The sequence below is a fragment of the Acartia tonsa genome, chromosome 13, assembly GCF_053477335.1.
Source record: "Acartia tonsa isolate MP-2025a chromosome 13, ASM5347733v1, whole genome shotgun sequence".
NCBI lineage: Eukaryota > Metazoa > Arthropoda > Copepoda > Calanoida > Acartiidae > Acartia > Acartia tonsa.
In genome coordinates this window covers 17,792,547-18,080,904 of record NC_137272.1, presented here as the reverse complement: position 1 = coordinate 18,080,904, position 288,358 = coordinate 17,792,547, and the positions used below count along the sequence as shown (strand labels likewise).

The window sequence follows — 288,358 nt, the reverse complement described above, 5'->3', positions numbered from 1 at the left end:
GCGTGCGGAAGGGGAGTGTAAGGGAGTGTCAACAACCCGCCTTGAAATTAGTAAGGTCTGCTTTCTGCTTTTTCAACCCTGTGCACGACACTGTATATATAAAAGAATTCGGCAACAATCTTACTTTTTAAGTGTCCCCATCTCTATATAGTGACAAACCAACCATTTGATTGTACGACCTTTTGATTGTATATTCAGTTGGGAAGCCCTTAATATTTCAATATTTTATTATTAAAACAATAATTCCACCATAATACTTTACCTAATACAATAAAAGCCTCTCAATCTTATTATATAAAGTAGTTTTTTTTCTGAATCAAAAGATGTTAATAACTACTAAACTGATTTGGTTACGTGAGCTTCATACAGGTCCCGTGATAGTTTTAGGCGTGATAGATTTAAGTCTTGTAATGGTTTTAAGCTAATTCTTAGCCCCTTTGAATACAGAGGACCTGCGCAGCCGATAGCAGTTAACTTAAAGTAAGTACGACTTTTATAAATTTGTTGAAATTTGTCAGTTTACCTCTTATGGATGTTATCATCCTTATTTTCTATTTTATTGTTGTATGACTGATAATCGAACCAGTGAGGGAGGGGACATTGGACTGTTTATTGCACTAGTCCCCAAAGTTTTCTTAATAGTTGGCTTAATAACTTTAGGGAATTATTGAATTGTGATTGATTGGTTCTATAAGTGTTCAAACGTTTCAACCACTAAATATAACCTACGGAAGGGCTAATCACCATTAATCGCCAATTGTCTAATCCCTATAGATCACTTTATTCGAACCCAATGCCCATTTTTCTGAGAAAATATTATCATTTTATATTTGCATAATTGTTTTAATTCAATTAATGATTTTCACTTTTTTATAGAAATAAGCATTTAGTGAGAAATGTGTGTACTTAGTATTTTGACAAAGTTTCAAGGGACACTCAATATATGTTATTTAATTTTATCTGAGAATGACAATAAGTATGAAGAACAGCAAAATTATAAAATGGAACATTAGAGTAAAACACTAAAGGGAGAAAGGGTTAAATAACTGTATCTCTCCATCGCATCAACCTTGTGCAACCTTTCTATTGGGTCATTGTAAATCAACCAATGGTGTCGCTTATATTAACACAGTCAAGTAGCAGAAAATAACTTAGAAGCAGACGAAAAAGGTCATTGAAAAAGGAAAGGAGGTAGTTGACTGTGTATACATCTATACTATAGATCTGTTAATGGTACACATATTAAGATTTAAACTTAACGAACATAATGATCATACATAGTGTAAACCATGAACAAAGAAAACAGAACACTTTCTGCTAAATGCTTTAACTATTACGTATAGAATATACAAATAATTGCTCATGTCAAATAAAATTGCAATAAGCAAAAAATGCAGAGTATCCTCTGAAAATCCCCCACAACTAGAAAACCCAAACCACACCTTTTCTTCAACTCTTTTTTTTAAATGTTCATACTATTCCGCCAATTATGAAAATTTATTATTCGGCAATTTATTTTGTTTTACACCTTAGTTGTCAATATATATTATATTTTTGCTTTTATTCAAAATTTTAAAACCACTGATCCGATTGAGTTCTCCATTTAGGAAAGTTTCACATAGACCGAGGAATGGTTTTAGTTAACTTAATTTGTATATTGAGGTCTTGTGCTGGATTTTGGCTGTTTTGCTCATCCCTCCCACTTTGTTTACAGAGCCCTTAGATGCTAGGGACGCAGATATTATTCTAGAATTTCATAAACAATCAAAACCATACCTTTGCAGTTTTAGCCATATTGTCTAACATCATGACAAACTAACAAATTTATGTAATTTTTTAATTTTTTAAAGAAAACTACTTATGTAAATAAAAAAAAACTATATTAGTTGTTTTGTTTGAGCATAGTTTTATTTTTTTTTATTTCTTTATCTTTGAGGATGCAAAAAAACGACCAGCTTAAGATAAATTGCTAAAAGCTTTAAAGAGAGGATTTTTGTTTCTTTTGAGAAAAGTTGATTCTATTTTAGAAAATAAAGAAATAAAAATAAATTCAAGTAATCTATAATACAAAGTAGAATGATGTCTGTCCCTAAAGATCTCGGTAACCACTGAACCGATCGGATTCTACTCTTCAGGGTATATACTTATTAGTCCTGTGGTGTTTCTAAGCTATTTTATTGGGGATTGGGACACCACTAACCCCCCAAAAAATGAAAACATCCCCCCCCAAAAAAAAAACGCTTTCTGGGGAAACTACTTCACATAAAATGGCAGCACCAGAAATACTTTTTTTTTAAATTAACTCTTGGGGCAAAGCCCCTAGAGGCTAAGGGCGAAGCCGCTGGTCCTATTATATAAAGAAGTAAGGGTTTTTGTCATTAGCTTAATATATCGATAACTACTGAACCGATTAAGTTCTCTATTTTAGGGAAGCTCTATATGGTCTTGAGATTGAATTACGCAATTTTATTTTCAGATTTAAGTTTTGGCATGGCTTTAGGCTATTTTTCTGCCTATATTTCCTCTTCGAATACGGAGCACATAGATGCTAGGGGAGCAACCAAATCAAATAGTTAAAGAATTTGTTTTTTCTATTACATGCCGCTATCTATTAATTTATTCATCCATTCATCTATCATTCTATTCATTCATCTATCCATTAACAAAATCTATAATATACATATTATTAAAATAATATTTTTTCTATTTACAGACTTTTTAAAGACAAAAACAAAACTTAACTTATAATGGAACATAAAAAGTCTTACCAAAAAAATCCTTTTATTTTAACCAAGATGTATTTGTCATGGTGTTTCTTTTGTGAAGAAAATAAGAAACATTTGAATTAAAGAAAATTATTTTAGAAGATCAATTTTAATCATGAATTTATAGTAATAATATTTATACCTGTAACTATATTATTATATTGAAAAATTCCGTATACATCCAGGGATCTAAAGGGATAAGACAATGGCCGATAAATTTATATACATCCCCAATGATGATATACAAAATCACCGTTTCTGTAGCGTAAGATTAGTGGTTGAAACACCTTAATTAACCTACCAATCAAAATACACTAAAGTCCCAAAAGTTGTAAAGCCAACATATCATGAAACGTTATTATTAAACTTTGGGACTAGATAATAAACAGCCCATTGTCCCCTCTCTCTCACTGGTAGAGATCTGTATGAAACTATATTAGAATACAACATATGGGTTATTTTGTGAGAACAACCATAAGATGTATATGTCATAGCCTAATATGGAAGCAACTATAGCGCACGCTTCGATCCACCCTTTCTTACTTACAAGAAATAGCAATAAAGCTACAAGATTGGAGAGAAAATCACACTTTGGAGCCTTTATTACAATAAAGGTATTGAATTTAACAATCTAGAAGCTTTAGAGATATCTGTAGTCTTATTAATTACTTTATAGGGGCGAGATTCTTCTTTGATTTTAAAATCTAGAGAACCCAAGGGCATCATCCACGTGTGATAGGATCCAATACTCTAACTCCCATTGTAAGATATTTGATTGCAGGACCTTTGTCTGGAAGTCCTAATTGTGCATGGTGCACAGGCCAACTATTAATCTTAGTGTTAACCATCTAATCTAATATGTCTATTTCCCTGTCAACATAGAAAAAAACAATATATTTATTGAGCAGGTATTTCAAGTATTGGAACTATTTTTGACCATTTTTAAGTCGCGTGTGTGCTGGATTCCAATATCTAATTGTTTAATTTTGGTAGCACAACTACTTTATAATTGGGAAATGTATGTACGTACTACCAATTGTAAATCTTCTAAAGATCTTAAGAGTAAAGAGTTCATTTTTCATTTCAAGTGGCTCTAACCATGCGGGGCTCTTCTATACCTTACTAAACCAAATCTAAAACTATCTTTTTCTACCAAAAAGTCCATATTATTCTAATCTAAGCACCGAATCAAAATAGAAACTTACTGGAAGTATACCTAGATATTTGATTTAAGAATCGGACTTATTGAGCCCTTATTTAAATATCAAACAGGATAAAAGCAAAGATTTCAGCTTCAATTCAGTCAAAGTATCTATCTATCTTTTGCGTGTTTGTTTCTCTGCCTTTTTACCTTCTAATGACTACGTCCCGAGAGTCGTCTATAAAACGCTTGAAGTTGTGGAAGTAAACTCCCTCCAAAAAGTTATAACCTTTCCCTGGTTTAATGAGTGGCTTTGCTGTAAAGGTGAACCATATTGGTACACCAGTTAATGAGATTTTTTGCTACATATAGACTGACAGATATCCGGTTATAAGCTTTGAATCTATCTATTAGAGTAGATGAAAGAAGGAAACCCGCGGCAGTGGCTCAAGCTTGACATCGCGTCAAAACTGAAGACAATAAAAATGGTTCCTACTGCTGCTATGTCAGGTGCGCGACAAAAATAAGAGTATCGCATCCCATTACAAGCGGATGATACTCTGGATTCTATAGATAAACACATAAAAATCGAATGAAAATCCCGCATTTACGAGGTAAGGTAAGATAAAAGCAGGAAGTAAAGTGCTACGGAGTATAAATCAATCAATTGATGCTTTCTCCCCCATGAAACAGCACTCCACTTTCTTTAGATAACAGCAATTGTGGAAGTGTTTTTTTTATCTTCCAATAACCTTTCAACCCAGTACCCCTGAGTAAGATGAAAGAGTAAATTAAGTTTCAATATTGAATCTAACTTGAGGAAAATTAGGCCACAAAATCTAAGTTCCAGGACAAACGTCTGAGTGGACAAATGCAGTGTCTAAAATATTATGTTATTTAAGTATTTCTATACGAGTTAGGTTAGGTTGAGAAATGAATATACAAGTAAGTCACTCTTAGAGGTTAGACATTTAAAAAACTTACAAGATGGTTCAAGATATGTTAAGTGTAAACTCCGGCGTTTGTCCTATGACCGTGATAACAAAATACGATCTAATTGAACTTTTAAATATCATGCATAACCCTATCCCATGAAGAGGGGAGGGCCCGGGGGGGCTAGAAGTCCTCTGAAAATCTCTATTCAGTGCAGGGGTACCATAATTTATAGGTCAATAAAAAATAACAAAGTCACCTGTATCTTTCACACACTTAAAATCAAGATGTCTATTGCTGCAATGAACGTCTTATTAAGATGAAAAAAAGATGCCCGTTCGTTTGTGTGCTCCATTACATCTTGTAACCACTGAACCGGTTGAATTCACCCTTCTAAAGAAGCAACATTCAGGTCCACTGCAGAATTTTTGTATATTGGAGTAAATCCATGCATTCTAAAGAGAACTGGGCCTTGTAAAAAGAACCCCAAATCTTTAGAATGCCTTTCATATGTTCCTAAGGGAGAGCAAGACTCATAACAGACAAAAAAAACTATTAACTTATGCTCAGGACTTCCAGACAAATGATTTGCAATAAAAAGGTTGATTTCTATGTACAATATGTATAGACTATTGACCAGATAACCAGAAAGAGTTGGGACAGTGGGCTGTTTATTACACTAGACCCCAAAGTTTTAAAATAACGTTTCTTATTCATTAGCCTAACAGCTTTGGGGACTTTGATTTTGATTAAGTTTAGTGTCCAGAGGTGGATTCTCAAAAAAAATTGCCCCACTAATCGGTTAGTGGGACAAAATTGTTTTAAAATTCCACCTCAGATGTTTCAACTACTAATTGTTGTCTGGATAAGTGGTAGTTTGTGTATACCATTGGGGATGTATGTACATCACTGTAGCGGTCATTGCCTTATCCCTTTAGATTCCTGCCTATAAATGTTTCGTAAGTTTATTGGCAAGGATTTTTAAAACATAATTTAAGGTGAATTATTAAAATAATTTGATATTCAAGAGATGGTAGAAGGTCATTTTTTCAAGGTTGAAAACATTAAATATTATAAAAAGAGAGTTAATGTATTTTTGCACAATATGCTAAATAATAAAGGTTATCATACAAAAACGACAAAAATAAAAAAATAAAACTTTGAAATTTTTTTCTGTACAAGAATTGGACAATCCGACTTTTATCTTAAATAGCACACAATTAAAAAATGTTTCCAAAAAAACATTATTGACGGAGAATAGTTATTTATCGCATTGTATTATAAACAGCTTTCAGCGGATATAAAATGTACCAATATACCATTTTTTGCCCCGAGATGCCATATGCATGGGCTAAAAGAACTGGTTTTGATATTATTATTGTACATTTTTATATTGGTTGAAAACTAGATATAATACGATGCTATACATAATTTTTCAGTATGGTTGAGAAGAAAAATTCTAGATGTAAAAAACTTCAGGCTTGCAATCAAATAACAGTTCAATTGTTCAAGTCATTTAAGAGATCTTGAGGAGCAAATTATTAAACACACATCCTTATTTCAATATTTAATAATTGGTTGTATCTTATGGATACTTAAATGATATAGGACTTTGAATATATTTCTTTTAAAATGTTCTTCAAATATCCAAAGTTACGAAGCCTTAACGTTTCCTTCGGTAGTTGGTTGTCTGTTTGTGTATCATTGATCATTAAGATCTCTAAAAGTGTATCGATTAATAGGTTTTACTTGGATTACTAGGTTTTATACCATTTTCAAAATATTTCTACAAAAGGAAAGATAATCATCATTATAAAGTATCAGGATGTCTATTTGTCTGTACCAAAGGATCTCGCTAACCGCTGAAATTTGAAATAAAAAATGGGTTATTTTTAACTCCCCCCTCCTCAAGTACCCCTAGAGGCCTCTAGAGTCATAGCCGCTAGTTTAGACAATAGGATCTGTTCCTTTTTTAGTCTGTGACGAAGTTCGAATTTGGATAAAATGTTAAAAATTGTTCTTACTTTTACTGTGTTAGATAGATGCTATGTTTAATTTGTTGGCACAACCAGGCATTGTTCAGACTTTCAGACAAAGATCTAACAGACAGACAGAAAAAAAGTGAATTATATAGTAGCTCTGAAACTATAAACATAAGGATTCCAATATTTTTGGGCGAGAGATAGTTAACGTTTCTTCTTACAAAAATGCTAAATTTGTCATTGTTATATGAGCTAAAATTAGAATAATATTATAATTGTTTTTAATTACATACTACTTTTACTACCAAAGCTTTTATAGTTTGTAAATATCTTTTAAAAATCAAAATCATAAGTTTCTTAAATAAACCATAAAAAAAAATTTAAATCATTTATTTGTTTTATGCGATAAAAATCATCAAACATATTTTCAGACAGAAAAAATTAGAGGTTTAGCTTTGCTGCGTTACTTATAGACATAATTGTCATTGTGTAAAGAAAATTTGCGGATTTTAAGACGAACCATTCTAGGTGTATTTTGGTTTGAAGAGTTGTCCCCGTAGGAGGGCTCCGCCCCCTCCAGGGTTGGCTGTGAATGTGGGGAGGGGGGCAGTTGATCCCCCGCTGTGCAATGGTTAACACCACAACAGTTAGTCAGGGAGGAGAAGAAAGGTTTTAAGAATTAAATTTAAGAAAAAAATATATGACATTCAACAATTAAATTTACTGTTGGGTTTGCCTCTGTCTATAAATTTTTTTTTATTTTTTTTGGGAGAATGGGGTATGCAAAGAAATTTTTTAAAACTATTGCTACAGGCGTTTACAAGATCTTGCCTGACATACATAAAAACGGACAAACATCTTTTAGTCTATGCTTAAAGATTGCAATACTCATTTATTGGTCAGATATTTTTGTAAAACTTTGATATTCTATCAACGAATATTTCTCATTTTTTTTTTATAAAGCAAGAAAGAATTTTGTTTGTTCGTTAAGGTCTCGTAAACAATTAAACCGAATTGTTTCTTCTTTTTAGGTAAGCTTCAAAAGCTTCGCGAAATTGGCAAAATTCGTAAAAATTCATAAAAAATAAATTTAAAAATGGGGGGGGGGGGGCGGTTTTTGGGCGGTTAGGGGTGTCCCACGCCCCAAGAAAATATCCTAAAACCTCCACAAGACCAGTAGGTATATTCCCTGAAGAGTAGAATCCGATCGGTTCAGTGGTTACTGAGATTTTAAGGGACGGACGGACAGACAGACAGACAGACAGACAGACGGACAGACACCATTCTACTTTGTATTATAGATAGGACCAGTCTAGTAAAATAGAAGTTCCGATATAATTGACAGAATTACCAATACATTGACATAAATCAAAGAAACTCTATGTTAACAGAACACTTTTAAGTTCTACAGGGTATTTTAATTCACGAATTTCAACATCCATTAAAGCGAAGCTCTAAAATAGAAGGACAAACGAACAATAACACTTGTAGAGTGTCAGAACTGAATAAGAATAATGTTGAAGTGTAAATAAAATTGTAAATAAATTTGTTGCAAAACTGTCTAAATAGACATTTCTATATTTATAGTACCTTGTGAGTTAAGTTTGCCAAAAGTTTAATGAGATAATTATATCACTTTCTAAAAAGTTGTTAAAAAGGTGAAAATTCAACATGTCTTAAATAAACGTACGGACTTTCTGTTAGAGTTGCTACGCTTTCTAAACTGCCATAATTATCATCAAGCAAAGTTTGAAATCTATGGGACAATTCTAACATATCTAAGTTAACGAATAGAGCTATACGTATTACGAAAAGGGCTAACCATAACGGACAGACCACCCTAAATATAGAAAAAGCTTCGCAAAAAAAAAAAAACACATATTTTGGTCAACAAAAGGAAAAAAACTACTCCGAACCTAAAAATCCCCTGAGAAAAAACTATGGTGTTAAAAAATGTGTAATCAGCGAAATCATTTATTGAAGCTTAATAGTGGGTAGGTTAAGTTGACCTCTGATTTCTTGTGCAATAACATTCAACCAAGGAGGAGGGGACTTTGGGCTGTTTAATACACTAGTCCCCAAAATTTCATAATTATTTTTTCTTATTTGTTGGCTTAAAAACTTTGTTGACTTTTATTGAATTTTTGTTTATTAAATTGAGTGTCCAAACGTTTCAACCACTAATTGTAATCTATAGAAGGGGTAATTCGCTCGTCTTCAGTGAGGTCATAGGTCCGAATCTCGGCTCACACCGTGTCATTTTGAACGTTGAAATTGTAAATACTGCCGCTATGTCAGATGCGCGGGATTAACAGTATCAAAGGGAATGCCTTGGCCCAAGAATATGCTCAACTCATTACCATCCACTATTGGACTTCCGAACATTGTTGATGTCTTAATCACCACGTTATTAACCATATCTTGAGGTAATAATCAAATATTACTTATTCTGTTTTAGAATATTACTTATTCCGTTAAAAAACTTATCAATTTTTCGACATTATTCTCCTATGAATTTTTTTCAAAAGTTGAAAATTTTTATAAGGGGCAAATTAATCGTAAGATGTTATCGAATAAACTTTTTTTTACTAGAGCATTAAAACTTATATCATTTTCTGGGAACTGTAATGTATCAGCTAAACAAGCATACAGTAGTCCACTCATATCTAACACTGTTTTACCCTTTCATTTTTTATTTATAAATTTCTAACCATTAGATGCTTTTTTAAGCAGCATGTTTTTATAAAACAACAAAAAAGTAAAATTGAGGTTTGAGTAGTTTTTAGTACTATGTATAATTGAAATATACTACTAAAAATGGCATAAAACTTGCTAATCCAAATGCGAATCTTCCATAAATATTTTTATCATACTTTTTCGCAAAAAAGTAATCATTATTTAGACAAACTTTATTGGGTTTTCGGGAACACTGTTTCAAGCAGATGAACATGGCATTTTTTCCCATGGTCAGGGAGGCAGGGGACACTTCATCAAATTTTGTTTATTAAATGCATCAATATAAGTACATACTTGTTTACATATGTCTATCGATAACATGTCAGCCAAGACAACTTTTCTTCCAATTAACATAATTAAAACCAATATAATGTCATTTGAATAAGGTTATGTCAATAATTGGTCAGTCTTAACTGTTTTTATTAAATACCTCATGGTCGACATAAAACTTTTAAATTGAGAGATTAAAGCTGCTTTAACCAATCTACAACCAAATCTTTCCCCAATTTCACACATGAATATTTGAGGAAAAGATAAACCTATTGTCCATTATCCCCTCCCTGTATCCCTGCAAATACCAACTCTACTATAACCCTTTTATATCAAAAGTTTGGGAACATCAAAGCTAAATCAAAACAGCAAGAAGCAGCTTATAGTGCCTAATAAAAATTAGGTCATACAATACAAATGACCAATGATAGGCCAGTATACATTGTAATTGACTAATTGCTTATGTATTATAAAACTTTTAGGTTACATTTCAAGATCTTTTACTAAAAATTCTGATGCTAATTTTTGCAGTACAATACCCCTGACTTAAAAAATGCCAACCCCATATCCTCATATATCATATAAAGAATATAAACTTAGATTTGCCCAATCTACACACCCCTCTCCACCCCTTTCTTCCCTCAGTAATCCTTTTTCCTCACACACACCCAAATACACCCACACACACACACGTAAAAGCTTTGGATAGACACAGATTCTAAAAAATGTTATTTGCCAAAAAAATATGTCTAATTACTTCATTTAAAAAGTCAATTGGTTAAAGTATATGCTTTAAAACTTTAGGTACTTTTAGTAAATCTTAATTGGTTGGTTCAAACTGACAGTGTCCACACTTTTTAACCAAAACTTTTTATTTAAGAAAGGGGTAATTTTGTTTATCATGTGTTTGAGAACGTACATAAATTTAATGCCTTAAGGTACCTTATGAAATTGTAGACTTCTAGGTTCGAAAGGTAAAACGCACAATGATTTTTTAAAATTGGTTTCAGAATACATATACCCTCCCCCTGTAATAGTGAGCTAAAAAGTAGTGAAACCAAAATACTACAATAGAAAAGAATACTTTGAACACACATGAGCACTATGGGTCACAATTTTAATAATTGTGCATAAGTAAGTAATAATCCTTATCATGAAGTAAAAGGATGTTTGTCTGTCTGTGTGCTACTTAACCAAATGCAATATTAGAAAACTATTTTCTAGTTCATGAAATTTAAATGTTTCTTTAGTAGAAAAGCTACGCTAAAAATAAGGTCCAACGATCTTCCATTCATATTCATTATAAAGTTTTGGCCAATAATTTCAAATTTTACCCCATTTTGATTAAAATATTGAAAGGACACTAAAAGACAGAGAAGCTTTGGGGGTGGGGTTGGGGGCAAGGGCTCAGGGATAAGACATTGGACGATAAACAAATCTTTTCCCCAAATATTAAATGTGTTATTCAACCTGGGGTACCAAAATATTATTATGTTCAAACTAATCAAAGCATTTAATGCATCTGGAAAAAGGTTTGATAGGCTGTTTTTTATGGCCATTTATTTTTTGAGGGTTATTTAGTATTTACCTTCCCAGGACCAAAAAGAAACTTTATTGTAAAGGAGAACCATATCGGTTCAGCGGTTAGCGAGATACTTAGCTACACAAATAAACATCCTGTTAGTTTTTTTTGTAAGTATTGCGATTTACAGCCTAAATTACAAAATATTCTTGTATAACTAAATTGATTTAAATCAGTCATAGAATATCTAAACTCCTAAAAAACTTCCCTTAAGGACAGTAAAACGACAATAATAAAAAAAGGGTTGAAAATGAAAGCTCTATGTGTATTGTGTATGTCCCCAAAAAATCGAATGCTAATTAATTGTTTAACTTATTTTAAGGATATGCAAAATAATAGAAAATTGTCCGTTTTAAAGATATGTCATCTAAAAATGTTTTTTTCTGTAGTATTCTATTTTAATTCACGTTCTTGTGGGCTTTAATATTAAAAATTATTTTTATCATACAAAAGTAACAGGATATTAGAATATGTTAGTGTCTGTCTGTCTATGTATAAATACGGGACTAGCCGCTAAACCTATATGATTATGTAGTGTCTCACATTTTGGGAGAAAAATGACTCTGACCCCCATTTAAAAAAAAAACTAAAATTGAAAGGGGAATTGACCACTCCCCCCTCCCACCTCTCTAATGGCATCAAGGGGCTTAGCCACTATTTTGTTTAAGAAATTATAAATTGTTACCATTTAATTTTTTTGCTATTTATTCCATTTCATTTTAATATTGTCAATTTGATTTGTTAAGCTCTGTTTTATGGGTGCTTTCATAATTTCATCCTTGTTATTTACTATAACTTTAATATATACAGAATTTTATGCTTATCTAATCTAATAAACAAGAAATAGCCTGTCTTATCTATAAATTTTAATGATCTTTCAATAGTTGATTAATATAGACAAATGTTTTTATCTGATTAATTGTTAGGGCGACATCATAAGAATGTTTAATAAAGAGTTCTCATATATTTCAACCAAAAAATTTAATGTTTTGAAATAGAATCATTTTAGATCCTACACATAAGAAAGGGTTTCCCTCAAAAAGCATAGTCAAACAGAACTCCTACTTACTTAACTGGAAAAAATCAAATAAGGGAATATGTAGTTTTCATATGTTTTTTTTTATTTTAGGTCAGGTTAGGTTAGGCTATATTGGGTTCAAAGTAGCCCTGCAGGGTTAGGAAACCACATCTTAGGTTCCATAGTTGGGAGGGGGGGGGGGTGTGATTGATTTAATCTTTATTTACCTCTCCCTCCCTGGTTATTAAAGGTTATATAATTAATTTTCATCGAATTTTGGAATCCTAATCAAACAAGAATGGTTTATTCCATAGGATATAAACTAATCTGAAATTGTACACGAATTATGTTAAGCATTTTAATGATTTATATCAACTATATGTATTTGTGATCATAGTTGACTTATGATCGACATGTTGATTTTGCAAAAAGTTTATGTCGACATTTGTTAAAAGTTTATTCTTGTACTATATAGAAAGTCAGCAGTGACCACTTTTATTCATAACATATAATTAATTTACATATGACTGGTGTAATTTGAATAAGACGTGTCGATATGACAACCTTGCATCAAGACAATAAAAAGACACACCGAATATGTAATTGTAGAGTATCTGTGCTTTTGATAAAGTCAACCCCTGCTCCTCCCCCCCCCCCCCCACCTCGACACAAAACTAAATTACCATAATTCATGACAGAACTTTATTTACATGTCATTTTAGTTCTATATTTCAAAGCCTGCCAAAAAATGGTCGTTTTGGGCATTTTTTTAGGTAGTTTTGAAATATATATATAGCTCTTGTGAGTAGCGCAGCATTTATTAAAATAAGTCTCATTCCGTCTGTCCGTCCCACACATATAGACAGACATCCAATTTTTTTTTTAGAAAATAACCTTTTCTATAATTAAAGTTTAAACCATTGAGCAATATTGTCCTTTGAATCAATTTCCAAGCATCATATAAAATAAATAAATACATCACATTCAAATTGTTGTCAAAAAAATTAATTTAAAACGGACATTTTAGTATTGGTTATAGAAATACTAAACTTTATAATTATTCCTAAAAGTAAAAGGAATTACCATGCCAAGTTTGAAAGCTATAGGTCAAGATTAAATTAAGGTGTCTTAATTCACGATAAAAAATATATTTTTTTAAATTGCTTGTACATTTGTTTCATTTTCTGAAATGTAGAGCTTAGCTTTTATTGATGTTGTCATCCTTGTTAGTGTTAATACCAAAGTAAGTAAACCACTACCGATATGTTGTTGTTTTTACTATCAGTATTCTCATCTAAAGGAAAATTAACCTTTGTAGATTCTTATCTACAATTTTACTAATTATCAAAAAGAAATAAACAGCTAACATTTACATTATATTTGTGTCCATTAAGATCTCGAAAACTAGTTGACAGTTCTTTAATTTTTTAATATTGATAAAGGTCCAGGGCAGGTTTTGGTTATTTGTTGAGATGAAGGGGAGTTGAAATTAGGCAAGCACCCCTTCCCCTTCGACTAAAGGCTAGTGGTGAAGCCACTTGTCCTTATTACAGAGAAGTTGTGTTCAGATTTGACTTGCTGTTACTTAAAAACCAAGTAACAGCTTCAATTTTCAGAGTATAGCTTTAAATATCAGGTTTCAGGCAATATTTAAAGAGAAACTGCAATAAGTTTCTGATAAATCCGCAATTAGGTGACAATCCCCCACCCTAATTGTAGGGGAAGCTTCACTTCTAATTAATGTTTGTAATCATTAGACCTTATTATTCCCTTTTTTCTCCATGATCGCTTCTTTATAAACCTTTTTTTCAAATTGACTCTTTCCCACAAAGCTTAAAAAATGCTTTATATCACTCTTTACCCCTCCCCCCCTTTGCCCCAATCAACTGTCAATAAAATTAAGCCCCCTTTTGGCACATATGACCCCCTAATGTGGGGATATGACTTGGAGGGGAGGGGGGTGGGAGGAATATCCCCCTAAGCACATTTCACAAGCCTATCAAAGATGATGGATACGTGAATCACCCCAAAAACACTTCATAACCCCCCTAACCCCTCCACCCTTTACTCCCCCTTTCTGAAACATATCCATATCTCACTATACCCTTAACCCCACCCCCAAACTTTCAGGGGTGGGTAGGTAGGGAGGGGGTTGACTATGACATAGTGGGGAGTCCCCCCAGGGTAAGGGCTTAGATATTAGAGCTAAGATTCTAGACTAATAGAAAATTATATGACATAGACAGACAATTAGTAGAGCAGCAACAACATTTTAACAGTATAATAATTCATTCTAATTTTTAAAAAAATATGATACACAGAAATATACATAATTCAAATTACTCATTTTTTTTCTTTTTTATCTGTATAACATTTTACTATATTCTTTTGACATTTTACAACGCCCCTAACTCTAATGTAAATTGTTGGAAGGAGTATGGAGGGATGGAGGGTTGATGGGTGTCTTGCACCCCTGGTGGGAGCTCCGCGCCAGTTCTCAGTGGGGCGGCCATCACTCCCAAACTCTCCTTCCTCCCCCCCCCATCAGAAAAAAATGGAATGACTCCCAAAATTCTTGGTTTTTGACCAAGGGTAATATATTCAAAAGTTAGGAAAATTGTCCGCTATTCAAAATGACATTTAATTTCTTTGAAGAAAGAATATATTTGACACCAATAATGTCAAAAAAAGCATTAGACTGAAGATATTGGTATATTTTACTAAATGCGATGTTGACATAATCCATTGGAATTGCATTCATACGAAGTACTTGTAATTTTTAAAATAAGTGATTTTTAACCTTATGGTATTATGTGAATTTTCTTTAAATTCTATCTCCCCATTTTATATTGTTTCAATAAAGCGTTTTTCCTACGTTTAAACAATATTTCACAAGTATGTAAACATTTTTACAAGGACAATTATATATGTATATTAAGGGATAAGATTGGTATACATCCCCAATAATGATAAACAAAATTACCCAAAGTTGTAGATTATAATTATTGGTTGAAAAGTTTGGACATTGGAACCAACCTATCGCAATTCAATAAAAGTACCCAAAATGTTTGAGCCAAAGAATATGGTAATGTGGTTATAAAACTTTGAGTACGAGTGTAATGATTTATACGGAGGGATCTTAAGGAATAATGTGCGATAAATTGTAAACACACTATTATGACAAACAACGATCGCGATGGCATGTTTAAAAACTTTGGGCACCACTATGATTTACCATCCAGTGTTCCCTTACCTCCCTGATTACACGACAATTAATACTTTAAATTTAAATGCAAAATAAATTTGCGAAAAGTGAACTCAACGAGTTTTAGAAAAACGTCGTTCGTAAAAACTAAACATAATTATACTAATATAAAAGTAAAAGGATGTCTAAAAGCGAAGCTATTCTATAATTAGAGTCAGTCTGTCCGTCTGAGACGGATTGCTTTTAGAATTTTAGAACTGTCCTATTGGGTTCGAACTTAGCATGGTGATTCCTGCAGTAGTTAGGTACGATTTAGAAATTAGAAAGAGTAGCAACTTTATAATCATTACCAGAATGTCCGTACGTCCATTTTAAACATGTTGATATTTCATTTAACAACAAATTTTTATGTGATCTAATTATCCGATTGATCTGATTTTTGGTAAATTGATTCTTGGGACAACAAAGTACAATATTATAAGCGAAGCAACTCTATAATCAAGTCCTAAAAATGTAAGCATGTCCATAAACAATATATTATCCTGTATCAAGCAGTTTTTCAACAAATTTACTTACAATTTTGCTTTGACTCTGACACAATACAAGTGTTAATGTCCGTTTGTCCTACCGTTGCAGTGCTTCGCTTTTATGGATGTTGTCATTCTTATTACATTAAAGCTCCTGGTCCCTTTTTAGTTTCTATTTTTAAAACTAATATGTAAAGTTGATTTTCGGATCTCTCCCCTTTTCCTGATTGTTCTAGGGGCCTCTAGTGGCGTAGCCACTAGTATACCGACAAACTAAAAATAGAACGTACAAAAATTCACATATAAAGAACAGGGAAAGATATTTCATAATATAAAACGATTCTTTAACACAATTATAGTGTGGCTATTATCATATAACTACAGAATGTCCGTCAGTCGGTCGGTTCTTGAGGAAAAGTGATCAATACGGTCTCCTAAAAATACACAAACTTCGGATTTCAAATTTACATTTACTGAAAACGTCACAAAATTTTTTAATATCTATCTATGTATCTGGACATATATAACAAGCTTTAGTTTAGTTTAATAGACGCACAGAACTTTTTTCGTCCCTTTCTTCGCATTCAGCCAATTTTATTAGATGTCCTTTAAACACTGCAAATAAGAAGTTTATTTTTGAAAGCAAAACTTGTCTAGAAGAAAGAGGTCTGTCAGTTTTTCAGTATCTGTTAATTCTTTTACTCTTTAGTGCAGTTATTTCTTCAATATAATACGTTATATTATTCTAATTTATCAAAATATTTTTTTTATGACGGTTTGTCTTAGACAAAATTTATGTTAAATATATATAGAATAACCATATTTAAAATGAACATAAAGACTTTAAATGATTACAGAGTTGCTACGCTTACCACAACGTATCTAACTGTTTTCAAAATTCATCATACCATCAGAGCTTCTAGTTACGGACGGGCAACCGCTAATTATAGAAAAGCTGTTATTTTTTAGCTTTTAAATTGATAGTGCAATCGTGTGAACATTTAATTTTATTGAATTGAAATGTACAATGCAAACGGGCAAAAAAATATACAAAGGGTGTAGATACATTATTCCACATTACTCTAAGGTAGCTGTATTCACCATTACTATCCTTAATTTGGTTTTAGTATGGTTTTATGCAAGTTTAAGGATGGTTGGTTACATAGACGTCTAAGGGAGGGGGGGTAAAGGGGTGATTACCCCTACCAAACGAATTTGGGGGTGCCATAAACACCCCCAAAATATTTTTCATTTTACCCCTCCCATTTAAAATTTACCCCCAACCATTTAGGAGGGGGTATTTACCCTCCCTAAACAATTTTAGGGGGGGAAATACCCCCCCCCCCCAAAAAAAAAATAAAAAATCCCTAACAAAAAAAATTTTTGGCGCACTTCGCGCGCATATTTACTACTATATATTAATACATTATCAAATTACCCCCCCCAAAAATTTTACCCCGGGGGTAAATTTTGGGGGGGTTAAACAAGATTTACCCCTGCCAACAGATTTCACGGGAAGTAATTCCCCCCCCCCCCCCAAGCAAATTTTACGATGTGTTGCCCCCCAATGACAGCTGAAAAACACATATAGGTTTCGTGATTCTTTTCCGAATTATTTTCGTTACTGGTATAATCTGAAGAAAATGTAACAATACCCCCCTTAAAAAAATTCTAACTACATACATAGCAAGCGCAAAACTGCTTGATTAGGAACAGATTTCAACTATTGTGTTTATATAATATAATACAATTTTTTATGAAGGACAAATGCATCATTGCATCTATGTCAGGTGTGTGACATGACTTTTCAGAATAATTAGTATCCTTGGTTTAAGTATCTTCTAACAAAAGTCGTGGTATCAAAGGATATATTGTCTCTGAACTTTACAAACAAACGTCTATGTTATATAGCAGCTGAGTAATGAACACTGATTATGACGTAACAAAAAAAATTAGCCAATGAGAGGCCACTATAAATTTTACCATTGGTCAATAACGGCCTCTCATTGGCTAATTTTTTTTTGTTACGTCATAATCAGTCAGACATTATTACTGTGTTCCTGAGTAATTAATATTTTAGCTAACCTATCTACCTGACTTAATATCAAGGAACGGACATACAGATGGATATACCCTAATTATGAAATAGCTGCGCTATACTTTGCTGGTTTTTACAAACACTTTTGATAGAGTAAACGGAAGGAGGAGTTTTGAAATCCAATGGGCGGCGAAGTTTGAGCAAAAATTGATATGTGCGCTTTTTAGCTGTTTATACACTCTGACCAAATTTTTAAAAATGCATTTAAAGCATTTTTGTATTATTAAGACAAATCAAATATTTTTTTTCATTTTCTATACTCATTCTCTATTGCGTTGGACTACAGACAGGCGGACATACCCAAATTATTGAGTATTTATTAAAAAGGATAATTATAATGATTTTAAATTTTTAAAAATTCTAACTATAATTATATTATTAATATTAAGAAGTAATTTGGTTTTTAACCGTTGTCGTATTTATTCTGAAATAAACCGCGCCATACTAAAGGCGTTAAAAATTATATATACTAATGCTATGTAGGGCCCATAACATCAATCATAAGAGTAGGTGGAATGCTTTACCCATAAATATGCACAGTTATGACTTTCAGACTAAAGTTTTGCAATCAAAGGATGACCTTTTAGAGAGAGGGACAATAGGCTGTTTATAACACTAGTCCCCAAAGTTTTATAGGAACGTTATCTTATTGTTGGCGTAACAACTTTGGGGACTTTTATTGAATTTTGTTTGGTTGGTTCATTATTCTGAGTGTCCAAACGTTTCAACCACTAATTTTAATCTACAGATGGGTAATTTTGTGCATCATATGATTTGTAAAATAACTGTTATGTAAAAACACTGTGCAAAATGAAAGGGTTGAAATTCTTTTTTCCCCACCCTTAGATTATTTTTTTAACAACCCAAATTTTTTAACAGAAATATTTGTGCAAATTTTAAAAGCAATGTTTAAAAATTAAGTTTTACTTCTAACTTTTCTGACAGTCGAACAAATAATATTAGATGATTATAGCTACTGTATGAAAGAAATATATTTTGACGTTCTAAGGATACTTGTCGACTAGCTACCTGATATTTACATCTTTAGTATGTGCAACATTTAGCATTACTAATGGAAACTTATAAATACTCTGGGTTTGAATTCTTAAAATTTAACTCCTTGGATAAGATGATAAGTGATCATTTTTTGTAAAATTTAAAAATGTAGCTTTTTTGAGTTAGGTCAGATAGGATTTTTTACAAATACATACATATATAACATACATTTTATTTTTATATGGAGGGCAGGGACATAGATTCAAAGTGTTACAGAAAAAATGTAAAAATTTAATGAGCACAATATTATCAATCTAACGTATAGTACTATTATTAATTTTTAGAATTTCGTTATTTAAGTGATATGTCAGCCACACCCACTTTTAAAAATGTAATATACAGTCGAAATACTAGTGTCTAAGCTTGAGAAAAAAGGGCATATTATTAAAGTTAATATGTCAGTAATGGTTTGCTTTCATTGTTTGACTGGGAAGCAGCTTATAGTGCTTAGTACCATAGGTCAATTACAATGTATACCGGCCTATCGTTGGTCATTTGTATGACGTATTTTTTATTAGACACTATAAGCTGCTTCTTTGACTGGTAAAAACGCCTTTGTTAGGCAAAATGTCGACGCCTTTCAATGTAAAAATATCAGCAATGACTAGGTAAATATCTTACAGTGAATAACAATTTGCTTAAATATATGACAACCCCCACCCAACAAAAATGAAAGGAAAATTATCAAATAGGAAGGAGGGAGGGGAGGACGGAAAAAAGATCTTAATCATTTTAAAAGGACTAAAAAGGGGTGAAGTAAAGCTCATAAGCAAAATGTTTTTTCAAAACAGCTGATTTAGCCAAAAAATACCTAGTTTTGCTTGTTCATAATAAGCCACATAACATGACGTTACTTATTTAAATGATCCAAAGTTTAGTTTAAAGGCCAATATATCATTAACAAACACCGTCTATAAAATTTTCCATTGAATTTTATAAATTTCAAAGAAAAGCAATCATTATTAAAGATAAAGTTAGGTTAAGATTGGTTAAGGAGAGTCCCACAGGGTTAGGAGGTTTTTATAAGTTGTCCATCTCAAACTTTTTTACAGGTTTTTGGAGGACACTTTTCTGAGGGAAAATCTGGCAGATGGATTTTAATGCTTGGAGTTTCCCATGGGCTAAAAAGGTCCAAAAAGGGTGACAATATTCTTTTTTCACATTTTTTAGTTCACAAAGCTTTTTAGAAGAGCAGCCACTCTAAGACTTACTTTTGTTTTATTAAAGACAAAATTAAAAATAATTGTTTGCCAATCTTTATTGAGGTCAGCTAGATTTGACCCACCGTAAAACTTGATTTTGATTTTGGAAACACAAAGTAAAGAAAATTACACGGGAGACATTTTCTATTTTGCCTTATTTTTAGATTTTACCATGGAGTCATGAGACATTGGACTGTAAATTATCATAGCACCTAACTAAAGTTTTTTATTGCGATTTCTCAAAAACTGGCTTTAAACTTTGGGTACTATTAATTGGTTTATTTATTTATGATAGCAGTGTCAAAACTATTTAACCAATAATTTTAATCTACAGAAGACTGATTTTTTCAAGATCCATTGGGGTTTACCTTGCCTTGAACGATGTTTCCCTGAAAACATTTTAACTGAATTAAAACCATAAATAAGCTTTTTCAAGAAGAGAAAAATATTCTTTATTATGATTTTAGGTTAGGTTAAGCTAAGTAGAGTAAGGATAAACAGAGCCCTGCAGGGGTACTGAAGCAGCATTATTAGAATCCCATTGGGTTGTATAGAGCTTCCGAAATATCTCATTCAATTGAAAATAATTGACAAACACTTTATTAAAACATGTGTGCTATGATACCTAAAATATTGTCATTCTTGTTTTATTTCCTAAAGCTTTTTATCCTGTTATGTTTACACTGTTTTTATAAGGAATACTTCTGTTTTAACCATGGAGGGAGGGTTTAATCAATCCACAACCCAATCTTCCCCCCAATATTGTATTCCTTTTATTTTTCTAAATAGCTAATTCCAGGGAATAATTAAAGAAATATATATCGATTAATATTAATTAAGAGCTACCTGAGGCAAATTTTTTAACCTTCGGCTTCCCTATATTACATCTTGACTACAATAGAATATTTTAGGTTTTTAGTTCATATTTTAGGTTAGACCAGGTTAAAGAAAATTGTATAAGAAACCCACAGGAATAGTTCTCAGGCCCCATAGTGTTATAGCCCTCTGCAGGTTTTACAATTAATTTTCTTTTTTTTTAATTTAAGAGGGGATGGTGAAGTTTAAGAAATAAGCTTGAGTGAAAGCAACTTACTCCATTCATCCTATAATATAAAGAAGTAAGGTTTATTGTCTGAAGCTAAAGACCTCGGAAAGTGTTGGTCTGAATTAGCTGTACTTTGTAGGAAAGCATAATAAATATCTTTGGGTGGTTTTAGGCTAGTTACTGACCTCCCTCACCCTCCCCCATGAGCTTGTTGCGAAGTTAATAGTATATTTTATTCATACTGTTTCTAACAAGTCACAACTTAACAGTTTATTGCAGCCGAACGTAACTCAAGAGTTACAGAGTGAGTGAGGCAAGAATTCATAGAACAAACTTCGCATGTTAAGAAAAAATAAATTTTTTATTTTAAGTTCAAGAAATAGCCGCAAATTTTCATACCTTTTTATCTTATTTTCATCCGGAATTTAAAAGTTATAAAACAATTATGAAATATCCTTTTCACAATTCCGACCCTTTGTTTTTGCTAAAGGAGTATAAAGTTAAAAGTATTTAAATAAAAAACAAGAACATGATTGTCCAAAATTGCATATAACAAATATTTTAGTGGTAATTCAAGTGTTCAAATTCTACAAAAGGGAAGATCATTGTCTGTATGTTTGTCTAACTTTATGTAGCGAAGGATCTTGCTAACTGTTTAACTGATATTGTTCTCCTTAACAGTGAAGCTTCGAATAGGCGGGGAAGGTTTATAATTTTTAGGGAGAGTATCTCCACCCTCCCGCCATGAATACTTTTTTTATAAGCCATGTAAAATGAATAAATCATTTAAATTGTATCAACGTAATTATATTTCACAAGTTGTCATCAATATGAACCATATTAAAAGTTATCATAGTTGACATAAAATCGAATTTTTATTATAAAATTTAATTATTATCAAATTGTATTTTTTTACTATAGAACCTCATCTTTTTAACAACGCTATAATGTTCACAGTTATGAACCCTATAAAAAGTGATCATAGTTGACATAAAATCAAATTTTTATTATAAAATTTAAGTATTATTAAATTGTAACTTTTTACTATAGAACCTAATCTTAACGCCAATGTTCACAGTAAAAGTTAGTTATAAAGAAGCTTGACTCCTAATAAAACAATGTAATCAATTTATTCTTTTATCCCCTTTAAAAAGACTGATGGTAAAAAGATTATAAGATTTTATAACACAGGATTTCAGACTTCCAGCCATCCTTAGTTGCTCAACATAAAGGAATCATTAAATTCTCTTATAATATACTTTTTTTAAAGATTTTTTCGGTAATGAGAATATCATTTTAGACAAAATTTGAGACAAGTTTTTTGGAGCAACTTTAAGTGCCTAATAAAAATGACGTCATACAATACAAAGGACCAATGCTAGACCAGTATAGATTTTACCATTGGTCAATTACAATGTATACTGGCCTATCATTTTTTAGTAGCGAAGCTACTCTATAACTTGAAATGTCCGTCTGTCCGTATGTCCGTATGTCCGTATGTCCGTCTGTCCGTCTTAGTTTGGGGGAAACGTGATTTTCTCGGCTCCTATACAAGATAAAAGGCTGAAATTTTTTGACAACATTCCCATTATTAAGGAGCACAATTACTTATAAAACATCAATGGCGGTAGGACCGCTTTTTAGCAGGTTTTAGGCTATTTTTGTATTTTTCACATTTTTCTCCATATCTTTGGTGTTTATGGTCCGATTTCCAAAATTTTTTCAGTTATAGTATAAAAATTAAATTTCCTGTCGTTTCTAGAAAACAACTATGACGGTAGACTGCCTTTAAGCAGGTTTTAGGCTATTTTTGTATTTTTCACATTTTTCTCCATACCTTTGGTGTTTATGGCCCGATTTCCGAAGTTTTTCAGTTATAGATATCAAATTTAAATTTCCTGTCGTTTCAAGAAAACATCAATGGCGGTCAGACTGCCTTTTTGCAGGTTTTTGGCTATTTTTATATTTTTCACATTTTCCTCATATCTTTGGTGTTTATGGTCCGTTTTTTAAAATTTTTGTAGTTAAAAATATCAAAATAAAATTGCCCTTTTTTTAGCATCCAGTATGTAATTTACTTTTACCGTCAGTCTGTTAGTCATAGTACTGAAATATAAATATTAAGAAATTAAAAACAAATGTTGAAAAGGTTTCGTGATTTTTTCCTAATATACATGCATTTGGCAACTAATATCTAAATTCTTATTTGATTGTTTGTGCTTCGCTACTTATGGATGTTGTCATCCTTGTTATTTGTATTGTTTGACGACATTTTTAATTATGTACTATAAGCTGCTTCGTTTTTTTTTCTCTTTAAAACAATAAGATTTAAGGTAACCAATCGTAATAGACTCTGGGCTAATGACTTTGTTGATAAAATCCCAGCAACAAAATCCAAATATACCTATTTGTTTATCCCATATTGTTGTCAAAGAAAGGTGGAAGAAAGAGAAAGATAATTTTCCACTGACAACTTTCATTAGACAAACACTCGGTGTGCATTCATTTCCGCTAAACAATCACATTAACAAAGCGCATATTATTACAACAGCACAAAATTTCCCTTCCCCTATTTCACTTTTATCTTCAAACACCCCCTCATATTTATTTACGTTAACAATAAATTGAAGGCAAGCCCCAATGACGAAAAACAAAAATAACCATTTTGTAGATGGGTTAAAAAGTAGGGACACTGCTAGTTTCAACAATCACATAAAAATTTAGCAAGTACTCAAAGAATATAGGCTATGAGAAAACGTGGTCAAACTTTGGGTACCAGTATGATTATAGTTCAATGTTCCCTCTTTTCTAATGCAGATTTTAAAAGGCGGAATTGAATTCACACTTACATACTTAGACTCAATGAAATAGGAATAGAACAATGCAAGATAAATAAATCTTCACCCAAGTATGACAAACAAATTGTTCCTTCGGTGGAATTAGGGGGGGGGGGGTTAAGAATAATGTTTTGCTCTATTGACTCCTTCATCATTTCACTACAAAAACTTAAAGCCATAAATGGCAAAACGAGTATTTAAAATTTTTCGTATTTATGGCTTTTATATTAAGGTAATTCCTACTACCTAGCCATAAGTATGAGAATGAAAGAAAGAGACTAAACAGTTCGACTTTGTTTATATTTAAAAGAATACGTTGTTCTTCAATAATTTTGAAAATTGCAATAAACAAGTGTTATAAAGAAATAAAGAAAATACAGAAGTCCATGGCGTTATATCAATAAGTTAGTACCTACAGTATGTTCACATTTATTTATGAAACTTACTAGAAATTTCATGTAGACGGACAATACCTAATAACAGATCATCTAAAACTTCAAAAACTGTAGAAATATCTTATCCTTCTTTCTTTATTAAATCCTCTTTGAAGTTCATAAGCAAAAAGATGGAAATTGGAGACTTTTAATCATAGGATAAAGGGGGTTGGAGGCACCCCTTCAAATATAAAAACTGTTGCCAAAGTCACAAATCAAATTGATACAAACATTAAACTTCTAAAAGCAAAACTTTTCTATAAATATGGTCGGTCAGTACTTACGTAACGGTTAGCTCTTTTCGTTAATTTAAACAGGTTATAATTGTCCCATTAATTTCAAACTTTGCATAATGATTCCTATAACAATTTAATACGATCTAGGAAGCCTGGCAACTTTATAATCGTTACCAAAAAGTCCGTTCGTCCATTTAGACATGGTGATTTTTCTTACCTTTTTGACAACAATTTTTTGTACGTTACAATTATCCTATTCATCTGATTTTTGAAATACTGATTCCTATGTCAACAAGGTACAATGTTATTAGTTAAACATCTCTATAATCCTACAAATGTAAGCTTCCCCTTTTTAGTTAGACTCGATTAAGTGTAAAGATCTTTTATGGATAAGGCTATAGGAGTAAATTATCCTTTTTCTAGACATAAATTACTGGTGGAAAAGATTAAACACTTCTAGCTTGTACCAATCAATTTAAATTTAACTAGAGTCCCCCCAACAAATAAGATAACATGTTTATGAAATTAATATTATCTAAAGTTCAATTTTCAAAGCAATATTTTAAAATTTAAATTAAAAAAAAAATAATGTTAAAGTCATTGGTTATTGAAGTCAAATTTATCTAGATATTTTTCCAGATTATATTTACAAGCTCTCTAATATAAAGTCTAATTGAGAATAGTTTCTGCGGATATAGAATGTACAATTATAAGATTAAAACCAGATTTTTTAGAACCGAGGTGCTGAAGGCAAGGGCTAAAAAAAACTGGTTTTAATCTTATGATTGTACATTTTTATATTCGTAGAAAGAGGGATATAATACGATGCTAGACATAGTTTTTTCGTTTGGATGAGAACCGGTTCCTATCCACCGGATTCGAATGAATACGAGAAAACAATTGTTTTGTTTTAATGCGCTACTTTTGAAGTAAGCCCTAATTTTTGTACTATAATACCATGTTTTATCAAATTTGATAATGTACATTTGGAAACAGGCATATAGGAAACGTTTAGTGGCTGCTAATTTTTAAACTGGTTGCTGCGTCTCTTGAGGAATTTAGGGCTGTATGGGTGTTTTCTAAAACTATCCCAAGCTAAAAGAAGCTTCCCTATAATTGAAAACTTAATCGGTTCAGCGGCTAGCTAGATCTTAAACTAAATGTTGGATATAACCATTTTACCTTTTTGGTAAATAACAATAAAGAATCCTGTTGGCAGGTATCGTAAATAAATCCCTAAATATGATATTTTAAATTTTTTCAATTCTTTCAAACAATAAAGACACAATTTATGCAGTTTTCTTATAATCTAAATTATACTTTTGACTGATTTGCAGATCCTATTTTTTCTATGGCCCATTTTTTCTTAAGAATTTGGTAAAAATTCTTTGGCTATTGTAGGGAGGAGGAGTTTAATGACGAAAAATTGATGTACAAGCTTTCCTTTCCATAAATTTATCATTTTTATCAAGATTTAGTTCTATTATATTAATCGGGGGAAGATTAAATTATTATTCATTGCCTTATCCCTGAATTCCTGGGTTATTGCATGAGTTTTCTGCCTATAGCTGGTTTTTTTTCTACATGGTGTAGTAATATTAAGCAAATTCTTTATCAAATATTCGGACAATTCAATCAAAGTTGCTTAATGAAAAAAAAAATTTTAAATCATATCCTATTATATATGAAATAGTAATCTTTTTTCTTGTCTGTAGCGAAGGATCTCTCTAACCGCTGAACCGAAATAGCTTCTTATAGTTCAAGGTAAGGTTTATAGATATTTTGGGGAAGGGTATGTCCACCACCTCAAGAGAAATCGCCTCTTGAAAAAATTAACCCAACCCAACCCCCCCCCCAAAAAAAAAATAAAACAATTTTAGCTATTATTGAAAGTGAAGAGTAGACTTCCCCTATTCTCTTAAGTGTCCCTAGAGGCCTCTAGGGGGCATAACCGCTAGTTGTTATAAAAAGTAACAGGGTGTCAATTTCTCTGTGTAGCTTAAAATCTTGCTATTCTTACGCTATAGACTAAACACAGTTCTTCTTTGCAGTAAAGCTTTTGGGTTTGTACCCCAACCCTCCCAAGAGAAATTAACCTTGGAAAAAGTTACCTTTCCTCTTAAAAAAAAAAACTCTTTTGATAGCTAAATGTGGAAGTGGGGTGTTTAAGAAATTTTTAAAAACCATCTTGTCCGAAAATTGTTAACTTTAAGTTACAATATTATATTAAATAAATATGATATATATTATGAGAGGGTTACATCTAAATATTATATGTTTAATCACGTCTGCCAAAAAAGCTTCTAGTTAGCAGCACAGCAACTCTTTAATAATAGTATTAAAGGTGAAAGACCCCCCCCCCCCCCCCATTACGGATTTTGCTTTTACTGTATGAACAAGATAGAGGACTATAATTAACTGACTTTTTGAAAATCTTGTGATAATCAGTATACCAGCAAATCTGGCAGGGTCATCCAGAAAAAGGCAAAAAAGTCAAAATATTTTAATTTTTTTTATAAATTGCAGAAAAAAAATAATAGGAGAATTAAAGGGGATAAGAAAAAAAGGGCTAAAGACTAAAGAGGACAAAAAAACATTTATAACTATGGCTTAGATTAATATGGACATACATACAATATATAAGTCTTTATTATTGAGATTTATCGCTTATAACATTACACTGAAAGCTAAAGTTACAAGCAGACATACATTGAGAGTACCATTGCTACAAAAAAGAAACAAGTTTTTTTGCGGCTTACACTGAACCAGACATATGTCTATTTGAAATCAATCCAATATATCTTTGACGATGGAAATTTGAAACTCACGGGTCAATATTTCTCAAATATTCCCCCTATTTTCGAACTGTCCAAAGTCGTTTATAATAATTAGGGAAAGGGTTGAATTTGGACATGAAACATAAATATTAAAATCTTTTCTAAATTTTTACGATCCTGAAAGTTAATATTTACTGATATTTTCCAATAAATTTTTTCGTTCCGTCAAAATTTGGAAAAATAGCCAATATAGCTGTCTAGAAAGAACACGAAACCTCTACACCTAATATTTTCTCAGTGTTTTTTTTTACTTTTTATACAATTTTTTTTTAAAAATTAAATATTGATGAGTTTTTTATTTTTATAGAATGAATTATAAAAAAAATAATATTGGTTGATTGGTTTTTGCGATATCAGAACTCAGAACCATATCAGTTTTACTTTTAAACAATTCAATAAATATGAAAACTTTAAAAATTAAATATTGATGAGTTTTTTTTATTTTTTTAGAATGAATTATAAAAAAATAATATTGGTTGATTGGTTTTTGCGATATCAGAACCATATCAGTTTTACTTGTAAACAATTCAATAAATATGAAAACTTAGATATAAAATTTGTATAATAGATAAGACTTTTAAATAATTTATTCTCCCCTTTCTTTATTCCAAAAATCTCGATTTTTCTTTCATTGTCATATCCTAGTATTTATTATGTGTATTTGTATTGTCGTGTGAGTATGTGAGAGGGTTGTAAAGGATAGATAAATTACCACCCCCCCCCCCCCTCTCCCTCACATAGCTGTTAAGACTTAAGATTTTTTGTTTCAGGCTTTCAGCGTATCTACTCTATAATAATCCACCTTCCAAAGTTCCAACACCCTACATTCTCCAACCCTCCACCCTGCTTACTGTCTTCTACATTTCAACTCAACCATATATCAAACTTGCTAATATCATAAAGTGAAAGAAAAGTTAAAAAATAAACCACCAATAACCATTAAATAATGTATTAATCATTCTAACTCAAGTAATATGTACTAATTTATTATTTAACCTAACATACTAACAAAACAATAATCATAACTTTTTTTACTTTAATGAAATAAATAATCTAAATAAATAAATAAACTATGTTGACTTAAATAAAATGAAAATAAATATTTTTATTTTATTTGGATTGGAGTTAGTTTTGTAAATTGTAACGTTTTGTCCTTGTTCTCTAAGGTCTCATATTTCCTGTATCATGAGTTGACCCTTAGCTTTATGCGGTCATAAATGTTCCCCCCCCCCCCAAAAAAAAACGCTGAATCGATAATAATTTATTATACTAGTGTAGTCTCACCCCTCCCCTATTTAAGAAATGTTGTCTACCCCTACCTCGCCCCCCCTAGTTTGAAGGTTGACCGTTACGATACAAATATTGACCCCTCCCCTCCCCCCCCCCCAAGAAATAACAATTCAAAACATATGGAAAATAGGAATTAGCGAAGCTTTTCTATAATTTGTGTTGGTTATAGACGTCAGTTAGTATTACTATTTTATATAATTTATAGACAGAATACTTACTTATAATTATACTTATGCATTTATGTTAATGTTCCCCCCCCCCCCCCCCCCAAGAAATAACAAAACAAAACATATGGAAAATTCAAAATACTAGGAATTAGCGAAGCTTTTCTATAATTTGTGTTGGTTATAGACGTCAGTATGTTAGTATTTATATAATTTATAGACAGAATACTTACTTATAATTTTGATTATACTTATGCATTTATGTTAATGTTTTGCTTTAATGGATATTGTCATCCTTGTTAAAAATATTTCACACATCCCATTCCCAACACTTCATATTTGAAGATATCTAGAATATTATTAATCTTAATAATTTCTTGGAAACCAACAACAAAGAAAAATAGTAAAAATGGTGGTAAAAATCTAAATTGGTAGGGGGTAATGATTTCCTTGAAATTTCAATTGCTTACGGACCTTTGAAGTGACAACATATACTACAGTACTACAAATTCATATCATCTACATTCTACATTCTCTAGTATTTATTTTGTTGCATTGTTTTACTTTTGCTATCGTTATGGCGGAACAAGGACAGAGAGTCAGAGTTGACCGCAGGCGCAACGTGATGATGGATGACTTGGTTCCTTACTTCCCCCGTACTCTTACCTGCACAGATCCAGAACCGGCTTTATACCCCGACCTGATGCCTGGCTGGTTCGCCCATTATCAGGTCCTACACAGATATTTTAAAGATATCTGTAACCTGCTTTTCAGGTCGGGGTTTCAGTCGGTTCGTAATATGGAGGCGCTCAGGCTATTTAGTGAAGGAATTGGTATATACCAATTCCTTCACCAAGCCCTTCCATCTTCTCAGCGGACACGCGAAGAAAATGAACTTGTTCTGCAGCAACTTGAAGCCAAATGCAACGGTTACCGTGACAACGTTATCCAGTCGTTAGATGTCTATGACCGTGCCATTAATTTGGATGGCACAGTAGATCTATCATCAGATGAAGACGAATATCCCGATATCTCCGGCGATGTCAATCCATCTTCCGATGATGACGATATTGACGCCATCCTGGAAGTTCTGGAACACGAAGGTGGCGCGAGCGCGAACTCTACCCGTGATGACTCTGTGATCATTATCGATTGATAATTTGATTGATGTTGCGTTGAGTTGAGATCGTATTCCTGTGAATATTTAGATTCCACATAAATAACTTGACAAATATATGCTATAATAATAAAACTATGAAAAATAATTTTCTTATTTTTATTTAATTTAATTTGTAATTGCTATGCTGCTCTATAATTTGAATTTCTTAATGTCTGTTACTAAGACTTGCGAATGCGATGAGACTTGGTTAATAATTGTATGAATCTATCCTATAATATAAAGAAGTAAGCTCTGTTTGTCTGTAGCTAAGGATCTCGCTAACCACTGAACCTATATGGTTCTCCTTTACAGTACAGCTTCGTATAGGTCCTTAGATGGTTTTAGGCTAGAGAGACGTTTGATATAGACAGTTATTTGATATAGTTAAAGTTTAGTTAGGTCGTTAATTAATATATGTTTACTTACGAAATACTTATGTTTCTGCCGTGATTATTTGTGTACTTATTTTAACTTTGAAGACATAAATTTAAAATTATCAATAGCTATAGTATTTCTTGCATCGTTAAACGGCACGTCAGGGCTAAAAAAACTGGTTTTAATCTTATGAAATTAAATTAAAGACTTGGTTAATAATTGTATGAATCTATCCTATAATATAAACTTATAAAGAAGTAAGCTCTGTTTGTCTGTAGCTAAGGATCTCGCTAACCACTGAACCTATATGGTTCTCCTTTACAGTACAGCTTCGTATAGGTCCTTAGATGGTTTTAGGCTATTTTTCTGCCCTTTCATATCCCTTCGAATATAGAGCCTCTAAATGCTAGGGGCGCAGCCGTTTGTATCCAAGGAAGAGAGACGTTTGATATAGTTATTTGATATAGTTAAAGTTTAGTTAGGTCGTTAACATATGTTTACGAAAAATACTTATGTTTCTGCCGTGATTATTTGTGTACTTACTACTTAGGTAGGTTAGGTAAGCGTTCCACGTATTTAAAATTATCAATAGCTATTTCTTGCATCGTTAACGAATAAAAGCTAACTATCTCGGACGAAAAATCAACATGTTTAAAATGGACGTACGGACATTCTGGTAATGATTATAGAGTTGCTACGCTTTCTAAATCGGACGGACCGACCATAAGAATGAATAAAAAAGTGTATTATTTCGAGTTTCTTATCACATTTATTTTTACAATATCACGAATATGAATATGAAATGAATGAAATACAAAATGAAAATGAAACAATGAAATTGAAAAAAAAATTAAATGAAAATGAAAAAATTAAAACTAAAGAAAAGGGGTAGTTTCACGAAATGCATTTGAACTTAATTTAGTGAACCGCATATTTTATCCTGGTTAAATGGGTAAACTACATTTATATGGCATATATTTGAAATGAATTCAATTTTCTACCACGTAGTTTTTAAAATATCAAGACCTGAAAATTGTCTTTTTTGTGATATATGCAATTTAAAAAGACGATTTTCAAGTCTTGACATTTTAAAAACTATGTGGTAGAAAATTGAAATTTTTTCAAATATATGCCATATAAATGTAGTTTAACCATTTAACCAGGATAAAATATGCGGTTCACTAAATTAAGTTTAAATGCATTTCGTGAAACTACCCCTTTAAAAAATCTGCAAATTTACGAAAATTAACAATAATCAATAATAATATATATTACAAAATTAACAATAATCAATTTGAATTCTATTATGAAATAATATTACAAAATTATAAATATTAATTTAAATAGAATTCAAATTGATTATTGTTAATATTGACTGTGGCGTGCGCACCTATTGTCAAATTGAAAATAGGTACGACACAATCACGACGAGGTTCTTGCTGTGGGGGGGGGTGGGGGGGGGGGGTTTGGAATGGGGTCTGGCTGTTGGGGGGGGGGGCTGTTGAGGGGGGTCCGGCTGTTGAGGGGGGGGCTGTTGTTGAGGGGGGGGCGGGGGCTGTGGTGCTTGATGGGGAGCCGGAGCAACACCAACATTGTTGTTGTTGCCCATCTGGACAACCTGTTGAGCATGACCTTAATAAATTAAATCAAAATTAAAATTAAAATCTCTCAGGAGGGTGGTCGATAGATCGATGTACATCCCCAGTGATTTTCCCTTCTGTAGATTACAATTAGTTCCATAAAAGCCAAAAAAAATACATTTTAATTAAAGAGCCAAAAAAAATACATTTTAAATAAAGATCCAGCTTAGATTTTTTGACGCATTTTTTTGGAGCTTCTCTTTTATGCATGTTTTCATCCTTGTTTTATAATAATCATGTAAGCAATTCTGTATGATATTTACTATTAATTTAAATGGTTAATTTTTCAAAATCATAAAATATCTCAACGCAATCAGATTAAATTAATTCCAAAAGGTGAATTTATTATTTCAAAGTAAGGTTACTGGACAAACGCAGGAGTCCCAATTATATATAATACCTTGTCCTCTTGGAACATTACGGCGTCCATGGCCTCGACGATGCCCATCAGGCTGGGGTGCAACAGGAACAGCAGCCACACCTTAATGAATTAAATCTTATTTATTATTTCAAAGTAAGGGGACTGGACAAACGCAGGAGTCCCAAACGTCGGAGTGGACAAACGCAGGAGTGTTAAATTAAAATATTAATTTTAAGTATTTCTGTACAGGTTAGGTTAGGTTAATATGTACAAGATATATAAGACTTGGAATAGGTAATAATAAAAATATGATTATATATAATACCTTGTCCTCTTGGTTGAACAACCGGATCATCTCGTCCATGGCCATCATCAACAGCAACAGGAGGAACAGCCACACCTTAATAAATTAAATCTTATTTATTATTTCAAAGTCCCAAACGTCGGAGTGGACAAACGCAGGAGTCCCAAACGTCGGAGTGGACAAACGCAGGAGTCCCAAACGTCGGAGTGGACAAACGCAGGAGTGTTAAAGTATTACAACAGCCACACCTTAATGAATTAAATCTTATACACTAAATAAATTTATTAACTTAGTCCTATAGTTTATACAAACGGACAGTTTAACTTTAAAGTTTAAACTTTACAGTAATATAATTAAACTAAAGAGTAGCTATACTTAAAACAACGATGACAACATCCATAAAAGCGAAGCACTGAAACGGTAGGACAAACGGACATTAACACTTGTATAGTGTCTGAAGTGAATAATTTAAATATAAAGTATAAGAGTCGAAGCAAAATTGTAAGTAAATTTGTTGGAAAACTGCTTCATACAGGATAATGTTTATGGTTATACTTACATTTCTAGGACTTAATTATAGAGTTGCTTGCTTCGCTTATAATATTATTCTTTGTTGTCCAAGGAATCAATATACCAAAAACCAGATCAAACGGATAATTAGATCACATAAAATTTTGTTGTTATAAAAGTAGAAAAATCAACATGTTTAAAAGGGATTTCCGGACATTCTGGTAATGATTATAGAGTTGCTTCGCTTTCTAAATCGTACGTAACTACATCATGCAAAGTTTGAAATCGATAGGACAATTCTAACATGCCTAAATTAACGAATAAAAGCTAACTATCACGGACGAAAAATCAACATGTTTAAAATGGACGTACGGACATTCTGGTAATGATTATAGAGTTGCTACGCTTTCTAAATCGGACGGACCGACCATAATTATAGAAAAGCTTCGCTTTTAAAAAGGTAAATTAAAAGGTAAAAAGGAGAACCCGATCGGTTCATCGGTTAGCGAGATCCTTTAGTATAAGGATTATTTATTCATTATATTACACTTGGAATAACTAAAAATAAATAGAATTCAATATATATTATACCTGGGTCAAGTCGTTGACGTCGTTCTTGTATTCGCAGGCTCCTTCGTTTCGTGCTGGGTCTAGATTTCATATTTATACTGAAATAAATTATTAAGGTAATAAATAATAATAATTAGTATTTTTCATAATGCAAATGCAGATATAATTCAATTTCAACACGTTCACAATATAAGTATAAAAACACTGCAAAATCAAATATTAAAAAATAATTAACTTTATAAGTTTATGCGTATATAAAAAATAAAAAATAAATAATAATTACGCATTTAAAAGAAAGAGAAAGGCGTTGAAAAGGTAGAGAAAGCCATTAAAATAAAGGGGTTGTATGCAAAAATGTAATTTCATCATTACCTTCAGATAAGCCGCTGAAATTTATTTTGCCTTTTCTCGGCAGTTTTTGGCGGTTGCGCCGCCGTTTCTTCAACTCTTTTTTTAGTTGAGTTCCTCTGTTGACATCTGCCTCTCCCCTTAGTATCCAAGTAACTTGAAGTTGGCTGGCCCATCTCTCGTTCGTCGCCAACCTACAATTTAATTTTAAATTACAAATTTGTAAAATGTAAAATGTAAATTATCTTTATAAACCAACCTAATGCCGTAAAATCAATCTTCGATATTTATTATTTAGAAAATGTTAAGATTTTTAATTTGTTAATACTAATAGTCTAATAGCATGAAAAAATTTTATCTTTACATACCCTTTAAAATAAGTGGCATCCACATTTAGAGCCTAGAGGTCAATATCAAACATATATGGGTGGGGGAAGGGTTTTACATGTAAGTAACACCTTTATAGTCCCCCCCCCCAAAAAAAAAGGGAAGGGCAATGGGCTGTTTATTTTACACTAGTCTCCCCCCCCTCCCCTATTTAAGAAGGGTTGCTATATGAAAAGAAAGGGTTGAAGATTTTGAATATATATATGACACCTTTATTATAACCCCCCCCCCCAAAAAAAAATACAAAGAATAATCCCTTTATTTATTTAAATTTTCCTTTATAAAAATTTTCCACTAATGCTGGGTGACGGGAGAGAGTTTTTTTAACTTTTAAGAAAGGTTTATATATATGACACCTTTATAAATTATAACCTTATATTATAATGGCCGATAAATTGATGTACACTCCCAATGATGATGCACAAAATTACCCCTTTTGTAAATAACAATTAATAGTTGAAACGTTTTTACACTCAACTTAATGAAGCAACCAAGTCCCAAAATTCCCCAAGTCCCCAAAATTGTTGAGCAAACCAAAAAGAAAACGTTGGTATAAAACTTTGTTTTTAAAAGATATGAAATGATACAGATATTCATCATATCATTATCATCAATCTATTCTATAATTGGCCAAAAAGCCTTCATAAAGTGACAAACAGCAAACTGACAATAATGCTGAAAATCCTTGTTATGTAACTTCCAATATGTAACTTTGAAGCAATTTTGTTTGTCTACATTACCGAATACTTTTTGAATTCTATTCATCTCAAATGTAACTTTTCTTAAAAATAGGTTTCTAAAACTTGAAATATAATTTTTAACTTTTCTTACCAATGAATGATGAAACTTAAGTATAAATTGAAAAACAATTTGAAATATTCAGCCTCTAACGGCTAATTTATTTACTAAAATTTCATCGTATTAAATCCAAATTAAATCTTGTTGTTTCCCCCCCCCCCCCTCCTCCTAACCATTACGTTATGATGGGTGGAGAAAAAAAGATTACATATAATTATATTCAAATAAGAAGTGTTGAAAAAGGGGGGTGGGGCAGGTTTCAAATAATCTTTAATCTTTTAATCTTTAATCTTTTACGGAGGGTAAATTAAGTGTTAAATTACCCCTTCTGCAGATTAAGCATCAAATCCTCCCCCCTCCTCAAGGGGAAATTAGGAGAATTCTTAGTCTTACATGTCATATAAATATTTTCCAACACATCTCATGATTTCCCTCGTAGTAATTGGATACGGATTACCCCCCCCCCCACACTTTCTTTTATGTGTGTTTATTTTATCCCTTACTATTCCAAAAAATAAAATTATGGGTGGAGTTACTGTTAAGTTGTTAACCCTTTTCTTCCCCCAATCATCCAATGTAAGCGGTAACCTGGCCATTTTCACCACCTTAGGCTTAAAGTCATAAAGTCATAATTAATATTAATCTTTTTATTTTAGTTTTAGTTCAGTTACAACATCGTTAGAGAATGGCTGAGCCTGACTCTAATAAAGTTATAGGTGACCGTCAGATTGACGATGATGACAACATGCCCGATGTTTCGGATGTTATTAATATTGACAGTGAGCTTGTCCAAGCTATGCCTGACTCTTCAGTTACGCGTAGTTTCCGTGAACGTAAGATCGACGATGCAAGCATGTCCGATGTTTTGGATGAGGTTGAAGATATGTTGGAGGAAAAGGAGGGTTTGGGGACCCCCACAAAAAAAATAACCCCCATTGATACCATTAGGTAATAATAATATTTTCATTTTATATTTAATAATGTTATAAAAAAACTGAAACTGAAACTACCCCTTATAAAATTAGTGGGTTTCGTCGTATTTTTACTTTTTATTTACTATTAAGCTCAAATGCATACCCCTAATAAAATTATAATAAATGGGATTATGAAAAGTAGTGGGTTCCTTTGTATTTTTACAGTAACTTTTTATCTTAGGGTAGGTAAATGTTATTTATTTATTTAATTTTCAGTTGCACTCCAGTGTCGGAAATGTTGGAGGAAAAGGAGGGTTTGGGGACCCCCACAAAAAAAATAACCCCCATTGATACCATTAGGTAATAATAATATTTTCATTTTATATTTAATAATGTTATAAAAAAACTAAAAGGGGTAGTTTCACGAAGTGCATCTACCCATGCTAAAAAAATTATAGAAATGGGATTATGAAAAGAAAACGAAGTAGTGGGTTTCTTCGTATTTTTACAGTAACTTTTTATTTATTAAGCTCAAATGCATTTCGTGAAACTACCCCTTATAAAATTAGTGGGTTTCGTCGTATTTTTACTTTTTATTTACTATTAAGCTCAAATGCATACCCCTAATAAAATTATAATAAAGGGGATTATGAAAAGTAGTGGGTTCCTTTGTATTTTTACAGTAACTTTTTATCTTAGGGTAGGTAAATGTTAAAAAAATATCCTTACTTACTTTTGGTCAGGTTAGGTTGGGTCGCATTGAGTAATCCATCCTCCGGGGCGAATTCCTTCCATGTTCAGCAACTCTCGGTGCTCTACACACCAAGAGAGGCCATTTTTTTTTAGAATATAATCCCAAATTTGGTAAATTTGGTGGGTTCTAAAAAGAACCAGAGAAAATTGTAACAAAACACAAACACTGAAATGCTTTATTTATTTATTTATTTAATTTTCAGTTGCACTCCAGTGGCGTCAAAAATAGCTGATCCACAACGGAAGCGCATATTAACAAAGTTGTGTTCACCTCCAAGGGTGAAGAAAAGAGTCTTCTCCCCAATCGAGGTAAAAAAAACAAGTAGCCAAATAATTTTTTTTATTTTGTCCAGAGGGTAAGGGAAAAATAATATTAATTAATAATTAAAATAATAGGCTAATTTTTTAAGGTCAAAACCTGCAAGCCCAGAACCTGAAAAAACAACTTCACCCCCCAAACCTTCTCCCCAATCGAGGTAAAAAAAACAAGTAGCCAAATAATTTTTATATTTTGTCCAGAGGGTAAGGGAAAAATAATATTAATTAATAATTAAAATAATAGGCTATTTTTTTAAGGTCAAAACCTGCAAGCCCAGAACCTGAAAAAACAACTTCACCCCCCAAACCTTCTCCCCAATCGAGGTAAAAAAAACAAGTAGCCAAATATTTTTTTTATTTTGTCCAGAGGGTAAGGGAAAAATAATATTAATTAATTGATTAATTATTTTAAGGTCAAAACCAGCAAGCCCAGAACCAGCTTCACAAACAACACCAGATACATCACCAATGCGCCCACTCAACGTAACGCTGCCGCCGTCTCCATCACCTACAAGTACAACAGCCACACCTAAAGCCGCAGCCACACCTACAACACCAGCTGGAGACACACCTTCTTCAGCACAGTCATCCCCAGCTGGAGAAAAGCCAAAAGGGAGAGGTGGCCGTAAAGCAGGATCCAAGAATAAACCCAAGATAAACAGTGACAGTTCGGAACATATGTTCATCAAAGGTAAGCTTAAATTAGTATAATTAATATCAATAACATAGGTAGTAACATTAAAAATTTAATTGACAGGATGTCTGTTTGTCTGTACTTAAATAAAATACATTATATTATATTTATAATTAATAACCATACAATCTCAACCGTAAATACATAAATTTCTAGAATACTAGTTTGTTTTACTTTACCTATATATTAAATTAACTGTTCTATTGATTACCTAGACTGCGTGGATACAGTACAAGGTGACACACACTCGCTCTATGACCGCCTTGATGGGAAGAGGATAACATATAGTAATGGTGATAAGGTACAAACATAAATACTAAAAATACTAATAAAATGTAGAGGGGGGGGGGGGGCAAAAGTGACACTTTTTGAAACCAAAACTAAAAGTCAACAAAGGAACACAACTAAAAAAAAGAGTTACAGGTGTGAGATTATTAAATAAAATGTTTAATAAAATTAAAATTACTTCAGGTTTATGTCTACTTGGTTAAAGTGCTTGAAGATCATGCTTACATGATCCCCAACTACCCTGGAAAGGGTAGTCATAGGACCCCGTGGGGGCGGGGGTGCAAATACTGTCACTTCAATACCTGGGATGACACATACCACGTGAAAGAATGCCCCACAGATCCAAAAGCAAGGAGAGATTTTATACTGCAAGAAACTAACCTTCTTAGGTAATAATATTAAGTTGACATAAAATAACATGATGTATTAACGCAACGTGCCGGAGCCGTATAATTTTGATGCGGCTCCGGCTCCGCGGAGCCGTATTTGGAAATACGGCTCCCGGCTCCGGCTCCGGCTCCAGCTCCGGCTCCGGCTCCTACCTTAAAATTAATATATCAATTTTTTTTCATTATTGAATTTGATAAAATAAGATAAATAATATAAAATATTTTGCTTTTATTTGATTAAAGCTATATAAAAGTAGAAGGATGTGTGTCTATTTGTTAAGTAACAATAGTTTTTCAGTTTATTATATGGAAATAGACCGTTGCCAAATTATAATATTACTTTAAAAAATCATTTTTACCTAGTCCGGAGCCGGAGCCGTTTTTAACAAAAAATACGGCTCCGGATCCGGCTCCGGCTCCACAAAAAATGTTGCTGCTCCCGGCTCCCGGCTCCGGCTCCAGAACACTGGTATTAAGTATTCATAAACATTGATTAAAAATATATACTGACGGACAAGGTGAATTATAGAGTAGCTTTGCTAAAAAAAATAATATTAATTGCTTACCTGTTTAGGAGGTTTCGCCATCACTGGATCAATGACCACAGAGATGTTTACCGAGAGTATAGGAAGGGAGTGAACCTGGCCAGCTTTCAGAGGAAGTTTCAACAGGCCCAGGCAGATGCTGAAGTTATCCATGAAGTCAAAATATACACCACTGCCTTAGAAGCGCTGCGCCACATCACAGGAAAACTGGTTAATAATGAAAGTTTCCTTCGCTTTAAGGTAAATGTATGTTTAATATTTTTGATCATATTTGCTGTTATCTAATGTCTCATACCTATATTTTTTTAAACAAAATGAATTGAAAATGATTGCTAAAATCGAAATATATCTTCATGTCAGTTAGAATAGTGTATTTTTTAAAAATAGGTTGAAAAACATACTAACTTTAAAAAATTCGCTTTAAGGATAAGGATGGCAATGCCTTTGACCATCTCATCGCCAAGCAGGTCGGTTTACTTGAGAAAGGCAACAAGCAGGCTGTTCCCACCAGCAAACAGCTTCATAACTGGCTGCAGGGGCAGCACAAGTATTACATGGAATCCTTCAAGAAGATTTTAGAAAATAAAGGTATTAATAACTATTAACTATTAAGTATTATAATTTATAAACTAAAACATTACTAAATAATTTCAAAATCTGAAAGAAATAACAAATACTTAATTTAAATTATCTTTACTTCCGCGGGTGTGTACATTGCCGAAATCGAAGGAAAGGTGCACACCTGCGGAAAAAATGTTAATATTTAATTATTTTAAATAACAAATAATTATAATCAATATTATCTTTGTTTCCGCAGGTTTGCACCTTTCCTTCGACTTCGGCAATGTTCACCACACCGACTTCATTGCAGGTAACCTAAATAAAATAAATAAATAAACTATTATTATTTATTAATGCAATTACAACTGCAGCAGCTACATAACCTGAATTAAATAAAGTAAAGTAAACTATTATGAATAATATAAAAGAATTACTAATTTTTCAGTAACTGCAAACTATACCGATGCAGAAGGTCCCAAAGAGTTGTTGCTCGCCTGTGAACAGGTATAAGTTTAAAATTAATTCTTAGAAATTTAGAATGACCACAAATACCTAAATGATAATTTGATTAATTACTTATGTTTAGATGCCTAAACCCGATGCTTCCGGCCGCAGCATCTACGAATATTTCGAACAACTGTTGAAAAGGTTTGGGCTTGAGCATTATCAACTTCTCAGCTCCACATCCGACTCGGCTGCCAACTGTGTAAAGGTAATGAAAAATTATAAATTATAATTATAAAATCATAACTATTTAATAGTTTTTTCTCGCATCGTATTTTAAATGGCTTTCCGCGGATGTAAAATGTACAATTGTAAGATAAAACCAGTTTTTTTAGATGAATATTTGAATGAATACGAGAATTAATATTCTAAAACAATACCATTAGAAAGTAAATCATTAATTTATTTTTCATTCTTACAAAATAGAGAACCCATGGATGATAGACAAAGAAGATGAAGTGAAAAGACTAAGAGAAAGGATTACTGTATGTGTAAATAGAAGAAATGAATTGATGGAGAGGTCAAGACAGACAGCAGATGATGAAAGACTACAGATTGAAACTGATCTGAATAATGCCAAGACAGATCTGAAAGAGGCCAGAAGCACGTTACAGAGACAGACAAGACAGTGGGAGAAAGATTGGTGGGAAAACATAATCAAGGAGTGCCAAGAAGCTGGAGAAAGAGGTGACTCTGGAACCTTATATAAAACTCTAAAAAAACTTGGAACAAGAGGCTTTAAAACCGCTCCTGAAACCACCACAATTACCAAAGAAGAATTTAAGGATCATTTCCAAAGAATATCCAAAGATAGATTTGAAAATGACCCAGAGATAATTTTCGAGGCCGTCGACAAAATGGAGGACCTACGTGACAACGAGGAGGCCAGAAGGTGGGCAATTCAGCTGGACGAAACACCTTCAAGAGAGGAGATTTTAACACAAATGAAAAAGATGAAAAATTCAGCACCAGGCAAGGACGGAGTCAGACTGATTTACATACTTCAAGGTGGACCAATCATCCTGGAGAAAATTGTGGACTTGATACAGTTTATGTTCGAGAATGAGCCATAGAATGGGAAGTAGAGTTGAAGGAAGGACAAGTCATACCTCTGTTTAAAAAAGGAGACCGCAACAACACCAACAACTTCAGAGGGGTTGTATTACTGGCCATGGGGTCCAGAATTCTAGGCAGAATCGCTGCAGATAGATTAAGAATCTGGTCAGAACAACTTAATCTTCTGGACGATGATCAATCAGGGTTTCGAAAAGAAAGATCTACGGCGGACGTAACCCAGATTATGTACAGGATCCTAGAGGACACAGAGGATCTATTAAAGAGGCTGGAGGCCAAGGGAGAAACTCTACCTGAAGACTCGAGACCCTCAGCAAGATTACTAGACTTAAGAAAAGCTTACCCAAGAGTTAATAAACCAGCTCTTTGGAGAATACTAGAGAAATGTGGAATGGGGCCAAAATTTTTAAGAGTGCTGAAAGATCTTCATGAAACTACGTTCTACCGTATAAAAAGCAGAGAAGGAGAGAGTGAAGAATGGACAACAGAAAGAGGACTAAGAGAAGGGGGACCTTCCTCCCCCCAACTTTTCAACATATATCACCAGGTGGTTATGAGGCAGGGTGAAAAAGCTAGGAAAAGAAAAGCTGAGGAAACCAACCTGGATTATGGATTAAACTATAACTGGGTTCCTGGAAGCTGTTTCCCTAGCCAAGCCAGATGGGAGAAAGGAAATTCAGAGGCCAAAAGGATAAAAATCTCCCAAGGGCTTTTTGCGGATGATACAACAGTCATTGGAAAAAAGAAAGAGTTGGAACAAGGAGTCAGAGAGATTAAAAAAGTGATGGACAAGTTTGAAGAGCGGAACAACGAAGATAAAGAAGAGTTCCTAGATTTTGGTAAGGTTGAGAGCAGAAAAACTCGCGTCCTAGGTTGTTTAATGGGCTGGAAAGAAGACACAAACAACAGGATCAAAAAAGCTGGAAGTGCATGGGTCAAGGTAAAACATCGTTTAAAGGGAACTAAAATATCCAAAAGTCTACAAGCAAGAATTATAGAGGCGTGCATAGAATCAACTATGCTGTTTGATTGCCACACCCGAACCTGGCAAGTCGGGGAAATTCTAAAAATGCAAAGGACAATGGACAAAAAATACCGCTATATTTGGAGTAACAAAACAAAACCACCACTTTTTCAAATGCAGGAGGAGGGAAAGAATATGCAAGATATTCGTAATGAACTCAAAATCAAGACATTAAGATATAAAATTGAAAAACGTGTACTCCAAAGGATAGGCCATGTTATGAGGATGGATGATTCCAGGATGACCAAAGCTGTAATTCTCGGCTGGCTGGAGGACTTGGAGGCTGTAGAGAAAGTTCCGGGCAAGAAAAGAAAAACAGTGCTGTACTGGAAAAGAATCATCAAGGAGGCGGGCATGGATTGGACTAAAATCGGTCAAATAACGAAGGACAGAAAGATCTGGAGGAAGGCTGTGAAAACCAGGATGAAATACCTGGAAAAATGGGAGAGGAGAAAAGGAAAGAAGATTCCAGAAATGAGCGGACACAGGAACCAGGATCCAGGTACAGTCCTGTCACTAGTATGCTCATATGAAGGATGTGGCAGAATATGCCTCACAAAAACAGGAGTGACGAACCATGAACGTAGAATACATGAAATATCTAGTCAGAAAAAAATGTTCAAATGTGATAAATGTGATAAAAATTTCCTAGGAAAATCAAACCTAACCACTCACAAGAAGGTCTGTACAGGATTAGTGGCTAGAAATGTTAATAATAAGAAATGTGATAAATGTCTAAAAGAAGTGTCTGCATCAAATTTTGCAAGACACAGAAAAAAGTGTGCACCTGAAGAAAATAGAGGTCAAAATACGACGACGGCCAAGCCAAAAGTTCCATGCGACAGGTGTGGAGCCCAAATATCATCAAATAACCTGGCCAGACACAAACGACTAAACTGCTTGTAAGAAGATGGGGAGTATCTTTCGAGATAGAATACCCGAGACAAGACAAGATAGTGATAAGGAAGACACACCTGAGGCTGATAGTGAAGATGAAATCCCGTTGGATATGGTTATAGATGAGGTTGACAAAGGAGTTGCACAAGCAGAAGATTTAGATGAGGTTGAGGATGGTGTTGTAGAAGCCGAAGGTGAGGGTCAGGATGGAGGTGAAGAAACCCTGGCAGGAACAAGACAAGGCGATGGCGGCATATCAAGTGCGATTTTCTACAGGTCCATCGCCATCAAAGATCCACAACAAAGAGAGGGTAAGTAAAGTTAAATTAAATTCATTCCCAAAAAATTCAATGAATTACATTTAATGATTTACAGGGGTAGTTTCACAAAATGCATTTAACTAAATTATATTAATTTATTAAATTATTTCTTTTCAGCAATCACAAATTTCGGGAAACTAATGGAAGAGAACATCCAGAAAATAATGATATGTGATGAGCAAAAATGTGGACTAATAGTGGGAGGCGTTTGCCTCAACCACCAAGTCGAGTTGGCGTTGAAGGCAGCTGCCAAAGTTGTAAGTAAATTAATTAAATGATTAATAGAACCAACTAAATAACTTATACAGTAACTTAAAAAGTTAAATAATAAATTATACAAAAACGTGAAAATTAACAAATATTATATTTTTTAGAAAGGGAAGAGGTACAACAGAACCATAATTAACCTGGCAAAGCTGGTCAGTAAAATTATGAATAACAAGAAGCTGCGTCGCATTTTGGCAGAGAGTGGACAACGTATGCTTACCAGATACGTGGAGACGAGATGGAGCTCCAGAATGAACATGATCAAGCGGTTCTTAGAGATGTTTGACAACAAACAACTACTTCAGAAGGTGAAAAAATCCGTGCAGGATCAGAAAGGTAAACCCAAAAAAGTTAATTATAATTTAAACAACAATTTAAAACTAACAAAATTACCAACTTAAATTTCTCTCTGTCCCTTAATTAAACAAAAGAGAAAGGTAACAAATAGAAGTTTATTAAAATTTAAACTAATTAAATTATTTCTTCTCTCGTTCCCTTAATTAAAAATTAGAACTGTATATATCAATAGAATTAATTTTTAATTTTTATTTTAGTCAACAAGAAGTTTGACAATCTGTGGCCAACACCTGACCAGGTTCTTGCCCTCAGAGAAGTCCTGCAAGTGTTGGAGTGTGTGGATACCATGCTGACAATTCCCGCCCAAGCCCATGAGGCCACAATCGTCCAGATGTTCACCATGCTGGATACGGTGTTCTTTACCCTACAGACAAGTATGCCTGGCAACTTATTCGCTGGACGTGTATTCAAGTTCCTTCACCAGAGAGTTAACAAGATTGTCCGTAATAATGCAGGCTGGCAAGTCTGCCTCTACCTACACCCCCTGTCACGCAGTCATTTGGAAATGATTGCGAGTGGCACACAAAGCTTTACGGTGACACAGGATGAAGCAAAAACAATCTTACAACAAGCACCCAAAAATTGTAGGTTGTTGGGTGAACGGCTACACCGAATCTCACTGAGAGCCAACCTAAGTCCTGAAGAAAAGGCAGATGAAGAGGCCGACCTGCGTAGTGCTAATGCGGATGCCGACAATGAGGATTCCGAAGCTGACGAGTACGATTCTCCAGCAACTGCACCTCCCACAGGTAAAGATATACAATATTAATTAAAATAGATAATAATAATATCATTAGTTAAATAATTCAATTATCATTTTTATTAATTATATTTATGTATTACAGGCATGATGACACCCCTCCAAAAGATGTTTTGGAACAAACAACAAGAGTTCAAACAAATTCAGGCTCAAGCAGCAGCCAAGAAGAAAAAGAAAGAACAACGTGACAAACAGAAGGATCCCCTGGACGTCATGAAGAAACACCTGAAAGCTGGGCTGAAGGATTGGAATAATATAGACGAATCCAAGTTGCATGCCTTGACATACGGTTACCAACGTGAAGTCGCTAAGATAAAGGAGGAAATTGCGAAAGTCAAAAAATCTAAGTCCAAGGATTTCGATGTTGAAGAACGCCAGAAACTGTACAAACAAGGAGCAATGACCGCAAGCCACAGGATGCTTACTACCAGGTATGAACATGTTGCAGAGCAGATATGTTATCCCCCTGGACTTGTCAGTTTGATGACCAACTTCAACAACTTACCTGTTTCTAATGCGAGGTGTGAGAGAATTTTCTCACACCTCAAATTAGTTTACTCATCGAGGCGCTATAACCTAGAGAAAGACACCATCCACGCCATCATGTTCTTGAAGATGAACAAGCTAGTCCCCAAGAAGTCCCAAGCATTTTGGGATAGACAGGTAAAAGTTACCAAGAAGACAGCAACCAAGGAACTGGAAAAGTGAATGAAATAATTTTTGTAAATATGTTTATCATATTAATTATGTTGGAAAGAAATAAAGTAGAAGTAAAAGTAAAAAAAATAATTTAATGAAATAATTTTGTGTTTTTTAAATATCTGTATCATTACCATTATAAAATAAATGTTGTAATAAAACCCAAAAAACTGTTTATTGATATATTTATTTTTTTTGCAGTATTGTTATTTAATTTAACAAGGATGAATAATCAATAAGTAGCGAAGCCAAAAACATTACTCAAATCATACTTGTCTTGTGTCTTTATGCGTGGATGGTCTCTTGCTCGAGGTTCTAGAGTAAATAAGTTGGACATCAAATGAAAGTAAATACTAAATATCCAAAAATAAATTTGAATTTCAATTAAAGGGTGATGGAAAAAAATAAAAATGCGTACTTGCCGCTTCGCTTATATTATTGTACATTCAAACATCAGTAAACCAAAAATCAGACCAATCGGATAATTAGGTCACATAAAAATTTGTTGTTAAAATGTAAAAAAAATACGGACATTAATGTCAGAACTGAATTATCAGAATGCGAATATATAAGAGTCAAAGCAAAATTGTAAGTAAATTTGTTTAAAAACAGCTTGATAATCAGGTTTAATATGAGCGTACATTTAAAAACGAGTTTCAACGCAAAAAAACGCGGAGCCGAATCTAGAAATACGGCTGCGGATGTGTGTATATTTGGTAACATATGGTTTTTAAGTTTAATTTAAGGAAATAGACCGTTAAATCATATTATTACTGTAAAAACTCACTTTTAACTAATGTGGAGCCGAGCCGTTCTGAACGACGTAAAAAAATGCACGGAAATTCTTTTCGAACACAGGGATTCAATATTTTTAGGTAAGACTAAGACTTATCGATAAAACACACCCGATACTTTGTAATTTTGGAACGATATAAAAAAATAAAAAAAAAACATAATTAAAAACAAAGTATGGAGCTTGCCGAATTATTCACAGTATAAAATCTGTGCGTTTAAAATTGAAATTACCAAAAGGCAAAATAAGAATAATTAAGTTATAACGAACAGACTTTTCACTTTATATTTACAAATTATTACAAAATCCTTACCTTAATATACTCTACTAAATGATTAAGTGTTACCGCCTTCCGAAATAGAAAACATAGCCTATTATTTTGACGTGCATGTACTCTTATGACATTCACGCAAAACAATAGACTACAATAATCCTTTTCGGACGACAGTACAGAATTAGATCTTGTGTTGACACTTGACTTTGTTTCTTTCTTCTTTTTTTTATAACTATATTTTCAATTGCAAATAATATTTATCACTTTATTTTATTGTATTAATATAATTCCATTTGAAGTTTTCACATTGTATATTAAATTTTTTATTATTTTTCACTTTTCTTTGTATCTAACTAACGCGTAGTATGACGTGTCAATACACTCTGAAATTCAAATAAGGACTGAAGAACTATGTGTGTGTGCACCTCATGGAGACACGAGGTAGAAATGTACATGGGTAATTAGAAACTTCAATATAATTTATTTCGTTATATTTACATTTTTTAAAATAAGATTTTTTAATATGTTTTGACCACGGTAAATAATAAAAATTTGTTGGAGGAATTTTTGTGTATATATTTATCCCTGATATAAATTGAACAGCATACACCGGAAACGGATGATATCAAATAACAGGGAATCTATAAATATATTGTTACAAATACAATTACAAACTATTATAAGTTAACTTTAATATATTTCATTATCGTTATATACTTTTTTTACGTAATGCAAAATTATACTTTTTTAATATTAGGAAGAATTTTTATTTTACCCTGTAAAAAAAGCAATGAAAAAAGTAAGACGTCTAAAATGTCGTATTCTTAACAGGTAGACTTTTTGGAGTAAGGAAATTATGTCATCACATTAATTTCATAGAAAGAACCTAAAAGTCTAATATATCTAGTAAATTTTATTTCGGAATTGTTTAACGAACATACTTCATTTAAGATTGCGTGATTTATTTCGAAATAGAAATATAAAACGTAAAAATTTAATATTTTTCAAAATCTTCTATTTATTTACGAAGTACTTCGTAAATAAATATTAAGAAATTTGAATATTTAGAAAAATAGAAATAGGGAGGTATTTTTGAACGAACGGAGAGGGGAATAAATATCATATTTTTGAAATAGAATTCTTGCCGACGTTAATTAATATTCCCCAATTTCAATATTTTCATGACTCTAAATTCCCTTCTAAATTTTCTCGAAATACGATACGTTTAGGGTTTGGAATACTTAATATTTTAAATATCTAGTAGACACATCATTGCACTGAACACCTGTAAATATCCACCTTTGTGAAATATTTGATTGAAACATAACACGCAACCCAGGTATAAACGGGAAGGTGAATCATGAAGCAGCTCAGAGTGCCTAATTAAAATTAATGCAAATGACCAATGATAGTATACATTTAACCATTAATCAATTACAAAGTATACTGGCCTATCATTGGTCATTTTTTATTAGGCACTATGAGCTTCTTCGTGAATCGTTAAGAATTTTTGTCTGTCTGTAAGTTTAATTTACACAAATTGTATAAGATAGGTCTCTAATGTTTTTTGTATACAGGGTGCGGCACATAAATCCGGACGTTTTTTAAACGGCCATAGCGTCAAAACTACTTAACCAATCATGACGTTTGACCCCACTATAAAAAGCTTAGGTAATCACCGTTTAGCACAAAAAAATCTTTGGACGAAGATGGACGTGTGAACTGAGCTGGCCGCGCATATGTACAACAAAGCAGATTCTAAATGCGCCGGTGGTTTAATCTGGATTTTCGACTAGGGCCCACTAAATCTGACCTCAGCCCATCTGTAGGTGAAGTAGAGTTATGCAACTTGCTGGGGATACTGTCAGATACATAAGTAAGACACTAGAAAAGACTAGAGCGATCTATCTGAAATGGCTTGGCCGTAGTACTCCAGCAAAGTGAAACGGGGCAGATTTTGAGATGTAAAAAACGTCAAAAACCGTGAAAATTCGTTAAAATTTCTCGGTTCTTGACTTCAGGGACCCATATTGAACTTTAAAACTCATTTTAGACTATGGGTTGCGCTCACAACCCTAGCTGAAACTTCATGCCATTTCTAAAAAGGTAAAGAACGTCGTTCTAGCTCAACTGTGGTCCAAATAAGAGCCTCTGTGTCTAAGGGTAGCTTGAAAGTTGGGCTAATTTGGATCCTGCGGTTACTCACGTTCCTAAGGAAATGTGGTCTCCCAGCAGCCCGATCTTAACTCAATGGACTTTTTGGCCTGGGGCTAATTTTAAGCATGTACCAATAGACGTGCCCATACCTCAAAGACCTCCCTCATTGCCACTATCAAGGAGAACTAAGCCAGCTTGGACAGGTTCATTTTGACCTGGACCTGCCGGCAGTTGAGGAGGCGGGTAAAGGCCGTGATTGAGGTTGGCGGCCATTTTTTAAAATAATCTAATAGTCTTATACCCATTCTGCCTCTCAGTTTTTAAAATTCAATAAAATATTTAAATTGACGATTTTATGTTCATTTGTTTAAAAATTAGAATTTGTCCGGATTTATGTGCCGCACCCTTTATATTTCTATAAACATGAGACATATTTAAACAGTAAAAATATTGGCATCAAACTACTTCTCTCCTGCTTTTTAGCAGCCTTTTATAATCATGGTGCTTATAGTTAAGATATATTGAACTATAACTGCTTGAATGACCTAAATGCCATATAAGCTACTAGTGGCTTCGCCCCTAGCCTCTAGGGGCTTTGCCCCAAGAGGTTTAATCAAACAAATTTTTCGTATTCTAGATTTCAAAGAAAACTTTTGAAAAGAAATTTTTTTTTGGAGGGGGGATTTTTTTTTTTGGCGGGGGGGGGGTGTCGATCCCACTATTTTAATTTTAGTTTTAAAAAGAATTTTTTTTTTTTTTTGGGGGGGGGGGGGGTATTTTTCATTTTTGGGGGGGTTGGGGGTGTCCCACCCCCCAAGAAAATAGTTCTAAACCTTTCCGGGACAGCTATGAGAAGCTACCCTGTAAAGGAGAACCCGATCGGTTCAGCGGTTAGCGAGATCCTTTGCTACAAATAGACAGACAAACAGACAGACAGACATACAAACAAACAAACAAACAAACAAACATACATTGTTCTACTTTGTATTATAGATAATATTTATCAAATGAACAGATACTTTGGCGGTCGAATGTTCTGGTTAAGTTAGAATGCGATAATCATCATACGAGTTACACATTTGCAAACCCTCTTTATTTCTGAGCAAAAATGTGCAAAAGGGTAGAAAAATTGTAAGGTGAAGATTTTAAAAAATTGATTCTTGAAAAATATAAGATAAAGGCTTTTGCGTTGGCACTTTTATTTTTTATTTATTGATGTTACAAACGTCTAATGAAATTGAAATTTAGTAATCATCAAGAAGCACAGCTTTAACAAGAGTTATTTTCATATTCTTTTGTACGTTTAACAAAAAACAATAAAGAAACATTGTTCCCTATAGGAAACAAATCAACTTTTCATTTTACTAAAACATAATGATAACCAAGAACAAATTTCTTAGGTTTTAATGTCAACATAGTAATGTAATCTTAATATTAATAAAATTTAAATAGCTTTATGTTGATAAAATGTCAGCCGAGATAACTTTTATTATGTACCGTAACCGTTTGGTCGACATAAATTGTGTCATTAATGTTATGAAATATTGAGATCTCGATAATAAGTCAACACGTATATTTAATAAATCACCAATTGAAAAAGTTATACAAAAAATTCCTGAAACAAATATCTTTTTACATTCACGTTTTTCAATTTTGAAAATTCTTTAATAAACAACAAGGAAATTATAACTAATAGTAGCGAAACTGTTTGATTGACAGACAGATAGAAGGACATACGCAAAGACTAACAGAGTATCTTTACTGTTAAAAATTGAAATGGACGTATGAACTGAACGTACGGATATATAATAGAGTAGCTGCGCCAACAAAACTATGTAATTAAATTAGTTTAGGTATGGAATGTGTTATTAAAGAATTCTGAAGAAAACAAAACAGACTGGTGGATTCTGTGTTTAGCAAAAATAGGTGTACCATAAAGTCCTCAATATTTCACATTAGCAAAATAGCTATAAGTGAGAGTGTTTGATATCGATAGGCGTTCTAAGATGAGTGGCTCATTGTGCTGTAGTAATAATTTGCGGTTCTGATAACTAAGTAAAAAATTATATGCACGGAATTGAAGACTACCCACAAAAATATTATCTATCAAAATTGAAACAATCCTAACAGCTACATACAACCATACGTCTCTTAAATATGCGTGTTAACTCTATTTCGGTGGGGGGTGGGGGGGGGGGATGGTATAATACCGTTAAACTTAAAGTATAAAACAAAGTAAAATTGGCCTATGATCTAATAAAAATATATTATTTATTTTACCAATTGTAAATTTTATTTTAACCAAAATTTGACCACAAACCGGGTCAAGTAAGGGTTAGAAATGCCATGTAGGGATAGTGTATCAGTAATATCAATCAATATCAATCAATCAATAACGATAAAAAAGTATCTTGATGTCTGTTTGTACACCTAAAGTAAAAATAAAGAATAGATAGACTATAATCAAATTTCTCTAACACAAACATTTTTTTTCTAATTTGAATAAATCTAAAAGTCACCTCCCCCCCCCCCCCACATGTATAGAGTTAAGGAAAGCAAAAGGAGTTAACTGAGTTAAAGATATTAACTCTTTAAACATGTTTATGAAATATGTCTGAGGAAAGTATGCCCCCCTGGTGGGCAAGGGCTAGGTAGGGAGGCGAAGAGGGGCAACCAAAATTTTTTTTTAAGTTCACCTCTTATATGATATAATATTAGAGTTTTAGATAAGAAAATTTATCATCATTTTAATTTAAAGCCTATTCTATCCAACTATTTAATCAGAACAGGACTGTTTAAAAAAGAATTGTCAAATTTTTGAAACATCTCTTTTAAAATTTTTTTGCAAAAAGATATAAATAATGGAAGTTTTTTAAAATATTGTATTAAACCTAATAAATCCCTCTATATAGTTGTAACTCTATTGTATTTGTGGTGTATGATATGTTTGTCAGAATTATGGTATGATATGTTACTTTCTAAAGTTGTAACTCTATTGTCTCTGTGGTTTATTATATGTCTTTCAGAATTATGGTATGAGATGGTTACTTTCTATAGTTGTAACTCTATTGTATCTGTGGTGTATGATATGTTTTTCAGAATTATGATATGAGATGTTACTTTCTATAGTTGTAACTCTATTGTATCTGTGGTGTATAATATGTTTTCATAATTATGGTATGGGATGTTACTTTCTATAGTTGTAACTCTATTGTATCTGTGGTGTATGATATGTTTTTCAGAATTATGGTATGAGATGGTTACTTTCTATAGTTGTAACTCTATTGTATCTGTGGTGTATGATATGTTTTTCAGAATTATGGTATGAGATGGTTACTTTCTATAGTTGTAACTCTATTGTATCTGTGGTGTATGATATGTTTTTCAGAATTATGGTATGAGATGGTTAATTTCTATAGTTATAACTCTATTGTATCTGTGGTGTATGATATGTTTTTCAGAATTATGGTATGAGATGGTTACTTTCTATAGTTGTAACTCTATTGTATCTGTGGTGTATGATATGTTTTTCAGAATTATGGTATGAGATGGTTAATTTCTATAGTTATAACTCTAATGTATCTGTGGTGTATGATATGTTTTTCAGAATTATGGTATGAGATGGTTACTTTCTATAGTTGTAACTCTATTGTATCTGTGGTGTATGATATGTTTTCAGAATTATAGTATGAGATGTTACTTTTGATAGTTGCCATTCACATCCGCAAATTTATCAAATTTACAAGATCGATTCACAGTCATAGGTGCATAAATGTAAATAAAATTATATGATTTGACATAAAATAATGGCACTCTTACAACTTTTCTGGCGGAAAGAGTGAGCTAGGGAAGATAATACTAATAGAAAAACTCGCATAAAAAAATTACACAAAAGGAGTCGAATAAATAGAGGTGTTTGATAGGACAATAAAGCAAGGGATAAATGTCAGTCTGTGCTGTTGTAATAATTCGCAATTCCAGTGATTTACTAGTGTGATACATGTGCTGAAGTAAATGCACACCATTTCGTATGTTTGAGAAGGTGGGGGATCACAGTAGTTTAACATTGGATGTTAGAATAATTTATTCCTTGCTGAGCAAGGCTTGCTCGCATCTGTAATTTTTATTCTTGGGTTTGGGGTTATCAGTTAGACTCTCATATTCTATAATATAAAGGAGTAAAGTTTTTGTCTGAAGTCTAAGATCTTAGAAACTAGTAGTACGAATTATTTATACTTTTCAGGGAAGCTTTGTAAATTTCTTTTGGTGGTTTAGACAATTTTCCTAATCCCCTTCCCGGCCTCCCCTTTATTCTAGGGGTTAGGTAACTAGTCCACATTTAAAGTCTCAATATTTAGTAAAATAATAAAAAAAGTATTTTCTATTTATGTTAACATAAATTTTGAAATCGATGTAAAACATTTTTAAAAAATACAAATTTGAAAGAATGTAATAGGTAGTTGTATTTTTTTATGTTTCTTAATCTTTAAAACGTATAAGAAATTTATCTTTATATTTTCTTTTTTCAAAAATAAGAGATCAAAAAATTCTAAAAATCTTTTAAAATTCCGATTTTATCCAATAGTACCAAGAAAGTAGAAAGGGTTGAAACTATGGGGAGTAGTTGAGTTATGATTCCTTATCAGGTGAAAAAAAATATTTTAATCTTGTCTTTGAAGCAATTTACAGATTTGTCCGAATAATTTATTATCAAATCATTTTGACACTTTAAGGTTAACTTAATTTTTTTTTTAAATTTATATCGTATGTTAATATAAACCGCTGCGAATCATACATTGCATTGGCTTTAAAAATTTGAGACTTGTCATTAAATCTCATGGAGGAAGAGGACATTGGACTGTAAATTACAATTGTATTCAAAGATTATAAAGGCATTATCTTATACTTATTCATTGGCTCAAAAACTTTGAATAATTATTGAATTTTGATTGCTTGTCCAATCCATCCTTTTAGATAAGATAAGATAAGATTTATTTTCCTCAAAGGTACAACATGATTTTATTAGATATATGGCATTCATTAAAGTTACTATGTTTTGATTGGTTTGTTTCTTCTGGTTTGTTAAATTTGGTACAAATTTGAGAATAGAACAATTTACATAATAACTATTATTAGGTACCTAGCATGGAATTGGCCGAACTTCGTCTCCACCTAGTTGCCAAGCCAAATTCATATATGATAAAAATTATTATTTTACAAGAAAAATTCCATGCAACATTGTACCAGATAGTTGGCATAACCCTTTAAGGGTTGTGGAGCCACTGGTGTACTTTGACGCTTGCCAAGCCAATACAATGTTATATGTGCAAATAAAAATCTTAACAATAATAATAATGATAAATACAGTATCTTGCTGTGTATTTCAGACATCCTCCTACTATCAGTTGCAACTCCTCCAAGCATAAATTCGGAACAATTAAGGAACCAAAACCTTCGTGAGAAGTCGCTATTCCCATTGTGATCCTTAAGCAACCCTGTCCTGACTGGTTCCTTTGTGACAAATTGTTTTCATTATAGAGTGGAATTATGTCCGTGTCTAAGGACACTTCCACACTAATAATTACAGGGTAACGATAAATATCTCGACAACGCAGGTCCAAACTCATAATCCATAAAATCATAGCGGTGAAAATGAAAAAAAAAAAGATATACCTAGATAAAACGTCTCTAGATAAAACGTACCTATGTAACGTACCTAGGTGAACAAGGAGTAAAGTAATGGTTTCGATTCCTACGGAATCTGAGTTTTGTTTCTTGGGAAGGGATACAAATCCTCTTGTGTACAAAATAGAATAAAAATATAGGTCATATGCGATTCCTACGGAATCTGATTTTGGTATTTTGAGATATAGGGAGTGTGTCCCTAAGTATGTAGAGTTCGATTCCTCCGGAATCTGATTTTTGTGTTTTGAGAACTGGTCACAGCATAGCTGTGAAGGGGGTACAGACATTAGGAGGGGGGGATGGAGGGGGTGGGAAGGTGGGGGGGGAGGGGGTTAGTGCCCTAAAAACGTTATATTAATCTCTCTTTTTGTATAAAAGAAAAGGGTGAAAGTAAAAGTGAAAGTAGGCCAGGGTAAAAATTTAGATAGAATTTGAAGAATAAAACTGTGGCGCGTTGTCGCGCGCTTAGTTTTTTGGTTGTAGCTTTGCTTTTAGTGAAGTTTTAATCTTACTGTTGTTTAGGCAAGAGGAAAAAAAAGATGTTCGGAGAGGAGGAATATCAACAAATGTGGCAGCCGCTACGTGATCGCTTAACAGTGACACATCAACAACTTCTCAATATAGTCAATGGTGACAATGTCAGTGAGGAAGTACGTCGAGAGGTAGCCCGGCTACTCTACCAGCAGGGCTACCTCGAGACCGAGTTGGTACTTACCCAAACAAAAACATGGAGTATCATGAAAATAAATTGGGCGCAATTGCTCAGCAGATTACTGCTCAGGAAGGAGCATGCCTCCAGCTTTAGCTCCAGAAAGTGGCCAGTACTGATCCAAGGACCCATACTGGTCAAGTTCTTTATGACTTCATATACAAGATATCCACAAAATGCATAAGTGAGAGAATGAAATTTTAAGGACTTCATTACAAAAAATGACTTTGCTAATTTTGAGTTAACTATGGCTTAAAGTGAACAGTTTTGTAAGGAATATCAATATTAATAATTCAATGTACTAATTTAAAACCATAAACTCATCTATCTTTTACTCTATGAATAAATCCTAGATATCTTGCTATAAACTTTAGTTAATGTTTATTATAGAGAAAATGTGTAAAGTAGTTGGATGTCTGTTAATATTAATATGTTGCTATGGGTCAAATTTATCAATATGATATTGGCGTCGAAAAATATGGGGAGAAAATGGCAAAACAAAAATGACAAAACAAAAATACAGATATAAAAATAAGTGGGTGAAGTAGAGACATTGTTAAATTAGGGAGAAACAGTTAAAGGATTGAAAAGGTAAGAGGGGAGGGGGGGGGGGAAATAACGAGAAGAAAAGGGGACGGGGTAAGTGGTTTATTCACGACCGTGGCTACTTGTCCGACTGCCCGGCGCATTATGCTTGGTATAGGTAGAGGGGGGGGGGGGAAAGAGGGGGAAAAGGTGGTTTCCTAGTATAGCTTGGTAAAAGGGCGGGAGGGAGACAATTGTTTGTCAAGCATAGGGGAAAATAAGCGGGAAACGGAAGTGGGGAAAGTGATTACTTATTATTATTAAGATTAATTAAAGATTACATAATATATGGTATTAAAACACAAAGGGGGTATAAATAAGGGGGAAATTGGGTCAAGATTTAATTGTTTTCAAGATGTCAAATCAAGAAGAAGAAGAAGGAGGACAAGGCCAGGGAGCTATACCAGGGCAAGCGCCGGAAATTCCGGCAGGAGCTGGAGGCGAGGAAGATGCACCCCTCCAGGCTCAGGTACAGGAGCTCGTTGCTATGCTAGATACCAGCGAAGAAGCAGATGATCCTGTACCCGATGTCCAGCAGCTGTTGAACCTCGCGGCAGCGCCTGATCTACTCCCATTTCCGGGGGTAGATCGGCGCTGCTTCGATCTTTGGTTCACGGTGAAGCGCAGGTTAATGGGCATCGTGTACGAGGGAGACTAGTTACTCTGGAGGAGGTCCCGCTACGGCGTCATCGACGAAGAGATCCTCCAGTGTATGTACGGAAACTACGGGTTGGTTGTGAGGTTAATTCAAGCATTGCCCACATACGCCCGGTCCTTCCACGCCAACATGGACGCCATCGCCACAATGGACCGCCTGGTCACAGCCCAGCAGGACATCCTGGAGGAACTGCTCAACCAAGAGCCCATCTATGGCGCCTACGGCGACTCCAGCGAGGAGTACGACTCATAAATGCGCAGAAGCTATGTCCTCATGTACAAGAGCTTAGAACCAGTCTGCGATAAAAGTCATTTTTAAATAAATTTTCGATATCAAAATTTGAATAAATAATAAATTTTCGGCTAAAAATTTAATTAAATTTGTTGTTTTATTTGTTAGATAGAGGTTGTGTGATTCGTTAGCTGCTGGATAAAATTAAAAGATAAAAGAAATAAAATATGGTTAAAAATATGGTTAAAAATAGACAAAAACGGATAAAAATGGATAAGAAAACAAGCTAGGCCAAGCTACTCTATACTTGGGTATGTGTGTCGGTTCCTACGGAACCTATTCGTTGTAATTTGAGGTTAGAAGAGAAGAATACAGTTTTATTAAAATATTATCATTAGTAAGTTAATGCTTACAGAAAGTCAAGGGCTAAAAATAGAAATAAGAAATAAGAATAAAAACTTTTCCTGATTGGTTTAAGTGTAAAATGAAAACAATGTTGAATATACTTTAGTATTAATTAGTATTTGAATAAGGAAAAAAAAACTTTGCATTTTAATTAAAACTCGATTTTGTTTAGGAAATAAGTAAAACATTTTTTCTTAAAAATATTTTTATTATCAATTGACTTAATTTCAAGTGGAAGGCTGTTAAAAATAGTTGGAAAAGAGTTAAGAGGGGCGTGCAGGAGGAAATTTCTATTAGTGCCCGGTTCGTAAGCAAAGTTATTCCTGTTCCTTGTGCCATATGTATGTCTGTCTTGAACAAAATTCCAAGTATTTTCGAAGATTTTGGGAAAAATGCCTAATTTATAGGCATGCATGAACTTACAGACATTAAATTCAATTAACAGATTGAATGGGAGTATGCCATTAGATTTAAAAAATTCAGCTGTGTGAGCTCTGCTTGGTAAATTTTCAATTATTCTAATGGCTTGCTTTTGGAGTTTAATAATTGGTGCTAACAAATACATAGGGCAAGCAGTGAACAGGAGACAACAATATTCGATATTCGACTTAATGTAAGAAGTATAGAGTAGCCTTAGGTGTTTTTTATCCAATAGGTGTCGCATTACTTTCATACTATAAATTATCTTAGAAACTTTACTATAGACTTTTTCAAGGTGATAAGAAAACTTCATTTTTTCGTCGATTTGAATTCCAAGGTGCTTAATACTACCCTCGTTGGTACCGCTAACAAGATCCAGCTTAGTAATTTTTGATTCATTAGTTTCATTATGATTATTCATATCTACATAAACTTCAAAGTTGGTCTTGGCTGCGAGCTCAACGGGGGTGAGTGTTTCTCGAGGGGAGGAGAAGACCATGCATTTGGTCTTGCGGGGGTGTATGAGAAGCTTATTGGAGTTGTACCATTGGGTCAGTCTGGGGACAAGCTCTTTTGCGAGGTTTATTAATTGGATTATATTCTGCTTTTCAAGAAAGCCTACTGCGTCATCAGCAAAGAGATTGATTAAGATCTCTTCGCTGCATGAAACAAGGTCATTTATGAAAATTAAAAAAAGAATAGGTCCCAGGACTGACCCCTGGAGTACGCCAATGATAATGAATTCGACAGTAGAGGAGAAGAGACCCTTAAAAAATACACGCTGCTTCCTATTTGCATAATAACTACGGAACCACTCGAGTGCAACCCCTCTTATCCCTGAGTTCTCAAGTTTACTAAAAAGGATATCCCTGTTTATCATGTCGAAGCACTTCCTTATGTCCAAAAATATGGCCATACAGGAAGCGCTTCGACTGAGTGCTTGGGTAATCAACCAATACTATAACTTACAGAAAAGGGTAATATTGTTTATTATCATTGAGGATGAATATCAATTTATCATCCATTAGCTTATCCTTTAGGATCCCTGTTTAATCTTCATTGGAGTAAAAACAAGCAGTGTGCAAATTTTTCTACCAGTAATTCTAATATACAGAAGGGTTTAATATTTTCGTAATTTCGACGTCAAAAGAATGCTGCCAGCGATCGGTCAGTTGATCATTCAGGCAATTTTTTGAGGTTTTTTTTTGTTTAAAACAATTTTAGACTATTGGATAAACATTGAAACAACCACCTTTTTTTTATTTTCCAAGAAATTCTATTCTGCGGAGACTAACCATATTATATTTTAGAATTATGTTAGGTCAGGCTAGGTTAAGTAACAGGATCAGTTTGGAATAAGACCCCGCGTGGGATAAAGATATCCTCAAAAACAACCCCCCCCCCCCCTCATAAAAAAAATAATTCATTGGTCAATCCACCCCATTGAGTATGCCACACAAAAAGACTTTCTTTTTATTTGCTAAAAAGCAAAAACTGCCTGAAAAAAAGTAGCCAAGTTATATAGCAAGGGTATGGTATGGTAGAACCGGAATGTTTAGTTCCATAAAATGCACATAAATTAGCAGTAATATACATATCATCCTCTATGCCTAAGGTGTTCTTTCATTTCCGCTCAGAGTCACATCTGCATAGTGTTTCATATTGGCAAAAATCAATCATGGCAGATTTTTCAAAAATACAATGATCAAAGTAAATATATATGGTAATGGTGAATTTATAAAGCAATAGTAGAATGCAGTCAAGAAGATTTGATTATGTTATACATATGCGGAAGGGAATGCACATTTATGCTTATATACTCCTCATTAAGGGACCCACGGATTTTAACATGATGGAGTACTTAAACGAGACATAATAAACCAGCATAAAGGTTTATCTCAATAAAAAATGGACAATAAAACACTTTCGAAGAAAACACTTTCTTATATTGCTTATTTTAGGTTAGGTTAGGCTTAGAAATGTTTAATATAAGCAGGATGGGTGCCTGCAGGGACTTTGCCTAGTTTTGAAACCTAAATGAACACAGAACTGAGACCTTTGTGTTCGAATTCTGGTTAAACAAAACATTTAAAATGATGAGAAAGCACTAAATAGAGCACAATGCCTCTGAAATAGCCCTTGAAGTTGCCTTTTTTGGGTTATTTATCAACTTCACGGCTAAAGTTCCTTGGGATTTAAAAATCTGGAGGAATTTTTATTAATTTACTGTTATCTGGTTTCTGTATTAAACCTTGTTAAATTCGGTGGATGCTCTACTCCCCATACATAGCAGTTATATTTATGTAGTAGTAGTTACTGCTTTAGAATATAACTAGCGGCTACGTCCCCTAGAAGCCTCTAGGGGCACTTAAGGTTGGAGGGGGTAAAAGTCGACATCATCCCATTTCAAATTTGAGTTTCAAAAGAGTAAAGAAATAATTTTTTGGGGGGAGGGGGGGTTAAGACAACCTCCCCAAAAATAGTTTAAAACCTTCCCAGGACATATAAGAAGCTTCACTGTAAAGGAGAACAATATTGGTTCAGCGGTTGGCGAGATCCTTCGATACAGACAAAAAATCTTACTACTTTATATAATAGGATTAACAAGCAATCAAAGGTTGCGTGATTTTTAATGTTAAAAATTTCAAAGATTTTTTTGTGAATTTTAAGTTTTGATTTTATCTTTTTAGATTATACCCTATTGTCATAGAAATCCCTTGAAATACGATAAGATAGGAGGAGTTACACATATTTTTAAGTTAATAAATTTTCATACTTAATTTTAGGAACAATAAAACCAGCTTGTTACAAAAAGAAAATTAATTTTAAAAAAATCACGAAACCTTGACGTGTTTTTCAGCTGTCATTGGGGGGCAACACATAGTAAAATTGACGACATTTTCATCTTCCCCCCAAATATTATTTTAGATTTATTTCGCTTGTTGGTTGTACCTTATACCTGCAATGAAACCATATTATTGGGTAGAAATTGTACACATTTCAGTACGAATGAGTATTTCATTTTTTTCATCCATATAGTAATCAAGCTAAACAAATGAATTTCTCAATACAAACAAAAATCTTCGTCTGCTCAGAGCTTCATTTTTTAGATGAACGCATTATTGTGTTTGGATTGTCCGTCTAAGGTAAAAGATCTATTTTTAAATATATTTACCTGATACTTGGTACAGTATAATGAAATCACAATCCAAGTAGATTAATAAAACTTTGAACTGTACATCATAAATGTATTAATAAAATAAATGAAGTATTTTATCATTTGCTTTATAGTATTTACAGCTTTAATTTGTTCATATGCAAGCACAGTCAAATAGATTTTATTTTACAAATGTATTGATTTTCCGTATCCACGATTTCCGTATTAAAAGTTATAGGCAAAAATTTTCCATTCTGAAAAGACCTTGCTATTAAAATAAAAGTCTCATTAAGTAATGCAGTCTATTCGTTTACTTTGTCGAGAAGTTTTGCTTTGATTTTTATAGGACCTTTTTTGAAAGACAAATGAACGTTGTATGGTTGCTATACACAATGGCATAGACTCGAATTAAAGTATTACCACACTTTACCAATAAACTGTAAACAAATATGATAAATATACAAGCAAAACAACAAGTTAATGTTGAGATTCAAATCCTTCTCGTCCCTTCTTAAGCATAAAATGAATTTGAAAATTTTGAATTTAGATTTTAATTTCCTTATATGGATGTTGTTTTTATATGTCGTCTTTATGACAGGTAAATATTTCATGAATATATTTCTTAAATTATATATATATATATATAAAAAATATTGTATGATGATATCAAATTAAATCAAAAGTATTTTAATTTGTTTTATTTTTTTGGTGCTAAAATCATCCCTGACTTGAATGAGAGAAAAAGTTTGTTTTGATTAAAATTGCAGAAAGAACATATCATTAAAATACACAATAGTCTCTTTGTGAGTTTAAATTTAAACCATTAGTTTTTGTTAATGAATTAATGAAAAAAATTTTGTTTAAAATTTGACTTAATGGCATCTCGTATAATATACTTTACATTCCATCTTAAAAATAAATCTGTAAAACATATATGCTTAGATATCTGTAAACCACCAATTGATGACCATTGAAATTTGATCAGCTGATATGTTTTAATACTAGATGGTTTTTAAGTAGCGCAGCTACTCTAAACCTAGAGAATAAATCTAATTTTGCTTAGAATTTACTTTTAGGTGTTTTAAACATTGTAAATTAAAGATTTTATTTTGATAATTAATATTTTACAACAATATCTTCTATAAACTGTGAGGAAGTTTGATAAAATTACGTTTATTTTGCAAGCTTGATTGAAAATACTTCATTATTTTTATAATTCTGACAAAATAGATTTTCTGTTTAAATAAATAACATAGCCAAGGTTTAAGTAGTTATTGAAATATTTTATTACTATTCTTGCAAATAAAATATTCGTTAACTATGTTTAAATTGCATTTTTAAAATAGACAAGAAAAATATCCTACTTAAATGCTAATTTTATGAAGTTATCTTAAACCTTTTCCAAAAGTTTGTTTTATAAAACTATTTTATTTTCCATTTATTTTATTGATTATATAGGTTAAAAATATCAAAAGTATTTTTTAAAGGCTATAGATTAATTTTGACTAATTCCGATTTTTTATTTTTTCAATTTTTTTCAAATCTAAAAGAATATGCATGTCTTTTCAAAGAATAGATTATATAAAAAACAAAATTAAACATATTCAAAAAGCAAAAAATATTCTTTTTTACCATTAAATCGCAAATTTTTTAAATCATTAAATTTTTAGCTTATTTTGCATGGAAACACATTTTTTCAGTTATTTTTTCTCAACATTGGATCTTAAATGATTATTACTAAAAACTGTTATGAAAATGTTATTAACCAAAACTTCAAATAAAGGAAATAATTGCCGTTTGCGAAAATGTGTGCAAAAAGTTGCCAATATCTTGTTATAAGGGACTTAACCCATTAGTGCTGAGCGCCACTTTTATGGGCCGATCGAGCTGAAAATCTCAGGGAAGCTTTATAATGGTAAAAACGAAATTCCAATTTTTTTGTTTTGCTCTAGTGGCGTGCACAGGAAAGTTGCAAAAAAACCCGGTTCGGCCTGGCCATAAATACCAACCAGGCATTATGACCCGTTTTGGGCGGTTTCCCCGGGCATTAAAACCCGGTTTTGTAGTAAAAACCCGGTTTTTTTGACCAAAAATCGAAAATTGTAATTTTTGAACGCCCAAAGTGAGATGAACACTTTTTAGAACTTTGATACGATCCGTAATTGAAAACTACACAACCTCATGTAATCTATAGAGCTACAAGTAATAAACGAAGCGATTTATTTCAAATTTAGTGTTTCAGCTATAGGTACCACCCTTTTCGGTTAAAAAAACCCGGTTTAAAAGACACACACTACAAAAAAAGAACATATAAAATTTGGGTGTTACATATCAGAAAACGAGCATAAAACTATTGGGTGACACATATAGAGATTACTAGGGTTATTAGGGTGGCTCAAACCCTTACTAATGACGTAAACTGTTATTTTTATTGGTTGAAAAGTTAAAACTGGGTAATAAAAACCGGTAATTAAAACTGTCGGGTATTTATGGCCAAGCTGAACCGGGTCATAATAGGGCGTAAAAAAACGGTAAAAAAATCATATAAAAAATGATAATTTTAATAAAACGAATTCACAAATAGATGTACTTGTCAATAAACATTAGATTTCACGAAAAAAATCAGCGACTTTTCTATAAAAACAAAAAAGTTAGAAGGGGTATTTTGAATTTTCATGATTTTCAAATTTTGTTGAGCTATACCAGCAAATGGAAGTAAGCTAAACTGTCTGCTCCAGGGGAAAATGAAAGCCAGGGTAGTAGAGGGGGGATTCATACTGAGAATGATGCAATTATGAAGCCGGAAACCGGTTTTTTTTCCATTTTTCGGAACCGGGTTTTAATGCCCGGTTCGGCACTAATGGGTTAATGGATTTTAATTCTTACTACTTACAACTTAGTGGACTATAAACTATTAGAAAAGTATCATTTTAAAGTGAAATTTTGAGGGTCAACTTTTTTTTTTTTAAATTCGCAGTGTATAAGACTTATAGACAATTTGTGTGTATATTGTAGGTACGTTTAAATCTGTATTATTTCCATTAAATAATACAAATACAAATCTTATAATTTGATTGTATCTTTTCCTATTTAAAAGGACACACAGACAGAATAAACTTAATTAAAGAGTAGCTGCCCTTGATTTTGTCCATTTAATAAGTACAATACCCGTCCTAAGGGACGTTAAGGTATAAGGCAAAGGATGAAATTGTTTTTAACTTGTCTAATTATAAGGAGGAAAATGAACTCTTGAACGTAGATTTTAATTACTGGTTGAAAACTTTGGACACTGCTATGATAGCCATGATACTTATTATTTTGTTCTTTAGCCACTCGTACTGTAAGCCAAAAGAAATCGAAATTTGACGACTGTAAAAATAAGTTTCTAATAAGTCATTCTTCCTGTCACAGTTTGAATTTGCGTGTTATATGCGGCATGCACGCGGCCGGCGACCCCCCTATATTGTCCATATAATAAGTACAATACCCTGATTGCATTGTAGTGACTGATAAAATTGAAGATTCTTAGAATTGATTAAAAGGAAATGCTTTTTTGTGTCCATATACAATTGTCAAGTAAAATAAATCTTCAAAAACTCGGGTTAATAGTTGTAGCTGGACAAAGTGCCTCAAAAAATCAGCCTTGTGACGTCATAAAAATGAGGATTATCCATCTGCGCTATTTTAGGGGTTTTCTTTCCCACTTCTCCTCTCATCTCCCTCATTTTTATAACGTCATATGGCTGATTTTTGAGACAATTTGTCCAGCTATTATGGTTACATAAGAAAGGCATCAGAATTGACGTTCAAGCAGTAAAAAAAAACACTTAAAATTATAAAAATAAATATTATTTAAAATAGAGATTAAAGTTATGAAGTTTCACAATTGAGATTAATTTTGTTTGGTTTGTTTAATTGTGTACATTATTTAGTTGTATTACAGTCACACTTTAAAAGCATGCCCTATACATGCTTGATACGACGTGCCTTGCCTTTTGATTTCTAACGTTTTATACCATAGTTTGTCATGGACAAAGGATGCTTCATTTAAAGAAAAACTATTTAACCACAACTTTGCTAGTCAAAACTTTTGCAAATCATGCCAAAATTTATAATGTTTTACATTATATTATCGTACAAAAAACAATATTCAAGAAACTGTGATATTTGCAGATAGAGAGGGGACAATGGGCTGTTTATTACACTAGTCGCAAAAGTTTTATAATAATGTTTTTTTATTCGCTGGCTTAACAACTTTAATGAAATTTAATTGGTTGGTATATTAAGTTGAGTGTCCGAACGTTTCAACCACTAATTGCAATCTACAGAAGGGGTAATTTTGTGCATTGACATTGGGGAGGTACATCAATTTATCGGTCATTCTCTTATCACTTTAGATCGCATTGGATATTTCACTGGAAAGATTTAGTGTCAGGTTAGGGTTAAATAGTTTTCCTGAAGATTCCAACAATCCCTTATCCCTGCATAGTTTACTTATTGTTTTATACATTTTAAAAAATAAAGACATCAATTTGACATTTTTTTGTAATTAGGGTTTGTTTGTCAGTAAATCACAACATAAGTCAAGACTGTTGCAATTTAGAAACAAATATGTATAAATTTTTAGAGAGCTTTATTTCTAACTAGCGGTTTCGCCCCAAGCCTCTGAGGTAATTTAAAAAAAAGCAACAAACTTACCACTTTTTTTATTAATAATCAGTATATTGGATTATATAATAAATATTAATGTTTTTTTTCTATAATATGTACATATATTAATGTGTACACAAATAGGATTTAAGTTTTTATACAAAATTGAACAAAAAATGAAAATTCCTACCATAAAATCAGATATTTTTTATCTATCATTGACCTTATACTATATTTTATGGGTTATGCATTGTTTTTGTAAATATACAGGGTCATTCAAGAGAAATGATTTTTTTAAAAACTTAATTATGCATAGAAAATAAAACAATTATGTAAAATCCTTTATATATTTGGAAAACCTATTATGAGACATTTATGTTTCAAATATTTGAAAATGATTACTTCAACAAATTATGTCCTAAAAACCGGTTTTTCCAAAGGCCATTTTTTCGAAGATTTATTGATTTAAAGGGTTTAAAAAAATGTGCACCTTTTTGAAATTCAAATTGCTTGGCTTGTGTTAATAGTAGAAAAATGTTGCGCATATCGTTGGAATCGTCATAAGCTCTAATTTTTGAAAATATAAGAACCGTTTTTGTGCTTTTTATAGTTTAGGAGCTACGTTGAAAAATTTGAGAAAAAGGTTGAAAAGTTATAAGAAATTGGAACATTTTACCTCGTAGCTCCTATACCATGCGTAGCACTGGAAAGGTTTTCATGTAGTAAAAAAATAGAGCTTATGACGATTCTAACGATATGCATAACATTTTTCTACTATTAACACAAGCCGCGCAATTTGAATTTAAAAAAGGTGCACATTTTTTTACAACCTTTAAATCAATAAATCTTCGAAAAAAAGGCCTTGGGAAAAACCGGTTTTTAGGACATAATTTGTTGAAATAATCATTTTCAACTATTTGAAACATAAATGTCTCATAATAGGTTTTCCAAATATATAAAGGATTTTACATAATTGTTTTATTTTCTATGCATAATTAAAATTTAAAAAAAAATCATTTCTCTTAAATGACCCTGTATAAGTATACTATTACGTAAATTTTAGGCAATATGGTTGTTTTTGCTTATACAAAATAAAATGAAAGTATTTTTTGTTTTCTTAGATACCTAAACAAGTATGAAAATGCCCAGAAAAGAAAAAAAATCCACCTAAAACAAATATAGCAATATATTACTAATGTAATTACAATTAACTAATTACAATTCGGAATGCCGACGGTTAAAAACCGTTCTCTAGAAAAGAATATTGCGGCTGCTATTTAATGTAGACGGATAAAATTTTTTTGTGAAGGTTCCCTGTATTTGGTCCGTGGGTCTGTGACCAATACATAATTCATGCAGAAAGGTTTCGGTATTTTCTATTTTTTTTATGGCACTTAATATCTGTTCAATATAACACTCTGTCTATTTGTAATTTTTTGTGCCTCGGCGCTCATGGATGTTGTCATCCTTGTTTTCAAATCAACAAGTTCAAAATTTGATAAAATGAGTTGAGCATAACAGTTAATTTATCAAATAATTTTGAACAAATAGCAGGAGATCAAATTTTATAGATTAATGGACAAAGTGAGTTTTAGAGTAGATTCTTAATGTACAGAATAATATTCTCTAACAGTTCGGTAGAAAGTAGGTTTTACAATAAATAAAAATATAAAAAAATCACTTTCGATTTTTATAATTGAAACTTCTTTATAATTTTCAAATTTGGATCTTATAATTTTTTTTAAATTACATAATATGTATAAAAAGTATTTCAAGTACAAGAGGACAATAACTTATATAGAAAAGGAGTTTAAAAAAACCGCCAAAAAAAGGAAGCAGCTTATAGTGCCTAATATAAACGACGTCATACAATTAGGGTTGGGCCGGATATCTGGTCGGGCCGGATATCTAATCGGGCCGGATATCTGGTCTGGCCGGTTATCCGGCATTATCCGGTTATCTGGCCGGATATCCGGTAAAATGCCGAATATCGAACGTTGGCCAGATATCCGGCCGGAACCAGATATTCGGCATTATAAATACAATACAATGGTAAGCAAGTATATGTACATTTTTCCATTGGTTTATCACAATGCATACTGGCCTATCATTGGTCATTTTTATTCTATGACGTCATGTTTTATTAGGCACTATAAGCTGCTTCTTACAAGAAGCCTAAACTAAAACAATATTTTCCAAATGTTGGACAGCAGCAGCAAGTCACAACATTTTATGATGGCGGTTACGTGCATAAGGGGGGGGGGGATTAAAGCCTCCCCTTTTTTATTTTAATTTTTAAAAGAATTTTAAAAATTTGGAGGGAATGGTTAATTTTTTCTAGTGGCTATTTCTCTTGGAATTGGTTGTGGTCCTCCCCCCAAAACAGTAAAATAAATCCTAGGAGCTACTTCTGTAAAATAGACGCACAAACAAACTCAAAAACATCCTGTTACTTTAATCAAGGATTATAAAAAAGAACAGTAAACTTTAATCTATAATTGATTATCATTCTTATCTACCTGTCTGTATAACTATTTTTCTATCTTTCTATTTGTCTGTCTATCTGTACCTGTAGTGTAATGTTGACCTCTTGGGGACTCTATGACACTTCGGGTATAAGTCCTCTCAACGCCACCTTGAACATAATCTGCATTTAAATTGCAGTGTAACGCGCTCAATCGCCCAAGGTATCAAGACAGGGAACACACAAAAGATAATCCACTTTTTGATTTCACGACCTTTGCCTAGAAGTCCTTACTCTGCGTGGTAATGAGTTCCGCCTGTTTTTGGCCAAGGCATTTCCCCAATATAGACATATAGTGTTATAGAACTGTTAATTGACTCAATTGTTCCTTTAACTAAAAAAATATTAGTAGCTTAATTTTGCTGTTCTAATTTATTGACAAATTTTGAACACCCCAAACAAAAAATATTAATCTTAATCTTGATTTCTTATTATTGTCTATCATGACCGAAAAATCAATTGTTTACCTCTATTTAGGAAAAGCTAAAAACTGGACAATTTTTTTTACGGTAGAGTCACATATTGCATTCAGTGATCAGCCACCCCACACCCTTTTTTAGTAGCGAAGCTACTCTATAATTCACTTTGTCCGTCCGTCAGTCCGTCAGTCAGTCCGTCAGTCAGTCCGTCAGTCCGTAACGCTATGGGGGAAATGGGATTTACTCAGCTCCTATAAAAGATAGAATGCTGAAATTTTTGACATCATTCCCAGCATTAAGGAGCACAATTGACTATAAAACATCATTGGCGTTCGGACCGATTTTTAGCAGGTTTTAGGCTATTTTTATATTTTTCACATTTTTCTCCATATCTTCAGTGTTTATGGTCCGATTTTCAAAATTTTTTCAGTTACAGATATCAAAATTAAATTTCCCGTCGTTTAAAGGAACAACCATGAAGGCCAGACTGCCTTTTTAGCAGGTTTAAGGCTATTTTTATATTTTTCACATTTTTCTCCATATCTTCAGTGTTTATGGTCCGATTTTCAAAATTTTTTCAGTTATAGATATCAAAATTAAATTTCCCGTCTTTTAAAGAAAACAATCATGACGGCCAGACTGCCTTTTTAGCAGGTTTTAGGCTGTTTTTTTTATATATTTAACATTTTTCTCCATATCTTCAGTGTTTATAGTCTGATTTTCAAAATTTTTCAGTTATAGATATCAAAATTAAATTTCCCGTCTTTTAAACAAAATAACCATGACGGCCAGACTGCCTTTTTGGCAGGTTTTAGGCTATTTTTATACATTTAACACTTTTTTCCATATCTTAAGTGTATATGTTCCGATTTTCCAATTTTTTTAGGTTAAAGATTTAAAAATTAAATTTTTTGTCGTTTTAATAAAACAACAATGACGGCCAGACTCCCTTTTATCAGGTTTTTGGCTATTTTTATATGTTTTACATATTTCCCCATATCTTTGTTTATTTTGATGCAATTTTCAAACTTTTATGGGATATCAGTATCAAAATAATTTTTCCTATTGTTATGAGCATCTTTAATATAATTTACTTTGACCATCGTCATCATGCAAAATAAAACCAGGTTTCATGTTTATTTTATCCAATAAATCTATTCTTGATTTTAGTAAAAACCTTTTAAATCTACCTGTACGCATTACCATCGACGATCTTTTGTGCTTCGCTACTTATGGATGTTGTCATCCTTGTTCACTCTCTAATTCAATAATTTCAATATCCTTTTAAACCAGGGAGGGAGGGGACGTTGGGCTGTTTAACACAGTAGTCCCTAAAGTTTTTCTTATTTTTTAGGTAATCAACTTAGAGGACTTTTCTTGAATTTTGATTGGCTGATTTATTAAGTTCAGGGATAAGGGATGGGAAACGTAGGAAAATATTATTTCAGGCCTATTTCAAGCCTAGGCCTATTTCTAGCCTAATAAACCAGTTTTGGGATAGCGCAGTGGTTCGTATAAAATGCTAATGAAAAAGCTGTGTGTGTGTGTAGTTAAAGTATAGAATCAAATTCAGGTAGCTAGTTTAAAGTAAAAAACATAACTTTTTATAAACCTATATATTACCCAGCATCTACTAAAGTGGTTTTGTTTCTTTAGAAATGTTGCATTGACATGTCGTTAATTTTCAATACGTCTTTTTTGTGACGTATTTAAAGAAAATGATTTATTAATATGGCCTTAATTGTTTTTTATTTGCCATTATTTTTCTTAAAAAAAGAAATTACAAATTAATGCCTGATTAAATATAAAATTTAAGGTTGTTTCAATACGTCATATTCTATTTTTTCCACATATTAATATATATGTTATAGAATACATATTAATGTGACAGTAAATAAAATAAATAATGTGGATTCAAAACGTCCTTTATTTGTAATAAGTCATCTTTATTAATTAAATAATTTAAATGACGTATTGATAAATAAGGACGCCTTAAAATGATCTTATCTAAATTTAATAAGGAAATGGATCAAATAGTTACTGATTTTGGCACTAGATGGCAGTTGAAATCACTAATTGTTTAGCTTTGTTTTCTCAATGTTTTGACCTTATTTTTAGTTTGACAATTATTATTTTGTAATGAAATGAAGGATATTAGTACTACAGACACCACTATGAATTTATATTTTAGTTCCTTTATGCATGTATATTATGAAAACTAATTTTTTTGGTGAGACCTTCTAGAAAGAATAAAACCATATATATAGGTCATGAAACTTTTCAGTAAGCAATGAAACAATAGAAACATATTATGTGTTTGATTTAAAATTGTTAGATTAATTTTAACCCTGAATTATTTCTACTACTTTGTTTGTAAGTAAATAATACATTACCAAATTTGGTAGCCATATTGTTTTTTTTGACGTTGTATTAAAATTTGACGTCTTAATACAGCCTTAAATGATTTAAATTGAATTAAATTTAATCATTTTATTTACCACAAATAATAAAAAATTATAATACAATTTTGAAAGTTTGGCGGCCATCTTGTTTTTCTCAACGTTTTGAAGGAAAAATTGACGTTTTAATGCGCCGTTATTTAAGATAAAATGTCATTAATTAAATTCAAAATATTGTTATTATTTATATTTTTTTTGGTGACGTTTTTTTAGAGATAACGACGTGTTTTTGGTACACAACACGTCCTTTAAAAAAATTTAAAAATATGAAACGTCATTTGTATAGTAATAAAAAAGTTACGTCATTAAGGACGTATAAATGCGACATGTTTCTTAAAATAATGCGATAAAAGTATATGCTGGGTAATGGCTTTTGTTAAAATGAAGTTTTTTCTCTCCCAAAATTTTTTATCTTTTACTTTGGTAATTTGAACTGTCAGAAAGCTATCGTTGGGTTTCCCTCAGACAGATTTTAGTTTGTATTATTTGCATTTTTATTAATGAGTAAAAATTTTATTTGAAAATTTCATTGCTAATTAAAATTAAAAATAAATAAATAAATATGCACTTGGGTAACATTCTATCAAGTTCTTTGGATACTATACTGGATATAATGTAATGATATATCTGTACTGTGTTGTATTGTACAAAAATTAGGGTGAAGGTGTTGTATCAACTCCGTACTAAATTTTTAAAATTCAAAATACAACATCTAATTTATAAACTACCAAATGAAAATTCGTAGCTACCTTCTTTCCAAAAAAATAATCCCGTTATTTTTGTTTTTTCTATGTGGCCCTTTTTTAATGTTTAACTCTAAGCAGATTTAATAATTAAACTAATGTGATCTAACACCATTTATATTTATTTTTTCGTAGCAGACGAAATCATTATTTTTTCTAGAATTGTCTGCTTGTAAAATTTCCGCCATCTGTGATTTGGGCTTGTTTTGTATCAACCAATCACCAATTGGCTCCGCCAATTGGTGATTGGTTGATACAAAACAAGCCCAAATCACAGAACACTATTGGTTTAGAGCGGTAGCCAATATGAGCCGTCCGCCAGTAAGGTCATTAAATTAGGCAAATGGTAAAAGTTGCATGATCCCTTTCAAAACCAGGCCGAGACCTAATTTATGGCCAGGTTTCCTATCCCTTATCCCTGATTAAGTTGAGGGTCTAAACGTTGTCCTAATTATATACTATAGATGGGGTAATTTTGTGTATCGTCAATGGTGATGTACATCAATTTATCGTCCATTGTCTTATCCCTTTAGATCCCTGCTTTTAAACTCTAGTTCAAACCTTTTGGGAGTATTCTAAACCTATCCTTAGCTAACATTAAAGAAGCATCGAAGATATGATGTATTACAAACAGCTTTCCGCGGATATAAAAATGTACAATTATCTTATGTTTACATTATATATTCGTAGAAAAATGGATATAATGCGATGCTATACATAATTTTTCTGTATAGCCGAGAACCGGTTCTAATCCACTGGATATTAATTCGTTTCGAATCGATACTGGAAAAGCTTGGATTTTGATAATTATTTAATTAAGAATAGAATAAATAAGTAAATGTATACTAAGCAGTATACAAGTCTATACATTGTAAGCAATATTAGCAAAGGAATAAGGAATATTAATAAGAAGAATAAATATTAAAAACAAGATGGAAAAATTCAGAAAAGCGAATCTTAACAAATTAGTTAGTTGGGCAAACCAATAATAACAATGACATAGTAACTGTGCCATTAGGAATAGAGAAAATTTTATCATGCTGTTAAATTTTGCTAGCTTATAAGCTTTCTATGGACGAAATCTTTCCAGAAATAGTAAAGTTCTGTCATAAATTGTGTGAAAAAATCATAGAAAAATAATATGTTTAAAATGTACGAACTTTCTGATTACAGAGTTACTACTCAATTATTCCCTATTGATGTAGGAATCTTCAAGTCGTATTTTTAAAAAAAGGACAAGTCTAAACTGTTTAAATACTACATATTCGTATAGCTGAATATCTAAGAAAATATTGTGTGCTTTCACTTCTGCACACCAGAATATTCGCAAAATGGTTCATATTCGCAACAAGACACAATAAAAAACAAGGATGACATCATTCATTAGAACCGAAGCACAAATATCATGGATGGACAAAATAAAAAACAAGGATGACATCATCCATTAGAACCGAAGCACAAATATCATGGACGGACAAACGGACAAAGTGAGTTATAAATCAGATGTTCAGTTGTCATAAATAATAAGAAAAAAAAGAGAATATGCAATCATTCATAGAAAACCTTTCTAAAAAGAAATATTTTTTTTTATTTTTTGAAGGATGAATGATATAACGAAGGACCAGGTAGATTCAATACTACTGTCATTGGCACATTGAATTTATTCACCAAAAAAATACAGCTGTCTATCTTTAAAATCATCCGAGAAAATCGCATTTCCTCAATTGCGTTACGGACAGACAGACTAAGTGAATTATAAAATAGCTTCATTTATAATAATTAGATGGTGTGCATTGTTCAATTTTAAGAGTAATACATGGGAAAGATGCAATTTGTGCTGCTGTAATAAATTGCAATGCTAATTATTTGCATATGAGCGATATTGAATACACACCGAGTAAGACTATAACAACCAATGTTTCCCAATTTGTTAGCTGCAGTTCTTACTTAATATTCTAGCCGTACAACTCTCTTTATTTCACCCTTGAGGTTGGGTGGGGGGGGGGGGGGAAGGGGGAGGGGTAGAGACAGATAGATAGATTTTCTATCCATACACTACTTATTTTATGTCTCCCTAAGGGTGGTGTAAAGAGATTCCCCCCTGGCTTTCAGATTCAGACACAGTTTTTTACTAATTTCTTTTAAAGATAAAGATATAAACAGAGAGAGAGGGGACAATTGGCTGTTTATTACACTAGTCCCCACCCAAAGTTTTATAATAACGTTTTATTATTCGTTTGCTTAACAACTTTGGGGACTTTCGATTGGTTGATTTAATAAGAAGTGTCCAAACGTTTCAACCAATAATTGTAATCTACATAAGAGGTAATTTTGTGTATCATCATTGGGAATGTAGATCAGCTATTGTCTTATCCCTTTAGATCCATGGTTACAGATATAAAGTAGATAGGATATCAATCTATCTGTCTGTGTTAATTGATGCCATTGTCTGCTATACTTACTTATATTCTACTCCTTTACACTGAAGCTTCCTAAAGGTCACGGGAGTTTTTTTTATCTTTTTTTTTCAGAGAAACGTACCTCAACCAAACTATGGAAAATTCAAGATGATGGGGTGTCACCTCGTTTAATCCCCCTCGCCCAAACTAAAATTTTAAAAAGCTTAAACGTCCTTGATCCACGCCTCCTTTCTTTCCTTCTAATAATAATAAGCCCTCAAAGACAGAATTGTAAACATAAGAATGGATGGGAAGATATAATTCATTGCTCTATCTCTGTTTCCCTGAAAAGCATAGGGATCTAAAGGGATAAGACTATGACCGATAAAATGAGGTAGATTCTCAATTATCATTCACAAAATAACCTCTTCTGTAGATTACAATTAGTGGTTGAAACCATTGGACAGTCAACTTAATGAACCAAACAATTAAAGTTCAATAAAAGTCTCCAAATTTTTAAGTCAGAAGAATAAGAAAACTTTGTATTGAAATTTTGAGGACTAGTTAATAAACAGCCCAATGTCACCTTCCTCTCTGGAAAAGCATGTACATACATGTGAAATAATAACATGACAACAATTTTAAAATGCAAGCTGGATTTTTCTTCAGAAATCACAAATCAAAAACTTTTTTTTGGAAAATTGACCTAAGCTCAAAAAAGTTAGGGATTTTAAGGGATGAGACAATTGGCGAGGAACTTCTATTACCTCCCCAATGCATATGATGATATACAATATAAATCATTCTGTAGTTTATTATTTTTGGTTGAAAAGTTTAATTTTTGAATAGAAATTTATTAGGATACTAAGACAATATTTTCAGCCTTTTTAGTCAAAATTGTATTAATTTTTTCAAACTTTTTTTAACAATTGACTTTATAAGTTTATATAATCATAAATTTGTTCATATTTTTGTACATAAAAAGTAAGTAGGTATGTTAAATATTTTTCTTTTCATTAGTGTTTGATTTTTTTAGTTAGCTGGATTAGGCCATTGGGCCTGCAGGGTTAGAGCCCCCACAGGGGCTAGAAATAGGAGAAAAGCTACTGTGAACTAATATGACGAAACCTGCAACTTCGTTTCCTTTACATGACCCGAAATTTTAAGCTTTAGCAGACAAAAATTAACAATAGTACTTTATATTATAGGATAGATATTACTAAATACAAAAAGAAAGCAATAAATGATCACAATGAACAAAGTTTGCTAAATTAAGTAATAATTAGAAGACAAAAATGCACGAAAATTGTGCACAAAGTGCAACATTTATATTGTTTTAGACTACTATATAACTAAGATCTGTTAGTATGTCCGATAAGACTCTTGTTTCTTTATGTCAATGAGGGAGGGGACATTTGGCTATAAATTACACTGGTGCCTAAAGTTTTATAGCACCGCTAACTTATTCGTTGGCTCCAATACTTTATAAAATTTGAGTTGGTTGGTTCAAAACTTGTATTATCGAATAATTTTATATTCAATTACAGAAGAGGTATATCTTTATCATCATTGGGGATGTTAGTATAGTTTGTCGTCTACTGTCTTATACTTTAAGATCCAAGTGTTTTTGTCGTCTAGTATATAGCTTTGATAAAATGTGGCTGATTGAATAAAGTCATTCAATTTTTAAAATAATTTTTAACATTATTTACGTCGACTATATGGACTTAATAAAAAGGGGATATGGCTGACATATTATTATCTAAAGAAATATTGGGAATAGTCCCTTTCGTGACAATGCCCCTTCGTCTTTTTTTAAAAATGGCTTTTGATAGGTTATTTTAGGTTATATTGGGTTAGGTGATAGTCCCATAGGGTTAAGGAATCGGCCCCGCAGGGCCTAGAAATAGGAGAAAAGCTACTGTGAAATAAACGAAGAATCGCCCCATTAGGAGCGTTGCCACGAAAGGGACTATACGGTATACCCAAAATCTTTTAAAAATCTTTTTAAATTGTGTTGGCCTGATATTGCTGCATTACGTATGTTTATACTCTTGATTCTTGATAGTTAATACTTGTATTATTAGCTGCAGAAAACTTGTTTAAATATTAAGAATAAGAAAAAGGAAAATTGTGTGAGTGAAGAAAAAAAGGAGAGGGCTAGAAAAAGAGAGCACTATAGTGTTTGCACAAAATGACTTAAATCAAAATCATTTGGCGATCTTGACAACAAATCAAATCTTTAATTTCTATTTTAGGCTAGGTTTAATAAAGGTTTTACCAGGCAGGGAATGGACCCCACAGTGTCTAGAAATAAGTTCACAATAATATTATGTTACCAAAAGTTAAAAGTTACGCCTCTAGAGGCCTCTAGGGGCAATACAGGAGAAAGGAGTTGAATTCAGTAACCAAATTTACTATTTTAGATTTAAAAAAAAAAGTAAAAAAGAATAAAATTTTTTTGGGGGAGGGATGGGAAATTTTTTCTATGGGCGATTTATCTTGGAAGGGTGGTGGTACCCTCTCCCTAATTAATTATAAACCTTGCATAGACCTATGAGAAGATACCTTTTAAAGGAAAACCATAGCGGTTCAGTGGTTAGCGAGATCCTAGCGGTCCAGCGATCAGCATGATCCTTTGGTACAGACAAACAAACATCCTGTTACTTTATCATAAGGGTAATAAATAACATATTTTGTAATGTTAGACTCTTATTGGCTTACAACATTGTGTGAACACACAAGCACGTACGAGCTGTACGTGACTGGAATTTAGATTAATGCAACTCTCCCCCTTTATCCGTACATCCATATACATCTTCACAATAGGAATCTAAGAATAGAGGCACACATTTTGTGTTAGGATTCTCATGCTTATGTAAAAGTAATAGGATGTATATCTGTAGCTAAGAATCTAGCTAAATCGCTGGACCAATATGGCTTTGCTTGAGAAGTAAGCTTTTTATAGGTCCATGAAAATATACACAGTTTCACATGAAATATAAAGATTTCAACGGAATTCTAATTGGTTAAAAAAACAAATAATGAACCTCTATATCCTCTTTTTCAATTATGTAGACCGACCTTTTACAAAGATTGTCCAATATACTACATTCACAATAGATATATTTTTGAGTTATCACAGACATTTTCACCAATCTACTAGACGCTTATAGTTTCAGATTTAATGTTTTACGGATTCAGTTATAGGACACTACACGATGAATCAACCCTACTCCCTCAAAAAATCATTGTGAAATTCTGCAATTGGTAACTGCTAAGTTTGAGAAATTTATAAATCGATTTCAAATGCTTTAAACCATTTCCAGACACATGTGAAGCTTTCCTAAATTACAGAGCTCAAACGGTTCAGTGGTTAGCTATATTTAAACGGACTAGTCATAAACCTCTTTAAGTGAGGACTAGTGGTTAAAAACCCTAGCATCTAGAGTCTAAATCAAAGGGAAAGGGGGTCCCTAAAACAGAAAACAAATTGGAAGTGGATTTTTTTTTTCTGAAAGTGTGTGTCCCACTTCCTTTACCCCTCCTCCTGAAATTGCTTAATACCACCAGAGAACCAGAAGTATATTTTCTGATAAGCACAACCTTGTCGGTTAAGCAGATACCGAGATCTTAGGCTTTACGAAGCAGACTTTGTGTTACGATAATTCTCTGGAATGAAGACCTAATCAGCGTGATCATAACAGACAGTTCTTAGTAAATATGTATAACTAGAGGTTACGCCCCTAGAGGCCTATATGGGGACTTTAATTTTAGTTAAAATCATTAAATTGAGAAAAAAAAATTTGGGGCGATTTCTCTTGAAAGGGTGGTGGTACCCTACCCAAAAATAGTTAAAAACCTTCCCGAGACCTATGAGAAGCTACCCTGTTAAGGAGAACCCGATCGGTTCAGAGATTAGCGAGATCCTTTGGTATAAACACACAGACAAACAAACAGACATCCTGTTACTTTAGTATAAGGATGATTACTAGATAAAGGATATTAACCACATTTGTGACCACCATATCTAACAAGAGCATTACACAAAATAACCCTTTCTTATTATTAAATATTAAAGATTATATAAATCCTTATATTCCCCAATCAACGACACTATTCAATTCACTAAGGTTTAGTTTAAAGATAAAAAGTAAAAAAAAAAATTTCAAGGGGGATGGGTAGTTCTGTTACACTTACAAGTTCACAAAAGCGTTAATTTTTTTTGAGGCATGAATGAAGTTCGATGAGTAGCGAAATTTTTTCCCTTAGAAATTTGACTTTTTATTTTGTCAGGGGATGGAGAGCCCAAAACCTTTCAAATGAATTGCTGGGGGTAAATTTGTACCTTTGTACAGCTTCCTTAAAAAAGAGAACTCAAATGAGTCAGGGAGTAAGGGAGGGGACATGCAATGGATCGAATATTCAATTTTTAGGAGTCTAGACTTTGGGGACTGGCTTAAAGGGAATGTGCAAGAATTTAGCAGTTTCTGACTGAGTTTGGGGACTTGCGCATGAAATGCCGCTACTCCTTATGTATGTTTTGAATATTGCAGACGGGGAGAAGGGATAAGGGAAGTGGGGGCAAGGGAAATAAACACTCGTTGTGTTAGTTTGGAATGTAGCAGACGGAGAGAAGGGAGAAGGGAGGTGGGGGTAAGGGGCAAGGGAAATAAACAGAATAAAAAGGGGCAGTCATATTCTTGATAGCAGCTGGCTGGATCCAATAACCTTTTAATATAAAAATCACACCAAAAAACCTCAATATATTTCATCAAAAACAAGTTGTGATTTCACTTTACATGACGCTATAGAAATCTATTATTCAATTAACAATCCCTTTATAATTTCCTACAAATTTATTGGATTAAACTGGATTTCATGCCTTTTCTTTGATAACTCTTATATTGAATTAATTGCCCATTGTCCCCTCCCTTACTCCCTGCAAATGAGTTATAGTTATTAAAATCTTACTATTTAACTTAATAGATTATGTCACTAATTTTAGGAGCGCAGCCACTTTATAACTTTTAGTTCAAATATCCAAATTCCTTCAACTTTTTAAATGACAATAAAAATCTATTTTTTTTAAATGTTGAACTAACTCATCAAGTTTTATTAAAAGTAACCAAAGTTTTTACGCCTGAGAATGAATTAACGCATCTATAAAATTTTGAGAAACAGTATAATTCCATAGAGAAAATAATAAAAGAGAGAAATCGAGGTATTTGAAGGACTAAAATAGGCAGTGGGCCTAGAGGCCTATATTGAGCAATTGCCGCGCTGAATTTTTAATGTTATTCCACCACTTTTCAAAATGGGAATATCTTAAAATTAAATGTATAATTTCAAGAAATTATAGTTGCTGTTTGAAGCATACATCTGATTTTTATAGGATGATATAGAAATATTTTGAATTATTATTCATTCTGATGAAACCTAATGAAAGAATATAAAATTATCATTATTAATTTTTTATGACTTTGCTACTGACTTTAATCACAACACTCATTATTAGCTTATAAGATTTATATTGCAGTCTATCTAACTTTTATTTCTTATTAAATAAACGTTTTTACAAGTTTGATATGAACATTTGATTGTAAATTATGATAATCAGTTTTTCAGTGCCATCTAGCTTTAGATATAGAACTAGAATATCAAAGCGTTCATAAATTTTTATTTTGCCTGTATTTTTCTTGTTTTGGATTTTTGTCACTAAAGGGCCAAATTCTGAGGGGTAAATAACATCACTTGAAAATGTTAAAAATATTGTAAAAACGAGTATTGTCTTAGAAAGAACATAGATAGCATTACAGATTGTTCACTTATTTAGATTATTCAGTTATGAATTTTTTTATTTAATATTTAGCCTTAGTTTTAATGTATGTCTTCGAAGTAGACAACTAGCGAACCTGGTGGCTGAGAGCTAAATTATTAATTTTTTATTAGTAAACATTTTAAAGTTTTATCATGTTAATTAGATTTAAATATTACATTTAGGCTAATTTGAAAAAAAAATTAATTTTTGATCATAAAAGGTGAACCCTCCTATTTTTAAACTAGGCGAAACATACTTTTCTGCTGCACTAAGACCGCCCACGGCTGTTTGTTTTTTAAGATTCTAAATCAAATTCATAAGGAAAAAGGATAAGAGGATGAATACTCACCCCAATTTCATTGTAAAATATTACTTCCCCCCTAGTAAAATAATTTGTCTGCTATTTATCTAAACCGTCCGCGGCTTTTTGCATCTTAATCATAACCTATTCTATATATGTAAAAAAAATATAAAAAAAATTTATCTTATTAATTATTATTATTTTTCTGTAATTTATTATGTTTTAAAAAAATTTAAAGAAAATAATTAAAATACAATTTGATTTAGAATCTTAAAAAACAAACAGCCGTGGGCGGTCTTAGTGCAGCAGAAAAGTATGTTTCGCCTAGTTTAAAAATAGGAGGGTTCACCTTTTATGATCAAAAATTAATTTTTTTTTCAAATTAGCCTAAATGTAATATTTAAATCTAATTAACATGATAAAACTTTAAAATGTTTACTAATAAAAAATTAATAATTTAGCTCTCAGCCACCAGGTTCGCTAGTTGTCTACTTCGAAGACATACATTAAAACTAAGGCTAAATATTAAATAAAAAATTTCATAACTGAATAATCTAAATAAGTGAACAATCTGTAATGCTATCTATGTTCTTTCTAAGACAATACTCGTTTTTACAATATTTTTAACATTTTCAAGTGATGTTATTTACCCCTCAGAATTTGGCCCTTTAGTGACAAAAATCCAAAACAAGAAAAATACAGGCAAAATAAAAATTTATGAACGCTTTGATATTCTAGTTCTATATCTAAAGCTAGATGGCACTGAAAAACTGATTATTATAATTTACAATCAAATGTTCATATCAAACTTGTAAAAACGTTTATTTATTAAGAAATAAAAGTTAGATAGACTGCAATATAAATCTTATAAGCTAATAATGAGTGTTGTGATTAAAGTCAGTAGCAAAGTCATAAAAAATTAATAATGATAATTTTATATTCTTTCATTAGGTTTCATCAGAATGAATAATAATTCAAAATATTTCTATATCATCCTATAAAAATCAGATGTATGCTTCAAACAGCAACTATAATTTCTTGAAATTACATTTAATTTTAAGATATTCCCATTTTGAAAAGTGGTGGAATAACATTAAAAATTCAGTGCGGCAATTGCTCAATATAGGCCTCTAGGCCCACTGCCTATTTTAGTCCTTCAAATACCTCGATTTCTCTCTTTTATTATTTTCTCTATGATCAAATTGTATTTTAATTATTTTCTTTAAATTTTTTTAAAACATAATAAATTACAGAAAAATAATAATAATTAATAAGATAAATTTTTTTTATATTTTTTTTACATATATAGAATAGGTTATGATTAAGATGCAAAATGCCGCGGACGGTTTAGATAAATAGCAGACAAATTATTTTACTAGGGGGGAAGTAATATTTTACAATGAAATTGGGGTGAGTATTCATCCTCTTATCCTTTTTCCTTATGTATAATTCACAGTCCATTGTCCCCTCCCTTCCTAAAATTTAGTCTTTTTTTTTCCTAATTTCCCTATAAAAAGACGACATTTATATACAAAATTGTCGCCCGGCATTTTTGATGAATCGCCCTCAGAGGCTGTTTTTCCTCTCTTGCACAATGGAATTTTTCTATTCTTGTGATGTTTTGTAAAATTGTGACTCAGATGGCAACGTGAAAATCTATAATTAGACGTACTTTTTTGTTTTTTATTTTAATTACTTTTTTTGTGTATTTAAAAATATTTATAAAAAAGAAAATGTTAAATTTTTCAGAATCTCGGTTTAACATGAATGCAGACGAAAAAAATCAAATGAAGGTTATTTTTAAAGATTTTTATTACATTTTTAATAAAATTTCCTTTTTCTTATTAATTTTTAATCAAAACTACTAAATGTTATTTATTTAATTTTATTTTATATTAATAAAAATTTAAAATCAGTGAAGTGTAACATGCATTTTCCAGTTTTAACTGCCTATCCGATTTCTTTTGTCGTAAGATGAAAGGGATATTTCCATTTTAAAGGGGTAATGAGTTTAGGAAATTAATATAAGGATATGATAGTAAAATAAATCACATTGTTACCTATATTTTTAAAAAACTGATACCTTCCTACTTTTAACTTCAAAGTACATACATGTTTGTATATATATATATATATTTAAAGGCCAGGTAATATCTGTATTGATGTTAGTGTGTTATCATGCATGTGCGTAGGGAATAGAAACAAACCTTATTAAGTAAATGAAACCTTGCCCGGCCATTTTATCAGACAATAAACAGTAAACATATTACAATGGTACCCAAAGTTTAATAACCACGTTATAATATTTGTTGACTCAATTAAATATTTAGGTTACTTTCATTGAATTTTTACTGGTTGTTTCTAAACTATCAGTGTCCAACCTTTTACCAAGTATCCTAATGTAAAGAAGGGGTAATTTTCTTTATCACAAAAGAGGATGTATATTTATTTATCGTTTATTGTTTTATTTCTTCTGATCTCTTTAATTACCTAGACCTTGCCTGATAATAGCAGTTGTCCCCTTAATCTAAATGGAATGTAAGGATAAAGACTAATTCATATCATCCCATCTAAAATTTGAATCAAAAACTTTCAAACACTGAAATCTTTCTATTTTAGGACTTGGACCAATGGATAGAACAGTTATATGAATGTAAACAATTGTCTGAGAATCAAGTGAAGACTCTCTGTGAAAAAGCCAAAGAAATTCTAAGCAAAGAATCAAACGTTCAAGAGGTAATTTGTAGCACAGCTACTCTATAGTTGAAATTCTCAGTTTCTTTTTGTTCACGTGTATTAGTTGTATTTACACAGCTAAGAGTAGTCCTATCTACTTAGGTCCAAACCCTAAGAAACTATGGTTATACAATCAACACAGCTAAAATTTTGCTGTATTTTAAAGTAGAAAGCACTTAAGTACAATAGTACAATAAGTGAAAACAAATTAGAGAATAACTCTATTTTTCAACGAGTAGCACAAGAATTATAGACATATTCTGATCAAAATAGGCGAAACAAAGTGTTTTAGAGACAGTAAAGTAAACATAAAATTACCTAAGCAACTTATGTTTGGAAAATGTTAAAATTCAATTATTTCATAAACATGAAGAATACAATTCACTGAAGGTTTGTCGCTTAAACAAACATTTCCTAGTTATAGAGTGGTAGTGGTACTCTAACCAAACTAATACCAATTTATTTTGTAGGTGAAATGTCCAGTGACTGTGTGTGGAGATGTTCATGGACAGTTTCATGATCTTATGGAACTTTTTAGAATAGGTAACAAACATTAATTAAAGAAGGGTTGGACATGATTGCCTATTTTCAATATTATATAGTAATTCTGGTATAAAATGACACTAAATTCATACCTACATAGCTTCTGATTTAAGTTGTTGCGTCGCCATATTGATTAAGAATAAAAAACTCAATTAATCGTTATTTGTTGGCCAATCAAAAAATGCTGAATTATTACCTAAATGAGAATAAGAGACTTTTTATTTTAATGATTAGGATATTTCTAAAAGTAGGTACTTTATACCTTAATATGAGATCTCTACAAAATTACCCATCCAAACACCTATAAAAAAATGATGTAGTATTTCATTTTGCATATCTACCTAGTCTTGCATTAATTTGAAAGATACATTTCTCTTATTAGAATTGGACTTGAAAAATTCATGTTTCTCTTGTAAATATTAATAGATAGGAGGTATATTACTGAAACAAAATGGACGAATAAACCCAAGTTATAAAGTAGCGGAGCTCATTAATTCATACAAATATATTTCAGGTGGTAAAAGTCCGAACACAAACTATTTGTTTATGGGAGATTATGTGGACAGAGGCTTCTACAGTGTTGAGACTGTCACTCTTCTAGTTACTTTAAAGGTAACGCATCAGGGAGGAAGGGGATATTGGACTGTAAATTTCACTGGTACCCAAAGTTTTTTAAAACCACGTTATTTATTTATTGTTGACTCACTAACTTTGGGTACTTTTTATTCAATTTTGATTGGTTTGCTTAAAACTAGGAAGTATTAAAAACTTTTCAAATAATAATTATAATCTACATAAGGTGTAGGTAATTTTGTTTATTATCAGCTGGGATGTTGTCCCTGAAATCATAAAAGGTTTGGGTGAGGTGGTAATAAAGAAAATACCTAGTTGTCCATCCATGTTACTACCAAAATATTTTATTTAAACATTAACTAAGATTTGCCTACCTAAGAGTATCCTTTTAGCTAATTTTTACAGTTAGATATCATTAAAACAGTTTGACTTCTTATGGACTTATTTGACTATTAGACTTAAAAAATATTCTTGATTTTCTTGTTGATCAATTTATTATTGATCAACTATGTTTTAGTCTCACTTGGATCTGATCTCTATGTCTGAGTAGATAGTGACATGTTTAAAATATTAAGAACCAAAATAATAATAAGTTTCTCAGCTGATTCAAAATAGTCTAATTTAGCGAAAAAAGCACTAAAAAAATCATCTGGCCACGCAGAGGTTTTGCACGACCCTTTTGAGGATAAAACTAATGATAATTCTTAAACTACCTATTCACTGATTCAGGTTCGATACCGTGAGAGAATAACAATCCTGAGAGGAAACCATGAATCTAGACAAATTACACAGGTCAGATACAATAGGACAGGGTAGCAGAGAGGGAGAGGGAACAATGGCCGGGCTGTTTATTATACTAGTCCCCAAAGTTTTAAAATAACGTTTTTTATTCGTAGGATTAACAAAATAGATTGGTTGATTACCATTTCTTAAGTTGAGTTTTCAAACGTTTCAACCACTAAATTTGTGAATCATCATTGGGGATGTTAATCAATTTATAAGGCCATTGTCTTATTTCTTTAGATCACTGATAGAGTAGACAAATATTTAATATTGACAATAATACTTCAATTGGACAAAACACATCTACTTTTTGTCAAAAATACAATAACAGCACTTTGCTAGTTGTAGTTTATTCTCTCTTGAAATTGATAAACCTAGGTAATGATTTCATTCTGCCTTGAAAATAATCAAAAGAAGTTTTTTTATTGTACTTAGCAAATAGGTAGTTTTCAAATGATGTGCCTTCAAGATAGAATTGTTGATGTTAAATTAATCCATTTATTTGATGTTTAGGTGTATGGCTTTTATGACGAGTGTTTAAGAAAGTATGGTAACGCGAATGTGTGGAGATACTTTACAGATCTCTTTGACTATCTTCCTTTGACTGCACTTGTTGACAGTAAGATATTTCCTAGGATATAAAGTAGTAAGGTTTTTTTTTGTCTGAAGTGTAAGATCTGGGAAATTGTTAGTCCCCATTAGTAGTACTTTTCACTGAAGATTTTAAAATATAAGGGAAGGGGGAGGGGTTATGCTATTTTCCTCTCCTCCCCTATTACAGTACAAAATACGATATTTGTCTGTCAGTGCGAAGCTTAAGATCTTGGTAACTGCCGAACCAAATTAGGCATTGAGTAAATCAATTGGTCTCTTGGTGGTTTTAACCTGTTTTTTCTGAAGGATAGAACATTCTCTCCCTATAACAGATTTCTTTAATACCTTAATTTGTTTACTCTAATTATACACAATTCTTAGTAAGCAAAAAAACAATACAAGTGTGAAGGTTTACCACAATCCCCTCTTGGGGTGATAAACCAAAGCTACTCTACTTTTCTGCTGTTCTGTTAGAATCATGCGGAAATAAGTTCAGCTAATTTGTTTCTGTTTCAGATCAGATATTCTGTTTGCACGGTGGTTTGAGTCCCAGCATCGACAGTCTTGACCATATCAGAACTCTGGACAGATTACAGGATAGTTTCAATTCATAATAAATATATAATAATAAAGACTACGTCCATAAGTAGCGCAGCTATATGAATCATTTGGATCTTAGTATTATACACTAGGTTTACAAGGTTGTTGTAATGTATAGGCTTCCCCGTGGAAGGTGATGATATTAAAATTAAAAAAAAAAAAAATTTATCGGTACCTAGGTACTAGGCAATTTAAATAAATTTATTTCATGAAAATTCAATGAATAATGATAAAAGGAACTTCCTACGAAGTATAATTAAACATGAATTAAAACTAAAATGAATAATAGGAAGTGCCTCATGAAGGACCTATGTGTGATCTTCTCTGGTCCGATCCTGATGATAGGGGTGGATGGGGCATTTCTCCCAGAGGAGCTGGTTACACCTTCGGCCAGGTATAGTTGGAGTTTGTATTGTGATGAAATATATCCAGGAAAGGGATAAGTCTATAAAGTACATTTAACGACTTCCGGTTCTTGGAACTAGTAATCTTTATAATAGTTTTGTAGAGTTAGTATGTGGTAATTATAGGTGATCCATAAAGATACCTAAACGAAGGAAAATAACATAAAGAGACGGTTTTAGAGTCATATCTAATATTTGATAATAAAAGTAGCCATTGAGAAATATGATTGTAAGCATAAGGTACAAGAATGCTGTGTCACATGTAATTTCTTATAGGTACCAATTAAAAGGACACAATTAGGCATTGATATATTAGTACAATGTACATTTAACCCTTCAGTTACAAGTTTGTTCTAGGAAATATCCAACACGTTTTTGGATTAACCTTTTGATTCCCAGCTTAATTTTAAATCATATAACATAGAAGCTAACTTTATCATTTAAATTACCTTACCTGAATTCAGATTTTTTTTGAACATTAAACCTTTGTTAGGTAACAAGCTTATTATTTGCAGGACATATCCGACACCTTCACTCATTCCAACGGGTTAACCCTTGTGTCCCGAGCTCATCAACTTGTAATGGAGGGATATAACTGGTCACATGACAAGTAAGTTGACTGGACATAATATAATCAGGATAATAACGTCTTATAGTAGCGACGCTTACATGAAATGTTTTATTGTTTTATACTGGTATCCAAAGTTTGAAAGCCACTTTATCCTATCGTTGACTCCAAAACGTTAGATATTTTATTGAACTTTGATTGGTTGGTTCAAAAAAAGTGGTTGCAAACTTTCAGTTAATAATTTTAATCTACAAAAGAGGTAATTTTGTTTATCGTCAGTGGAATTTACATCTATTATCGTCCATTGCCTTATCTCCTAAGATTGCTGCTTTATTTGAATTTTAGGATTTCGGCAGATTTCATTTTGAATTTTTTTTTTTAACATTTTATTTTTTTGCAGGAACGTGGTGACAATCTTCTCAGCTCCAAATTACTGCTACCGATGCGGAAATCAGGTACAACTATTTTTGATCTATCTAGAAAAAGATATCCTAGAAATCCTAACCCAAAATTGCCAAGTAGTTTATACAATGTTATTAAGAACACTTTATTCGCGGAATATTAAATAAAGCAAGGATGATAACATCCATAATTAATGAAGCATAAAGAAAATGCATGGATGGAAATACAGACGTGCTGACTGTTCAGTTTTCACAAATCAAGAATACATACCTAGATTTATTGGGAAAATAATGAAACATTTTATACCTATGTATTTTACCTACATGTTTAATAAATATTTATATTTTTTAGCAAGACTGACAGACCGACGGACCAAGTAAATCATATATGTACTAGATGCTCATTGGTATAGGCAATATTCACTAAAAAAATGAAGTCGTCTGTAATGAACTATGTTAAGCTTACCTTAAATAGAGAACCCATTCGGTTCAATGGTTATTGAATCTTAAACTTCAGACAAAGAACACTTACCACTTTCAATCATAGGATAACAGCCGAGAAAATAAATTCAGCAACATTCTTTGAAAGTTCCAAGTATATACCTAGTTATACCTACCTTAATGTGTAGATTTTTTCAATGACATATTTTTTTCTTCAAAATACCAAATTCTTACCTATAACTGTCTTTTTATTTGCAGGCAGCAATTATGGAGTTGGACGACGGGCTCAAATATTCTTTCCTTCAGTTTGATCCGGCGCCCCGCAGGGGTGAACCCCATGTTACCCGCAGGTAATGGGCTTGGGTTAAGGGGAGGGGAGGGTAAAAATTGGTTTGGTTAGGTGTGTTTTTGAAAAGGAAGTTGGACAATGGACTTTGGTGTAAATAAAAGGGTTTCTAATGGGATATTTAGTAAGAAATAAAATAGATGAAATATTTTATGGGACCTGAATAACGCTCCCCCTAAAAGGAACCTAAACGGATCATCGGTTAGCAAGATCTTTTAGGACAGGAAGACACAGACACATCCTACTTTTTATGTTATAATGATATTGAACAATTGCATCTTATTGCATTAAAATTAAATAACATTTATTATTTATTTCAGAACACCAGATTATTTCTTGTAGATGAATCCTTTGGAAAACTAGAACAACTCACGTCAAAACAAATCACATATTAACTGGCATATCACCAAGGTTAGGTATACCTATCACTTGAAAATAGATGATTATACCTAACTTTTGTGTGATTCAATTTATTGTTCTCTGCTTTTTATTAAGGAAAAAAGATATATTGCAATAAAAAAGTATTTTAATACCTAAGATACTTTGTTGCGATATTACCTTTTTATCCCTATTTTAATTCAACCTGGTTAGCTATCTAGACATTATTGCTGAAATATTATAAACTTTATTAAGAAAGGGGGGTGGTGATTGTTGTTGATGCCTCGTAATATTATATACATTAAGAACACTTCCAAAAATCCCTTAAATACCTTTTCCTGCATAAATATCACGAGATATTTACAACTATCACCTCCTTTTATCTCGTAATCAGGGAGGAAGGGGGACAATGGCCTTTTTTTTTGCATTAGTCCCCGAAGTTTTATAATAACGTTTTCTTAATCGTTGGATTAACAACCTGGGACTTTTATTGAATTTTTATTGGTTTGTTCATGAAATTGAGTGTCCAAACATTTTAACCATTAATTGTAATCAGAAGCGGTAATTTTGTTTATCATCATTAAAGATGTACATCAATTTATCGGCAATTATCTTATTCCTTTTGAGTCTTGCTCGTGATAGTTAATAACTTAAAATAACAGATTTCTATTTGATTAACATTGTTGATTTTTAATTGATTAAATTACCTAGATAAATACACGAATAGATTATTGTGTTTTGGCAAAGCTAACAAACTTCTAACCAGCATAGATCATAGTTTGGTAAAACATTCTTAATATTAGCTTACATATGGTTTTGCCAGAAGCCCACCCGAAAATTTTGACACCACCACAACATTAGGGTTTCTCTACGAATACACAGTAATCAATTCGTGAATCTAACTTAAACTGTTGCAAATTTTAGCTTATGCTTCTAGTATAATTATTATAATATCAGTATTGTGATAATTCCTTAATGTCAGGACTCCAGGAGACAGGTATTATGCACCTGAGGAAAAATTCTATAGCTCTCAAGTTTTTGTGGCGCACAAAACAAAATCATTTATTAACATCCTATGGTTGTATCATATCCTTATACACAAGAACGCAGTAAATATTTGGAGGTATGAGATTTTTTTAGGTACCATGTACTTATCCCTGGTTAAAAATCTAAAAAATATGAATAAAAAAGTATTAAATACTTTAATTACACTACATCTTTAAGACTAATGTACATGTTATGCAGATTTTTTTTAAATGTTTAAAATTAAAAGTTATAGTATCAAGTTTTATTTAGGCACCTAGCTAAAATAAACTATAATGATTAAGTTACCTATGATTAATATTTTTATGCTTAAAATATGATTTCATCAATGATTTTTTTTACATCAGTTATCCTTGGTAAATAAAGGATAAAAAATTGTTAGTAAAATTAGTTTTGTAAAAAATCTTCGAATGATTTTTTTTATGAATCTTAAAAAACTTAGATTAGGTAGATTTTAAAAAATCTTGTTTCTATGACAACAGAATCTTAGATCTAAAAGTCTGATCTATTGCTCAACTTGTTAAAGAATTCATGTTTCACTATGAGGGAGAGGACAATGACTTAAATTAATATATTTTCCATTTTTTTGCTTCCCAAAGATGAACTTTACGTGTAAGAAATGGTAGAAAGATTGCTTTTTCATTCATTGTCCCATCCCTGTTGTTTCATAACTCTTGACTTTTGTGTGATATTTAGATTTGCCCTTTTAATATATTCAACAGCTAGGGGGACATTCATGTTCCACCTTTTAAAATTAACAACAAAAGAGCACCTTCAAAAATTAATACATTACTCATGTGTACTTTAATGTTGTACGGGGATGAATTGTTAAAACCTCCATCTACCGGTGATAATTTTTAACAACAAAAAACGGCGGGAAAAACTGGGTTTTTTCCTCAGCGTACAAATTTTAAACAAAAGAAAAGAAAAATATGAGTACCGTAACTTTTTTTTTGGAGTTCCTTTGTGTTAGTTTTAATCAATGCTACTTTTGTATCCCCCCTTTCCAAGCTCTTTAAAAACTAATTAATATAGAAGTTATATTTTGTTTTAAGCCATGATTTAAGTTTTGATTTTATTTCCCGCTTTTTTTTTACATTAAGGGAGCAAATCACGTAATAGATTTTAGTTGTTATAAATTAAATAGGTTTTTAGATTTTGATGATTTGTAAACTTAGTGTTGTTCATTTTTACAACTTCACAATTCCTTATCGTGAATTGCTCTCTTTTTAATCTAACCTCAGTATTTTATTGTGTTCATTCTTTTTTTTATTTTGATTACATTTAAACTGATACAGTTACCTTAAGACCATTTAATGGATTATATATCAGTGTTTTCTAATATGAATTGTTACCAGATCTACTTTTAATTTATGTAAAAAATACTTTGTAATGTTCCTAATCTTTATTATAACATACACATAGTGTTCTCAATAACTGGTTTAAATAAGGATTATGTTCTACACAACTAAGGGAATGTAGCTTTCACAAAATTCCGTAAAGTTGTGAGTAAGATTCTGTCAAATGCGCTTATTAGGTCAATTTTTTTAAAATGCGCTTATTAGGTCAAATTGTTTTTAAATGCGCGTTTAATTGTACTACACGTTTGGTCAACATTAAGAACAGTTAATAAGCGCATTTGACTCGAAGCTTGCTCACAATTTTACGGATTATTACGAAAGCTACTAGGTATTTATTCTCTTTGTTTTAAGATTAAAACTAAATGATAACTATTCTAAGTCTGTAGATAAACTCTTTAAACATCCTTCTTGAAACTCACCTTTTTGTTGGTTGATTTTTATTTTATTTTTAAGCGACCATGCTCTTACGACGATAGCAAGAGAGCCTTGCACCTTGCAGTAGTGATTCAAGTTTTACTTAGGTTTATATCATCTTTCTGTTAAAAAAACACAGGATACAATTTGTTTTTTACTCTTAAAACTGCGATAGAAAATATTTACATAAACATTAAACATTGATAGCTGACATCTAGTGTTTGGAAAAATAACCTTAACACTAATGCTTAACACTACAGCGGCAATATATATCACTTGCTATCGTTCGTTCATAGTATCTTTTTTAACACTCCAAGTTAGTAAATAGTTAGCTTAAATGATAATTAATCTGTAGGTTTAATAAAAAACACTTAGTATTATTGAATTTTATAAAGAAAAATAATTAATATATCTTAATATCAGTATTAATAAATTCTGTTATACACCAATGAATAGATATTTTATTTGAGCGTAGCTACAATATAAGTAGTATGTCTGTTTGTCTATGTGTTTGTATCCAATTATCTCGCCAACTGCTGAACTTACATGGGTCTTTTCAAAAGTAACCTTCCTATAGGCTTCAAGGATGTTTGCAGGGTGGCTAGCTATAAGCTTAGCCTCAACCCCCCCCCCCCCCTCCATAAAAAAAAAACAGATTAACAACTCTCGTGTTGTTCAAAGTGCTAACTTAATAAAATATTTTGTCAAAATGGAACATTAGGAGAAGCTAGTTGAATATTTAAGGATTTAAAACCCACGCAACCTCTACAAAAGATATTAGTCCTATTGAAGTCCTCTAAAAGTACTTGTTGAATTAAAACAACCCTTTAGATACTTTATATATGGTGGTTTGTATGATTTATATATCCAGTAAGATCTCGAGAACGATTTTATGATTTAATTATCCTATTAATTTGATTTTGGGATAATGATTCCTAAGACAAGGTGACATAGGTATAAAAACCATCACTGTAATCATGTCCTAAAAATCTAAATTTAAATTAATTTCAACCTATGTTCTGACACTTTACTTGCACTTTTCGTATCTTCTAATTTTTTAACTTCGCTTATATTGATGTTGTCCTCCTTGTTCTTAGATATATCTTATCAGACATACTTTTAAAAATGCTTTCTTTTAGGTAAGGCTCTTGTATTTTGTCAAAAGCAATAAAATTGGGTCTAAAAATCTTTTGACCATTGAAGTTTTAAATAAAAATAAATGCTCTTACCCCTAGCCTAAATGTGCGAAGCTTTCGGAATGGTTGAAGGTTACCGCACCATATTTTTGTTTGTTTCAAGAAAAAAAACTTTATTGGAGGGGGGTATTTTACATGCTTTGTCTTACAAATGGTATGTGATACCCACGGCTAAATAGGCTTGAACCTGCACTCAGACGTCCAAGGGGGGGTAAGGGGGTGATTTAACCCCCTCCTCAAATAAAAAAATGTCTCTATGAAAGAAAGATTACTCCCCCCCCAAATAAAAAAGCTTGGACGCCCCTGCCTGCACTGGAAGACTAAATTTTGTTGATGATTATAGAATCATCATCTTTAGGGGCAAGGGTGACATTTTTTTATGCAAGGGGGGGGGGGAGAATTGCTCCAAATCCCCCCTTCGAGCGCACGTCCATGTGAGCTATGAAGAAAATTGACATTGTAAATTTGTTGGGAAAAGAAAATGTGGCAATAGCCTTAAATCATGGAAAAAGGAGGCAATAAAGTAACAAATTAAAGAAAAGTTATTTCTCGCATCGTATTAATATAAACAGAAATGTACAATTATAAGATTAAAACCATTTTTTTTAGCCCCGAGGTGCCGAACGATGCTAGACATAGTTTTTTCGTATGGATGAGAACCGGTTCTTATTCATCGGATTCGAATGAATACGAGAAAAACCATTTGTGTATGTATAGTAGATCTTTTCATGAAAATACCCTTTTTCGAATTTCAATCTTCTGCTAACCTAAAAAATTACTTTAGGGGCCTAGAAATATATGTACAAAATTTCAGCTCTCTATCTCTACTGGCGACCTAGCGCCAGGCATGTAAAATATCAACAGATAACGGTAGCACGGCGGTTTTAACAATATCTCAGTAATGTGCAGGTTTTTAGCTCTTCTGCATATTTCAATTTAAACACATAAGGCCAAAGATATTTTAACCAAAAAATCTTTTGTCAAGGTCTACTCTAGACCTAGCGCCAGTCAGTTTTCTAAAATCATGCATTTTATACCTGTGAAAAATGAAATCGCCAGCGCTAGGTGTAGAGTAGACTTTTACAAAAGATTTTTGGGATATCATATCTTAGGCCTTATGTGTTTAAGTTGAAATATGCAGAACACCTAAATTCACCTTCCAAGCCATTCTCTAAGCATTTTAATTTTTTTTTAGAAATAACGGGATTTCAAAACTGCCTTTTGAAAAGGCCTAAAAAATATCTTTTTTTGTCCCTTTTTTCACTGTATATAGTTACAACTTATTAAGATATTATTCTCAGTTAAAAAAAAATTGGCGCTTCCAGCACCAAAACCGGCAAAAACAGGCAGTTAAACTTCTGAACCCCTACTTAACCCCCTGACAGACCCCCCCCCTCTATCTCGGCTCCTGTTACAGATAGAGACGTAAAACTTTTTTCTGGTTGTTCATGTGTATTTTTAGACAATTACTTTTTCTAGTCATAGCGGTCAGACCGCTCCTTATCCGCTTTTTAGCGTCCAGCTGCTAAATATTAAAACAGCTGTAGAGCGGCCAATTTTACAGCTAAGAAAACCAAATTTTATGAGAAACTATTATTTTTTATAATAAAAAAATACCTTTTTTGACCATCGCCGAAAAACGACAAATAACGGAAACCGCCAATTTTGGCGGTAAAACGGCCAACTTTAAAGCTAAGAAAACCAAATTTTATGACAAACTATTATTTTTTAACGGCCAATTTTAAAGCTAAGAAACCCAAATTTTATGACAAACTATTATTTTTTATAATAAAAAAATACCTTTTTGACCATCGTCAAAAAACTACAAATAACGGAAACCGCCAATTTTGGCAGTAAAACGGCGGTTGGCGGCGCTAAATAATATTTTTTATCTGTTTATAGTTACAACTTATTAAGATATTATTCTCCGTTTTAAAAAATTGGCGCTTCCAGCACCCAAACCGGCAAAAACAGGCAGTTAAACTTCTGTATCCCTACTTAACCCCATAACAGACCACCCTCTATCTCGGCTCCTGTTACAGATAGAGACGTAAAACTTTTTTCTGTTGATTCATGTGAAATTAGAGAAAATTACTTTTTCTAGTCATAGCGGTCAGACTGCTCCTTATCCACTTTTTAGCAGCCAGCCGCTAAATATTAAAAAAGCTGTAGAGCGGCCAATTTTAAAGCTAGGAAAACCAAATTTTATGACGAGCAATTATTTTTCATAACAAAAAAAAATGCTTTTTCTGACCATTGCCAAAAAACAACAAATAACGGAAACCACCAATTTCGGCGGTAAAATGGCAGTTGGCAGCACCAATTAATATTTTATGATCACAATAAAAGACTACATACAAAAATTGGCTGATTAAGGTCTGGAAAGGGTTAAGAAATTGGCGGTTTCCGTTATTTGTCGTCTTTTGGCGTTGGTCAGAAAAAGCATTTTTTTTGTTATGAAAAATAATTGCTCGTCATAAAATTTGGTTTTCCTAGCTTTAAAATTGGCCGCTCTACAGCTTTTTTAATATTTAGCGGCTGGCTGCTAAAAAGCGGATAAGGAGCAGTCTGACCGCTATGACTAGAAAAAGTAATTTTCTCTAAAAATACAAATGAACCAACAGAAAAAAGTTTTACGTCTCTATCTGTAACAGGAGCCGAGATAGAGGGGGGTCTGTTGTGGGGTTATGTAGGGATACAGAAGTTTAACTGCCTGTTTTTGCTGGTTTGGGTGCTGGAAGCGCCAATTTTTTTTAACTGAGAATAATATCTTAATAAGTTGTAACTATAAACAGATAAAAATATTATTTAGCGCCGCCAACTGCCGTTTTACCGACAAAATTGGCGGTTTCCATTATTTGTCGTTTTTGGCAATGGTCAGAAAAGGTATTTTTTTATTATAAAAAAATAATAGTTTGTCATAAAATTTGGTTTTCTTAGCTTTAAAATTGGCCGCTCTACAGCTGTTTTAATATTTAGTGACTGGCCGCTAAAAAGCGGATAAGGAGCGGTCTGACCGCTATGACTAGAAAAAGCAATTCTCTAAAAATACACATAAATAAATAATAAACACAATAATAAACAAAAAAGTTTTACGTCTCTATCTGTAACAGGAGCCGAGATAGAGGGGGGGTCTGTCAGGGGGTTAAGTAGGGGTTTAGAAGTTTAACTGCCTGTTTTTGCCGGTTTTGGTGCTGAAAGCGCCAATTTTTTTTAACTGAGAATAATATCTTAATAAGTTGTAACTATATACAGTGAAAAAAGGGACAAAAAAAGATATTTTTTAGGCCTTTTCAAAAGGCAGTTTTGAAATCCCGTTATTTCAAAAAAAAAATTAAAATGCTTAGAGAATGGCTTGGAAGGTGAATTTAGGTGTTCTGCATATTTCAACTTAAACACATAAGGCCTAAGATATGATATCCCAAAAATCTTTTGTCAAAGTCTACTCTACACCTAGCGCTGGCGATTTCATTTTTCACAGGTATAAAATGCATGATTTTAGAAAACTGACTGGCGCTAGGTCTAGAGTAGACTTTGACAAAAGATTTTTTGGATAAAATATCTTTGGCCTTATGTGTTTAAATTGAAATATGCAGAAGAGCTAAAAACCTGCACATTACTGAGATATTGTTAAAACCGCCGTGCTACCGTTATCTGTTGATATTTTACATGCCTGGCGCTAGGTCGCCAGTAGAGATAGAGAGCTGAAATTTTGTACATATATTTCTAGGCCCCTAAAGTAACTTTTTAGGTTAGCAGAAGATTGAAATTCGAAAAAGGGTATTTTCATGAAGAGATCTAATGTATAGAAAAGTCTTGATTGAAAACTATCAAGTTTCTATGTCTTAAAAATGAATTGAGCCTTTGGCCGACACGTTATTCTGATACCTCTAATAGAAAGTTATGAGTCTTAGAATCATTCTGTCGATTTCAAACTTTACTATAATACTGTATATTTTTGTAAAGCCTAGCAACTCTGACACTCATTATTACCCAAATCTTTTAAAACTATTTTTTTCTTTGTTAAATTTTTGGCTATTTTGAAACTCAATCGATTGAACATTACCTGTTTATTATATTTTAAAAACTCTTCGACTACAGAGCCATTAGTTATAAAAAAAGTGTTTTTGATAAATTGTATACATATAGATGTTTATTCCAGACAACTATTTGCCCCAAATTCCATGGACCCAAGAAATTGCAGAACGTTGCAAGTGCAAGTTGCCAAATCTCATGACCTATGAGGTTGACTTTGAAAAACTGTAACCCCACAGGGTTACAGTTTTTTTTAACTTTTGCCTTCTCTATTCTTTAACTTTATGGCAATCGTAAATATATATTTTTTACTGTTTACTTTTCTATTTGTGCCTGTATTTATCTGATTATTGTTTTCTTGTGGGGCCCAAACAAAAAGGTTCAAATGCTCATTTTATTTTTCAGCGTTGCCAAAACAACAGAAAAAAAGAACAATGCAAAAACAATAATTATTTAGAGGGGGGGGGGGGGAGGAAGTTTCTTACTGGGAAAAAAAATTTTAAGGGATTTTTAAAAAACTAAATAAAATTATTAAGATTATATAAAGGTAAAAGTTGTAAAATAAATATTCGGATCATGGAAAGATAACGAAGTAGCGGGTTATTTTCACAGTGGCTTTTCTCCTTTTTCTAGCCCCTGCGGGGCAATCATTAAGATTTACTAAACCTAACCTAAATTAACCTATCAAAAGCTACTGTGAAAATACGACGAAACCCGCTACTTTTCATAATCCAAAAATTCCAATTTTTTGGCTTGTGTTATCAGTAAAATATCATTAGAAATATCCAAGAGGAATAGTCCAAAGACAAATTAGCACCAGAAGAAATATTATTAGAATTTAAGCAAGACTGCATAGAAGTTGATGAATTGACATCCCTGTAAAATTTCCAGGGCAGAAAGTAATGTTCACTTTTCAGTGGTATACTGAATTGGTGCTTTACCTTATAGTATCTAGCGCACACAAAACCCCTGTCCTTAAGTTTTAAAGAATTGAAAATAAATGAGAGGAGTAATTTTTGTTCTAAATACCTAACCCTTGAAGGGCTACTCTAAACCCAAGTTATATAACCTAAACTAACCTCAAAAAATCCAATACAAGGAAATGAAAAACTAGCCTCAACCGTGCCCCCTGTTTTAATTTATTTCCAAATAGCGGGGGTTCTTAGCTCGACTGGGCACATTGAGAGAAAATACCTTTGAATAAGTTATGTGGCTTATAAGGCTTGCCAGCTGCTGTAATTTTTTTTTAAAAACTGCAAACTCCACATTATTATTGACATAGTAATATAAGAGACTGGTAGAAGTCAACATAAAAAAATTGTGAGTGATCTTCCTGAAATTGCTTGAAATAAACTAAAATAATTGAGGGAAACGGCATTATTTTCCTATGCTTTAACCCTACGGGGCATATATTTGCGGTGCCCAAACCTTGTAAAGTTCTCAGTATCTGAAATGAAAATAAAGAATTAAAATACAACCGTCAAATAACTGCCTTTAAATATATCAAAAATTTGCGACCGTCGAGCCCTAAAAGTGTGGGCTTTCTAAACAAATAAAAATATTCGTTGAATCTCTCCATGAAGGATCTAAAAAAATCCACAGTGTTCTAACAATATGACGATTTTTCCAGCTTAGTTTATATAGAGATTGGTACGAAATTTAGTTTTTGATTTGATCAATTTGAACATAATTACAAGATAACAAATACATCAACTCAATCCTAATGGGGTGGCTTTCTGGGAAAAAGAGCCTCTATCTGGTCTGTTTGCAGCCAAATTAAAATAAACAAGGAAGAAATTTTTTGGCAGATAAATGCATTGATCCACAAACAAACGTTTCATGCTAAGTTTAAGTTAGGCTTTAAAAGCCCCACAGTGTCATAACTAGATAGGTGCATAATTGAACCGGTATTATATTATTTATGATGAAACTGAAAAATTCTGCTGTTTTTTAGGCAACAACTCAACCCAAAACATCTATGGTCAATATGAGATGATCTCTCTTTTATACTTTCAAAGCAAACTATGATTTTTTTAAACAAAAATCCTAGACGTATCAACAATATTAAGATTGATTAATACTGTAAAATAAATAGAAAGCTGTCCTAAAAAAAGAACGGGCAAACGGACATCCAGAAGATATAAAGAAAATTTATTAAAAATCCTGGATGTTTTATTATTAAAATATTTGCCTGTGAATGTCAAAAAGATCAAGAATTTCAGAATTGGCGCAAATTTGCGCTACATTTTACTTCTGTTTATATCTATCTATCTATCAATTTAACTATCTATTTATCTATCTATATATCAATCTATTTATCTATCTATTAATGTTATCGATCTATCTATCTATCTATCTATCTATCTATCTATCTATCTATCTATCTATCTATCTATCTATCTATCTATCTATCTATCTATCTATCTATCTATCTATCTATCTATCTATCTATCTATCTATCTATCTATCTATCTATCTATCTATCTATCTATCTATCTATCTATCTATCTATCTATCTATCTATCTATCTATCTATCTATCTATCTATCTATCTATCTATCTATCTATCTATCTATCTATCTATCTATCTATCTATCTATCTATCTATCTATCTATCTATCTATCTATCTATCGATCTATCTATCTATCTATCTATCTATCTATCTATCTATCTATCTATCTATCTATCTATCTATCTATCTATCTATCTATCTATCTATCTATCTATCTATCTATCTATCTATCTATCTATCTATCTATCTATCTATCTATCTATCTATCTATCTATCTATCTATCTATCTATCTATCTATCTATCTATCTATCTATCTATCTATCTATCTATCTATCTATCTATCTATCTATCTATCTATCTATCTATCTATCTATCTATCTATCTATCTATATATCTATCTATCTATCTATCTATCTATCTATCTATCTATCTATCTATCTATCTATCTATCTATCTATCTATCTATCTATCTATCTATCTATCTATCTATCTATCTATCTATCTATCTATCTATCTATCTATCTATCTATCTATCTATCTATCTATCTATCTATCTATCTATCTATCTATCTATCTATCTATCTATCTATCTATCTATCTATCTATCTATCTATCTATCTATCTATCTATCTATCTATCTATCTATCTATCTATCTATCTATCTATCTATCTATCTATCTATCTATCTATCTATCTATCTATCTATCTATCTATCTATCTATCTATCTATCTATCTATCTATCTAGTTCTTGGTATCCCTATTGTAGTACTATGTAACTAAACTATATAATTTCTATGGATTGCCAACCAGGGATCTTAAGGGATTAAACATTAGTCGTTAAAGTGATGTATACTCCCAATCATGATAAATAAAATTACCTTCTAATACAAAGTTTTTTTTTTAAATTTTAAAGTACAAGTTTGTACCCATAGGTTTTATGTTATGAGGGAATGACACTGTGGACACCAGTATTATTTACAGTCCAATGTCCCCTTCCTCCCAGAATTGCAAACAATGTGCCCATTTTGCCCCTTCTTACTCATAAAATTTGCAATGTGATAAGTAAAATTGATCTAAAGAAGGCCAATTTTCAAGAGATTTGACGGGATAAGACAATGGCCAATAAGTTTATGAACATCCCCAATGATGATGCTCTATATAACCATTTCTGTAGCGTAAAATTAGTGGTTGAAACGTTTGAACACTCAACCTAATAAACCAATAAATCAAAATTTACCAAAGCCACTCTTATATTTTTCCCTTTTCTTACTAATATATTATATATTTTGATATGGGATATGGAATATGTACACATATTAACAAGGATGACAATATTAATAAGTAGCAAAGCACATATGGATAAATGAATTTTAAGAAAGACCGAGAATATGCGATAAATCATGTAATAAATCAAGAAACCTTTATTTAAAAAATAAGTATATTTGTTTAGAAGCATCACCAACAGACAGATAGACCAACTAAATCATATACTAAATGCTTTTTGCTTCAGGGAATAATCATCCAAAATTTCAGTTGTCTGTTTTATATGGCAGCCGAGAAAATTACATTTCTCCAATAGTCTTACGTAAGAACTAACGGATGGTGTGACTGTCAATCAAAGTGAACTACAGAGTAACTTAGCTTCTGACAACTATTTTTCAGAGAAGCTTCTAACCCTAACAAAAGAAATTGCACATAACAAAATGCATGTTCACTTTTGAAGTAAAGCAGCCAAATAAAAAGCTAATATTATTATTGAATTTGATATCCACCTACATATTTAACTTTTACTTAATAATATACAATCTTTATGTATTATTTCTCTCTTTGTATAAGATATATACTTTTACTTCATCTCTTTATTTTAACCCAAGATATTCTATATTTAGACCCTGTCCGCCGATACAAACATCTTTCAATTTTCGGATCATGGAAAGAAAACGAAGTAGCGGGTTTCGTCTTATTTTCACAGAAGCTTCTCCCTATTTCTAGCCCTAGCGGGGACTGTGGGGCAATCATCAACATTTACCTAAATTAATCTATCAACAGCGACGAAATCCTCTACTTCGTTTTCTTTCTATGATCCAAATAGGGTTTCCTAAGTGTTACATATTTCTTTTTATCTATGTAAGGCTTAGGAAACATTGAATTCTTGTTTAACCTAGGACATTTTATAGGATTTGGCCCAATATCTAGGGATCTAAAGGGATAAGACAATTACCGATATGTACATCCCAACAAATGATACACAAAAAAAACACTTCTGTAGATTACAAATAGTGATTGAAAAAAATTGAGCACTCAACTTAATGAACCAACCAATCGAAGTTCAATATAGTCCCTAAAGTTGTTTAACCAACAAATAAGAAAGCGTTATTATAAAACTTTTGGGACTAGTGTAATAAACAGCCCATTGTCCCCTCCCTCCTTGTCCAATATCGAAATATTAATTATTAAGATTTAACAGCTTATTTTTATTTAATTTTTTTCTTTGTTAGAATATTTTCAAATGATTTTCTTCATTTAGTTCTTAGGGATATAAATGTCCTTGTTTTGTTACTAATTTTCCCTTGGTTTTTTCTAACCTTCTTTGTGCTGATCAAGACCTAACTAACAATTTAACAGTATTATTAACAAATCAAAAATTCAATTCCCATTCAAAATGATTTTAAGAAGGCAACAGGGATAAATATTTTCGTAGATTTTTATATGTAATACAAGACCGTTACAGCCTTAATCTTATTATTGTCTGTAGATTAAGATTTCGGTAACTATTGAACTGATTGAGTTCTCCGTTAGGGAAGCCTTACACTCGCCCCGGGATGGTTTTAGGCTATTCTATTTAAGATGGTCATCATTGGGAATGCACATCAATTTATCGGTTATTGTCTCATCCTTTAGATCACTGGGTAACCTACGTTTCATAGAACACAAAATGCATCATAAGACACAAAGAAACGAAAAGAATTTCCTTTCTGAAGATGAGCAACGCGAAAACTCAAAACAAAACATTATTCAAAATCCCAAAAACTTGAGTTGTACTTTTACATGTGTTAAAAGTGCAAAAAATAACAATGTTGCTTTTTATATCGTTTAAATTACCTTACCTCGTAATGGTGGAATTCACCTCCCCGACGAAGAGCGGATGCGCTACGTGTTGAGCCACGACCGTGGGGGTTTTATTTCGTTTATATTACCCAAATAAGTTTATTAATAGTTAAACAAGGAAAAAAAATATTCATAAAAGTGAAGCACAACGAAACTATTAGTCAAAAAAAACCAGTAACATTTATAGAATGTTAACACTTTAAGAAGCTGAATATTAAATTAGAATAGACAATTAATAATTCAACAGATCTATAGTATAGATGTATATTCAGACAACTACCTCCCTTTCTTTTTCAAAGACCTCATTCGTCTGTTTCTAAATTATTTACTGCTACTTGGCTCTGTTAATATTAGCGACACCATTGGTTGATTTTCAATGACCAAATAGAAAGGTTGCATAGGGCGGTTGCAATGGGGAGATACAGTTAATTAACCCTTTCTCCCTCTAGTGTTTTACTCTTATAATAATTCAATATATTTTGGTGAATTAATACCAATAATCTTATGTAAATATGCTGTAAATTTGATATTTTAGGTTAATTATGTAATTTGATAACTTGGAGTCAAAAAAAGCAAAAACCCAAGATGTTGAAATAGAGGTGCGAACTTTCTGCTAAATATTATAAAGTTGCTGTTTTTTTTCAACACCCTTTATGTATATTTAAACAATTGACATGGATTATAAATCATTAAATCAATTAAATTTTCTGAGATAGAAGATGATCTCAAGCGTAACTTATCAAAGATTTTATAGTTACATAAATAATGAATCTAAATAAAGTATTTTAGTATTTATTTCCGTAAGAAAAAGGTATATAATAATAGACATTATATAGATAATACATTTCATTTTTATATACATTTATAAATTTTCTTTTATATATCTGATGCTTTTCTTCTGTCCAAGGATGGTTTAATCTATTAATGGTTTAATCTATGTAACGTTATTTTCTTGGCTGCTATTAAAGATAGTCGACTTGATTATATTGTAAATATTCCATTGACTTCAACTTTATATTACTTTGTCCGTCTGTTTGTTCTTCTTTATATTTCAATCAACTATTTCAACTTTTTTTGCTTTGCTACTTATAGAAGATGTCATCCATGTTTTATTAATTTATGACTTCTTGCATTTATTTTACAAATGAAGGTGTATCAACTTTTTTTTTATGGCTAGCCGGTTCTTTTAGTAAGTAGTAGATGTAAAATTTTTCATAGAATTCAGATATGCAATCGGTTTTTTTGTAGACCTCTTATTTTTTAAGTAATTTAAGTTTTTTTAAAAAAATAATTACGTCGGTTTTAAGGTACTAAAACGCAACAAAATAAAAGAAGAAAATGGCCAGTAAGAACAAAAATAGTAAGATCTTTAATTTGACACCTTACTTTTAAAACTCTGTTGAGTAATTATTGAAAAAATCTATTTTTTTAACCTCGGTTTAATAGAAACTTTAGACCTAAATATTTTCTCAAACAGACATAAAAAACATGGGTTCATATATACCTTTAGAATCAGAAAAATATTACGAATCCATTGTAAGCAAAATTGAAAAAAAGTAAAAAAATATAAAAATGGCCAATTGTATTTTTTGTTCTGGCAACACTATCGTCTTCCCTTTTTTACCCCCTCTTTACCCCCTCTATACCCCCTTCCCATTTTTATACCCAATTCAAAAGTTAAGACGTTGCCTGTACAATATAATATGATATTTTCATATAATTCCTTTTATTGTAGTTTATATACTATATTGTAAACTTTTTTTTTCAATTTTGCTTACAATGGATTCGTAATATTTTTCTGATTCTAAAGGTATATATGAACCCATATTTTTTTACTTGTGAAATGATAAAATTGAGTTCAAAGTTTTTATTCTCGTGGGTTTAAAAAAATCGATTTTTTCAATAATTACCTGACAGAATTGAAAAAGTAAGGTGTCAAATTAAAGATCTTACTATTTTTGTTCATAATGGCCATTTTCTTTCTTTTTTTTGTTGCATTTTAGTACCTTAAAATCGACTTAATTTTTTTTTTTAAACTTAAATTACTTAAAAAATAAGAGGTCTACAAAAAAACCGATTGCATATCTGAATTCTATGAAAAATTTTACATCTACTACTTACTAAAAGGACCGGCTAGCTATAAAAAAAAAGTTGATACAACTTCTTTTAGAATATTGTCATTATGATTTAAAGTTCTGATATATTTAATTTTTAAAATCAAACTAGCGGCTGCTCCTCTAGATGTGGTAGGGTGAATTTGATTTACTTTTGTGTCTTCAATTTTCTTGTCTTTTTTTGGAAGTCCAACTGTTTGAGAGACCTTAGCGAACATATATACATACACACTGACAGACAGACAGACATTCCATTGCTATTTTGTTAATTAGATTACAATAGCATTGCTACTCCTAACTTTCGTTTGTATTGGGATCTAGTGATCTTCGTTAATACGGATGTTATCTTTGTTAAGAATATACCTTTTTTCTTACTGCACACAAAAATTAATCCATAGTCATCCTTGCTTTTTGTTTTAATTGAATGAATTAACAGGCAGAGATGGGACAATGAAAAATAAGATAATGACATTCCCTTTTTTATTTATTTTCCATTGTCCCCTCCTTTTTCGTAACTCAAGAAAAACAATTTTGCCTCTAACTTTTCTAAAAAAAAACAATCAAGAAATACATAACGAGGGGCTCTTAAAGTAGAGGACATTGTTTTGCTCCCTAATTTACAATAAACAAAGTTACCCCTTCTGTAAATTAAAATTTGGACACTGAGGAGTTTGTACCCACCAATCAATATTTGATAAGAGTTAACAACATTTGTAAGGCAGTGATTTAGAGATCACGTTTATAAAACTTTGGGTTTAAGTCCAATATCCTCTCATTTACTGGGTTTAATAAAGGGAAAATATTTTTTTCTGTTGCCATTTCCATGTCTCTGGATATTATTTTATCTTTAACCCAAATCTGTGTAATTGGTAGATTTAATCAAGGAGGTTTTTTTTTATCATTTCTGTACTAAAAAATAAACATTGAAAACTTTTATTTGACAGTGAAGCTTTTTGTATGTCCAAAGAAGGTTTATAACCATTTTAGTAGAGTGTATATCTCAAGAGAAACCGTCTCCGGAAAAATTACCCTTTCCCCTAAAAAAGTTGGTTATCGACTACTTCCCCCCCCCCCCCCCACCCACCATTCTGAAGTGCTCCTATTGGCCTTTAGTGGTATAAGTACTAAAAATTTTCCATTAACCTAACCCTGCCACCCTGAATGTGATACAATTTTGTTTTTACTTATTTTTCTCTAACCTTATAATTATCCCATATTGTATTAGGATATCTTTTATACAGAATTGGGAATCTATTACTCGGTAAGAAACAAGAAAGAGGGGACAATGGGCTGTTTATTACACTAGTTCCCAAAGTATTTTTTATTCGTTGGGTTAACAACTTTGGAGACTTTTAATGAATTTTGATTGGTTGGTTATTTAAGTTGAGTGTTCAAATGTTTCAATCATTAACTTTAATCTACGGAAAGGGTAATTTTTTGTATCATCATTGGGGATGCAGATCAATTTATCAGCCATTGTCTCATCCATTTAGATTCTTGTGAAGTTTACAAAACTCTTTCCTCAATTATTAAAAAAGATCTTCTATCTATCTACTTTAGGACAAATTTTGTATTGCAGCATCACTCGGGACACGCCTAGATAGTATCCTTTTTAACCTAACCTTAAAGAAATGAAAGCAAATGATTTTATTCGCAAATATTCTGTATGATAAGAGGTAAAGGGAGGTTAGATATGTTCTGCAAGTAAAATTGGAGATGGGGCTCAGAATTAACTAATGTTCTTTGTATGATATGATTATATGCCTGTAAGATTAAACCATTTTTCGCATACTAGTTGAATATTTTATTTATATTATTATTGACTATTTTCTAAATTTCTATCCTTTATTCTTTATTAAGCTAATAACACTAGTACTTAAAATCATAAGCGGAAGAAGGGTACTAATGCCAACTTAAAATTTGATTGAGACAGCCTGCTTTTCATTTTTCATCCTGTAAAGAATAATCACCCACCTTGCAAAACCATGCGCACGCCACTTTATAACCACGTTGGTTTAAAAAATATTTCGGTAATTTTCTTGCATTTTCATTGGTTGGTTCAAACCTGCAGTATTTAAAGGTTTCAACCAATAACTTAAAACTATAGAAGGGATATTTTTGATTATTATTAATGGATTTGTTTATCAATTTATCTTCCATTGTCTTATCCCTGCCTTTCCTTATCTTTTATTTGCTTTACCAAGTGTCCTGTTCATCCCGTACCCATCATTTACATCTTTCTCCTTCACTCTACTGTCTTCTCTCTCTCTCTCTCTCTCTCTCTCTATATATATATATATATCTCTCTCTCTCTCTCTCTCTCTCTCTCTCTCTCTCTCTCTCTCTCTCTCTCTCTCCCTCTCTCTCTCCGTGTCTACCAATTCTGTTGCAACTTTTATTTTGAAAGCCTCTGATACGAGCATTTTACATTCAGTTCTTCGGAAACTTTGAGTGCGCTAACACACTAGACTAACATTGTTAAGTGACTTACAATATATAGTAAATGATAAAGAAATTGTCTTTTAAATTTAATCTAAATTCTATGTTTTAAGGTTTAGTATTTAAAAATATTGATGAAGAATTATTATTTTACTTAAAGAAGTTGTATCAACTTTTTTTGCTTTTTATTTAAGATAGCTAGCCGGTCCTTTTAGTAAGTAGTAGATGTAAAATTTTTCATAGAATTCAGATATGCCTTCGGTTTTTTTGTAGACCTCTTATTTTTTAAGTAATTTAAGTTTTTTAAAAAAATAATTAAGTCGGTTTTAAGGTACTAAAACGCAACAAAATAAAAGAAGAAAATAGCCAGTATAAACAAAAATAGTAAGATCTTTAATTTGACACCTTACTTTTAAAATTCTGTTGAGTAATTGTTGAAAAAATCTATTTTTTTAACCTCGGTTTAATCAAAACATTAAACCTAAATATTTTCTCATACAGACATAAAAAATATGGGTTCATATATACCATTAGAATGAGAAAAATAATATGAATCCATTGTAAGCAAAATAGAAAAAGTTTTAAAAAATTGTAATAAAAAATAGAAAAAATAAAAAAGTTATTTTAAGAATTGTAACTACTAAACTAGCCAATCACAAATCGCAAAAATTGACGAATCGGGAAGCTTAATCTATAAAATTAACCTATAGAATTGCCAGAAAAAAAGGAGAACGTTCATACAATATATACAATAGATACTACAATAAATATAGTGATATTAAAGAACATGTAAAGAATGAAAAATTATGAACAAATATGCATCAGTCTGTTTATAAACTTCAAAACAATGCAGTTAAAAATACATTATTGTTTCTTGTGTTTAAAAAATATCTGCTACATTGCATTGTCTTTTGTTTAGGTTTTTTTCAGGTTTGGTTCAAGCTAACCCTTTAAAGCCGAAAATTATGATTCTTAAGATAAACTTATTTTTTTTATTATAGTTTTATAAAACTTTTTAAATTTTGCTTAGAATAGATTCGTAATATTTTTCTGATTCTAAAGGTATATATGAACCCATGTTTTTTATGTCTGTTTGAGAAAATATTTAGGTCTAAAGTTTTTATTAAACCGAGGTTAAAAAAATAGATTTTTTCAATAATTACTCAACAGAATTTTAAAAGTAAGGTGTCAAATTAAAGATCTTACTATTTTTGTTCTTACTGGCCATTTTCTTCTTTAATTTTGTTGCGTTTTAGTACCTTAAAACCGACTTAATTATTTTTTTAAAAAACTTAAATTACTTAAAAAATAAGAGGTCTACAAAAAAACCGATTGCATATCTGAATTCTATGAAAAATTTTACATCTACTACTTACTGAAAGGACCGGCTAGCTATCTTAAATAAAAAGCAAAAAAGTTGATACAACTTCTTTGTGAGACTCTTCCTCTAGACTCTATGAGCTCCATCTCAAGGTAGGAGATGGGGGAGTAGCCAAACCCCTAGAAAAAATTTAATAAGCGTAATATTACTAGTAAGTACGTATTTTCTGTAAAGCACAACTTATTAAAAGCGAAGCTTTTCTATAATTAGGGTCGGTCCGTCCGTCCGTCCGTACGTCCGTCCGTACGTCCGTCCGTACGTCCGTCCGTACGTCCGTCCGTCCGTCACGGATAGCTTTTTTCGTTAATTTAGACATGTTAGAAATGTCCTATCGATTTCAAATTTTGCATGGTGATTCCTTTAGTAGTTAGGTACGATTTAGAAAGCGTAGCAACTCTATAATCATTACCAAAATGTCCGTACGTCCATTTTAAACATGTTGATTTTTTTACTTTTTTAAATAGCTTTTTTCGTTAATTTAAGCATGTTAGAATTGTCCTATTGATTTCAAATTTTGCATGGTGATTCCTGTAATAGTTAGGTACGAGTTAGAAAGCGTAGCAACTCTATAATCATTACCAGAATGTCCGTACGTCCATTTAAAACATGTTGATTTTTTTACATTTTTAACAACAAATTTGTATGTGACCTAATTATCCGATTGGTCTGATTTTTGGTATACTGATTCCTGGGACAACAAAGTACAATATTATAAGCGAAGCAACTCTATAATCAAGTCCTAAAATGTAAGTATGTCCATAATCATTATCCTGTATCAAGCAGTTTTTCAACAAATTTATTTACAATTTTGCTTTGACTCTTATACATTCGCATTCTGATTATTCAGTTCTGACATTATACAAGTGTTAATGTCCGTTTGTCCTACCGTTTCAGAGCTTCGCTTTTATGGATGTTGTCATCCTTGTTAGTTTAAAAGTTAGGAATATCTTAATAGTCAAACAAATGTATGTTTTTAAAAGCGAAGCTTTTCTATAATTAGGGTCGGTCCGTCCGTCCGTCCGTACGTCCGTCCGTACGTCCGTCCGTCCGTCACGGATAGCTTTTTTCGTTAATTTAGACATGTTAGAATTGTCCTATCGATTTCAAATTTTGCATGGTGCTTCCTTTAGTAGTTAGGTACGATTTAAAAAGCGTAGCAACTCTATAATCATTACCAAAATGTCCGTACGTCCATTTTAAACATGTTGATTTTTTTACTTTTTTAAATAGCTTTTTTCGTTAATTTAGGCATGTTAGAATTGTCCTATCGATTTCAAATTTTGCATGGTGATTCCTGTAATAGTTAGGTACGAGTTAGAAAGCGTAGCAACTCTATAATCATTACCAGATTGTCCGTACGTCCATTTTAAACATGTTGTTTTTTTACATTTTTAACAACAAATTTGTATGTGACCTAATTATCCGATTGGTCTGATTTTTGGTATACTGATTCCTGGGACAACAAAGTACAATATTATAAGCGAAGCAACACTATAATCAAGTCCTAAAAAAGGAAGTATGTCCATAATCATTATCCTATATCAAGCAGTTTTTCAACAAATTTACTTACAATTTTGCTTTGACTCTTATACATTCGCATTCTGATTATTCAGTTCTGACATTATACAGTGTTAATGTCCGTTTGTCCTACCGTTTCAGAGCTTCGCTTTTATGGATGTTGTCATCCTTGTTTAAATCTGATTTGATTCGTCTATAATGGTAAGGAAAAGATCATAGGCGTCCAAGGGGGGGGGGGGTAATGGGGCGATTACCCCCCCCCAAACGAATTTGGGGGTGCCGTAGGCACCCCCAAATTTTTTTTCATTTTACCCCCCCCCCCCCATTTAAAATTTACCCCTACCCTGGGGGTTAAATACTCCCCCCAAAATAGAAAATCTCTAACAAAAAAAAATTTTGCGCGCATTTATAATACTAAATTTTTTATAAAATTTAAATTACCCCTGCCAACAGATTTCAGGCGGGGTAATTACCCCCCCCCCCAAGCAAATTTTACCCCCAGGGTAAAAATTTTGGGGGGAGTAAAAAAATTTGCGACGCGCTTCGCGCGCCATTTTACCCCCCCCCCCCAAAACCGAATTACCCCCCCCAAAATAAAAAGCTTGGACGCCCCTGGAAAAGATAATAAATTTAGAGGTATTTGACCAGTATTCAAGTGAGAATCTCCTCTACAACTTCCTTTGTCTGTCCTTTCAACTGTCATACCTTTTTGTATCCTAAAATCGTGATGTTATCAATCAACCTTTTATGCGATAGACAATTAAAATCTCTATTAAAGACTTTAAATCGAAATCTTATTTATGCGTCCGTATATTTAGCTTTAAAAACAACATAATTAAATATAAAAATTGTCTCTAAAGCTTTCCTACGAATGGATGTTATCATCCTTGTTCATGTGTATTTTGTAGTGTCATAATCATATATAGTTTTGTAATTGTACCAAAATTTAACGGATAGGTAATACGAAGAAATACCTATCCTATCATATAAAGTAGTGATTTTTAAAAATTTCAATACTACTGATCTGATTATAATAATGATAATTTATTTTATTTTAAGTCATCCTTCTTAGGAAGAGTTTACATCGGTCGTTGGATGGTTTTAGGCTGTTTTATTTGCAGATTGATACCTATGTTTAATATATTTTGATAGTCAGTAGAAAGAGTTTCAATGTAGTTTTTATGATATTAAACTGTTATTATGTACCTTAACTTAACCTAACCTAAAATAAGTATTACAAACTACTTTTAATATTTATTTGATGTTTTGGTTTGAGGTCTAATTTCGGTTAAGACTAATGTATATGAAAATTTATATTCCAAGTTTACTTATCTCTTGTAAATGTAAACCTAACCAAAACTAGCCTAAAACCTGAGCAAAACGAAATCAATCTAGCCTGCAAACTTTTTTTCTAACCTCTTTACGATCCCTTTTCTTTCTGTGTTGTAAGCATTACACTAATGGAAATTGTGATAGGGGAATTATTATCGACAATTTTGGTTGCTCATATAGTCCTCAGATATTGGTCAATACGTTCATCCATGGTCAGAGATAGAATGTTTTAAAATCATAAGGGGGGAGTTGGGGTTGAGGGTATCTTTATCCATCTGGGAGAACATTTTATCAGGGTATGCAAGAATCTATCACACTATCCACGTATCCTATATCCATTATTACATTTGGGCGAGACCTAAATTTAAATGTATAAAAGTACACCCTCCTAACTCTCTATCATATAAATACAATTAGCATTGTTAATTTGCACGACTTTTGTCTGAAGGTCTTAACTGGGATTTTTTGTATGTAAGTTGTATGTTTATTTTGTGTTTTGTTATTGGTAATGAAACAAGGATGAAAACATTCATAATTAGACAGACACACGAACATTTACAATATGGAAACCAACAGCATATTCAATATTCAACAATCTATAAATTATATAAACCATTATTCATAAAATTAGAGAAATAACCAATAGGATAATTATGTCATTTAAAATTTGTTGTCAAATTATAAATATACGTGTTTTATATGGATCAGAGGGGTTTCTGGTTATAACTATAGAGTTGCTACGCTTTTACATTTTACTAAACTGTTGCATAAATCACCCTAAAAAGTTTAAAATTGATAGGACATATCTTACAAGTTAAATTTGACGATAGATCTTCCGTAATAATACCCAATATTATAATATGAAAAAATCTAAAGTGTCTTTTACCCTCGAAAAAAAAACTCAAATACGCCTATTAGTAATGTTTAAACGGTGAATTATATAATGGCTATTATTTTATTGAAAGGGTCAATAATCATATAAAAGCATATAACCCATATATACTGTAGGTTAGGTTATTGTGGGACATTAATTTTGAGTAGAGATATTGCATTTGAAGAAATTATCGTAAAAATGTTTCTAAGTCAAGTTTTAAATATATTATTGAATGTTACTTATAAGACTTCTTTTTTAAATTGAAGAAGATTGCTTGATTTAAAAAATATCAATCTGTGTGTTAAAGTGAAACTTCTCATAAAGGATCAACTTTAAACTTATGGTACCTAACCCCCCCCCCCCTTGTATTTTAAAAATTAATTTAGAATAAAGAGGGGAGGGGGATTATTATGCCTGAAATATACTTGGGTCCCTAACTTGATTGTATTATTTTTATTTTGTCCAGCAAGCTAAATATTATACTTTAAACAATGTCAAACTTCTCTGAAAAGCATGCAATAATCGATCCAGCCGTTTACAAGATTTTTCGTAACGTACTCAAACACCCTTACATATATCCTACTCTGTATATAATAGGATTTATAAATACTTTGTTTAATTTGAAGATAAAATGTGTTCCATTGTCCTATCTCTCTATTTCTCACTATCTATGTTTTATTTTCTATAAGCATTTTAAGGAAAACAGTAAAAGTGTCGAACTATGACGTCAGAAAAAATTAACAATTAACCAATAAGAAGCCAGTATTCACCGTGGTAAAATATATAGCGGCCTCTCATTGGTTAATTGTTAATTTTTTCTGACGTCATAGTTCGACACTTTTACTGTTTTCCATTTTAAAGCAATTTTTGAAGTACGCGTTTTTTGAGATGACCCGTTTTACATAGAGAGGGGTCAATATAAGTTTAAACAACTAAAGCCATGCAATTCAAAGTGCACTAAAAGGTTTTTAACAGGGCTTATGGTCAAACAAGGATGACAACATCCATAAAAGCGAAGCCCTGAAATGGAAGGACAAACGAACATTAACACTTGTAGATTGTCAGAACTGAATTAGCAGAATATTAATGCATCAGTACAAAAAATATTTTAAGAAAATTTGTTGCAAAACTGCATAAATAGATGATACTGTTTAAGGACATACTTACATTTTTGGGACTTGTTTATAGAGATGATTCGCTTACAACATTGTACCTTGTTGTAATAGGAATCAGTTTTAAAAAAATCAGAAGAATCGGATAATTTTAACATACAAAAATTTGTTGTCAAAAAAGTTAAAAATCGACATGTTTAAAATGGACGTACGGACATTCTGGTATTGTTTATAGAGTTGCTACGCTTTCTTAATTGTACCTAACTACTATAAGAATCATCATGCAAAGTTTGGAATCGATAGGACAATTCTAACCTGTTTAAGTTAACGAAAAGAGCTAACTCACTTTGACGGACGGACGTACGGACGGACCGACCCTAATTATAGAAAAGCTTCGCTTTTAAAAATTGCATAAGATTTATTACTAGCGCAGCTTTTCCATACTAGGATCAAAGCAGAGAGAGAGGGGACAATGGTTTGTTTATTTCACTGGTCCCCAAAATTTTATATTAACTTTACTTAATCGTTTGTCAAAACAACTCTGGGGACAGTGAATTGTGATTGGTTGGTTCATTAAGTTGAGTGTCCAAACATTTCAACTACTAATTGTAATCTTCAGAAGTAGTGATTTTGTGTATCATCATTGGGGATGTATGTACATCAATGTATCGCTAATTGTCTTATCATTTAAGATCAATTGAAAATTTAAAAAATAATAGAACTGTTATCATTATAAAATTACACATATCAAATAAAAGTGTGAACCTTTTTTTTTAATTCTTAAAAGTCATTTAATAACTTAATATGTTGGTAAATAATGAAAATCTTATCTTAATATCAAAGCATAACTTGGAACTATCTAGGGATCTAAAGGGATAAGACAATGGCCGATAAATTGAGGTACACCCCCAATCTGATACACAGAGTTACCACTTCTGTAAATTAAAATTAGAGGTTGAAACGTTTGAACACTTAACTTAATTAATAAACCAATTAAAATTCACTAAAGTCCCCAAAGTTGTTAAGCAAACAAATAAGAAAACGTTATTATAAAACTTTGGGGGACTTGTGTAATAAGCACCCTATTGTCCCCCCCCCTCTCTGGGAACTATCTCTATTAGTAGATTTATTTCTCAAGATGGTAAATCAGAAACAATATTCTGTTACTATATTTAGTCAAATATGATTTAATTCTGCAATATGATAATGAAATTTCAATATGATTAAATCCTAAGAAATTTACAGGGAGCTGGGACAATGAGATATTTATTACACCAGTCCCCAAAGTTTTACAATAACGTTTTTTACAACGCTTTACAACTTTGTGGACTTTTACTGAATTTTGAATGGTTGGTTTATTAAGTTGAGTGTTCAAACGTTTCAACAACTAATTCTAATCTGCTGAAGAGCTAATTTTGTGTGTCATTATTAGGGATGTACATCAATTTATCGGCCATTGTCTAATCCCTTTAGATCCCTGAAGTTTTACCAGAGATGGTAAAAAAGTATAAACATGTCTCCATTGTGTTACTATTGGTCCAATGCAATGAAAGGATTGGTCCTCAGGCTTTACATATTTATTATCATATTTCTATTTTTCTCTTTGTTCTGTTTGTGTTTTGTAATGAGTCTTCTTTGTAACCTTTTTATAAACATTGAACATCAGATTTAAAACTTAATATGTCTGTTTGTCTATCAATATTTTTGTGCTTCGCTAATTATTGATGTTTTAACTCAGCTTATACCAACAATGAAATTAATTCGGGAAAAAATCACGAAACCTATACGTGTTTTTCAGCTGTCGTTGGGGGGCAATACATCGTAAAATTGACGACCTCTCCATTTGCCCCCCAAATATTATTTTATATTTATTTCGCTTGTTGGTTATACCTTATACCTGGTTTCAACTTTAGTATTGGAGATGGATATACAATTTTTCCTTTTTTAAACATTCCCTATATTCTTGAGTTCTAACATTGGATATAGAAAACGTGGATATTGTGGGAGATTCTAGCATACCCTCATAACATGTGTCTTCCAGCTGACTAATATACCCCCCCCCCTTTTTCATTGACTATGTAATAACGCATTAACCAATATCTGACTTTATTAGCAACCTAAATTAACGACAAACAAGGATGACAACATCCATAAAAGCGAAGCTCTGAAACGGTAGGACAAACGGACATTAACACTTGTATAATGTCAGAACTGAATAATCAGAATGTAAATGTAAAAGAGTCAAAGCAAAATTGTAAGTAAATTTGTTGAAAAACTGCTTGATACAGGATAATGTTTATGGACATACTTACATTTTTAGGATTTGATTATAGAGTTGCTTCGCTTATAATATTGTACTTTGTTGTTCCAGGAATCAGTCTACCAAAAATCAGACCAATCGGTTTATTAGGTCACCTACAAATTTGTTGTTAAAAATGTAAAAAAAATCAACATGTTTAAATGGACGTACGGACATTCTGGTAATGATTATTGTTGCTACGCTTTCTAACTCGTACCTAACTTCTACAGGAATCACCATGCAAAGTTTGAAATCGATAGGACAATTCTAACATGCCTAAATTAACGAAAAAAGCTATCCGTGACGGACGGACGGACGTACGGACGGACCGACCCTAATTATAGAAAAGCTTCGCTTTTAAAAATCCCCTGTCACAATATCCACGTATTCTATATCCGTTGTTCTAAGTCATAAGATTGTCTATTTGAATTCTTTTATGTTATTCATTGTCTTATAATGTTGCCAACATTACTCACGGCATATAAAACAAATAGTCAGGTATAAAAGAATAGAACAATGGACGATAAACTAATCATTATTTTAATATGTTTTGATTATTAGGGGAGAGCGAGCGATGTTATGTATAAACTCCACTAAAGCATTTTTTGGTACTTCGGTCAAAAAGCTTGGACTTCCTTGGATGTAATCGCATTTTTTCGCCTTACTTTCCTGAAAAAATGACAGTTTACTACAGAAGAAAAAAGGCTTAAGTTTATTTTGAGTAAAATATAAAAGGTACTCTAAATAGTCCAATATTTTTTTATTACACTTATGCATAGAAAAGAAGCATAAACTAAAATAGGAATTGTAAAGTTGAAAATCAAAGAAGATTAAAATAACTATAAATGAAACATAGAACATCTACTTTTTAAAACTAATTTATCTATTAACAGAGAAAGAAAGAAAAAAAAGAAAGTAGAAAATAAAGACCAATAAAGAAAAGCAACGGAGAGAGAAAAAAAAACAATGAAAGGCAACAAAAATGGAAAAAGATGGACAGAAAAAGATTTTAAGCATTGATAAGGAATTGAAATCACCGTTAAAGTGACCATCTTTATTTCCCAGGGATAAGCGGGATAGGACAATTGAATAAAAATAACCCTCACCCTTTTATAAATTATAATAACCACCACTTCTTTTAGTAATTACTCGCGCATTAATATTAGAGGGAAGAAATGGTTGTAGATTGAAATTGAGCGAAATTTTTACATTTTACCTGTGGTTCCCATGGCAACTTGAATTTTGTCTAGCAGGAAGTCAAGAAAAAGAAAATTATATAATTAATAAATTATATTTACATTAGTGAAGTATAATAGTACCTTATAAAAAGTGACGTCATACAATATAAAACACTTATGATAGGCCAGTAAACATTGTAATTGACCAATGGCAAAATGTATACTTGCCTATAATTGGCCATTTGTATTGTATGACGTCATAGTGGAGTGATTAGTTTTTGAACATATACTAGATAAAGGTAGGTCTATGAAAGTTAAATTCATCATCACCTTAATCTTTTTTTGTGATGAGGAGGGGGGTGGTATAGTTTTGCGCATTTAGATTTTTTTTATTTAAAATCTTAATAAATAAGTTACCAAATGGATTCAAGAAATTTACTGATCTAAATGTTCATGGTAATATATGGTTTATTCTTTGAAGTTATGCTTATACCCATTTTATGTATGAATGTATGGGGTGCCGAAAAGGCTAGAAAAATCAGTAAAATCTTGTCTTAAAATTAAAAATTTATTTGTATCTGTTTGTTCATTTTGATTTTTACAGTTTCTTCGACATATTATATATTATCTATAATACAAAGTAGAACGATGTCTGTCCGTCTGTCCGTCTGTCTGTCCCTTAAGATCTCGGTAACCACTGAACCGATCGGATTCTACTCTTCAGGGTATATACCTATTGGTCCTGTGGTGGTTTTAAGCTATTTTCTTGGGGGGTGGGACACCCCCAACCCCCAAAAAACAAAAAAATCCCCATCCCATTTTTTTTTTTTTTGCTGAAGATTTCCTTGGTCCTTAAACGAATTTCACCTTAATTTTTTTTATCACCTTTAGGGGCAAAGCCCCTAGAGGCTAGGGGCGAAGCCGCTAGTATTTATATAAAAGTAATAGCATGTGTGTCTGTCTGTAGCTTATAATTTTTCTTCTTTTAAAAATAAAATTGAAAGGAAGACATACCCTCCCCCCAATCCAACCCCTTTTTCCCACAAGAGCCTCTAGGGGAAGTTTGGGCTGACATGCATTTTGAAACAATCTACGGATATTTCTTTTAAAAAAAGTTGACACCCGTTATAAATGGCCTGGAATGGTATTGAGTGAAAAAGTGAACTATTGCAAAGGGATACAAATAAACTAAAAGAATTTAATGGTCAATTTCACAAAGTTTTCGTCAAAAGTATCTTAAGTTTTACACATTAGAAATGTTATATAGATGTATTTTTTTTCTGATAAAAATTCTTAATTATACATAAAAAAATGTGACCCATTTAATCCAGTAGTTTCTGAGATATTACAACTGCAACTGATATATTATATTATCTTAGATCGGTCGCAATCTCAAAGCAATATTTTTTCATGTGGTATTATGTACATCTTTATACTTTTTTAACATCTGTGATAAAACTGTCAACCACAGGTCAGAACTAATTCCTTCCAACTTTAAATTACTTTGTAGTTCAGCAATATTAAGGATTTAAGAGACTAACTAAAATGTGATTTAAACATGGAAATATTTCTAAAAACCCTACTATATTATACTATTATATGTGCTGCTCATTACACTAGTCCCCAAAGTTTTATAATAACAATTTTATATTCGTTTGTTTAACAACATTGGGAACTGTTATTGAATTTTGATTGGTTGGTTCCTTATGTTGATTGCTCAAACATTTAAATTATGTTTGTTTGTCCTACTGTCTGATTTTAGATCTTCGCTTTAATGGGTGTTGTCATCCTTTTATATCCGATTTAAAATTGTATGTCTTTATGGCACTATGTAAGAGATAACAAAAACAGCATTATTAATATATCCTATTATATAAAGTAGTAAGGTTTTTTTTTGCCTGTAGCTTAAGATATTAATAACTATTGAAGTTAATAAGTTCTATATTTTAGGTAAGCTTCACATAGGTCCCGTGATGGTTATAGACTATTTATTTCATATTTAAGTCTTAGGTTGGTTTAAGATATTTTTCTTGCACTTTTATTCCTTTTGATTACAGAGCCTCTAGATGCTTGTGGCGCAGCCTATAGATAATATTGCATTAAACTGCCTTGATGGCTTCAAATTATTTCACGTAACTTTTATGCAAACCTATTTTATAGATACAATTTTCGCATCGATTTTATATTCAGATTGAAACTTTGAATTATATATGTTAAAAAGTCATAGGAAAAAGTAACTCGAAAGTTTACATTCAATCAAGGGCGTCCAACCTTTTTCATTTAGGGGGGGGGGGGGGTAATCTTTATATCATACAGGCAAGGACGTCCAAGCTTTTAATTTTTTTTGGGGGGGGGGGGGGAAATTCAAACTTCAAAATTTTTGGGGAGGTAATCACCCCTTTACCCCCCCCCATTGGACGTCCTTACATTCAATTGATTTTTTAACATTGTATTATAAAGAATTAGTCTTTTAATTTTTTGCATATCCTATTTTATTGAGTTTATAGTTTATTTGTCTGAAGCTTAGGATTTCAAAAACTACTGAACTGATTCAGTTCTCCTTTTAAGGAAAGCGACACATAAGTCTCTTGGTGTTTTTTAGCTGTTTCAATTTTAGATTTTTAGCCATAAGATGGATTTAGGCTATTTTTCTGCCAAATTCACTTTCTACTTTCTACTTTCTAGTAAATGCACTTGAGGTCTCTAGGGGGCACTTGAGAAAATTGGAGGTGGTGGAGGGTGTAAGTCGACCCTCCACTTTCCATTTAAGTATTAAAAAGAAAATTTTAAAAAAATATAGGGGGCGTTGTTGACCTTCCATGGACCTACAATAAGCTGCATTGTAAAGGAGAAAAATATCAGTATAGCAATTAGCGAGAAAATAAGCTACAGACAGACAGGCATCGGCATCCTTTTACTTTTGTATAAAAAATTGTAGGATAAATATATTGTAAATAACCTGACAAAGAACGTGCATATAATTATATGTTAAAACAGTTGTTTGTTATACCACTAAATATTTATAGACCTAACATATGAATTCCTTAAAATCGGGGGATGTGCAACGATATCTTATATCTATTATATTTCTGCTTCTATAAAAATGGATTCAACTCCCTAACTGTATAACTTCACCAAACACAAAACAATTTGTTTCAATGGTCACCAAAAGTGTTTACACAAAACTATCTAAAAGCCAACGTTTTAATTCTTTTTAAAAAGTATTAATAAATAAAACATCCTTCCTTGTGGAGGGGAGGGGGAGGGGAAGAATATTATCATAAAGCTTTTTTATGAATAAAAAAATATGCTACACTTGATAGAATTAATTTAAGCTATTTTATTGAATTCATGTTGTTGTTTCATTAAAAAAAACACTGTCCCCAAGATTTATAATACCATAAATTCTTAGGAAACTACACAGCAATACAAATTTGACAAGCTCCTCCCCTAGTTTGAAAGGTTTCGCGTCAACCTTTCAGGCACAAAAATTCCTTTTTGTTGTCACTATTAGTCATAGAGGAGTTGGAAGCCCCCAACAAAGTAAAATATTTTTTTATAAAATACAAGAAAAAAAGCTTAGATGTATATTTTCAGGATATAGATGTTTTATTCCAATTCACTTACCTTAAAAATTGTCTCCACAATATAGAAAGAGGAGATTATGTCTATTGTTGTACTTTAAAAAAGTAACGGATAGATTTTTTAGTTGCTGTGGGTGGGCATGCTAGAACTTATACCTTGTATGATGATTTGTTGAACAAGATGGTACGATTCAGAAAACGTATCAAATCTATAATCCTTACAAGTAAGTCTATTTAAAACAAGCTAATAAATTTCTTGACAAAATATTTATATGATACAAATATCCAAGTAATCTAATCTTTAACGAATGATCCCTTAGATAACAAGGTATAATATTATAAACAAAGCATCTCTATAATAAATTCATAGAAATGTGAGTATGCCAATAAACAATATCCTGCTATTAAGCAAATATTACAATACAGAGCAATTTACAATTTTGTTTTTATACTTACAAATTAATATTCTGCTTATTACGTTATGGCAATATTTTTTAACACTCGTTTGTCCTGTCGTCTGACTTTAGAGCTTTGTTTTTATGGATGTTGTCATCCTTTTTATATGAGGCAAATTGCCCAAAAAGTAAGATTTACCCTAAAAAGTTAAATTTTAAACAAAAAAAATGTTTAAACAGGAGCTAAAGTTAATTTTAGATAATTTACAATAATGTTATGCAATTTACAATAATTTTAATCAGTGATCTAAGGGATAAGACAATGGCCGATAAATTGACGTACAATGATGATACAAAAAATTACCCACTTTGTGGTTACAATTAGTTGTTGAAACGTTGGACACTCAACTTAATATACCAACCAATCAAAATCCAAAGTCCCTAAAGTTGTTAGGCCAACGAATAATAATACGTTATTATGAAACTTTGGAGACTAGTGTAATAAACAGCTCCATGTCCCCTCCCTACCTGAAATTTCATAAATTTTATAGCACTCTCGTCAATTTTCCTTAAGTTTAATAAATAAAAACAAGGATGACAACCAAGAAAAGGAAAACTTCAAAATAATAATTGCTAAAACTTTATGGTAAAAAATATCAATGAAAATAGATGTATTTGAGTGTATTCAGTATTATAGAAGGTTTTACAGAAACATGGAACTATGAAAAATAACATATTTTTTATTTAACAAGGATCCATCTATCTTTATATCTATCTATCTATCTATCTACATGTATAAAGTCCCCTTGACCATAAATGGAAGTGCATGAAGTTTGCCGTCAATGTATTTAGATTATTTAACTTGTCAAAATACACCAGGGAGGAAGGGACTAGGTAACAATGTATTTAGATTATTTAACTTGTCAAAATACACCAGGAATGCAAGGACTTGGATTGTGTAAAGTTTGGAATAGAGGAAGAAAGGATCAATGCTTAAAGAATTATAAATTATTGTAAAATTTTTCTTAATTACAACTCATAGACTTTACATGTGAAAATAAGTTCTTCTTTCAATAAACAAGAAAAGAAATTATGTATAAAAAGTTTTATTTTCATATAAAATGTAAAATTTGTATTAAAGTTTAGTAAAATTATTCGGGCAAGAACCCTAAAAATTCCTGCAAACCCCATGCAGAAAAGAAGTGTGCATGAATAGGGAAGGGAAGGGGGGAGAAAGGACACTTAAAATCAAATATATAAACAAAATAAATAAAAAGGTAGGATTAAAAAAACATACAGCAGCTATCTAAAATACATATATGTTAGACAACCCCTCCACCTAAAACTGATCCTGTATTTTTTTTCAGTACAGCTTCGAATCCGATATCTGTTGGATAAGAACAGGTTCTCAGTCATACTGAAAAATTATGTATAGCATCGTATTATTACCAGTTTTCTATGTATATTAAAATAAAAAGCATAAGCTTGACAACAATTTGTAAGCTCGGACCTTCGGCCCCTCCGGGAGACTAAACTGGCTTTAATCTTTTAATTTTTCATTTGAAAATCTGAGGATATCTGTCCATAAGCAATGAATAACTCCCAATAGTATCTCCCAAAGAAATGGAATTATTATTTAGATTTTTCTATTCCATTACAAAACCTAGTTTTGCACTAAACCGATTCAAGTTAAAGGCACATACACACACAATAGTGACATTTAAAAAAATTAGAAAAATAAAGAGTGTCCTCTTGTCGAACAGGGGGAATAGAGTCTGGCTAAAAAAATAGAATGGTGACGAAAAAAGGGGATTCAGCTGAGAATACATTTATTACTCTAAATGTTCAATCAGACACAATAATCTTTTCAATAAAAAAGTTGTTCATATTAGTCATATTGTAGTCCAGAGGTACGAGTTTTTTTTTGGACTATATAACTTTTCCAAGTCAAAGATTAAATCAACTGCTATGAATGAAAATTTAAATGAAAAAAGTTTCATTTTGTACCCTTATGTGTACACTTTTTATTTAGGTAGGATTTTTCTAGACTATGTTCCTATTGATCTGTTCAGTGATTGATCATCTGTACTTTTATATTTATTGAGTTTTAAAAGAGCCTTGTTTTGGACAAAGCGTTTAAAAATTGCAATATCCTTTACTAAAATAAAAGATTTTTATCACACTTATTGCCTAACATATATCTCTTTACCAAATAGAGGGAATAAACAAGGATGACAACATTAAAAGATGTTGGGGGACAAAGTGTCTAAAAAAATCATCTATGAGACGTCATAAAAATGAGGTATTATCCATATCTTTTTAAGGGTATTCTGTCCCATTTCTCCTCTCATCTCCCTTATTTTTATGACGTTACATGGCTGATTTTTGAAACACTTTGTCCCCCTACTAAAAAAGATTAATTTGGACAAACGAAATCTAGATTTAAAACAATTGTAATATTGACTTGACTTGACATTTTAAAACTTAATTAGAGTTTCTTTGCTACTATTAAGAGATTATCATATATTATTACAAAAATAATAAGATTAAAATCACTAGAACAATTCAATCCGTACATATCTAGAGCTACCCGTTACGGATATATGGTCAAGCCGTAAACGTTGAAAAGCTCGATACAACAAGAATTTAAGAGCTAAAACTAGAACTTTTTTTTTTGACTTTTTCTATCTTTTCAGTAACTATAAAGAAGATTTGTCACTTGAAATGTGGAAAAGAGCTTCAAACAATGATTTGATGAATATGTTAAAACTATTTTGTAAGTTATTGTTTTGTTATATTCATATTATTAGTAGCGAAACTACTCTATAAATCACTGTTCTGTACGTCCGCCTGTCAGTCTGTAACGCTATAGGGGAAGTGTTTTGTGTTACAAAGAGCATCTAGTGCAACGATTTTACAGAAATGCAACATAGTAAAGCATAAGTTACTCTACACTTTACTCTATAACTCTCTTTGACCGTACGTCAATCCTGGATTTTTTGTGCTTTGTTACTAATGGATGTTGTTATCCTTGTTTATTTATAAAGTGACAACATTATGTTTGCTGTCCATGACATTTATATCTGAAAGATTTTAATATCATTATGTTCCTTATGAAAATAAAAATAAAAGTCACAGATCAAATGCTTGAAATTCAAAGTGGTTAGTTTGGAATATTTATTTAATTTGGTAGATATGAAATTTAAAAATGTCTGTATTTAATCCTTTTATAAAAAGTAGTAAGTTTTTTTGTCTATAACATAAGATTTCGATACCTACTGCACCGATTGAGTTCTCCATTTAAGGAAAGATTCATATAGGCCTTGCATGGTTTTAGATATAAGACTTGGGATGGTTTTAAGCTATTTTTTGTCCTTCTCTACTCCTTTGAATATAGAGCCCCTATATGCAATGCACCTAAGATTAAAGGGGAGGGAAGTACCTTAAGTATTTTCCGAGATCATTAGCTTTTGACAAACAAAAACATCTTAAATTGGATAATTTGTTAATTTTAAGAAAAAAAAACACACACATACTAACCTAACATAACTAAAGAGAAAAATACCCAAATATATTAAGATTTTAAAATATGCAAATTAAAAAATGTGTATTTCCTCGGTGTCAAAAACCAATCAAAATTTTGAATACCCATATCGTTACATCTTTATTTATGAACTTCCTTGGGTAAAATTTTATATTTTGCTGGTAGGAAAACTACCCTCCACCTCCCCCAAAAAGTAGTAGAACAAGAAAGTATATTTATTCTAATGTAAAGTAGTACTTTTTTGGCTGTAGCTTAAAATGTCGCCAACTGGTGAACCATTTCAGTTCTCCTTTTTAGGAAAGCTTTAAATCAGCACTTTCATTTTACACTATTTCATTATTTAAGATTTAAGTCTTAGTATGTGTTTATGCCATTTTTCTGTGCATTCCTACCATTTCGGATACACAGCCCCTAGATGATATAGGCGCATCCGCTAGTGATATAGATAAAGAATATTTTTATCAATTAAAAAACATCTCAAAACATTTTAAAAGCGTATAAGAAATTAATTTCTTTGGGACATAATATGATAAATCTAATTTTATTTCCTTCTATATTCCTTCACGCTATTTCCACATATTACTGGGATTTCTACAATCAAACAGAAAAGAAAGTTAAGATATAATACAGGAATATTTGTATACAATTTCTATCCAATTATCATTTTAATAAAAAAAACAGGCACTATGGGGGGGGGGGGGGATCTTAAAACACTGTGGGGCACTAGTTATGAAGGACTCTTTTAACTTTAAAATTCCGGAAAACTTATATATCTTACTCTACATGCTAAGGGTCAAGACGCCAGTTAAAATAAAAAACTAGAAAAAAATACAAAGCTTCCCTGTAAAGGGCAGAGTATATCTTCTAGAGATTTACACTAAATTAGAAACTTAGCTATTTTAATGCCCAAAAAATGAAATTTCTGCCGAAAACACTAATTTTTTTCTGATATTGTTCACTCCACTCGTGAGTCTTATCATCCTTACATTAACAATTTAGTAATTGATTATGGGAAATAGCCAGGGATCTAAAGGGATAGGACAATGGCCAATAAATCGATGTACATTACCCCTTCTGTAGATTAAAATTAGTGGTTGAAACGTTTTGACATTCTACTTCATGAACCAACATATTAAAATTCAATAATAGTCCCCAAAGTTGTAGAACAAAAAATAAGAAAACTTTATTATATGACTTTGGGGACTAATGAAATAAAGAGCCCAATGTCCTTTCCTTCCCGGGAAATATAAGCAGTTTCTAATAAAACTGGGCTTACTATAACAAAATGTTTATAGCACAATAGATTTTTTTAGTTTAGATACAAAAGGTATTAAATTAAATCATAACATACTGCGACTGCGCTCCTAGCATCTAGTGGCTCGGTATTCGAAGGGGAAAGTATAGGCCAAAATTTTCTAAAACTATACTGGGTTCTATGCAAAGCTTCTCTATAATAGAGAACTCATTTGGTTATGTTTTTATCAAAGTATTTAGCTACAATAAAAAAATATTCAAGCTCCGCCACGTACAGAATAAACTATGATGAATTAAGCCATACTGATGAACCCGAAAAGAGCAAAACACTGTGTCTATGAATACTTTTTATAATAGGTTAAAATAGCAAATATCTTACATATCCGATTGTTATTTTTTTAATGGTTATTGATTAGAAAATCCCTATGCATACAGTTTAAATTTTTACATATGTTTGAGTCTAGACTAGCTAGTTATTTTCATATATTTTAGTTAAGAACAAAAAAATATTAGTATTTTATTGTTTCTTATAATGACACATTTTTAAAGATTTGTTATCAATTAAGGAAAAACATGTAATGCTGAGATATGCCCAGACATGAGAATTCTAATCGCCCATTAAGTGTAATCTAATTTGAAGGATTGAGAAAGATCAAACTACACACACATAGGTTTTAGTGATAGGTCAATGAAATTTAAATAAATCTTCCCCAAATATATGTTCTTGAATTGCCTAAGAACAGTGCAAATAAATCGAGAGCGAGTTTATTTAGATTAACAATTATCCTTATACTAAAGTAACAGTATGTTTGTGTGTCTGTGTGTTTGTTTGTACTGAAGAATCTCACTAACCGCTGAACCGATCGGGTTATCCTTAACAGGGTAGCTTCTTAAAGGTCCCGGGACGGTTTATAACTGTTTTGGGGGAGGGTACCACCACCCTCCTAAGAGAAATAATAATAAATGAAAATTTTTATTTTAAGCATAGAGACTCCTACGTAACATTGCGAGGTATCGTAAAAAGAGACTCTTACGCAACATGTCGTAGAAATTTGAAGGCAACAAAATACCAAACATTTAAAGTACCACTAGAGGCTTCTAGGGGCGTAGCCGATAGTTATTTTATAAAGTAGTAAGGTTTTGTTTGCAAAAAAATACAAGCGATAAAAGAAACAAGCAATTTCTTTTCCTACATATTGCTTAATTACTCACTCATAGTATTTTTCTACAAAAAAAATCAAAATTTAGAATTAAAAGTACCTATTAACTTCAATAATTTGCCGAAAAATCAAGGACATACTTTAACAAATCTATAAAACTATTTCATTATTGACCCAACATTTATTTATACACCTTAACCCTTTTCCCTAGTCATTATTATTTTATTTTTTTGTTCAAATTGCAGGCATTGGTTTCAGGGATCTATAGGGACAAGACAATGTATATCCCAAAAGATCATACATAATTTTGAAACGTTTGGACGCTAAACTTAAGAAACCAAACCAAACAAAATTGAACAAAAGCCTCCAAAGTTTTAAATCCAACGAATAAGATACGTTATTTGAAAGCTTTTGGGACTAGTGTAATAAACAGCACAATATTTCCTCATTCCCTGCATTGGTTTTGTGATACCTTGCTTCAAAAAAATTGATTGTATCTCGAATGGATCAGGGATATTGGGAAATATTAATTCATTTTTTTAGCTCCTTGAATTCTAAAAACTAAACTACATAACTTTTCTTATGCAAAATATTGTGCTTAGAGTGCATTGTTGCTTATAATAAGTAGCGAAGCCACTCTATAATTCCTTTGTAAGAATTTCCTCGCCTCCTTTTAAGATAGACGGCTGAAATGTTTTGTAAAGATTTCCTAACCAAATGAGTATCCAGTTGCTAACTATGTTTCGTATTACGTTATATATTTTAATGAACTAAAAGTGCTTACAATTATCTAACATCCATATGCTTTGCTGTTCTTCTTAATTTTTGAGTTATGAGCTTCGCTACTTATGGAGGTTGTCATCCTTGTTCTATTTATTATTCTATCAAGATGATTAAATTGACCTATCCTTAAATTCCTGATCTTTGATGAAGCTAGAACCAAGAAAAAAGGAAAGCGATCAAAATTTTGTGATGAAAAGTTAATTTTGTGAATAAAAAGTATGGAATAAGGCAATCTTTGTGAGCAGAATCCTCCTTTTCGTCTATTGGGTAAAAAATCCCAAAATCACCAAAATCTTAAATATGCTACAAAATCTTCAAAATTTTATTTTGTCAGTCGTTATTAATCCTTCTATAATTTAAGAACACTAAAATCTAAAGAAGGATTTGTCATGGAGGAATTTTTATCATAGCGTTTTTCTATTCGTTGGCTCAACAATTTTTGGGACTTTTATTTGACTTTGATTGATTGGTTCGATTGTTGATAAATTATTACTAAGAGACAAACTCTTGTATTAAATCTTTTCGTATTATACATTTAATCTAACAACCCTCCTTTTGATTTCACGATCTTTGTCTGGAATTCCTATCTGCTGTTGGTTCTAGGAAAGTCATTCTCACCTTGCCTATTGTATTAATTTGGTACATCAAACATAATTAACATTGAAAGGAAAAGCGTGCAGAGGACACGCACCCTAATGTTAAAATTTGAAATGCAGGCATTCCCCTTTTTAACCCTCTCAAGGCTTCACACCCACTGATAAATCACTGTGCACACCACTAATTGGAAGGGAGGGGCAAATATGTGGCTATCGAAATAAAGGATTTTTAAACCTTTGTTCCTTGCTCTTGCAACTAACACAAAAACTTATTGCAAATTTTCTTTGGTCCCCCACTTCATTTACAATTTCCCGTTTAACAAATTTCCCCCCTCTGTCCTTATTTCCCAATATTAAGCCTTATAATTTCCTCCCTTTTTTTGCTTTTTGATCTTTTGCTTTTTTTTCTATGTCTTTTTTCTATCTATTCTAATTAATTCTTTATTTTTCACTTCTAGCAGCTACGCCACTAGCAGCCTTTAGGGGCACTTGACGAAAGGGGGGAAAGTCGCCTGCCATCATTTTAAATTTTTGTTTTAAAAAAGTAATAATTTTTTAAAATGTGGGTCATATCGATCCTCTAGTGGTGATTACATAAATATCGAGGTTGTATCCTCCCCCAAAATAGTTATACACTTTCCAAGGACCTACATGATAAGCTATTTGTAAATAAGAACCATATCAGCGCTTTAGCAGTTAGTTAGATCCTTTAGTAAAGAAAGACACACACGTAGGCAAACGTCCATTTACTTTTATAGAATTTTTTTTTAATGTGATTTTTTATACCATTTTATTGCATATATAATTCTTGGACAATAATGAATGCATCAATAAGTGCCTAACGTCTTAAAATCTTGCAATCAATTTAATTTTGCCAGAGATTAACATATAAACCTTTCTTCACTCATATGGTCGTTGTCATCCTTGTTATTATTGATTTGAATCCAATCTTTGTTATTTGAACATTTTCCTTTGATTAGCACGAAAATTCAAATATTGTGACAATTCTAAATGCATTTCAACTAATTGTCATTTAATCATTTTATTTATTTTTATTTGTTATGATGATGTCAAAATTCTATTTTTCAAGGATAAAAGAAATTTAAATAAACAAGAAATAAGTTTAAAAGTAAAAAAACTTTACTTCCATATGATGTCAATTTGTAGTTTCGTCAGCAATATATTTGTTTATTGTACAGCGATCACCTCATAGTGCCTAGCTAGCACAGATTTTGCATGAAGTTGAAATACCTCTTCCTCTTATTTTCAATTTATCTAAAAATAAGGAGGGAGGGAGTTCTTACCCAACTAGTCACTTTAAGGAAAAGCATCTATTTTATAAATTATCAAAGAAGTTTCGCTTATATTTCAAAAGTGATTCTTGTTTAATATGCAGCCAAGAAAAAATATACATTATCAATAAACATTAATATTTTATTCATATGTCGACATCCATAAAAGCGCAAATTAATACTTAAAAGCTTTTTGTTTTACAGAAACTTAGGTAGCTAATGATTCTTTTTAAGAACAGTCTAATTACAAAAATTCTATAAATCCAGATTATTAGATGATATAAAAATATGATAGATTTACCAAGGAGAAAGTAAAATGCTTAGATGGTTTTAGCCTATTTCTCTTACATTTCTTCCCCTAGGTGCTGGGGGCGGAGCCTCTAGTGTCTATTCCTTTCGTGCTTGCTGGCTTTGTTTCGCTTTGACTTACAAAAATACAGACCAATTATAGAAAAGCTTCGCTTTAAAAGATAATGATTTTAATCAGCCCCCACAGATAATTAATTAGAAAACCTATGCATATTTTCATTAATCACATGGATAAACAAAATAATATTTAAGATGTTTATGAAAAATTAATATGTAAGGAAATGTATAATATTTTTGGTACCAAAACCATTCTAGCTAAAAGTATTTAATATATCGGTTAATATAGTCATGTTAATCTTCTTTTCATCCAACCTTTCTGGATTAGAAATAATCACCTAAATGGTAATTTCAATCTTAGAAATGGCAATGATAATCATGTAAGGCCTTTGTAGCGATATAAGGCCGCTAAACGATAATCACTTTCAACCGAGAAATAAAAAAGAACTACACCAAATTAATTGTTACGTTTAAAAGAACGAGTAATCTCACTAAACACTTTGATTATTTAAAGATTTATTTAGGGATAAAATATTTGTGCTCTGGTTTATTATAACTACTTCGTACTTTGATTGTTCAATTAAATTGCATTCTATTCTAAAATATAATTAAAGATTGCATTACTAAAAAACCAAAAATAATAATAAGCATGAACAATCAAATTTATAACACATAATAATAAAACAACCTATCACTAATAGCGACTTTCACTAAATGACACGTAATACAAATGTACAACCAGATCTGGTATAACTAGATTACAGCTGTTTTATGTACAGCTGGTACTGATATAGTATATATGGAAATATCACGAAACCTTGAATAAGTTTATAGATTCAATAATCACGGAACTTTCAATTAATATAAATCATTTACAAATGGACATAAAACTCAGATTTCTGTCTATAACACTGCGCCAGGGCAAAAAAGACCATTTGTAAATATTATTAACGTTTTTATTTTTGCTGTCAGCTCTCAAAAGTGCTCTACAGTATAAAAATAAACAAACTACCTTAATATGAATGCTTTTATTTTTGCTGTCAGCCCTCGAAAGTGCTCTACAGTATAAAAATAAACAAACTACCTTATCAACATATTAGGATCTGTTTTCAAATTCAGCAACTCTTAATCTTCTCCACAGATCATGTTTCTTCTTATCTCCAAAGATTCTGTTACGGATAAGAAAAACAAGAGCACCATAGTCATCTGAGGTCCGTGTCTCATAACCAAATTTATTCTGAGATAGCCTTTTAGCCAAACCTTTCAGTGGGATATCCCGATCATCACCAAACTCATTATCACCAGCAAACTTAACAGTAGCTAACTCTTTATCACACCAATCATTAAAAGCAGTATCAAATTGTGGATATTTTGTATTCTGAGAAGGCTCGCTGGCAGGATTCACCAGAGAAAGTTGACTGACAGGTTTCACCTGAGAAGATAGACTGGCAGGTTTCACCTGAATCCTGTTAATAACACTCAGCTTTTTATTTTTATCCCACTGAGTTGCAGAAATAAAATTTAACCTTTTCAATTTAGACTTTTGTAGTCTTTGCTTGCGTCTCTTCAGAATTCTTCTATTCCTAGCAGTAAAATCACCAGGGATCACATTATGAACAGCATTAAGCAAATCCACTCTACTTTCAGAATCAAGATAAGCAGATCTTTCATCACAGAGATCCACTCTTCTTTGCTGATTTAACAGAATTTGATTACCATGGATCGACTTGTTCTGGAGAGATCTCTTTGCCTCAATTGATCTTAAATGAATGGAGGTATTTTCAGTCTTTCTTGAGATAACTTGATCCAACTTAAAAACATTATACCTCTCATCCCTTACTCTCAGAATAACTCCACGAAGATAATCATACAGTCTAACATTCAGAATCCAAAAAGGTTTTAAATCATCAAAGCTAAGCAAACGTAACTTTTTCATTAAAACAGGGATTTTTGTAGGGTTTAGTCTAGCCCATTCCTGAATTGCAGATACTCTGCTTCTTGAAGTATGAGAAGAAGGGTCTTTGATATATTCTGAGGTGAGTGTGTCAACTTCAAAGTGGTAAAGATCATCTTTGAATTGGGGGCTAGAACGCAAACCATCCTCATTACATTCTAGTGGCAGGTGAAAGTCATCATTCACATATTCACGCTTGTACATAAGGTTATATCTTTGAGACAGAATATCATGATGAGGTCTAGGATGATCACTGTTGTAATCTTGAAGATCAATAAATTTAAGAATTTGACTCTGTCTAAAATATTGATCTCTAGCATGATGAAGGTATCTTTCTCCCCCACACTGAGGAACTGGAACATTAATAACTAGATCAGCTAGTTGTTCTCCCTGAACACAATCAGGATGAATAATAGATCGTATCATATCAGCTCTTGAAATATGCTTGTGGGAGTCTGTATGAATCCATGCATGTTGAAGTGAAACAGCTATAAACTCTGAAAACCATGACACAAATGTTCTTTGAGACATACGGAGTGCATAACAAACTATATCAGGGTCTGGAAACAAAGTTCTTAAAAGAGAACCCATCATAGTAGCATAGATTTTGGTTATCAGTTTCATTTTGCTGATAATATAGCTGTTAACAACTGTTGGTAGGTTCTTGATAGAAAGTGCCCAGGATTGATCCATATTCTCGATTCCTACTGGGAAGGGCTTGCCAAGTGTGACAGAAGACAGAGAAAACAGATCTGTGCTATCCATTTTACATCCAGCTGCCACAGCTAAAGCACCAATATCAAGACCTCTGAATCTGATATCTTGATCATACACATCAGAGAGGAACTTCCTGAGGCAGTTTAGTTTAACATCAATGTTTTCAGCATATAAAAAAGGCAAGTCTGATAGGAAAGAACAAACAAAACTTTGCAGTTTTCCATAGTTATAGACAAAATGATGAGTATTATTTTCAACATCAAAGCTTTCAATATCCCATCCAAACTTTAGAGAAATAGCCATAGCATTCCCATCACTGATAATTATTCTAGCAGGAACTTCAATGAGGTCATCATCATGGAGAGAAGATGATATTCTACAGGAGTTCCAATTTCTTTTACCTGTTAGAAGGTAACAATACTCTTTTGCTGGTATTTTGATTGTTTCCATCATGAAAGGAATTGGCTGAACATCAAAATAGGCTGAACGACTGGTTGAAATGGCATCCAGGAAAGCATCTTTTGTAGTTTCAAAGGTATCTAAATTGAAATTGGTAATATCAAATTCCTTCAAACGCATTGATTTAGTGATGAAATGGTTTTCAATATCAGGTTGTTTCCAAGTAAGGGAAAATGTTTGGTCAATGAGAAGAGAATTGTGGAGACTTACACCTCTTGGTATGATCTCATCAATGGGAAAGGTTTCTAGCAGATCAAGATGAGTTTTCATAATAAGAAGATCAGAAACAGGAGCATTAGGAAACAGGGGAGATTTAGCAGAATCAATGAGATATTTTTGGTAGTTGTTGGAGTACTTGACATACTGATCACTTTGTTTGTGTTCAGTAAGAAACAATTCTTCAGCACCAAGATCGCAAGGATTACGGACAGTACATCTAGCTTGTTCATACAAGTTGTAGGCACTGGTAAAATCCATTTTCAATCTGAATTAAAATACAATAGAGACAATAAGATATAAACAATATTAATTAAAACCAGAGCACAACATGGGATAAAACAGATAAAATATTACATAACATGTATAAAACTTTATTCTAAAATTATAAAATGGACATTTAAAATACAAATGTAGATAAAATCAGGATAAATAATTCATATTATAATGCATGTGATCAATAATAGATTACAAGATATTTAAGTTTAGGATATTTGCTTGAAGTGGTTGAAAAATTCTTCAGAGTTCAGGTTCAGATCAGAAATAGCAGATATTACACACACATCTCTAATAGAGCGTTCAACAAAGAGCATTTTTGGATTAGGTTTACCAGGTACTGCATGGGGGTAGACCAGCTTTACACTCCTTCCACCTTTAAAGATTTCAACAACTTTACCAATCTTCCATTTCTCCATTTTTGATGATTCATTATCCTTAAACCTAAATGAGACAATGTCATTGATATTGATAATATCAGATTTGTTCCATCTGTCAGGTTTGGGGATTAGGTGATGCATTCTGTCAATAAGCAGCTGATACCAGTATGATTGGATTGCCTGAAGTCTCTTCAACAATTGAGATGGACATGAGCTCTCAGCTATTCTCATAACTCCTTCAACAGCAAAATTATTTGAACGTCCTAACTTAAATCTGTTAGGGGTCAATATTTGCCAACCAAAATCTGCACTGCTTGATTTGTCTCCTATGGCAATAGGAATATCATCAATTTCACTAGCCATTTTACAGAATATGGTCTCCCATTGGATGGGAGTTAATGAATGTTCAACATTAACCGAAGTTTTCTTCAGCATGTCTCGAAGAGTTCTTATTTTTCTTTCTACACGTCCTTGAGAAGAATGAGCCTTGGCAGTGGAAGGAACTACTTCAATACCAAGAGATTCTTTAAGCTGAAGGTTAGCATTGCGAACAGTGACCAATAGATTTTTCAGACCTAGTAGCTGAGTTCCCTGGTCAATAAATATTACTGATGGTATCCCATGTCGACTAGAATGGCGTTCAAGTGCCATAACAACATCTTGAGTTTCAAGACCTTCAAGGGCAACAATGCTGGTTGCTGAAGTCAACAAACAAACTAACACTAGAGCATATATCTTTATATTAGTTCGGGAATTCTTAAATGGTTTGGCTGAGAACCCATAAACAATGTCACACATTGTGTGATAAAATGCAGGAACAATCTGAAATCTACTTTGTGGGTGGTTGCCGATTTCAAGCTCAAGAGTCTTTCTCAAAATTAGACGACACCTTGGGCAATTCTTTCTTACAGCTTGAATAATCCTCTTGGGATTAGAAGAAGGATAAATAACTTTCATTATCTCCCTCAAAGTGATCTCATTGCCTGAATGTTTTCTTACATTATGATGAACATGCATAAGTAGTGCAAAAAAGAAGTTAGAATCAGGAGATACAACAGGAAGAACACTCTTTAATTCAGTATTATCAAAAAAAACATCATAGTCCAGATCTTTCTGCTCTATTCTTGCATCTTCTGGAATACGACTAACAGAGTAATAGATACCTTCTTTGAACTTGTAGTTTCTTAATTGATCTTTGGGAACTGACTCAGCAAGTTTGAAAGACTCAATTTTCAGAAAGTAAGAGAGAGCTTTGGCTCTCAAGATTTTACAGTATTCACTTGGGATACCATTGGAGATCTGTATAGCTTGGCACATTTGGCATTCAATTGAGATAGGTCTACCTTTTCTTTGATGCATCTTATGTTTAAGAAGCAGTATAAAGTCATAAACATTGGCCATGATTCTTAGAGACTTTTGATAACCTGTAAATATTATGTCAATCAATGGATAGTTCTCGTCACGTTTCAAGGCGAGGATCAGCATGGAAACTTTGCAAGAACAGTCAACACAATGTGGGTTTAACTTTGAACAGCCATGACATACATTAATACTCACATAATCTTGAAACATTTGACAGCCTTCACAATGAAGCTGAGAGTCACTGTTGTTGATCAAAAAATGGTTTACAGATGAAGGAAAATGAATTTCTGGGTAACATTCTTCATCAATCAGGTTACTTTGAGTGGCTGACAGACAAAGATCCTTGTAAGTGGTCAGAGGCATGTCATTTGTTAAGAGCTTCATCCATTCATAGCCGCAAGCCCAAATAGAGGAATTATGAAGATCTTTAGGCTTCAAGGAGTTGGGTTTTGTTAAAAGATCAGCTGGATTTGATTTGCCCTCACAATGAAAGAGTGGGACAGAGATAAGTTGGTCAGTTGCTTCACTGATTAATCTTCTGATTTCCATTACTCTATTCAGACAGAACAGTCGAAGACGCTTTTTTGTATTGTGTACCCAGGACATGGCAATACTAGAATCAGTAACATAAACAATTTCAACAACCCTTGAGCCAAGAGCTTGTTTAACCTCTAATGCTAACTCGGCTGCAATTCTGATGGCCTCTAGTTCATTTCTAGGTATACTGTTACTCATCAACTTACTTTTGGCAGCAAGAAGAGAGCAACTATATGAACCATTTTCACATTTCTTTCCTGCATAAATAGCACCACCACCTGCACATTCAGCTGCATCACTGATACATATGAGACGAATGGAGTCATCAACAGTGTTATCAGGAAAAATGTAACGAGATAATTTCAGCGATGGGATACTAAGGAATTCTTGGAATCTTGATATCCAGTATTCTTGCATTTCAATGCATAGTGGTACATCCCATTGCATTCCGTTTAAGCACTGAGAGTCTAACTTGAGTTGAAGTTTGTATGGCTCCCAATAGCCACTTGGATCCCAAACTTGGGCTATCATTGATACAATCATTCTTCTAGTAATGTTTTTATCACTGAGGAGCTTGACAACATCTTCTGGGGTCGTCACAGGGAAGGGGTTGGGGCCTTTGAGCCCCCGTCTTTTCTTTTGAAAATTAATTTCAGAGAAGCCAGGAGAGATCTTATCATCTGTAACCAACCATTTATAGCCAAGGACTTTAACAAATGGTTCTTCTAATATAGCACCAGACTGAATCACAAATTTGGCTACAAATCCACCAGCTTCTAAGACAGCAACTACTTGTTTGATCATTTCTTCACATTCATGAAACTCATCTGAACCTGACATGATATCATCAACATAGGTATCAACAACAATAATAGTATAAGCTAATGGGTATTTTTCCTTCAGAAGCGTGGCCAGCTTCTCTAAGGCAACAAAAGACTGATTAGCGCTAGATGTGACACCATACCAAGCACATGTCATAATATATATTTCTGGGTCAGAGTTTGGGTTTAGTTCATTATGAAAAAGAAATAATTGATACCTGTATGAACTGGGTTTCAATTTCAATCTATTGTAGAGTTTAGAAATATCACTTGTAAAAATGAATCTCTTGGTTCTGGCTCTACATAAGATATCCGTAATTTTCTTCATTTTATTTTCACCTTTAGCAAGACACAAGTTAAGCCCAGTCATGGAGGGGTCTACAACCATTCTCAATGGTGTAGATGAAGATTCTTTAAGAACAGCCCTCCATGGCATAAAATGACAAAATTTACTGTTATTTATCATGTCTTGTTGGTCTTGGGGGAGGTCAGTGATCTTCTTCATAAAACCTTTGTTCACTAGGTCTTCATGGGCAGTTCTTATCATAACTTTGGTTTCATCTGTTGAGGATTTACAGACAGAATTGTAAACCTTACGAGCTTGATTGTAATTATTGTTACCACCATGTTTAGCTGATAGAATCTTATCTGGATCAGAGATAAAAGGAAGATCAACTAAGACCTGTTGGTTCTCTAAGTCTATTGTAACTGATTTGTCAATTATATCTTGTTCCATTTGTTCTTGCAGGCTGATCATTTTGCTTCTATTAGAGGAGGAACACTTGCATTTCCTACAAACTTCACAGCGAAAACTTATTATATTATCAACATCAATCTCATCAATGTATAATCTCTGTTTACTCAGTGGGACATGTGCTTTGAGGACATTTAGAGTATTAGCACAATCACAATGTAAATTGGAACATAGGCTTTTATCTTGATCTCTTTCATCAGATACATGTTGACCTAGTTCTGTAAAGTCAGATGAAGTTAATGGTGTTGGATACACATCTCGTCCTGATTTTGAGTAGAAGCAGTAGTCCAGTTTGGGTTCAACAAAATTTGATATGCAGGATTCTGTTTCTGTCAATTCAGGCTTTAGGGAATCTAAAAGAGAAGGATAGAGAGAGTTTCTGTATTGATTCATAGTTTGCGTGAAATAAGCCTGAATGTGATTGATACTTCCATGGAACTTCTTGTTGACCTTTGAGAATAAGCTGTGAGGACCACCATAGCAATAATAACTACCAAACATATCTCTAAATGGGCTCTTATACAGACCAATTCCTGATGGAAGAGTAAATACACAAACTGGTTCCAAGTCAGGGTTCTTTAGGCCTATTAATAAGCCTATACGTGAGCCTCCAATGTACTGGGGCAATTGGGTTTCTAATGGAATATCTGTAGTTTCAAGAGTTTCTTTATTAACATCATCAAGATTGTAGGATGGGATTGTTGTTGTAACAGCTGTAATTCCTTGAGCAATCAGCTCAATATACTTGCCTTCAGTGGTAGGTCCAAGGTACATTTGATATGTACCGTATTCTGTCCATATTTTGCCTCCAGAAACAACACCTATTGCACTGGGTTGATGATTTATGACCTTTATCTTAAGTTCCTCAGCTATCTTTCCTTCTATGAGATGCTGGTTAGCACCCCTATCATAGAGTGCTAACACAGGTTTATCTTTAATAAGTAATAGTTGCATAACAGCAATGGAATCCTCAAGAATCTCAGGAATCATATCAATGGGAGGTGGATTGTCTATACAACCACTAGATGTGTTATAAACTAAAGGTTGTTCTTGCACATCTGGTAGCCTAGACAGAGACGTAGGTTTCGGTTCAGAGATTGAAGTTGCCAAGATTTGAAAATGTGATACTAAACTGATGGGTGCATTTAGATTTCCTGATTTGAAAGAAGGGAGATAGCTTTCCAAAGCTTTTAAGATGTCTGGGTTTGAAGGTTTGGAGTGTTTATCATTAGTGCAGAAAAACACTGAGACCCAGGATTTCTTTTTGTTAGTTTTACTCTCTTCTTGACATTCAGGGCATATCAATGACTTTGGAATTGATTTGTTGTTGTTGCAACGTCTTGACTTACAATTTTCTGAAGATTGTAAACAAAGTAAACAGTGTTTGAATTTAAAGGAACGACGTTCTTCATACCTTGTTTTGGGTGTGCTAAAGAAGAAATCTCTGCAGTCTTGAAGTTCATGATTATGTTTTTCAATAATACAAGGGAACTTAAAGGAGGATGAAGGTCTGTCATTCCTGGTTTTCGCTGTGCTAGAGGATTGAAAATGAATAGAACTCGTAAGTTCTCTTTCACGATCAGAATCTGAATCATTTGTGATTGGGACACCTGAGGAATGATTAATTTGGTGAGATTTAGCTTTGCGAGCTTTTCCAATACTTAAAGGTGGGATGTCTGTTCTTGCAGAAGCATCATATAGTTGGTAGGACTGGGAGACTGTTTTCAATATCAATTTGAAAGCAGTTTGACCACGTATGCGAATAGTATCTTCTCCAAAGAATTGCATTTGCTCAAGGAACTTACTCTTGGAGTCATGGGGCATGAATGAGAGTAATAAATGTAGGAAATCTTGAGAATAAATATAGCTTTCAGCCTCATCCACTGGGACATTCTTGGATATTAAGAGATTATTTATCTTCTGAAGGGATGAATTTAGCCTTCTATAATAATCTAGGTGAGCAATACTATCATTATGGTTACTAGGCTTGGTACTTTTTGAAACAGGGAGGAGGAAATCACTGGTTATTGTTTTCAAATCACCATATCGATGAGTAAGTGCTTTTTTCATTTCAGAAAAATCATCTTTAAACTCTTCAACCTCTTCTTGAATATCAGATGACAAAAATTTGTTGAATAGTAGAGTTGCTCTCTCCTCGGGGATATCATACTCTTCTGAAAATGCTGAAAATCTTCTGAAAAATTCAAACACATCAATTTGTGAATGCTTTGTAAATTGTGGTAGACTGTCATACAGTTTGCTTGCCTGTGATTTTTTGTGGATTCCTAATTTATGGTAGAGAATTCTGATTTCAGCTGCCCAATCTGAGGCTTGCTCAATAACATTTGAAGCATTTTCACATAGTTGAATGTTATGATCATTTGATTTCATGTAATCTCTTAGGGACCTACTTATGTCTCTAACTTGGCTTTCTACAGTGGAGAGTTGATTTCTGTAAAGATCTTGTAATGTAGACTTTCCAATTTTATCTGATACCTTGGGTATGAGCAATCTTGAAAGATTTTTCATACTAGTTTTAAGAATTTTTCCTTGAACAGATGAGGGGCTGATGGTGCTGTTAGTGAGTTGGCTGCTTTCAGATATATTATCCAGGTTATCCTGATGCTCTTTGGATTGTACTTTGTTGTGGTTGCCAATCTTCATAGTTTTCAATGGAGATGTGAGATCTATTAGATTTCCGTGCTCAGTGTTTGCAATATAATTATTGGCAGGTATGTTAAGAGGATTGTTATTTCTGGACGTAACAACTTGAGCATTACAACTGTTACAGTCTGGCTTGGCATGTTGATTAGCTGAATTGTCACCTGATAGTCTTATTTGAGAATGGAGCCACCTTGAAACACTTTCAGTTACTTGATCATCATGTAAAGATTTGGTACAGAATTTATCAACTAAAGGTTCTATACCTTTTATGTTTGAGATTGATTCTGGTTTCTGCTGATCATTTGCATTTTTAGGTAATTCACTGAAACTATCTCGAATGTTTTGGATGTCAATAGACATGGATCTTTGGAATGCTGCAAACTCCTTTGATAAAGCTCGAAGATGGTTAGTGCTGATGTCAGTGGGGACAGTTTGTTTGCTTTCAAGGTCCTCTAATTTTTGAAATATATTTAGGTAAGTTTTCTTATTACATATTTCTAAATGGTTCATAAAGCTTTCCTTAAGATGTGATAGATCAGAATCTATTTTTATTACTTTATCCTTTAATTCAAGAATTTCTGTAGAACTATTTTTGTTATTCTCTGCTACAATCAATTTGATTTTGTTATCTGAGTTCTCATCCTTGTCTTCAAGAACAGCTATTCTTTGATACAGGTTAGGAAGTTTGTCTCTCAAATGATTTAGACCTGATAAGTTAGACTCCAATGAGGATAGTCTTTTTTGAAATGATGAGAGATCATCTTGATGAAATTGAGGAAGATTCTCATTTCTTTTTATTTTCATAGATGAAGCATTACTCACTAGTGATTGAAAACCATGGAAGCTAGATGTGGAATGTGAACTAGTTGAAAGACTCCAGCGTACCTTAAAATCTTCAAGCTTGCTTGAAAGGTCAGAGCATCTTGTAAGAGCTGCATTGGACATTAAATCAGCAGCAATATCCCTGGCTTTATTAAGGTCTATCATTACCTCATTATATCTTTCATAGATAGACTTTTTCCAATTTGGATGAGTTTGAAGGTTGTTCCCATAATCATCTATATGAGAACCTAATATGTCAAGGAAATTGTTAACTTCTGATATTGAGCTCAGTGCAGTAATAACAGGTAGGCGTTCAAGGTTGGAGACTAAAGCCGTACCTGCACTGCTTATAAGTGGAGTAGTTTGATATTCGTTAAGATTATTCTCTAAATCAACAAGAGAGTTTAAGTATGGTTGTTTAGGGACTAAAGGTGGTTGATCATTAGAATCAATTGGATTGTTAAACTCTGAGGAAGGGTTGTGATTTTCATTTGCTGCAGTACCTTGTGGGGAGGTCACTGGAGTACTACTTGAGCTTGGTCTAAGTGGTGAATTAGAGGTCCTTTTGCTATTGATTCTTTCAGCTAATGTTTTCTTTTTGATGATAGGTCGAACAGTAATATTATTTGTTTCATTTCTTGATCTTGGAGAGGAATCTATGGTAGATGCAGAAGATCTTGTGCGAATAGAATATCTGGATCCACAGGATTCACTTCTTCCCCGCGAAGAATGTTTAACACCTGCACCTCGAGAAGAAGATCTTCCCCTACCTCCATGGTTTGAAGAACCCCTTAGTTGTTCCCTATTCATGGTGCATGTTAGATTTAAGTACTTCTGATGATAAGATAAACAAAAAAATGACACAAAAAATTAGGTCCATCAGTTCTCGTAAGAACTCTATAGACAGATATAGGGTTTTGTTGATTTTTATGAAGAAGAAAAACTTTGTGAAAATAAGAGAGAAGTTTACTTGAAAATGTATTCTATTAGTTCTCAAAAGAACTCTATAGATATGGATCAATGTATTAGGCGGAATTGCTAACAGGCAGGCAGGCCAGCTATAGCTTAGGCAGATTAGCTTACAGAACAGATCATATACAGGGCGATTAATATATTAAGCAGGTGATTCAAGACAGAGCAGCATATGTTTTCTATTAGTTCTCGAAAGAACTCTATAGATAGATGATAACTTTTAGTAGTAAAAAGGCAATACCCCAATGTACAGGGCAGGCGGATCAACGTTTGGGGCGGGCGGATCAACGTTCAGGGCGGACGGATCAATGTTTGGGGTGGGCAGATTAAAGTAGGGGGCAGGCAAATCAGTATACAGGCAAACGGATCAACAAACAGGCAGGCAGATCAGTTTAAAGGGTGGGCGGATCAACATACAGGGCAGGCGGATCAAAATTTAGGCCGGGCGAGTCAACATACAGGCCAGGCGGATCAACATACAGGCCGGGCGGATCAACATACAGGCCGGGTGGATCAACATACAGGCCAGGCTGAACAATATAGTGGCAGGCGGATCAGCATTAAGGCCGGGCGGATCAGCATTAAGGCCGGGCGGATCAGCATTAAGGCCGGGCGGATCAATATAGTGGCAGGCGGATCAAAATACAGGCCGGGCGGATCAATATAGTGGCAGGCGGATCAGCATTAAGGCTGGGCGGATCAATATAGTGGCAGGCGGATCAACACACAGGCCAGGCGGATCAACATATAGGCCGGGCGGATCAACATACAGGCTGGGCGGATCAATATAGTGGCAGGCGGATCAGCATTAAGGCTGGGCGGATCAATATAGTGGCAGGCGGATCAACATACAGGCCGGGCGGATCAATATAGTGGCAGGCGGATCAGCATTAAGGCCGGGCGGATCAATAAGGTGGCAGGCGGATCAACATACAGGCCAGGCGGATCAATATAGTGGCAGGCGGATCAGCATTAAGGCCGGGTGGATCAATATAGAGGCAGGCAGATAAACATTAAGGCCAGGCGGATCAATATAGTGGCGGGCGGATCAATATTGAGGCAGGCGGATCAACATACAGGGCGGGCGGGTCGGCGTACAGGGCGGGCGGATCGGCGTACAGGGCGGGCGGATCGAAGTACCGGGCGGGCGGATCGGCGTACAAGGCGGGCGGATCGGCGTACAAGGCGGGCGGATCGGCGTAAAGGGCGGGCGGATCGGCATACAGCACGGGCGGATCGGCGTACGGGGCGGACGGATAGGCTCACAAGAGTATGTTCAAAAATAATATGGCATAGAAGGGCCAGTAAATTATTATTTTAATCAGGGGTGGGGGTTTTTGAGAACAACCCAGAATTTAAATAGTTAACTTTAATTAGTGTTCTTTATATTTTTAAAAATAATTTTTAATTGAACTGTAGCGATATAAGGCCGCTAAACGATAATCACTTTCAACCGAGAAATAAAAAAGAACTACACCAAATTAATTGTTACGTTTAAAAGAACGAGTAATCTCACTAAACACTTTGATTATTTAAAGATTTATTTAGGGATAAAATATTTGTGCTCTGGTTTATTATAACTACTTCGTACTTTGATTGTTCAATTAAATTGCATTCTATTCTAAAATATAATTAAAGATTGCATTACTAAAAAACCAAAAATAATAATAAGCATGAACAATCAAATTTATAACACATAATAATAAAACAACCTATCACTAATAGCGACTTTCACTAAATGACACGTAATACAAATGTACAACCAGATCTGGTATAACTAGATTACAGCTGTTTTATGTACAGCTGGTACTGATATAGTATATATGGAAATATCACGAAACCTTGAATAAGTTTATAGATTCAATAATCACGGAACTTTCAATTAATATAAATCATTTACAAATGGACATAAAACTCAGATTTCTGTCTATAACAGCCTTATAGATATGAATCTATAACACAAAGTAGAACGATGTCTGTCCATCTGTCTGTCCGTCTGTCCGTCTGTCCGTCTGAAGCTTAAGATCTCGGTAACCGCTGAACCGAATGGGCTCTACTCTTCAGGGAATATACCTACTGGTCCTGTGGTGGTTTTAAGATATTTTCTTGGGGGGTGGGACACCCCCAACCCCCCCAAAAACAAAAAAGTCCCCCCCCCAATTTTTTTTTTTTTTTTTTATTGCAGAAGAAATCCTTGGTTTTTTTTTTTTTTTTTGCAGGAGATTTCCTTGGTCCTTTTACGAATTTCACCTTAATTTTTTTTTTATCACCTCTTGGGGCAAAGCCCCTAGAGGCTAGGGGCGAAGCCGCTAGTATCTTAAAAAAACATCAAATTTTCAACTTTGGCATCCTTTTGAATAATCTAAGTGATGAGCTTAAATCTATTGAAGATAGAAACCTTTTTGCTAAATCTATCAAATCTAAACTAATTAATGCCTTGCAATAGCTATTTTTATCAAATAATCTAAAACTCCAACTCTGTAAATTTTGCAATCTTTTTTATGTTATTTTTATTTTGGCGATCCTACCTAGGTTCTATAAGTTTAAAGGGATCCAGGATACCTTTCACGGTTAGTTTTTTATTAAATGAATAAGTTAGGGTACAATGTTTGGCACTTTCGATATAAGTAAATGATAATAACAAAGCTACAGAATACGATAATACCTTCAGAAAAATCGATGAAAATAGTTTTCATACTAAATTTTGGTTTTTTATATTTTTTCTAAAATGTCATGACAGAAGATGCAAAATGTCGTCTTAGTTTTTTGAAAGGATTAATCTTCTCTGAAATCTAAATTATCAAAATATTTTTTTTGGTAAATGATTATACGATATATGTAAAACATTTTATCAGAAAGAAATATTTAAAATTGTGAAGTAGAAACCTGAATAATTTTTCTTGTGGAAATAGTTTTCTGCAAATGTTGATAAACATATGTCTGCTAGCATTAAGATGTTTGTACTGCCAATACACGTTGGGTTTTATTTAAAGAATTTCTTTAAAATGTTTTTTTTTTACATTGTATACCAATAACGCAATATTTGCTATCAGAAAACCCCCGACTAAGACTCGCCTACGACCCGATCTTTTAGGATTGCTTTGTAATTTACATTTTTGAAAGTCTTTCAACAGTATACACAGCAAATTCTCTCTTTTTTAACTAACCTTCCGAATAATATACCTAAAGCATTTGAATTGACAAAGGCTATGCTAATATTTTTACCATTCAAGTTTATTTAATATTCTAATAAATAGCGCAACCCTCCAAGTTTATGACTACTTTTCATGAACATATGATCTAAAGAATAAGCTCTGACGCAATGTCATATAAGGATATTATAATATTCATTAAAAAAATTGTTATTTTTGCATATATGTTACATTTTACAGTGTTTTGTGGCTCAAAAGAAAGACAATTAAAAATTATTTCATATTATATAGTTTAAATTACATAAGATAACCTAGAAATAGTAAAAAATTCCCTTTCTTTTTTTGTCGCAAAAGAGAATTCAACAAAGATTTTCATTAAAAAACACCTTAGTGTAAAAATTAAAAAGTTTAAACATGGTCACAAAAAGATTCAATTAGTTTATCAAATGTTTCATTTTCAGCAAATGACGATTAATCTCTATTACAAAGAATAAAGTGTAAAAAGATATTCTCGTTTTAATTTTAAGCAACTTAAAATGCATTTTAATACCTTTTAATGATTTTTTTTTAAAACATCATTTTATAAAATGTTATTGATTTTTAAAGTTATATATTAGAATGTTTTTAAATTTTGTTAACATTTTGTTTTAAATGTAGAAAATTGGTAATTCTAAACATTCAAAAAATGATTTTATTAAATTGTCATCACTTAAATTGCATGTTTGATGAAATTTTCAACTGATAATTCAAGAAAAATCGTTTAAGTTTTATTATATTTTACTTTGAAATGTTAAAAAAATATATTATTGTCAAAAATGTGGAAGTTATACTTTCCTCAAAAAAAGGCCTAAAACATGCAAATTAACACGTGTAATGAGATTTTTTTTCTTTCAGGTTTAATTTTAAGTAATTATTGATATTTTTTGTAAAAAGGATTTTATATAAAAAGTTTTAAAACTCGAGTTATGTAGTGGTTCTAAAAAAGGTTGCGAATTTATGCAATTTTCTTGCAAAAAAAATTTTCTAGGATTTTAAAAATAGCAAAGGGTGTTATTAGACGTACTTACAGATACAATTGCTAAGTCATTTTGGCCAAACACTAAAATAAAGTTTTGACATCTGAGGGTCCAGCCGTGCTTTGTTTAATATATTTTGAGCAAAGTAGACAGATCCATAGTGATCTATTCATAGTTACCCGGGCAGAACTGATTAGGATTTAGGTTGTTTATTGTTATAGTAATTTTAATTGTATTTTATATTTTTTTTATTTTATGAATAGGTCTAATTTTTTAGGCCCAAATAAATATGTTTATGTTTATGTTTATTGTTGAATGGAGAGGACATTTGACAGTTAGGGAGTTGAATCCATTTTTATAGAAGCAGAAATATAATCTATGATTGTGGTTTGGACCCTCTAAAACTCTAATCTACCCTTCCACTTTCCCCTCTCTTGGTGAAGATATCTTCAACGCCGATACGATTTTTGAAATATAAGATTCCACTTTTGTCTCTCTTGTTGAAGATATCTTCACCAAGAGAGGCAAAAGTGGAATCTTAAATTTCAAAAATCGTATCGGCGTTGAAGATTTCTTCACCAAGAGAGGGGAAAGTGGAATCTTACATTTCAAAAATCGTATCGGCGTTAAAGATATCTTCACCAAGAGAAGGGAAAGTAGAATCTTACATTTCAAAAATCGCATCGGCGTTGAAGATATCTTCACCAAGAGAGGGGAAAGTGGAAAGGTAGATTACAGTTTTAAAGGGTCCAAACCATAATCATAGATTATATTTCTGCTTCTATAAAAATGGATTCAACTCCCTAACTGTTTGATGTAAACTATACTTTTAGACAAACCTTTGTAAATACACAATATTATAAGTTGGTTAAAGAACTTTGGGTTCTTATAGGTTGGTTCCAAAATTCTATTGTCCAATATTTTCAATCAAGAATTTAACCTACATATACTTTTGTTCGTCATCTTTGGAGATGTATTTAAATTCATCTCCATGATCGCATCCCTTATGATCCATGAATTTTTAAAAACCCAGACAAACTTGTAAGCTCAACCAAATAAAATTTTCAACAAAATGTTGATTTTACATTAATTTATACATACATATATTAACAAAGTTGTATAGTTGCTACGCTCCTATAAACGGCTTTTGACGTGTGTATAATGTAAATATGAATATCTTGTATATACACTGGGTATGTGCTCTTTTTATGTAAATTCTCTGTCCAAAAATATTGGGGTATAAAATTATGAAAACGCGACCAGATTTTTAACTGCTTCATCATACAGCGCATTATTATTATGCAACAAGGATCATAATATCCATGGTAACGATTAAGGGCCCAAAGTTTTAGCTAATAAGGATAAGGTGGTGTAATTTACAGTCAAATGTACCAGAAATAGAGGGGACAATGGGCTGTTTATTACGCTAGTCCCCAAAGTTTTCAAATAACTTTTTCTTATTCGTTAACGTAACAATTTTGGGGAGTTTTGATTGGTTGGCTTATTAACTTGAGTGTTCATAAATTTCAACAACTAACTTTTATTTACAGGAGGGGTAATTTTGTGTATCGTCATTGGGGATGTACATCAATTTATCGGCCATTGTCTTATCCAACTCTGGATATACTCAACTATATTTTGTAAAAATAATTTAATTTTCCAATAAACTTTCTGATCCAAAATATTAAATACAAATAAGTATGAAAGCAATACAAAGCTCACCTGATAAATCTTATGGACAATACTGGTACTCAAAGTTTTAATACCAAGTTGTCTTATGCATTAGCAAATAAAATTTTCAGTACTTATATTGAATTTTTATAGGTTAGTTCTGAACTTATTGTATCCAAACTTTCCAACCTATCTATTATATCTACTGACAGGGGTAATCTTGTTTATCATCATTGGGAATCAATGTCATTTTAACTCCCTCTGTCTAACTACCTTAAGATTATTGGAATTTAAAAAAAAACTCAATAAATAAACTTTTTCTCTCCATTCGGTTAAAACAACCCATTCGCCGATAGGGTTCTTCTTTTCAGGGAATCTAAAATCATTTCAATACTATTTCTCTTATTCGTTTTTTCCTCTCATTCTTTCATTATCTTTAAACTTCCTAAGACAGAGTTTGAACAATTTTAGTTTATTTTACTTTGACTTTTTCTAAATTATTTTTTCAAATTTTACTAAAGAAAAATCCTTTAAAATAACTTTACAGTAGCATCAGCTTAAAAAGATATGATATAAAATCATGCTTATATCTTTGAACGACCCTTATTATAATAATGTTGGTTTTAGGGTTTTGGTGGATTTTTGTAAAATAATTTGTCTGTACATTAATATATTTCTGTAAAAATGAATTATAATCTAAAATATGTGTATACCAACAAAGGATAGGATGCCTTTGTTCACATTCAGATAAACAGCATCTCGTTTTAGTAACATGATGTCTGTCTGTGTGTAACGAATGATATTACAAACCACTGGACCAATATTGTTCTTGACAGGCAAGGGGAGGTTAAAAAACACCCCCCCCCCTCCTCCCGATTTATATTTTTACCCTTTCTTTTCACCCCCACCCCGCTCAAGTATAATATAGTATAATTATTTCTTGAGATGCCTATTCACTCAAAAGTGTTTGTTTCAACCCCACCTCCTCACAAAATGCAAATATAAAAGATGGCAATTTTTTTCCACCTGATCCAAGTGGATATCAGATTTGAGGAAAATTCTTCTGGTGATTTGAGATAATTTTGCAGAATTTTATAAATTATCCCAGTTGTGAGGTCCAAATCTAATCAGCTCTCTTAAAAATACAAATGTTATTATAGTGTTTCCTCAATACATTTTCAGTATAGCTTTGAAACCGATTAGAATCTGCTGGATTAGAACTGGTTCTAAGCCACACTGAAAACTCATGTATCGTATCGTAATATGTTCAGTTTTCTACAAATATAAAAATAAACAATCAAAATATTAAACTAGTTTTGTTAGCCCTTGCCTTTGGCATCTCAGGCATAACAAAACTGGTTTTAATCTTTCATTTGTACATTTTTATATCCGCGGAAAGTTGTTTATAATATGATGTGAAAAATAACTATCTTTAATTCAGAGATTTATGAAGAGCCTAAAAATATCTTTCTTTCCAATAATAGTTTAAAATTGATTTAGTCATGAAGGTTGTCAAGTTAAAAAAAACACCTTACTCAGCATGGAAAACCCTGTGCACACTAATAGACCTAAAAACAAAAAAGAAATAATAGAGCCAGTGGGTGGTTAGCAAAATGTAGCGGATTGAAAGAAAAAGTGTTATCTTTAATAACCTTTAGGAGAAGGAACATATTTTCAAACTCCCAACTTTATATCTCTCTGCGTGTTTCTTTTGGTTAAATGCTTCGTATAACAAGTTCGTGAAAATGCATATTTAAAAAGACTCTCCATTTTAAATTTTACGTTTGTAACTTTAAAACTTAATGATGTATAGTCTTTAGGTAATAAAAATGAATGCGTGGAGAATGACTAAACTACATAACTTTTGTGTAACTTTTGAGGAAGACGATTCCTATATGACGTCGTATAAAGGAAAAGAAAAAGGGAAGGGGGGAAGAAAATCTCTTCAAAAGAGATGGAAGAAAAGGGAATCGTCTTCCTCAAAAGTGAAAAAAAGTTATGTAGTTTAGTCTTTCTCAACGCGTGTGGTAAGACGATGGTTGGTCCATCGTAGAAATCTGACAGTGAACCAACTCTTTGATTGTACAGCCTTTGAAGTTAAGTTTTAACATTGCATTTTTGAAATTTGTTTCTTATTATAGGCAAAGGAATTCTTACTGCCTCGTCCATAAAGACCAGAAGAAACTAAACAACTAAAAGACGTAATTAAACAAAAATGTTAAATTTTGTAAAAAAAAAATATTGAATGTACAATCCTTATTGAGGAAGGGCTCATAAAATGTATAAAGAACACATCTTTTTTCGTGTTTTATTGAAAAAAGTGTAACATAATTCATACTTCATAAGGTTTACTACTTTCAATTGCATATTATTGGCTCCGCCCATAGCATCTAGGGACATCTATCAAGAAGGCGCTACCTAGTAAAATAAAAAATAATGTAAAGTGGATTTTTTTTTCTTTTCTCTCCCTATCTCTCTCAAATATCTTTTTCTAACACTCTCTTATCGCTTCAAAAAGTTTTCTGACAGTAAGACTTAATCGTCCTTTTGTTTACAAAAGACAAAGTGAAATTATGAAGAAATTAAATTATCTCTACTAAAAATTGTTTCCTGACCCGTAAAATTAGAAAATTAAATTATGCTGTTAGCTTTATATTTTGCCGCTTTATCTAAAATTTGTTTTGGGGAAGAGTCAGAGAGAGAGAGAGCGGACAATGGGCTGTTTATTACACTAGTCCCCAAAGTTTTATAATACTGGTTTCTTATTCGTTGGCTTAACTACTTTGGGAACTTTAATTTTGAATTTTTATTTGTTGGTTCATTAAGTTTTAATTTAAATAATTTTAACCCATAGAAGGGGTTATTTTGTTTATCATTAGGGATGTACATGAATTTATTGGCTATTGTCTTATCCCTTTAGTTCCCTGGGAAAAGTTGTTATTCATAAATTTGTAAATAAGAGACATAAAGTCAGGGAGATTAAGGGATAAGAAAATCGCCGATAAATTGATGTACAATTTTGGACTGTATAGAGCATGTATAGTTTTGAAAAGATGTATTGTTTTGTGGTCCTTTAAAATAAAATGAATACGTCAAAAGACTAAAACATTTTTTTTTATTATAGAGACTTTAAGTAACGAATAAACAAGTATCGTATTAATCTTCTGTATGGATGTGTTATTACTTGGATCTTACACCAGATTTTGATGTTATCTAATAAAGTAAATCTCGCAGCGGGCTAAAATAACGATACCCCCCACCCACCCCATTTATCCAATCCCCTCACCTCCTATTGGAGAAAGAATTGATCACTAAGTTGGTTCCATGTTAGCAACCTAAATTGACGACAGTTTTCCCCTGTTATAATATCCACGTAGTAAAAATCCTTTATAAAAGTAATCATTGTAAAAATTGTGATCCTATTTACTTGAAATTTGATTATAACGGTGCAGTGTATTAAAAAGAATTTACCCCATGTGATTTTTACAGGAATATAGTTCAGGCAAAATCCTTTTTTATGGAATTAGAGCTAAGATACAAATATTCAAATTCTTTCAAACTAAACTTTCTTTTTCCGAGAGAGAGGGGACACTTGACTGTTTATTACACCAAAGTTTTCTTATTCTTAACAACTTTGAGGCTTTAGTGAATTTTGATTGGCTAGTTAGTTAAGTTGAGTGTTCATACGCACCTTTAATTTTAACCAAGAGAAGGGATAATTTTGTATATCATCATTGGGGATGTAGATCAATCTATCGGCCATTGTTTTATCCCTTCAGATTCCCGATTCTTTGGTCTGTTTGTGTGAATGATGCATTATTGCTGCGCTTCTTATCAAGATAATCTATAATACAAAGTAGTACGATGTCTATCTGTCCCTTAATTAAGATCTCGGTAACCACTGAACCGATCGGATTTTACTCTTCAGGGAGTATAAATACTGTTCCTGTGGTGGTTTTAGGCTATTTTCTTTGCGATCCATTCGCATTTTTTTCGACTGGGTAGGTAAAAGAAGATGTAATTATACCTCTTGGGGCAAAGCCTTAGAGGCTAGGGGCAAAGCCGCTAGTTGTTTATAATTCAATAAGATTTAGGGATCTAAGAGATTAAACAATGGAAAATACAATAATGTGCTATCCCATTGATGATAGATAAATTTCCCATTTGTAGAATTAGATTAAAATTATTGGTTGAAACATTTGAACCCTCAACCAAATATGGAATAAAAATATCCAATGCTCTTAAGCCAATGAAAAAGAAAATTTGTATTAAAACTTTGGGTAATAGTCTAATTAACAGTCAAATGTCCTCTCCCTTCCTGATACAATTACTTTCATTATTAGATTTGGTTAAGTTGAAAAAAAGTAGGAAAATTCGGATGGAATTAAGATTTTTTTGGAGGGTTTATTTCGAAACTTTTAGGTTGCAAAATTCTGTACATGATCAAAAGGGATAAGACAATGACGGATGAATTGATGTACATTTCCAAAGATGATACACAAAATTACCCCTTATGTAAATAATAATTAGTGGTTCAACGTAAGAACACTCAACTTATTGAATAACCAATAAAAACCAATCAAAAATCAAAATAAAGTCCCCAAAGTTGCTAAGCCAAAAATTAAGAAAATGTTATCATGAAACTTTAGGGACCAGTGAAATAAACACCCCATTGTCCCCTCTCTGTCTGTTGTTAAAGTAGCTCCACTTTCAAAATATGTGATTGTTGATTTAAAAATGTGCATAACATTACTTAGATGCAAAAAAAGTATCAAAAATATTTGTGAAGAGTTTCAAAGTAAGTAGAAATAAGTAGAAAATATTTTCAGTATGGCTTCGAAACCTATTAATATCCGCTGGATTAGAACCAGTTCTAAGCCACACTGAAAATTCATCTATCGTATCGTATTAAATTCAGTTTTCTACGATTATAAAAATGTAAATTCATAATATTAAAACCAGTTTTGCTAGACCGTGACTTCGGCTTCTCGGTGCTAACAAAAATAGTTTTAATTTTATGATTATATGTACATTTTTATATCTGCGGAAAGCTGTTTATAATATTATTATTTATTCTTTTGTGAAGGTTTTGACATAAACTAATCATTGAAGGAGGAGACGTTGTACTTTTAATTACACTGGTACTCAAACTGGTACAACCACTTATATCTTATTCATTGTCACTAAAATTTTGGGTAATTTTATTGAATTTTGATTGTTATATTACTAGTAGAGTCCATACTTTTCAACCAACAATTTTCAACTATATAAGGGGTAATTTTTATAAATATACATCAACTCGTCGTCTATTGTCTTATCCCTTAAGATCACTGTAGGGCAATACTTGTAATATATTTACTTTGAAAAATAATCTATGAAAATTAAAGCATGTAATGATGTAACAAAGTTCAACTTTTTACTTGTTTTTTTTGGTCAGGAATCTTTGGGCGGGAGGGAGGGGACATTGGGCTGTTTATTACACTAGTCCCCAAAGTTTTATAATAACGTTTTCTTATTCCTTGGCTTAACAATTTTGGGGATTTTTTTTGGATTTGATTGGTTGGTTTATTAAGTCGAGTGTCCAAACGTTTCAACCACAAATAGTAATCTACAAAAGCGATAATTTTGCATTGTGTGTCTTCATAAATTATACCGGTCATAGTCTTATCCCTTTAGATCCCTGAATCTTTGAGCACATCTAACAGTAGTAGATTAGCAAGGAAGATAATATCCGTAAAAACGAAGCTTATATGAAATCTGTATTCGAAAAGGAAGGAAAGAATAGTTATTTCTCGCATCGTATTATAAACGGCTTTCCGCGGATATAGAATGTACAATTATGAGATTAAAACTAGTTTTTTTAGCCCCGAGGTGCCGAAGTCACCGGCTAAAAAAACTGGTTTTAATCTAATGATTGTACATTTTTATATTCGTAGAAATCTGGATATAATACGATGCTAGACATAGTTTTTTTTGTATGGATGAGAACCGGTTCCTATCCACCGGATTCGAATGAATACGAGAAAAGGTTTTTAAAAAGGAATTAAAATATCTTAAAACAAATTCAAAAGCTATATGAAGCCACCTTTCCGTTGAGAACTCAATATTTGTAAAAAAAAATAATGAGATGTGATAAACTCAGAACCAAAATTTTTATTAGGGGCAGGCTTTAAAAGTTTGTGTATTGTTTTATCATTGGTCATTTGTATTGAATTTTTAAAGGCACTAAAACAGCTTCAAAAGAAACAAACTTGGCGTATAAACTAACTAGCGAATTTTGTTTGTTGCTTTTCCTTAATTAATGTTAACTGTTTGAAATGAAACTCTTTTTGTTTATTCTGTTTGTAAAAATGTATATTTGAATTCAGCAAATATCTGAGATTTTCAAAGTCAGTAAAATTGGCACACCGAATAGGCATAACTACATTTAGTACCATTAAAAGTCATTAATATTTCTAAAAACTCATGAGTGGATTCACCCCATTCATCATACAGGGGCTCTGTATTCTTAGGTGTAGGGGAGAAATACAGCCTAAATCTATCCCAAGACTTATGTCTAATAATAAAATAGACTAAAACCATATCAGAATCTATGTAAAGCTTCCCTAAAATGAAGCATTCACTAGGTTTAGTATTTATTGAAATCTGAAGATTTACACAAAAAAACATTACTACTTTATTTAAGGATGAGCTAAAGATACTTAGCTGCCTTGTTGAAAAAAATTTAGCCGTACTACAACTATGAAAATTATAGGACATTCCTTTGAAAATAATTGCAAATCAATTTTAGCCGCTCTGCTTTGGTTATCTACCCTTCTAATTAATTATTTTCCTAGTTGCTTTGCTTCAAGGGACAGAGACAGAATTTCAGCAATTTCAATAATGCTTGTGGTCCTTTTATGTACTCATTTTTAAAAATGGTCTCAGGTTTTAAAAGTTCAGTGGCGTGCACAGGCTTTTGACAGGGGAGGCGTACAGGGGAGCATGAGCTTTAGGGGCGTGTAATACAGACAATAAGAGGGGTGTCCCCCACCTTACATTATCAACAATATCAATACATGAAACAAGGATTCTTTTGGTGGTGCATTGATCGACGAGCGAAGCACGCATGTTTTAATACCCCCTTAAATTTAATTTTTAAAAAAAAATTGACTTCACACCCCTCTTGTCTGTTTTAGGGGTGTGAAAAACTTAGACAAGAATTATTAGGTAAGTAAGAGTGTTCGAAACCCTTTTAAAGTGGTGTTTCTCTCTTTTCTTTTTATGCATCTTGTGAAGTTGAAACCAGTACTTGTTTTATATTCCAAATGTTTCTCTTTCTCCGTGGATATGTGATGCAGTAAAAATGCAAACAAAATAAATTAAAATATCATTTCCATTTCACTGACTTTCCCTGAAAAATCTTCCAACAGTGATTTTAAAAATCGTCCAATTCTCGTTTTTTGTCGGTAGTACTTTTTTTGTTAACTCCGTTTGGGACGTCCAAGCTTTTTAATTTAAAGGGGGTAGCGAGGGGTTTTAAAGGTTTGAGAGGGGTACTATAATGTATTTTTAAAAAAATATTGAGAGAGGTAAAATTAGGGGTTTCAAAGTTTTAGGGGGGTAAATACCTCTTTACCCCCACCCTGGAACGTCTATAAACACCGTTCTCTTTGTTTTAAATATAACTTTAATGATCTATTAGGTAATGCTATAAAAAAGGGTAAAATATGACCCTAATCCTTAAGAAGTTAGGTCCTCTTTTCAGGAAAGTTTTTTTTTGTACTTAATCTTGCAGTGTGGGAGTTTTGTTACTTAACTTTCAGCAAATGAGATCCCTCCAAAAAAAATTTACAGAAAAAAATTCACATTTTTAATACAACATTGATTTTTAAATTGATTATTGATTTAAAATGTAGGGAAGTTACTCCAAAATTTGTCTTGTACTAAAGGCTTTGTCTTAGGTAGCGCGGTTATAAGTGTCAAGTGATTAACTCGGATGATAAAATTAAACGACTTTTTTTGTGAAGATTCCTCGTAGCTTTTTATAGTGCCTATAGTAATGGCCTACCATTGGTCAATTAATATGTATACTGGCCTGCTATTGGTACTTTAGTCTGTGGTTATTTGTCATTTGTTTTGTATGACGTCATTTTTATAGCACTTTAAACAGCTTCAGATTCCTCTGACCAAATCATAAACTGTACATTTTTTGAGAATATTTTTTGCTTCAAGAATTGTGCTTCTGAAATTTCTTGTGACGATTTCTCAAACTCTTATTTATCTTTTAATATCTTTTTATCCTTGTTAAATAAACGTACAGTAGACGATATATTTATCATCTAATTAACTTTCCCTGTAACTCTGATATAGCAGGGAGGGAGGAGACATTGGGCTGTTTATTACACTAGTCCCAAAAGACTTACAGTAACGTTTTCTTGTTCGACGGCTCAACAACTTGAGTGTCCGAACGTTTCAACCACTAAGTGTAATCTACAGAAGAGGTATTATTGTGTATCATCATTAGGGATGTACATCAATTATTGGCCATTGTCTTATCCCTTTACATCCCTGCTGATATAGGCACGTGTATAATTGTTTAATAATATTACTAATTACCCGACCCATGCTTATCATGCAATCAACTCTTGTATTAGAAGTATTTTCTAATCTTATAGATTACATTTATGATATTAGAATAAGAATGACAACATCCATTAGTTGCAAAGCTAAAATGATATGGAGGGACAAACTAACAAAGTGATTTATAAGGTTTATAAGATGTTTACTTGTCAAAATAAAGAAAAAGAAAAAAATAATTCAGTAAACCTTTGTAATGAAATAAGTTATGTTGTCTTTTGAAGAATGAATGACTGACAGACGGTGAAAACATGATGTATAGACTAAATGCACAGAAATCTTTTCTAAAAATTTGAGCTGTCTGTCCTAAATAGCAGCCAAGAAAGTCACATTTCCTCAATAGCATTAGTAGTGTCTGACTTATGCACAAATGGAAGGACAGTAGTAATAGGGTAGCTTCGCATAGGTCCCAGGAAGGTTTATAACTATTTTTTTTTTTGGGGGGGGGAGGATACTTCCACCCTCCCCAGAGAAATGGACAAAAATATAAAAAAATTAAAACGCTGCCCTGCGGACATTTTTGCAATTAGCTAAAAAACTAACTAACACCATCTATCAGCAAAAAAAATGTTATTGGTAAATAACTGATTTTAAAATATATTGAAAAGACACAATTTTACATGCCCATGGAGGCCTCTAGGGGTGTAGCCACTAGTTAAATTATATATTAGCTTCAAAACAAAATATTGTATCTAGAGGTGGGCATTTTTGTTAGGCCATTTATGTTGAAAATTTATTATGCTTTAAAAACAGTTAGAATTTTCAATTAATAATATTAAAGAAACAGTTATTATAAACAAAAAGAGAAATATCGATAAACTAATTATTGTCATTTAAAATAAATCTGTGTTGAGAATGAACAATTCATGTATATAGATATAAGTATTTTGAGACTCATGCTATGGTGGATTGTTGTTGGTGGTTTCATCATGTTTTGTTAGTTCATTGTGCATGGCTCTAGGTCAACAACAAACACACATTATTAATATTATTGCAGTCTAATTTAAAATAACAATATTTTCTTAGTGAAGAAGCAATTTTAACAGTATTAATAGATAATGTTAAAAAATGTGCTACATCATAAACGTCTAATGGAGGAAGGGTAAAGTGGTGTCTATCCTCCTGAAACCTTTCATTTTATCCCCCTTTAAAAAAAGCTAGGGCAACCATAAGTTACATCCCTCTAACAAACAAAAACTTTCTTTATATGTATGAAGTTGATCAAACACATCACTTGATATTTAAAATTTTGTTGATTTCAGAACTCTACAAATGTCTGTCTAGCTATCCAGTGAGAAGGAGATAGATAGATAGAGAATGTTGAAGATGATGTTGATATGCTTGCATGGTCTGTTGGTCAGTCTGTCCGCTCTTGGTGCAGGTAATTGATTCATTATACTTCCTTTAATTTTAAGAGACACTCGTTTCCAAAGTTTAATTTGTTTTGCAACTTTTATTAAACTTAATAATCATATAAAATATCTTAAATAAGGCAACATGATGTCTGTATGTTTGTTAATTTGTTTGTTTGTTTCAAAGGATCACGCTAACCGCTGAACCAAATTGGTTTTCCTTTACAGGGTAGCTTCTCATAGGTCCTGGGAAATCTTATAATCATTTTTGGGAAGGGTACCGCCTCCCTCCCAAGATAAATCGCCCCTAGAAAAAAAACTACCCCCATCCCCCCAAAAAAATTTATTATTTCTTAAAAATAGAATAAAAAATGGGGTTAACGAATTCAACTACCCTTTCCTCATGTGCCCCCAGAGGCCTCTGGGGGCATAGCCGTTAGTAGCAAATACAACAGTTCATTCATGAGTAGCAAGGAATCTAATAATCATGGAAGGGCAAACGGACAAAGTGAGTTATAGAGCAGATATACATTGGTCATAAAAAGAGAGGGTGAATTTGGTAAAATATAAAAACCTCAAAACCTTTCTATACTTATACATATGTGTTTTTGTAGCATGATCGACAGACTGACAGACCTAGCAAATCTTTATATGAATGCTTTTTGGTAAGGGATCTCTTTACAAAAAAAATCTGCTGTTTTACTTTAATAACAGCTGAAAAAACTGACTGCGAAAGCGAATTATAGAGTAGTTTTACATTTTAAAAAGATTAGACTTCAATATAATGTGTATATACAGTGGTGTACACAGAGATTTAACATAAAGGGGTGCACGAAGCGCATCCGAAAATTTTGACACCCCTTTTAGTGAAGGTTGTTGACGGGTGTATTAAAGACAACAAGATCGTTGTTATTTTAGTGTTATAGGATTAAATAAAACCTCTTATGTATCTACTCCCTACATAAGCCAATTTTTGTTCACACTAATTTGAATTTAAGGGGTGTGTGGATTTCATTCTTTGATACCCCTCTTGGCTGTTTTATAGGGTGTATCAATGGGGGTTTAGATCCTTTACAGGGTGGATACACCCCTCTATATCACCCCTCTGTACGCCATAGGGTATGTATAATGCAAAACTGAAAGTGTTTTTGTTGAGAACCGTGAAAAATTATTAAATTGTTCTTTTACACTGCTAATAATGTCAGAGTAGCCAATACAATAATTTACTTTGGATTCGAAATTTGAAGCTAGTAAAATTGGCTGACTCAGATTATGACGCCAAAAAAATGACCAATGAGAGGCAAATATACACTGTAATTGAACAATGGTAAAATTTATAGTGGCCTCTCATTGGTAAATTTTTTTGACGTTATAATCTGAGTCAGCCACTTTTACTAGCTTCCGAAATTTAAATAGATTTTTGTGTACTTTTTTATGATTTTTATCGAAAAACCCTTCAGTTTATTAATGCTTCTTTGTGACATAATAGTCCTTTTCTGTATGTGGCTTGTACAGATAGAGAGGGAACAATGGGCTGTATATGAAACTGGTCCCAAAAGTTTAAAGTAACTTTTTCTTAGTCTTTAGCTTAACAACTTTGGGCACTTTAGTGAATTTTGTTTGGTTGATTCATTAAGTAGAGTGTTCAAAAGATATAACCACCAATTTTAACCTACAAAAGGGGTGGCTTTGTGTATTATTATTGGGGATGTACATAAATTTAACAGCTATTGTCTTATCCCGTTAGAACACTGGGCTTGTAGTTGTAAATAACTTGACAACGCTGGTATAAGAATGTGAATATGTTTTTATTAAACCCAATAATCAAAGGCAGTCTTTTTCTCATGCTTCAAGAGAATTAAATTTAACTTGCTGAATCTTTATTTGTTTTAATTCTAAAACTAGTTTTATTTGATTGACACAAATCATTTTTTACGACATATTATTTAGACACTAGCGGCTGCGCCCCTAGAAGCATCTAGGGGAGAGGGAAGTCGAACCCCCCCCCCATTTTAAATTTGAGTTTTCAAAAGAAAAAGTAAAACAATTATTTTTAGGGGTGTCACTTTTTATGAGGAGGGTGGAGATACCCTCTTCTAAAATACTTAAAAACATTCCTTGAACCTATAAGAAGTTTCACTGAAAAGGAGAATCATATTAGTTTAGCGGTTAACGAGATCCTTTGTTACAGACAAAAAAAGCTTATTACTTTATATAGTAGGATTATACATCAAACAAGCATATTATTATGTTTTTTTTTTAAATTTGGCAATCTCAATCAAGTTTATTTATCTTTATAAATACTAAAAAGCACAAATAATTGAGATCACTAAATTTCAATTTAATTTCCCCTATGTTGGAAGGACGAAAGTTTTAAAAAAGTCATTTAATTTAGTGATTTCCCTCAAAGTGTCTGTTGAGCCATGAAGACAACCCCCTTATCTGTAAACAAATTGAAAGCAAGGAAGATTAGTTTTTTATGTCTAACCCCTGGGGGGGGGGGGGCTCTAACCCAAATAGATTTTTAATTTGATTGTGATGAAACGAGTGTAGATTAACTTTCTGCCATTGACCTATCCATTCCTTAGCCCTTAAAGGTAACTTTACCAATCTACGTGTGCCAATTCATAACGTGATTCCATAGCTATTAGTTTCATTGTATAACATTAGAATCTTAAAGTTTTTAACTAGGCTTTCCAGGTTGAAATAATCCAATATTGTTCTAAAATGTGTTTATATTTGTTTTCTTGCTATACAATTTTTTGTAGGTTTTTAAACAGACGGACATTCACAGTTATGGAGTAGATTCGCTATCCTATTATAAGAAGTAGCGAGAATTTATATTTCGATAACTGCTGAACCGTTTGAATTCTCCATATTAGAAAAGTTTCACATATATACTGGAATGTTTTAGGGTAATTTTCTGCCACCCCCTTCCCTTCAAATACGAAGCCCCTAGAAGCTAAGGGTGACGCTGCTAGTTATTTCATATCTTTTTAGTATTGGTTAAGTCAGTATGAGACATAATAGTTATTTCTCGCATCGTATTATAAATAGCTTTCCGCGGATATGATTGTACATTTTTATATTCGTAGAAAGCTGGATATAATACGATGCTAGACATAGTTTTTTTGTATGGATAAGAACCGGTTCCTATCCACCGGATTCGAATAAATACGAGAAAACCCTTTCTTCAGCTTTATACACAGTTAAAAAATTCTTTTATATTGTGATTATACTAAAATATAGGACTTTTGATCCCGTCAAAAATGTCCAAACTCATATTGGAGCAAAAAGGATTGTATTAATTACATACATTCCCTTGCACACACACACACATACACAAGTGCACAAACGAACACACACACGCGCCCAAACGAACACACACACATTCTCTCTCACACCCCCCCCCCCCTTACTCACAAATACATATTAGGACTGTACGATCGTATAATTTGTAGAGTTAGTGATATGGAATCAGAAGACAACTTTTTATCAGAAATGGTATTTTTTTGTCAATTTTGTATTAATAAATTGACAAAAATCCAAAATTCATCCTTTAGTACTGAAAGAGAAATCAAATGGAAGAATCTAGTAATAGTGTCTAACTTTTATCTTTGTGACGTAACAAAAATCGAAGGATGAGAGGGGAGGTAGGAAAGGAAACCCCTAAAAAAGAGATGGATTTTTGTTACGTCACAAAGATAAAAAGTTAGACACTATTACTAGGTTCTAATGGAAGGTATATAAGTATTGGAGATTTTAATTAATAGCCCAAATTTTGTACAAAAAGCTATTTTAAGCGTATGAATTCCTCTTCAAGAAGCATGATTTCATTGTTTATTACATTCGTACTTTGCATACAATCTTGGGCTATCGAAAATGGACCTAAGCTTGTATTGAGTTTGGGTTATTGTAGGGATGATGGGATAGATGAATTAAAATAAGATATCTATTATTACAGGGATCTAATGCAATAGGATAATGGCTGATAAATAGATGTATATCCCCAATGATGATATACAAAACTACCTCTTCTGTAGATTAAAATTAGTTGTTGAAACGTTCGAATACTCAACTTAATCAATCAACCAATCATAATTCACCGCCCAGCATATACTTTTATCGCATTATTTTAAGAAACATGTCGTATTAATACGTCCTTAATGGCGTGACTTTTTTATTACTATACAAATGACGTTTCATATTTTTTAAATTTTTTTAAAAGACGTATTGTGTACCAAAAACACGTCGTTATCTTTAAAAAAACGTCACAAAAAAATATAAATAATAACAATATTTTTAATTAATTGACATTTTATCTTAAATAACGGCGCATTAAAACGTCAATTTTTCCTTTAAGGCGTCCAGAAAAACAAGATGGCCGCCAAACTTTCAAAATTGTATTATAATTTTTTATTATTTGTGGTAAATAAAATGATTAAATTTAATTAAATTTAAATCATTTAAGGCTGTATTAAGACGTCAAATTTTTATAAAACGTCAAAAAAAAACAATATGGCTACCAAATTTGGTAATGTATTATTTACTTACAAACTAAATAGTAGAAATGATTCAGGGTTAAAATTAATCTAACAATTTTGAATCAAACACATAATATTATTTCATTGCTTACTGAAATGTTTTATGACCTATATATATGGTTCTATTCTTTCTATAAGGTCTCACCAAATAAAAAATTTGTTTTCATAATATACATGCATAAAGGAACTAAAATATAAATTCATAGTGGTGTCTGTAGTACTACTATCCTTCATTTCATTACAAAATAATAATTGTCAAACTAAAAATATGGTCAAAACATTGAGAAAACAAAGCTAAACAATTAGTGATTTCAACTGCCATCTGGTGTCAAAATCAGTAACTATTTGATCAATTTCCTTTTTAAATTTATATAAGATCATTTTAATGCGTCCTTTTTTATCAATATGTCATTTAAATTATTTAATTAATAAAAATGACTTATTACAAATAAAGGAGGTTTTTATTCCACATTATTTATTTTATTTACTGTGATATTAATATGTAATTTTATAACATATATTAATATGTGGAAAAAATTTAATATGACGTATTGAAACAACCTTAATTTTTATATTTAATCAGGCATTAATTTGTAATTTCTTTTTTAAAGAAAAATAATGGCAAATAAAAAACAATTAAGGCCATATTAATAAGTCATTTTCTTTAAATACGTCACAAAAAAGACGTATTGAAAATTAACGACATGTCAATACAACCTTTCTAAAGAAACAAAACCACTTTTGTAGATGCTGGGCGAAGCTCACAAAGTTGTTATGCCAACGAATATGAAAACGATATTATAGGACATTGGGGGCTTGTGTAATAAACATACCATTGTCCCCTCTCTACTATCTTTAACTAGGTTTTTTTTTAAATGGGTAAAAATAATTAATGTTAATTTACCGAACCCTTTATAACTGACTATGTGAGTAGAGTATGAATTAATCATGTAAAGTTTGCCAATAGTTTGGACTTATGTTACATTTAACATCACTCTTAGATCTTCGAGATCTAAAGGAGGGATAAGACAATGGCCGATAAATCCCCCATGATAATATACAAAATTACCCCTTCTGTAGATTACAAATAGTGGTTGAAACATTTATAATAAATATTTCTGATGATTTTTCAAAATATCTACTTTGATCATTGGTCAATTGCATATGAAAATACACGTCACATTTTTTTTCTAACGCAACATATATGCTTTTTTAAAGTTATGTATTCTATGTTATTTGACCTAAGGATAATGGAAACACCCCTAAAACAGAGAATCTAACCATGTTATTACATATTGTATCTTTGTTCCAGCGATAAAGGAAATTACACCTGAAGAAAACTTTTTACAATTTGAAAAATTTTGGTAAACTGGAATAGTTATTTCTCGCATCGTATTATAAACGGCTTTCCGCGGATATAGAATGTACAATTATAAGGTTAAAACTAGTTTTTTAGCCCCGAGGTGCCGAAGGCACCGGCTAAAAATACTGGTTTTAATCTTATGATTGTACATTTTTATATTTGTAGAAAGCTGGATATAATACGATGCTAGATATATCGGATTCGAAGGAATACGAGAAATAGTATTATTTAATTTTAAGTCACTATAATTTGAAAATAAATCTTATGAGAAACGGTAAAAATACATGTTATCTTATGTGACAGACAGACAGACAGAAGACATCCAATTACTCCTCATACAAACATATCATGCACACCGACAACTTGATATTTCATATAGTGGAACGTTCCAACATCTAGGAATCCACTGTTTTAGAGGTCTTTAGGCAATAGTATGTAAATGATAGTATTTTTATTAACCCTTACAGATCGGGCCCCAATTCCCACCTTATCAGATCGTGGGGGGGGGGGGCTCCAAGAGCCCCCCCCCCTTCTATCTCGGCTCCTGTTACAGATAAAGACGTAAAATTTTTTTTCTGGTGGTTCATGTGTATTTTTAGAGAAAATTACTTTTTCTAGTCATAGAGGTCAAACCACTCCTTAGCCGCTTTTTAGCGGCCAGCCGCTAAATTTTAAAACGGCTGTAGAGCGGCCAATTTTGCAGCTAGGATGACCAAATTGTAGGACGAACTTTTATTTTTCATAACAAAAAAATTACTTTTTCTGATCATCGCCGAAAAACGGCAAATAACGGAAACCGCCATTTTCGGGGTCCGGCGGTAAAACGGTGGTTGGCGGCGCCAGTTAATATTTTTATCTGTTTATTGTTGCTCAAGGATTTACCAAAAAAATTTATAGGTCTCTGGATGTAATAGAAGCCACGATATTTATGATATATGTCTGTAGTAAAAAACAGACAAAAATCGGTCATAAAGTCGGTCTCGGATCGGTCAAACGGTCATAACACCACTTTTCTCAGAAGGTCATTGATATCTAAGCATTCACCAAAAAAATTTAGGTTTCTACCTTATACACAAAGTCATAATGTAGAAATTAAGATTTATTTAGAATTTTTTCTAATTTTGGTGCTACCCAACCGACTTTGACCGGACACCACGACCGACACAGACCAGATATCCTAATAAAATCAACTCTTATCGACGTATAATTACTAAACTTAAAAAGTCATGAAGTCACAGCTCTCCATCTTACCTACAAAAAAATGAGATCTGTAATGGTTAATGTGTAGATGAGGGTAAAAATATCAATAAGCATTTTTGAAAATCATGCAAAAAGATTTTCAATCGGAAATGATCATTATTAAGACGAAATAAATTGTTATGCTTGAAACAATATGTGTCTGATTTATATGATTTGATTAAAAACTACATGAACTTACATTTTAATTTTTCTCAGAGTACATATATCCTTATGCATTATATATAAAATGAGCAATGGTGATTGGTCATGTCATGTTTTAGTTGTAAGAAAGCCAATGTTTAGTTTTTAAACTTAATTTCTTATTTTTCCTCATTATTACCAGTATGCAAAACAGAATAGAAAAAAATCCTCTGTTCCTTCTATTTTAATTACACAATACCTGGGATAATAAGAAGGAAATTGTCGTATTAAAAGAGAAAATTTGAGCACAGCATTGTGCCTTATTGTTCTAAGAATCGCCATTTAAAATTTGATTTTAAAGGAAACTCTACTGTTCAAAAAAGCTAAAATCAACATTTTAGATTTTAGGTAAGGATTGTCTTTAATGGTTATAGTTTTGTAATGTTTTAAAATTTTCCTTATTGGTACAAAAATCAATTATACTATTGTAGCATACTTAATTATGCTAGGAGATTAGATATCTATTACATGATAATTGAAAATTAGAGTTTATTTTTCTTAGAGACTCTCCATGCTTGAAAATCCTACAGTACCAATTAAACACATTTGACCCCAAGACATTCTAAGGTGTACTGAAATTTAGTTTCCGAAAGTGTACCTAGCTTCCGCATCCTATCTCAAAATTTACTACTAGCTAAAAAAGCTTCAAACTTCCAAAAAAATATAAATTTAAAAATAATTTTGAATGTATAATGTATAAATCGTTTATACATTATATCGCTTTTCCCTTTGACTGGAGTAGCTGAAAATAGCGTTTGCAATAATAAGGTTATCTGCTGTACACATTTGGAAATTAGGGATGAAATAGGCAATCCATTTTCAGCAAATCCATTCTAAAACTTTGGTGTTTACACAACCAAACAAAATAATAGCTGTCTATTTTGAGCTGTTATAATATCAACATAAAAATATTACCACAATGAAATAAGAATTTGGAAATTCTTATTTAAAGTAGCAGGATATATATTTATGTGTACCGAAGAATCTTGCTAACCGATGGACCGATATGGTTCTCATATACAGTGAATCTTCTTTCAGGTTCAGGGACGGTTTATAATTTTTTTCGAGGAGGGTTTCCCAATCGTCCCATGAGAAATTGCCTCTGGAAAAAATAACCCCCAAAGTTTTTGTTCTTCTTTTTAAAACTAAAATTTAAACTGGAGGGTCGGCACAAACCCCCCTTCCTAAAGTTCTCTAGAGGAGATGAACTGAATTTAGTTTCCGAAAGTGTGCGTAGCTTCCGCGTCCTATCTCAATATTTGCTACTAGCTAAAAAAGCTTCAAACGTCAAAAAAAATCAAAATTTGAAAAATTAAAATTTTTGAATGTATAATGTATAAATCGTTTATACATTAAATGAAAATCGCTTTTCCATTTGACCGGAGTCGCTGAAAATAGGGTCTGCAATAATTGGGTTATCTGCTGTACACTTTAGGAAACTAGGACTCGAATAGGAAATTTATTTCAGCTGATCCTAGAGGAGAAACCGCTATTGTTAAATAAGTGACAAGAAACGACGGGATGTTATCAATAATGCATCACGTTTGACTGGGATTAAAAAAAAACTATATTTTGACTGTAATGTGAGAACGTTATCATAACTAAATTTTGTTCTACAAGAAAAGACGCGAATAATTGTCTAAAATTCTAATTCATGGATCAAGGGAGGGATGGGTGATTAATTATTATAGAAAGGTTAAAAAATAACTAGGAATATTGGTTGGAAAGTTTAAACACTGATAAATTGTACCAATCAATCAAGATTTAAGTCCCCAACGTTTTTAATGCAAATAATGAGAAAGTATGTTTATAAACCTTTGGGAATCAGAATAATTTCCAGCTTTATATTCCCTTTCTTCCTGATGTATAACATAGGGTTCTGACTTGCGACTTAGTTTGGGTTTACAAAGTTGTAAAAATTAATTTAAATCGCTTTTATTTCCCAGCATTAGATTAGACTAATATGTATACAGGGATCTCAAGGGATAAGACAATGACCAATGTACATCCCTAATGATGAAACACAAAATTACCCCTTCTGTAGATTAAAAGTAGTTGTTAAGCACTTGACACTTAACTTAATAAACCAACCAATCAAAGTTCACCTAGTCCTCAAATTTGTCAAGCCAAATAAGAATAAGTTATTATAAAACTTTGGGGACTAGTGTAATAAACAGCCCATTGTCCCCTCTCTCTCTGATATGCATATCAACGTTCAGCCGTGCTGAATTTTAACTTAACAAAATGACGAAATAACGAATCTTAGTTGTTCTTGATTTTAAATAAAGTAGAAACATGGATTAATTTATGAAAAGCACAATTTCAAAATAATCAAAGCTACTATCTAAGCCATTCTAAAAACTGTAAAAGAACTTTAAAATTTGTTTAAATCACCAAAAATATGACAATTCCTATATTAATTTTTAGTCTGATACAAACCAATAAAACTACCATTTCATCAGGTATATTAAGAGAAAGGATATTGGACGATAGATTGATTTGAACCTTTAATTATGATAAACAGAATTACCCCTAGTGAATAAAGAATGTGCTAGAAATTTTTTTGCACTACTAATTAGGATCAACCAAACAAGCAATTTAAATTTTGCAGTTTGTGAAGAATCAACATTTATTAACATTAACTTTTATACATTTCAGGAAAGTGTTTCTCTGGTAAGCCAAGCGTACTCGGCCCACGGGGTAACGAGTTCGGATTCAACGGGCCCTAGCCTTTAAGTATTCTACCAAACAAACAAGCAGGATTCAATCATACAGAATTATATATTTAAACTGAATAATATTTACAAGTTATGTTTACTATATATATACAACAAAAATATGACAATAGTTAGGTTTGAAGGGGGTGTGGGGCGCTAGGGCTTAGCGCCCGACGGTAGACAGGCTGTGGGGGCAGCGGTGGTAAAAGGGGAGGCAGTGCCTCCCGATTATATAAGTGCATGATGGACTCGTGATAGTTGCATGTTCAAGTCCCCTCCCCACATTTAGGCAGGCTTAGTTTGACCGCCGGGTGCGGGGTTAACAGCGGTCATGAGATGGATAGTGATATAATAGGATTAGTGCGGTGGGTTTGTTATCATAAGTCACAGCGAAGCAACTCTGTATTGGGCCTGTCCGTATGGGTGTCGTATTACCACAACCTCCCCTTCAAGGGTTGCGTGGCTCTTGAGACACCAGGCCTTGAACCTGGGGATACGACAGCCGGCTCATGCGCCGGACAGGCAGTTACTGGGGCACAGCTCGATGGAGGACAGCTCGGGCTACACAGGCTCCTCGGGACACTCGTTGCTCGGTCTGACTGTGATTGGTGATCAGCATTGTCAGCTCCTGGTTGGCTTCTAGGCGTGGGTTGGCCACGGCCAGGCCTCGCCGCTGGAAATTTTGCCTCGTCTGCAGGATCAGTTCTGTCTCGGCTGGTAACTGGACACGGAGGCCTAGGCAGATTCTGGTGGTTCCTAAGGGTGGAATGGTGATGGCAAAGGGCGCATAGAACTCCATGGGGGCGCCCGCTTGATTCAGGTTGCTTGGCCTCCTAGCTCCTACCCGGATGGGGATGGCTGTCATCAACAGGGGGCACATGGCTTCTTCTTCTTCTTCTGGGGCGGCTTCTTCCATCGCAGTGGCTGGCTCTTCTCCTACAGGTCCGCTGCTGGCTGGCAGGTTCTCCATGTCTGCGTCAGGGTTCCAGATGGCATCTCTGAGTGGCTCTGGAGCAGGCGGCGGCGGCGGTGGTTCGTTGGGTTGCTCCTGCAGGTTTTCCTCCACTGGGTCACGATCTTGGCCGCTAGGCTGTGGGGCGGCTGCGGCTGGCTGGTGCACTGGGAACTCTCCTGGGTTGCTAGCTGCGGGCGCCGCCGCTCCAACTGGCAGCTCGGTGGCATCCTCGTCGCCGTCCACGTCAACTTGGATGTCCTCTGGGATCTGGTGGGCAGTCACATCTCCAGTGTATTTGCGCAGTCGGCCTACATGCGCGGTAACTTCTGAGATCCTGGCTACTGGAGAGGCAGGTTTGATGACATAATGGACTTCTGTAGCTTTCCTCACTACTTTCCAGGGGCCAGTCCATCTCTTGGTAATCTTGGCTGCCTTTCCTGGCACCAGGCGAGGGGCCAGGTACCAGACCAAGTCTCCAACCTCATACTTGGCCGTGCCTTCGTAAGCTGCCGCGCTCCTCCTGATGGCTCCCTCCTCCTTCTGCTGGATGGCATCATAAACTGCATAGTAGCGCTGCAACAGAGCTTGGACGTTGGCTGGAACTGAAGCATATTCGGTCTCTGGCAGCCGTAGCACCATGTCCACCGGAAGTTTGGCCTCTCTCCCAAAGAAGGCCAGGAACGGGGTCACACCAGTGGACCTACAGGCCTTGGTGTTGTAGGCAAAGGCGATGGCAGGCAGGTGGGGCTCCCAGTTGTTATCGTCTCTGTCTAGGAACAGGCGCATGCCTGTGTTGAGCGTCCTATGAAACCTCTCCACTCGGTTGGACTGCGGATTGTAGGGTGGTGGATGTGTCAGGCCAATCTCAAGCCGGGAGGCCAGTTCCTGGAATACCTGGCCGGTAAATTCCATTCCATTGTCGGAATGGATCTTCAGGGGGCATCCGAACGTGGCCAGGTGGCGGTGCAACAGGACTTCAGCCACCGTGAGGGTGCGCTTGTTGGGGATGGCGTAGAGGCTGACAAACCGGCTAAATCCATCTTGGCAGGTGAGGATGTAGCGGTTCCCAGCTGGAGTCTCTGGCAGTGGCCCCACCAGGTCGATGAATAGGACTTGCTGTGGATACCCCTGGCGGGAGGGCACGTGGATCCCCTGCTTCAGCCTCTCCTTGGTAACTTTCTGGACACACTCAGGGCAGGTTTGTACCATCAGGCGGACGTCACGGGCTAGGTTGGGCCACCAGAAGTGCATGGCAACGCGGGCGATAGTTGCGTCCATCCCAAAGTGCCCAGCCATGGGGGTCCCATGGGCTAGAAAGAACGCATCCTGCTGGAGGGCCGAAGGCAGCAGGTATCTTGTCCTCTCTCCCGTCAGAGTCTGGTCAGTGGTGGTGAGGCAGCCATGCTCGTCAAGGCCCAGGGCTGAGAAGCGGCTGGCGTACTGCTGCTCGTCTCGTTCCTTGCCACGCAGCTCAGCCTTGGTTGGGGCCTTGCCATCAGCCACCCATTGGCGGACACGGAGCAGGAGGGGGTCCTGTGTCTGGGCTTCCAATACTCTAGCTGAATCCAGTCGGGCGGCAGGAGGCCGGCTAGCTGCGGGCTCCCCTAGCTGGGCCAGGTTGTGGATATACTCAGCCTGCTCTGCTAATTCTTCGGCGCTAGCCGTTGGCATGTTGGCATCTTCCCGGCGGCTGAGGGCGTCGGCGTTGGTATTCTGGGTGCCAGGCCTGTGGCAGACGGTAAAGTCTAAGGCCGCTAGCTCCTCCTGCCAGCGGGCCACCATCCCTGTGGATGTGTTCAGTGATTTCATTTGTAGCAGGGCAGAGGAATCAGTGTTGATCTGGAAGCTGCGGTAGGACAAGATGCCGTGGAATTTTCGGATCCCATAGATAATGGCGGCCATCTCTCCCTTCCAGGACGGGTAGCGCGTCTCAGGGTCGGTTGTCTTGCGCCCCACGGCGGCAATCAGCCTCTCCTTGCCCTCTTGGCATTGACTCAGTATGGCAGAGATGGCGCGGCTGCTGAAATCTGTGGTGAGCTGGAACACTGCTGGTAAATCAAACCTGGGCGGCGCTCGGATGGGGGCCTGTCGGAACTTGTCCTTGAGTTGCAGCAGCTGGGCTTCCATCTCAGGCGTCCAGGTTAGGGCCTTGGCCGTCTTCTGCCGATTCATCTCGTAGGTGAGGTCTGCATACTCTGGGATGAACAGGCGGTAGTATCCAAAGAAGCCCAGCAACGCCAGCAAATCCTTGGGGGTGCTAGGGGCTGGCCAGTCCAAGATGCGGTCAATATAGTCCTCTTGCATGGCTATCCCCTCTCGGCTGAGGGTGTGACCCAGATAATCCACCTTGGACCGGAACAACTTGGTCTTGGCTGGCTTGAGGCGGATCCCTCCCCTGCGGTGGGCTTCCAAGACCTCTCGGAGCCTGGCCAGGTGGGCCCAGGTATCCTGGTGGAAGGTCAGGACGTCGTCAAGGTATGACTGGAGGTTGGCTGTGCCTAGTGGGTTTAGGACCCCTGCAATAAACCTGGAATAGACAGACGGTGCCGTAGCCAGGCCAAAGGGCATCCTTTTCCATTGATACAAGCCCCTGGGGGTGGTGAAGGCGGTGCAGGGCCGGCTATCCTCAGACACACGGATGGTGTAGTATGCGGCCACCGCGTCTAGAGCACTGTAGACACGGTGCCCGCCAGCTCGTTCCACCAATTGCTGGATCCTAGGCAGGGGGTAGCTGTCCAGCTCCAGACACTTGTTGAGGGCCCTGTAGTCGACGGCCCAGCGGGTGCTCCCGTCCTTCTTCTTGATGGGCACCAGGGGGCTGCTCCAGGCGGAGTCCGACGGCTCTATGACTCCTTCCTGCAGCCAAGTGTCCAGTTGTTTCTCCAGTTCAGCCTCTTGCCGCGGGTTCAGATCCCTAAATCTCTGGCGGATCGGCTGGGTCCCTGGCTTGAGGCGCAGCTGCAATTCAACCACATCTGTGCAGCCGGGGGTAGAATTAGAGAAGACGTCCCTGTACTCTGACAACGTAGTCCAGACCTCCTTCTTGAGCAAGGGGTCCTTGCGTAGGAACTCATTGTCTTCCATCTCCAAGGCCTCCCACAACTCTTGCATGTCTATAGGCTCAGCAGGTTCTTGGACCGAGTGGAGACGCGGGGGAGGCGTATCAGAAACTTCCAGAATGTCAGGTTTGACCAGCTCCCCTGCCACTGGGAGGCCAGCATCCAGCAAGAGGGGCACCTCCCCCTCATTGACCACCAGTACTCTAAACACAGTGGCAGAGCCAGGCCTGTGGGCATACAGGCCCTCTGGAATAACAAGGTCCTCCCCAAACCTCTGTTCTGGGGCAGCTAGTTGAATGGCATCCTTGGTGCGATGGCCTACTAGCTCAACAGGGACTGCCATAACCCCGCGGCCAGGCAGGACCACCCGCTTGGCTGTGCGGAGCTGGGGTGGTTGACCGTCAGTTGGAGTGACAGCGCTCAGCCTATACGTGGCTGGTGAGGGGTCAGCCTTGGCTCCGGGACCCACCGGCCGCGACTTGACGGGCTCGGCGTCTGGAGAGGCTGACGTGTCGGAGCCAGGCTTGGCTCCGGGGGCGTCCGGCCACGATTTGACGGGCTCGGCGCTGGGAGAGGCCAAAATGCTGGGTCCAGCTTTGGCTCCGTGGGCGTCCGGCCGCGACTTGACGGGCACGGCGCCGGGAGAGGCTGGGGCCTGAGAGTTGAGTGTGGCTCCGGGTACATCAGACCGCGACTTGACGGGTCTGGACTCGGGCTTGGCTGGTGGACTGGCTGGAGGTCCCAGGTAGAGGGGGCCAGGTGGACACGGCTGGCCGTTGATAAAAATGTCGGAGGAGAAGATGGGTTCTGGAGGGCTGGCAATCTCAGGAAACGTTGTTGGCAGGCTCTCCCTTGGCACCTTGGGCACTGGGGGCAACCCCATGGCTAGCAGGTTAGCGCCCTTGTGTGCGTTGAGCTCAGCGTCCACCCAGTGTGTGCCTTTCTCAACCACACGCGGCTGCTCAGGCAGGGGGCCTGGCAGAGGCCCCTCATAGCTTAGCTCTCGCTCGGCTGTCTCCCGGTCAATGGGGACGCCACGGAGTGGGATAAACTCCCCACGCGCCCACAAGCAGGGTGGTTGCATGTCGAAACAGAGCCTAGTTCCGAACTCCTTGAGAAAATACCCACCCAAGTTCAGAGGGTGGGAGAGGTTTCGGACCACAGTCACGTGGTATAGATGGAGTATAAGAGTGTGTGAAACTGCCATATATAACTCTTTTAATTTTCCAATTACCTGGAGGGGCTGGCCTTCCTCATTAGCAGTCAGGATCTGGGTGTTGTCCGGAATCAACATGCGTTGCACGCCCATCGCGTGCATGAGGTGCTCAGAAATTACAGCAGACCCTGGTACACGGTTGCCAGAATCAACCATGGCATCAACCTGTACATGCTGGGCAGGGTCAGGAGTAGGAAACCTCACCCTGATATGGCAGGGGAAGTGGAGGTCCTGCCCTTGAGACAAGGGGGCCTCTCGTTCGGCTGGGGTTGGCAGAAACTTTGGTGGTGGCCGCACCGCAGCTATGGTGGTATCGCTTACCATGGTGGCTTAGACTGTAGCTTCGAATCACTAGAGCTTATTAATTATCACTTGGTCAACAATTTTATATTTATTTTTATCACTTGGTTGACTTTTTATACACAATGATGTGTTGTTATCACTAGGAGCTCTAGGTGTGATTCTGGAAGCACTGGCAGCAGGGAATGTCCGTCCTGCAAGGTTCAGAGGGGTGACGGCGGTAGGGAATGACCCGTCCTACAGCGCCGCTGGTTCGAATCCCGACAAATGGCGGCAGGGAATGGCCCGTCCTACAGCGCCTCGGGTTCGAATCCTGGGAGACAGCGGCAGGGAATGTCCCGTCCTGCCGTGCCTGTGGCTCAAAATCTGCTATCCGTCGCAGTGGTAGGGCTTACTTGTGTGCTGAAGCTTCGCAGCCACACATTGCCTTCTTAGGGAGACCAGCACACAGCTGTCTGTCTCGTAGGTTTGGCCTGGGTGTCCTGGGGCTTGTCCCAGCTACACTTGCCAATTTAGACTCAGTTTTGTAGCCGTCTGAGCTAAATTATCCAGTTGCCGTGGCTGCGCACCTAGCGCTACTCCTACACGACACGGACAAAGCGTCTTAACTGGCGCTTTTAGCAGGCTAAATCTGCTTGCCGTAGGCCAGAGGCCCACATATTGCGTTCAAAATGATGGAAATTCGACCTAAAAAGGCCGTCTCACGGGTCAGTTGGCTTCTCAGTTGGCGGCTGATTGTCCCCTTACTTGCCAAAGGGTCCAATCAGAGGTAGAATAGGCTAGTTCTGTAAGGCTCGATCTCACAGCTGACACCAAGTTCTGGTAAGCCGAGCGTACTCGGCCCACGGGGTAACGAGTTCGGATTCAACGGGCCCTAGCCTTTAAGTATTCTACCAAACAAACAAGCAGGATTCAATCATACAGAATTATATATTTAAACTGAATAATATTTACAAGTTATGTTTACTATATATATACAACAAAAATATGACAATAGTTAGGTTTGAAGGGGGTGTGGGGCGCTAGGGCTTAGCGCCCGACGGTAGACAGGCTGTGGGGGCAGCGGTGGTAAAAGGGGAGGCAGTGCCTCCCGATTATATAAGTGCATGTTGGACTCGTGATAGTTGCATGTTCAAGTCCCCTCCCCACATTTAGGCAGGCTTAGTTTGACCGCCGGGTGCGGGGTTAACAGCGGTCATGAGATGGATAGTGATATAATAGGATTAGTGCGGTGGGTTTGTTATCATAAGTCACAGCGAAGCAACTCTGTATTGGGCCTGTCCGTATGGGTGTCGTATTACCACATTTCCATTTTTAATTTCTATAAAGGCCAATAGTTTTTGTCCCAACTAATCTTGTTATATTTTGTTATAGGTGTTATGGGGGAGGATGAATGCGCTATTGGTAAGTCAACAAATAATTTTAATCATTTTTTCATCAACAATATTTTATGCAAAAAAATCTTAGGATCAGGTGCAGTTCGCGGTAAGATATTCCTGTATCGAATATCTTTTTAAAATCATGAATTTTAAAGGCTGCTAAGAAATAATTACGTATGGCCATTATTCAATAATAACCAGTTGTCTCGCAGCGCACAAAAGGCGCGAAATAGACTTATTTTCTCAACTCAAGCTTTCCTTGGATCGTGGGTATTCCAGATTATTTATAGGCCTTCTTATATGTTACGTTCATGCTCATGTACGTTCAGCCGTTTGACAGCTAGCAGGTTTTAAAACTCATAGATTTTTGTAGATCATCAAACACAGGAACATTTTACCGTGAACTGCACCAGATTCAAATATCAAATCTAACAAGCATGATATTATTCGAAGGAGTGGTATAATAACTATGTTATGTTAGAGGGGTTCAAGAAGCTCACTTGCAAGTTGCAAGTTTTGACACCCCCTTCAAACCTATATCAAAGGGGGTGTAGGGAGCTTAAGGGAAGTGTATTAAAGATACGGGTGTGTGTATTGTTAAGTGTCAGGGTGGTGTTTAAACTTCCCTACATCCCCCCTCTGCATGCCTCTAGTGAAATTCATTAGCAGAAAGTTAACAGATTTATAAAACTAAAATCTTGATTAAAATAAACTTAAGCTATTTACATATATTAATTAATATTACAAATAAAGAAAATAACTTTTGCAATTAGTGTGCCACACCCATTCAAAAACATGTAATTTTTGCGCCACACTTGATTGCAAAATTTCTAAATTCATGTAATTGCAAATATTTAGTAAATGCATCAAAAATTGCAGAATACATCTATTTGGTTGCTAATACCGTATTCCAACATTTTTACAGTTTGTACTGAGTGAAATGCAAAAAACGCTGTTTCTTATATATATATTTTCAAACGTTCGTTTGTCCGACTGTCTGATTTGTTAGGCTTTACGTTTACCATTTATGGATGTTTTTTATCCTTATTTTCTTGTAAACAAAAGTTTTGTAAAGAAGCTTAATGATGTCTTTTTTTTAATAAAATTATTCGCTGCACCGCTGCATTCAAAGGGGAAAAAGGGTGCATATAAATAGCCTAAAACCATCTCAATATGATAATATGCTAGCCTAAAATCATTCCATAACCTATGTAAAGCTTTATAAAAAGTAGAACTCAATCAGTTCAGTAGTCATAGAAATCTTAAGCTACATAAAAATACCTTAATACTTTATAGGTTTAGCATGTGTTTTAACCTCCAAATTCTTCAACTTTTTGCAAGTACACATTTGATAAGTTTTTGAAATTAATCTTGGCGGCTATTTGGCTAATCATATTCAGAACAAGGAATACCCAAAAAGAAGCCATTTTTTTCTGCATATTTTTACATGGATTTAGATATAAGTAAATGAAGTATATATGAAGGTTTTGCAATAAAAAAACATTTTGTGTCATTTGAGTTTTGAGGATTGATTATGGAAATTATTAATTGGTAAATTTGCTTCAGAGAAAACAGAATACACCCTCCTAATTTTGTTGAAAGAGGGGTTGGGGTACATTTTTTCTGCGGGTTAACCAAACCCTGTGGACTCTGGAGCCTAAACCTACGGTGCCCTAACTATATTTAACCCAATAAAACCTGACCTAGGGTAAAATACAAACACACCAAAAACTATTCCCAATATATTCCTAATATAATCTAGAATAAGTGGGAGGGGGGTAGAGGTTTCAGTGCTCGACTTGCTTAATTAGGGGAAACCACCATGTGATTTGTTCTTACTTACATGTCTTTATAAATTTTTTACCCACAATTTTTGTTAATTTAATAAAAAAAAGTAGTGAATTAAGCCATTTTGCAACAAAAACTTGTCGCTTAGTACAAAATCATTGGAAAATTGTGTGCATCGTTTTTGTTTATAGACTGATTTTAAAGTTGTATAGACATAAATCGCTTAAAATCGAAATTTGTGACAATTACTGTCTCTTAAAAACATCTTTAAAAGCGAAGCTGCTTAAATGCAGGATATTGTTTAAGGACATACCTACATTTTTAAACTTGATTATAGAGATGCTTTGCTTATAACATTGTACCTTGATGGAAAAATCAGAAAAATAGGATTAATATTCACATAAAGTTTTTTTTAAAAGGGTTAAACATCAACATGTTTAAATGGACGTATGGACTTTCTGGTAAAGATTATAAAGTTGTTATATGGATCATTATGTAAAGTTTAAAATCGATAGGACAATTCTAAATCAACGAAAAGATTCGCTTTTGAAAATATTTATTATTGTAGTTGTTTGATAATTTCAATGTTTGCGAATTTATTAGCACAAAAGTAATGAGTAATCATTTAATTTTATTCAACAAATTTGGTAGTCTTATAGTCTTATTCATTCAAGTATTAACTGAAATATATTTTTGGTTGGGCCTCTATGCTATTTCAGTAAAATGAAGTCAAAAAAATCATTTTGTTTCGCTATTTTATGCATTTTATAGAAAACAGTTAGAAATATAATGTTCAAGTTTGATTTAGCACTGTCCAAAATTTGAAATATACATCCATTGGCTGTATTCATTTATTTCAAGTTAAAAGATCGGACCCTTGATGAGTTCTTAATATAACTGAGGGGGGGTGGGGGGAGATGAAAACGCCAACCATTTCTATTCATACCTAGATGTTTGTAGCATAGAAGAAAAAATGAGGTTAAACAACGAGAGAGGTGGGAGTTATTGCACCCTCCCCTGCCCCTATCAGATCTTTTTAGGGTTATTAACTAACTAGATTTTAGGGTAACCCTACTCTTATTAATAGTTTCACCTATATGATATAGCATCAGTGGCTATTATTTTTAAAGTCTTGGATAATAATTAAAATAATCGTAGGACATGTAAAGTTCCAATGAAAAATTTGAAAAATTTGAACAGGTCTAATCTATAAATAAGTGTGGCCCCTCCCTTTACACAAAACTAAAAATAGTAAGAACATAGTTAACCCCAATGGTCAACGAATAAGAAAATATTATTATAAAACTTTGGGGACTAGTGAAATAAACAGCCTATTGATTCCCTTTCTCTCTCTGCAATTACATACTAAACTGGCATCCATCTAACCTAAGAATTATACTTAACTTCCCCCTCGCTCCCCTCCTCGCCACATCATATTTTGTTTGTTTTTTTATTACTTTAGGTCTAGTTTTATTATGTTATGTTAGGATAGGTTATATTGTGTAATAGGTAGCCCTTCAGTGTTAAGAATCCCCTTGGTGGAAAAAATACCGACCAACTCTTAATTTCAATCTATTTAAAAGCTAAAGGTAGATGGTTTTCAATGCTCGATATGCGTTTTGAGAGAAAGATAGATTCTAGAGCCCTTCAATCTATAACTAATAAAAGCAACCTATTAGCAAATAATAAGAAACAAAAGTGTTATAATCAGATAGTATAAATGTATATACAGACAACTACCTCCCTTCATTTTTCAAAGACCTCTTTCGTCTGCTTCTAAATTATTTTCTGCTGCTTGGCTGTGTTAATATAAGCGACACCATTGGTTGATTTTCAATTACCCAATAGGAAGGTTGCACAAGACGGTTGCGATGCATATGGGGAGATGCAGTTATTTAACCATTTCTCCCTCTAGTGTTTTACTCTAATGTGTTATATATGATCAAAATACAAAATTATTCTTTTTTTTATATAGGAAGATACAGACCTGATCCAAACAATTGTCGTGTGTTCCACCATTGCGATGGAAAGACAGTCAGCCAGGTTGGCATTTGCTCAGGGATCTAAAGGGATAAGACTATGGGCGATAAATTTAAAACCAATAATTTTAATCTACAGAAGGGGTAATTTATTATGTCATCATGGGGGATGTACATCGATTTACCAATGTAATAATTTTTGGTCAGTAAAAAATTCCTTTTTATTTTATTTATTTTATATTTATGTGTCAGAATGACCATCTAAAGTATTAAATCTATATTTAACAATTATTAATAATATGAGAATAAAAATCACCAAACCTTTATCATTCATAATAAAAATAATTACGGTATTGAACCAGATGCAATGGAAGAAATTTTTTGACACTCCAATAAATTCAAAATTGAGGGGTGCGGGTGGGGTTGAGTCAGTTAATTATGAAATAGGGAGGAAAAAAAACCTTTTAAGAATGTAAATATAATTGAAATACCAATTTTAGTAAATTTATAAAACTTATTTTATTTTCAGAGTTGTGGAAATTTGATGTTCAACCCTCGGCGCCAAGTTTGTGACTGGCCAATCAATGTTATGCAGATTCGCCCAGAATGCAGGTGACCAATAGTAGGCTTTATTACATTGTGTGGATCCAATCAATGTCATGCAGATTTGTCCAGAATACAGGTGGCCATTAGTAGGATTTCTTAAATTGTGCGTAATGCACAGGTGACCAATCGCAGGCACTATAGTTTGTGATTAACCAATCACAGCTATAAAGATTCGCTCAGAATTCAGATGACGCACAGTAGGCTTTTTTATGTTGTGATTAGCAAATAAATGTCATGTTCGTTCAAGGCGAAGGTGACCAATCCTAAAATTTCTTAGTTTGTAATTGACCAATAAATGTTATGCAAATTTGCTTAGCGTGTAGATGACCAATCGTAGGCATTCTTAGTTTGTGATTGTGCCAATAATATCATGCATAATCATGAGTGTAGGTGACCAACAGTAGGCTTTTTTATGTTGTGATTGTCAAATAAATGCCTTGTTCGTTCACGTTGCAGGTGATCAATAGTTGGTATTCTTAGTTTGTGATTGGCTAATGAATCTCATGCAGATTTATCCAGTGTTTAGGTGACCAATAGTAAACAATAGTTTGTGACTGGTAGATTCAATAACCGCAATAAAAAGAAATAAAATTATAAAATTAGATAGAAAGTCAAACAGTCAGTTGAAATGAAAAAAAGATAACAGATAAATACACTAAAATGACAAAAAATGGAATGAGCAGTAAAAGAGAAAGACACTAAAAACATTTAAAAAAAATAATTAATCATATGTTCAGGGAAGAAGAGAAACTTGGATATGGAGGAATCAATGACATCTCAAACACTGTTCCAAGGAGAAAGGTATCCAAAATCAAAAGGTTGACAAACATTAATTAAATAGTGGCTCAAAAAATGATCTAATAGCCAAACAAATATTTATGAAGAAAATAAAATTGGTTGTAAACTATTAACACCTTAGAAAAAAATTAATCTTAATTAGTGCCAATGAAACGTAATTAGAAAGCAATCAAATCTTAAAATGACAAAATTAAAGACAGTCCTATAATCAATCATTAAAAGCAGTGGCGTGCACAGGATTTTACCAGGCTGGGGTCGATTTCGACACCCCCTCGAGGATCGGGTGTAAAACAAACAACAAGGTGTTAATTTATAGTAAGGGGGTGGATATATCCACATCTACGCACCTTCTGATTCAAAGTTAAATATTTGCATGTAGGTTTGATATATATATAGAACGATTCTAACTTTCTCAATTTTCAGGCTATGAGAATGTTACGGATCCTACAAACAGATTATGACAGCAGCAACTCTTATAATGATCTGGAGAATAGAGCCACTATCCTACGTTCATCTAAACCTAGAGGATTTACTCAGAAAACTTCACAGTAAGATTTATATTTATGTTTTTTTCTTATTTTGCACGCAATTTTTGTCCTATAAAGCTTTGATTTCCTTGTAATTTTGCCTTCGGCACCTCAGGGCTAAAAAAACTAGTTTTAATCTTATTGTACATTATATATCCGCGGAAAGCTGTTTGTAATACGATGCGAGAAATAACTATTACCTTACATTTTATTTAAAGTACAAAAAAGTAAATTATGATTTAATACACAAATGTACTCTAGTAGCATTAACTCTAATAATGATATAAAACTTTTCTATTAGAAGGAATATGTCAATTAGGCAAGCGGGTGCTTATACAGATGCTATGCATCTAAAATCCTGTATCAAAACAAGAAACGGTGTATAGTGTTCAATAAAAAATAACATCATACAATACAAATGACCAATGATAGGCCAGTATTCAATTTACCATTGGTCAATTACAATGTATACTGGCCTATCATTGGTCATTTGTATTGTATGACATCATTTATTGGACACTATACGCTGTTTCTCAAAACAAGTCTAATTTTTAGATCTTCCAGAACCTCAACGTTAAATGGACTGCCTCCCAATATTGAGCAGGCTATCCTGGCGGTCAACAACCATCTGGAGGAAACTGATCTTGTCAAACCTGATCCAGGTACAAGAAAATATAATTATACGTATGGGGAGAAAGTCGCTCATAAATCAGACACATATCGTCATAAAAATGAGGAAGATGAGAGGAGAAGCGTGAAAGAAAACCCCTAAAATAGAGATGGATAATCCTTCATTTTTATGACGTCACGTGTCTGATTTTTGAGCGATTTTCTCCCTGTACAATAATACTTTCACTCATACTTATAAATGAACCACCGAAACTCCACCCCCCCCCCCCACAATTAAATGTTGTAAAGAAAATATATTTATTTCTTTACACATAGGGTGGACTTTGACCCTATTCCTACAGGGTAGTGGTGCAATCTTTGCTGGGTTATTCAAACTATTGCTTAAGTATTGTTTGTAGATACAATAAAATTAAAAATAATTCAATTTCAATTGTGAAAAACATTTATAAAATCTGTTTTAGGTGTGTGCACAATTTTGCAAATTAATGTTTAATTTACAAAATTACTTTGTCTCTTTTAAAACAATAAGTTTTCTTTCTCTTCTGTTTTCTGATTAAAATTTTGCTCATATAATTTCAAGAAGCTTTACTAAAGTTTTTTTTTAAAGATTCAGATGTTCCTTTGGTAAGACCAGCTTCAACCTTTCCACTAGTTGAGGAAACTACTAAGATGTCTACTGTGAATGACCAATCCAGGTATAATATTGTCAGGGATCTAAAGAGTTAAGACAATGGCCGATAAATTAATAATGTACATCCCTAATAATGATACACAAAATTATCCCTTCTGTACATTAAAATTAGTGGTTAAAACACGTGAACACTCAAATCAATTAACCAACAAATCAAAGTTCACTCAAGTCCCCAAAGTTGTTTACCCAGCTCATTGTCCTCTCTCTCTCTCTAAATATTGTAAATTCTTATATCTTTATATATTATCTTTGTGTGTGTGTGTAGCTTAAGATCACTGATATAGTCCTCCTTTATTGCAAAGATTCTCATATGTGCATGGAAGGTTAGCTATTAACACCCTCCCAAGGTATTTTGCGCTTAGAAAAATACCTCCTCCCCTAAAAGTTTCTTTTAAAAGCTAAAATTAATAAGAATGGAGGGTCAAATCCCCCTTCCCCCCCCCCCCCCCAACCCCCACCCTCTCTCACTCAATTGGCCCTAGAGGCTTCTAGAGGCATACCTGTTTATCGTGAATGTTTTAGAAAATAGAGCATAGATAGACAAAATCGGGGATAGAAATTTGAAAAAAAAATACTAGGGTAACGTCAAGAAGGGCTGACTGAGATAACATTTAACATAATTTCTTTTATTGAAAATCAAACATTGACGAAAAGTAAATTCAGAAATTACTAATTTAAGAGAGGTGACGCATCTAAATAATGTTTTCTTTTAGAAGAGGATTTTTACCTACACCGAAGGAGGTTGCTAAGAGCAGTGAATTTTCCACAGCCCTTTCTTCTGCTATAAGGTTATTTTTATAGCGATGCTTTTCTATAATTATGGTTGGTCCGTTCGTAACGGTTAAAATTGTTCTAACGATTTCAAACTATGTATTTCAAAATTTGGATGTTAAAATTATCCGATTAATTTGATTTTGGGAATACAAATTCCTAATACAACAAGGTACAATGTTATAAGCAAAGTTTTGTTTAGACTTATGCATTAATATTCTGCTTATTCAGTTCTGACACTCTACAAGAGTCAATGTTCGATGTCCTTCTATTTAGCTTCGCTCTCATGGATGTTGTCATCCTTGTTTTAATAAATGTTAAAAACATGAATTGATTTGCTTCAATTGATATACATATATTAGGCGGATATTGTGAGAGATTCTAGTATACCCTGATAAAATGTTTCTCCAGCTGACTAAAATACCGATAATCCCCATTTAACTTTACTTCATCAACTCCCCTGATCATGGAGAAAAGTATTGACAACAAAATTCCCCTGTCACAATATCCACGTATGCTATATCCATTTATGCCTCCAAAGTTTAAATATTATGATCTTGCTTACTGGGATTGATTTCAATAAAAAGACAAACTTTTTTTTTCTGAATTAATTAAATAGTTAGCTATTGTTTTATGAATAATTTCTATATCTGTATTAAATATGGGCGTTATCCTCTTAGGATTTCTTTTCAATTTTGAAAATTTTATACCATCTCCTCGATAATTTTTAAAAAATTATGTTATGTTATGTTGGGTAATATGGCTAGGGGCCCGCAGCTAGGCAGGCCAGGGACCGAGCGCTACGTCCATTGGCATAGCTTTGTTTAAAATTGAAATAAAATCTTTGGAGGATTTTACTGAAATGTTTGTTTATTATAGAGCCAGAATACAGTCCCAGCTATTGAGTGCTTTTAAAACTAATCCAACTTCTATTGAGGTAATATAACTCAGCTTATACAAACAACGAAATTAATTAGAAAAAATCACGAAACCTATACATGATTTTCAGCTGTCGTTGGTGGGCAACATATAGTAGAATTGACGACATTATTTTCTGTCTCAAAATATTATTTTAGAACTATTTCGCTAGTTGGCTATACCTTAATCATAGTATAACCTTAAAAATATAGTGGCTGTTACACCAAAATAATAAAGATAACCTATAGACATACTATCTAAATCAGCCAATAGAAAATTACTAAAGGTAAATTCAAGACATCTCATTGGTTACAACATTTTACAGATCTTGGCATGATTTTTTTGTTTTGTTCCTATTATGAGTCAGCTATAAATTGTCGCATGTCATAGGAAAAAGCTTTTCTTGGGTTATTTCATGTAAAAATTTCTTCCCTTGTTTAATGTGAAGCAAATGACAAATCATATAATAAGTTATTTGTTAGCTTTCTAAAAATTATATTATAAAATTTTTTTGATTATATCACCCATATCTCGTATATAACACTAAGTAAACACAGGTTTTTGTCTGCAAAATCCCTTTTTAAGTTTTATGACCATCTAGATATACTATGTCTATTACCAAAACTTATCTGGAAATTGATGTTTTTTCAGAATCGTCCTCGAAAAAAGCTAACAATCAACGAATTTTCAATTGAAACAGCACCAGCAAGTGCCCCATTGTTGTCCCAAGTACCTGAACAGAAGACCAGTTTCAAAGCCTCAACCACACCACAGCCCACAATTGTCCACCATTCCTTTCCATCATTTGCACCTGCTACCCCTTCCCCTTTGAAACCTTCAGGTACTCTGCCCTTCCCTCCTGCCTCCCCAACCTCAGCCCCAGCTCCTGCAACCTTTTTTGCCCCCTTTAACCACCCACTGAACACTGTATCCCCTAAACCAGTTCTGTTACCAGCTCCTGCCCCATTTGTTCACCAGGGCACAGTTAGAGTTCAGCACACAAATTTGGGACCATTGTTTTCTATTCCAACTGTGAAAGGTAATTATGTAATGTAAACCTTGAATAATTTTAAGCAAACATATCATGAAAATAAATTACATTAATAAAGAACTTTCTGGCTGTCATTAAATGTTTAGTTTTGTTTTATTTAAACTGTACCTTTTCCATACAATTGTCAAAGCCTAAAAGAAAGCAAATAAATTTAACTATGTGACCTTATAAGAGTACTTAATCGATATAATTGACTTGTGAAGTTTACTTTTTGAGTTCAAACTTGACAATTTAATTAAGTATTAATATGATTGGTTTAAGTCTATTTTTAGCTGTCAAATTCAATATTTGATAGTTGTTTTTTTTCAATATAATAACACTAAGTCAATTGGTTTGAAAAATGAAAATATAATTTGTGTAGCTACTGACACCCCTACAGCTTTGCCTGTCCATATCAAGATTGCTGATGACCCACTGGATAACCAGGAGGCTTCAGATGAACTTGATGATATCAATAATGAACTTGAAAATGAAGTTGATAACAACATTTCAGGTATTGAAAATTTGTTTACTATTTGTTAAATCATATTTACTTCTATCTAACCTTAAACCTATTTGGAAATCATTACACAAAGACAAAACTCTAAAATTCTTTAATTGTAGAAATTTAAAATTTTAGTGAATAGATTTCAGTTTTGAAAAGATAACAAAATTGGACACACCCAGTTAAATATAAGACAAATTGACAAAAATTTATTTTGATAAATCATAATTTTACTTTTTGTGCCATATTGTTTTGAATAAATAAGAATAATGTGAATATGAACCTAAATTAATGTCCAATTTTATGGGTAACATTTGCTTCTAGCGACACCATAAAGTTCCAGAATGCTGTCAAAGATACTGAGGACAGATAAGCCCAACCATAAACCCAGAGCACTTCCTAGGTCAACCAAGAGGTTAAACCAATCATAAGCGTGCACATATGTAAACACAGTTACCTCATCCTTAAGCATTAATCTGATATTAGCATAGTCCAGACGTCTTGGAATGTGTCTTTTGAGATTATAATCTAGTTGCATGTTCTGACACGGGGGTAAGCATTCCTTGAACATATCCAACTCATACCCTGTGACTAGGTTGACAAACTCATTTTCAATCTCTTGCAGAATCTCAACATCATTGATTACTTTGTGCATATCAGCATCACAGACATTGTTCAGATCATTTGAAAACCAAGGTGGCAGGCATCCAAACCATAATAGAAACTTTTCCTGCAACATATTTTCAATACATTCTCCATATCTTGATCCAGTTCTTTCATAATTGACACAAGTAATACCATCATTAACACTTGAGTCATAAACTCTCAGTTCAACTTCATAGATAAACTCCTCAAAAAATCCATCACCGGAAGGACCAAACTTGAATGTTCCATATTTCATACTTGAAATTCTGATGTTGTTTTCTAAAGCAGGATCTACAAGGAAAATGTTGGTTTCTTTTGTAGAGTTTGCCCAGATAATACCTGTGGTTTTTCCTACTTTAGTACAGAACCCAAATGGTGGAATAAAGATCTTTTGAACAGAAGTAGGTTGCCAGTTATCATTTTTATTTTGTTGGGAATTTAAAACCGTGTGATCATTGTCAAAATTGAATATCATATTTTGTAAGCCAACAAATGTTTGGTTTTTAAACTTCCCTTTCCAAGTAAAGTTGTTAGATTTGTGCAATTTTCCAACTAGAACTTGCCAGAGATAATAATATCCATATTTTCTAGCCATTACATAATCAAACTCAGAGTCCTGGCAGATGTACATAAGGGGTATTTTTATTTTGTTTTTGTCTAAAGATAGAATAGAACTCTGTTGAACCATTGGATGATCATAATATTTCTTAAAAGAGTTTTGCATTTGATAAACAAACACTCCTACTGCAAAAAATTGAAACACGCTTCTGAGAGTTAACAAATCTTTCATTTTTATAATATATCAATGCAGTTTAGTAATTAATTAAGGTAGTTTTAGTCTGAGTATTAAGTAATGACTAAATAGAAATAACATTGGTTTTCAATAATACTTGTATGCATACATTAGTTAGCAAACACTTAAAATTCCCTTTCACTGTGACTCTAATTCATATTAATGTGTTATTAACATCAGGAATAATGGAACAAATTTTCCACCAATAGAAATATTTTCAAACATAAATTGCATATAAAAGCTTTCTTTCTTAAATAGAATAATGATTATTTTTAATGGAAAAGAAAAAAACATACCATTACCTATGCCAAAACATTCTCAGTTTATTAAAATAATTTACATTTTATTTTGACATAACCTAGGATCAGGAGGCACAACCTCATTCCAAAAGTTGCCTCACTTTTACCAGCATATCGAATAAAATTAGTGAAATACTTTGTAATATTCGTATTAATATTTGTAAAAATAAAGGTTTCCCATATCAAAAAACTTTAATTACCAATTATAATAATTTTCAATCTGGGATATCTGAACAGATCATGAAAAGTTAAAAAGATTTTCAGCTGTTATATCCTTACACTTACAAATTTTTTAATGGTAAGTCAAATAGGCAAATTTCTGAGTTATTGGTCAGCTCATAATGTGGACTATATCATTTTTTCTTTCTATCAAACCTTGTATTAATTCTTAGGACTGAGTCTGCTGAATTCTAGAATTAAAGAAAACCTTGATGAGCAAGAGTTGCCTGAAGAAATTGATTCTCAAAACACATGTGAGTAAAATATAAATAAGGTTAAGTGAAAAGGATACTCAAAAAAGGGAAAGCATTAAAAGGAAAAACAGATAGAACAAAACCATGAGAAACAAAGTCAATAGGCTTATGAAAAAAAATTCATTGTTAAAAAAGTTAGTGAAGACAATTATAAAGTTGCAGCATATTAGATTAAAAATACAAAAAAACATAATTAGCCTAGAGTGTCTATCAAAGAAATTTAAATGTAGCTTGAAAATATTTAATTTATTTTATTTAGTAATTAAACCAATCAGAAGGAAAATCATAAGAAAAATCAGGGTTGATCCAAATGACAACAGGTAAACACTTTCTTCAGGTCTACTGCAGATCTCAGTAAAAAGTTCTTGGTAACGATTATCCCAAAAAACGTATCTATTTTAAAGGCTACTAGATGCCAAATGGCTGATCATACATGTCAGCCCGCCTCTCCATAAATAGGTCTAAAAATATTCTGAAATAACCGATTGATCTAATTTTTGGTATATTGATTCCAGGGACAATAAAGTATAATGTTTTAAGCGAAGCAACTCTATAATCAAGTCCTAAAAATGTAAGTATGTCCATAAACATTATCCTGTATCAAGTAGTTTTTCAACAAATTTACTTACAATTTTGCTTTGACTTTTATACATTTGAATTCTGATTATTCAGTTTTGACACTATACAAGTGTTAATGTCCGTTTGTCCTACTGTTTCAGTGCTTCGTTTTTATGAATGTTGTCATCCTTGTTTATTAATGACTACCCAGATTATTTGTAGGCATTCTTTTGTGGGTTAAAATTCTGTGTGAGCAAAATCTACAAGTTTCCCCGTTTGGCCATTAGCAGACTTTAAAGGTTCATAGATTTTCGGAGATATTCGTTACCAGGAACATTTTACCGTGAAATACACTTGACCCCTTTTTTCTTAAATTTTATGGCTTACTTGTTGGTTTGTTAGTTAATTATGCATATGGACTATTGTGTACACGATGTAGTAGAATGTGAACTTATACATTTTCAAGATTCTTGAAGGATTAAACAATAAATTTTAACTTAATATGCACCTAAAATTTTGACAAACCAAATTTACCCTGTAAAGTTTAAATTTAAAATCATGTGTTAAAAAGCATATAAAGATAATATATAGATACCCAAAATTTTGAAGCCAACGAATAGAAGAAGGTCCATAACAATTTATAATTAAATGTCCCCAAACTTCCCTGACAAAAATTACATTTAATTTTATGTAATCAAAAATATAAAAAAATGCAATACGCATTAATGATAATCAAAATTGGTTTTTCCCTCTATTGCCAAAGTACTTTAAAAGATTGGGATAGAAAATGAGAAAATAGGTGCCAAACCTCCAAAAGAAGTTTATTTTTAGAGAAAGACCTGGAGCTCTCAGAAGAAAGTTTATTGTTGGAGATCAAACCAAACTTGGAGGTAATCCTTTAAATAATGTAACAGGATGTTTGTCTTTTTGTCTATCTGTCTGTCTGTTTGTACCGAAGAATCTCGCTAACCGGTGAACCCATATAGTTTTTCTTTACAGTGAAGCTTCTCCTTAAAAGTTTTATAGCTGTTTTGGAGAAGGGTACCACCACCCTCCCAAGAGAAATCACCAAAAATAAAATAAGTAGATATTTTTTGTAAACAACTGATCTTAACATAGATTGAAAAGAAAACACTTTATGTGCCCCTTTAGGCCTCTAGGAGGCTTAGCTGCTTCTATATATTATACTAGCTGCCAACTAGAGGCTCAGTAATTGAGAGGGTAGGGAATGGCTGAATTTTGGCCTAAAACCATTTAATTTAAATCTAAAAATAGCCGGAACCTATTGAAAAAAAACTTACTACTTTATAGAATAGGATATGATCTTAATTATTAATCAAACTTTTTTATTATACTCCTGTCTTTCTCTAAAAAAATAATATGCTTTAAAAGGTACACATATAATATCGATTTCCTGGGCGTATATTAACTTTTTTCATACTTAAATTGATTAAAATTTTGTATAGCTTTGTTAATAATTTAAATCATTATCGTGAAAATGCATTTTATGTTTATTAATTACTTGTGGCTACGCCGCTAGATGCCTAGACGGAATGTAGAGTGGGGTAAAGGTCGATTCTACACTTTCAGAAAACAAATGTGTTTGGAGTCTTTTTTCTAATAAGCTATTTCTCTTGGGAGGTTAGAGGTATCTTTCCAGAAAATTAAAAACCTCTCCTTGACCTATCAGTGTACAGGACAACCATATCAGTCCAAGTGAAAGCGGAAACCTGTACTATAGACAATTGAAGCTCTTTATAGCGCCTATAATATAGAGGATAAATTAAAAAAAAACTTTTTGCCTAAAAAAAACCAAATGACATTAAATTAGAATTATGGACTATTCTAATATTAAGTCAATCAGGATACTTAAATAAAATCTTTTTGAATTTATCCCATTTTTATAGGCACTATAAAGAGCGTTTAAACAAATCAACTGGCATTAAAATAATGATAAAGACTCATACATAATCGACAATTTGCCTCAAGTTATGTACTAATGTTTTGTATAGATCGCCGACTGCAGCTATTGAACCCCAACCGTCGCCGACCATTTGGAGCTGGCAACAGACAACGACCTTATGATGGAATTATCATCAATGAGAAAGAGAATCCTATAATTATTCGAGAATCTGCCCCAATTGCACCAAGGTAAATATAATTAAGATGATTACTTTGAATAGTACCACAATTTGTAGTTTAGACTTCAACCTATAAAAAGTCATCATTAAGCCTTACTCCCGGGTGGTGAGTTCATTCAGGTAGGAAGGGACATTGGACTGTTTATTGCACTAGTCCCCAAATTTTTTTTATAATGTTTTTCTATTCGTTCTCACAACAACTTTGGAGACTTGTATTTAATTTTAATTTGTTGGTTCAATTATTGGGTGTCCTAATGTTTCAACCACAAATAATTGTAATCTACATAAGGAGTAATTTTGTGTATCATCATTGGGGATGTACATCAATTTATCGGCCATTGTCTTATTTTGTTTGTCCATTAAGATCTCGTTTACCACTGAACCGACTGATTTCACCATTTTAGAAAAGCTTCACATATATCTCAGGATCGTCCTATGCTATTTAATTCACAAATTGAGGTCTTTTGATAGTCTAGGCTATTTTTCCCCGTACCTCCCTTATATGGCCTCTGGAAGCTTGGACCAGAGGTGCTAAAAATTTTAATTAATTTTGAATTCTGATTTAATTTAGTCTTGCTGTATCCAACAGTGTTGACCTTGAGGAACCCCAAGAATCTACCAACAACCTCTTGGCACAGATCCCCACAGGGCTCACCCTGCAGCAGTCAATTCAGAACAATCTATTTTTATCTAATGAAGAGAATCAAAGTGGCCAAAATAGAGGTAAATTAACTTTTTTATTCTCATATGTGGGGCAGGGTGTTTGTTCAGTAACATTTTTTTTTAATTGGTCATAATTGGAGCTGTTATAGAAACTTTTACAGTTATGGATTCAATTTTGATTCATATCCACTGGATTGAGTCCGGTTATGAACCATTTATTATAATAAACAGTTTTCCACGCAAAATAGAAAAAAAATATTACAGGGTTAAATTAATCTCTGTTTTTTTGGCATGGGACTTTGGCTCCCTGGGGCGAACAAAACCTGTTATAATTCTATCATTTATCAATTAATAAACCGCGGAAAACTGTTTTTAATGCAAGGTGATACATAATTAATTATTCTTAATATGCATATTTTTAAAATTGTATGATTTCTAGTACGACCACAGGTTTCAAGACTAAACGAAGAAAGAGAAAAACAAGGTACAGAAAATTTTTAAAAAGTTTTTCTGTATTTTCATTTCTTTATAATAGTTATTTCTCGCATCGTATTATAAACAGCTTTCCGCGGATATAGAATGTACAATTATGAGATTAAACCAGTTTAGCCCCGATGTGCCGGAGGCACCGGCTAAAAAAACTTGTTTTAATCTTATGATTGTACATTTTTATATTCGTAGAAAGCTGGATATAATACGATGCTAGACATAGTTTTTTTCGTATGGATGAGAACCGGTTCCTATCCACCGGATTCGAATGAATACGAGAAAAATCTTTATAATTTCTCAATACATTTTTTCCCGGCTAAATGCACCTGATAGCAATTAATTTTATTCGAAAAAAATCACAAAACCTTACCATGATTTTTAGCAAATTTGTGGGCAATGCTTAGTAGTAATGATGACCATTTTCTGCCTTTCAAATATTATTTTAGATTTATTTTGCTTCTTGTCTATACCTTATTTCTGGGCTAAATGCATTAATGCTATTTTCTAATGTTTAATACTGTAAGTAACTGTCTATTTGTCAAAATAGTAGGATATATATAAGTAATATGATGTATGTGTGTCTATCTTAATGAAACTGAACCTAGATTCGATATATGCCTTTTTAAAGGATATTTAGGTTTTATATTATATTATGGTTTTAAACATATTATAAATTGCTTTCTAGATGTTGTTAGAGGTGAAAACAGAAGGCCTGGACCAACCGCTTTCAATAACCTTGGCAAGTTTTTATTCTTGTAAAATAAACAAAGCTTGTCTACATTTTTGTGTATGTGTATGCATGGCTCTGACCTTCAATTTAGACTTGTTAGAAACACCTTATTGTCTTAAAAATGTAATAGTTATTTCTCGCATCGCTAAAAAAACTGGTTTCAATCTTATGATTGTACATTTTTATATTCGTAGAAAGCTGGATATAATACGATGCTAACCATAGATTTTTCGTATGGATGAGAACCGGTTCCTATCCACCGGATTCGAATGAATACGAGAAAAAAATTCCTGTAACAATTTGGCATATTCAGGAATGCCTTCTCGATTTATGAATAATCAGTGGCTTTGCCCCTAGCATCAAGGGGTTTCTATTCAAATATCAGGAAAATACGATAAAACCTTTTCAATACTTAAATCTTAAAATTGAATAGCCTAAAACCATCTCGGGGCATATATGAAGCTTCCATTAAAAAGTTAACCCAATCGGTTATTTAAATCTTAAGCTTCAGACAAAAAATAACCTTACAACTTTATATAAAAGGATACTTGAAAATTCGTCGAAGCGCCATAAATATCACTGCTTTCCATTACCGTGCTGCATAGTGTTGCCTAAATCAAGAAATGTGGCCCACAGGGCTGTTTTAACTAATTTTAGTGTTGTAAAAACTGTTTCTAGATGTTCGTGGTGGCGCCCCTTGGCCCTTTGGCAATGAAAACTTCTGGGGAACAAACAACAATATTGTGAATGATGCCCAGGTATAAATGAAGGATTCCTGCAGCAGTTAAGCAAATTTCAAATATGAAAAGAGATCCTTAAGATTTTAGACCAATTTTGTATTTAAAGTAAAAACAACTTCAGATTTTTTGTATGAAGAAAGCCAAACATAATTTTGATAATTATTACACTCTCAATCTTCTAAATAAGGGGAGGGGGTAAAAGGGTGATTCTACCCCCCATAATAAATGAATTTGGAGGTTCAAAATTTTGAAGTTTGAATTCCCCCCCCCCCCCACAAAGAAAAATTCAAACAGCTTGCACGTCCTTGCCTATATGATACAAAGATTACCCCCTCCCAAAAAATCTTTTTTGTGAATTTTGTATGATACAGGCATTCTTTAATACAAAAAAGTAAGGGATAATAAAGTAACCATCCTAATATTTTCTAAATGATTTTCTGCCATTGGCCTATCTATGTTTTTGTCTCTTTTTGTTTAGAATATAGTTTTTAAATTTCTAATCTACTTTTATTATAAATTTTAAATCTATATGTTTTATTATTTTCTTTGTAGATGACAATTACAAAATGATAATTGAACTATACAATACTAGAAATTAATTTTGTTAAAGGAATCAAAAGAAGAGGTAGTTGTCGTTTCAACAGAACGATCCAGATTTGGTTACAACAGACCTTTAATTGCTGCTAGCTCAAGTATTTTTTTTTTGCAACGAAGCTACTCTATTATTCACTTTGTCCGTCTGTCTATACGGCTAAAGGGAAACGTGATTTTCTCGGCTCATACGTAAGACAGAAAGCTGAAATTTTTGTGAAGATTTCTACGCGCATCTAGTCTGTACATTGGTTTGTCCGTTGGTCTGTCAGTTAAGCTTTGAGAATCATTTCATCTTTTAGGGGAAAACATAATTTTATCTTGGCATATATTAAACCTAAACAGCTTGATAAATAATATATAGCCTATTTTTTAGCAGAAATGTCTAGATCTTTGGTTATATTATGGGACGGGACAAAGTGTCTCAAAAATCATCCATGTGACGTCATAAAAATAAGGGATTATCCATATCTTTTTTAGGGGTTTTCTTTCCCACCATCTCCCTTATTTTATGACGTTACATGGCACATTTTTGAGACATTTTGTCTCACTACATATATCATATTTTGAAGCACTTATTTCCCAAATAAAATATGACGTCATACATTGGTAAATTAAAATGTACACTGGCCATTTGTATTGTATGACGTCATCTTTTATTAGGCACTATAAGTTGCTTCTTATATTATAATTTTCTTTTTCAGATGGCAGATCTAATGGAAGACGACTTTTAGATGATCAGTATTGGAGAAGAGATGCTAATGGCCAATTTAAGGTTGAAAGAACAAGAGGTGTGTAACTAGTATCCACCTAGCCACTTCAAATTGAACTAAAGATTTAAAATATCTTCATATGTTGCTGTAATTGTTGCTAAGCTGTTACATAAACCATTAAATGCTTTAGGGTCGTCTTCTCTTTTCCTTTATAGAGTAGATTTGAGCTTTTTATATTTTTTCAGGCCTGCGTTATTGTTAATGTAGTACGTATATTCTAGTGGCTACGACTTTATTTAGTTTTAGAAAGAAAAAAATCAAAAATAAATTTTGGGGTTAAGGGATTTTTCTATGGAAGTACCATCCGAAGAAATAGTTATAAACCTTCACAAAACATTCCAAATATTCACTGTAAAGTAAAACCAGTCAAGCAGCTGGTGAGATCTAAAGCTACAGACACTCACATAGGCATCCTGTTACTTTTACATTATTGTTTAGGAAACAACCCCGCAGAAGAAGAACAAACGGAAAGGAGAAGAGTTTACTTTGATTATAATCAAATTCAGAGGCCAAACATATTCACAAACAAGGAGGAAAGAGCAACAAGTTTATATGATATCTGAGAATCTAAACCAAATTTATTTGCTAAGTTAAGCCAAAAAACTGCATCACTAAGTATCAAAAGACTATCAGCTAAGCTACGCCCCTAGCATCTAGGTGTTCTTTATTCGAAAGAGTAGGGAACGCAGAAAAATAACCTAAAATTCAATCAAAAGATTTGAATATAATTTCAAAACAGCCAAATCATCACGTCAGTTATGTGAGGCTCTCAGAAAATTAAGTTTTACTCAATCGGTTCAGTAGTTATCGAAATCTTAAGCTTCAGACAAAAAAACTTAACTTTATATAATAGGCTGTTTTTATATGATGTTTTATTGATGCCATTTTTAATATTCTTTACATTAATATGATAACAGCAAATAGGTTTGGTAGAACTTTTTTTTATGAAAAATCATTATGGTTGCTCTTAAAAGGAGGAAACATCTAATGATATCTTTGCTAATGACGAGTCTACCGAACAAGACAATGATGATCTTAATGAAACTGTGGAAGAAACATCTAACATTCTTCAAAGGATTCCAGTTCAACAATTTTCTGACGGTCAGTTAATTCATTTAAAGTTTCTATTCAAACTGGTTTTACTTAAACGTTCTCAACTCGTTGGATTAAAAAGTTGGGTACTTTTCAAAAATCTTGATTCATCTTGAGTTATGCTATAAGTTTCTAAACGTTTAAACCAATAATTTTAATTTACAGAAGAAGTAATTTTTGTTTCATTATTAGAGATTTATAAATTTTTTGTCCATTGTCTTATCCCTTTTATACCTGACTTTATATAGTCAAACTTTTGTTTGGAATTGGGTCGATTTTGGAATTTCACATTAGTAGATGTTGGCAAGGGTTACTGGGCCAATATAAAACCCTGTGAAACTCGAAAGAGGTTTTTTAATCAAAAAACAACGGGCGCGCGGGGGGTATAAAATGTGCCCACCCCTTTATAAAACCAAAATTGAAATTCCTTCAAGCACAGGCATGTTGCATATCAAAATGACAGCATTGAAATGCTGATTACAGATCTGAAAATCGTTTTGAAAAATATTGATTCAGTCTGAAATGATTTTTAAATAACCTACCAAAATGAACAATCTTGACTAAATCAGCTTATTTAGGTACTTCTTGAGATCTTATTCGAACTAGGAGCAATATTTTTCAAAACGGTTTTCAGATTCGTAATCAGCATTTTAATGCGGTCATTTTGATATGCAACATGCCTGTGTTTGAAAGAATTTCAATTTTTGTTTTTATAAGGGGGTGGGCACTTTTTATACCCCCCGCGCGCCGGCAGCCATAAGAGCCAAGTCACTTTTGAAACTTGAATGGGGCTTATCATACATATATATGACTTCCGCAACTTATGATAACAGTAAAATCTAAAAAAAGGGGGAAATGGGCCCACCCTAATAATAACTGTTAAAGTTTCCGAGTTAACATTGGGTCATTTCTCATCCCCCACCCACCTGTCACCTCTTGTGTTGTTTGAATATAAAAAAATATCAATAAAATATTTTCCTAGAAAATGCGGTAGATGAAAATACAATTGATTCTCAAGATGAACAGGTACACAAGTAATTTGTTTTTGGGTGTGCTACAGTCTTCTCATATGAATAAAAGAAGGTGTCCTAACTTTTTTGAGTTTTTTTAGTAAGTAATAGATGTAAAATGATCCATAGAATTTAGATGTGTAATCCTTTTTTTTTGTAGACCTCTTATTTTTGAAGTAATATAAGTTTTTTAAAAAAATATGTTGGTCTTAAGGTACTAAAACGCAACAAAAAAAGAAGAAAATTGCCATTATGAACAAAAATCTATTTTGTTGAACCCCGTTTGATCAAAACTTTGAACTTTTGGAGCTCGTCACTAATGAATTAAAAAAAAATAACAAAAGTTATGACACGTTCTTTAAGAAATAAAGTATATTTTTTTTGGTATTGGCTAGTGTTTTCATATATAAAATTGAAATAAGTTAGATAGATGAAATCCGTATACATAAATCATGATTTTATGGATATAAATGAAAACATAAAAGATTTTGGTATACATTATATATTTTTAGACAACCCCCAAATCTGAAGAAGAAGATTTGGAAGATGGAAAGTGGGAGAGAAGAGTTTCATCGAGTAGCTCCGTCTCTTCCAGTGTCAGAGTTGTTAGCAGCTCTGATTATGAGGTAGAAAAAAACTGCAGTTCACGGTCAAATATTGCTGGTAACGAATATCTCCAAACATATATGAATTTCAAAGGCTGACGGAAAACATATCATACCCGCACACCGTTTTAAGCGACATAAGAAGGCATACAAATAATCTTGAATACCCAAGAATAGTGCACAGGGAAAGGGGTGAATTTGTCCATTATCATTGGAGTTGTACACCAATTTATTTTGTATTGTCTTATCCATGCATATGACTCAATTGTCGAATTTTAATTTAGGTTTCTGAATGTTCCATTTTGTATGTTGCATGTATCAAGAGAAGCACTACCATTAAAGAAAGGTGACACAAAATTATTTATTTATCGCAGTAAAGTTATAGTAGGTATAGTGCAATTATATTTCCAATATGGCAGCCAACATAAATTGTTTTCTTTTTTAGTAGCGAATCTACTACAAATTTGTTTTGGCCTGTCTGTCTGTAATGTTTGACGTGTAAAGACATAAGGATGTTTTTGTATAAATAATCTTTCTTTTTCTTTTTTTGCCTATATTATTTTCTTGTTCTTTTTTCACTTTCTTTTTGTTTTTTTTCTTGAATACTCTTATTTAATGACCGTAATTTTTGCTGATAACATCAGCTTCGCTACTAATGGAAAATTACTCATAGCTACGTCAAATTGTTATTAAAAATCTATGAAAACATTAAGCTAATGTTTTTTGTTAGTAGTGGAAACATTAACACTTTTACTACAAGCACTAGAAAGTTTTGGTGATTCCCATGAAAATTAGGTTTTCAATGTTAACATGTTTTTAAATTTTTTTAAAAGATTTTTTTACAATGATTCCATTATCATTTTTAAATGTTTTCCTATTTTTTTTTGAATCTTCAAAAACACTGAAGAAAAAAAATCTTCTAACTGAAAAATATTGAGAAAAAAATCCTCCGATGAAAACATCCAATATTGTTTACGATAATCTTTCTGAGCTGGATCTTTAAATCATTTCAGTGGTGAGCCAGATCGAGATGAACCGAATTTCAGCCAATCACAGCGCGGCATTTCATAAAATGCTGTGCCCTCATTGGTGGAAAGTTGGCTCACCCCGATCTGGCTCACCACTAAAATGATTTGAAGATCCAGCTCTGGTCTCCGTGAAAATGTTCTTTTCTGTTCAAAAGTTTTACTTATACTTTCTTCTACTTTCAAAAATAAAAACTTTCATATTCAATTTATTGTTTTTTTAGGGAAAGGTGTAAAACTGAATTCGCCGTATGTCAGAGGAGCCTCAACAATTAAAATTCACCATAATTGACTGAAAAGACAATATTTTACCCTAACAAACTAACCGTTTTAAAATGCATTAAAAATAATTTAAAAAGAAAAAGGAAATAAGTGACATACTTTAAGTTACCAAGTAAAAAAAAAACTATAAAGACAAAAAATTTAAATTCCTATATCTTATAAACTTTTTTTGACATTAATAAAATTTTGGGCATTTTCATTTTTCTATAAAAAGTACCTACTGAACTTACACTAATAAATTCAATTTTTTTAAAACTGTGGCATTAATAAAAAATGAGAGCTAAATCAATTTTTCTAAACAATTTTCATATGTCATTAATCTTTAATAATTTGATTTTATTGTATGATTTACCTAGCCTGGTTAAATTTTAGATTTTAAGCTGTTATGTTTTTATTGTGATTTTGATAATTTTATTAGTGATGACAAATTTTGTTTTTACTGTAAGAATTTTGAGGATTTAAAAAATTTATTTTGCATTTAAAAAGTTTAATAAATGATCAAACATTTCCAAACATTAGATCATCTTTAATTACTCTGTAAACATCTTCATTTTATTACATAATGCTATTCCGGGCATTTTTAAACCCCTATTTAACCTAACCTAATATAAGTAACAAATATGAATTTGAATTTTTAGTCCATTAAGATTGCAAAGAAAGTATCATTAATTGCCAATTAAGGTCTTTATACAAACATACCTAACCCTTTTGAAACCTACTGTTTGAAACAAGATAATTTTTAATAACCAATACGTCTTGTGATTAAAACCCCAAATGTATCAAAATAATTCTCATAATTCTAAAATATTGTAGTTGTGTTTTTAATGATGACTAATAAAGTATTTTTTTTTTAATTTTCCAAGAGACATATTTTTTTAGAATTGGTATTTTCCCTTAAATTAAGCTGGTTAATATGTTTAAAAAACTGTTTCTGGCCAAACATAAAACTTATTCTATTTCTCTTGGAATTTTTACGTACCATTGTCAAATGGAAGGAGCTTTAAATTTTAGTAAAAAAGCTCTTTTATTTTATATTTTTGTATTGTCTATAACATATATAATTGTGATAAAAGGTGCCAAATAAAGATTATTATATACATTTTATTGTTAGTTGAGTCCAGTCTCAATTTGTTTTTTTAACTAGTTTTAGGTATCGATATAGATTCTTGATGTCCTATGCACAACTAGTTTAGAATCTAGTATAATTTAGGAACGAGGAAATTATTTTCTCTCCTGCTATGTTAGATAAAATCCCGAAATTGCTAGTTACAACAGTAAATCAATATTTCAAAACCTATTGAGACCAGGATAATTACATCCTATACAAAAAAAAATTTGTAAAAATAATCAAAAAGAAAAATAGTTTTGTACAGTTTACACCTTATAAAGATACATATGAGAAATTTGATGTACTATGCACAACTAGTTCATAACCTAATATGATTAAGGCTGAATTTTCTCTTCTGCTATTTTATATAGAAATCCCGAAATTGCTTGTTACAATTGTAAATCGATATTTCAAAACCAATCGAGAAAAGGATAATTACATGTTATAAAATATTTATTATGAAGACTTTCTTATATTAAGCACAGGGTGTCCCAGTAACATAACTGTCTCTGCTCTTTCCATAGGTGATAATCACATGACAGGTTTTGGTAGATTCTTCGAAAGAAAACAGCTTACACACAGAATTCCTACAAAATATCATTGCAATTCAATTTCAAATTAGTGTAGGAAATAATGTTTGACTATAATCAAAGCTTTTTCAGCTGGTGCCCAAAGTTCTTTTTTTCTTATTAGCGAAGTTACTCTAGAAATCACCTGTTTGTTTGTCTGTCCGCCAGTCAGCCTGTAATGTCAGAAAAATGTGATTTTCTTGTCTGCTATTCAAGTTAGACGGATGAACTCTTATTGTGAAAATAACATATACCAATAATTTGCATCTTATATAAGTAAATATTAAAATACATAAAATGCTAAAACGCATTGAAAAGTTTCGTAATCTTTTTTGCATTAAATTTCTTCTTGATTTATGACCACTTAACATCTGCCCTATAAACAACTTAATTTTACTTATTCTTCGCTACTTATGGGTGTTGTTGTCCTTTTTTTTGTACAGAGTGTTATGTGTTTCAATAATTTATTGATTTTGTAGGTATAGCTTACTAGTACGTACGATATGAGCTGTTAAAATTTTCCCTAGATCCGATTTTACCGGGATATTTGCTTTAAACAGACAGACTAATGTACAGGCATCATAAGAGTATTGAAAATTAATGTAACTTACTTAGGACAAGATATACTTCTGCAGGCAGCAGCGTGGCTTTCCTTAATCTGACGGGTTGTGTAGGCTAATCCTACAATTCAATACTAATGTCAGTGTTAAGAAAATTTTTGGATCATGTAAAAAAAAGCGAAGTAGTGGGTTTCGTTGTATTTTCCTTCTATTTCCAGGGGGGGAGGGGGGCTCTAACCCTGCGGGGCCAATTTCCTTACCCTGCAAAATAAGCCAACCTAAAATAACCTACAAAAGCCATTATTAAATACTAATTCGTTTTCTATCAATGATCCAAACTTTTCCATCTATTAAAAAATAACAGAGAATTTCCCTTCAAATGAAAGTGGATCGCAAAGAAACTTTATCTTTCTCTCCTTTATCTTTTTCCTTCTACAACTCTTTAACTATCTTTCTTTCTGTCTATATCTATCTATATTATCTATCTATAATACAAAGTAGCTTGATGTCTGTCTGTCCGTCTGAAGCTTAAGATCTCGGTAACCACTGAACCGATCGGATTCTACTCTTCAGGGAATATACCTACTGGTCCTGTGGTGGTTTTAGGCTATTTTCTTGGGGGGTGGGACACCCCCAACCCCCCAAAAAAACAAAAATTCCCCCCCAATTTTTTTTTTTTTTTTTACGAATTTTGCGAATTTGTTATTTAATCGCAAAATTTTTTTCCTGCTGGGTAGGTGCGAAAATTTGCAATCCGTTAAGCTGGGTAAGTTATAGAAGATGTAGTTATACCTCTTGTGGCAAAGCCCCTAGAGGCTTGGGGCGAAGCCGCTAGTAATATATAAATCACAATAAAAACTAAATGCTTAAAAAAAATAGATTTACTAAATTAGAGTATTAAATTTCCTGCATTATTAAACATTTGGCATGTAGGCTTCTGTTAACATACAAGTAATAAATTGTTAACATTTACAAATTTTAAAATTTGCTATCTGTAATTAAAATACTTAATCTCATATATTACAGACAATCTTATAACATTTTAAGTAAATATGATTAGTTGCACCCTTAAGGGTGAGATCTCAAGGACAATTGTTATTTATCGCATCGTATCACAGCTTTCAGCTTATAAAAAAATGTACAATTATGAAACCATTTTTTAAAATCTCATGGTTGTATATATCTCTATTCGTAGAAAACGGGATATGATACGATGCTATACATAATTTTTAGGTATAGCTGACAACCGGATCTAATCCAGCGGAAATTTATCGGTTTCGAAGCGATTATGTCTAGTTATAAAGTATCTTCGCTCCTAAAATGAAATGTTAATAATATTCCTCATCACAATCCAATTCTCCAGAAGAAAAACCATAACTAGAAAAAAATATTAACAGAAAAATTGGCGTATTTTCTCAACGCGCCATATTTTTGAACTAAATTAAAATAAGGGGTAGGAGGGTAATTTTTTTTGTTTATCATTGCTATTTAGGGTAGGTTATATTAGGTATTTGGTAACCCCGGTTGGTTATGGTCCCCCCCACCTGCTTTATTTAAAATTTTTAAGGAGGAAAGGGTTTAGTTTTTCACAATATAGAGGGAAACTGTTCGTCTTCTTTTAATGTTGCAATTTTTGTACAAGGCGGAGGGAGGTGGCTGTATGGGGGTCTACTGAATAATACCTGTCAATATAATAGGAAGAGAGATGATAGCACATTCCACCTATTGATTGATGTCGCCACATCCATTGGACACACTAAATATTAGTAAGTTCAGTTCATATCTACGGGCCATCTAAAAAAATTTCTATCTCAGAAAACGCCTATCTTAAAAAACACCCATCTCAGAAAACACCTATCTCAAAAAAACACTCTTCTCATAAAATGCATACTATATCAAGGATTCAAAAGAATAACAACAATATATTTTGATAACATGAATATGTTCACAATATTACTCATTTTGTATAAATAATTCATAATCTTTGTTATGGAGCAGACGTCCAATGGTCATAACAAAATAAATATAAAGAAGCTTAAAATCTAGTGTACTTTAATAAAGGTACACAAAAATAACTATGTCCACCACCGGATTGCTTTTTACATCCAATAGAACTGTCTGAAACTCTAAAAAAAAAATTATCTCTCTGGCCCCCTCCCCCTAAGAAAACATTCTACTAATTTAGATACCTAACCAAATACAAAAATTACGGACGTACAGATGGACCTAAGTTTTAACCTTTTTTTATATAATAAAACACCATTTTATGAAGAAAACTTTTTTTTCTACTTGAATATCCAGATATCTGGTTATTATAAATCTGCTTTATATCCATTATCCAGTATATGTCCAAATAAGGTCCAACCCTATTTGAAAAGCTTTGCTTTAGTGGATAAAATTTTTTACCTCTCCAAATTTACAGGCATCTCTACAGTCTCCAGCATTTGATGTTCCACTCACCATCTGGAACCTATACTTGATTCCTACAAAAAGATCAACTATTCTATCCTTATAATAAAGTAACAGGATGGTTATCTATGTGTTTGTTTTTACAGAAGGATCACGATATAAGGTACCAACTCCCTCCCAAATTGAAATCGTCCCTAGAAAAAAATACCCCCCCCCCAAAAAAAAAAATTACTTTTTAAAATCCCAAATTTAAAATGGGGGAGGGAGGTTCACCCCACCTCCAAAAAAATCTCCCCCCTCCCATATTTTTTTTTTTTTTGGGGGGGGTTCAAATTCTTTTCTCCTTCCTCAAGTGCCCCTAGAGGCCACTAGGGGCATAACTGCTATTGTATGCTAAATGTAACAGGATGACATAAAACCACCCATTATAGATATATTATTGTATAATAAATTTAATCCTTTAGGTGCCTTATTCTACCGTGTAACTACCTTTATCTTTATGAATCGGACAATATGAAGGCGCCTCAGTAGCTGGTGTTGTTTGGTAACTTGATGTGGGTGAGGCACATGCTGTTACGAGCAAAATTATTTGTGTGCAATTTTTGAGTTATTACTTTTATTTGGATAGGTTTCGTGATTATAGCAATGCAATTTCATAGGTTTCGTAGATTTTTCGTTATTTTAATTTTAATGTAATTTAATCATTGACAGCCCTAAATAAATTTTTTATTGACATAAATTTAAATTTGATATTGTATATATCGATATATCTAATGGTCTTTAAACTTTTAATACAATGACCAAATTATGTAATGTAAATTTAATGCATATTATTTAAGAAAATTGCTGAGCGAGCATCCAGTATCAACTTACTCGGTCAGTCAGTCTGTGGGTTATGCTTCAAAAGACATCCTTTTTTTTGGTTGGTTCCAGGACAAACGCAGGAGTTCCAAACGTAATATTGAACAAACGCAGGAGTGTTAAGATATTGATTAATTAATTTAAGTATTTCTTTACAGATTAGGTTAGGTTAAGATATGAATTTACAAATAAGCCCCCCGCAGGGATTAGTCATCAAAAAACCTAAAAGATTGTCCAATTCTGCGCTTAGGACTCCTGCGTTTGTCCTAGGACCATTTTTTTATTCTGACAATAAATAATTTTCCTTTAGATTCATCTCCAATAGCAGCCAGATGAAACCTGTTCTTTATGATAACAGCCGCGTTATTGGCCTGTCTGTTTCCTGTCACCTAACATGAAAACTTGTTCATAAATGACACAGACTCGCCCCCCCCCCCCTCCATTCCGCTGGATTAGCCCCCCCCCCCCCCCCCCCAAGGATTGTGCATAGGAACATAAAACTACCCCTTCCCTTATCTGTAATTCAATACAAAAATATGGAGGGGGGGGGGGGGGGGGAGGAAGTTTACAGTGCTCAAAAGACTCTTTGAGGGAAAGACCTGATATGTATTTTTATTTGGTACTATAAATAGAGAAAACTAATTTTAAAACTTTAACAAAGCCTAACAAAAAACGACACAAAATATGAACCCGGTATTAGAAATCATCTTAGTGACGTAACTAAAAACGAGGGATTAGAGGGGAGGTGGGAAAGGTAACCCCTAAAAAAGAGATGGATAATAGAGGTGATTGATAATTGATAATTGATAAAGAAAATGTAGGAAATAATTTATACTCTCTGTACTTTCTACCATAGATTAATTAATTTGTATTTTCTAGACAAGGATGACAACATCCATAAAAACGAAGCACAAAAATCAGAAGGTAGAACAAACGCACAATAGCTAGAGTGTCAGAACTTAATAAGCAGAATATTAATTTTGAAGTCTAAATGAAATTGCACATAAATTTGTTGCAAAATTGCGTAAATATAGCATACAGTAAAAGGACATACTTCCGTGCAAAATTTGAAATCAAAAGTATAATTCTAATATGTCTAATAAATGTTGTCAAAAAAAGGTTGAAAAAAGTCTGCATATTTGATTAAATTTTTCTTAAAATCCGCATATTATGTTGATAAAAACTATAATATATTATCACTAGCAGTAACATCACTAGAAGCTTTTAGGGTGGTAAGGGGGAAAGTTCATTCTTCCAATTTTCAATTTAAGTTTTAAAACAAAGAAGTAAAATTGCGGAGATGGTACTTTTTTTCTAGGTGTTATTTTTTTTGGAGAGTGGAGAGCCCTCTTCCTAAATAGTTATAAACTTCTCTATACCTATAATAAGCTTCACTGTAAAGAAGAACCCTTTAGGTTCAGCGGTTAACAAGATCCGTTGCTACAGTCAAAAAAAGCTTAGCTTACTAATTTATATAATAGGATATAATAAAGTAACAGGATGTCTGTTTGTCTGTCTCTTTGTTTGTTTGTTTGTCTTTTTCTTTTAAAATCTAGAAAAATAAATTGGTTTATTAAATTGGACTCTCTCCTCCTCAAGTGCCCCAAGAGGCCTCTAAGGCGTAGCCGCTAGTAATAGGATACAGTAACAAAATGCTAATCCTTATATCAAAGTAAAAGAATGTTTGTGTGTGTGTGTCTATTTATATGGAAGGATCTTCCTAACTAATATGCTTCTCCTTTGCAGGGACATAGGTCATAGGTCATGGGAAGGTTTATAACTATTTTAGGATAGGGTACCCGCACCCTCACGCGCTTAGAATAACAACCACCAACATTTTTTAAATTATTTTCTTTTAAAACTAAATTGTCCTTTTAAGTATATCTGTCAGACAGACAGACAATAAATATATGGAGCAGATCTGTATAAATATAAGGTATCTTGACTAAAACTTACAGCTGGCTATCTAAAAAAGCAGTCGTGAAAATAACATTTCTCCAACAATAAGGTTTTTTAAGCATGACCGACAGTCAGACAGACAAAATAATGTATAGAGTAGATGCAGGGGGGGGGGGGGAGGGGTGATTACTTGAGGGCACCCTCAAATTTTGGAAGTCGTTAAGTAGATGCACATATATCTTGGGTATAGTCCCTTTCATGGCAATGCCTCTTAAGGGACGTTTCTTGGTATTTTCACAGTAGATTTTATCCTATTTCTAGCCACTGCGGGGGGGGGGGGGCTCTATCCATGCAGGGCCATTTTCCTAACCCTGCAGGGCAATCACCTAACCTAACCTAAAATAATCCATCAAAAGCTACTGTAAAAAAAATACATTAAAACACCCCTTAAAAGACATTTTCACTAAAAATTTCAGTTGTCTTTCTTCAATAGCAGCCAAAAAAACACACAAAGCATGTTTTAAATGGACGTACTGACTTTCTGTTAACAATGATAGAGTTGCTTTCTAAATTATACCTAACTGTCATAGGAATCATCATGAAGAGTTTGAAATTGATAGGATAATTCTAACATGTCTTGTTTAATAATCTAAAATCAATTAATAATTTTATCTAATTTCAATTTATCTATGAAATAAATGTAAAGCTGTACAGGTTAAGGCTACTATCTGACTCAATACATTTCTTTTTCTCCTCTTTTTAGCAACCGAATGAAAGTAATTCTTTTCAATTCCAGATAATTATAAGAATTGGTAACATTTGCTTAGATATTTATTTTATAAAAACATAGCAAAAAAAAATAATAACCGTATTATAATACAGGTATTAAATATTATATACAAACAATAAAATTTAATATGAATGAAAATTAAGGATAGATCAATCAAATAATAATTATGTACAGTGTCAAAGGACTAAACAATCTTGTGAAAGGTAATATAACTTATGCATTTTAAAAAGATATTTGTTAAATAGACTGATTATTTAAAGACATATTTGTTAAATATGTTGCTCTAGTGGATATCATTACCCTTGTTAGAATGTACCATTCATAAAGAAGGTTATTTTTTAATAACAAAACTGTTTAAGCTAGCTTTTTTAACAATTACGTTCAAATTCCGTTAAATTTATTGATATAAATAATCTAATAATTGATTGTTTTGTTTTTATTTGTAATTGTCTTTTTTATATATACATTATTATGCTTAATTAAAAATTTCTGATAAACATCTCATTATATTTAAAGAAAAATTAGCTGTCTCTAAATTTAATATAGAAATAAAATTATTATGGAAAATCAATTGATTTTTCATGGCAACAGGTATAAGTTATAAAATACAGACGAATTTATAGATGTAATCTTGAAAAGATAGCTTTAATTTAAAATGATAAATATGCGTTATTTTTACCAAAAACTAGACAAAACCCTTTTTTGTTGTTGTTGATAGCAATATCTTATTTCTTTACTCTCGTTTATATATAGTTTTAACCTAATATCTTTTGATTTAATTGTTATTGGTTTGAAATTTTAACTAAAAAGCTGGCTTAAAAAATAGCTCATATGTGATAAAATATATAGCATTTTGCGCTAACTTATGAGGGGTTTATACAATAAGTGTAATTATAAAAGCAAATATTTGAAAATTATTCAAAATCATTCAATGTTTAATGTAAGATTAAGCCAATTATTAATCACGAAATTACATATAGGTTTTTTATTATTTTGCTAAATATTCTATAAAATATTTACACATTGTAAGTCAACTCTTGAGTTATGTAAGAAGTACAATATCAGCTGATAGATCTTATTTCAATTTTGAAAGATAATTTTATAAAAAAAAATAAAAAAAAGTTGATTTTGTTTTTAAAAGTGAGCAAAAATAATGTAGAATTTTTAGAAATATTTTTAATATTTTTTAAAAGCACAAAAAATCTTGATTTCAGGCCTTTATTAACAATTCTTAAAAATCCTAGTAGTATCGACACATCCTATTTTTTTTACGTCACTAAGATAATTTCTAAGACACTAATACCGGGTTCACAAAATATTTCTCAGGACAGGGAATGAGTTCTGCATTTTATGGAAACATCCAATAGTTTCACGGGATTGTTGAAAGCTATTTAATTTTAAGATTTAAGTCTTGGAATGGTTTTAGGCTATTTTTTTGTCACCCCCCCCCCCCCTTTAATTTAATAGATGCTAGGAGTGCAGCTGCTATTAAAAATATTACCTTGCCGTTGAATTTTACATCTGGATTTGAGTAATAATTGATTCTAAAAATGTAAAACAAGGATGATAACATCCATAAAAGCGAAGCTCTGAAACGGTAGGACAAACGAACATTAAGACTAGTAGAGTGTTAACGATCTGATTATAAATGTATAACAGTCGAACCAAAATGTAGGTAAATTTGTTAAAAAAACTGCTTACAGGATAATGTTTATGGATGGACATACATACTTACATTTTTAAGACTTGATTATAGAGATGCTACTCATATAACAGTGTACTTTGTTTTCTTAGGAATCTGTTTCGGTATGTTTTTCTTGTATTCCCTGGCAAGTTCGAACCCATTAATCCCTGTTTCCTTACACCAAATTTCCTAGAGAATGAGTGTGTTACGCGGCATTCCTAACTATCTCCGCGCGGCGCGTGGCTTGTAAACGGACAAAAGAAACGCGCACTTATCCTTTGATTAGTCCCACGTGAAGAGCTACGTGATTGAAAATAATGTATTGCTTGAATATACATGTGCTCTGATGTGTGGAATATCTCAAATAAGCCTTCTGCTTAGTTTGACATCATAATGTGGTAAGAATTTATCTTCAATTCTTAATAATAAGTGTAGTATGGTATATTTTTACGAAGAAATTTAAAACATTAATTTTTCAACAAATAGACCATTTAACTGCTAACTTTTGACATACGAATATTTTCCTTAATTTTATTGATCATTTGAATCTAAAATTATCAATTTCTGATGCTATTTAATATGTTTCGTGCCAATTTAAAGTTTTTTAGAAATTTTATATTTTTAATTAAATTGAAATCACGCAACCTCGATCTACAAAAATAATAAACCATTAATATTATGTAATTAATTTTTATATTTTTGTTTTAGATTCACTGTTTTCATGGTAATAAATACACATTTGTAAACTTCACATGTTGGTCATTCGGAGGGCTTGAGATTAAGATTTCGAGAACGGCTAGGATAGCGTTCCGAAACAATGAAAACAAGACAGAACAGATGCAGCTAAGAACATTCTGTGAAGTTTTGTGAATGTGTTGGTTGTGATACCTTACCACACATTATTATTATAGTCATAATCAGTACAGTTAACTTTAGTGACAATTATGGGTCCTAAAAAGAATAAAGGTGAACAATTGAGTAAGCGGCTGCGTCCAGCCGTTGATGCCCTAACCAGTGAGCTAAATAGAGTGATGAAGTTGGTCAGTGATACTTCAGAACTTAATGTTAGACATCTCACTAAGGAATCAATCCTTGTCCATGACAAGTTCGAGACATTTGACAGCATCATGGTCGGTTTTAGCAAGCTTGGTTTGAGAATCCAAGAGCTTGATGAGTTTAGTGACATTTATTCTGATATAGTTACTGTACAAAAAGACTATAGTTCTTTGAAAGATGCTCTTGATGCTATAGAAGAGCTTAGTGACATTCAAAGTGTTGTTGATGTTGTTGGTGATAATTTGCCTAACCATCAGGCTGAACTTTATGATCGATGTTTGAAGATTGTGAAAGTTATTAAAGGGCCATACTTTCCCTTGCCTGATGCAATTATAAACACTTTGTCTGCTTTGATGAAACGTCTGGCTGAGGTTAAGCTTGAACCTGTGAAGCCACCCACGACGACGGCGGGTGCCTCGACAGCATCGCCATTTGTGTCACCGTTTGGCACACCACAGTTCGTCGCCGGTTCTATGTTCACGCCAGGATATATGAAGCGTGTCGACGAACGTCTTCTTCCATCCTTCGACGGCCTGGAAGCTTCCTATGTAAGTTTTAAAGACACTTTTAAAAAGCTTACTGTAGGACAAGACCCGTCGTATTTACAGTTATTGTTAAGCAGTGAAAAGGTCTGTAAAAATAAAGAGCTGAGACTCCAGTTAATTCAGATTCAATCGCATGAATCTCAGTGGGCCTACCTTGACGCACGTTTTAAGTCTAAAACACGTCAGATGCTCTGCCTTTTCAACCAATGGGAGAAGAAGTCTAAACCGTCGGACTCCAACCAGATTGTGACTGTGTTAGCAGAGTTTGGCGGAGCAGTTAGCCAGCTGGAGCAGCTGACTAAAGATGATGAAGATGATGAAGTTACCACTAGCCAGTGGTTGACTGTGATACTTCTTGAGATGTTATCCAAGAAGTTGCCACGTGATTTTCAAGATAAGCTCAATTTATCATTGGGCTCGATGGATGTCCCAAACGTCCCAAAGCTGTTAAAGATTATTGAAGAACAGCGTGGCGCCATTTTAATGAGGTGTTCGACTGATATGGACACCCCCTCTAAGAAGAAAGGTAACCCTGCGACAGCCGCTACCGCCGTAGGTAAGCCTGGTAAATCTAAGATGAAGCAGTCATGTTTTGTTAGTGGCTGTAATGATATGCACTTACTTTACAAGTGCCCAAAATTTCATGACCTGTCAGTGTCAGACAGGAAGAGTATTGTGGAGAGTGCTGGATGCTGTTGGATTTGTTTGCAAAAAGGGCATAAATCTGTGGATTGCCCGAAGGCAGATGTAATAGGCGGCTGCAAAGTGGACAATTGTGGTCAGGCCCATAACAACCTTTTGCATGAGAGTGTTGATATGGCTGCCGCCGTCTATGAAGTACATACTTCCCCTGAGGCGAACCTAATGTTAATGTTACAACAATTAGACGTTGTTGACATTAATCGCCAGAAGGTCCCAGTGAACGCTATGTGGGACACTGGTTTAACTACCACAATGGTAACCCAGTCACTTGTTAATAAACTTCAGTTACCTTTTACTGGACGTTCAGCAAGAATTTCTCTAGCTGACGGTGAAGTTAAACGTCTCCCGACGGTCAAGCTATGTTTAATTGATCGACACAAGAATTATCACATATTAGAACCTGTGGTAGTGCCTCTCATTGGTCCAAAAGAGGCGATCTGCTCCATAAATCCTGTGGAGGCAGCTGTTTTGTTTGATATGAAACCTGAAGATTTTACTTTGGTTGATGGGCAGGTTGATTTGCTCGTAGGGCACCTGCACCCATCGATGTTTCCCTACTCTGAACGTTCAGTAGGAGAAACCATGCTTTACTCCAGCCTGTTTGGATCTGGATATTTTGCTGTTAGTGCTAATGGTTTAGCAAAGAGTAGGTATGTTGTCTGCTCAGATGTTCAGCCGCAGCCGACTGTTGGTGCTGCTTGTGATGCTATTATTGAACCTGTTGGTTCTGCTTGTAACGCGGCTGATGAACCTTTTGGTTCTGCTAGTGATGCAGCCGTTGACAACCTGGCTACGGCGGGTGCTGCCGTGGCTATTACTGATAATGATGTTAGTTGTGCTACAGTTATTCCTGATGATATTGGTAACCATACTGTAGTCGTTGATAACTTTGTTACGGCGGGTGTTGAGCCGCTGAATGATTCGGTTCCAGCCGGACAAGAGCCGACGGGAGTTTCGGTTCCGGCTGGACAAGAGCCGATCAGAGTTTTGGTTCCAGCTGGACAAGAGCCGACGGGAGTTTCGGTTCCAGCTGGGCAAGAGCCGATAAGAAATTCGGTCCCGCCCGGACAAGAGCCGACGGGAGTTTCGGTTCCGGCCGGACAAAAGCCAGTAGATGATTCTAAGTTTTATGACAGCCACACTTTTATTACGTGCCCTGGTGGTGTTATGAATCAAGAATCGATTTGGTTGCTGCCAACCTTGCCGCCCGACACAGGGCAAGAGGCCTGCATTGGCGGGTAGAAATATGGCGGGTGTTGCCGCCAGAAAGTCATTGAATTTTTTCAAACCACACATATCTAATCTACAACATGAATTATTATGTGAAAATGATCTTTAAAGAAAAAAATGTCACAAGTTATATATTAGGCTTGTGAAGGGAACCAAATGGGTTCTGTAAAGAATAAGTATTCATTATTCAACTAATTTTATTGTTCATACCTAAGCACAAAAATCCTACAAAACTGTTTAGACTTTTAAAGCAGATTTTAAAAAGATTTTGTTTCTTTAAGTATGATTTTGAAAAGCAAAAGTTCGTGAAATGATTTTTGCAGATCTTAAATTGAGAAAAATAGATTTTTTACAAATTATTTTTCTAGTTTTTTTTATGGTTCACGTTTACTTAAAAAAATGTTATTTCTCAGATTCTCATATGAAATAATACATTAAAGTAAAGAACACAACATGTAATATTATTATGATAATGTTTAAGATATTCCTCATTATTATTTTAAAAGATTATCGCAAAAATCAAGATATTTGTTTAAATTTGTAAGCAAATCAAAGATTTTCTTTCATTCCGGAGGCAGAGATTCTTAACAATTCATGTACAAAGTTTTTTTTTCGTTCACTCCGGAAGCTGGGATTCCTATTAATCCACGCGTAAAGATTTTTTTCATTCCGAGAGCAGAGATTCGTAGTAATATACGTACCTAGCGATTTCGGACAATTTTAAACCTTGAGAAAATACTTTAGCAATTATCTTCCTAGGTATATATATTTTTCGTTCATGTTTAAGCATTTATAATAATGAACACGATGTATGGTATTATTAAAATATTGATTATTATTTTATCTGAATGCCACAGAATTAATTTAAGATAAACTATGCATATTTTAAATTAACTCTACCTTCATTTTTATCGTATATATTAAAATACTGCTTCAATGTATTTATTTTTTGTAAAAAGAAATTAACCATTTCTTAAGATTTATAAGTAACGCAAATTTTGATACAATTTCGTTTAAACTTTCAGATCGATGCAAGATTATTTTCATTTGAAATGCAAACTTAAGTTTTTTATACGTTTACGCAAGTTTTTTCAATGATTTAAGTCTTTTCGGGACCAGGGATTTTTTCGCGGAAAATTTCCTAGGTACCTGCACAGATATAAACATTTTTATCCTTGTTGGATTGAAATTTGATATGATAAGAAATTAACAAAATGAGAGTTTTACATCATTTAAATATTTCTTTATGATTTATTATAATCACATAAATAATTTAATATAACATGCATATTAAAATTATTACTATTTACCTTTGAACTGATGTACCTAAAGAGAAATTGCAGATTCAGCATTTTAAAGTTCTTTTCTTATATTGAGCTTTTGTTTTATTTTGGTAATTTAATTTGCATATTTCAATTGCAATTTTATTTTACGCAATTTTGATTCACGAAGATTTAAAATTATGAAATTTTAATTTTCCGATGTTTAATGATTTTATGGTCATATTTATTTAGATTTAAGTATCTATTTTATTAAAACATGTTAGATTTAAGGATCTTACCTATCTTATCTTAAAAATGTTTAGATGTAAGCCCGAGTATTTTTCCGTTGGAAACAATGCTAATTATTGAGAAGTTTTTTATGAAATTCTACTTTTCTTTTCTAGCAAAAAGATTTAGTAGAAAAAATGTCATTATTTAATCTTTCTTTCTTTTGATGAAAAAAGTTTGAGTTGATTATTTAATTATCGATGCGATTTTTAGTATAAAAATCATTTACCTATTTTATTATGTAGGTGCCTAATTGAAGTTTAGGTACTATTGATTATTAATTCATGTATTCGCAATTACATGGTCTGTAATTCTAATTTTATTGAGATTATGAGGCCATGATATAATGAGATGTGTGAGTGGTAAATGTGCAATTCATGTATATTGAATGCTTTTCCCATTCCTTATTCCTATCCTTATGTGGTAGTGGACTCGGTTTGAGTTATTGTGGTATTCGCGAATTACCATAATTAATTTTAGGCCTTATGGCCATGACATTTTAAACTCTTGTGGTTTATGTGTTGTGAGATTGTGATTTTGTGGACACTGTCTGCACGCATATTGCAAAGATGAGGTATTGTGTTCGATTCCCAGTGAATAGACGGGTGTGTTTCGGTATGTTTTTCTTGTATTCCCTGGCAAGTTCGAACCCATTAATCCCTGTTTCCTTACACCAAATTTCCTAGAGAATGAGTGTGTTACGCGGCATTCCTAACTATCTCCGCGCGGTGCGTGGCTTGTAAACGGACAAAAGAAACGCGCACTTATCCTTTGATTAGTCCCACGTGAAGAGCTACGTGATTGAAAATAATGTATTGCTTGAATATACATGTGCTCTGATGTGTGGAATATCTCAAATAAGCCTTCTGCTTAGTTTGACATCATAATGTGGTAAGAATTTATCTTCAATTCTTAATAATAAGTGTAGTATGGTATATTTTTACGAAGAAATTTAAAACATTAATTTTTCAACAAATAGACCATTTAACTGCTAACTTTTGACATACGAATATTTTCCTTAATTTTATTGATCATTTGAATCTAAAATTATCAATTTCTGATGCTATTTAATATGTTTCGTGCCAATTTAAAGTTTTTTAGAAATTTTATATTTTTAATTAAATTGAAATCACGCAACCTCGATCTACAAAAATAATAAACCATTAATATTATGTAATTAATTTTTATATTTTTGTTTTAGATTCACTGTTTTCATGGTAATAAATACACATTTGTAAACTTCACATGTTGGTCATTCGGAGGGCTTGAGATTAAGATTTCGAGAACGGCTAGGATAGCGTTCCGAAACAGAATCAGTATTCCAAAAATCAGATCAATCGAATAAATATGTCATATAAAAATTATAGAGTTATTACGTTACCTAAATTTTACCTAACTACTACTGGAATCACCAGGCAAAGTTTAAAATCGATATGACAATTATAACATGCCTGAATTAACGAAAAGAGCTAACAGTTAAAGACTGACTGACGAACGGACCGACCTTAATTATAGAAAAGCTTCGCTTTTAAAAAATATAAACAATATTCCTAATAAAGTTATATTAAGTAGTAAAATAACAAGTATGACAACATTCATCTAGCGAAGCAAAGAAATCTAATAGCTAGACAAACAGACAAAGTTATTCAAAGAAGATATATATAAAGAAAAAATTGTAAAAGGAATATCACAAAACCTATGTACACAAACCATGACCAACAGAACCAACAAGTAATAGTTATTTCTAGCATCGTATTATAAACAGCTTTCCACGGATATAAAATGTACAATTATAAGATTAATATCATTTTTTAGCCCCAAGATGCCAAAGACACGGGCTAAAAAAACTGGTTTCAATTTTATAATTATACATTTTTATATTCGTAGAAAACTGGTTATAATACGATGCTAGACATAGTTTTTTCGTATGGATGAGAACCGGCACTTATCCACCGAATATTGATCGGATTCAAATGAATACGAGAAATAATTTTCTAAATTTCCATCACAATAGAAAATATTCACAAAAAATATCAGCCGGTTACCTCACATAGTAAAAACCCAACAGACGAACAGACTAAATTTTGAAATTATGGAATAGTTTTGTTAAGTTTACCTGGTTTGATGTCCAGTAGCAGCATAAGCCAGGATAGTTCTATGTCATTATTAATGCTATCTTAAATTTATATTAGTGTTTACCCTAAAACTGTCTTGTTGAACACATAAACACTACTCTCCACCCCCCCCCCCCTTATTTTTAAAATAAGTAGAGGTTAGTTACGTTTGATTGCCCCGCAAGACCTGATAAACAGTTTGAGGAAATAAAACCAATTTTTTTTGTAATTTATAGTAAAGTTTAAAACATAACCATTGATACTGTTTATAAAAAGATAGGTATGACAAATAGATGTGAGAATTGGAAAAACCAACTGACAACTTACAATTAGAATCATGGTTGTAAGTTATATGGTTCTCAATATGAATATGATTGTATAAGCATTATTATTCCTGTAACCCCCAGCTACCAGAAAACCATAGCCAGTGTTGAAATAATTATTTGATGCCTTTTCCTATTTGTCCAATATTATTTTAAACATTTATAATATCAGGGATGCAGGGACTGGTAATTGGTTTGGACAGTAAATTAAGTTAAACTTAGCAAGACTTGAAGGAATTAATTATGGGTCATCTCAAAAACGCCCATTTAAAAAAAAGGCTTTTCCCATAAAATGCCTACTACATTTTTGAAAATAAAGCCTTTTTTATATCTAGCATTCAATGGAATAATAAGAATATATATTGATATCATGAATATAAATTCTGTTTAGGAGGCAAATAATTTCATCCTAAACGTACCTGACAACGAACGGACAGACGGACTTTTGGAATCATAGAGTATCTTCAGATAACAATAGTTTATATGTTAAAAGCAGACAACTTTGTCTTCTTAACTTCTACTTGACTGCATTGAAACGTTGTTTTTTCAGATTCTGTTTGTTGTGCTATTTCAGTACATAATTTTTCTTGTTAGATAAGGAAGTTGCCAGAAAAAAAATGTTTATTTTTAATATCCTTGTTATGATGAAGACCAATATTGTGTCCAATTTCATGTCCAAAACTGTAATAACCTAAAGAAATATGGACAAGATTCCGACTGTGTGAAGTACAATTATAAATTTCAAAAATAATTCATCCAATTTAGATGAATATCTAAATCTAGCAGATGAAGATCTTGTATATTTTTAGTTTCATATGTTCCAATCCCATAATACAAGAATTAAAATTATTGAATGATATAATTTCCCAAGCATGGCTTTGTCCTAAGAAATGTTTATGACTAATTCACTTATCGTAAGGATGAAATGAAAATAATTGCCCATTAAAAAAAATATGTACGCTTTCTAACCAAAAATGTGATCGGATTGTAATTGATTCTGTTCCAATAAAGAAATAATATGTAAAGATTATTTATTACGACATGCAGGATCATACCTGAAACTTGAATTTGGCTTATAGCTTTTCTATTTTTTTTACAATTATAGGATATTTGAAGGTTTTATCAACTTTTAATGCTTTCCTAAAGTTATAAAAACACAATTTTTCACTCGATCAAGGATTGCTGGCATCCTGTGCCCGACAGGATGATGATATGAAAAAATTACAAATTGACCCATGTGTCTAAATACTACATAATAAAATTTATCAAATATGACCCTTTACACACAAAAAATGATACTAAAGATTGTGGGTGGAGGGTGAGGGGCATTATAGCCCATTCGCAAATCTTTTTGTATTAATTGAATAAAAGTTTTACTTAAAAAAATATACTAACCTACAGCACAAGATTTTTGAACAACTGAAACTGCCATATCCGCGGCTATTCCATAGACAAAACCAACACCACAAGAGTCAAAACTGTCAACCAGCAGGACAGCAACATCTGCACTGTTGCGTAGAGCTTCTACGCTCCCCTTCATCTCTCTAATTATAGATTGTTTGATTGAATTAACAAACAAACAAGAACTAAAGTCGAAGCAAAAAAGGCTTTACATTTTGCACAAGCCTTTAAAGGTACAATTAGAAAACTTTTATCTTGGAGAAAAAAATCTACCAAGAAAGAGGTGTGAAACCCTTGCATAACATACACGTAGAAAGAGTAAGGGAGACAAAAGGCGTACATAGCACATTATGAATGTTACAAAATTCTTACTTGAAATTCATAATCATAGTGACAACACTGGCAACCTCTTTGATATTAGCCTTCTCCAAGCAGTGAAGCTTTAGTTTTAATGGAATCTGACTGTTCTTGTACCCTAAACAACAAGGACTAGCATATAAAATCAAACTTTTTCAATGTTGATATGTTTCAAAGGCGTTATTTTGTTTTAATTGAACTTACAGAGTTTCTGAGAATGATAAAGAAAGACATATTTTTGTTTAGCTTGGTTAGTCTCAGCAATAACTTGATCAATAAAACAATTAATGTCTGGTTATATTTGGTTTATCTGGTTATATCTACTTTATCTGGTTATATCTGGTTTAACTTGGTTAGTTTCAGCAGTATCATGATAATTAAAACCTTTAATATCAGGTTATATTTGGTTTATCTGGTTATATCTACTTTATCTGGTTATATCTAGTTTATCTGGTTATTTCTGGTTTATCTGGTTATATCTGGTTTAACTTGGTTAGTTTCAGCAGTATCATGATAATTAAAACCTTTAATATCAGGTTATATTTGTTTTATCTGGTTGTATCTAGTTTATCAGATTATATCTGTATATCTGGTTTATCTAGTTTATCAGATTATATCTGGTTTATCTAGTCATACATGTTTATATCTGGTTATGTCTGGTTTACCTTGGTTAATTTCAGCAATGATTTGATCAAGAAAACCTTTAATGTCTAGTTATATCTGGTTTATCTTGTTATTTCTGGTTTACCTGTTTAAATCTGGTTATATCTGGTTTACCTTGGTTAGTTTCAGCAATGACTTGATCAACAAAACCTTGTATATCTGGAGTATTAGCCTCAAACTCTATAAATCAGTTATCAATTTCAATATTACTGGTTTGAGGATATTCTATTTTTCATATCTTTTCAACCAGTTTCATTATGTTTTTTTTTACTTTTAGATAGAATATTATAAACATATATGTATACTAAATATAAAATTTTTGTCACAGAAGCCATTTACAGATTGCTGGACCTGGACCTGAAATTGACTTGAACAAATATATTTCATTCTGGTTATTCTGGTAAAATACTATGTTTAAGTCAAAACTATGTCTGTTCTTGGATTTGCCTGGATGACACTGCAAGGTTTCATATCACCTGCCAGAATGGAGATATTCAAAACATTCTAACTCTAAGTTATGTGCCATACCCTTATTTCAAAAGTCAGTTAATTATAACCCTCTGTCTTTCACACAAAGAAAATGAGATAGAAAAAATTATAAAAATAGCTTGTAACTGCGAATGAAAATGATTTCCTGATGTATAGTAGACTTGAGCAGAATATTCCACAACAGTGTTGGAATCATCCGTACTTAAATCTTGGAAAGCACTAAAATAATAAATGTAGAAAGTCTCAGAAATCTAAAGGATAAGACAATGGCCGATAAATTGATGTACATTAGGGTGGGTTCATATCGGAATTAGACAAAGCGGGGATATGCAACAGATAAAATTAACCTTAAAAACATTTCTGACCGAAAAAGAATTTTAAAAAATTGAGTTTTAGAACACGACCACTTAAAAATATAATTCATTACTTATTAGTATGCAAAGACGACATTCAAAAATTTTTTTGAATCAGAACTATGGCTTCATGGTGCTTCCTGGAAAGGCCTTGAGGAGCTGAATCAGGAACTTTTGTCCGTTTCAAAATATCTCGTTCCTAGCCTTAGAAGTCACTAAAAAACCAAAATTTTTAAAGGTTTATTGAGAATTGTCCAATTTGTAGAGGTTTTTTTAGATTTTCTCAGGCTAGGAACGAGATTTTTTGAAACGGACAAAAGTTCCTGACTCAGCTCCTCAAGGCATTTCCAGGGAGCACCATGAAGCCATAGTTCTGATTCAATAAATTTTTGACTCCCATTTACAAATAGCTATACAATTGAATGTCTGGTCGTCAGCGGTTTTAAGACTTAGGATAAATTTTAAATTACCCATAGGTGTATTATATCTATATAAATTGAGTGCAGATCCCCGCTTTGGCCTCAGAAAAAAAATGTCGAAAATCGACCCACCCTAATGTACATACCCAATGATTATACACAAAATTAACCCTTCTGTAGATTAAAATTAATGGTTGAAACGTTTGAATACTCAACATGATGAAACAATCAATCAAAGTTGTAAAGCTAAATAATAAGAAAATTTAAAACTTTGGGGACTAGTGTAATAAAGATCCCATTGTCCCCTCTCTCTCTGAGATACCAAGTTCCTTATTTTGATCAACAGGAATAAGGAATAAAAATGATTAAATTTTAGCCTTTACATTTCTATATTTTACCTCACATCCAGTCCTAGGTCAATAGCATTTGCTTCTTCAAATTTAGAAGAATCATACTCCTAAAAAGGGTCTATAATTGGTGAATAAAAAGAATTGGCGATAAAAATGTACCCTATAAAACCTAACCTAAGCTGCCTTGAAAAAATACACCTTCTAGGGAAGTAAAAAGTTGCCGTGTACGTCCTTAAGCCCCCCCCCCCCACACCATATTTTTAATTAATTTCAAAAAAGAGGGGGGAGGGGGTTCTTTGTCCCTTTAAATAAAAACGCCAAGAAAGCCTTGCATTAATTGTTTTAAACTTTTTAATAATACTAAATCCATTCATCTTTTGATCGATATAAAGCAAGCGATATATTATCATAGCCATCTAATGAAAAAAAGGGGTTGGGGAAGTGTTGTCTTGTTGATATCCTAAGTCGAAAATAGGATTTCTTTGCCAATCCTGACTGACCTTAAAGACATGATTATCATCTCCACAGTATTCCAGTGCAAAGGATTGTCCAGTAGAAAGTCTAGCATGGCCGTGAATTGATCTAGAAATAATATGAAAAGTAACAGGATGCCTATGAGTCTGTCTGTCTGTTGTCGCTAACCGCAGGACTGATATGGTTCTTTTTTAAAGTGAAGCCTCTCAAAGCTCCTAATTGAAGTTTTATAACTATTTTGCAAGAGGGTACCTCCAACCTAAATCTCTCCCAGACAAAATTACCAGCGCAAACAAACATTTTTAAAACCTTTTGCCTTCTACAACTTTCGAACCTATCACCTCCTCGTTGACAAGCGGATGCGCTACGCTTTGAGCTTCGGTCACTGGTTAAAAATAAGAATAAAATTTACCTGGAGCCAGAGTTTAATGTGATGACCAATGAGGAACCAGCATTATTTCTAGCCTCATAATAGAAATGGTTTGGATTACCGTTTATATATTCCTGACACAGTTTAACAAACATTGATAATATTTTTTCTATTCTTAATTGTTACTATTGTGGGGAAGAAAGGGTTGTAGACCAAAGAAAATAAATTATTTATTCACTTAACCTCACTCTTCTCACTTAATTTTGAAATAAATTTTAAAAAAAGGAGCGTGTTGTATTTTCTTTTATGCCTAACCTCTGCAGGGGCCCTTACCCTACTGGGTTACATCTGACAGACTGACCTAAATTAATAAACAAAGAAAAGAAAAACTAACCTTCCTTATTTTCAATTTATTTCCAAAAAAAGGGCGGGTGAAGAGGGGTAAGTGCTTAACTAGGCCCCTGAGGTAATCCGTCATTTTAAATGATATATTATTTCAGTGTTTGTGGGGGTGGTGGGGGGTTTTTGCGGTTGTTGACCTTTTTTGGGGGGAGGGTATTTTTTTCTGGGGATGGTAGTGGTATTCTCCAATAATAGAGCTATAAACCTTCACTGGACCTATTGTAAGTTTCATTGAAAAGTAAAATTGGTTAGCCAGATCCTTCGCAACAGACAAAAAAACTTCACTAATTTATAAAATAGGATGGTATAATGTTGTAAAAAAAATGATGGTGTTGTTAGTTATTCCTTGAAAAGAACCGTAACTCTGCCAGGCAAATCCAAGGTGTCATTACCTATGATGATTAGGTACAATTTTTTTCATTTTGTTTTAATATGTGTATATAGCGACTGCGAGAAGAGTAAAAAATAACCTGCGCCTTTTAAATGCTATGAGACAACTAGAAGAAATATTGAAGAAAGACAACTATAAATCATTGTTCTATGTTAGAAAATACATCAAATTTAATTCAGGTGTTTCTTAATATCTCATGTTTTGAAATCTTTTATCTCTATAATTAAATGTGGCGTTGTTTTAGGAGGGATTGATAAAAACGAAATTAGATTGGATGTACTATTTGAGAGAGAACCTGGACTTATTTTTACAATACTTCTATTAGTTGCGACAGAAAACTGGAATGAAGGTTTATTTTCTGATTCATCCTGTATATTGAAATTCATTTGTATCATGAAATGAAAATTGTGTCCTTGCTACCTATACGGTCAACATCAATCATTGCTGCAGTACAACTTTAATAACAAAAACATAATCATTTATCCTTTCTCTCTGTTTTTATATTTTCCTATTACTTATCAATTACCTCATACGGGCGAGGCTAATGTCCATGACACTCTAACGTCAGGTCAAACAACCCAGCATAACTTAACCCTTTACAGTCGGGCCCCTTGCCGCACCTTAATCGGTCGGGGGGGGGGGGGGCGTTCAACGCCCCCCCTTATCATCTCAGTTCCTATTAGAGCTAGAGGGCTAAAATTTTTTGTGCAAGTCCCCTGTTTGATAATGAATTTCCGACCTTTTATAAGTCTAAGTCAATTTTCGCTTCCTTCACCCTTTTATTTAACAACCTTTGTTTTTAGGTCTTTTTTTATTTAAAAATTTCAAACGGCTGTAATTTTCTTATTTTTGAAGCTAGAAGAAAAATTTTTTCCCAGAAAATGTTTATTTTTATGTAAATTTTACATTAGAAATATCAAAATATAAATTACAGCGGCCGCAGCTGTACTTGGCAGCTGCCAGCCGCTGAAGTCGGCGGGAAAACGGCGGCGGATCTTCATGAAATTTTAATACGTTGTGTAGACATGTAGAAAAAGTTTAAGTTTAAAATTTGAAGTCTCTAAGTCAAAAATTGCGGCCACAGGAGCCTTTTAAAGATTTCTGGAGACCTGGAGGATCAGGACCTGCAGGATCATACCTGGAACCTGAAAGTGACTTGAACACCTGTATTTCATATAATGATGTACTACTAGAGGATTTTTTAGTATTTTGGTATGATAAAATGCTTTGTTTTAGTCAAAAAAATATTTTTGCTCTTTACCTGGATGACCCTGCCAGGTTTGCTGGCATCCTGTGCCCGCCAGGATGGAGATATTCAAAAAATTCCAACTCTCAGTTATGTGTCATACCCATACTTAAAAAGTCAAGCAGTTTGGGCTCTTTATCTTTCACACACAGAAAATGAGATAGAAAAAACCGGATGGGGGGCGTTCAACGCCCCCCCCCCCCCCCGACCGTTAAGGGTTAAGAGGATTAAAATATCTCCTTTTCTGTCCGAAAAACCAGGGTATTAGGTCAAGTAACACCCATCAGGCAACCAACTATTTGATTCCACGATATTTGTTAGAAAGTTCTAACTGTGCTGGGTAATGAGTTGCACCTGAGATTCGAACCTATCACCTCCCCGACAACGAGCGGATGTGCTTCGTGTTGAGCCACGATAGCGGGCTAAAAATATTTTCCTATATATATACTAGTGGCTATGCCCCTAGAAGCCTCTAGGGGCAATTAATGTGAGAGATATGCTTCCCCAAAATAGTTAAAAATCTTCCCTGGACCTATAAGAAGCTTTATTGTAAAAGAGAACCATATCAGTTCCTACGCTACAGACTTACTACTTTATATAATAGGATATATTACATATAAAATGTATTATGTTTTTTTTCCTTTTGATAAATGGTCCATAACAACATGCAGGCTTTTCACTATCAACACTTTTTGGATTAGGTGCACATTTGACAAAACCATTTCCAGAGTTGCTTTGATCATCACACAGGTCTACAGTACTCTATATTTTATATTTTCAAAACCAGCCAAAAATGAATTACAAATCAGGAATAAGGTATAGCCAACAAGTGAAATAAATCTAAAGTAATATTATTGGGGCAGATGGAGAGGTCACCAATTTTACTATATTTTGCCCCCCCCCCCCCCCCCCCAACGACAGCTGAAAACACGTATAAGTTTCGTGATTTTTTCTCTCGAATTAATTTCGCTGATGGTATAAGCTAATTACAGACAAATTAGATATTGTTAAAAGTTTAGTAAGAAACAGTTTTGTTAAAATTTAAGTGAATACTATTGTTGAGTAGATGTAAAACAAAGGCTCGGCAACCGTGTCTCAGCTAGCACTAAGACGCTCCGCACAGCTGCCGCGCCCTTAATAAAAATAAAGAATATAATCAATTAGGGCTAAATCACCACAATGTTTTGTTGACTATTATTGGCTGCGCCAATTTCATCTAATGGCAATGTATTTAAAGGGCGAGGGAGTGGACAGAAAAATAGGCTTAACCATCCCCAAGATTTTCATTTGGAAATAGCATTAAACCATCCCAATTCTATGTAAAGCCTTATTATTGAAAACTTAATTGGTTCAGAGGTTAGCCTTATCTTGACGGTCAAACCTGAATACGTATGTCAAATAATAGGATTGGGTAATTTTTGTGCTGTTTTGAAGTTTTGAATTCCTGAGACAAAAATTGGTTGTTTAAAGAAATAACATTAGTTGTAGAGTTTCCATAGGCAGAAGCCGTTGTATTACTTGCATTGTTGGTTGTCTGACTATTTGTAGAGCTACTTTCAACCAAGTCAAAATATATTTTTTTAATTGCAATGTATCCAGTTTTATTCTCGGCTCTAAAAACAATATTGCAGTAGCGTAATGGTGGGGGGGGGGGTAAATGGGTGATTACCCCCCATCCCAAATGAATATGGGGGTGCGTAGGCATTTCCAAATTTTTTAATTTTTACCCCCCCCCCCCCCTCCTTCCCAATGAAAAAGCTTGGACTCCAGGATGTCCAGTGTACACAGGATTTTTCTAGAAGGCTGTGGAAAGTGTACTTTAATTTTTAACACCCCATTTCGACTAAAATCGAGTACCGTGTAGAGGTGTTAGCCTTAGGGTTGTGTATTACTGACAACAAGAGGGGTGTAACTAATCAAAATACCCAAGAGTTAAACTTTCAAAGGTGAATTGACTCGAAGCGCACAATTTTTTTTCAGAATTTTTTTCAACCTGAAACCTGTCTGTTTTAGTCAGGTGTATCAGGAAATGTATAGCCTTTTTAAGGGAGAATTAGGGGGAGAACACCTAGAGGGGGTGAGGGTTGTATCTACCAATAAATGTTCTTTAGCCATTTCTCTTTTCAGAAGTTGTACAAAACCATCTCTTTGGCAAATTATTTGTAAACTACATACTTATAGACATGCTTAAAATTCCAGCTTTGTTTAAAGATCCTATGTAACTGTGGTAATACGACACCCAGACGGACAGGCCGTTTACAGAGTTGCTTCGCTGTGACTTATGATAACAAACCCCCCGCACTAATCCTATTATATCACCATCCATCTCATGACCGCTGTTGACCCCGCACCCAGCGGTCAAACTAGCCTGCCTAAATGTGGGGAGGGGACTCAAACATGCAACTATCACGAGTCCCTCACGCGCTTATATAATCGGGAGGCGTTGCCTCCCCTTTTACCACCGCTGCCCCCACAGCCTGTCTACCGTCGGGCGCTAAGCCCTAGCGCCCCACACCCCCTTCAAACCTAACCATTGTCATATTTTGTTGTATATATATAGTAAACATAACTTGTAAATATTATTCAGTTTAAATATATAATTTCTGTATGATTGAATCCTGCTTGTTTGTTTGGTAGAATACTTAAAGGCTAGGGCTCGTTGAATCCGAACTCGTTACCCCGTGGGCCGAGAACGCTCGGCTTACCAGAACTTGGTGTCAGCGTGTTTCAATCGAGCCTTACAGAAACTAGCCTATTCTACCTCTGATTGGACCCTTTGGCAAGTAAGGGGACAATCAGCCGCCAACTGACCCGTGAGACGGCCTTTTTAGGTCGAATTTCCATCATTTTTGAACGTAATATGTGGGCCTCTGGCCTACGGCAAGCAGATTTAGCCTGCTAAAAGCGCCAGTTAAGACGCTTTTTCCGTGTTGTGTAGGAGTAGCGCTAGGTGCGCAGCCACGGCAATCGGATAATTTAGCTCAGACGGCTACAGAACTGAGTCTAAATTGGCAAGTGTAGCTGGGACAAGCCCCAGGACACCCAGGCCAAACCTACGAGACAGACAGCTGGGTGCTGGTCTCCCTAAGAAGGCAATGTGTGGCTGCGAAGCTTCAGCACACAAGTAAGCCCTACCACTGCGACGGATAGCAGATTTTGAGCCACAGGCACGGCAGGACGGGACATTCCCTGCCGCTGCCTCCCAGGATTCGAACCCAAGGCGCTGCAGGACGGGCCATTCCCTGCCGCCATTTTCGGGATTCGAACCAGCGGCGCTGTAGGACGGGTCATTCCCTACCGCCGTCACCCCTCTGAACCTTGCAGGACGGACATTCCCTGCTGCCAGTGCTTCCAGAATCACACCTAGAGCTCCTAGTGATAACAACACATAAGTGTGTATAAATGTCAACCAAGTGATAAAAATAAATATAAAATTGTTGACCAAGTGATAATTAATAAGCTCTAGTGATTCGAAGCTACAGTCTAAGCCACCATGGTAAGCGATACCACCATAGCTGCGGTGTGGCCACCACCAAAGTTTCTGCCAACCCCAGCCGAACGAGAGGCCCCCTTGTCTCAAGGGCAGGACCTCCACTTCCCCTGCCATGTCAGGGTGAGGTTTCCTACTCCTGACCCTGCCCAGCATGTACAGGTTGATGCCATGATTGATTCTGGCAACCGTGTACCAGGGTCTGCTGTAATTTCTGAGCACCTCATGCACGCAATGGGAGTGCAACGCATGTTGATTCCGGACAACACCCAGATCCTGACTGCTAATGAGGAAGGCCAGCCCCTCCAGGTAATCGGAAAATTAAAAGAGTTATATATGGCAGTCTCACACACTCTTATACTCCATCTATACCACGTGACTGTGGTCCGGAATCTCTCACACCCTCTGAACCTAGGAGGGTATTTTCTCAAGGAGTTCGGAACTAGGCTCTGTTTCGACATGCAACCACCTTGCTTGTGGGTGCGTGGGGAGTTTATCCCACTCCGTGGCGTCCCCATTGACCGGGAGACAGCCGAGAGAGAGCTAAGCTATGAGGGGCCTCTGCCAGGCCCCCTGCCTGAGCAGCCGCGTGTGGTTGAGAAAGGCACACACTGGGTGGACGCTGAGCTCAACGCACACAAGGGAGCTAACCTGCTAGCCATGGGGTTGCCCCCAGTGCCCAAGGTGCCAAGGGAGAGCCTGCCAACAAGGTTTCCTGAGATTGCCAGCCCTCCAGAACCAATCTTCTCCGCCGACACCTTTATCAACGGCCAGCCGTATCCACCTGGCCCCCTCTACCTGGGACCTCCAGCCAGTCCACCAGCCAAGCCCGAGTCCAGACCCGTCAAGTCGCGGTCTGATGTACCCGGAGCCACACTCAACTCTCAGGCCCCAGCCTCTCCCGGCGCCGTGCCCGTCAAGTCGCGGCCGGACGCCCACGGAGCCAAAGCTGGACCCAGCGCTTTGGCCTCTCCCAGCGCCGAGCCCGTCAAATCGTGGCTGGACGCCCCCGGAGCCACACCTGGCTCCGACACGTCAGCCCCTCCAGAAGCCGAGCCCGTCAAGTCGCGGCCGGTGGGTCCCGGAGCCAAAGCTGACCCCGCACCAGCCACGTATAGGCTAAGCGCTGTCACTCCAACTGATGGCCAGCCACCCCAGCTCCGCACAGCCAAGCGGGTGGTCCTGCCTGGCCGCGGGGTTATGGCGGTCCCTGTTGAGCTAGTAGGCCATCGCACCAAGGATGCCATTCAACTAGCTGCCCCAGAACAGAGGTTTGGGGAGGATCTTGTTATTCCAGAGGGCCTGTATGCCCACAGGCCTGGCTCTGCCACTGTGTTTAGAGTACTGGTGGTCAATGAGGGGGAGGTGCCCCTCTTGCTGGATGCTGGCCTCCCAGTGGCAGGGGAGCTGGTCAAACCTGACATTTTAGAGGTCTCTGATACGCCTCCCCCGCGTCTCCACTCGTTCCAAGAACCTGCTGAGCCTATAGACATGCAGGAGTTGTGGGAGGCCCTGGAGATGGAAGACAATGAGTTCCTACGCAAGGACCCCTTGCTCAAGAAGGAGGTCTGGACTATGTTGTCAGAGTACAGGGACGTCTTCTCCAATTCTACCCCCGGCTGCACAGATGTGGTTGAGTTGCAGCTGCGCCTCAAGCCAGGGACCCAGCCGATCCGCAAGAGATTTAGGGATCTGAACCCGCGGCAAGAGGCTGAACTGGAGAAACAACTGGACACCTGGCTACAGGAGGGAGTTATAGAGCCGTCAGACTCCACCTGGAGCAGCCCCCTGGTGCCCATCAAGAAGAAGGACGGGAGCACCCGCTGGGCCGTTGACTACAGAGCCCTCAACAAGTGACTGGAGCTGGACAGCTACCCCCTGCCTAGGATCCAGCAGTTGGTGGAACGAGCTGGCGGGCACCGTGTCTACAGTGCTCTAGACGCGGTGGCCGCATACTACACCATCCGTGTGTCCGAGGACAGCCGGCCCTGCACCGCCTTCACCACCCCCAGGGGCTTGTATCAATGGAAAAGGATGCCCTTTGGCCTGGCTACGGCACCGTCTGTCTATTCCAGGTTTATTGCAGGGGTCCTAAACCCACTAGGCACAGCCAACCTCCAGTCATACCTTGACGACGTCCTGACCTTCCACCAGGATACCTGGGCCCACCTGGCCAGGCTCCGAGAGGTCTTGGAAGCCCACCGTAGGGGAGGGATCCGCATCAAGCCAGCCAAGACCAAGTTGTTCCGATCCAAGGTGGATTACCTGGGCCACACCCTCAGCCGTGAGGGGATAGCCATGCAAGAGGACTATATTGACCGTATCTTGGACTGGCCAGCCCCTAGCACCCCCAAGGATTTGCTGGCGTTGCTGGGGTTCTTTGGATACTACCGCCTGTTCATCCCAGAGTATGCAGACCTCACCTACGAGATGAATCGGCAGAAGACGGCCAAGGCCCTAACCTGGACGCCTGAGATGGAAGCCCAGCTGCTGCAACTCAAGGACAAGTTCCGCAAGGCCCCCATCCGAGCGCCGCCCAGGTTTGATTTGCCAGCGGTGTTCCAGCTCACCACAGATTTCAGCAGCCGCGCCATCTCTGCCATACTGAGTCAATGCCAGGAGGGCAAGGAGAGGCTGATTGCCGCCGTGGGGCGCAAGACAACCGACCCTGAGACGCGCTACCCGTCCTGGAAGGGAGAGATGGCCGCCATCATGTATGGGATCCGAAAATTCCACGGCATCTTGTCCTACCGCAGCTTCCAGATCAACACTGATTCCTCTGCCTTGCTACAGATGAAATCACTGAACACATCCACAGGGATGGTGGCCCGCTGGCAGGAGGAGCTAGCGGCCTTAGACTTTACCGTCTGCCACAGGCCTGGCACCCAGAATACCAACGCCGACGCCCTCAGCCGCCGGGAAGATGACAACATGCCAACGGCTAGCGCCGAAGAATTAGCAGAGCAGGCTGAGTATATCCACAACCTTTGCCAGCTAGGGGAGGCCGCAGCTAGCCGGCCTCCTGCCGCCCGACTGGATTCAGCTAGAGTATTGGAGGCCCAGACACAGGACCCCCTCCTGCTCCGTGTCCGCCAATGGGTGGCTGATGGCAAAGCCCCAACCAAGGCTGAGCTGCGTGGCAAGGAACGAGACGAGCAGCAGTACGCCAGCCGCTTCCCAGCCCTGGGGCTTGACGAGCACGGCTGCCTCACCACCACTGACCAGACTCTGACAGGAGAGAGGACAAGATACCTGCTGCCTTCGGCCCTCCAGCAGGACGCGTTCTTTCTAGCCCATGGGACCCCCATGGCTGGGCACTTTGGGATGGACGCAACTATCGCCCGCGTTGCCATGCACTTCTGGTGGCCCAACCTGGCCCGTGACGTCCGCCTGATGGTACAAACCTGCCCTGAGTGTGTCCAGAAAGTTACCAAGGAGAGGCTGAAGCAGGGGATCCACGTGCCCTCCCGCCAGGGGTATCCACAGCAAGTCCTATTCATCGACCTGGTGGGGCCACTGCCAGAGACCCCAGCTGGGAACCGCTACATCCTCACCTGCCAAGATGGATTCAGCCGGTTTGTCAGCCTCTACGCCATCCCCAACAAGCGCACCCTCACGGTGGCTGAAGCCCTGTTGCACCGCCACCTGGCCACGTTCGGATGCCCCCTGAAGATCCATTCCGACAATGGAATGGAATTTACCGGCCAGGTATTCCAGGAACTGGCCTCCAGGCTTGAGATTGGCCTGACACATCCACCACCCTACAACCCGCAGTCCAACCGAGTGGAGAGGTTTCATAGGACGCTCAACACAGGCATGCGCCTGTTCCTAGACAGAGACGATAACAACTGGGAGCCACACCTGCCTGCCATCGCCTTTGCCTACAACACCAAGGCCTGCAGATCCACTGGCGTGACCCCGTTCCTGGCCTTCTTTGGGAGAGAGGCCAAACTTCCGGTGGACATGGTGCTACGGCTGCCAGAGACCGAATATGCTTCAGTTCCAGCCAATGTCCAAGCTCTCTTGCAGCGCTACTATGCAGTGTATGATGCCATCCAGCAGAAGGAGGAGGGAGCCATCAGGAGGAGCGCGGCAGCTTACGAAGGCACGGCCAAGTATGAGGTTGGAGACTTGGTCTGGTACCTGGCCCCCCGCCTGGTGCCAGGGAAGGCAGCCAAGATTACCAAGAGATGGACTGGCCCCTGGAAAGTAGTGAGGAAAGCTACAGAAGTCCATTATGTCATTAAACCTGCCTCTCCCGTGGCCAGGATCTCAGAAGTTACCGCGCATGTAGGCCGACTGCGCAAATACACTGGAGATGTGACTGCCCACCAGATCCCAGAAGACATCCAAGTTGACATGGACGGTGACGAGGATGCCACCGAGCTGCCAGTTGGAGCGGCGGCGCCCGCAGCTAGCAACCCAGGAGAGCTCCCAGTGCACCAGCCAGCCGCAGCCGCCCCACAGCCTAGCGGCCAAGATCGTGACCCAGTGGAGGAGAACCTGCAGGAGCAGCCCAACGAACCACCGCCGCCGCCGCCCGCTCCAGAGCCACTCAGAGATGCCATCTGGAACCCTGACGCGGACATGGAGAACCTGCCAGCCAGCAGCGAGCCTGTAGGAGAAGAGCCAGCCACTGCGATGGAAGAGGCCGCCCCAGAAGAAGAAGAAGAAGCCATGTGCCCCCTGCTGATGACAGCCATCCCCATCCGGGTAGGAGCTAGGAGACCAAGCAACCTGAATCAAGCAGGCGCCCCCATGGAGTTCTATGCACCCTTTGCCATCACCATTCCACCCCTAGGAACCACCAGAGTCTGCCTAGGCCTCCGTGTCCAGCTACCAGCCGCGACAGAACTGATCCTGCAGACGAGGCAAAATTTCCAGCGGCGAGGCTTGGCCGTCGCCAACCCACGCCTAGAAGCCAACCAGGAGCTGACAATGCTGATCACCAACCACAGTCAGACCGAGCAACGAGTGTCCCAGGGAGCCTGTGTAGCCCGAGCTGTCCTCCATCGAGCTGTGCCCCAAGAACTGCCTGTCCGGCGCAGGCATAGGCTGTCGTATCCCCAGGTTCAAGGCCTGGTGGCTCAGGAGCCACGCAACCCTTGAAGGGGAGGTTGTGGTAATACGACACCCAGACGGACAGGCCGTTTACAGAGTTGCTTCGCTGTGACTTATGATAACAAACCCCCCGCACTAATCCTATTATATCACCATCCATCTCATGACCGCTGTTGACCCCGCACCCAGCGGTCAAACTAGCCTGACTAAATGTGGGGAGGGGACTCAAACATGCAACTATCACGAGTCCCTCACGCGCTTATATAATCGGGAGGCGTTGCCTCCCCTTTTACCACCGCTGCCCCCACAGCCTGTCTACCGTCGGGCGCTAAGCCCTAGCGCCCCACACCCCCTTCAAACCTAACCATTGTCATATTTTGTTGTATATATATAGTAAACATAACTTGTAAATATTATTCAGTTTAAATATATAATTTCTGTATGATTGAATCCTGCTTGTTTGTTTGGTAGAATACTTAAAGGCTAGGGCTCGTTGAATCCGAACTCGTTACCCCGTGGGCCGAGAACGCTCGGCTTACCAGATAACAAACATGCTGATCTTAGTATTTTAATTTGACTAGCCTAAATCCCGGTAAACGCACAGTATAACCTAAATTTAAAGATAGTTTAAAGTGCAAATAATCAATTGAAATAATACTACTAGATGTTTTAATAATATTCAGACTTCAAAATTTCTTTGTTTTGTACAATTGAGAAACTAAAAATATTAAAGTTCGAAAAAAAACCTTATTATGTCAGAAAAAGGGCTTTTAAATTCATTTACATGGTTTTGGATTTTTAATCAACCAATCAAAATTCACAAGTCTCCAAATTTGTTAAACCGACGAATAAGAAAACGATATCTTAAAACTTTGGGGATTAGTTTTATAAACAACTTACCACCACAATAAGACAATGTTATTAATAACAACAAGGCAACATAATTTATTCGCATTTTCATTTTGTGTCTAATTAAAACCTAAAACTGAAGATTCGTCACTGAAAAATTTTTAAATTCCTGAAAAGGATATGGCACATAAAGAAAATTATAATACCTCCCATTTTTTTATATTTGGGTAAATTAATTTTTATTTTATACAACACTGCTGAACATAAATATATATTATAACAGGGGAAAAATTGTCGTCTATTTAGGTTGCTAAAATGGAATTCGTTTATTGGTCAGTTCATTCATCCAGTGAGAGGGGAGGGGATGGGGTAAAAGGGGATTCCTTCTTATTTAAGCCCACTGCAAGTTCCACTTTATCATAAAACATGACAATAATATATCCATTTGCACATATGCAAAAATGTTTTATTTTGATGTTGAAGTTTTTTTAGCAAAGTCAATATTAAGTTTATAATTTTTACATTATAAATGTAACTTTGAAAAATAAATGAATAATTAGTAACATATTGTTGATTAGGAAACAAAAATAATATCACTAATTAAAATTTGTTGTGCGAATGTGATTAATTTAATGTCTTTGTTATTCAATAACTGCAACGTTAGCAGATTTGAGTCAGGAATAAGGTATAGCCAACAAGCAAAATTAATCTAAAAGAACAGTTACGGGACATATAAAAAGGTCGTCAATTTACTAAGAGTTGCCCCCCAACGCAAGCTGAAAACATGTATAGGTTTTGTATTTTTTAAAATTACTTTCGTTGTTGGTGTAAGCTGATTATTTTATTCCAGTCTGCTAGAAGAATCGTAACATGAATTCAGCGGCATCATGTGTCCTAGTTCCCAAAGTCTTTTAAATTAGTTAAAATAATAAAAGTTGCATTATTTCTAGTACCCAAAGTCTAAGACAGCCAAGAATTTAAATTTTAGATCAATTGTACCATCCCTTTATCCCTGGTTACATACACATTAAACCAGAGAGAAAGGGAGTGGCATTTTACTTTTTCTCTTGTAATATGAGTTATTCACTTTTGGGACTTTGATGAAATCCCGATTGGCTTGCTCTAATCATAAGTGTCAACACATTTTAACCAATAATCTTAATGTACATATGACCATTTTTTATCCTGATTGAAAACGATTTGAAAACTAACTTATCATCTATTGTCTTATCCCTATGATCCCTGTATTAGATAAAGATATACAAAGTTGAGACGTAGTCCATTTTGACTTTAACTGCAGAAGTAATCCTTATACAAGAAAATTCAACTACAATTTTAAGGTTTAGGCTAAAAAAAATTGTCTTTAAAAATCTCTTGTCCCCCATAAAGCATCACATAGAAGCTTTTAACAGACAGACATACAAGTTAAATTATAGAGAATCTTTTTTAAAATAAATCATTTAAATTTTCATAACTATATTTCAAATAATAATAAAAAAACAAGGATAACAATATAAGATGTAATAACAAGAACAAACTTATTGAGAAAATGGTTGATAATCTCAACTTTAAATTATCAACCACTCCGTCAATAATAACAAATAATTCGTTTTAAGAAAAAACGATAACAAATAACAAATAGAAAGTGATTATAAAATATAAGCAGGCATATATAATCATAAGGAGAGATTCTTGTAAGTCTTTGCAATTTTGGGGTTTTGTTTAATTTTGTCAATTTAACATTTGATATTGTAAAAGCTCCAATAATCGATTTTTAAAAATCGAAATTAAAGTTTTAATTTATTTAAAAAAAAACAAGTTTATCTTTTGACATTCTAGATTTTATATTAATTGCGATTGTATTTTTTTCTGTATAAAAGTCAAAAATATAAAATACTAGAATATACTTTTAAGAGAAGCTTTTTATCCGACTATTGCACATGTGGTCACTTTGCCTATAGATTCTCTTTTTCTTTTGTGCATTTCAGTGATTTTTATGTAAAAAAAATCATGAAATTTTTAGAAGCAAGGTGCACTGTGCTTAATCTTGAAAACGAAGTACCCAAAGTTAGTTAAATTAAAGCAAAAAAACTTTGGATACCACTTTTGGCTATCGTGGGGAATGGTGATGTGATTGGGTAGCAATCGAGCAATGAATACATACATTCAGTGAGGTTAGGCATAATTCAGGCAATCAAAAAATTCCTCAAAAATTTAGAGCATACTACAAGCACTTAGGCTTCATTTAAACAATTCCATACATTTTATTTAAACTATCATATCTAGCTACATTCAAGCTTTTTAAAAAATTAAATGAGGTGATTTATAACAGTGTGTTTAATCAAAGGCTTTAAGCAGAAAAGTGTCATAAACCTTATTCAAATTGGCACTTTGGAAAAGGAAAAGGGATTATTTTGTTAGAAATATTAAATGAAAAAAATTGCATATGAAAATCCTAAAGCATTGGCACTGAAAATGCAATATCAGCAAATTAGAAACTGGTTTTGCTTAGTACTGAGGCTTTGGCACGTGTTCACCGTCGGCATGGAAGCCATTTTGAGGATCAGCTGTGTAGTTGACAACCTGTAGCTTGCCAGCCTGGTCGTAGTAACCATACCTGAATAGATAGATAGATATTAATAGGTAAATATTTAGATGATTATAGAGATAGCAAGTTAGATAGATAGGAAGATGGTTAAATATATGAAACAGATAATTTAAACAAAGACACAAAAAAGAATGATAGACAAAAATACATATGTTGTCATCAAAATTCAATCAGAGTCGATCGGCTCAAAGTAAAGTGATACTAAAGCTCTATCAATAAATGTATAAATATAGATGTATAACCAGACTACTGCCTGGATCCCTCTGTTGAAGACATTTTTCGTCTGCTCTTTTGTAGCGACTTGGCTGTGTTAATATTCTATTGCTAGATTTTCAAAAACCCAATTGAAAGTCGACACAAGGTCCTCGGGGTGGGGACATACAGTTGTTTAACTTCTTCCCCCTTTATTGTTTTACTCTAATGCTCTATCAGACACTTGTACACAGCTGTACAAAATGCCGCGTACAAAACTAATCAATCAATCATGAAAATAATGTTTTACCTTCCGTGGAGAACACCATATTGATCTCTTTCCTCGTATCTGAACTGTCTGTTATACCTAGAAAATAAAATAATAATTAAAATCAAGGGAGAGAGAGAGAGACAGAGAGAGAGAGAGACAGAGAGGACAATGGGTTCTTTATTTCACTGGTCCCCACTCCCCAAAGTTTCATGCTAACGTTTTCTTATTCGTTAACCACTTTGGGGACTTTTAATTGGTTAGTTCAATAAGTTGAGGGTTCCTACGTTCCATCCCTTAATTTTATTCTTCAGAAGGTGTCCCACCCCCAAGAAAATAGCCTAAAACCAACACAGGACCAGCAGGTATATTCTCTGAAGAGTAGAATTCGATCGGTTCAGTGGTTACCGAGATCTTAAGGGACATACGGACGGACAGACATCATTCTACTTTGTATTATAGATATGAATTTTGTTGTAATTTGAATAAAAACTGACACATTAACAAATGTCTTTATTATTAAATAAAGTTATTGATCCGTAATCATTTTAAAACTAAACAATAGTTGATCAGGTTTTTGCCAGATTTTTTTCAGCAATTACAAAAAGACAAGGATAAAAACATCCAACAAATCAGATGAACACACAAACGAACATTCATAATGCTTTTCGCGAATATTAAAATGAAAAATGATAATATTGAAACCATTTTAACAAAACTGTTAATAAACTATTATTTGTATCTTATTATTCGTGGAAAATTGTTAGTAATACGTTGCTATACTTGTTTTTTTTTCGCAGTATGGCTAAGAACCGGTTCTTAACCAGAGGATTCTTATTGGTTGAAACATTAAGTTGAGTGTCTAAACGTTTCAACTACTAATTGTAATCGACAGAAGGTTAATTTTATATATTATCATTGGGGATGTACATCAATTTATAAGTCATCCCTTTAGATGCCTACTAATATTCTTTCAGAGTTGTTTAATGAGGGATTTGAATTTTAAACATATTTGATATTAATCTTTAGTTTACACTTGATTGACTTTACTCTATACAGCTTTATTACAATTTTGATAATGTTTTATCAATGTACTTATACATTACATCCAGGTATCTAAAGGGATAAGACAATGGCCGATAAATTAAAGTATATTCAGTATTCACCCATTTCCCAAAGTTGTTAAGCCAATTAACGAATAAGAAAGCGTTTTTATAAAACTTTGGGGACTAGTGTATAAAATAGCTCTGTATTACATCCCTATTTATTAGATTCTAAATGTTACGCCTATCCATATTATTAGTTTACAGATGTGCTGAATTTTAATTTCCGAATGTATACGCAGTTTCCGCGGTGTTTCCTCATCCTATCTTAATATTTACTACTAGCTAAAAAATTACTTCAAATTCCAAACCTTCAAAATTTTGAACGTATAAACCATTTATACATAGCTCTAGTAGTAAATATTGAGATATGATGAGTAAACACCGCGGAAACTGCGTACACAGTTGGAAATTAAAATTTAGCACATCTAGTTTACAAGAACAATCATCTCCATAAGTAGCGCAGCAATTAAAGTTAATAATAGCTAGGATGAAAAAGAACAGTAAACTTAAAATACTAAAATATTTAGGAATTGTCAACAAAATTCATGGTTTATATAGTTGAAAACATGAAAGGAATATTATTTCCTCTAGAGGGTAATAATTCATATCATACATAAGTGTCAATTAAGTGTTACCATAGACCATGACACTGAAATTCCAGAATATCTTCATTTTAATTGAAGTTCATATCATTCTCTAACAAGGACAGTTATGTTCATGAATAAATAACCAAGAACAGTAAACTGTTATATAGAATTATTATTGACATTGCTTATGAAGGCAATTTTGTCAATAATTAAGCAAATGTAAATATACCACCAGTAAGAAAACTAGCACTTTCTTAACCAACCTTTATAGACGTTGGAGAGTTACAGAAATAGCCTAGTATAGAGAAGCTTCGCTATATGTGTAAAGTCATTTTCAAAAATAAAAATATGTGTTTATTTAAATATTGTATGATTAATAAGCATTTTTTCAGCATTGTAAAGCATTTTTCATGACTTAATAGCAAGACATGCAAACAATTTTATCCAATTATGAGAATAATAAAATTACATATGATTAAATAAACAAAAGATGTTTTTTTGTAGAGTTTTTTTCCTGCTTATGATATTAAGATATTAGCTATAAAAAAGAGTTTTTTTTTAAATTTTCCATAACATTTTTTAACAGATGAGACAATGGCCTATAAATTGATCCCCAATGATGATACACAAAATTATCCCTTCTGTAGATTACAATTAGGGGTCAAAACGTTTAGACACTCAACTTAAGGGACTAGTGTTATAAACAGTTTAATGTTTCCTTCCCTCCCTTAAATGTACCACTACAATAACCAGCTAAAAACGAACAAACCAAGGACCTTAAAAAGAGTTAATTTTGGCAGGTATTGTCAATTAATATATATATATGACTGAAAATGACATCTTTTATCTATTATTTTGTTAGATAAGCTTAGAATTAAAGTAATATCTACTAACGATCGTATCTTAAGAAACTTTTTTAGATTTAAAAAGTAACTTTGCTCCAAAAAAAATAATCTTATGAAAATTGATCAAAAAATCATTTCATTAAACTTTTTTTTATAATAAATTAATATGTAATAAATATTTGAAATTGTTAACAAAAATATTTGATTATTAATTTTCATACCAAAGTGTGCATTTCCCTTCGCATATGTAACGCCAGCTTTCATATTATCAAACTTTAATATTATTACAACAGAACAATATACACATTAGCAGTGTCATTCTTTATATCCATTAGCAGTGTCATTTTATATATCATGTTTCCACTCTTATTTATCTGTCATTATCCATCATTGTGTCTTTTTGCTAATCATAAAACAGTTTATGTGGTATTGATGAAACACCGAAAACCATAGGAATCTTCATTTGAGTGTTCACTCAATGTAATGAGTATATTTTATTTGAGGGATAGGACATTTGATTGTAAATTTTATCTTTGTCAAAAGTTTTATAAAGACTGTCTCCTATTTATTGTCTTAAAGAAGAATAGTTTTACATAAATTCTGATTGGGTTGTACAAACAAAAAGTTTCCCAACATTTCCACCAATTATTTTAATTTCTATAGTTATTTCTCGCATCGTATTATAAACGGCTTTCCGCGGATATAGAAAGTACAATTATGAGATTAAAACTAGATTTTTTTAGCCCCGAGGTGCCGATATATTCGTAGAAAGCTGGATATAATACGATGCTAGACATAGTTTTTTCGTATGGATGAGAACCGGTTCCTATCCACCGGATTCGAATAAATACGAGAAATTTTTTTTATCTATTTTTGCTACTCAATACCTTTATAAAAATCAAGTTATTAACCTCTATTTGGTATTAATAGCCATTAGCCAACAACGAATCCTTTAATTACATGACTATTGTCTGAAAGTCATAAGTTTGCTTTCTCATGCGCCTTACAAACTAGATGTCTAGAGGTCTAGATGTCTAGAGGAAGAAACTAGAACCAGACACAAACCAAACACTACTTGAGGAATGGGTATAAAATACTTGATATTGTAAGATATTATCGCATACCCTGATATAATTTTTCTTCCAACTTGCCAAATATGACGATACCTCCCATCCCCTTTTATAATTTAACCCCATCCCCTTTCCATGAAAGAATGTATTAACCAATATCTGAGGACTATATTGGCAACTTAAATTGAACAAAAATTTCCCTGTCAAAAAATCCACGAATTCTATATCCATTACTGGAAAACTCGTAGACATTACTCAGCTGATTTTAAAAGCGAAGCTTTCTATAATTATATAATTCGTCCGTAACGGTTAGCATTTTCGTAAATTTGAACAAGTTAGAATCGTCCTTTCGATTTCAAACTTTGCATGATGATGCTTATTTATGTTACAAGGAGTGGACAACCTTTTTTTCTGTTGTCTTGACCTAGACCTTTACCATGCAACCAGTAATGTGGAACTTACAGCCAAAGTTATTTTATTAAAGTTATAAAATATCATTTTAGCATATTCATTGCAGTCCAAATATAAATAAATCGTTTGTAGGGATCTTAGAGATAAGACAATCCATTTACTAAAGTAACAGGATGTCTATCTGAACAATCTGTACCAAAGAATATCGCTAACCGCCGAACCAATATGGTTCTTCTTTACTGTGTAGCTTTGAAAAGGTTTATTGCTATTTTAGGGAGGGTTCCACCACTCTCCCAAGAGAAAAGCGGCGAAAACAGCATAGATTGAAAGAAAACATTTTACATGCCCCCAGAGGTATCTAGGGGCGTAGAAGCTATTCAACGATAAATTGATGCACATTTTGTAGATTGGAAATTTGGTATTATTAATGGAAAAGTTTTGACAATGATAAATTATAATAACCTATCATGATTTTATAAAAGCATCTAAAGTTTTAAGGAAACTAATGAGAAACGTCTTTCTCGTATTCATTCGAAACCAATTCTGAACCGGTTCTCATCCATCCGAAAAAAACTATGTCTAGCATCGTATTATATCCAGTTTTCTACAAATATAAAAATGTACGAGCATATGATTAAAACCAGTTTTTTAGCCGGTGCTTTCGGCACCTCGGGGCTAAAAAAACTGGTTTTAATCTTATAATTGTACATTTTTATATCCGTGGAAAGCCGTTTATAATACGATGCGAGAAATAACTATTATAAAACTTTGGTTACTAGAAAAATTTACAGGGGCCCCCTGATATTTAAATATGTATTTAGGCTTTTTATAGTTATTAGTGTCTAAATACCGATCGTGTTATTTACTAGGCAATATTTATCTAATACATTTCATCTGGATTCAAAACGGTTATGAATCATAAAGAAAAAACTTTATAGTATTGAACTTTGAAAATTGCCTATGGAAAAACAACTAATAATTTTGTGGTAGTCACAAGTTTTAATGAACATAGTTATTATAGACAGCTTTCCGTAGATATTGAAATAAAAAATATTTAAAATAATCAAGTTTTGTAAGCAGTGGTAAATGTCTGTTTTTCGATGCTATACATGATTTATTAATGTCCTAAACCACCGGATATTAATCGGAAAGAAATTTATTTCACTTCGAAAAATTCAAACTACTATATTTTTGAGAAAAAAATGCCATAAACCACAAAAAACACATACACACACAATCAAATATCTCGACTATAATATGCATGTATTTTTAAATTCTTACAAAAAAATCGTCTAAAGCAAACATACAAATTCAGGATAAAGCACTAGAAGAAACTATTTCGTCTACATTTTTCAAACATCAAAATCGTAACCTTACAAATCCTTATCCATAACAAACCATTACTAAGTAAAATATTAAGTAGATTTGAAAATCATCTAACTATTAATCATAATCTAATTGCCTTCATAATTATTTTCTTACATTCATAATTGTTAAATATATGATTTTGAAACAAGGTTAAATGTAGATTTGTATCATAATGTACAAATAAATTTTAGATTTATAAATAATTTGATATATAAAGCTGATTTTTACCTTATAGTTAGAGAAAAGGGAATGTGATTCTGACAAACAATTCTAAAGGAAAATTTCCCCACAAACCCCTCCCCCTTTACCTCTCCTTCTTACCCACCCCGCTTCAGGTACATGAAATAAAAACAAGATATACCCCACTTTACTTAAAAAGGTTTCGTAATTTTTTGTAGAATTGATTGTTAGAATAGCTAGGCCTGCCTTTAGTAAAATAAGAGGCAGCATGATAATTGTTTGTGTATGTCTGTATGTCTATCTTTTTGGCTGTAATGCAACTAACCTACCTATTAACCCTTCAACAATTAAAAAATATATTTATAGGGATACCCTATCGAATGCACTCTCAGAGCTAAACTCTGGTTAAAAAATGGAAAACAGTAAAAGTGTCTGACTATGACGTCAGAAAAAAATTACAATTAACCAATAAGAAGCCAGTATTCACTGTGGTAAAATATATAGCGCCCTCTCATTGGTTAATTGTTATTTTTTTCTGACGTCATAGTCAGACACTTTTACTGTTTTCTAAAAATGGCAGTAATGTTGTTAATCGGGATATGGCGAGCAAATTAGGTTTAGCGGTCCTAGTGCACACTTTCCTTCTCACTAATAATCAAGGAGGAAGGGGATATTGAACAATAAATTGCACTGGTGCCCAAATTTTTATAATCACTTTCTTTTATTTCGAAACTGTTATTTAACTGTGATTGGTTAGTAGCAAACTTATAGTGTCCAAACAATAAAGGTACTAAGAAAGAGAGGTAATGTCTGATTGAGCCAATAGGAGAATCGCATCGGTACATACATTTAATCTCATTGGTTGAAATTGTGTACACATTTTGTTACGAACACACTTTTTTTTTATTTCATACATAGATAAAAGTCAGCTGTAAACAGTATATTTTCTTAGTAGAAAGCTTTGCGGAATTAGAATTAATTGCCCAAAAATTTCGTCTTAAATTTGAAAGCTTCAAACAGAGGTGGATCCTTTAAAAAGGTTAGGCTGGCTACTCGCTGGTGAGGCAAATTTTTTTTTTTTGAAAAACCCTCCAAAATTTAATAAAAAAAATTTCAAAAATTAAATAAAATCTTAAAAGGGTTATTAACATATGATTTTGTTTAATTTTTGTAGATTTTTAATGTGCTTTTGGATGATTTTTCACAAAAATAATTTGCCTCACTATCGAGTAGCGAGTCTATCAGTTTTTAAGAATCCACATCAGCTTGAGTCGAAAGTAAACAATACTTTGTCTGTTAGAAATGTTCCTTCTTAGATTTGGCGAAAAAAGGGTTCAGAATATGCTTCTATTCTTATATTTCTATTGTCCAAACATAAATATATGTACATCTTTGCGAACGTATATCAACTTATCGTCCGTTGTCTTATCCCGGAGATCCCTCAAATTTTCGCTCATTATATACTTTGAAAAAAAAACATAAAAAGTGTTAGCTTCTTATTTCTGCGCTATTTATGATTTTAACTTTTCAACCAATGATTGTTGTAATAAATTCACTGAGTGAAAAAGTCTTTGATACTTCTTAGTTATTGTTTATTGAAATATATTTCGATGGACATTGCACCCTCTTTAGTCTTGAGTTTAGTTGGATGTTAAAAGTAAGTTATTTACAGAATGAGTAATCTGTCAATAATCACTATGGAGGTGCATTAATTCATCATCTAATGTTCTATCCCTGATAATAATGAATTAAACTCACCCAACACCAGTATCATAACCGAATCTGTATGAGTGGGGTCCCTCTTGTCCATGGATTTGGAAGGACAGTCTCTGTGCGTCATTGTAGCCCTCCTACAATAAGATAATCAGTTATCTACTGGTTTTATAATCATTTAGTAGGAAAGAATGGTTTGTAATGGTATCAACAAAAATATATATTAATCCTATAAACATTCGTTTTCTTATCCGCGAATAACTGTATGTAAATTCAAGATTAATTAAAACTGGTTTTAAACTCTAATGAAAAACTCTAAATAATATGTTTTTGTAACCCTAGGAAACGGCTAAAACTTACTCCTGGATAAGCAGCTGCGCCAGCGGCTACAGCAGCCTCAATAGACTTCTGTTCAACGGGAACATAGGCGCTGTCATAAGCGGCGGGAGGCGGGGAGTACGGAGTGTAGGCGGGCTGGAAACTCTCGCCCTCCAGCTGATCTGCTCTGTCGTCAACAACCTGAAGAAGAAACAATTGTTTATAAGATTTTTTCCGTAAGTCTGCCTTAAGATATTAGTAAGTATATGCATTTAGCCTTTACAGTAAGCAACAGTAATTACGCAGTCTTTCAATTCCTTTTATTTTAAGGAAACTGGATGAAAATACTGAAAAATATGAAAATTTTTATCCATTTTTCTTGAAATATAAAGTTATCTCAAACTGATTACTTGGGCTTGTAAAGAATATATGTGAGTGTATTAAGTCGAAAAAGGAAAGTTTTGTAAGCATTTTTATTCAGTTTTTAATCTAATTGTGGATTAAGTCATTTTTGTTATTTAAATTAGCATATTCTAATAATTGAATGGCCTTAAAATCATAAAATAACACACATTTTATAATTTAAATTATTATGTTTGGTTAGTTAATAGATGCTAAATTTGAGAAAAACAAATAAAGAATGGAATCTTTACAGCAATTCTACTATATAAACAAATTTGGCTGTTTTAAAGATTTTAAAGAACTAGTATAAAGACAAAGAATTTAACGATCTAGTATAAAGATATCGTAAACTTCTTTATTATACACTAGCGACTACTCCCCTAGCATCTAAGGGCTCTGCATTACGAGGGGTAACTAATAAGTGGGCCTAAAACTAGTGTAAACCACCCAAAGCTTTAGCCTAAAATTGAATTAGCCTAACCATCCTGGGATTTCTAGGAATTTTTTCCTTGTTTTTATGTCATTATATATTTTGCTAATATTAAACACTAGAGGTGGCTAAAGCTCATAATTAAATAGATGCATTTACCTAATATGATCTATAAAACGGCTAGACGGAATAAATATATCAGTCATGTTTAAAAAAAGATATGAAAACCGGAAACTTGCAAATGTAATTATAATTACAATATATACAAAAACACGATTATTTGCAATGCAGTGTTTATACAATCTGAAAGTACGAATTATTAGTAAATATTTTAAGTATTATACCCAGAAATATTTTTTGGGTGATGGGGAGGAGAGGGGGGGGGGATTTGATTACTCCAAATTTCAAAATAATCCGAATTTTACATATTCTATTGTAGCTTACGATTCAATCTATGGTTCTCATGTCTTGAGTTAGTTTTATAAACGTCTTAAGAAGTTTTTTTTTTTACATAAATTGGGATATATGGTGTATGTTAACTTCTTAAAATACATTTTTTATACATAGCAAAAATGTGCGATTTAATTAAATGATTGTTGCATTAAATGTGCATTATTATTTGCCTTTTTGTTGTGTTATGACCTAGCAAACAAATGCGCGAACAAAATATTTCACGGTTGCCACAGTTTCATAAAATATTTCTTTTTTAAATAGTAAAATATTTGGGTTTAGTCCATTTCGTGATATCGCCTCTTAAGCTTTTGATAAGTTATTTTAGTTAAAGTGATTGCCCCGCAGATTTAGAGCCTCTCGCTGGAAATAAGAGAAAGATACATTGAAAATACGATGAAACGCCCCTAAAGAGGCGCTGTCACAAAAGTGACTAAGCTTAACTTATCTAATTGAAATGAAATGTCTAAAATTTCCTTGGAAAAAAGTTTTAAGCATCCTAGAGTGGGGAGAGGTGATGGGGAGTGTATTTTTCTAAAATATTCCAGAAATTAGGATTTTATCTTATTTGTTGGCAACCCTTCTTCAACCATTTGTTTTTTACTAGATTTTTGTTACAAATTTGTTTAACCCTTAACGGTCGGGGGGGGGGGCGTTGAACGCCCCCCCATCCGGTTTTTTCTATCTCATTTTCTGTGTGTGAAAGATGAAGAGCCCAAACTGCTTGACTTTTTAAGTATGGGTATGACACATAACTGAGAGTTGGAATTTTTTGAATATCTCCATCCTGGCGGGCACAGGATGCCAGCAAATCTGGCAGGGTCATCCAGGTAAAGAGCAAAAATATTTTTTTGACTAAAACAAAGCATTTTATCATACCAAAATACTAAAAAATCCTCTAGTAGTACATCCTTATATGAAATACAGGTGTTCAAGTCACTTTCAGGTTCCAGGTATGATCCTGCAGGTCCTGATCCTCCAGGTCTCCAGAAATCTTTGAAAGGCTCCTGTGGCTGCAATTTTTGACTTAGAGACTTCAAATTTTAAACTTAAGCTTTTCTTACATGTCTACATAACGTATTAAAATTTCATGAAGATCCGCCGCCGTTTTCCCGCCGACCGCCGACTGCGGCGGCTCGCAGCTGCCAAGTACAGCTGCGGCCGCTGAAATTTATATTTTGATATTTCTAATGTAAAATTTACATGAAGATAAACATTTTCTGGAAAAAAATTTTTCTTCTAGCTTCAAAAATAAAAACATTACAGCCGTTTGAAATTTTTAAGTAAAAAAGGACCTAAAAACAAAGGTCGTTAAATAAAAGGGTGAAGGAAGCGAAAATTGACTTAGACTTATAAAAGGTCGGAAATTCATTATCAAACAGGGGACTTGCACAAAAAAATTTAGCCCTCTAGCTCTATTAGGAACTGAGATAATGAGGGGGGGCGTTGAACGCCCCCCCCCCCCCCGACTGATTAAGGTGCGGCAAGGGGCCCGACTGTAAAGGGTTAAATGAAGATGTAATGAAATAGTAAATTTTATTCATGCTTCAATTAATATCAACATTTTACTTTATCCTTAGATTTTTAAATCATATAAAAAAATATATAATATATGTTTACAAAAGAGTGCTAAATTTTCTTAAAAAGTGATATTGTGTATCTCTATCCGTCTGTCTGTCTGTTTATACCAGAAAATTACAAGCTTTCCAGTGAATAGGTCCAATATGATTTGTATTTATATTGAGGGAAGGAAAATTTAAAATCCCGAAAGGCAATCTTGGAAAAAGTACATACCCAAATGAATTTAATGCTAAAAAGTAATAGGTCAACGCCAACATAAAGTGCTCGTAGAGGCAATATTTCATATAAGTAATAAGTTTTTTTTGTTATTAACTTACTAACCAATGAACCAAATGAGTACTCCTTTATTGGGAAGATTCATATAAGTTCCATGATGATTTAGGCTATTTTCATTGTACATTGTATAAAAGAGGATTTGGATGGTTATAGGCTTTTTTTGCACCCAGTGCAAATACAGAACCCATAGAAACTAGGGGTTCATCAACTAGTGTATAATAATAAAACAGTATTTAAAGCGCAGCAACTCTATAAAAATTACCACGTCAGCGTTTCTCTCGAAGACCTTCTGTCTCTGAGGCTCAGGCTCTCTGTATCTGTTCTCGACAATCTCGGGCTCAACGTACACCTAAAAAACAAGGACATTATCTCTGTTTTTATAAAAAAAAACAATCAAGAAATAAAATCATGTTAAATTTTATAGCTATGTCAGGAAATAAAGGTTTATTCTTAAGCCAAATGGCCGATAAATTGATGAACATGATGATACACAAAATTACCCCTGCGGTAGATTAAAATTAGTGGTTGAAACACTCAAATTAATAATTCAACCAACTAAAATTCACTAAAGTCCCCAAAGTTGTCATATTCAACTAGGAATGAAAGGAAAATTGGACAGCAAATTGCACTGGTACTTAACGTTTGGCACAAAAAAACTTTGAGTGCTTTTTTGATTTTAGATTTGCTAGTAGTGTTCTAACTTTTTTATCCTAAAAATGTAATCTTCATAAGGGTTAATTTATTTAACATTATTTGCAATGTCTATCAATTTATCGTCCATTGTCTTATCCCTTAGGATCCTTGTATACCACTCTTGACCTACCTCGTTCAGTTGGTCAATGGATGGTTCCTGCTGGTATACAGGTTCAACTGGTCTTGTCAAGGCCTTCACAGGTTTTCTACCATAGTCATACTCCTAAAGAAATCATATATTTTTAGTTTTTTAAAATTCACGCGATCTCTCATGAAACACAAAACGACTAAATTCATGGCAAATTCACATTCGTTGGCTGAAAACTTAGGAGACTTTTAATCAAATTTTGTTTCGTTTGTGTAAACATTAAGCGTACGAACTTTTCCACCAGTAATAAATATAGATAAAAGCTCAATTTTACACAAATCTAGCTGAAAACTATTTAAACAAATTTTCCAGCATTGTAACTATGTATTTATCTATCACTAATTGCTACGCCCCTAGAAGCGTCTTGGAGCACTTAGTAGAGTGTTGCGTCGACCCACCAATATTAATTTTAGTTTCAAAATGAAAGAGTAAAAAATAAGATGGTATTATTTTTAAGGCGATTTCTATTAGTTTTAAACCTTTCCTGGAACTATAAGGAGCTTCACTATAAAGGAAACTTATATATGTCATGCGGTTAGGGAGATTCTTTGCTACATACATACAAACGCATAAACATCCTATTACTTTTATATAAGGATAATACCTGGGGTTTAGGTTGATAGCTGGGAACTGGAGCAGATTTCTTGGCAGGGGCGGGGTAAACAGGACGTGGAGCATACTCCTTAGGTGCGTTGTACCTTAACATTTGTAGTTTAGATTAAATGTATTTCTAATTTTAGAAATATTTAATATTATAAAGAGATAATTTGCTCAAAGGTTTAATTTAAAGAAAATTTATTTTCAAGCAGGAGTATTAAATTAATAATAAATAAATGTGTAAATTTAAAATCATATTTTGAAAAATAATAGTCCAAAACCATCCAAGAGTTAATGAGAAGCTTCCTTAGAATGGATAACTAAACCAGATCAGTGGTTAGCGAGAACTTAAAGGACAAACAAACAAAAATCTTAATACTGTATATGGATTACCGCATTTGAATAACTACTCATTTTGAAAATATACCTGGCAGGTTCAAACCTGGATTCCTCCTGGAACCTGGGAACCTCCTCCTGGTATTCTGGCTGCTTCTTCTGCACAGGCCTAGTAATAAACAATTATCATTTAACCTATCACTAGAGGCCTCTAGGGGCACTTAAAAAGGTAAGAAAGTCGTCTCATCCCCAAATTTCAATTTCAACTTTAAAAAAATGTTTTGTGATTTCTTTAAAGTGGTTTGTGTTAGCCTCCCAAGAATAGATATAAACCTTCCCAGGGGAAGCTTAACTGTAAATGAAAACAATTTAAGTTCAGCAGTTATAAAGATCCTTCGGTACAGGCCACAGACTCACGAACACAGGTCCTATTACTTTAATATAAGGATACATCTACCCAAATTGTCTATTAATCTAATTAAAAGCAGCTTTTAGTGCCTAATAAATAAAAGGCGTCATACAATACAAATGACTAATGATAGGCCCGTATACATTGTTTTTGGCCTAGCATTGGTCAATTTATTTTATAACGTCATTTTTTGTTAGGCACTATAAGCTGCTTCATCTAATTAACTATGAATCTATCTGAGTACCTAAGCTGTCTCTGAGCTTGTTTCTGTTGCACAGGATTATAGACATATCCTTGCCTATCCGTGGCCCTGGTCTGCTGAATTTCCAGTGGCTGTTTGTAGGCCTCTGCTACAGGCGTATAGTCTGTCGGCCTAAATTACATCATATTATATGCATGACAACTTATAAATGATTTTGAAAAGATATGTTGTTTGAAATTTCACTTTAAATATTTTTTTTATGTTTTTTAGGTTTAGTTGGGTAGTTAGGAGTTAAAAGATCCCCACAGGGTTTTGACTCCAAAATGGCTCTACCTCTACGAAACTTTACCCAACCTTCCCAGTATATCAGCTGAAACCAATAATTGAATCATACAAAAATATGTTAAAATTTCATGATTTATCCTAAAAGGGGGCACAGTCCACTCGAAGCGACAGTAAGAGAAAAAAAATTTCCCAGACATAAGGCCAACTGTTTCTAAAATGTCCCAATGAACATATAAATTTAGTGGAAAAACAAAAATCTTAAAATGAGGCCTTTTTGAGAAAATTAGATTTGAAAATTTCAAGTTCAATTTTCACCCCCTAGGAGTTACCGAATAATCATGACAAGAAAAGCAAAGATTATTTATTTAAAATTTTGAATAAGTTTGCTTTTATAAAGTTCTTCATAAAACCACTCCTGAAGGGAGTTAATTAATGGCCATTTTTATCAGTTGCTTTGCTAAGGTCACGGAAATTCAGCCTTAAATAAATCATATATAGAGAGGTTTTATGAAAGACTTCATAAAAGCAAAGTTGTTCAAAATTTTAAATAAATAATCTTTGCTTTTCTTGTCATGATTATTCGGTAACTCCTAGGGGGTGAAAATTGAACTTAAAATTTTCAAATCTAATTTTCTCAGAAAGGCCTCGTTTTAAGATTTCAAGTCTTTTATACTAAATTTATATGTTCATTGGGACATTTTAGAAACAGTTGGCCTTATGTCTGGGAAATTTTTTTTCTCTTACTGTCGCTTCGAGTGGACTGTGGGGGGATTTATGGTTTGATATGAGTGAAAATTATTTGATTTATGTACAATACCTGTTGTTTCTTCTGTTGGCAACCTTCTTAACTGGTCTGCTCAATCTGATAGGGGCATCCTAGACAAACAATTTTAATTCAAATACAATTTTCAGATTTATCTTTAACTGTAGTAGAGGGATGTAAACTCTTGTAAACGGTGGTGAAAGGGGGAGGGGATTGGACATCGTAAATGTGATGACTAGTAATAAAATGCCGTTTTTACCTGTCGTAAGTGGTCATGCGTGAAATTGGAAGGGTGACACAAATTTCAGATCTCAGATTTCGCGATTAAAAAAATTATCGTCATATTATAGCGAATTAAATAATCTTGCAAGCATCGCTTCTTTCTTATAAAATAAATAAGTAATAAAATAGCGAAAAATGAGAATTAAAATTTGCGTCACCCCCCCAAATCGACGCATGACCGCGTACAACCGCGAGAAACGTCATCCTCCTAAATTTGCTATGGAGTTGGATACACCCCTTTTCTGCACGACTCTGGTTTCATATTCAATAGTCATTTGAGAATTCATCGAAAGACCATTAAAATGACATTCCCATATAAACAACCCCTTAAATAGTGGATGTAAATATTCATTTATTTCCCTGGTATCTCATTTATATCCCTGGTATGAGTTTAGAAGATTTTTAATTTTTTTTGGAAGATTTTATAATTTGTATTAATTACTAAAAGAAAGAAAATAATCTCCTTTTTTCATATTTATAATATTTTTTTGAAAAGAACACTTATTTTCAATATATATAATTTAGATTAAAAATGAGTTTTTGTTTAAATGAGAATGATATTCCTGTCCAGTTTTTTGTTTAGGAATGAATATTTTTTACCCTCGTGAATAAATGATGACCTATCGGTCCATCATTTATTCCCTCGGGTAAGAAATATTCATTCCTAAACAAAAAAACTGGACAGGAATACCCCATTTCCAGACTTCCTTGAAAGAAAATCCTATGATTTTCCAAAATATTTTTGTGGTGACATGCATAATCATATCTATATGTACATGTGTGAGAGTATTTATTGGATTTTGTATGTGTGTCTCTTTATGGGAATAATAGCGGCTGAGCCCCTAGAGGCCTCTAGGGTCACTAGAGGAGAGAAGAGTCTGATTTGATAACCCCATTTATTATTTTAAATTTTAAACGAAAAAGTAAAAAAAAACCATTTTTAATTTAAGTTAAAAAATTAGAAAAAAAAAAATTGGGGCGGGGGATATTTTTTTTCTAGCGGAGATTTCTCTTGGGAGAGTGTTGGTACCCTCCTCAATAGTTATAAACGTTCCCGAGACCTATGAGTAGCTACCCTGTTAAGGAGAACCCGATCGGTTCAGCGGTTAGCGAGATATTTTGATAAAAACAAACAGACAGACATAAAGACACACATCCTTTTACTTTATTATACGAATTTATAGTAGCGATGCTACATTGTAACTGATTTTGTTCGTTCGAAATTATATTCTTTTAACCATTAAGCGTCTATTTATCACTTTATCTACCAGTCTGATTGTTTGACTTTTTATATAACCTATAAATTCGAACCAAAACAATAAATTATTTCCTTTTTTGTCAAAAGAAAAAGATTAATTTTTTATCAACTCATAGAATTTGTTTATATTATTTAATACTTTTTGTACATATGTTTTTATAATATTATTAACGTAATAAGGTAAAAAGACATACATATAATCTAAGTAAAGAGTAGTTGCGTTTCTAATAATGACATTTAATCTTTATTGAAACTTTTTTCATAAGCTCTACTGATGGTATGTCTGAGAACTTATGATTAAACCAAAACACAATCAATTTCCATGACTCAAGGCATTCGAAACAAGTGTTCGCCAGCCGCGCCTAAGCCGCCATTTAGCAGCAAGGAAATGGATGTATTTAAACCTGCTTCTAAGTTGCAATTTGTATTTATGTTGATTAACCCTTAACGGTTGGGGGGGGGGGGGGCGTTGAACGCCCCCCCATCCGGTTTTTTCTATCTCATTTTCTGTGTGTGAAAGATAAAGAGCCCAAACTGCTTGACTTTTTAAGTATGGGTATGACACATAACTGAGAGTTGGAATTTTTTTAATATCTCCATCCTGGCGGGCACAGGATGCCAGCAAACCTGGCAGGGTCAAGCAGGTAAAGAGCAAAAATATTTTTTTGACTAAAACAAGGCATTTTATCATACCAAAATACTAAAAAATTCTCTAGTAGTACATCCTTATATGAAATACAGGTGTTCAAGTCACTTTCAGGTTCTAGGTATGATCCTGCAGGTCCTGATCCTCCAGGTCTCCAGAAATCTTTAAAAGGCTCCTGTGGCCGCAATTTTTGACTTAGAGACTTCAAATTTTAAACTTAAGCTTTTCTTACATGTCTACATAACGTATTAAAATTTCATGAAGATCCGCCGCCATTTTCCCGCCGACCGCCGACTTCGGCGGCTGGCAGCTGCCAAGTACAGCTGCGGCCGCTGAAATTTATATTTTGATATTTCTAATGTAAAATTTACATAAAGATAAACATTTTCTGGAAAAAAAATTTTCTTCTAGCTTCAAAAATAAGAAAATTACAGCCGTTTGAAATTTTTAAGTAAAAAAAGACCTAAAAACAAAGGTTGTTGAATTGACTTAGACTTATAAAAGGTCTGAAATTCATTATCAAACAGGGGACTTGCACAAAAAAATTTAGCCCTCTAGCTCTAATAGGAACTGAGATAATAAGGGGGGGCGTTGAACGCCCCCCCCCCCCCCCCGACCGATTAAGGTGCGGCAAGGGGCCCGACTGTAAAGGGTTAAGTAGTGAAGCAACTCTAAATATTTATATAATTGTGTGTCTGTCTGTTATACATTTAATTTGGGATACGAGAATTTTAGAGCACTTATTTTAGATAGACGGCTGTGTTTTATGTGTAGATTCCTTATAATAACAAGCATTATGTATGGGATTTACTATGTCCTTCGGTCAGTAGGTAAGGCCACAAAAGACCAATGCAGTTGAAAGGTCGCGTTTTTTTTATTCTAGATGTATGTTTTATTATATTTAATACGAAAAACATCTACTCTACAGCTGAATTGTCCCTTCGTGATTTTTTTTGTGCTTCTCTACTTAGGGACGATGACATCCTTGTTTATGCATATGCGCGGTTGAATCCGCGGCTGCTGAACACTTTTCTCACATAACAAAACTTTTTATCAAATCTAATAAAAAAATATGAGTCTTTTAAAATTAAATTTTTTTATTTGTCTACATCATTACATTATGCTTTAAAGCTTCTAAGTCATACTAAATAAATTTCTATATCAACATAACTTTTTTTGTAAGCTATGGCTAATTTTCCAAACTATATTAAATGAATATTTTTTTAATCAAGCTTAATAATAGTGTTTCTACTAAAATTGATAGATAAAATCACGTAAATGGCTGGTAAAATTAGAATGTGCCCTTCAGGAAGGCATGGAAATAGTCTTTGTGCATGTAATTTTTGCATAACAATCACGAAACCTTTGGAGAAAAATGGATTTATGTGTTTTGAAGCACGACCAACGGACCAAGTCAATTCTATACTAGATGTTTATTGGTATACAGAATCTTCATTATGAACTATATATTAAATAGCACTTTTCTCTAAATGCGTTACGGACGGATTTACGTACAGACAACGTTATTTATAGAGTAGCTTTTGTACTAATTAAACATTGTGAAGAAAGCAGCTTATAGTGCCTAATAAAAAAGACATACAATAAAATGATAGGCCAGAATACATTTTACCATTGGTCAATTACAGTATACTGGCCTATTATTGGTAATTTCTATTGTATGACGTCATTTTTTTATTAGGCTTTATTGTGAAGAAACTTTAACGCGCGACCTTCCGCTATCGTATTTGTTTTTTTTTACCTTTTGTGGCTTTCTAATTTGTCTTCTTTCTCTGCCATAATCCATGTCAAGAGAGGGGCGGATAAACTCTTGAGGGTTACTGATGGTAATTTAACATAAATATCAGATTTGATTTTTGTTCAATATTGTGATTGATCTTGTCAAAATATATGCTGAGCAGTAAAAAAGTGGACATAGATTTAAAAATTATACAAATACTTGGTTTAAAATCCTATTTAAAAAATATTCATAAATTTCCATTAATTTCCAGCCTATAATTTCAAACTACATACTTGTAATTTGTCTATCATAATTGAGGATGTATATTAATATATTGCCCATCATCCTATCTCTAAAGATCCCTTGGAATAAGATACAACCAAAGATTGGCAATAAGAGGGTTTTAGACTACTCCTTCTAGCAAGGAGAAGGTTTTAGAGTACTCCTTCTAGCAAGGAGAAGGTTTTAGAGTACTCCTTCTAGCATGGAGAAGGTTTTAGAGTACTCCTTCTAGCAAGGAGAAGGTTTTAAAGTACTCCTTCTAGCAAGGAGAAGGTTTTAGAGTACTGGCTTGAATACTGGTATATTTATTCTTTTCTGATAACTTGTAAAATATTAATATTAGATGAAAAACATGAATAAACCAAAATAATACTTAATGTATAGACATATAAATATAGATAGATTTTTTTCTAATTAAACATTCAACAAATAAGAAATAATAAAATTTAAAAGTATACAAGTAACGGACAGACAAACAGAAAATATCCTATAAAAAGACTTTAGGACATTACAAATAAAATCTAAAAAATATTGTTATTTATTGGAAATAACATAAATATTTAACAACTGTCTACACCGCCATGGAAATATTTACTCGTGTTTTTGTACATTTTTTCACTTATCAATTGATGTGTCCAAAATCTACAATATCATTTAACAGCTATGTCATTTTATCCCTCCCCCTTTTTAATTCAATTTCCATCAACAATTTTTGACTCAAAGTGACAACACCAATGGAAAATGGTATACATTAAAAAGTGTAGAAAAAAGTTATGCATTAAAAATAGACCAAGAGTTAATAATTTAAGGCGGGGGAAGGAGAGGGCGGGGCTGGTACTAAATTTTACCACATCCAGACTTGGACTATCCCCCCCCCCCTCCTCCTATGTATATTTTATTCCGACACTCCCCCCCCCCCACAAAAAAAGAAAATAAACTTTTAATAAATAGTTACATTCAGGTATTTTAAAGTAAAGATAGATTTAGATTTAGGACAGTCACCTATAGAGTAGCTTCACTCTTAAGAAATATCTCCAGACAACACCATAATTATCAAGTTAAAAAAGTAAAAGGAATTTTTCCGGCTGTCTGTCTTTCTGTATCTCCGTCAGTCTGTGTATCTATGTGTGTGTGTGTGTGTGTGTGTGTGTGTGTGTGTGTGTGTGTGCATGTGTGTCTCAGTGTCCATATGACAGATAAATATCCAAGAGCGATATCAACAACAACAGTTTGATAGGAGGGGAGTAACTCAAAATGTGCGCTCTATACATTTGCTTACAATTATACAACTACATTTGTATACAGCCATTATTGCAGGGATCTAAAGGGATAAGACAATGACCGTTACATTGATGTACATCCCAAATGATGATACACAAAATCACCCCTTTTGTAGATTAAATACAGTAAAACGTTTTAAATTCAAGTTAATAAACCAACTAATCAAAATTAAGTAATAGTCTCCATAGTTAATGAGCCAACGAATGATGTAACAATAATATAAAACTTTGGGAACTTGTGTAATAAACAGCCCAATGTCCCTCTCTCTGCTCAAATATAAGATTATTTCAAAAAGGGTGAGTATTTTTATTATAAATTTCAAGCCAATCTCCACGCGCGCATTTGCCAAGTTTATCTAGCGCATATAATATGTTTTCTTCTCCTTTAGAGGTCATCAAGCTTTGTTATGGCGGGTGTGCCATCTATTACACAAGATATATTACAAAATTGATTGATAACAGCAAATTATTAATAGAGCACAAAGTCAGAGAGAGGGGACATTGGGCTGTTTATTTCAATAGTCACCAAAGTTTTACAATAACGTTTTCTTATTCGTTGGCTTAACAACTTTGGGGACTTTTACTGAATTTTGATTGGTTTTATTGAGTTGAGCGTTTAAACCGTTTCAACCACTAATTTTAATCTGCAAAAAGGGTAATTTTGTAAGTTCTCACTTGGGAGTCACATCAATTTATCGGCCGTTGTCTTATCTCATTAGATCCCTGACACCTTTCCCTAAGTTAAGCCCAATTACCAAACACTCTAATTCATTTGCAATTGTGTTATTTTTCTTCAAATAAAACATTTTGTATGTTTGACAATATGCGGAAGTGTAAGGACACCACCACGGAGCCATCAGTGCAAGGATTGAGAGCTACACCAGAGCTATAATTTATCAACAGATTGTTGCGGCCATATATGCGGCATTTGCTCTATTTTATTAAATACAGGAAGTAAGATGTCTTTTGTGTTTTTAAAGTCAGTGGCGAGAGGTAGGGGGGTCAATGCTGCCTGATTAAAATTAAAAGGCTTTTTCACCCCCTAATGATTCCTCACACCCCTGATGAAAGGCTGTGCACGCCATTGTTTAAAACATGGATAGAGTTTTGTAAGATAATTTAATTCCCTCAAAAAAAGTAAGACTAAACCGCTTTTCAAGATAGGCCTTTGTGCTTTTTAAAATTAAGAAATGAAGGTTTCTACTGGGATGCTATGTGCTTTTAAGGGAAGCTTTATTATTTACATGAGGAAAATGGTTAATGTTAGTAGGGATGTCTTTGAGTGTGTACTTTAGATCTAAACTTCTTGAAACAAGAACTTTTTTATTCCTTATGAAAAAACTCTTTAAATTCATATCAAACAGGAATAAATATTTATTATTTTAGAAAGCCCATGAAAAAGTTTTATTTTGTTTAGTACTAGTGGCCATGCCCCTAGAATCTAGGGGATCTAATTGCAAAGGGGGAGCAATGGGAAAAATGAATAGCATAAATCATCCCAAGAATTAATTCTAATTATTGAAATATATTAGAACCATTCCAGGACCTAAGTAAGTTTCCCTTATATAAAGAACTTAATCGGTTCAGTATTTATTCTAATATTAAGCTTCAGACAAAAACCTATTACCTACTTTTTATTATAGGATAAGTGTTCGCTGTGATGATAAAAGAAATGAATATATAGTATTGTGTTTGTAAAAAAGCTATTTGAATAATTTAGAACTTCTTACTTTGAAAAATTATACCATATTTCTTTGGTACATATTAACATTTGCAACATAATTAATTCATTATATTACATTGTTTAAATGAGGAAATGTAAAAGATAAAAGTTATTTCACAATTAAAAGAAAAACAAACAAAAGTTAAACAGTGAAGGAAATGAAATAAATTGATTAATTATCATTTTTCTTAAAGTTACTTCCTTGTGATTAGGTTTGGTATGGTAAATTAAATAAAAAAATAATTAATTATAAATAACTGTTTGTATTTTGTTAATGGCGGATGTTTTTTAATATGTCTTAAAAATACATACTAAAAAGCATGTGAATTAAAATAAAAACGAATAAAATTATTTTTTGTTAATGTGTATTTGCCTGTATTTTAAATCAAAATAGAAGTACTTAAAATTAAGAGAAAGATTACTATTTTGAAATGAATAAATCTATTTTGAATTATTTATCCTATTATATGAAGTATTAAGCTTATTTTGATTGTAGCAAAGGATCTCGCTAACCGCTGAACCGATATGGTTCTCCTTTACAGTGAAGCTTTTTATAGGTCCAGGGAAGGTTTAGAACTATTTTGGGTGAGGCTATCTCTACCCTCCAAAATATGACTCCCCCTGATTTTTTACTTCACCTTTTTAGAACTTTAATTGAAAATGTGTGAGGAGGGTGAACTTTCCCCTCACCTTAAAAGCCCCTAGAGGCTTATAAGGGCGTAGCCGCTAGTCTTTCCATAAAGAATCTAGATATAAAGTTAGATCATTTTATTAAGACTTATACAAGACTTAATTAGACTACATACTTAAATTGATTTAATAACAACAAGAAAGATTTACAGGGGTACTGAATAATAAACCTTGAAAATTAATTGATATCAGCAAATGTTATGTTATTAAGTGTTGTTATGTTGTGCTGCCTCCTTCTTCCTTATTTATTTAATGTTTATCCTAATGTTAATGATATCAATTAGATAATAATGATAAGAAAATTATATGTTGCTTGTCAGACCGGCATAGAACGAATAAGTAAACTTGATAAAACTAAGCCCATATTTTTTAAATATTTTTATTGTATTCAAAAATTTTTTGTAGGGATATTTTATCGAAATAAAGTTTATTTTGCCACAAGCTTTTCTTTATTAGTCAATAAAAACCCTATAGGTCTGGTTGGGTTAGGTAATATTGGGATACTGGGTAGCCCCGCAGGTTTAAGGGTTCGCAAGAGTAGCTAGACTCCCTAAGCAGGGGTTAGGCATAGGACATCATACAATGCAGGTATAAACAGGCTAAAAGGAAAAGAAATTAATATTTTATTTCAATCTATAAGATCACATTATTAAACCTATTTAGCCAACCTTATGTTTCTGATTCAACAGATAATTTTATTAATAGTTATTAACCTCTAATGATGTATGACAATCTTATAAACCAGACATAAAAGACAGGGATCTGAGGGGATAAGACAATGGCTGATAAATTGATATACATCCCAAATGTTGATACACAAAATTACCCTTTCTGTAGATTACATTAGTTGTTGAAACGTTTGGACACTCAACTAAATAAACTAACCAATCGAAATTCATTGTGACACTGAAAGAAGACGCTTTCTGTTAACAAGAAGCATTTTTAAGGCATTGAGACAAAGTACCTGTTAGAGGAAGGTTGTACAAGTCTAACAAGTCTTTAAAGTTCATTTATATGTTAACTTTCATTTTATTTATTAATTCAAACTGCGGTTTAAACAATAAACACATACTTATATTTCCGAAAATAAGTTAATAAGAAAATAATTATAGAGGAAATAAAAAAGAATTGTTTTAAGCTCAGGTGACCTATCACTTCTTCAAAATGTCATAAATTCAAAGTTTTTTTAGTCTTGAAAAAAAACGCTATTGCTAATACATAATTTTGGGGAAACAGCGTAAAATGACGTCATACGATACAAATGACCAATGAGAGGACAGTATAAATTTTACAATTGGTCAATTATAATTTATAATGGCCTATCATTGGTACTTTTTAAAGTATGGCGTTATTTTTTTGAGGCACTTTACGCTGTTTCAATTTTGCGTAAATAAAATGAGAGTTAAGGGTAAATATGCCGTTTGTGCTGTATTAATAATATTCGGCAGATAGAAAAGGCACAAAGAGCTGTTTTATTACATGGCATAGTACTCAAAGTCTTACAATAACGTTTTCTTATTCACGGCTGGTTTAAAAGCTTTGGGAACTTTTATTGGTTGATTCATTAAGTTGTGTGTCAAAACGTTTCAACCATAAATTTTAATCTACAAAAGGAATAATTTTGTGTAATCATTGGGGATTAAAATCAATTTATAGGGCAAAGTCTTATCACTTTAGATCCCTGATTATTTAGTATAATTTGACACCTTTGCGGAAGTGAATTCACATTTTAAACCACTTAATAAAAATAGTTTTTAAAAATCTCAACACATTGTATTTATTATGAATTAAAATAATCTTCTCTGGTTTTAATCAAAAATCCAATAAAGTCTTTTTTTAAACCAGGAAACAATGTGTTTCCATACAATTTTATGATATATGGGGTTGTATCAGGGGAGTTTAGACCATTGTCAAGGGGGAAATTTTGGGTTGGAAACTTAGTGTTTTATACAACCCCCCCCCCCCCAATTTCGCATTAATTCTATACTCTTTAATCAGCAATGCATAAATATTGCCATAAACATATTTCCTCAAAGGCTTCAAAAATTTAAAAGTTTTAGGAATTCAAACTACTTTCAGAGCTTCCCTTTAAGCTAATTTTTATCCATATGTTCTTTAAAATAATTATTTACTCATCAAAACTGCTATGAATAATACAATTAGAAATAAAAACTAGGATAATCATGGATACAAAAAGCGGAGCATGTAAATCTAACGAAATGTTATATTTGAATGAAAACAGTAAAATAAAGTTTAATTTATATTTAGAAACAAGGACAAATTCGCTTAAAACTAACAACACTATAAATGTTTACGAGATCTTATTGTACATGCAGACAGAAAGACAAGCAACTAGAATAATATTTTAGAGCCTTTAATTTAAAACGTTTGAACGTATCCTATATCCATGTATATTTCTGTACTTGTTTAGCAAAAATAAAAATACAACTTCCTCTCATTTATTATAATGAATCATATGGTGGTTGTTTTCAACTGCTGTTGGTTAGTTTTCCTGAGCTGTTGCCAAGACTGTTGTTGTTTTTAGTATTGTTGTTGTTAGAATTTAATTAAAATAATTGCATGCAAGATATAAAAAACAACAACATGTTGTAAGATCATTTTATATCCTATTATATAAAGTAGTGATGATTATTTCGCTTTCCTCCAAGTGCCTAGCAAGCACAGAACCCCACAACCCCCTTATTTTAAAATAATTTAACCCTTTACAGTCGGGCCCCTTGCCGCACCTTAATCGGTCGGGGGGGGGGGGGCGTTCAACGCCCCCCCTAATTATCTCAGTTCCTATTAAAGCTAGAGGGCTAAATTTTTTTGTGCAAGTCCCCTGTTTGATAATGAATTTCCGACCTTTTATAAGTCTAAGTCAATTTTCGCTTCCTTCACCCTTTTATTTAACAACCTTTGTTTTTAGGTCTTTTTTTATTTAAAAATTTCAAACGGCTGTAATTTTCTTATTTTTGAAGCTAGAAGAAAAATTTTTTCCCAGAACATGTTTATTTTTATGTAAATTTTACATTAGAAATATCAAAATATAAATTTCAGCGGCCGCAGCTGTACTTGGCAGCTGCCAGCCGCCGCAGTCGGCGGGAAAACGGCGGCGGATCTTCATGAAATTTTAATACGTTATATAGACATGTAAGAATAGCTTAAGTTTAAAATTTGAAGTCTCTAAGTCAAAAATTGCGGCCACAGGAGCCTTTTAAAGATTTCTGGAGACCTGGAGGATCAGGACCTGCAGGATCATACCTGGAACCTGAAAGTGACTTGAACACCTGTATTTCATATAAGGATGTACTAATAGAGGATTTTTTAGTATTTTGGTATGATAAAATGCTTTGTTTTAGTCAAAAAAATATTTTTGCTCTTTACCTGGATGACCCTGCCAGGTTTGCTGGCATCCTGTGCCCGCCAGGATGGAGATATTTAAAAAAATCCAACTCTCAGTTATGTGTCATACCCATACTTAAAAAGTCAAGCAGTTTGGGCTCTTTATCTTTCACACACAGAAAATGAGATAGAAAAAAACGGATGGGGGGGCGTTCAACGCCCCCCCCCCCCGACCGTTAAGGGTTAAGATAAGCTAACATGTGTTTGTTTTAAACTCTGGTGAGCCGAATTTCATCCAATCACAGCGCGGCATTTCATAAAATGCTGTGCTCACATTGCTTGGTGTAAAGTTGGCTCACCCCGATCTGGCTCACCATTTAAATGATTTAAAGATCCAGCTCAGGTAAAAGCCTAGTAGAGTTAGGGCTCCCCGAGGGTGTCGGGTAGAAAAAAAACATTCCCTGACTTTTTCTTAATTTATTTAAAAGTAATTGAGAGTCTTTCAAGGCTTGCTAGGTATTTTGAGGAAAAACAATACCAATTTATCTTATGAAAGTATCTCCAAAACGTCTAGATTACACTTTTATTTGAATGCAATGAGATGACCGGATTTAGGCTATTACCTGAAATACAATCATTAAAATACGCACATCCTAGAGGTTATTTGTGAATCTACTAGATCTTACTTAAAGTAATTAAAACGACTTGGTTTCTTTATTCTATGGAATTCACAATCTGGCCAGTATGGTTTTAAACCATTTTTCCTATTTTGGAACATTGCTACAACCCCACTTCTTTATAGTGAAGCCTCTAGAATTTCTTGTAAAAACTAGTTACCACGACCCAGGTAAAACAGCCTCAAACCAAACAGGGACCAAAAGTTTCCATTTATCTTCAATTAATTATTTATGTTATTTTCCTAAAGTGTTTGTATACTCTGTTACTGTTTTCATCATACTGGGCGCCGTCCTGAAAAAATATAAATATATTTATATTCGAATAAAAAGGTATTAATATTACCCAACTGTAGAAATAATTAATGCAAAGTTTGAAATAGATAAGGCAACTTTAAATGCCTAAATAACGATAAGAATGAGTATAGAAAAGCTTTTCTTTAGCAATTGTAAATTTTATCTATTATCACTATTTTTAAAAAGCAAAAATATCGCAATCAACCTTTTATCCCCCCAAAAAAGATTAAAAGCAATAAAAAGATAGCATATTGCTTCCAGCAGAATTTTAGGGAAAAAGACCATTTATTCGAAAATGTTTTGATGGTTATATTGTAAAAAATTAACAAGGACACTTTTGCTCAATTTTATAGTAGAAATGATAAGCTGAATATGTTAAAAACAATATAGGATCATATGATTTACCAAAAAATCATCTTGCATTTCGAAATAATATGTTGGTAAAAAGCCATTTTTTTCATTCGGATTTTTATTTGCTAGCGAAGAAATCACAAGTTAACTAGTCATATGCCAAGCTTTATTATAGAGTAGCTACGCAACACATCAAAACATCCGTCCATCCAACCAAGAGTGTTAGGAAAAATCAATTAGACGTCATTTTGACGACCTTTCAATGTCAATATGTTGTCAATTTTCTTTATTATTAGATTAGCTCAGAAAAGATCAGATGTTAGAAATTCGTTAGGGATACAGGGATATGTAATTGGATGATAAATTAGGTAAAATAAATTTTGGGATGATTTTAATAATTATCTTCCTTTAGTCCCTGTATTAAAGCTATACATTAAGATAAATTTGTTAGATAAAAATTATTATCAAATTGTTAAATAAAAACCTACTAATAAAAATGTAAGTCATTAGGTTAAACTAAAAATATCTAAAATTTAAATAGTATAATAGAAGTTAATTATCACTATATACGTGAATCACTCTAAATTTAATTACGTTATGTATGTAATTATTTTTCAATATGATATAAAATAAACAATAATAGTTATTTATCGCATTGTGTTATAAACTGATTTTTGCGGATATAAAAATGTACAATTATTAGGTTATAGCAGATTTTTAGCACCGAGATGCCGAAGGCATAGGGTAAAAAACTGTTTTTAATCATATGATTGTACATTTTCATATTCGTAAAAAACTGAATATAATACGATGCTATACATAATTTTTCTGTATGACTGTTATTCACATACTTTTGAGATAAAACAAGCAGAACGGTGTTAGCTTTGAAGTATTATAATTAACAAAATTTAGGTAGTAGATTTTTAGTAGAGAGTCTACTCTATAATTCCCTTTGTCTGCCCGTCTGTTAGGACGTCCGTCTGTCGGTAAGTCTGAAAGTGAAATTTTCTCGGCTGTTATTCCAGATACACAGCTGAAAGTTTTAGTGAAGATTCCCAAGGACTATGCGCATCTAGTCTATACATTGTGTTGTCCGTACGTCTGTTGTTCATGCTTAAAAAGACAATAAAATGTATTCAATTTATATTTTTTTGGGGGATATTGTCCCTTTTTTCGAAAACTGAATATCTGCTCCATTTCTCACTTTGTCTGTTTATCCATTCATTTTTTTTGGTGCTTCGCTACTTATGGATGTTGTCATCCTTGTTTTATTAATACACATTACACATGCTATTCAGCTAGCTTGATGGCTAGCTTCTGTACCATCTAGTGTCCTAGCAAAATGGGGATAGATGTCACTGCTTTTGGCCTTCCTATTCTATTGACGTCAGAAAATATTCTATACCCCATCTCTTTTCCTAGCGGTTATTGCCCCCTTCCCTTTCTCTTTCTCTCTACAATGATGTCAATAGAAAAGGTAGGCCAAAACTGGTGACATTTATCCCCATTTTCCTAGGGCACTAAACACAGCTATCCAGCTTCTTGCCCTCAGCCTCACAAAACCTGGACACCCCTTTTTCTACATGCTTTACTCCTACCAGATACGACAGTAGTCTGAGACTGGCGGCTAGCAGACCCAATGAATTTCTGCCACAAACCCTACCCGATTGCAATGAGCACTAATCAGTAAAGTTTTCAATTAGATTGTGTATTATTATTCGCTGCTGCATCTATACTTGTAAATGGCAAGACAAAATTTCTTTTTCTAAATCATAATATTTTTCCTATTATATATAAAATAGAAAGGTTTTTGTCTGAAGCTTAAGACTTTTAAACTACTGAAATTATTGTACAGGTAAGCTTTATACAGATCCCTGGATGGTTTCATGCTATTTTTCTTACCCATCTTACCCCAAGACGAGCTAATATTTGAATAAAACATAAGCTTGAATAGTAGTTCATTAGATTTATTCTTAAATTTTCTAGACCTTTATTTTAAAATGGAACATCATTATTAAATTATCAAACTCTACCGTACCCTTTATTGTTTGCTTACCTTATTATTTTTGTTGTAATAGGCATTAAATTGGGCACTCGCCACCCCCAACATACAAAAGGCCACTAGTAAAACTCGCATTTTATCTGAAAAATACATAATATTTAATAATAAATCAAATAATATACTTTTTATTATAATGTTAACGTTGATTCGGTATTAAACACTAGTAGCTGCGTCCAAACACGTCCAAGGTGGGGGGGGGGGGTAAAGGAGTGATTACCCCCCCCCCAAAAAAAAAAAAATTTTGGGTTTTCATGTCCCCCCCCCCCAAATAAAAAAAATTACCTCTATGATATAAGGATTACCCCCCCCCCCCAAATGAAAAAGCTTGGACGCCACTGGCTGCGTACCTATCCCCATTCGCATCTAGGGAAGTGTGGAGAGATGACCTTCAACTTTAAGACTAAACGTTAAGGTATTTATGGTAAAATTATCTTTTACTGGGTAATTTCTGTCGTTTATCAAAAAGAAGTTCCCTTAGATACCTTACCTCTTAGAATTAAAATTATTTAAAAATAATCCGAATTAATTAATCAAGTTTTTGTCTTTTAAAACGATTGATAAAATTGACATAATATTTGCCAAGATTTCGTTTAAATCAAATAAATTTAATACATGCAAGTAAAATTAAAGTAATATCATTATTTATTATGCAGTTTTAAGACCATTGAAATTTAGATAAAAATATGTTATAATACCACTGAACTTTTTTTCAAATATACTTTAAACTGTCTCATTATGCGTTTATCAATATATTCAATAATTTTCTTGTTACTATTGTGATTGTGCATGGATGTTGTTATCCTTGTTTATGTAAATATTTATGAAAACACGAAAACAAAGCACGAAAGAATAACATATGATGTTATCGTGATGACGCTCAGGGCTTTAAAGGATTATGTGTTCAAAAATGTTATAAGTTATTTTTTAGGATTTTTTTCCCCTGGCATTATCTTATTTCTCCTTTAAATGAGAGCCACTAGATGCTAGAGGCGCATCAACGAGTAACATTAACTGACATTAATATTTTTAACGACATCATTGAAAATATCTAAACGAAAACTAGATTTGTCGTGTAACGTTATTCTAATAATGAAATTAAACATAGGTAAATTTTTATATCGACATACTAAGTATTTAATTAATGAAGATCTCACAGATTGTCATACATCTAATTAATTTATAATTTTTACAATAGTTTTTTTCTCGGAAAAGCCAATCCCTATGGTAATTATAAATTCTTGCACGCATTTAGACAATTTATTAAAGTAACCAACTATAGGAGTTAAATAGATTGGTTGATACAAAATAAAATACACTAAGTTATAGGATGTTTTGTAATGATCTATGATTTACATGTTGTGTGATATAATCGAAGCACATAACAACATTTAAAGCAGATTCAAGTAAAGAATATATAAGGGGAATTGTCACTAAAAATTTAGAAAGTGTATTTCAGCCATATAAATTCCATTTCTCCTAGAGCAGTTTAATGTTGTGGGTGGACAGTAATAGTCTATCCCACATAGCAGCTGAGTAATTAAATTTCCCCCAAAGCCGTATGGACAAAGCTACTTACAAAGTAGCTTCCTCATATCGCATTAAATCTTATACTACCAATCCACAAAATTCAAAGGCAATCAAAAAAGTTTTATAACATTCTAATTAACCTCCAATAAAAAAAACGCCCCCTTCCTTCTTCCGGGTATTTTTAATTTATATTCTAATCGATCAATACCCATTAGTACCGGTTTTTAGCCATACAGAAAAATCATGTATAACATCGTTTTACACACAATTTTTTACTTGCAATTAAATAAAAATCACAAAAGAAATACCAGTTTATTTTAGTCAGTGCCTTTATCCATTTTAATATCCGCGGAAAGGTGTCTATATACGATGGGATAAATAACTATACAACTTGCTGTTTAATAATGTGAGTTTTAAATAATTTTAAATAATACATTCGTGGAAGGTAAAAAAACATCGCATTTTTTCGGACTTAATAAACCTTTAATCTACTTTTAACCTTGATTCTTGTTTTTTATGCAGGGGGAAAGTGAATAAAATACATTTTTTAAATCTTAATACGAGTAAAAGTGAACAGTTTCTTTCATAATACAGCTTTAAACCTGACTAGAACCAAAGCTACCCTGAAAATCTTAAAACCAGTTGATTCAATTTTTCAGAGATCTTTCTAAACATCTGAGCTTCTTCAGGATATAGGATTTTTTACCTGCATTGGATTATTAAAATAACAATTACATTTTTGTTTAACTTTTTAATATGTTGGATTTTATAAGTTGACTTATTATCGCTCTAACTCTAGATTCTTATCAGGACCGATTTATGTCCAATTAGAAAATTATCAAAAAAAAGCCCCGGGGTGTATTTTTAAATTGGGGTAAATTTGTAAGTCTTGAAATTGCTTTAATTAGTGTCTTTAATATGCAAGATTAAGGAAGTAGTTAATTTTTAACAAAATTATATTTTAAGGTCAAACAGGCAATTAAAATTTTTGTACATAAAAGTAAAGTCTTTTAAACTTAAAATTGGGTAATTCCAAGTTGATGGAATTGTATGAAAGCAGGAAAACCAGGGTTTGGCAGCCACGTTCATTATCAAAGATTTTAAAGTTTTAAAATGTCAATTTTCCTTAGGCTTACATAAAGCTGAAGCGCTGCTGCTGAGCCCTGCAGAAAATAAAAGACTAAATAGTTTGTTTTGTGTAGGTCTTTATTCGATGTGTCAATAAACATATGCTTAACAAATAGGATTAAAACGAATTAAAGAGTTGCTTCGCTGCTAAAAAAACAAGCTTCCTAAAAGCATTCAGCTATCAAAGTAAAATAATTGTTTTTTGAAGTCGGAAATTGTTCTACAAATACTGCTCAAAAAGGCAGTAAATATCTCATCCAATGTCAAGCTTGTCAGGATTTCAGGGATAGACAATTGCAGGATAATATATCTTTCAAATATTCTTTTTTGAATTTCCATAGTCCTTTCAGGGAAGCTGATCTTATTATGCGACCAAAAACAGATAGGATGATAAATTAATACCTTCCCAAAATCAAAAAGTGTAAAACCTATTCTATCATATAAAGTAGTAAGCTTTTTTGTCTGTAGGAAAGGATCTCGCTAACCGCTGAACCTATATGATTCTCCTTTACAATGAAACGTCCTATAGGTCCTGAAATGGTGTTAGGCTATGTATTACTTATAAATAAGTCTAGGTATGGTTTTCACCCATTTTTTCGGCCATTCCATATCCCTTATACATAGAATACTAGCCCCAAGAGGTATAATTACATCTTTTATTACCTGGAGATCCCCCACTCAACCACTATTTAAAAAAAATTTTAAAAAGGGGGGATGGATTTTCGTTTTTTTGGGGGGTTGGGGGGTGTCCCATCCCCCCAGAAAATAGCCTAAAACCACCACAGGACCAGTAGATAAATTCCCTGAAGAGTAGAATCCGATTGGTTCAGTGGTTACCGAGATCTTAAGGGACAGACAGACACAGACATCATTCTACTTTGTATTATAGATGCTAGGGGCGCAACTGCTAGTTATCTATAATATATTAAAATGAAAGATTAATATATCTTCCATTGCCCTATACCTCATTATCCCCGTCCCCAAAAACAAACCTTCTAAGAATGCAATTTAATTTTCTTTCTATTCCAAATTTACTTTTGTTTGAAATCCTTTCAAGGTCTTAAAAACTATAAAGATTAATCTAGATTAATGCAGGGCTCGGCAGCAGTGAGCAAGTCGCAAACTAAGCCGCCAATTTACTGATGTTAAGCTGCGATTAAACCGCAGATTAACTACTGTTTGGCTTCTTACTTACTGAACTATGAAAATGTGTTAGGCAACCTGCTCATTTTCATTATGATTGATATCGGCTGCCAAGCCTTAATTTAAGCAAAACAATTCTTCGTGCATTTCGAGTTATAATCAGACTTTGAGTTCAAGACATGTCCCTAATAAAAACAAATATTTATACACTCTGTACTAGAGGCCTGTAGGTACACTTGAGGTAAGGGTTTGGGAGGGGGGGGGGGGCTGTCGGAAGTTGTCCCCTCAATGTTTAATTTTATTTTCATAAAGAAAAAGTGAAGAAAAGGGGAGGGTGATATTTTCTTGGGTTGATTCCTCTCCAAAATAGTTGTAATCTTTCTAAGGAAATATGGTTAGAACATTAGAAAGAATAACCATATCATTATCGGTTCAGCGGTTATCAAGATCCTTTGGTCTAGACAGATTAATACAAGCATACTCCTACTACTTTTATATAAGAATTAATTTTTCAAAAAGTCATTTCAATCAGTCGCAACTTGCATCGAAAAACATCTCAATCGCTTTTAATTTTGTACCACACAACCACAAAAAAATTGTGTGTTTCTTTGAGATGTAATTGGATGAAGGTTGACAACAATCTACAACATCTGTTCAATGTATTTGTGTTGGTCACGACATTTTTAAAGTTTATCAAGATATTTTTCTCAGTGATCTAAAGGGATAAGGCAATGGCCGCTATATTGAAGTACATCCCCAATGATGATACACAAAATTACCTCATTTGTAAATTAAAATAAATGGTTAAAATATTTGGACACTCAACTTAATCAATCAACCAATCAGAATTAACTATAGTCCCAAAAGTTGGAACACAGTAATAGTGTCTGACTGATTATGACGTAACAAAAAAAATAGCCAATGAGAGGCCACTATACATTTTACCATTGGTCAATAACGGCCTCTCATTGGCTAATTTTTTGTGTTACGTCATAATCAGTCAGACACTATTACTGTGTTCCCAAAGTTGTTGAGCCAACAAATAAAAAAACGTTTTTATTAGAGTTTGGGGACTTGTGTAATAAACATCCCGTTGTCCCCTCTCTCTACATTTTTGATATATAGTAAACTAAGCTGTGGGACATACCTCATTCGTTACAACTTGGGTGTTAGTGGAGAATTCTGCTTCTCCTTAATATTTAAATTCACTAGCGGCTACGCCTCTAGAGGCCTCTAGTGGCACTTTAGATGTTTGTATTTGTTAAAGTCTCTACGTTACTTCTTTATTTTTTTGTCATTTTTCTTGGGAGGGTGGTTGTACCCTCCCCCAAAAAAGTTATAAACCTTCCCAGAACCCATGAGAATCTACCCTGTTAGGGAGAACCCGATCGGTTCAGCGTTAGCGAGATCCTTCGGTACAGACACACAGACAAACAAACATCCTGTTACTTTAGTATAAGGATGGTCTTGTATTCCTATTCTTATATCCGCAAAATTGTTTTACTCCCCTTACAAACTCTGTGCATGCCACTTGTTGCAATATTTAAAGCGAAGCTTTTCTATAATTATTAAAAGCGAAGCTTTTCTATAATTAGGGTAGGTCCGTACGTCCTCCGTCCGTCCGTACGTCCGTCCGAGATAGATAGCTTTTATTCGTTAATTTAGGCATGTTAGAATTGTCCTATCGATTTCAAACTTTGCATGATAATTCATGTAGTAGTTAGGTACGATTTAAAAAACGTAGCAACTCTATAATCATTACCAGAATGTCCGTATGTTCATTTTAAACATGTTGATTTTTCTACTTTTTTAACAACAAATTTTTATGTGATCTAATTATCCGTTTGATCTGATTTTTGGTATATTGATTCCTGGGACAACAAAGAACAATAGTATAAGCAAAGCAACTCTATAATCAAGTCCTAAAAAGGTAAGTATGTCGAAAACATTATCCTGTATCAAGCAGTTTTTCAACAAATTTACTTACAATTTTGATTCGACTCTTTCGATTCATATTCTGATTATTCAGTTCAGACACTAGACAAGTGTTAATGTCCGTTTGTCTTACCGTTTCAGTGCTTTGCTTTTATGGATGTTGTCATCCTTGTTAAAAATAAATTAGAGTTTTTTTAAAAGTTACTTTTTTAAAGTCAATGTTCAAATGCTAATAGATTGACAAAAAAAATAAATACAAAAAAATCAACCATAATGCAAATAGCACAAATTAAAGAAGAGATATTTATTAGGTCTAAAAAATATCTAAAATAGCCTAAGGAAAGGCGTGATGTATATGTTATCATTTTATTTAGTTTTGTAAATCACATATTCTCCAAGGTCTTTCGTTTATATGTATTTTGTAATTACTTTCTATTTTTAAAAAATCCTGACCTAGTAAAGCTAAAAGAATATATTTATCTAGCTTACAAATCCCTAATCGACCAATGGTTTTGCCCTAAAGCCACTTTTTACACCTATTACATTCAGAATCATTTCTTTAGGCCTAAGATTAGGCAATGGGTTGTTAAAAGCCATTTTATAATAATAAATGTTCTTATATAAAAGTAACAGGATGTTCGTATGCAAACTCCTTGACCGTTATGGTTCTCCTTTTTAGTGAATCTTCATAAAAAGGGAAAGGTTTATAAAAATTTTAGTGGAGGTTACCTCCACCCCCGAGAAATGACAAGCCCCTCCTCCTGCCTCAAGCACTGCAAGAGGCTGCTCGTAAAATGAAAAATAAGCCGATTCTAAAAATAATTTACTATTGAATTTTCTACTGTGAAATGTGTATGATTTCGGAAACCACTAGACGCTATGGAAAGTTTTAAGCCATTTTTAACAAAGTTTTCAAGAAATATAATTAACTTATCAATAATTATTTGTAGTAAATAAGAGATTCATTTGGACTCCATTATCCACTCCTTTCCTGTAAGAACCGTACAGTGCAAAGTAAAGATTGCAAAATTAAATAATTTGATTGAATAAGTGATTCGCACATTTTCTTTATTGGCATTTTATATGTGGTTATGATATTCAACAGTTTTCTTAGAAATCAAAGAAAATATGAGGAAAATTAAAAACTATTTAGCATGGCTTCGAATCCGCTGGATTAGAACCGGTTGTCATCCATATTGAAAAATTATGTATAGCTTCGTATTACAGACATTTCCAAGAAAAGATAAAATAAAATTCACACAACCCTTAGCACTAAGAAAACTGGTTTTAAATCCTATAATTTATCATTTTAATATTGACATAAACTGTCCAAAATAATCAATTTTTTTTACAAGACACAAAACATCAATTTTAATGACAGATGTTGTGTGTGGTTATAAAATGTTGTACTTTCTCAATAGAGAAGGGTCAAAATAAAGCAATTTTCGATGAAATAAATTTAAAAGGAAATAGGGATAAAAAATATTTTATCAAAAAAAAATTTAAACTTGTATGATTTTCTATTTTGACAAAAGGAGATACGGTAAGTGTCGCGTGTGACGTCATAAAATACAAAAAAAAAACATCGAAATCTATCACTTTTTAGGGGTTTCCTTTCCCACTTCTCCTCAGTTCGTTTTGTTATTTTTAGACGTATTTTTATGACGTCACACATGACACTTTTCGTATCTCCTCTATATATCTATACTGAATATATTTAGGTGACTAAGCTTTGTTCCTGATAATTTTTAAATAGATATTTTTCTTTGTTTTCATCAATCTGTCAATAACAGCTTGTCAAGCATGTTTTGTTTTAAAAGAATATTAGTCAATAAAATGAACAATTAAGAATTTTTTAAAAGGCATGTTTCGTAATTTTTAGGAACTTTTTTATGAGATGATTCTCTGTAGAATTAAGAGACCAAAAAGCCATTACTTTAATAAACTAACTCAGCAGGGAGTGTTATAATTTAAGATATTTTACTTTCTATAATAATTGTAGGATTCAAAATACTTTATAACTATCAGCTCGCCCCTAGCCCCTAGGGGGTTTGTCCCAAGAGGTTTGATGAACCTACATTTTCGTATCTTAGATATCAAAGAATTTTTTTTTATTTTTGGTGGGGGGATTTTTTTTTTTTTTTTTTGGGGGGGGGGGGCTTAGTCGTTCCCACTATTTCAATTTTAGTTTTAAAAAAGATTTTTTTAGGGGGTAGGTTGTCCCAACCCCAAAGAAAATAGTTATAAACCTTCCCGCGACCTATAAAAAGCTACCTTGTAAAGGAGAACCCTATTGGTTCAGCGGTTAGCGAGATCCTTCGGTACAAATAAACTGACAAACACACAGACACACGAACATCCTGTTACTTTAGTATAAGGATTGTAGGCTTCAAAATAAAAAAATACTCTATAATATAATAGTTTTAGAGATTTTTCAGCCAACGTTTAAATGATTTTATAATAAAGGTAATTTTGTCTGTAGCTTAAGATTTAAAAACTACTGATTGAGTTCTCCATTTTAGAAAGCTTCACATGGGTCCTTGAATAGTTTTAGGATTTTTTTCCTTTTAAATCCCCTATGATTACAGAGCCCCTGGATGCAAAGCAGCCACTAGTAGATTTTTAAAACAATAAGAAAGAATATTGCCATAACACGGATATAGGATATTAAAAGTAATTCATACAAATAAAGATTTCAGAACATTATTTAACCCTTAACGGTCGGGGGGGGGGGGGGGCGTTGAACGCCCCCCCATCCGTTTTTTTCTATCTCATTTTCTGTGTGTGAAAGATAAAGAGCCCAAACTGCGTGACTTTTTAAGCTTGGGTATGACACATAACCGAGAGTTGGAATTTTTTGAATATCCCCATGCTGGCGGGCACAGGATGCCAGCAAACCTGGCAGGGTCATCCAGGTAAAGAGCAAAAATATTTTTTTGACTAAAACAAAGCATTTTATCTTACCAAAATACTAAAATATCCTCTAGTAGTACATCCTCATATTAAATACAGGTGTTCAAGTCAATTTCAGGTTACAGGTATGATCCTGCAGTTTCTGATCCTCCAGGTCTCCAGAAATCTTGAAATGGCTCCTGTGGCCGCAATTTTTGACTTAGAGACTTCAAATTTTAAAAATAAGCTTTTCTTACATGTCTACATAACGTATTAAAATTTCATAAAGATCCGCCGCCGTTTTCCCGCCGACCGCCGACTGCGGCGGCTGGCAGCTGCCAAGTACAGCTGCGGCCGGTGAAATTTATATTTTGATATTTGAAATATAAAATTTACATAAAGATTAACATTTTCTGTAAAAAAATTTCTATTCTAGCTTCAAAAATAAAAAAATTACAGCCGTTTGAAATTTTTAAGTAAAAAAGGACCTAAAAACAAAGGTTGTTAAATAAAAGGGTGAAGGAAGCGAAAATTGTCCTTGACTTACTTAAGGTCGGAAATTTATCATAACACAGGGGACTTACACAAAAAATTTTAGCCCTCTAGCTCTAATAGGAACTGAGATAACGTGGGGGGGCGTTGAACGCCCCCCCCCCCCCGACTGATTAAGGTGCGGCAAGGGGCCCGACTGTAAGGGGTTAAGCTAAGGAAATTGAATAAATGTCAACGATGACAAGTTAGAAAGTTCTGTGGACGGCTTTGTTATTTTTTGTATCATTACTTGAACCATATCCAAAACCAGTGGGAGGGCTCTAGTTCTACCTCTTTAAAAATACATCATTTACTGCTTAGTCTATTAATACTAGTTACAATCAGGATAAATTATCAATTGGTTCTTATTTTGCAAGGTGGATTCCACAGACGTAAAAGGAGGGGGGTTAAAGAGTTATTTATCCACCCCCCCCCCCTCAAACTTTGAAACCCCTTATTGTACCCCAATAAAAATGTTATATAATACATTACCCAATCAAACTATTGAAATCTACATATCTCTTTTTACCTCTAAAAAAATCTTGGGCGATCTTTCAAAATAAAGTTTTCACACACAATACATCTTAGAGGCGTGGTAAGGGGCAATTTTTCGACATCATAATTTTGTCTAGGTTTAGAGTTCAATTAACTTAAATATTAAAACAGAAGCTTATTTCGTCAAAATAATAATAATTTGATCTATGAATTTCAAATTGTCAGAAAAAAATATAAAAACATTTTTGGCTTAGTTCACCTAACCCTCGGAAATAGATATATACATCAAGTAAATATTAAAAAGAATGGGGGGTTAGATAATCATTAATACTCTAAAAAAAAACTCAAAACCATTGAAATTAAAATGTTGTTTTCTTCAAAAAAATAACTTGTTGTTTACAGCTGCCTAGTCCTTCATAAATGATATTTCATACTGCATGTCTAGAAAGAACTAGACATTGATTAATTGATTTTGTTACGGACAGTTTCGCATTGTGAAACTACTAAACTACGTGTTAATTGCAACTTCATCTTTTTGTTTCAAACCTTTTTTTTTCAGGAATGCTGTACAATATGCATTAGATTAATATTCCCTCATTTTTTTTTTTTAAAACCATCTCATAATTACTTATGATTATTATTGAATAAGTTAGGTATATAGTAAAATTAAAGCCCCATTGTCCCTTTTCTCCCAGCATCTTTTTACAAAATTTTCTATCATTACACACGTGCTAGGTATGCTTAAGTCTTTCAGTTTTGTGCTATTGGCGGATTTTATTTCAGTTTGCTAAAATTGAGAATGAATCACATGTCATCCCTTAATCTTTGTTTCCCTTATAATATAGAGGGGGGTCATTTTTCCATTTTTGGAACGGTAGGAGGGGGGGGGGGGGGGTAGAGGTGTTCCAATCCCAAAGAAAATAGCTTAGAATCACCATAGGAGTAGTATCTATATTTTCTGAGAATCAAAACCCTGTAGGTTCAGCGGTTACCGAGTGCGTAAGCTTCAGACGGATATAGACCTACTACTTGTAGATAAATATGTATGAATTAAAAACTGCAAAGATTCTCTGAATCCTTTTGTTTCCACGCTATACAGTTAAAAAAATACCTTATATCTGCTGCTTTGTCAGGCACGGAGAAAATAAATGAAAGAGTTATGTGCATGATTACATAATTGCTAGCATTAGCAGAACCTTTTCTAATAAAATTTTGTAATAAATTACAAGTGAAAGTCAATAAATCATTAATATTTGGAGAAATAAACAGTTTTTATATTATTTACATAGGTGTAAACAATCAACGATTTTACATTTTTAATAAATGGAAGTAGAGTTATTTCTCGCATCGTATTATAAACCGCTTTCCGCGGATATAGAATTCCGAGGTGCCGAAGGCACCGGCTAAAAAACTGGTTTTAATCTTATAATTGTACATTTTTATATTTGTAGAAAGCTGGAAATATTACGATGCTAGACATAGTTTTTTCGTATGGATGAGAACCGGTTCTTGTCCACCGGATTAGAATGAATACGAGAATAGTTATTTCTCGTATCGTATTATAAACGGCTTTCCGCGGATATAGAATGTACAATTATAAGATTAAAACTAGTTTTTTTAGCCCCGTGGTGATTGTATGATTGTTTATTACATTTTATTCAAATGAAATTTTAAAAGCGAAGCTTTTCTGTAGTTACGTCCAGTTCTTTTTTTACATGAAACATTTTTCAGCATTATAGTATTGGTTTAGGTTAGTTATGAATTTACACTTTATGCGTTTTCTGATATTGTTATCCTTGTTAAAAGCAAGGTTGAAAACCATTTTTGTCCCTTATTCTCTTTGATCCTATTTATATTTATACCTTAAGTCTTTCATGGCATAAAAAGAATTAAACAAGGATGACAACAGCCATAGGTGTGGTTTCAGAAACTTCAAACATGGCTTATAAATTCAGGTTTCTAACCCTAAGGACAATACTAACTTGCTATTTAATCTATTTAAATTTTAAAGTAGTACAGCTTTAGAAGTAATGAAACAATAAAATTCATAGTTTCAAATCATTGCATTGCATTGGAAAGTTTCTAAAACTGTTGGACTAATTAAGCTGTAGAGTGTCCAAACCTCTAAAAACCTCTTTTCATCAATTTTAAATAGATTAAATGCATCCAAAATCTAATCTAAAAATATGAGATGCATAAATTATCATATTTAAAGGATTTTCTGTGCCAAGAACGTATTCAAACCAGGGTTTTATGTCAAAATTTCACTTCCTTTGTTAGAAGCATTGCTACTCTGTATAAATTTGATATGTTATAACACCCCCCTTCACCCATTTTTAATTTTAATATTTTCTTCTTTTTTTGGGGGGGGGGCGGGCGGATTTTTTTCCAGGAGCGATTTAACCCTTAACGGTCGGGGGGGGGGGGCGTTGAACGCCCCCCCATCCGGTTTTTTCTATCTCATTTTCTGTGTGTGAAAGATAAAGAGCCCAAACTGCTTGACTTTTTAAGTATGGGTATGACACACAACTGAGAGTTGGAATTTTTTGAATATCTCCATCCTGGCGGGCACAGGATGCCAGCAAACCTGGCAGGGTCATCCAGGTAAAGAGCAAAAATATTTTTTTGACTAAAACAAAGCATTTTATCATACCAAAATACTAAAAAATCCTCTAGTAGTACATCCTTATATGAAATACAGGTGTTCAAGTCACTTTCAGGTTCCAGGTATGATCCTGCAGGTCCTGATCCTCCAGGTCTCCAGAAATCTTTAAAAGGCTCCTGTGGCCGCAATTTTTGACTTAGATACTTCAAATTTTAAACTTAAGCTTTTCTTACATGTCTACATAACGTATTAAAATTTCCGCCGCCGTTTTCCCGCCGACCGCCGACTGCGGCGGCTGGCAGCTGCCAAGTACAGCTGCGGCCGCTGAAATTTATATTTTGATATTTCTAATGTAAAATTTACATAAAAATAAACATTTTCTGGGAAAAAATTTTTCTTCTAGCTTCAAAAATAAGAAAATTACAGCCGTTTGAAATTTTTAAACAAAAAAAGACCTAAAAACAAAGGTTGTTAAATAAAAGGGTAAAGGAAGCGAAAATTGACTTAGACTTATAAAAGGTCGGAAATTCATTATCAAACAGGGGACTTGCACAAAAAAATTTAGCCCTCTAGCTTTAATAGGAACTGAGATAATTAGGGGGGGCGTTGAACGTCCCCCCCCCCCCCGACCGATTAAGGTGCGGCAAGGGGCCCGACTGTAAAGGGTTAACTTGGGAGGGTGGTTTTTCCCTCCACGAAATTGTTATAAACCTTTCCAGAACCTATGAAAAGCTAAACTGTAAAGGAGAACCACATTTGTTAGCGGTTACCGAGATCCTTTGGTACACATAGACATTCTTTTCCTTTAGTATATGGAATGGATAGTGTGTTTCCTTTCTAAAAGATATTGTAATCCTTGTTTTAAAAAGACTTTAGGAACGTATGCAAGTAAATGACATGACAGATACAACCAATGATATAATCTACAGAATGGGTTATTTAATCAAATATCATTGGGGATTTTTAAAAAAATTATCTCACCCCATACAATCCCTGAGAATATTTGTCCATGCATTACTAATACTGAGCAGGGATCTAAAGGGATAGGACACTGGCCGTTAAATTGATGTTTAAACTAAATGATAATACAAAACGTTATCCCTTCTGTGGATAACAATTAGTGGTTGAAACGTTTGGAAACTTATCACAATAAACCAACCAATCAAAATTTAATAAAAGTCCCCAAAGTTGTTAAGCCAACGAATAAGCAGTGCAATAAACAGCCAAATATCCCCTCCCTCCATGATTACTGACAAAGTTTAATATTCATGGTCGTAGGTTGAAATTCAAAAACTTATATGTAGGTGTCTATTTTGAATTACAAATCAATACTTTCTCTAGTTACCAAAATAAACACCTACCTACTTGGAAAAGTACATCTACAAAAAGAAATCATAAAAAGAAATAGCTTTAAGAAGTTCAAAATTCAAGTAAAGTTTTATTGTGTAAAAATCTAAATAACTGTTAAATAGCAATATGGAACAACAAAAATTATGTTACTTAAAAATCTATTAAATAATAGCAATATAGAGAGTCATAATTTCGTCAAATAAAGTCTGGATTCTGAAGGAAACTTGAAATATTAAAATAAGCTAAAAGCATAATAGACTTCTAGTTAGATAAAGATATTCAAGATTTTGCTCAAAAAAAGATCAAATGAACAAAAGCAGAGTTTCAAAAAAATATGTAAATGAACATATTTACTTAACTTTGCAACAATGCTGTTTTTTTATCTTCCTAACATTTGTCGCCAAGGTCTTGTAATCCATCTCTTGCCATCTTATACTAGTTGTGCATTTATGACTCCTAGGCTTACATATTTTGCATACACTGTAAAAAAAATATTAAGGGGAAATAATAGTCCATATTAAATTAACATGATTTGCTGGTTAAAATGACTATATTAATATCAGGTAATTTAGAATCATCTAGATTTATCAACTGCCAAATAGTTAACTTAAACCTTTGAAATGAATAATTGTAATAAAGCTCTAAAATCAGGAATACATTTCTTACAGTGACCAAAACAGTTGTCAAATACTATTTTGATCAATAAAAATATTCTGCTTAGTTGAAAAGATCTTCAAAATGTCTCCCAATAAAAGGACATCTTTCTTGGTTTGATTTTGGTTATTTTTTATCAAACATGTCATATACCAACCAACTAAAACAAAATTGCATTTATCTAAGGTCAACACTTTTAAGTAAATACCATGTGGTAAACAAACAAGTTGTGCATCTGTTTGTGGTCAGTGAGATCTCAAAACGGCAAAACCACAAGATAAACAATTTTTAGTGAAGATTCCTTATTGATTAAAATCTAAAAGAGCAGATTTTATTTTAGATTTTTTTAATCCGTAAGAAACAGAAATTTAAATCTATTTTAAACTATCTGATATGATTTGCTAATTTCTTCCAAAACATGAAAAAAATAATATGTGAAAAAATCTGCAAATTATTTAAACAATAATATTACATAAAAATAATTCACATACATTTTCTTCTAATTTCAAACAATAGTAAGAAACCACAAAAAATTGTGTTCCTATAAAATCAGCTTTGTATTGTTTAAAATTGTTTTGGTGCTTTCCCCCAAAGCGCCTAGCGAGTACATAAACCCCCTCCTAATTATCTTTAATAATATTTTATAAAAGGATGAGTTAGTTTTTCTTTATGCCAAGCCCCGGCGGGCTACCCTGTACCTAATATAACCTAACCTAAAGTAAAGAACTAGCGCACGAAATACTACGTCCACCCCACCCCCTAAGTTTGAATCATATCAAAATAAAGAGGGAAGTTTTCTGTGCTAGACTAGGCACTTTGAGGAAAATCGCCAAATTTTTAATACAAATTCAATAAAAAGAAAAATAATCGTTGTAGATAACAGACAAAAACCAAATTGCTGCAAAATTGTATTAAAATTATCCATATGACGTCATAAAAATGAGAAAGATGAGAGGAGAAGTGGGAAAGAAAACCCCTAAAAAAGAGATGGATAATCCCTAATTTTTATAACGTCACATGCATGATTTTTGACACAATTTTGCAGCAATTTAGTCTTTGTCTAGATAACAATGCAAGCATAATCATTAGAAAAAATGCCTTTTGAAATAAAAATAAAATTGTTGGAAGTCATTTAAAGTTATTTAGGATTAATATGTAGCATAATTGTGAATTCATATTACATATTGTGAATTACAATATCTTTTTAAAATATATTTAACGTTTTTAGTAAAAAAGATAAATGTAATAAATAGTATCTAATCATATGAAAAAAATCTTTTAAAGCAATAAAACCAAAATAATTTTACACTACAGTAAATGACGCACGCTAGAAATATTTTACGCTTAAACATGCGTACGCAGCTGTCGTGTAGTCACAACCTTATAACACGAACACTAGAAGGAGACTAAGTTATATTTTGAATTAAGCGTCATACGCAGACTATCCACACATACAGTAGTCATGGAGTCATACGCACACTTTGCGTCAGTCCGTTTACCCCTTTCAGGGGTGCCGACTTTCAATGCATTTTTATCCTAAATACTTGGTAGTAAGTTATATATTGTAATGTTTTAAATTGGATTAAGTAATCCATAAGAAAAATGGGATTTTTGTTTACAGGGAAACCTTTTTATGGTCTTTTTCAGGTTTCAGGCTATTTTAAAACCTCAAATTTTAAAAAAATTTAGTCTTTAATATTTTTTGTTGAAACATTTTTGAAATTATAATTAAAACACATTATACAATCAAAATTTTTAAAATTAAAATTTGACGATGCTGTTTTAGCGCGCGTTAAAACAATGTGCATTTAATACGCTCTACAATGCATTTCAATTTATAAGCAATTCTTCAAATATCCTAATATAAAAGAGGAAGGATGTCTGTCTATTTGTTTGTCTGTCTACTTATATATCACACACAATTGCATTAATTAAGTTCTCCTTTTAAGGGAAGCTTTATATGAGTCTTTAAGGGGAGGCTTGGTTAATTAAAGATATATTGCCCTTGTAAAATATAAATATAGTTTTTTCAATTTCTGAAATAGATAGGATTGCTTCCCTTCACATAACATGCTCCTAGAGGCTACGGCCTCTAGTTCTTAATAACTTGACAATAACTTAATGATCTATACGAAGCAACATTAATTGGACAATGATATATTTATATTTAGATAATCATCATTTATGTTAATGCAAGGATATTTATATTCCCAGGTAGCTCAGCAACTAAAACTAACAATCCTTATATAAAAGTAACAGGATGTCTGTATATCTTGTGTGTGTGACCCTCAAAGATCTCGCAAACCGTTCTTACGGGTAGTTTTTGCAATGTAGTTTATCATAGTTCCTGGGAAGGTTTAATATTATTTTAGGGGAGGGTACCACCACCCTCTTAAGATAAATTGTCACTAAAAAGAAATAACCCCGCCCCATGTTTTCATTTACTTTTTTATTCAAAACTAAAATTGAATATGGGGGGAATGGGGTCAACTTTTCCCAACCCACCAAACCTCAAGTGCCCATTTAGGCCTCTAGGGACGTAGCCGTTTGCATTTATGCATGAAAACTGACCAGTAACTGTTTCTAATTACAGAAACTATAATGCCAAAAAAAGTTGTATCAAAGCTTTTTGAACACACAATTTACATTGAAAAGTATGTGTGTGTGTGTATGTGCTTTATTAGAGTGTTTGGTTGAACGCACATACAGACCCTAATAATAAAGTAGTTGCGCTACTAATTAAATGTTGCTGTTGTTGTGAGAATATAATTCTTATGATGATATAGTATAATGCAGGGAGGGAGGGGACATTGGGCTGTTTATTACACTAGTCCCCAAAGTTTTATGATAATATTCTCTTTTCGTTGTCTTAACAACTTTGGGGACTTCATATAATTTTGATTGGTTAGTTCATTAAGCTGAGTGTAAAAACGTTTCAACCACTAATTTACAAAAGGGGTAGTTTTGTGTAACATCATTGGGGATATACATCTATTTATTGGCCCTTGTCTTATCCCTTAACTCCCCGAGTATAATGTATGTATGTATATATTGTATATAACCTTGGAAGGATGTCCGTCCATCCGCGTTGACCTTCCCCTCCTTCCTTATTTTATATCCTTGGTGTCCACACAAACTTGCAAAATTTATCAAAAGCTGTTTTTCATTAATGTAAAGAACATAACTTTTTATATTATTTATGTTGATATGCATAAATAAGAGGTGTTAGGGGGGGGGGTTACACTCATTTGCTAAAATGATAGGGATATCATTTACTCCCTCGGCCAAAACTAGCAAAATATTTTTTATTACAACTTTTACAAGAAACATAAACAATTTTCATATTGCCTAAATTTCTCCGGACCCATATAATACAGACAGATAGACATCCTGTTACTTTATCATATACATAAGATTATCAGGGTGGTATGAGCATTGAACTTTTTAAAAAAATCTTTTTTTTTTCTCCAAAATATTCTAAAATTGTTCTCAAATTAATATCAACGGTAATGTAGAGAAATATCAGAGGGTTATTAAGATTTTGCAGCCACTTTGCCTAACACGCTTCGAAATTTTATTTCTAATAACTGATGATGATAATTAATGTTATAGACCAATAAAAAGACTTCAAAACTTGTAAAAAAAAATTGACCGAAAATGTTCTATTTCTGAAAACTTTTGTAGTCTCATATAAACACTCTTACCACCTTCTGTATCCATTATTATTATCTTAGAACTATAAATATGTTAGGATATCATCTATAGCCAACATTTTTAAATTTTAGCTTCTAAATTTAAATCATATGTCAATGGCGATTAAAAAACAATCTAAGTTGAAAAAACTAGGAATAAGTCTCCTCAAGACCTATAATACTTTCTGAATTTGATCTTTTTAAAAGCAAAGCTTTTCTATAATTAGGGTTGGTACGTAAGTACATCCAGGACAGTTAGCTTTTATGTTAGAATTGTCCTATCAATTTTAAACTTTGCATGATGATTCCTATATCAGGTAAGCACAATTTAGTAAGCGCAGCAACTCTATAATCATTTCCAAAATGTTCGTACTCCATTTAGAATATGTTGCTTTTTAATCTTTTTTTATCTGATAAAATTATCTTTTTCATCTGATTTGTGCAATTCTGATTCCTATTACAACAAGATACAATGTTGCTCAAGGTTCCTTTTTATAGAAAGTAATAAATAGTTATGTAAATTTGAAAATCTCTAAATTAAAAAAATTGGATTGTGAATTTAATCGTGTCTGTCGTGCTACAGATAAGGATTAACTCTTCATACAGATATAATTTTAATAAATATAAGATATACAGATATAAATATAAGATACGTCAGTGGGTAAACGTATGGGTAATATATAAGAATACCCATAAGTAGCTATACATTGAATATATCATATTATATAAAGTAATAATCTATTTTTTGGGTATAGTCCTTTCCACGACATCCCTCCATAAGGAGCGATTCTTCGTATTTTTCACAGTAGCTTTTCTCCTATTTCTAGCCCCTGTGGGGGGCTCTAACCCTGCGGGGCCAATTACCTAACCCTGTGGGGCAATCACCTAACACAATATAACCTAACCTAACCTAAAATAACCTTTAAAAAGCCATTTTAAAAATACGAAGAATCGCTCCTTATGGAGGGATGTCGTGGAAAGGACTATCTATACCCCTTTTTTTAGTTTGTAGAATTTATCACGCTTTTATAAAATGAATGTGTTTCAAATCAAAGATAATATTAGATCCAATTTTTTTTTCTTTTTTCAGTTATATTACAGATTTCATGCAAATTTACTTTTTCCTTTTCCACAATAAAATTAAATCATAGAAGAATTTGTACAGTATGATTCGAAAGGATATTTTACATTTATTGACTTTGAAATTAATATACAGATGGCTTGAAGTTTATCGTTTATTGAATTATTCATTTGACGAAATACGTAGACAGACTTCCATAGATCATGAAATAGCTCCACATATGAATTTTAAAAAAAGTTTCTTTTTTGACTGAGCTTTATTTTAAACAAGGTACTGAAATATCTATAAAAGTCTTATTTGTAGCTAAGATGAAAAGACCACAAAAATCTTAGATTAGGTTAGGTTATGTAAAGATTAGAATACATCTTACATCGCTCATTTTAATATAACATTTTAAATAATCTATAGAATAAGTTTAATCTAATTATTATGTTGGATTAGCTCCAATATCAAATAACTAAATTCACCCTTGAAGTAATTGTATAGCTTGCTTAGTAATATAAGTTCCCACATTGCTTATTTATATATTAGGAATGAAAATATCCAATAAAAGGCGCAATTAAAACATGAAAAAAAGTGATGCACAACCTTTATTTTGAGGCCAATTGTAGCAGCTGCCTGCCGCAGTCCTCGGTGGGAAAATGCCCGTGGATTTTACAAAGTTATAATATGTCATTAAGAACATGATTCAAATTTGAAGCATTTAAGTAAGGAATTATTTTGCTTTGCACCTGGATGACCATGTCAGGTATGGCGGCATCCAATGCCTGTCAGAATTTAGATATCATTTACGTGTAATATCCAGTTTCAAGAAGAAGTCTGTTTATAAAAGCCCTCTTTAATAAACAGAAAAAGAGACAGAAAAAAAACGAAGAAAAACTTACAGACGAAGAGAATAAAATGATAGCCGTTCTAATAAAAATCTAATATATTGTTAATACTCAGTAATGTTGTGTTGCTGGTTAAAAATTAATTATTATTGATTATAGCGTCTCTGTGTTACATGCAGCTGCCAAATTTTAGTGGTCAATGTATCAATATAATAATAGAGATACACGCTCTAGAAGAAAATATAAAAACCGAATTTTCATTTTTGCAGTGAACCCCTATATTTCAGTAATAAGGTATAGCCAACAAGCAAAATAAATCTAAATCAATATCAAGAGTTAAGACTCTAGGGGGCTTGGTGTTGCTTCAGGTACTAGACCTCTCCACGCACCTATAAACATACTCCTTTTATGATTAAAGTGTAAAGCGTCCATTCGCCCATTAGACAACCAACTTTCTGAGATACCCAACCTTTGTCTGAAAAGTTCCAACTGTGCATGGAAACGAGTTGCGCCAAGGCATTCCCCCCACTCTAACTATTTACATTGAGCATCTGACATAGCAGCAGAGGGAACCATTTTTAAGGTCTTTAGTTATGATGCAGTGTCGAACCAAGATTCGAACCTATCACCTTCTTGACGATGAGCGGATGCGCTACGTGTTAAGCCACATTGGCGGGTAAATCAATATTAGGGTGTGCCAATAAAAAGTCATAATTTAAGTGGTGACCCCCATAGGCGTCCAAGGGGGGGGGGGTAATGGGCCATTTGGCACCCCCAAAATTTTGTGAACAATACCCCCCCCCCAAAAAAAATTACCACTACCTTGGGGGTGCCGTAGGCACCCCCAAAATAAATGTTCTTAAATTGAATGTTCTTTAAAAAAAAATTTTACTGATAGTTTATTTTAGGATAGGTTATATTGGTTTAGGTGATTGCCCCACATGGTTAAGCAATTGGCCCCCCGCAGGGGCTAGAAATAGGAGAGAAGCTTGTGTGAAAAAAACAAAGAAACGCCCCTTAAAGAGCGTTGCCACAAAAGGGACTATACCCCAATATAGTCCAACCAGTTAAAACAGTTCTTAACCATGATAACAAAAAATTTAATAGTTTGATCATGTTTTATTTGCTTTGGCCTTTATAAGGGCTAAAACCATCCCGGGGATCTATGATGTAATTGTAAAGCACTGAAGATTCCATAAAATAGATACCTAACTAAATTAAATATTTCATTAAATAATGAAAAAGAATTTCTATAGGCGATTTCTTTTGGGAGGATGTCAGGGTGTCTCAAAACTAGTTATAAAACTTACCAGGACCTATAAGACGCTTCACTTTAAAGTATAATCATATTGGTTCATTGGTTAGTGAGTTAATTATTGTATTTTTATGTTCTAAAGAATGAGATACTACTATATATTTGAATAGTAGTGGCGCCCTTAGCATCTAAGAACTCGTGTTTTCTAAAGGGTAAAAAGGGAGGAGAAAAATAGCCTAAAACCACTCAAAGGATTGACCTATAATAGTGTGGAACCATCATGGGATCTATGTGAAGCTTTCCTAAAAAGGAGAACTCAGTATTAAAAGTAATGAAATCCGAAGCTATAGTCAAATAAACCTTACTTACTACTTTATGTTATAGGATAGTACTTATTAACTTATTAGATTAGGTAGGTGCTTTTTTTACATAATTAAATTACCCCCCCCAAAAATTTTACCCCCGGGGTTAATTAGTTTGGGGGGGGTAATTACCCCCCCCAACAGATTTGGGGGGAGTATTTACCCCCCCCAACAGACTTTAGGGGGGGTAATTACCCCCCCCAATCAAATTTTACCCCCAGGGTAAAAAATTTGGGGGGGGGTAAAAAAAAATTTCGGCGCGCTTCGCGCGCCATTTAACCCCCCCCAAACACGAATTACCCCCCCCCCCTAAGATTTTTTACCCCCCCCCAAAAAAAAAGCTTGGACGCCCCTGGTGACCCCCAAAATAAAAACACCTTTACAAATATTTTCTTCAAACTAATTTACTGTTCTTTAGCTTCCTATATTCTACCCATTGTAATTTCACACAAAGTAACAAGTTAGTATATTCAAATTAGAATTGAAGCACAAGTTATAGATCAGATGTTTATTGATCATGAAAAGAAAGGAAGAAAATTAAATTAACAAACAACCAATCTACTAAGTATTATTTTGTATGCTAACAATTCTGTTCCTAGTATGACAAGGAATTAAATTACTTAGCCCCAAAAAGACTTTTTATGCTACCCAAAAATGTATTTATATTTGTATGCTGTAAAGATTTTATTACATTTTTCCTTATTTGATGTTGTTGATAAAAAAAAGAATAAACACAATTAATTTGGTTTTATAGTACCTTTTTTTAGTAACTTAGCTACTCTTAACTTAGGTTCTTAGTTAAAAAAGCTAATATTGCATTACAGTCAAAAAAAAAGTACAAGAACAAAAACTACTGAAATGAACAATAATTATCAAAAAAGATCAGTTGCATATTCAACCTAACAGCTGAATTAAAAAAATTCTCCTATGGCTGATTTTGTCCAAAGCTGAGTCTTGCTGGAAGTGGCAGTGGCTGAAGATGGGAGTGGATGCAAGAGTAGCTAAATATTGACTGGGTTATGCTTTTTGATTATAGAGTTGCTTCGCTTTCTAAATCGTACCTAGCTACTACAGAAATCTCCATGCAAAGTTTGAAATTGATAGGACAATTCTAACATGCCTAAATTAACAAAACAAGCTTTCCATTCTATACAGACGAATGGAGAGATGTAAGTAAGTTCAGCCGTTGGACGGACCGACCCTAATTATAGAAAAGCTTCACTTTTAAAAGATATTTCTGTTACCCGATATATTGCATATTATGACTAGCATAAAATATTTTAATGTCATTTTTATTATGTAGGATAATGATGGTTGTAAATGGTCAAATTCTTGATATAACTATATTATTACTTGAATATCTTTTAGTAAAAGCAGAGATAGGCATTCTAAATATAATTTAAAGAATAGGAAAACAAATGACTTGCATCCATTTGTTTTATAGAAAAATAAAAAAAAATTACAGACTGATTTTTTTTGGGGAAAATTTATTTCAATAATGAACTATCTGTCTTTATATATCTTTTAGTTACTGAGATATCAAGAAACCCCCCACTCCCACACCTGGAATATAATAAATTATTATTTGGAGCATCCCCCCCCCTCCCCCCAGGGAATAGGGTTAATATCCAGTGATAAAACACTTCTTCACATGTTCTGCTCTAATTCAGGGGTCTAAAGGGATAAGACAATGGCAGACTAATTGATTTACATCCTCAATGTTAAAACACAAAATAGCACTCAATTTAATAAACCAACAAAACATATTCAGTAAAAGTCCCCAAAGCTAAAAAATAAGAAACATTATTGTAAAACTTTGGAAAATAGTGTATAAACATCCTAATGTCCCCTTTCTTTCTGTAAAACACTTTTACACATGTTCTGCTGTGATTTGTTTATGGTAATATTTATCCATTTTAATACCCCCCTTATACACTGCATTCTGGTCAAAGAATCGTTTAACTTTTGTTTAGTGTTTTAACAAAATCTTGAATGTTTTAGATTATCAAGAAGCAAATATCGCAAAATATTATTCAAATATGAATTTAATATTATCTATATATATGACTATCGGCTACGCCTCGAGAGGACTAAAAGAGCACTTCAGGGAGGAGGAGTCGACCCAATATCCCTCCATATAATATTTTACTTTTAGGGAAGTATTTTTTACTTCTGGGGGCGATTTATCTTCGGAAGTTGTTGGTTATAGTTATAAATTATCTCCTAATATAGGATCTTTGAGAGACTACAATATAAAGGAGAACTATATCGGTTGAGCAGTTAGCAAGAACCTTCGTTACAGACAGAAAGACATCCTGTTACTTTTGAAAAAAAAAATTTTGGGAGAGGAGGTCATTTTTTTCCTATGGGCATTTTATCTTGGGAGGTTGTTGGTACCTTCGCTCAAAATAGTTTCAAACATTCCCATGACATATGTAAATGATAACCATAACGGTTCAGCAGTTAGCAAGATCCTTCGATACAGACAGGCATACCTTAGAGATCAAATTACATTGCTAAATATAAATTGTAATATATTTTTTAACATGCACGTCTGTATATTTTTGTAAAAATGTATAAACTCTGAAAAATAATTGCTTCCTGAGTAATATTTCCTACCATATTGTTTTATTTTTTCTTCTTTATTATTTGTTTTTTATATATGATGTATGAGGTTTTCAATGTATGTCCAGAGCTGGATCTTTAAATTATTCAGTGCTGCCCACTGCCAGTGTCAGTGCTGCCAATAAAACAAGGATCTTTAAATTAAATGGCAATGGTGAGTAAGGAAACACTTTGGAAACACCCACTGACTCAGTGGGAGGAGTCATTTTGCAATGCCAGTAAGCCTGTGGGTGTTTCCAAAGTTTTTTTCCGGCTCATCGCTGCCATTGTGATTTAAAGATTGCTATTAGATGAGCCGATTTTAAAGATCCAGCTCAGTTAATTGAGGCAATATAGGGCAAAACAGGAAATTCCTACGTATTCAAGTATTTTTTTAGTAGCAAAGCTACTCTATAATTCACTTTGTTAGTAGCAAAGTTACTCTATAATTCACTTTGTCTGTCCGCCAGCCAGTCTGTCCAAAACTCTATGGGGTAATGTGATTTTCTCAGCTGCTTTTCAAGGTAGACGGCTAAATTTTGTGAAAATTCCCTATTCTAATGAGCATCCAATTCCATTACGTAATTACTTTGTCCATCAGTCTGTCTGATATGCTACAAAATACGTACAAAAAAATAAACTTTTGAATGAAAATCTATTGTTTTAGAGAGTTTGTAAACAAATAAATTGCTTCAAACAGAAGCATATGGAATCTCCAAAAAGTTAAATCTATTTGGTTTGAAAGAAGCTGAAAATTTTTGCTTTACCTGGACAGTAGGTTTGCCATTCAGTTAGACAAAAGACATACGGGCAGGCAAAAACCTGTTCAAACAAACGAAAAAATAGACGAATATACTTTGATAAATTCATAGACAAAGCCTTTTTATTGTTTATTAATATCGTCTTTATGAAGCTGGGAGGTTGCGAGAATTATTGTGATAAAAGTTTTTGAGATTTTTGACGGGTGATTTTTTTGTGGGAATCTTGTATACTACATAA

General features: G+C 33.4%; 4 protein-coding genes and 1 long non-coding RNA gene across 17 annotated transcripts; 3 read left to right on the top strand and 2 right to left on the bottom strand.

Annotated features, from left to right (window-relative positions):
• Positions 1 to 82,146: 82,146 nt before the first annotated feature.
• LOC145304557 (serine/threonine-protein phosphatase 2A catalytic subunit beta isoform-like) lies at positions 82,147 to 90,747 on the top strand. 12 transcript variants are annotated; one of them, XR_013874128.1, is made up of 14 exons: positions 82,147 to 82,357; positions 83,184 to 83,300; positions 83,771 to 83,843; positions 84,358 to 84,455; positions 85,146 to 85,208; positions 85,713 to 85,818; positions 86,310 to 86,393; positions 86,687 to 86,787; positions 87,313 to 87,407; positions 87,766 to 87,820; positions 88,466 to 88,557; positions 88,874 to 88,964; positions 89,594 to 89,664; positions 89,814 to 90,747. XR_013874128.1 is itself a non-coding variant. In XM_080146467.1 (12 exons), the coding sequence occupies exons 1-12, from the start codon at positions 82,298 to 82,300 to the stop codon at positions 88,893 to 88,895; spliced, it is 966 nt and encodes a 321-aa protein (XP_080002593.1). In that variant the 5' UTR covers positions 82,147 to 82,297; the 3' UTR covers positions 88,896 to 90,747. The 12 variants fall into 12 exon arrangements, 1 of the variants encoding a protein (XP_080002593.1); XR_013874123.1 differs by adding an exon at positions 89,145 to 89,194 and having other exon boundaries at positions 89,330 to 90,747; XR_013874124.1 differs by having other exon boundaries at positions 88,874 to 89,672; positions 89,814 to 89,928; positions 89,959 to 90,747.
• Positions 90,748 to 91,522: 775 nt separating this feature from the next.
• On the top strand, positions 91,523 to 92,199 carry LOC145304559 (uncharacterized). Its single transcript, XR_013874129.1, has 2 exons — positions 91,523 to 91,765; positions 92,068 to 92,199. It is a non-coding gene; the product is annotated as an uncharacterized LOC145304559 (long non-coding RNA).
• A 65,278-nt stretch (positions 92,200 to 157,477) lies between these two features.
• LOC145304147 (uncharacterized) lies at positions 157,478 to 198,793 on the top strand. Its single transcript, XM_080145908.1, has 28 exons — positions 157,478 to 157,598; positions 174,538 to 174,567; positions 178,306 to 178,373; positions 178,839 to 178,921; positions 179,653 to 179,716; positions 180,137 to 180,261; positions 180,796 to 180,902; positions 181,478 to 181,565; positions 182,275 to 182,349; positions 183,212 to 183,269; positions 183,902 to 184,289; positions 184,663 to 184,794; positions 186,915 to 186,995; positions 187,255 to 187,315; positions 188,385 to 188,443; positions 189,566 to 189,704; positions 190,266 to 190,417; positions 190,797 to 190,841; positions 191,532 to 191,585; positions 192,255 to 192,334; positions 192,927 to 193,008; positions 193,612 to 193,698; positions 194,119 to 194,215; positions 194,657 to 194,781; positions 195,755 to 195,798; positions 196,295 to 196,408; positions 196,672 to 196,733; positions 197,637 to 198,793. The coding sequence occupies exons 1-28, from the start codon at positions 157,535 to 157,537 to the stop codon at positions 197,686 to 197,688; spliced, it is 2,616 nt and encodes an 871-aa protein (XP_080002034.1). The 5' UTR covers positions 157,478 to 157,534; the 3' UTR covers positions 197,689 to 198,793.
• Positions 198,794 to 199,237: 444 nt separating this feature from the next.
• Positions 199,238 to 232,000, bottom strand: LOC145304148 (uncharacterized). Of its 2 annotated transcripts, none has more exons than XM_080145909.1 (25): positions 231,461 to 232,000; positions 231,143 to 231,170; positions 223,456 to 223,562; positions 222,654 to 222,773; positions 221,184 to 221,222; positions 220,720 to 220,764; positions 220,013 to 220,106; positions 219,627 to 219,708; positions 219,175 to 219,233; positions 218,152 to 218,223; positions 217,630 to 217,697; positions 216,868 to 216,970; positions 216,490 to 216,638; positions 215,732 to 215,785; positions 215,168 to 215,229; positions 214,774 to 214,814; positions 207,392 to 207,434; positions 203,508 to 203,590; positions 202,830 to 202,912; positions 202,338 to 202,414; positions 201,614 to 201,687; positions 201,274 to 201,308; positions 200,840 to 200,870; positions 199,983 to 200,054; positions 199,238 to 199,389 (listed from the first exon to the last, which is right to left on the bottom strand). In XM_080145909.1, exons 1-25 carry the CDS (start codon positions 231,519 to 231,521, stop codon positions 199,278 to 199,280), a joined length of 1,794 nt encoding a protein of 597 aa, XP_080002035.1. In that variant the 5' UTR covers positions 231,522 to 232,000; the 3' UTR covers positions 199,238 to 199,277. The 2 variants fall into 2 exon arrangements, with proteins under 2 accessions (XP_080002035.1, XP_080002036.1); XM_080145910.1 differs by having other exon boundaries at positions 223,456 to 223,559.
• Positions 232,001 to 232,868: 868 nt separating this feature from the next.
• LOC145304146 (uncharacterized) lies at positions 232,869 to 263,351 on the bottom strand. Its single transcript, XM_080145907.1, has 13 exons — positions 263,270 to 263,351; positions 260,813 to 260,860; positions 252,593 to 252,673; positions 248,702 to 248,760; positions 247,642 to 247,770; positions 247,080 to 247,157; positions 246,660 to 246,753; positions 246,038 to 246,130; positions 245,477 to 245,563; positions 242,118 to 242,276; positions 241,803 to 241,894; positions 234,520 to 234,576; positions 232,869 to 234,026 (listed from the first exon to the last, which is right to left on the bottom strand). Exons 1-13 carry the CDS (start codon positions 263,348 to 263,350, stop codon positions 233,918 to 233,920), a joined length of 1,167 nt encoding a protein of 388 aa, XP_080002033.1. The 5' UTR covers position 263,351; the 3' UTR covers positions 232,869 to 233,917.
• Positions 263,352 to 288,358: the final 25,007 nt, after the last annotated feature.

Bases quoted from the DNA above. Each gene is read 5' to 3' on its own strand.
- LOC145304557 (XM_080146467.1), top strand. From the start codon at position 82,298: ATGTTAAATTTTTCAGAATCTCGGTTTAACATGAATGCAGACGAAAAA. The intron at 85,819-86,309 runs GTAAGATATTTC...TTTCTGTTTCAG, and splicing joins TTTGACTGCACTTGTTGACA to ATCAGATATTCTGTTTGCAC. The intron at 87,821-88,465 runs GTACAACTATTT...TTTTATTTGCAG, and splicing joins GCTACCGATGCGGAAATCAG to GCAGCAATTATGGAGTTGGA.
- LOC145304147 (XM_080145908.1), top strand. From the start codon at position 157,535: ATGTTGAAGATGATGTTGATATGCTTGCATGGTCTGTTGGTCAGTCTG. The intron at 194,782-195,754 runs GTCAGTTAATTC...ATATTTTCCTAG, and splicing joins AGTTCAACAATTTTCTGACG to AAAATGCGGTAGATGAAAAT. The intron at 195,799-196,294 runs GTACACAAGTAA...ATATATTTTTAG, and splicing joins TTGATTCTCAAGATGAACAG to ACAACCCCCAAATCTGAAGA.
- LOC145304148 (XM_080145909.1), bottom strand. From the start codon at position 231,521: ATGAAAATGCGAATAAATTATGTTGCCTTGTTGTTATTAATAACATTG. The intron at 220,107-220,719 runs AGGAATAACTAA...TTAAACTGTGTC, and splicing joins CAGAGTTACGGTTCTTTTCA to AGGAATATATAAACGGTAAT. The intron at 219,709-220,012 runs GTAAATTTTATT...TATTATTTCTAG, and splicing joins ACATTAAACTCTGGCTCCAG to ATCAATTCACGGCCATGCTA.
- LOC145304146 (XM_080145907.1), bottom strand. From the start codon at position 263,350: ATGCGAGTTTTACTAGTGGCCTTTTGTATGTTGGGGGTGGCGAGTGCC. The intron at 247,158-247,641 runs GTACTCAGATAG...GTTTATTACTAG, and splicing joins CAAGCTCAGAGACAGCTTAG to GCCTGTGCAGAAGAAGCAGC. The intron at 234,027-234,519 runs GTAAAACATTAT...CTATCTATTCAG, and splicing joins TATGGTGTTCTCCACGGAAG to GTATGGTTACTACGACCAGG.